This window comes from Lactuca sativa, chromosome 8 (assembly GCF_002870075.4).
Source record: "Lactuca sativa cultivar Salinas chromosome 8, Lsat_Salinas_v11, whole genome shotgun sequence".
Classification (NCBI taxonomy): domain Eukaryota; kingdom Viridiplantae; phylum Streptophyta; class Magnoliopsida; order Asterales; family Asteraceae; genus Lactuca; species Lactuca sativa.
The window spans coordinates 330,345,377-330,633,734 of record NC_056630.2 but is presented as its reverse complement, the minus strand read 5'-3'; the positions used below and the strand labels follow the sequence as shown (position 1 = coordinate 330,633,734).

Below are 288,358 nucleotides of genomic sequence, written 5' to 3'. Positions count from 1 at the left end.
ACTAATTAAATATGGACTCTTATATATATATGGAATGGGCTAGGTTCATTTAGGTTGGGCTAAGCTTTCATGGATAGTCCATGGAGTGTTTAACCCATGGATCCTAAGAAATGAAAGGTCATGGGTATTAGGGTTTAACCCTAATCCTCCACACTATATAAGGATGTCCTTGGTTGGTGAAATGGGCACTAGTGTGGGTACACTAAGAGGGCTAGCCAATTTCACTAGAGAGAACCAAGTATCCATATTCTCTAAAGTCTTCCAACGTGTTTTGGTGATTTGTGATTCCACTTGAGGCTTCCACACTATTGGGGCTAAGCTCCTAAAGTTTGAAGACATCAAGCTACATCAAAAGGTATGTCATCTAACTAGTACTTTGTAGTATAAGAACTTCATAATATGCTAGTTAGGATTAAAGCCTTGGAAAGTTCTTATTTGCATGTATAATAAAGAAAACATAGATCCAAGGTTTATAGGGTTGCATGTACACCATAGGAGTGTTAGAATGCTCAAAACCCAACAGTGGTATCAGAGCCAGGGGTTGTTTTCTGTTATATTGATGCAAATGTTTTATTTTCAAAGTTGAAAAAAAGGAAAAAAAAAAAACACATGACGTTTGTCAAATTTTAAGATAATTACTTTTTTTGTTAAAAACTAATTATTTGTAAAATTTGAGTCATTTGTTATATGAGTTGAATTAGGTCAAATTTAGTAAAGGATAAAATGATATGATTATTTTATTAACTTTAAAAGTTTGATCTATAGAGTTTTTTGAAACCTCCATAAGTTATGGATATGAAAAGGTTTAAAAAAAATTGATTCAAGGTTTTTATGGAGTTCAAAAATTTGGTGTTAATGTTTTAAAGAATTCCATAACTTATTCTTAAGTTATGGAACATGAAAAGTTTCATCATAAAACAAACATTTAACTCCATAAGTTATGGATTACCAAAAGTTTTATGTTTCCTTGTTTTGTGAGTTATTTTTTAGACTAATGAAAAATATGTGTTAGATGTTTTCAATCCAAATTAATCTAAAAGTTGTTCATAAAATGTGTTTTTGTAACTTGTCCTCAAGTTATAAGAAAATTCACATGTATGAATCTTAAAAACTCATAAAAATGCCTTAGGTTATAAAAAAATGAAGAGTCTTTTTTTATAAATAGTTTTTATGGCTCCATAACTTGTCCTCAAGTTATGGATGTCCAAGAGTCTCTTCATTAAAAGTTTTAATACTTTAATTAAAACTCACAAGTTATGAAAATCCAAGAGTTTTGAATAGTTTCAAAACTTGCCCTCAAGTTTTGGAATTTGAAAAGTTTTCTTTTATGAATACTTTAATTCCAAGTTAAGCCCTTAGAATTTTAAAGAGTTAAAATTCAACCCTTATACTTTATAATATTATAAGTTAATATATATATATATATATATATATATATATATATATATATATATATATATATATATATATATATATATATATATATATATATATATGTATAAGAGTAAAGTCAGCCTTACCGTTAGTAGGCCTCATTCACGAAGCCGGTCTATAAGGGGGTATAAGGTTACTGCCTATAAAATGGCAGTTTAATGGGTGTCCACTCTCACCCACCGCTTCCTTGACTGGTGGAGGGTCGTTAGCCGAACGGGTTTGACAGGACTATAATCTCCCATCATTAAAAGTATTAATGATAAATACTAAGTAACTAAACTCTTAATAATACCCAATCTTAGTTACTTAGGAAAATGTGAATAATGTGCTAATCCATGAAATTACACTTTGCACTTTGTTTAAGTCGGTTAGTGGAGCGTGTGTGGTTAACCGGCACACTAACTCGTATTTAACAAGGTGGGCAAAGGGTAACTTAATGTTTATCATAGTATCGATGGAGCGTGTGTGGTTAACCGATACATCGATTGAGAGGTAAACACTTAAGGGTACCTAGTAATTTGCATGGTTACTTCACACCTTGTTTTGTGATCCTCGGCATCCCAGTCACAAAACCTGAAGGGCACACTCGAGAATGAAACATGCCATTGAACAGGTCAATGAATCTCAAAGATCTAGGAATTTCAAATCCAATTAAAACCTAATTAATTATTTCGTTTTCATGGTGGAAATTGGTGAATCGTCATTCACCTACCTTCAAATATTCTATAGCTTGGATTACGGCATCCCTCTTCCAAGTTATAAAATAGTTTGTTGGGTCCTAGCCTTAATATTTCATATTGGGTGTTATATTAAGGACTTTAAATCAACTATCTTGAATATCTCCCAAAAGATGTCTGGTTTAGACATCTACGATATTCCCAAATATCTTGGAACTTCACTTCTTTCACCTCCTCCAATTATTCTCCCTAACCCACAAGTTCTTGAAAATTTTAAGGTCACTCAAGCCCTATTGGCAAGTAAAGGTCTATGTGTGGTCACATCTTGGAGATGTAGTCACATATTGACAAGCTGGGAGAGTTGGGTGTCAAAGTCTTGAGAAAGTTAGTGGTTCAATCACTTTCTAATTCACATAGTGAGTTCCTTTGGGACTCCTATGAAATAGACTATGACAAGACCCTTAATGATCTTATCTATTTGCTTGGTGCTGCTAAATCAGAAATGATTCAGTGTACTAGTAAAGCAACTTTGATTAGGAGATCAACTTCCCAAAACTTTATCGACAGGGACAATAGTGACACAGGAAATCCAGAAATGCATTCTCTTCCTAATGGAAAGGGATTGGCCATAGTCAACTTGGTTGACCAAATGGTAAAGAGAAAGACTAAGTCTGAGATAGTCCCATGTACTATTACCTAAAGTTCCATATGTTTCTATTGCCAAAGGAAGGGGCTTTGGTTATGATGCTGCCAAACTTACCTAAGGATGATAAAGTCAATAAGTTTGACTTTATTTCAGGTAAAGTCCATTGTCTAACTCTATTAAGTTCCTACTTGGAGATTCTTATTACATGATGTGGTTGGGTCACATGTTGATGTTTTAAGAATCAAAGAAAAGTAAAGAAACTTAAAGGAAGTATATGTTGATTCTAATCGCGAAGATGGATTTCGATCGCATGGTTCGGTGATCTGAATTTTGAGAACGTGCTTAAGAGTTATGATAGATTGCTTAGGATTAGATGACAACAAGTTTTCATATACATTTGCATTATAAGGATTAGTTTTTCCGCAAAGTTTTAAAAATAAAAGAAAAAAGTTTTATTTTGTTTATTTTAAAATATCCTTACAATGGCATTTGTAGAAAAAGGAAAAGATGTTGCTTATATGATTCCATTGATAGCAATATTGGAAATATGAATTTGATTCTTTCATTTGTGGTAGTGTCTAAATTTACCAAATAAGGAAAGATTCTCATCACCCAAGTTTCAATTGGACTGGAACTTGGAATCATGCAAGTTGTATAGCATGATGAATGAGAACTTTCAAGTATTGGAAAATTAAGACTAATTACTTGTTCACATGGATGTGTGAGTCAAGTGAAGGACTAAAGGATCGAGTACACATTCTGGTGCACTGGTCAAGTGCACCACAAAATATCGATAAGATTATTCGTCATGATTTACTTAAGTTCAGTAAATATGGTTATACTTAAGCTCAGTAAATATGGTTATACTTCCAATGTAAGGCAGAATGAATAAGAAGAATCAACTTAGGCAGAAAGATAAAAGTTTCTCAAATATGAAAAGATGGGAGAGTACTTTAGTATCATGTTTTTGATCATCTTAATGATTAAGAAACCATATCAAAATTAGTTCTCTAAGGAAAAACTTAGTGCATTCTTATGACTAAGAAGTGGAACTTGAATTGTTGAAATGGTTAAATCAATAAGAGGACTCATACTTCATTCCAAAAAAATTCTTAGAGTCATAATCCAAGATTGTAACTTGAGTGACATGTCTTAAAGAAGGTTTAAAACACTTTTCAAATGTAAGAGTAAAAGTTTCTTACTCTTGTACATTTGAAATTGGTAAGTTGTGATGTTTTGGATAAAACAAAGACCAACTTAGGCAAATTTTGTGAAAGTGTCTGTCCTGATTAGAATCCACACTATCTCTTGAATATTTGACATGAAAGTCTTATAGGTCAAGGAGACAGTGGGAGTCTAAAAGATCCTGAAAGGGTTCAAGAAGTAATCAAGAACAAAAACCTCTATTTCATCACCAACACACAACTTGAGGTTTATAACCTATCATGTTGACATATTTTGTGCCCATTCCAGTTAAAGTTGGCTTTGCATATGAGTTCTTAGAGTTCTCAATTGGTTGCACAACAACTTGGAAGCAATGGCAAGCCCTTGAGCTGCCAGGTGGCAAGAAGATAAGATTGCACAAGTTCAATCCATATGAGTTAGGATTTGTCACTAACCTAGTCGTGTGATTATGGTGTTGACAAATTTACATGGATGGGAACACATATACCATAAAATCTAAGTGTCATAAGGTTTCTCTTCGATTCATGAAAATGATGGTAAGGAAACTCTTTCACTAAGTAGATTTTAAGTAGATAACAATTGTGATATTTGCAGTTCTCAAAGTCGTTAGTGGAGCGTGAGTGGTTAACCGACACACTGACATTGACTTATGAGAAATGGCAAAAGGTCTAAACAATTTAGACTATGATTACGGCATCCCTTTTCATAGTTCTGAAATTGTTTAGACACACATGTGAGCTATCTAAGAGAGGTGTATGATATTGATAAAGTCTTATCAAGGCAATCTAGTATCATAAATCTGAACTTTGGTAAGAAAGTCAATAAAGTATTGATTTCTAGAAGTCCAGTTGATTTTTTGGTACATGTCGAAGCTAGTGGGAGCATAAGTCTTATGCTATTAATCATCATGTTAGTGGGAGCATGATAAAGGTTGCAAGTTACCAATGTTAATTATAGAAAACAAAAGGTCTCAATTAGGAAAAGTTGTTTTGCTATAATTAAGGGAGAGGAAATTATACTTCATCTCAAATCTAAAAGCTTAGATTGAGGTCTTAATCATATTTAGTCAAGAATATATATATGAATTTCATGTTGGAATGGCTCAACATAAGGAAATTCTATGTATGGGTTCATTATTTGCGTTCTAAAATTCGATTATGATTATGGCATACCTTTTCATAATCTGAATTATGAGAACTTGGCAAATAGAAATGGAAATATTATAGCAAAAACTGGTTTAGTCATTATGTGAGCCATCATGAATCGTGTCCCATATGCTTCGGATATAGGATCGATTACATGTGCTATATTCATCCTTTCTAAAATTTTCCAAATGCCTGGGGCATTAAGAAGGGAAAAGGTCTAGAATTGGATATGACTAAAATGATTAAGCAATTGTTGAGGAAAATCTAAGGTTTACCAAGGATTGGTTGCTCAAGGACAGTTGGAAGTATAGTCTTGACTTTGGAAGGACCATATTGACATAGTCTGAAAAGAGGCAACTCTTGTTCAGAAGTGATAGTCAAAATGGAATATGGAAATGGTTCAAAGTTAGAAAGTATTCAATCTGTAAGATTAGGAAACTTAATGCAAGAAGGATGTTTCCAAGGAGTTGATCTCCGTTGGAATACTATGTAATGATTGTTGCCAAGCATGGTTGAATTTGTGCATAATCATTACAAGAGGATCAATGCATATAAGTTTAGAATCTAACAGATTTCACTAAATGGCATGAATTTGGAATTCTTGCATTTGCAGTAAGGGTTTGGGACTGTGAAAAGATGATCATTGGAGTTATGCTCAATTGATCTATTTCACAAAGTAAAGATCATAGACAAACATAGTATGCATACTTGGTGTGTGGCATGACTAGTGTTTAGAAAACATAGTGTACATGCTTGGAGCATGGGACAACTATTGTTTTAAATTCAAGAATAAAGTTGATAGCTGAAACAGTATACAATGAATAATGTGTAATCATATGGTGATAAATAAAAGGTGTTTTATTTATGTTCATAAGTTCTGAGACCATATTGGATTCAATTATTCTTGTGTTTCATTTTGCATGTTTTGACTTCCAGAATAAACTAGGTTATTCTTCCGGAATGACTAAGTTATTCAAACCATCCACAGTTGGTCATATGTTGGAAGTAGATATGAATTAAGATTGTCATGGGTTACCTTGTAAAGGTCTAAGGTGTTGGACAAAGGGCTACAACACTCATGAGTGCTCATAAGTTCTGAGTATTGGATTCAGCCCGCGCTCATTGGAATCACTTCATGGATTTTATCACGAGTGATCATGAGACGATAATATCTTATATTCTTCAAACCTAGAGATATGAGTTGTTACTATGAGTTGGTTATACATTGATTGCACGAAAACGCATTCGGTAATTCGGTGTTATAAAACGTGCCTTTGTGTATGATTCAACAAGTAGTAGAACAAGCCATATGAGTCGAAGTTTATCCATTCCTTTTACCTTCAGGATAAAAGCGATATCTGTGGACCCCTCGATGATTTAATGATGATACATGTGAGTGCTTGGCCAAGCCAGGACTGATTTGATTTGTTCAATCAGTCAGTCATCATGAATTGGAAATCGGGAAACAACAAATGGACAGAGAGAATGATTATAATCCATGTCTCAGTCCATATGATATCTAGAATGGAGGAATATATGATCCCTTAGCTAATGGACAAGTTCGTTGACAAGATCAGAGTTCGACAATGGCTTTAAGAGCTATAATTGCCAGTTAGGTTTTGAAGTCATACTCAATAATAGTTTTAGACTTATCCAAGTGGGAGACTGTTGGATTAATGTCTAAGTCCATAACTATATTTGGTATGTACTTAACCCGACCCGGCATGGTCCATTTGGGTTGCACTTCACCGACACAATTTATATGGATAATATTTTGAGAATAGTATGTTTATGATTAATATTAATATATTATAAGTTATAATATATTAATATGGAATCATATTATTTAATTAGTATTGATCAAGAATTAATTTAGAATTAATTAAGTGATCAAAATGAACTAATTAAATATGGACTCTTATATATATATGGAATGGGCCAGGTTCATTTAGGTTGGGCTAAGCTTTCATGGATAGTCCATGGAATGTTTAACCCATGGATCCTAAGAAATGAAAGGTCATGGGTATTAGGGTTTAACCCTAATCCTCCACACTATATAAGGATGTCCTTGGTTGGTGAAATGGGCACTAGTGTGGGTACACTAAGAGGGCTAGCCAATTTCACTAGAGAGAACCAAGTATCCATATTCTCTAAAGTCTTCCAACGTGTTTTGGTGATTTGTGATTCCACTTGAGGCTTCCACACTATTGGGGCTAAGCTCTTAAAGCTTGAAGACATCAAGCTACATCAAAAGGTATGTCATCTAACTAGTACTTTGTAGTATAAGAACTTCATAATATGCTAGTTAGGATTAAAGCCTGGGAAAGTTCTTATTTGCATGTATAATAGAGAAAACAAAGATCCAAGGTTTATAGGGTTGCATGTACACCATAGGAGTGTTAGAATGCTCAAAACCCAACATAAGCCACCTTGCCAACCCTAGTAACAATTCGGAATGTTCCAATGTCATAGGGACCCAATTTTCCCCTCTTCCTGAAGCGGATCACACCCTTCCAGGGTGACACCTTTAGGAGAACCATATAACCCACCTGAAATCCCAGCTCAGATAGGTGTCGGTCCGCATAACTTTTCTGCCGGCTCTGAGCGGTCTGCAGTCGCTGTCTAATCTGTTGTATCATCTCGGTAGTTTGCAGAACTACCTCTGTCCGACCCATCACCATATGCCCAACCTCGCCCCAACAGACAGGGGTCCTACACTTCTGCCCGTACAATAGCTCGAAAGGCGGGGCGCTAATACTATAATGATAGCTGTTGTTGTAGGCGAATTCGACAAGCGGCAGGTGGGAATCCCAACTCCCACCGAAATCGATGACGCATGCCCTCAACATATCCTCGAGGGTCTGAATGGTCCGCTCACTCTGCCCATCAGTCTGCGGATGAAACGCCATACTGAAATGCCGCCTCGTACCAAGTTCCTCGTGGAACTTCTGCCAAAATCGTGAAGTAAATTTGACATCCCAATAAGAAACAATGGAAAACGAGACCCCAAGGCGAGAAACAATCTCGCAGATGTACATGTCGGCCAACCTCTCTGCCGACGAACTCTCTCGTATGGCTAGGAAATGGGCACTCTTGGTCAATCGGTCCATGATGACCCATATAGCATCGAACCCCTTTGTCGTCTTCCATAACTTCGTGACAAAATCCATCGCGATCTGTTCCCATTTCTGTCATACCCCGGCCGTCAGCGGAAATACTTGGCAGTGTAATTATTCCTATGCACCTTAAGTTGTCGTGATGCGTAGGCGATAACCTTTCCTCTTTGCATCAACACACATCCCAATCCTTGATTTGATGCGTCGCAGTATACGATGAAATCTTATGTCCCCTCTGGAAGGGATAGGATTGGTGCACTACACAACATTTTCTTCAGTTTCTGAAAAGCATCTTCTTATTTGACTTCCCAGTTGAACTATGTATCCTTCTGTTGATAAACGGTTTGGTTATTTTGGAGAAATTCTCTATGAATCTGCGGTAATAGCCATCAAGTCCTAAGAATGGACGCACTTCTATTGGCGTCTTTGGTGCTTCCCAATAATTGATTGCTTCAGCTTTGGAGGGGTCAACATGAATTCCTTTGTTACTAACTACACGAGCTAAAAATTGTACTTCTCTAATCCAAAATTCACATTCGGAGAATTTGGCGTACAACTTTTCTTTTCTTAGTAGTTCCAAGATTATTTGCAAGTGTTGACCGTGTTCTTCCTTGGTTTGTGAATATATCAATTTGTAACATCCGGGATTTCAGGTATATTAATTATTCTTTTATTTTGAGCTTTGTGAAAGAACTCGGCGAGTTGGTGCGTAGACTCGCCGAGTTGAGACGCGATTTCTCACCCGGATTGATGCCCGGACTCAGCGAGTCGCCTTGGTAGACTCGGCGAGTCTGTGCTGTTTAATGAAACCCTAATTTCTCGGGTTTGAGGCACATTTAAAGGGCCTTATGGCCGTCATTTGCGCTCATCAGTCCCCAGAGTGAAACCCTAGAGCATTTGAGCGATTCAAGTGAGGGAAGGAGCCATTATTGATCTTGGAGTTATTACCTAGCAAGGAAAGAGGAGATCTAGCCAAGAGGAAGCAAGAGAGGGGTGGATTCCTGAAGAACTGAGGTCCAGGACATCATAACTGAGGTACAATTCCGAATCATTCTGTGTTATTGTGATGTTCATGTAGATTTAGGGCTTTTGAACCCATTTGTGGCTAGATCTAGTGCCCTCATGGTCCCTTAGCGAGTTAAGGTCCTGGATCTGGACCCATAGAGGTCCAGAGCACCTCTTTACCAAAGCTTTATATGCATCCATGGAGGTTTTGGCTTGGGATCAATGTATTTTAGGCTAAAACACCATTCATGAGCTATTCGATGCTTAATGAGCACCGAGACTTGAACTTTACGTGGTCAATAAGCTTAAGGAGACTGGATCTATGAGTTAGTGAAGCGGATGTGACCTCATAAGTTCGTTTGGGGTTGTGCATGGAATGCACTCGCCGAGTCCATTCCCAGACTCGGCGAGTTGGTGCGGGTTGTTCAGTGATTACGAACCAGAGGTTGAGTAACCGATTCGGGTGAGTGACTCGGTGAGTCGGAAGAGATTCAGAGGGATCGGGTTCCCGTAGGGACTCGGCGAGTCCACGCCAGACTCGGCGAGTCGGGTCGACCGTTGAACGTTGCTAGAGTTGACTAGCTTGATTTCGTGGTATTAGTCAGCCAGAGTCAATGTAGTATTAAGTAGAAATATGCTTGTGTTGTAGGAGGACGATAGCTCGGGAGATCGAGCACTAGTGGTTACGAGATTTACGAGTTACCGAGATACGAGAGGTGAGTCTTCTCACTCCACGTTACCTAGAGTGGTAGTTATGTGTGACCGGAAGGTCGTATGTGCTTACATTGAGTATTATGTTATCCTATTGTATGTGACATGCTATGCATTATGTCTGTGTGATTTATGCTATGCGGAGTTTATAGACCGGATCGGAGGGTCCAACGATTCATGAGCCGGAAGGCTCAAGCAGACCGGACCGGAGGGTCCAACGAGCTTAAGACCAGAGGGTCCATAGAGTTGTGGGACTGGAGGGTCTCACTGAGACACATTGAGAAGAGGGTCAAACAGAGTTATAGCTTCGAGTGGCTAATGTGTGTTGTAAGTGGTATTTTGGGGAACTCACTAAGCTTCGTGCTTACAGTGTTTTGTGTTATGTGTTTCAGGTTTCTCTCAGGATCATGGGATGGCACCAGCTCGATTGTACACACCAGAGAAATAGTCATGTTTTGAGGATCCTGCTTTATTATACAAGTGAAAATGGAGTTAGTTTTGTAATTCGATTATGAATGAGATTTTAAGCAAAGTGCTTTTAAGAATTAAACGATTATTTTTAAATGAAAAATTGTTTTGAAATTTTCGGTGTTACAAGTTGGTATCAGAGCCTTGGTTTGAGGGATTCGGATGCGCCTTCGGGTAAATCTGGACTCAAAATGAGGAGTAAGAAAAGTTTTCAAGGAAATAATTTTCTAAAGCGAATAAGAGTTCAAAGAGAAAGCGAAAAAGAGCAGTGTGTACAATCAGCCAGAGCCTGAATGGTGATTTCCCAAAATACCCTTACTTTTGTGTTATGAGATATTTATGATGCACTTTATGAGATATTATTGCATGCTAGAGACAGGCTAGGTATTCCATATCATAGGTCTAGAGTGGCCTGATTTGTGATGCCTTAGCCTAGGAATTGATGTTATATGCGATGTGCTTTTGAGTATGTGATGAGTGAGAATATTTACTTGGAATCCTTTAGGGGATTTGAGTAGAGGAGTAATCTAGGGGAGATACCTAGATAAGTACCATGGTACTTAAAGAAAGAATAGTTAGAGCCCGCGAGGGGAAGAGTTGCAGAGTTCGGTGGTATTTTCGAGGATGAGCAGAGCAAGCGGAGTTATCACCCAGAGTGAGTCATATATATTCTTCGATGCTCGAATGCTGCTTGCTTCGTGCTTTGTGGAACTCTCGATGATGGGAGTCAGCTACCAAGCGAATATGACGATATTCAGGATGTAGATGGCTGGCATCATTAGGAGCTCTTCAGCAGCTGATGGCAGAGAAGTGTGGGAATCTAGGAAGAGCCTAGGGAGTAACCTTAGCCAGATGAGTGTGCTGGCAGAGTAGAGAATTCCGCTGGGGAGCGAGCGCGCGACGGAATTGGTGAACGAGAAGGTCGAGCAGCAACTTAGGAGCTCCGGGATAGTCCATGTGGAAAGTATGGGTAGATGTGGCAGGTAGTATGTGTTGGATAAGGTGTCTAAGTCCATAACTTATTTGGTATATACTTGACCCGACCCGGCATGGTCCATTTGGGTTGCATTTCATCCAAACTATTTATGGAGAATTTTATGAGTTATACACATATGATTATTAATATATTGTAAGTTATAATATATTAATATGAAGTTATTTAATTAGTGTTAGTCTTAAATTAATTATGAATTAATTTAGAGATTAAAAGGAAGACTAATTAGATTATGGGCTATTTGTTTTATATGGTGTGGGCTAACACTCATTTGTTAATGGGCTAGGCTTATATGGAAGTCCATGAATGATCCATGGAGCTTTTTACCCATGGATCCTTGGAAAAGGAAAGGTCATGGGTTATTAGGGTTTCACCCTAATCATGTACACTATATAAGCATGCTTATGTTGCATGAAATAGCCACTAGTATGACTAGTGTTATTAGAGTATGTGTGTTTTGTGTGTGTGACCGATTTTATAAGTGTGTATACACTCTCTTAAAGTTTTCCAAGTATTTGTGGTGATTTGTGATTCCATTTGAAGCATTCACACTATTGGTGCTTGGCCCTCAAACTCCTTAGGAATCAAACTCATCATCAAAAGGTATGTAATCTCATCTAATTCTTTTATGTTTAAAAGTACCCCATGCCATGTTAGATAGGTTATGAACCTTGGAAAAATTATTATTTTGCATGTATTTAGACAAACATAGATCCAAGGTTTATTAGGGCTGCATGCACACTTAGGAAGTGTTAGATTGCTCAAAACCCAACAGTGGTATCAGAGCCTAGGCTTGCTTGTTTGAATACTTGATGCAAATTGCTGAAAATCGAAGATTTTATGCTGTCTGCACAGCTGACTCGCCGAGTCCGTGAAGGGACTCGACGAGTCCAAGGCAAAACTCATCCAACTCGGCGAGTTGGTTCATGCACTCGACGAGTTGGACCCCCAGACAGCATATCTTCGAGTTTTGGTGTTGGAATTGGTCTAGAATCATTACCTTAAACTGTTTTGGACTCATAAAACCTGTTTTTGATGTGGTAATGATGATGGTGGACCAATTTCAAAGTTATAATCAAAATTCCATGATTTTATGTGTTCATATAATTCTTGAAATTTTGATGATCATGTTCATGTTCTTATGAATTTAGAAGATGATAGGAATTATTTGCTGAATCGTTTAGAATTAATTCTTGATCATTTATGTGTTTTAATGGAGTCCATAATTTTTCCTCAAGTTACGGATATCCATAGGTCACTTTTATTTAACACACACTTAAAACACATAAATTACATGAAAATGAAGAGTCTTCATTTTTATGAACCTTTAATTCATAAGTTATGAAATGAAAAGTCTTGGATGGTTACAAAAGATGAAGAGTCTTGTCCTTAAGTTATGGAGGTTCAAGAGTCACTTCATTAATAAATATATAAATAAAGTGTAACCTTAATTAATTCCATAAGTTATAAAAATAAAGAAAAGTAATTCTTTTATTAGTTTAAAGTCTTCCATAACTTGTCCTCAAGTTATGGAACTTGAAGAGTTTTTGGATTAAAACTACTTTAAACACATAAATCATGGAATTAATTAGTTTTGAATATTTTCAAAACTTACGCTCAAGTTTTGGAATTTGGAAAAGTTTCACACACTTTAATAAACTTTAATTCCAACACTTAGAATTTTAAAATTTAAAATTCAACACTTATACTATTTATAACATTAATGGTTAATTATTATATATATGTATAAGAACAAGTCGTTTTACCGTTAGTAGGCCTCATTCACGAAGCCGGTCTATAAGGTGGGTATAAGGTTGTTGCCTATAAAATGGCGACTTAATGGGTGTCCACTCTCACCCACCGCTTGCTTGATCGGTGGAGGGTCGTTAGCCGAACGGGTAGGACAATGACTTTAAATTCTCATTAAAAGTATAATGGTTATTATAAAGTAACTAAATATTTTTTATTTAATTCCCAATCTTAGTTACTTTAGGAAAAATGTGAATTTGGTGCTAGCCCATGGAATTCACACTTTGTACCTTAGCAAGTCGTTGGTGGAGCATGTGTGGTTAACCGGCACACTAACTTGGACTAGTAAGGATCACGAAGGGTGACTTAATGTTTGTCATAGATCAATGGAGCGTGTGTGGTTAACCGGCACATTGATTAGGTGATAATATTAAGGGTACCAAGTGAATTGGTATGGTTATTCACACCTTGTTTTGTGATCCTCGGCATCCCAGTCACAAAATTTGAGAGGGAACACTCGAGATTGAAACATGCCATTGAAAAGTTCAATGAATCTCAAAAGATCTAGGAATTTCAAATCCAATTAAAACCTTATAAATTATTTCGTTTTTCATGGTGGAAATTGGTGAATCGTCATTCTCCTACCTTCAAATATTTTATAGCTTGGATTACGGCATCCCTCTTCCAAATTATAAAATATTGTGTTGGGTCCTAGCCTTAATATTTCATATTGGGTGTTATACTAAGGACTTTGAATCAACTAACTTGATTTTCTCCCATTATAGATGTCTGGTTCAGACAACTATGATCTTCCCAAATCTCTTGAAGATGGTGTCCCTCAACATCATGCTTCACTTCCTCCACCTCCTCCAATTATTCTCCCTCACCCACAAGTTCTTGAAAAGTTTAAAGTCACTCAATCCCTATTGGCAAGCATAGTCTATGTGTGCTCACATCTTGGAGATAGAGTCACATATTGAGAAGCCGGGAGAGTTGGGTGTCAAAGTCCCGTGAAAGTTGGATGTTCAATCACTTTCTTAGTAACATAAAGAGTCTTTTTGGGACTACTATGAGACAGACTATGACATGACCCTTAATGATGATATCTATTTGCTTGGTGTTGTGGAATCAGCAATGATTTGGAACACCAGTAAAGCAAATTTGATTAAAAGAACAACTTCCCAAGTCTTAAATGGACATTGACAATGGTAGCATTGGATATCAAGAAAAGGATTTCTCTTCCCAATGGAAAGGGATCGGGCATAGTCAACTCGGTTGACCAAATGGTAAAGAGAAAGGCTAAGTCTGAGATAGTCTCATGTGCAATTACCAAAGGGTCCATGTGTTTTGTTGCTAAAGGAAGGGGCATTGGTTGCGAAGCTGCCCTATTCACCTGAAAGGTCATAAGGTTGATCAAGTCAAGAGGTTTGAATCTACTTCGGGTAAAGTCCATTGTCTAACTCTATTAAGTTCCTATTTGGATATTCTTATTACATAATGTGAATGGGTCACATGCTGATGTTTTTAAGAATCAAAGAAAAGATAGGAAGCTTAAAGTAAGTATATGTTGATTCTGATTGCAAAGGTGGGTTTCGATCACATGGTTCGGTAATCAGAATTTTGAGTTGTTGCTTAAGAGTTATAATATATTGCTTATGAATAGATAACAACAAGGTTTTCATGTGGATTGTAAGGATAAGTTTTTCCGCAAAGTTTTAAAATAAAGGAAAAAAAAGGGTTTTAATTTTATTTATTTTAATAATATCCTTACAATGGCATATGTGGAAAATTGTTGCTTATATGTTTCCAGTAATAGCAATATTGGAAAGTGGATTTGATTCTTTCATTTGTGGTAGTGTCTGAATTTACCAAATGAAGAAAGTTTTTCATCACGCAAGTTTCAATTGGATAGAAACTTGGAATCATACAAGTTGTATTGTATGATGAATGAGAATTTTCATCTTTGAAAATTAAGACTAATTCTTTGATCACATGTATATATGAGTCAATTGAAGGACTAAGGAATTAGGTACACTGGGTGTGCGCTGGTCAAGGTTCACCACAGAGATTGATTTGTCATGATTTACTAAAGATTAGTAAATATGATTATACTTATGAGGTTAAGTATAATTCTGTAACATTGGAAAGGTTACAATGTATGACAAAACAAATGAGAAGAATCAAATTAGGCAGAAAGATAAAAGTTTCTCAAATCTGAAAGGATGGGAGAGTACTTTAGTATCGTATTTCATGATCATCTTAATGATTATGAAACCATATCACAAATTCATACTCTAAGGACGTCTTAGTGCATTGTTATGGCTAAGAAGAGAGGTCATGAATTGTTGGATTGATTAAAATCAAGAAGATGAGTCATACTTCGTTCCAAAACAATTCTTAGAGTCATACTCCAAGATTGTAACTTTGAGTGACATACAGGAGGATTTATTAACACTAGTCAAATGTAAGAGTAAAATGTTTTCTACTCTTGTACATTTGAGATTGGTAAGTTGTGATGTCTTGGATGAGACAAAGACCAACTAAAACCAATTTTGTGAAGTGTTAGTCTTGATAAGAATCCGCACTATCCCTTGAGTATTTGTTTTGTCAAGGAATGGTTCTTGACTAGGGAAACTTATATGTCAAGGGGACAGTGGGAGCCGTAAAAATCCTGAAAGAGTTTCAAGATTTAATTAAGAGTAAAACCTGTAATTTATCACTAGCACACGACTTAAGGTTTGCAACCTATCGTGTTGACATAATTCTTATTTTTGTACCTACTTCAAATAAGTTGAATTTGCATGTGAGTTATCAGAGTTCAACTTGGAAGCATTGGTGGGCCTTGTGCTACCAAGGTGACAAGAAACTAAGATTGAACAAGTTTAATCCATGTAAGGCTGAATTTGTCACTAATCTTATGTTGTGATTATGGTTTTGACAAATTCACATGGATAGGAACTCATACACTATAAAATCTAAGTGTCATAAGGTTTCTCTCCGATTCATGAAAATGATGGTGAGGAAACACTTTCACTAAGTAGATTTTACGTAGATATCAATTGTGTCATTTGCATTTTCAAAAGTCGTTAGTGGAGCGCGTGTGGTTAACCGACACACTAACATGGACTTGTGAGAAATGGCAAATGCCTAAGCAATTGAGACTATGATTACGGCATCCCTTTTCATAGTCCTGAAAATTGTTTGAACACACATGTGAGCTATCTAAGAAAGGGTGTATGAATCTAAATTTTAGAAGTCCAGCAGATTTCTAGAAATATGTCAGAGCTAGTGGGAGCATAAGTGTTATGCTGATAATCATCATGTTAGTGGGAGCATGATTATTACGTTTAGTGTTGCAAGTTAGCAATGTTAAATATTGAAAACAAAGTTTCAATTCGTGAAGTTGCAGGGGTTGAAAAGTTGTTTTGCTATAATTAAGGGAGAGGAAATTATACTTCATATCAATTCTAAAGCTTAGATTGAGATTTTAATCATCTTTAGTCAAGAATATATATGTATGAATTTTATGTTGGAATGGTTCAGCTTGAAGAAATTCTATATATATTGCATTTTCAAAATTCGATTATGATTACGGCATCCCTCTTCATAGTTAAATTTTGAAAACATGGCAAATAAAAAATATTGTAGCAAAAGACTGGTCTAGTATCATGTCTTTATGTCAAACATCATGAATCGTGTCCCATATGCTTCGGATATAGGATCGGTTGCATGTGCTATAATATTCATCATTTCTAAATTTTCCAAATGCTTAAGGCATTGAGAAGGGAAAAGTCTAGAATTGGATATGACTAAAGTGATTAAGCAACTGTCGAGGACAAATCTGTGACAACCCGATATTTCAACTCTTTGTAACGACCAAAATGGGTCAAGTATTGTAACCACTTCTGAATGATAAAAAGTTACTTTCATAATAAAATGTATAAATAAGTTCTACTTAATTTCCTTCTATGATTAAATGTCTTTGAACCATGATCGTACGTAAAAAGAACGCCCAAATCCGACTTCATATAGCGAAGTTATGATTTTTCCAAGTTCGGCTTAGCAACTGACAGCTAAAAAGTCGAATCGGAGATCGAGCGACTTTTGGCCGGAATGACCTAAACGAGAATCGAAGGTCTCGACAATGGTATTCCAGCGGTAAAAAGTCTGGCAAAAACCGACATCAGATAAAGAAGTTATGAATTTTCTAAGAAATTTCTTAAACACGATGGATTTTTAATAAATAATAAAAAAATAATTTTGGAATTTGCCGACGGAGTCTAAACGAAAGTTGTAGAGCGTAGTCTCACCTACGCGAGGATATAAAGACCATCGAAAACGGAGTTCGTATGAAGAAGATATGAATTTTTGAAATTTATTAAATAAATTAATTATTTATTTTATTCAAAATTCGGATATTATCCGAAGGGGAGTCAGCGTCCTCATCCGAGGTACGCGCTGCGTACTCCTGTACGCCCCGCGTAACCGAGAGGATTGGCCTCTGATCGTCCACGTCGCGCTATCCGAAGGAAACCGACCCGTCCGAAGCCCCGACCCGTCCGACCCGACGTCCCATCCGACCCGCGTACCCAGCAACCCGTCCCATCCGAACCGAGGCAGTCGAGGCTTCGGTCATTCCTGACGTACGCGTACGTGCAGCGTACGAGCGTACGCCCCGCGTACCGAGGCAGACCAGCCTTACTATAAATAGGATGCGAGGGGTTCCAAAGAAAAGGTTCATTTCTCTTCTCTCTCTCTCTCAACTTTGCCTCGTTTTCCGTGTCCGTTCAAACCCGAAGCTCTGGTCTTTTTGGCTCAAGTCCCGAAGGTCGATTTTACTCCCGGGATTCCCGAGAATCCCGAGGAAAATCCGTTTCCCGAGACGAAACTCTGCCCGGTTTTCCATCTCGCTATCTCCAAAACTTTCAAGTGAGTTTCATACCCCTTAATCAACCTTTTTAATTATTCTAAATACTTTTATATGCTTTCAAGGGGGGGATTACAAGTAAAACACACGAGTGTTACATAAAGAAACCCTTTTATATACTGTTATATATTCAAATCACATGCGATTTATAAACCTTTAAAGGAACTTTTATATATATAACATATGTTACAATAGCATTTTATCTTTTAAAATATAAAGTTGTTGAAATGCATGTATAAACTAAACTGTTCTTAGATTTTTCTTGTCTATCCTAGACTCTACACCAAAAATGTATACTTTCATAAACAAGTGATTCCTTTTCTCAGTATTTCTAAACAAACAAGACACACTTTTTGAAAACTATAATAGGTATAGTTTTACGAACATATTTCTAACTCTTATGTACTAGAAACATATATTTCAAGAAGTTTACTCTCATATACAAGAACAAACGTAACATTTTAACAAGTAGATCTGTTTTTATACCACGGTTTTGTGAGACACTAACTTCATGTACGTTCGAGTACACATTTCAAGTCCTGTATTATATACCAGAATCCCTTGGAGGGGGAGCATGGTGTTTGTGTATAGATCTATACGGGCTTGACAACCCGCGCCCTGACTGTTAGCTGCAGTCCACCGTTTGGGGTGACAAACGTCATAACATTCCAACGCCTGAAGAACGTTGTGTATAGGCATTCAGAGTCAATAGTATGGTTATAAAACTAACAAGGGGTATTAAAAATGCATTGATTTACAAGGTTTTTCAAACTCATTGGTTATTCTACATTTACATACCTTTTGGAAACAAACATTGGTCTTGAGTGAAGACTACTTTTATACTAGTAGAAAATATAGGATTTTCTAAACACAAACAAACAAAGATAAAACATTTCATTTCATTCAAACATTGTCACTTAAATACTTATGAAATTCACCAGCTTAAATGCTGATCTACTCTTTCAAAATTACTTGTATGTCCCAGGGATTCAGTAATTTCGGGTACTAATATGCTTTTGAAGAAGAGATGTTGCGGCGCCAGTTTAATCTCATATTTTGACATCATATTGTAATTGGTTTTGAACATGTAACTTTTGACAAATGTAAACTTTCAATTATATATATGATGGTTGTATTGCTTTCTTTACTATGTATTCATTTGTTACGTTACCACATGAAGTCATCCGCCCCCGAACGTTTCCGCCGTTCAGGTTTGGGGGTGTGACAGATTGGTATCAGAGCAATGTTTATAGTGAACTAAGTATATCGAACCACATAAGATATACAAACTTTAAATGCTTAAGGGACTAATACTCTCTGACAAAACAAATTTCCTTTTTACACTTAAGCAGCATTTCGTTCAACTTAAATTGATAGTTCATTTTAGTACAATTACATGCATACCACAAACTATTTTCATGTTATACAACTATACAAGTATTTAGACAAGTTGACACTACGATTGAGACTCGATATATGTAATCAGATTTTGGACAAATATAGCGTGATAAACTATATTTGCCCAAGATTGGACCAACGTATATCGAGGAATGATCGTAGTAAGGAACAAGTCATAACTTACCAAACCATTACAAGAATCAAACACAAGAACTTAAATACTATAGGAGTATTTGCTATCTAAAGTAGTTAAACTTACATGTTTTACATGTTCCGACTTTACTCAATTCTTATAACCCTATTTCTCGTACAGTCAAATGGCTGGATTTCACCACCCTGGCGACCCCTACTTTCCCAACCAAGGCAATGGAGGATGGATCGAAGATGATCCCGAAGAGGACGAGGAACCCATAGAAGTGGGTGATGACTCCGGTACCGACTCCGAGCCGGAAGTTATCGATCCACCACCCATTCAGCCTCCCGTCTTCGTAAGGAACTTTCAAGGACCGACTCCCGTCTGGGGAAGTCACCTCCACCATTGGAGCCAACAGCAAAACCTACGCCCTCCCTATGGCATGTGCCGGGACTTCTATGATGTCCGCGGTGGAGGTTCGGCTGATCGAGCACTCCCGGTAATGGTGGGTAAGTTAGCCAATCAGTCCTATCAGTCTGGAGTACAAGCTAGTCGACTCCGGGATATCAACGTGGAAGTGCGGGTTCACACTTCTGACATCCGTAGGCTGGACAAGATGCAAGACAACGCCCAATTCCAAGCTGAAGCGTTTCAAGCGCAAATGATTGCAGCCCTCGTCGAACTAAGGGAACAACAAGCCGCTTTCGATAGGCGTCTAATGGAGTCAAAGCAATCAGATGCGGAGTCAAGCTCCAAGCGCAACCTTCGACGCAAGTAGTGCTTGTCTAGGACTCAAATTTTGTTATAGCTTAGGACCTCGGCTAAAAGTCTTTAAATTTCTCGAACTTTGTAATCGGAGACCCTTATAGGGGTCAAATTTTCGTGATCGTTGTAACAACTTTTATATTAATATAAGTGGCACTATTACTACTATGTTAAGTATTTCGTTCGAACCTTGAATGGTCTTTGTGAACCCAAATACTTGTTTCATACCTTCAGTCTTACAAATAACTTTCATTCTTCTATTTTAAGACTCATACTATCATCTGTTGTTGATCTATAGCGATTTAGTTCATGAGACACATACATTTTTCCATTCTATGAAATTCTTATCCTTGTCTTTTCAATCTATAGTTGAAGGATGCCTCCGCGTAGGAATCCGAGGCGAAACAACGGTGAGGAAGCACCTATACCACCACCACCTCCACCAGCCCAATTTGATGTTGTTATGTTTCAAGCAGCAGTCACCGCAGCGGTAGCAGCTGCCATGTCGCAGATTAATAACTCGAGTACTAATGGCTCGGGATCTGGCACACACCTATCCAACCATGGCGAGAGTCATGGACCACCTCGAGAATGCACCTATCAGGACTTCACTAATGCGAAGCCCCGGATGTTTTATGGTACTGGTGGTGTGATGGCCCTGAGGCAGTGGATTGAAAGGACGGAGGCAGTCTTTGAAATCTGCTCCTGCCCCGAGCACAGCAAGGTCAAATTTTCAACTTTCACCCTTCTCAATAAAGCTTTAACTTGGTTGAATGGCCACGTTAAAGTACTTACCCTAATCGTGGCAAACTCCATAAGCTGGGAGAGCTTGAAGGCCATGATGATGAGAGAATACTGCCCACGGGGAGAGATTCAAAAGCTTGAACACGAGCTATGGACTCTCGGAATGGTGGGTACCGACATCGCTACTTATACCAACAGATTCTGCGAACTGGCAATCCTTTGTCCAGATATGATTGCTCCCGAGAGCAAGAAGATAGAAAGGTACATCTGGGGACTGACGCCCCAAATGCAATCAAGTGTGTTAGCTTCTAAACAGGACACCTTTGAAAGTGCTAAGGAACTGGCACAATCTCTAATCGACTACGAAGGTCATCAGAACTCAACCACTTCTGCACCAGCACCACAGAAAGGAAACAACAACAACAACAACTACAACAACAACAGCAACAACAACAACAATGGCGGGAAGAGAGCTTGGATTAAAGGGAAGGGTGGGTCTTCCCAAGAATCCGCAAAGAAACAACTGGTGTCAGTAAATGCTGTCATTGTACCTGCTACAGCCCCTACAAATACCTACCCAACAAAGCCTTATATAGGCAACCTCCCAAAATGCACCAAATGCAATTACCACCACCATGGACCTTGTCGAGATATGCAGTGCGCCAACTGCAGCAGGAAAGGACACACAACCCGTTTCTGCAAGGAACCCACAAAGCCGATCACTCAAGTTCCCGGTGCGGGTGTAGGGCAGGCTTGCTACGGTTGTGGCGAGGTGGGCCACTACAAGAGAAACTGTCCTAAGGCAGCAGGCACCGGAGGTGTAGGACGAGTTTTGGCAATAGGCCACGACGAAGCTGTAGCTGACCCAACTATAGTTGCTGGTACGTTCCTTCTCGATAATTCATACGCATGCATATTATTCGATAGTGGAGCGGAGAGAAGCTTCGTGAGTCAAAACTTAATCATTTACTTAAACCTAAACCTAGCAAGTTAGAAAATTCATTCACTGTAGAGATGGCCAATGGAAAAACCGAAAACACAAATTGCATATACATGGGCTGTACGTTAACATTAGACGGCCATTCTTTCCCAATCAATCTCATGCCGGTTCAAATTAAAAGTTTCGACGTCATAGTCGGCATGGATTGGTTGAGGCTTCTTCGCGCCAACATCATGTGCTTTGAGAAAGCAGTCTGTCTTAACCTCCCTAACAGCGAAACATTAGTTATCTACGGCGACAAATCTAGTGCAAACCTTCGCATCATTTCGTGCATCCAAGCTCGAAAGTGCTTGCGGAAGGATTGTCGAGCATTCCTAGCGCACATCATCGATACAAGTCAAGAACTGAAGGACATCAAGAGCATCTCGGTAGTACGTGACTTTCCCGATATCTTTCCAGAAGAACTACCAGGATTACTACCGCAATGCCAAGTCGAGTTCAGAATCGACTTAATTCCAGGAGCTACCCCAGTAGCGAAGTCACCTTATCGTCTTGCACCAGCAGAGATGCAGGAACTTTCCAGTCAACTTAATGAACTCCTTCACAAAGGATTCATAAGACCAAGTTTCTCACCTTGGGGAGCACCGGTCTTGTTTGTAAAGAAGAAAGACGGATTGTTCCGTATGTGCATCGACCACAGAGAGCTGAACAAACTTACTGTCAAGAACAGCTATCCTCTACCCCGTATTGACGACCTATTCGATCAACTTCAAGGGGCGAACTACTTCTCCAAAATAGACCTGCGATCCGGATATCACCAATTACGAGTTCTAGAGGGGGACATTCCAAAGACAGCCTTCCGAACTCGTTATGGACACTACAAATTCATGGTGATGCCGTTCGGATTAACCAATGCACCAGCAGTATTTATGGACCTAATGAATAGGGTATGCCGCCCTTATTTGGATCAGTTCGTCATCGTCTTTATCGATGATATACTTATCTACTCTCGAAGTGAGGAAGAGCATAGTCAACACCTACAAAAAGTCCTAGAAACACTACGAACGGAGAAACTCTATGCGAAGTTCTCTAAATGCGAATTTTGGATTCGAAGAGTCGAATTTTTAGGTCACGTTGTTAGCGAGAAAGGTTTACATGTGGACCCCTCCAAAATTAAGGCTATTGAGAACTGGTCGGCACCAAAGACACCTACAGAAATTCGTCAATTTCTAGGTCTAGCTGGCTACTATGGCAGGTTCATAAAGAACTTTTCGAGCATTGCGAAACCTCTTACTTCATTAACCCGGAAAGGAGTGGCCTTTGACTGGGAAGCGAAACAAGAGAAGGCATTCCAGACACTAAAACAGGCCTTGTGCACCGCACCGATACTATCCCTCCCCGAAGGGATAGAAGACTTCATAGTGTATTGCGATGCTTCAAATCAAGGACTTGGTTGTGTTCTTATGCAGAGAGGGAAGGTTATCGCTTATGCCTCCCGATAGCTTAAGACACACGAAGTGAACTATACGACACACGACCTCGAGTTAGGAGCAGTGGTATTTGCTCTGAAGATCTGGAGGCACTACTTATACGGAACAAAGAGTACTATTTTCACCGATCACAAGAGCCTTCAACACATTTTCGATCAGAAGGAACTCAACATGCGACAACGACGATGGGTTGAGTTACTGAATGACTACGAATGCGAAATTCGTTATCATCCTGGCAAGGCCAACGTAGTAGCCGACGCCCTCAGTCGAAAGGAATACACTGGTCGGAGGGTCAAATCTCTGACCATGACTATCCATTCCCACCTATCCACACAAATTAAGGAAGCACAAATGGAAGCTTTGCAACCTGAAAATGTGGCGGGTGAATCCCTGCGAGGAATGGAGAAGAATTTAGAAGTCAAGGGTGGCGGAGCCTACTATCTCATGGACCGAATCTGGACCCCAAATCATGGTGGTTTCAGAAACGTAGTCATAACCGAGGCTCACAATTCAAGATATTCCGTTCACCCGGGTTCAGATAAAATGTATCTGGATCTTAAGAAACTGTACTGGTGGCCTAACATGAAAGCAGAAATTGCTACCTTCGTGAGTAAATGTCTTACTTGCGCTAAGGTTAAGGTCGAGTATCAGAAACCGTCAGGACTACTACAACAACCAGAGATACCGGAATGGAAATGGGAGCGGATTACTATGGACTTCATAACCAAGTTACCCAAGACGACAAGTGGACTCGATAGCATATGGGTCATTGTCGACAGATTGACCAAATCCGCACATTTCCTACCCATCAAGGAGACTGACAAAATGGAGAAGCTTACAAGAACTTACTTAAGGGAAGTAGTGCGACTGCATGGTGTTCCGATATCCATTATCTCCGATCGAGATAGTAGATTCACTTCAAGGTTCTGGCAGTCACTACAAAGTTCCCTGGGAACTAGGCTGGACATGAGTACAACCTACCACCCACAGACAGACGGACAAAGTGAGAGAACAATACAAACTTTAGAAGACATGCTGAGAGCCTGCGTGATTGACTTTGGAAAGGCATGGGATATTCATTTACCCCTTGTCGAATTTTCATACAACAATAGTTATCATACAAGCATAAAGGCTGCTCCGTTTGAAGCCCTCTATGGTCAAAAGTGCAGATCCGCTTTGTGCTGGACTGAAGTTGGCGATACCCAGTTACCTAGAGGAAGAGTTCCTGAAAGCACTCTCACCGGTTCGGAGATCATACGTGAAACAACAGAGAAGATCGTTCAGATTCATGAACGATTGAAAGCCTCAAGAGACCGACAGAAAAGCTACGCTGACCAAAGGAGGAAACCTTTGGAATTCCAGGTAGGAGACCACGTCTTATTAAAGGTCTCACCGTGGAAGGGTTTAATACGATTTGGAAAGCGTGGGAAACTAAATCCAAGATACATAGGGCCTTTCGAGATTCTTGCCAGAATCGGCCCCGTGGCTTACAAGCTTAACCTACCGCGCGAACTTAGTAACATCCATCCAACCTTCCACGTCTCAAACTTGAAAAAGTGTCTGTCCGACGAGACTCTTGTTATTCCACTCGACGAGATCGAGATCAACGAGAGCCTCAACTTTGTGGAAGAACCAGTAGAAATCAAGGACCGAGAGGTCAAACAAACAAAACAAAGTCGCATACCCATCGTGAAGGTTCGCTGGAATGCCAAACGGGGACCCGAATTCACATGGGAACGCGAAGATCAGATGAAACAAAAGTATCCTCATCTCTTTCATGTTCACTAGTATCTTTACTACTTTAAATTTCGGGAGAAATTCTCTCTAACGGGGGGATGATGTGACAACCCGATATTTCAACTCTTTGTAACGACCAAAATGGGTCAAGTATTGTAACCACTTCTGAATAATAAAAAGTTACTTTCATAATAAAATGTATAAATAAGTTCTACTTAATTTCCTTCTATGATTAAATGTCTTTGAACCATGATCGTACGTAAAAAGAACGCCCAAATCCGACTTCATATAGCGAAGTTATGATTTTTCCAAGTTCGGCTTAGCAACAGACAGCTAAAAACTCGAATCGGAGATCGAGCGACTTTTGGCCTGAATGACCTAAACGAGAATCGAAGGTCTCGACAATGGTATTCCAGCGGCAAAAAGTCTGGAAAAAACCGACATCAGATAAAGAAGTTATGAATTTTCTAAGAAATTTCTTAAACACGATGGATTTTTAATAAATAATAAAAAAATAATTTTGGAATTTGCCGACGGAGTCTAAACGAAAGTTGTAGAGCGTAGTCTCACCTACGCGAGGATATAAAGACCATCGAAAACGGAGTTCGTATGAAGAAGATATGAATTTTTGAAGTTTATTAAATAAATTAATTATTTATTTTATTCAAAATTCGGATATCATCCGAAGGGGAGTCAGCGTCCTTATCCGAGGTACGCGCTGCGTACTCCTGTACGCCCCGCGTAACCGAGAGGATTGGCCTCTGATCGTCCACGTCACGCTATCCGAAGGAAACCGACCCGTCCGACCCGTCCGCAGCCCCGACCCGTCCGACCCGACGTCCCATCTGACCCGCGTACCCAGCAACCCGTCCCATCCGAACCGAGGCAGTCGAGGCTTCGGTCATGCATGACATACGCGTACGCGCTGCGTACGAGCGTACGCCCCGCGTGCCGAGGCAGACCAGCCTTACTATAAATAGGATGCGAGGGTTTCCAAAGAAAGGGTTCATTTCTCTTCTCTCTCTCTCAACTTTGCCTCGTTTTCCGTGTCCGTTCAAACCCGAAGCTCTGGTCTTTTTGGCTCAAGTCCCGAAGGTCGATTTTACTCCCGAGATTCCCGAGAATCCCGAGGAAAATCCGTTTCCCGAGACGAAACTCTGCCCAGTTTTCCATCTCGCTATCTCCAAAACTTTCAAGTGAGTTTCATACACCTTAATCAACCTTTTTAATTATTCGAAATACTTTTATATGCTTTCAAGGGAAGGATTACAAGTAAAACACACGAGTATTATCGTGTGTTACATAAAGAAACCCTTTTATATACTGTTATATATTCAAATCACATGCGATTTGTAAACCTTTAAAGGAACTTTTATATATATAACATATGTTACAATAGCATTTTATCTTTTAAAATATAAAGTTGTTGAAATGCATGTATAAACTAAACTGTTCTTAGATTTTTCTTGTCTATCCTAGACTCTACACCAAAAATGTATACTTTCATAAACAAGTGATTCCTTTTCTCAGTATTTCTAAACAAACAAGACACACTTTTTGAAAACTATAATAGGTATAGTTTTACGAACAGATTTCTAACTCTTATGTACTAGAAACATATATTTCAAGAAGTTTACTCTCATATACAAGAACAAACGTAACATTTTAACAAGTAGATCTGTTTTTATACCACGGTTTTGTGAGACACTAACTTCATGTACGTTCGAGTACACATTTCAAGTCCTGTATTATATACCAGAATCCCTTGGAGGGGGAGCATGGTGTTTGTGTATAGATCTATACGAGCTTGACAACCCGCGCCCTGACTGTTAGCTGCAGTCCACCGTTTGGGGTGACAAACGTCATAACATTCCAACGCCTGAAGAACGTTGTGTATAGGCATTCAGAGTCAATAGTATGATTATAAAACTCACAAGGGGTATTAAAAATGCATTGATTTACAAGGTTTTTCAAACTCATTGGTTATTCTACATTTACATACCTTTTGGAAATAAAAACATTGGTCTTGAGTGAAGACTACTTTTATACTAGTAGAAAATATAGGATTTTCTAAACACAAACAAACAAAGATAAAACATTTCATTTCATTCAAACATTTTCACTTAAATACTTATGAAATTCACCAGCTTAAATGCTGATCTACTCTTTCAAAATTACTTGTATGTCCCAGGGATTCAGTAATTTCAGGTACTAATATGCTTTTGAAGAAGAGATGCTGTGGCGCCAGTTTAATCTCATATTTTGACATCATATTGTAATTGGTTTTGAACATGTAACTTTTGACAAATTTAAACTTTCAATTATATATATGATGGTTGTATTGCTTTCTTTACTATGTATTCATTTGTTACGTTACCACATGAAGTCATCCGCCCCCGAACATTTCCGCCGTTCAGGTTTGGGGGTGTGACAAAATCTGAGGTTCGCCAAAGATTGGTTGCTCAGGGAAAGTTGGAAGTATGATGTAAGTTGTCGGAAAGGACCATATTGACATATTCTGAAAAGAAGTAACTCTTGTTCGGAAGTGATAGTCAAAATGGGACTATGGAGATGTCTCCATAGGTGGAAGTTATTCAATCTATGTAAGATTAGAAAACCTTAATGCAAGAAGGATGTTCAAAGCAATGTACTTTGAATATGAGACTTCCGTTCCATAAAATTTGACCTTCTTTGGAATACTCTGTAATGAATGGTGACAAGGTTTTGGTGACCTTGTGAATAATCATTACAAGAGGAACATTGCATAAAAGTTTAAAATCTAACAGATTTTTTTGGTAAATGATAGGAATCGGGGATTCTCACATTTACAATAAGGATTTGGGATTGTGAAATGAGTATTAATGGAATCATGTTCAATTGATCTACATCACAATGTAAGGATCATAGACAAACATAATGTGCATACTTGGAATATGGCATAACTATTGTTTAGAAAAACAAAGTGTACATGCTAGGAGCATGGGACGACTGTTGTTTTTTATTCAAGTCTTAAGTTGATTGTTTGAAACATTATACAATGAATAATGTGTATTCAATATGATGATAAATAAAAGGTGGTTCTATTTATATTCAAAAGGGTTCTGAGACCATATTGGATTCGATTATTATTGTGTTTCACTTTGCATGTTTTGACTTCCAAAATAGCTAGGTTATTCTTTCCGAATGACTAAGTTATTTAAACACTCCACATTCGTTCATATGTTGGAAGTAGGTATGAATCAAGACTGTCATGAATCGAGTTTGTAGATGGCTAAATGGGTTTAGTCATAGCAATGGTTGCTACAACATTCATGAGTGCTCATAAGTTATGAGTATTGGAATAAACCCACGCTCACTTGTATCACTTCATGGAATTTATCTCGAGTGATCGTGAGACGGTAATATCATATAAATCTTTAAACCTAGAGATATGAGTTGTTACCTATGAGTTGGTTGTGCATTGATTGCACGTAAACGCATCAGTAACTTGATGTTATAAAACGTGCCTTTGTGTACAATTCAACAAGTAGTAGAATAAGCATATGAGTCGAAGTTTATCTGTTCCTTCTAGAAATAGAAGCGATATCTGGGCCCGTCGATGATTTTGTTGTGACCTATGTACCGGCCGGTCAGAACTAAATTGATGTGTTCGATTATGTTCTTTGTCAAACAAATCGAAAATCGGGAAACAAACTGCTGGACAGCAAGTACGACATTGTTCCATGTATTTGTCCGGCTGATATCATGAGAACAGAGGATTGTATGATCACTTATCTAAAATGGCGCTTCGTAGTTCAACAGAGTTTTCGAGAGCTACGATTGCTGGTTGGTTCCTGAAGTAACATACTCAAATATAGTTATTAGACTTATCCAAGTGGGAGTCTGTTGGATAAGGTGTCTAAGTCCATAACTTATTTGGTATATACTTGACCCGACCCGGCATGGTCCATTCGGGTTGCATTTCATCCAAACTATTTATGGAGAATTTTATGAGAGTTATACACATATGATTATTAATATATTGTAAGTTATAATATATTAATATGAAGTTATTTAATTAGTGTTAGTCTTAAATTAATTATGAATTAATTTAGAGATTAAAAGGAAGACTAATTAGATTATGGGCTATTGGTTTTATATGGTGTGGGCTAACACTCATTTGTTAATGGGCTAGGCTTATATGGAAGTCCATGGATGATCCATGGAGCTTTTTACCCATGGATCCTTGGAAAAGGAAAGGTCATGGGTTATTAGGGTTTCACCCTAATCATGTACACTATATAAGCATGCTTATGTTGCATGAAATAGCCACTAGTGTGACTAGTGTTACTAGAGTATGTGTGTTTTGTGTGTGTGACCGATTTTATAAGTGTGTATACACTCTCTCAAAGTTTTCCAAGTGTTTGTGGTGATTTGTGATTCCATTTGATGCATTCACACTATTGGTGCTTGGCCCTCAAACTCCTTAGGAATCAAGCTCATCATCAAAAGGTATGTAATCTCATCTAATTCTTTTATGTTTAAAAGTACCCCATGCCATATTAGATAGGTTATGAACCTTGGAAAAATTATTATTTTGCATGTATTTAGATAAACATAGATCCAAGGTTTATTAGGGTTGCATACACACTTAAGAAGTGTTAGATTGCTCAAAACCCAACAGTATGGGCCCGTACTACTGAAAGCAAAGGACCCGTACTTGATACAGGGAGTATTCTGAATGTTCTAATGAGCAGATGGAGGAGTGATGTTATGGTTCGAGTACCATACATCGAAACGTATTGAGGAGTGATGTTATGGTTCGAGTACCATACATCGAAGCATATTGAGGAGTGATGTTATGGTTCGAGTATCATACATTGGAGCAGATTGAGGAGTGATGTTATGGTTCGAGTACCATACATCGAAGCGTATTGAGGAGTGATGTTATGGTTGGAGTACCATACATCGGAGCGGATTGTGGAGTGATGTTATGGTTCGAGTACCATACATCGGAGCAGATTGAGAAGTGATGTTATGGTTCGAGTACCATACATCGGAGCGGATCTAGGAGTGAAGTTATGGTTCGAGTACCATAAATCGGAGCGGAAGAAGGAATGATGTTATGGTTCGAGTACCATACATCGGAGTAGCTGGAGGAGTGATGCTATGGTTCGGGTACCATACACCGGAGCATATTGAGAAGAGATGTCATGGGATGAGTCCCATGGTTCATAGTGAATGATGCTTGTGGTTCTCCGGTTATCCGGTCATGATTGATGTGGTAGAGATTGGACGCTATGGGTTTTAGGCCTGTGGGCCATGATTGAGTTCGAAGAGGCGTCCCTTGAGAGGGAGGTCGAGAGCCTTTCAGAGTATTTTGGTAAGGACTCAGCGGGAGGGGATAATTTCGGTCTGAGTTGAGCAATCAGTCGGTAAAGGAGATGTCACCTTCTATGACCTGGGTGGTGCTATTTATGTTCGTGTGCGGAACATGAGAGGCATGATATTTACATTTTGGGTTTGGGGGTAAACCCTGCAGGTTGTCATCGATGATGATTTTCCATCAGAGTATCAGGTAGCATGTGTGCCTCTAGGCAGTGATTTACCAAGAGCAGATAGTTAGTTGGGACTGAGATAGTCGAGGACCACGTTACACCTATTTGAGTATAGTAGGGCGTATTGTAGAGGTATCAGTGGGGAGTCCAGTCGAGTTAATCAGTGCAGTGGTTTTTCTATCTATGTTGGGTATTGAATATGGGAGTGGGTCCCTGTTCTTGGGATGATCCATGTGTTGGAACGTCGGTTGATGAGCCGAGGTGGGGGAGTATGATGATTTCGTGGTCCAGTCTATGAGTCAGTGATGTTATTGGACAGTTGAGTTGTTTGGTATTGGATTGGTACGAGACTTGGAACGAATAAAGGCAGTCGTGACGAGAAGTTCTTGAGGATTTCATCTGAGGTTCAGAGTTATGAGATCGTTTGATTTCCTTAAAGGGGATTATCGGGCGTTGCGTAGCACTTTCCAGGGGAAGGTGCGTTATTGCTGGTGAAAATAGTTCGTGAGGTTGTTGATGTGTCAGATAATGATGGTTCGAACCCTAAATGGGGGAGAACCGGGTGGTTTATTGAGAGAACCAGAGATTTGTGCAAGAGCGGTTAGGGGTTGGATACAGGAACCTGCGACTTGAATTCATGAGATCAGGGTCATTGGTGATCAAGGAAAGGTGCAGGGCGAGATAATGCATGTGGTCAACTGTCAGGAATCTGGTGGTGGTCAGATTCGTTTCAAGTGGAAGACTCGTAATGATGGTATGGGCAGTTGAGAACTTCTGGGTTGAAATATGGGTAGAAGATTGTCGAGTAGCCAACTCCCGGGCTGGGATGTGTATTCTTGCTTGGATTTTGAGCAGTAGTGGAAAGGGTTTCGGAGGATCATCAGTGTGTCCTGAAGGGTTAGCACCTTCCTTGTATTCCAATTAAGTGTTTGGATGCACTGAAGTTGCGCATTGAGTGATAGAGGAAATGTATTGTTGTATGTGTATGGTGCTGGGAGTAAGGGAATTAGTGGTAGTGGCAGGACATTGTGATGCTCTGTTAGGGTGTTCTGTGGTTTTCGCGTATAGCATCCCGATTTCATAGTTATTTAGAGTCTTGGGTTTAAGATGACTAGTGATGTATCATGTATCCACGGTTCCAGTGGGAGCCCTTCATGTATTATCGTCAAGAGGGATTATTTAAGGAAGTGGATCTTCGCAGAGGTAGGTTCTGTGCTATGGCGTTTGCCGCCAGAGTCTGTAATGCATATCGGGGCAAGTGTGTGTGTAACTATCTATGATAGTCTTCGGTGCATGAGTTAGTGAACATAGTGCGGCGTTTTAATGAGAATGAGAGTATAGGGTGAAGCTACGGGGAGCCGTAGTACTCACAAGTCAGAGAGAGAGAGAGAGTTGTGATGCTACGGGGAGCCGTAGTATTCACCAGTTAGAGCGTGTTGTGATGCTACGGGGATCCGTAGTACTCACAAGTCAGAGGGAGGGAGTCGTGGTACTACGGGGAGCCCTAGTACTCACTAGTTAGTTGGCGTTGTGATACTACGGGGAGCCGTAGTACTCACTAGTCAGAGGCTGTCGTAATGTTGTGGGAAGCCATAGTACCCACTAGATGGCAAGAAAGTGTGATGATGGAGTGTTCCCCGATAAGTGCATGATGCAGAAGAGTTTTAGGCTTGAGTAGCCCTAGTGTTGAGTTTTTGGAGCCTAGTGGTTAAACCGGGGCGAGACTGGGGTCTCCGTCTCTGTTGGGAGGGTCAACGAGGCGCGCAGGAGAATATGCACAGCAGACGCCAGAGGTTAGAGCTGATTCGATCTTCGATTGGATTGTATTTCTTTATGAGGAATAGAGACTTTCGTGACTTGCGTGTCACTGGGCCGTGATAGTGGTCACGGGGAGGAAGTTAGTGAGATGTTTTGGATCATGTTATGTGTGACCTTTGGGGGTTCAGCTGTGGGGCCAAAAGCTGACCTGGTGCTCGGTATCGAAGATGAATATGAGAAATGAGCTAGAGTTTACCATGGTGATGTCTGCGGACACTTCAGAGCGAGCGAACGATTCAGATGCTCGAGGATATGTTTCGGGCATGTGTATTAGATTTCGGGGGGGGGGGGGGGGGGGAATTGTGGCCCGTATTTGCCCTTGGCAGAGTTTTCCTACAACAACAGCCATCTTTAGTGCATCAGTATGCCACCCTTTGAGCTGTTGTAGGGAAGGAGGTATTGGACCCCATTTGTTGGGGAGAGGTAGAGCATCGTGTGATGGGAAGTATAGAGATCGTGCTTTAGACATCATAGTAGATACAACAGGTCAGACAAAGGTTGTTGACCGCTCAGAGTCGCCAGAAGAGTTATGCGGATAGGCGTCGGTCCGAGCTCGAATTTTTGGTTGGTGACCTTGTACTCCTGAAGGTCTCTCCATGGAAAGGAGTGATCCGATTCAGGAAGAGGGGCAAGTTGGGGCCCCGATTTATCGGTCCTTTTTCGAGTCATCGCGAGGGTGGGCAGGGTAGCATATCGCTTAGAGCTACCCGCAGAATTGGAGCGGATTCATAATACCTTCCATATGTCTCAGTTGAGGAAGTGTATAGCCGTCGAGTCGGCGGTAGTGCCGTTAGAGGACATTGAGGTGGATGCGAGCCTGAACTACGCGGAGAGACCGGTTGCGATTGTGGATCGAAAGATCAAGGTTCAGAGGAACAAGGAGGTGCCTCTGGTACAGGTTTAGTGGCAACATCGGAAGGGATCCGAGTTGACCTGGGAGCCAGAGCGGGAGTAGCATCCAGAGCTATTTCAGGAATGAGACTTCGAGGGCGTAGTCAGATTCAAGTGGGGGAGAATTGTAAGATCCGGGATTTCAGGTATATTAATTATTCTTTTATTTTGAGTTTTGTGGAAGAACTCGGCGAGTTGGTGCGTAGACTCGCCGAGTTGAGACGCGATTTCTCACCCGGATTGATGCCCGGACTCGGCGAGTCGCCTTGGTAGACTAGGCGAGTCTGCGCTGTTTAATGAAACCCTAATTTCTCGGGTTTGAGGCATACTTAAAGGGCCTTATGGCCGTCATTTGCGCTCATCAGTCCCCAGAGTGAAACCCTAGAGCATTTGAGCGATTCAAGTGAGGGAAGGAGCCATTATTGATCTTGGAGTTATTGCCTAGCAAGGAAAGAGGAGATCTAGCCAAGAGGAAGCAAGAGAGGGTTGGATTCCTGAAGAACTAAGGTCCAGGACATCACAATTGAGGTACAATTCCGAATCATTCTCTGTTATTGTGATGTTCATGTAGATTTAGGGCTTTTGAACCCATTTGTGGCTAGATCTAGTGTCCTCATGGTCCCTTAGCGACATAAGGTCCTGGATCTGGACCCATAGAGGTCCAAATCACCTCTTTACCAAAGCTTTGTATGTATCCATGGAGGTTTTGGCTTGGGATCAATGTATTTGAGGCTAAAACACCATTCATGAGCTATTCGATGCTTAATTAGCACCAAGACTTGAACTTTACGTGGTCAATAAGCTTAAGGAGACTGGATCTATGAGTTAGTGAAGCGGATCTGACCTCAGAAGGTCGTTTGGGGTTGTGCATGGAATGCACTCGCCGAGTCCATTCCCAGACTCGGCGAGTTGGTGCGGGTTGTTCAGTGATTACGAACCAGAGGTTGAGTAACCGAGTCGGGTGAGTCACTCGGTGAGTCGGAAGAGATTCAGAGGGATCGGGTTCCCGTATGGACTCGGCGAGTCCACGCCAGACTCAGCAAGTCGGGTCGACCCTTGACCGTTGACCAAAGTTGACTGGCTTGACTTCGTGGTATTAGTCAGCCAGAGTCAAGGTAGTATTAAGTAGAAGTATGCTTGTGTTGTAGGAGGACGATAGCTCGGGAGATCGAGCACTAGTGGTTACGAGATTTACGAGTTACCGAGATATGCGAGGTGAGTCTTCTCACTCCACGTTACCTTGAGTGGTAGTTATGTGTGACCGGAAGGTCCTATGTGCTTAAATTGAGTATTATGTTATCCTATTGTATGTGACATGCTATGCATTATGTCTGTGTGATTTATGCTATGCGGAGTTTATAGACCGGACCGAAGGGTCCAACGATTCATCAGCCGGAAGGCTCAAGCAGACCGGACCGCAGGGTCCAACGAGCTTACGACCAGAGGGTCCACAAAGTTGTGGGACTGGAGGGTCTCACTGAGACACATTGACCAGAGGGTCAAACAGAGTTATAGCCTCGAGCGACTAATGTGTGTTGTATGTGGTATTTTGGGGAACTCACTAAGCTTCGTGCTTACAGTGTTTTGAGTTATGTGTTTCAGGTTTCTCTCAGGATCACGGGACGGCACCGACTCGATTGTACACACCAGAGAAAGAGTCATGTTTTGAGGATCCTGGTTTATTATGCAAGTGAAAATGGAGTTATGTTTTGTAATTCGATTATGAATGAGATTTTAAGCAAAGTGTTTTCAAGAATTAAACGATTATTTTTAAATGAAAAATTGTTTTGAAATTTTCGGTGTTACATAATTTATCATCGATAACTACTATCACAAATTTATCCAAGTATACTTAGAAAACACTATTCATGATGTCCATAAACAATGTTGGAGCGCTGGTCAATCCAAAGACTTAACTAGGAACATAGATTAACCATACCGAGTCCTAAATGTTTGTCTTCGGAACATCATCTTCTTGTACTCCGAGTTGATGGTATCCTGATATGAGATCTATCTTTAATCTTCTAGAATCTTCAGGTGTTTTAGTCTATCAACCACTGTATCCAAGTTTAGTTGTGCATCGGCCTGACTATAATTAAACATAGGTGATCATTCTACGTTTAGTTGTGGTTCGTACCATGTATAATAAAACTCGACTAAGTAGTTTGACCTAAAACCGTGCATTGAATTCTTATCGAGGGTTTGGGTTTTCTATATTTTTGGGTTATATACATGTGTTCTCATCGCGGGACTGAGTTCATACATAACTATATATCTTTTTTTTTTGTTTTATTCACGGGTATTACTAATTATTGTTTGTTACAATCGAAAGGGCAGGATCATTTTAGCATATAGCCGTTCTAAAATCCAGCAACCCAAATCGACATGTCTATCCTGTCACCGCTCCCGTAAGTATTCCTTTAGTAGTATAATTACTAATACTTTTTATTTGTAGGTTAAGGGATATACCTAAACCTAATAGAGTAAGCCCTAAACTATAGACGTGCTTTCCTAAGAAAGTACTAGTTCACTATAATTAATAGCTCTGATACCATTTTGTCACTCCCCGGCAGTCGGCGGAAACACTGGGTAGTGTAACGTCATTTCTTGTATCATAGTTATCAACTTCCTGAAAACACATGCATTTTAAAATACGTCAACATAAAGCTGGCTAGTGCACAGGTTTTGACTCCATATAAAAATAATACATTTTCCATGTTCAAAAGTATACTTTTGAATGTATTATTTTGAGTTTCCAACGTTTAGTATATATATCCTAGGTATAGTGGTTTACTTACCAAATAAGTATATACCTATAAGTCTCATATATTATAAAAATAAATGTTTTTAATTCCATACAAACTAAGTTGCTACATATAAATCTTATTTTAATTCTGTACGAGTAAAACCGCTACATATAAATCTATTTAAATTTTATACGAGTAAGTAGGATAGGCATAGTGGTCTACTTACTGTACAAGTAATATACCAACTAGATTCATTTACTTAAAGTATAAGTCTTTAGGAAACATATACTTAACATTCATACTTATATATCAACAATGTATAATGCTTCTAAAGTTGTTCTACCATGAATCTGTAGCTGCAACTGTATGACTTAGTTTTATACCTCTTATTATTATTACAAGGATCACATATTGCTGTAGTACAAGGATTACACATTGCGGTAGTACAAGGATCACACCTTGCGGTAGTACAAGGATTTCACCTTACGGTAGTATAAGGATCACACCTTGCGGTAGTACAAGGATCACACCTTGCGGTAGTACAACAACTATAATTAGAATTAAAACTAGGTTTTATATTTAAATAAAACCAATAACAACAACATATAACATACCTGGTTTTATCTTGACATAAAACCAACAATAACAACTTACCTAAAAATTAACATATAGAACTTCCGAATATAACTTCAGAACTATATCGCACACAACATATATATATATATATATATATATATATATATGTATGTATATATATATATATATATATATATATATATATATATATATATAGAATCCTAAGTATAACTCAAGATCTACATGAGTATACTACTATAAAAATAACATGCTAACAACTTTACGATAGTTTGATACTTTCAGATATGAAATAACTGTTGGAATAGTGTCTAAGGCTGCAACTATATTAGGCAAGTATTTGACCCGATTGTGCATGGTCCTTTTGGGTTGCCTTCACCATAGCAACTTGGTAGGATGATTTATTAAGAGAGAATTAATATTATTAATATATTATGAGAATAATATAAGGAATAATAATATTGTCATTTGATTAATATAAGTCATAAATTAATTAGTATTAATTTGGTGACTTAAAGAGATTAATTAAATAAGAGGGTATAAACTGTGCATTGTTTGATTGTTACACTTTAGACTGTAAATCCTTAAGAGATAGGGATTGGACGGATTCTAGAGCTTTGGATAGCTCAAAATCGTCCAAGGCTTATTTATGGTAAGGATATGGATTGCTTTAAGGAAAGGATTATCCAACTAGGGTTTAAGATGAAACCCTTAAGGAGTCTACAAGTATAAATAGACCCCATGGCATAGGGAAATCGGCACCTCTTAAGAAAAAAAGAAACCCTGGCCGAATTTTCCCTCTCCTCTCTCTCTCAAATCATCTTCTTTGCTATTTGGTGTTTGTAAGCCATTAGAGGAGTGACAATTGTGACTCTAGAGCTCCAAGACAACAAGAGCAAACAAGAGTTTCAAAGGTATAGTTCTAGATCTGATTTTGTATTGTTTTATACCTAATTAGTTGTTAGAAGTCTTGGATTCAAAGCATGTTGAATTAGAAAGCCTAGATCCAAGCATTAGGGTTTTGCATGCACACATAGGAAAGTTCTTATGGCTAAAACCCATTAGTGGTATCAGAGCCTAGATTGGTTTCTATTAAATTGTTGCTTGATTGTTTGAATCTTCTTTGCAAAATTCAATTTTTGTGTTTCTGAGTCATGGACTCGGCAAGTTCCATAATGGACTCTGCGAGTTGGCCTGACTCGGCGAGTCCCTTGGTGCACTTGGCGAGTCCAAACGTCAGGAAAGGCCAGATTCGGGATTTTTTCATGATTATCTTATGGAAACTTACCTTAATCATATTAGATCAACCCTAATTCGATTTTTTGATATATATGACTATAATCTTGATCTAATTAAAGATATTTATCAACTAATAAAATATTTAATTTCCTTATATGATAATTAATTAATTATTTTGATTAAATTGGTAATTATCTTGCAAGAAATCTTGAATAAATAAAATATAGACAATTAGGAAATTAATTGTTAATTAAAATTATTTGTTATTTGATCCTCCATGTTTTAAATGTTTAAAACTTGTCCTCAAGTTTTGAAATTTATGTTTTGTGATTAAAATTTTAATTTAGACAATTTAAATTTCAAACCCTAGATTTTTAAAAGTTTAAAATACAACCCTATACTAATATAATATTACAAGATTAATATATATATATATATATATATATATATATATATATATATATATATATATATATATATATATATATATATATATATATATATATATATATATATATATATATATATATATATATATATATATAACTTAAATGCTAGTCTTGCCGTTAGTAGGCCTCATTCACGAAGCCGATCTATAAGGTGGGTATAAGGTTGCGGCCTATAAAATGGCGCTTAATGGGTGTACACTCACACCCACCGCTTACTTGATCGGTGGAGGGTCGTTAGCCGAACGGGTAGGATAGGGAAACCTCATCCTCGGATTAAAAGTATAATATGAAATACAAAGTAACTACACATATTTTTTAAAATTTCCCAATCTTAGTTACTTTAGGAAAAGTGAATTGATGCAATCCCATGAAATTACACTTTGCACCCTTGCTAAGAAGTTAGTGGAGCGTGTGTCGTTTACCGGCACACTAATTGGTTCTAAGCAAAGGTGGCAAAGGGTGATTCATTATTTATCATAGTTCGATGGAGCGTGTGTGGTTTACCGGCACATCGAATAGGTGATCGTTACAATGAAGGCACCATGTGAATTTGCATGGTAATTCACACCCGCTTTGTGATCCTCGGTATCCCAGTCACAAACAAGAGGGGCATATCGAGATTTAAACATGCCATTGAATAGTTTCAATGAATCTCATCCGAACCTAGGAATTCTCAATACATTTAGGACTTAAAGTTATGTTTTTTATGGTGGAGAATTAGTGAATCGTCATTCACTTACCTTCATATTATTTGCATGTTAGATTACGACATCCCTTTTCTAATATGTAAATATTGTTGTTGGATCCGAGCCCTAATTTTTTCTTATTGGGTGATAATTAGGGATTCATATTCTAATCTATCCGAGCCCTAATTTTTTCTTATTTGCATGTTAGATTACGACATCCCTTTTCTAATATGTAAATATTGTTGTTGGATCCGAGCCCTAATTTTTTCTTATTGGGTGATAATTAGGGATTCATATTCTAATCTATCTTTGTCCTTTCTATTTGTAGATGTCGAACACAAACAACGCTACTGCTAGTTCTTTCACATTGATGAGCCTTTGTCAAAAGGTCACCTTCGATGGAACGAACTTTAGCGAATGGATAAGATACATTCGCACCATTGCTCGCTATGAGGATAAGGAGTATGTCCTCGATGAGAAGCTCGAGAAAATCAACCCTGAAATCGCTACTCCCGCTGAAATGACCGCTTTTGAAACTCATGAGCGAGATGTAACGAAGGTACATTGCATCATGATAGCCACCATGAACTCCGAATTCCAAAAAGTCGTATGAGGACATGTACCCGTACGAGATGCATCAAGACTTATTGGAGAGATACAACCAAAACGCGAGACAAGAGCGTTATGAGATTTTCACTAACATGATCTCCACTAAGATGGGTCGTGGAGAGTCTCTTACCGTGCACCTGCAAAAGATGCAAAGGTATGTCGACCGCCTTCGCAAGTTAAATATTGACTTGGGGGAAGACTTGGTGATAGACATGGTGCTTCACTCTTTGCCTCCGAGCTACAATCAATTTAGGATGACTTACCACATGAACAAAGAGGAGGTCACCCTAAGCAAACTCCAAGGTCTCTTGAGGGTCGCTGAGAGCACCTTCAAGGACAAGTCTGTTGCACCAACTCCCAATCCGCCCGCTGCTCCTGTCTTGGCTATTGGACAAGGAAAGGGAAAGAATAGGAAGGCTTCGTCTAAGAACTATCGTAAGGTTAAAGCCCGAGATGTTGCCTCTTCTAGTGGGACCAAAGTTGATCTTGCTAAACCCTGCCCTAACCCGAAGGAGGCAGAGTGCCACCACTGCCACAAGATAGGACATTGTAAGAGAAGCTGCCCAGAGTACCCGCAAGCCATCAAGGAAGGAAAGATCAAGCCGTCTTTCGCAGGTATATACACAATTAATTCTAACAATTCTAATCATGCTATTTCTTTGGTTCTTGATACCGGTTGTGGTTACCACATTTGCTCTAATGTGCAGGGACTAAGAAGAAGTAGGGGTGTGGAGCAAGGAAGGATCAATCTAATCATGGGGAACAGAAGATCGTCGCCTGTGACCAAGATTAGAGTGTATTCTTTAGTGCTTACGAATAGTTTATGTTTAGATTTGAACAATTGTTGCTATTCGCCAGAAATGGCTAGAAACATCATTTAATTTCATGGTTTGTTTAGACAAGGTTTTAGATTTTCTTTTAATAATGAGAATGGTTCTATTTTAGCTTATCTAAATGGTGTCTTTTATTTTGAAGCTATACCATGTAATGGAATATATGAAACTGTTGTGATTGTTGATAACTTAGGAAATGATGTTTTGAATATAGATTCTTCCAATAGTATGGATAGAGCATCTTTGTGCAATTGTCGTCTTGGACATGTCAACAAGAAACGCATAGCCCAACTCCAAAAGGATGGAGTGTTGGAGTCATTCGACCTTAGGGAAGATGACACATGCGAGTCTTGTTTACTTGGAAAGATGACCAAGTCACCCTTCACAAGTACATGTGAAAGGGGTGAGGGTCTATTGGACCTTATACATACCGATGTATGTGGACCGTTTAGATCAACCACGAAGGATGGGAACCGCTTCTACGTGACTTTTACCGATGACGATAGTAGATATGGGTATATCTACTTAATCAAGCAAAATTCAGAAACTTTTGAAAAGTTCAAAGAGTTCAAGAATGAAGTGGAGAATCAATTGGGCAGGAAAATTAAGATGCTTCAATCCGATCGAGGAGGAGAGTACCTAAGTCTTGAATTCCACGATTATCTCAAGGAGTGTGGAATAGTTTCACAATTGACGCCACCTAGGACACCACAATTGAATGGTGTGGCAGAAAGGCGTAATCGAACCTTATTGGATATGGTTCGCTCTATGATGAGTCGTGCTTCACTACCTATCTCTTTTTGGGGGTATGCCTTAGAGACTGCCGCCCACATCCTTAACCGAGTCCCTACTAAGAAGGTTGCAAAAACACCTCACGAGATGTGGACAGGGAAAGCTCCCTCGTTGGCACATATCAAGGCTTGGGGTTGCGAGGCCTTCGTAAGACGAGATACTCACGACAAGCTCGAACCTCGAAGTGAGCGATGTATTTTCATCAGCTACCCGCAAAAATCCTTTGGATATCTCTTCTATAGACCGAAGGACAATGCTGTCTTCATTGCGAGGAGAGATGTTTTCCGAGAGCGAGAACTGATAATCCAAGGAGACAGTGGGAGGCAAATCGAACATGAAGAGATTCAATAGTCGATAGATGAAGGAACCTCTACCGCTTGCACTCAACCCGAGGAGGAAACTCTGGTTGAACCGATTGATGAATCCTTACCTCTTAGACGTTCTGAAAGAGTTAGAGTTCAACCCTAGTTTTATGGTTTTCATATTACTACCAAAGGGGACACATATATTAGTGATGGTACACTAATAAACCTTGATGAACCTAATAGCTATAAGGAATCCATGGCAGGCCCGAAGTCTGTGAAATGGAAAGAGGCAATGGATAGCGAGATCCAATCCATGTATGATAACCAAGTTTGGAATTTGGTTGATAATGTGCCCGGACATAAGACCGTTGGGTGCAAATGGATCTTCAAGAAGAAGACCGACATGGATGGAAACGTACACACATATAAAGCGTGATTGGTCGCGAAGGGCTTTACTCAAACTCCCGGAGTTGACTATGATGAGACCTTCTCACCAGTTGCGAAGATAAAATCTATTAGAGTGATGCTAGCTATTGCCGCACTTCATGATTATGAAATTTGGCAAATGGATGTCAAGACCGCTTTCCTTAACGAAAAGTTGGCTGAGGATGTTTACATGGCTCAGCCATAAGAGTTTGTGGATCCGAAGCATCCTAATAGAGTGTGTAAGCTTGAGAAGTCCATTTATGGACTTAAGCAAGCATCTCGCAGATGGAATCTTTTCTTCGATGAGAAAGTCAAAGAGTTTGGATTTGTACGAAGCGAAGATGAATCATGTGTATATGTCAAAGCCAGTGGGAGTATAGTAAGCTTCCTCGTTCTATATGTCGATGAGATATTGCTCATAGGAAACGACATCCCGACTCTGCAGGAGGTTAAGTCCTGGCTCGGGAAGTGCTTCGCTATGAAGGACCTCGGAGAGGCTTCTTACATTTTGGGAATAAGGATAGTAAGAGAAAGAAGTAAGAGACTAATAGGACTTAGTCAGAACACTTACTTAGAGAAGGTACTAAAACGTTTTAGTATGGACAACTCGGAGAAGGGAGAATTACCGATACAAAGTAATGCCAAGTTGAGTAAGACTCAAAGTCCGAGTACCGAAGCTGAAATAGCAGAAATGAGCCGAGTAACATACGCTTCCGTAGTTGGCTCAATCATGTACGCTATGACTTGTACTCGCCCTGATGTAGCCTTTGCTTTGAGCATGGTTAGTAGATATCAAGGGAACCCTGGCAGAGCCCATTGGATTGCGGTGAAGAATATCCTTAAGTACCTTTGGAGGACGAAGGAATGGTTCTTAGTCCTCGGAGGGAGTGATGACTTGAAGGTGCGAGGGTATAGTGATGCCAGCTTTCAGACCAACAGGGACAACTACCGTTCGCAGTCGGGCTGGGTCTTTACCCTGAATGGAGGAGTAGTGACTTGGAAAAGTTCCAAACAGGAAACCGTAGCTGATTCAACGTGCGAATCAGAGTACATTGCAGCGAGCGAAGCGTCGAAGGAGGCAATATGGTTGATGAACTTCATCGGTGATCTTGGAGTTGTACCCGCCATAAAGGAGCCCATGGAGATTTTCTGTGATAATGAAGGAGCGGTTGCCTTGACCAAGGAACCGAGGGATCATGGTAGATCTAGACATATCGACAGAAAATATCAATTTATTAGACATCGTGTAGAAGAAGGACAACTCATAGTGAAGAGGATATCATCAGAAGATAACCCAGCAGATCCGCTTACGAAGGAACTGAGCAGGGTTAAGCACTTGCAGCATGCTAGGAGTATTGGGCTGAAGGATGATATTAGCATAGATTAGATAGTAGTAGAAACGTGTAATAGATAAATGTAATTAACATTTGATGATTAAATAAAGGAGTTTTATTTATGAGTAATGTTACTATCTTATGTTAATTGTTTAACGATTGTCTCATTTTGCATGTTTTGACTTCAAAAATAATTGAATTTATTAAGAATAATCGAATTATTCAAATTGTCCACAATCGTTCATATGTTGGAAGTAGATATGAATGAAGATTGTCATGAATTGGTGCGTAGATTGTCTAAATGGTGTTAGACATGGCAAAAGATTGTTGCGACGTTCATGAGTTCTTATGAACTGGTTTTGAGCATTGGAACAAACCTGCGCTTGCTGGAATCACCTTATGGAATATGATATAAAAAGGGTGATCGCAAGACGATAATATCATATAGTCTTAAAACCTAGATATATGTTTTGTTATTTGTTAATTGGTTGTACATTGATAATGCGAAAACGCATCAGTAACTCGGTGTTATAAAACGCATTGTTGTGTATTTGACCCGATTGTGCATGGTCATTTTGGGTTGCCTTCACCATAGCAACTTGGTAGGATGATTTATTAAGAGAGAATAAATATTATTAATATATTATGAGAATAATATAAGAAGTAATAATATTGTCATTTGATTAATATAAGTCATAAATTAATTAGTATTAATTTGGTGACTTAAAGAGATTAATTAAATAAGAGGGTATAAACTGTCAATTGTTTGATAGTTACACTTTAGACTGTAAATCCTTAAGAGATAGGGATTGGACGGATTCTAGAGCTTTGGATAGCTAAAAATCGTCCAAGGCTTATCTATGGTAAGGATATGGATTGCTTCAAGGAAAGGATTATCCAACTAGGGTTTAAGATGAAACCCTTAAGGAGTCTACAAGTATAAATAGACCCCATGGCATAGGGAAATCGGCACCTCTTATGAAAAAAAGAAACCCTGGCCGAATCTTCCCTCTCCTCTCTCTCTCAAATCATCTTCTTTGCTATTTGGTGTTTGTAAACCATTAGAGGAGTGACAATTGTGACTCTAGAGCTCCAAGACAACAAGATCAAATATGAGTTTCAAATGTATACTTCTAGATTTGATTTTTATTGTTTTATACCTAATTAGTTGTTAGAAGTCATGGATTCAAAGCATGTTTAATTAGAAAGCCTAGATCCAAGCATTAGGGTTTTGCATGCGCACATAGGAAAGTTCTTATGGCTAAAACCCATCAATAACTATATCCCGGTTATTATAATTATCTACGTTGATTCTGATATACTATCATATAGACATAATAATAACGTATATATAATATTTAGCAAGCGTTTTCCCCCAGAAATATTAGAAAGTGGGGCCGTGAAACTCACCTTAATATCGTGATCTATAGAATCTAAACGGACACAAGCTCGTCGTTGTCAGGATCGGGAGGGAAAACGGCCTCCGGAAACGAGAGAGAGTGAAATGAAAAGGTGTAAGGAATGAATGAGCTTTGATCGCTATTTATAGGCTCTTCTGGGCCATTTCACGTCGTGGCATACCTAGGGTCACGTCGTGGCCATCCATGAGTCACCCCGTAGCTTCAATACGTGTTTTCTAGCCCCGATTAGTGTCCCAGACACGTTTCACGTCATGGCCTTAATTGCCACGTCGTGGTTTAAGGCGGCTAGGGTTTTTTTTCCACGTGTCAAGCTCTAAGACAGCTGCATCTTTGGAAGGTCATAACTTTTGCATACAAACTCCGTTTTTTACGTTCTTTATATCCACGCGTAGGTATTTCCGAGTTCTACAACTTTCTTTTAGATTCCAAGAATTGCAAGATGTCTCTTAAAAACATCAAAAATAAGCCATTATCTTGGTATTTCAAAAGATATTTCTACAGATATATCAAAAAATAAAATACCTTTTAACCAATTTAAAAACGATTTAGCCTTTATGGTTAAAAACAATCTTGATAAAAATGATTTTGAAAAATTCATCGAAGTTACTGAAAGACAAAATAAATTAACTATCAAGTTAACCCAGTCTATTGACAAACATTCTATTCTTTTAGAAAACTCTTTAAAAAACAACCAATTTGTTGAAGAAGTCGCCAAAAAGGCAAATATTGAGGGCACTCTTAAGGAAACCAACCTTAAAATCACTAATATACATGATCAGTTAAAACAACTAATAGGATGACCTCGATACCCGAGCTCAATAGATCAATCAACCTCCTTAATGAAAAAATAGATGGGCTGATTAGAAACTTGGACTTAACATTCAATAAATACGTAACCATTACCCAGTTGGAAGTAGCATCTGCAAAAATTATTGCAGACATTACTAAAGAGTTATCTGAAAAGATTGACTCTTGCCCATGTAATAAAGACATAGTTGAGCACATCAAGAATATCTCCATCATAGAACAAAAAACCAAGCCTGGAAAATATTCAGGTCTTAAGAAATACTCACCTCCCAATCCTAGTGTTGGAAACCCTAACTTAGGAAGCTCAAAAGATTCCCAGAAAATTAACATTTTCAAGAAAGAATAAAAATGAAAGAAACAATCTCTGAACGTCTCGAGAAATATTTCGTTAACCTTCAATACGAAGATTATGATAAAAACTGACCAAAAGCTTATTCAACTTTTATCTTTAGAAACTAAAGAATGTGAAGAATTGTATCAAAAAGAACCCAAACTTTTTGATCAATATTTTAGAATGACTAAAATAAATGAAGCCGACACTGAATCAGAACAAGAAGAAAATTTTAAAACAAATACAAAGACTGTTAAATTTGAATATTCAGATATGGAAGATGATGAAGCAGAATCTTCTTATACAACCACAAGAAGAGGCAATAAAAAGAAATATGGGTTCAAAATGCCTGTCCACAATGGTATTCCAAATAGTGGTCAAGGACCCAATACGATCAATGTACTCAATATTGATTGTATCCAAGATTTAAAACTCAGAGAAAGAGTTGTAGAAAAATGGGTTACTGAGATTTCACTAATCTTACACACAAATCCAGATGAATTTGAAAAAGCAAAAAATGTTCTACTACTTTTAGAACACAAAACTGATGGAATCATGCAGAAATTTCTAGGAAACAATAATTGGAATGAAGAACTGCATGGCTCAGATCTTTTTGATAATCTCATAAATGTCATACACACTACTTTCTTAGGTCTAGATTATATTTCTAATAAAGACTTCACCATTAATAAGAAGGTTGACATAGCAAGAGTTTCAATGACTAAACTCCAATTACATGATATTAGTCTTCTCGACAAATACACATGTATGTATGAATCATATTTGTATGATATTCCACAGAGAAGTGAATATGCGCAATGGATATCTGCTTATCTCATGAAAATTCCAATTATTGGAGAAACCTGTACAGACAGATGGAAAAAAGAAGCTACTGGAGAAATCCAGCAAACCAGTCTTTCTTACGCAACAAAAATTGCAAAAGAAGAAATTGATAGAATCTGTCAAGACAGATATAAACAACAAAAGCTTAAAACAATAAGCAAAGATTGTTGTAGCATTCTCTCTGATTTCAAAAACTTTGATATTGGAAAGAAAAATTATACTAAGAAAAAGTATAAAAACAAAAAGAAATACAAGTCTTTTTGGAAATAGAAAAGAAGAAAATTTTCACCAGGAAAATACTTCAAGAAACCATCAAAAGAAACACCTAAGAAAACTACTTCCTGTCCGCAAGGAAAGAAAAAATGTAGGTGTTGGATCTGCAATGAAGAAGGACACTACGCCAACGAATGTCCAAATAGAAAAAAATACCCTGACAAAGTCAAGGTTTTACAAACCGCTAACAATGGAGGCTATGAAGCTCTTGAATAAGAGTATGATGGTACGCAGCATGTTTTTATATATCATGTTGAGACAGAATCTTCATCAGACACTGAAGAATACGAATCAACAACGGATGACTCAGACTAGTCCTATACATACCTCGCTTTTCAGGGAGGAGGAGATTGATGATTCCCTTATCATGAATCTTACTAATCCAAACTCTATTTATGTTTCTGCCTTCCTTAACTTTAAAGGATATAAAAAATTTAGAGTACATTGTTTTGTAGACATAGGTGCATCTTTATGTCTTGCAAGCAAATTCATCATTCCGGATGAACTCTGGGAAAACGCTCCCAAAGAAATTAGTGCCACTATTGCAAATGGTGAAACCATAAAAATTAATAAAGTTTGTAAAAATATTAATCTCGAACTATCAGGAGAACATTTCAATGTTCCCACTATTTACCAACAAAATTCAGGAATTGATATCATAATTGGTAACAACTTCTGTCAAGTCTATGGACCATTCATACAATGGATAGATAGAATTGCCTTTCATCTTAATAATGATATGGTAATTATAAAAAAGGTTACAGAGGCCTATAGCAAAGGAAAACCAGGTTGTCTTGAAACTCAAGAAAAAGGTTCTAAAGAAAAACAAATTCCAGGTACTAATATAACTCATGAAGAGATTAATAAAGAAAGGATTATTTCTATTCAAACCACCAGGTTCAAACAGATCGAGGATCTTCTTGAAAAAGTTTGTTCTGAAAATCCTATTGATCCAAATAAAACCAAAGGATGGATGAAAGCTTCAATCAAGCTTATTGATCCCAAAACGGTTATTAGAGAAAAACCTATGGTTTACTCTGTACAAGATAGAGAAGAATTTTCCAAACAAATCAAGGAATTACTTGATATGAGACTAATTATAGAATCAAAATCCCCTCATATGTCTCCTGCCTTTCTTGTCAATAAAGAAGCAGAGAAAAGAAGAGGAAAGAAGCGCATGGTTGTCAACTACAAAGCAATCAATGATGCAACTATTGGAGACTCACATAATCTCCCCAATATGCACGAACTCTTGACTCTTCTACGAGGAAAAAACATTTATTCAAGTATCGACTGCAAGTCAGGTTTCTGGCAAGTTCTACTTGATGAAGAATCGCAGCTTCTCACTGCCTTCACATGTCCTGATGGACTCTTTCAATGGAAAGTACTACCCTTTGGGCTTAAACAAGCTCCTAGTATTTTTCAAAGACACATGCAGAATGCTCTTCGAGGCCTTGAAGGTTTCTGCACTGTATACGTTGATGACATCATGATCTTCAGCAAAAATGAACAAGAACACTATGTTCATGTTACACAGGTTCTCAGAACTATTTTAAAATATGGTATAATACTTTCAAAAAAGAAATCTCATCTTTTCAAAACAAAAATCAATTTTTTAGGTTTAGAAATAAATGAGGGTACTCATTGTCCTCAAAAGCATATTCTTGAACATTTACATGACTTTCCAAATGTTTTAGAAGACAAAAAACAACTACAAAGATTTCTTGGTGTTTTAACTTATGCTGAAACATATATTGAAAAACTTGTAGCCATGAGAAAACCTTTACAGGCAAAATTAAAAAAAGATGTCATTTGGATTTGGTCAAATGCTGATACAGACTACATCAAAAAGATAAAGAAAGTTTTAATCAATTTTCCAAAACTTTATCTTCCAAACATTGAAGACAGTTTAATTATTGAAACTGATGCTTCTGATGAATTTTGGGGAGGTGTTTTAAAAGCTAAAAACCCCAAAAACGAAGAACAAATTTGCAGGTACACCTCTGGCAGTTTCAAAGCAGCTGAGAAAAACTACCATAGCAATGAAAAAGAATTACTCGCTGTAAAAAAGTTATTACAAAATTCTCTGTATATTTAACACCAATAAATTTCCTGCTTCGTACAGATAATAAAAATTTTACTTATTTCCTCCGAACTAAGATTGCAGGAGATAACAAATTAGGCCGGCTAATACGTTGGCAAGAGTGGTTTTCACGATATACATTCACTATTGAACATCTTGCAGGAAACAAAAACGTACTGGCAGACTGCCTCACCCGTGACTTCAGGTATACCTTACATCATCCATGATCTCACTCGCTCCTCTCGAGCCCTATAAAAGGATATGATCCTCATGACATATTTCCTCACAAAAACTTCACCTACAAAATAGAGAGGGGGAGATTAGAGAAAAAAGTAAACAAAATTTGAGTTTACAAAAATGGAAGACCTCAACACTTTGAGGATGAAGAAACAAATGCTCCTCATAGAGCTATCTGCAATTGAGCAGAAAATCAACTTGTATGAACAAGTATCAACGGTCACCAATGTACCGGAAAGCGAAAGCTCAAAAACAAAGGCTATTCCAGTGCAAACGGCACCTGGTAAAGAATCAACAAATCCGTTGAAAGCTGATGCTTTGCTAAAAAGCATAATAAAGTAGACAGCTACTCCTCTTCCTAATGGAAAAACTAGCTTATTGGTTGATACCAATCCTTGTATTGAAGGAATCAGTAATATGACAACCTTGTCACCCATTAACAAATCTGTACAGGAGTTTACACCAGATTACAAAAAAGCTCTTAACAAAGAAGCTGAAATATTTTATGTAATCTACAAAGGACCTCATGCCGGTGTTCATACTGACTGGGGAATTACAGAAACCTTCTGTAAAGTTGATAAAGTTACTTGTAAAAAATTCAGAAATGAAACATCTGCAAGATTAAGCCTTGCCACTTATCAAGACGATACAAGCAAGACTAACCAAACACTTCTTCGACCAAAAATTCAAAAAGTCAAAGAAGCTCACAGAGACCAAAGGTTTGACGTTCCAAATGACGTTCAACAAATGGTTAACTATCCTGAAATCTCTTTCGAAGATTTCAGAACAATCTGGAAGAAAGCAAGAGCTGCATGCCCAGAAGACCTTGTTCATGAAAAGTTTTTCACTACGGACAAGAAAACAAAAAGTCTGTTCAACTTCCTCGAAGGAGCAAATGCAAAATTAGTCTACCAAGCCTTTCAAGCTGGACTAATCGACAATATCTACCCAAGTTGCAACCTTCAAGAACTTAAATTCTTCCCAAGCAGCATGGTAGACTCCATTAAAAACTTTCGAAAGAAAGTACTTAAAGCAAAAGATAGTCCGATCTACATCAGATGCATCTCTTCACTCCCAGAATGGATTCAAGAATCAACTCTTTCTCCATACCACTTTCTGGAAATTGGTCTTTCTAAAGCCAATAGAGAAATTGAACAATCTCAACCAATGGAAGATAAAGATCTACCTTTTACAGAGATTCTTCATCCCAATCGCATCAATGGTTTAAGAAGAATATCATAAAAAATCATCGAGATTATCTTTGGTTCAAAACAGAAGATTAATTATACCGACTCGCATTGTATAATTACAAGCTGGAGTTACAACAACACCAGCCAAGAAGATCTTCGTCAAGCCTCCAAGTTTGGTGAAAAATTCATGAACAATAGCATGGAAGTATCCAATGCTACACGCCAACACTTCTGCCGACATGCAGAACAACTTTTCGAAGAACATCTTTGTCACTTTTGCGAAAGCAAAGATTCGGAGACAAAGGAGGGACCCTCCTCTGAAGATGACAATTCATCATCATCTTAAAGAAAGATGCTTCACGTGTCAAATGGCCCTAGCCACTCAAAATAATAATGCCCTTCTTCATTATTAGAAGCTTTCTAGCTGTCCACAATAATGTAATCTGTAGTGGATAAAAACGTCATGCCTGACATAATAGGCAAGGATCAGACCCTCTCAATGTATCTATAAATTGAGAGTTATGTTTTCTTTTAGAGACATCGCAATAACGAGTGCAAGAAAAAACACTCTCTATCTAGTAAATTTTCAGTTCAATGTCTAGTGAGTAATTCCTCCCTTAGAAGGGGAAAAATGTAAAATATTGTAAGAGTTTTCCCTTTTTAGGGAACTCTTTTATCAATAAATCTTTGTTTTGTTATTTTTGAGTGTTCATACAATTTAGAGTGATGAAACTTGTAAGTGACAGAGTGTCAGGTCGACGATGATTAACAGTACTACAGGTACCATGCCAACAAGGAAAGCAACCACACAGACCAAAGAACGACACAGGCTGGCTTGAATAGTTTCTATCTATGTAAGTATAACACTCACTACATTACAATTACACATTTATTGATACCAGAGTCTTCTTTTCACAATTTTTATATTTATTCCCTTCTTTGTTAAAACATAAATTCCGTACACATCCACACACCCAAACTTGTATCAGAGATAGAAACATAAATTCTGTAAACATATATTCCCTTCAAATTTTACTCTGTAAAGTGTTTTATTATAATGTAATGCCATATTTTTCAAGGCTCTGATACCAGTTTGGGTGTGTGGATGTGTACGGAATTTATGTTTTAACAAAGAAGGGAATAAATATAAAAATTGTGAAAAGAAGACTCTGGTATCAATAAATGTGTAATTGTAATGTAGTGAGTGTTATACTTACATAGATAGAAACTATTCAAGCCAGCCTGTGTCGTTCTTTGGTCTGTGTGGTTTCTTTCCCTGTTGGCATGGTGCATGTGGTACTGTTAATCATCGTCGACCTGACACTCTGTCACTTACAAGTTTCATCACTCTAAATTGTATGAACACTCAAAAATAACAAAACAAAGATTTATTGATAAAAGAGTTCCCTAAAAAGGGAAAACTCTTACAATATTTTACATTTTTCCCCTTCTAAGGGAGGAATTACTCACTAGACATTGAACTGAAAATTTACTAGATACAGAGTGTTTTTTCTTGCACTCATTATTGCGATGTCTCTAAAACAAAACATACCTCTCAATTTATAGATACATTGAGAGGGTCTGATCCTTGCCTATTATGTCAGGCATGACGTTTTTATCCACTAAAGATTACATTATTGTGGACAGCTAGAAAGCTTCTAATAATGAAGAAGGGCATTATTATTTTGAGTGGCTCGGGCCATTTGACACGTGAAGCATCTTTCTTTAAGATGATGATGAATTGTCATCTTCAGAGGAGGGTCCCTCCTTTGTCTCCGAATCTTTGCTTTCGCAAAAGTGACAAAGATGTTCTTCGAAAAGTTGTTCTGCATGTCGGCAGAAGTGTTGGCGTGTAGCATTGGACACTTCCATGCTATTGTTCATGAATTTTTCGCCAAACTTGGAGGATTGACGAAGATCTTCTTGGTTGGTGTTGTTGTAACTCCAGCTTGTAATTATACAATGCGAGTCGGTATAATTAATCTTCTTTTTTGAACTAGAGATAATCTCGATGATTTTTTCTGCTATTCTTCTTAAACCATTGATGCGATTGGGATAAAGAATCTCTGTAAAAGGTAGATCTTTATCTTCCATTGGTTGAGATTGTTCAATTCCTCTATTGGCTTTAGAAAGACCAATTTCCAGAAAGTGGTATGGAGAAAGAGTTGATTCTTGAATCCATTCTGGGAGTGAAGAGATGCATCTGATGTAGATCGGATTAGCTTTTGCTTTAAGTACTTTCTTTCGAAAGTTTTTAATGGATTCTACCATGCTGCTTGGGAAGAATTTAAGTTCTTGAAGGTTGCAACTTGGGTAGATATTGTCGATTAGTCCAGCTTGAAAGGCTTGGTAGACTAATTTTGCATCTGCTCCTTCGAGGAAGTTGAACAGACTTTTTGTTTTCTTGTCCGTAGTGAAAAACTTTTCATGAACAAGGTCTTCTGGGCATGCAGCTCTTGCTTTCTTCCAGACTGTTCTGAAATCTTCGAAAGAGATTTCAGGATAGTCAACCATTTGTTGAACGTCATTTGGAACGTCAAACCTTTGGTCTCTGTAAGCTTCTTTGACTTTTTGAATTTTTGGTCGAAGAAGTGTTTGGTTAGTCTTGCTTGTATCGTCTTGATAAGTGGCAAGGCTTAATCTTGCAGATGCTTCATTTCTGAATTTTTTGCAAGTAACTTTATCAACTTGACAGAAGGTTTCTGTAATTCCCCAGTCAGTATGAACACCGGCATGAGGTCCTTTGTAGATTACATAAAATCTTTCAGCTTCTTTGTTAAGAGCTTTTTTGTAATCTGGTGTAAACTCCTGATTCCTTCAGTAAAACAAGGTTGTCATTTTACTGATTCCTTCAGTAAAAGGATTGGTATCAACTAATAAGCTAGTTTTTCCATTAGGAAGAGGAGCAGCTGTCTCATTTAGTATGCTTTTTAGCAAAGCATCAGCTTTCAACGGATTTGTTGATTCTTTACCAGGTGCCGTTTGCACTGGAATAGCCTTTGTTTTTGAGCTTTCGCTTTCCGGTACATTGGTGACCGTTGTTACTTGTTCATACAAGTTGATTTTCTGCTCAATTGCAGATAGCTCTATGAGGAGCATTTGTTTCTTCATCCTCAAAGTGTTGAGGTCTTCCATTTTTGTAAACTCAAATTTTGTTTACTTTTTTCTCTAATCTCCCCTTCTCTTTTTTGTAGGTGAAGTTTTTGTGAGGAAATATGTCATGAGGATCATATCCTTTTATAGGGCTCGAGAGGAGCGAGTTAGATCATGGATGATGTAAGGTATACCTGAAGTCACGGGTGAGGCAGTCTGCCAGTACGTTTTTGTTTCCTGCGAGATGTTCAACAGTGAAAGTATATCGTGAAAACCACTCTTGCCAACGTATTAGCCGGCCTAATTTGTTATCTCCTGCAATCTTATGTCACACCCCGAAAACCGAAGGCGGAAACATTTCCGGGGTTGACTCCACGTTGAGTATCAAATCCAATGTACATAGTAAGTAAAGTGAAACAAACATTACATTACATATTTAAAGTTTTACAATTTGTTTCAAAAGACACAGTTTCTACAGTTGTGATACATAATATAGATATAAACAAAACGAACGAGCCTTGTATGCACACGATCCTGAATTAAGCAAGTCTTCGAGTACCTGTACTAACTTTGACCTGAGAACACAAGCAGTTTGAAAATCAGCATAACGCTGGTGAGTTCATAAGTAGTTTTGTTTTGTAAAAATGTTTATGTTTCCTTTCTGTTTCTGAAATGTAACACACGCCAAGAAAATCCCATATTTTCTTTAGAGTTGGTTGTTGTATCATAAAAGTAAAGTATAGTTTGATTATCCAATTCATTGTTCTATTGCTTTTATGTACCAGTGCATTCCCAGGAAAGTCCTATACTTTCCTAAATAGTTAGTTATTGTAAAAGATGTAATGATATACAATTGGTTACACTTTTCTGGTTATGTGTATGTTACCCAGGAATGCCCCATGCTTTCCTGTATGTTGGTTTTCAATGTGAAAGATGTATTCTATTAAACCTGGTTATGTACAAAGTTTTCCCCAGGAAGGTCCCATACCTTCCTGAATGTTGGTTATCATTTGTAAAAGATGTAAAAGATGTAAAAGATGTAAACTGAATCCTGGTTATCTGTAAAATGTAGTATGTGGTTCATTTTTACTATAAGTAAATCTCTGTTATCCTAGTTGCGAGTTCCATAACCATACTAAAGACTGAACCTGTGGCAATAAGTAGTCCACAGCCTTGTGGCAATAAGTAGTCCACAATCCTTATGACTTTCGTCACCCTTGAACCATTTCGGTTTGGCTGTAGCTAGCAGCCAGGTGTGGGGTAGTTAGCCCTGTATAGATCTATACACTCAAGTCATGCTCTCTAAACTCCAGAGATTCTGGTTACGGGTGTAGTCCTCCACTCGTGTATCTCTGTGGAGTGTTCGCCGAGGACGTGTCTCCAATCATACGGAATAACAAATTTACTAGTAAGAATAGGATAATCCTCCATTCGCGTATCTCTGTGGAATGCTACCGAGGACAAGACAGTGTACGAAATATATTGTTCATGTGTTGTAAAGTCATGCTTTTAACTGATAAAATGTGGAAACCATTTGTGAAATATATAAAACATAACAATTTATAAAACCCATTTCACAAATAAATGTTTAAGTGATCTGTATATTCTACTAGTTATCAGTTGTGTAATCAATATTAAAAGCATATGAAATGTGAAACACACACACATGAAAATAAGTTTTGAGCACAAGAAAACTCTTGTACTTTGCTTGTGTTCCCCCCCTGAAAACAGTGAAAAACAGTGAAAAGGGTAGGGGTATGAACTCACCGGACTCGGAAATGCGTCGGTTTTGGATACTAGACGTTGGTTCAGGGATTGTTTACTCACGATGTCCCTATGTAAAATGAAATAATGTCCATATATATAATTAGGGATACATTCACTAATTATATGGAACATTACATTCCAACGAGGTTAAACACCTCAAAACGAGCGTTTGGAGTGACCCGGGTGACATCTTCGGACTTGTAATGGCACTAGGGACTTGGGACTTGATTTTACTCCCTAAGAGTAAACATTTTAAAGAGTTTGCAACGACAAAACACACCCACACATGAGTTTACGGCCGTAAACTCATGTTGGTGTGATTTTGAAGGTTTAAGGGCTTAAATGGACATGGGGATTGCTAGAATGGATATCTAAAAAAGCCTTGGAACACTTGGAATGAATTAACAACATTTAAAAGGGAGTTTATGGCCATACTGTTGGAGTTTACGGCCGTAAACTCACCCATGGCCAAGAATGATTAGTTTAAGCTACAAAGGACAATCACATGTGATTCTAGTTAATTTTCCAAGCCTTGAAATGAATTTAGAACACCATCAAACCTATTTTTGGGAGTTTACGGCCTAGAGGCATGTTCTATGGCCGTAAGCTCTCTTATACTCATGAAATGTTAGTTTTTGATGCTTAAAAACAATCACATGTGATTCTAGAATTTTATACAAGCCATATAAGTGAATTTGATGCATCCTTAAGCAAGTTTTATGAGTTTACGGCCAAGGGTATGTTCCTAGGCCGTAAACTCCTATAAATGACATTTTTGATGTGTTACAAACCCTTAAACTATTTTTAGATGCATCTAGATTTTACTACAAAGCCATTGGTTGAGTTTGAAAGCATTTTGACATGTATTAAGGCACTAAATCACCATTTAAGAGGAGTTCACGGCCCAAGAATATGTCTTGGCCGTAAACTCACTTTTATCCCCCAAAAATCATGTTTAAAGTGTTCCAAGTCTAGATTAGCAAGCCTTAATGGCATATCTAAGTCCCAACTATGATTTGGAAGGGTTTAAATTCATGAAAAACCCCATTTACTTGAGTTTACGGCCCAAGCTTATGCCTTGGCCGTAAACTCCTTCAAATGGCTCAAAATCTATGATTTAAATGTTATAAGTCCTGTCCATGAAGTCATTAAGCCATACCTAAACTCCAAAATTGCTTAGGAGGGAATTTAGGGCTTAAAAACCCATGTTATATGAGTTTACGGCCCATGAAGGCTCCATGGCCGTAAACTCATGAATATGGTCTTAATCCATGCTTTGAACTCAAATTTGAAGGCTAAGAAGGTTACAATACAAGCTAGGGAAAGTACCTTAGAGATTTGAAGCCTTAGATTTGAGATTTGGACCTTAATTCTAGCTTGAGGAGAGAAGTTGTGAGAGTTTAATGAGAAATTGGCCAAAGGCTTCAAATGAAGTCTTAAAACACTTTATATAGTGTTCGGGAATTGGACACGACGGAATTTTACCCGATACCGACGTTAAGTGAGGCTTTTGGTCATACCCGACCAATTTGTCGTGACTCGATACGGTCGATTTTATAATTATTCCGATTACTAAAATGGGATGCTAAAATGATTTCTAAATATATTAGGACACCCATTAAGCCATTTTAGGTTGATATAAACTAATGACTTAATAAAATGGTGAAATCGGAAATGAATTTGAAAATGACGTTTGGTTGATCGAATTGGATTACAAGTTGAAGTACGAGAAGTGATATGAAATTTCGGGTTGTTACATCTTAGTTCGGAGGAAATAAGTAAAATTTTTATTATCTGTACGAAGCAGGAAATTTACCGGTGTTAAATATACAGAGAATTTTGTAATAACTCTTTTTACAGCGAGTAATTCTTTTTCATTGCTATGGTAGTTTTTCTCAGCTGCTTTGAAACTGCCAGAGGTGCACCTGCAAATTTGTTCTTCGTTTTTGGGGTTTTTAGCTTTTAAAACACCTCCCCAAAATTCATCAGAAGCATCAGTTTCAATAATTAAACTGTCTTCAATGTTTGGAAGATAAAGTTTTGGAAAATTGATTCAAACTTTCTTTATCTTTTTGATGTAGTCTGTATCAGCATTTGACCAATTCCAAATGACATCTTTTTTTAATTTTGCATGTAAAGGTTTTCTCATAGTTGACAGAAGTTGTTACCAATTATGATATCAATTCCTGAATTTTGTTGGTAAATAGTGGGAACATTGAAATGTTCTCCTGAAAGTTCGAGATTAATATTTCTACAAACTTTATCAATTTTTATGGTTTCACCATTTGCAATAGTGGCACTAATTTCTTTGGGAGCGTTTTCCTAGAGTTCATCCGGAATGATGAATTTGCTTGCAAGACATAAAGATGCACCTGTGTCTACAAAACAATGTACTCTAAATTTTTTATATCCTTTAAAGTTAAGGAAGGCAGAAACATAAATAGAGTTTGGATTAGTAAGATTCACGATAAGGGAATCATCAATCTTCTGGAGGTTTACGCAAAAATGGTTAATCTCCTCCTCCCTGAAAAGCGAGGTATGTATGGAACTACTCTGAGTCATCCGTTGTTGATTCGTATTCTTCAGTGTCTGATGAAGATTCTGTCTCAACATGATATATAAAAACATGTTGCGTACCATCATACTCTTCTTCAAGAGCTTCATAGCCTCCATTGTTAGCGGTTTGTAAAACCTTGACTTTGTCAGGGTATTTTTTTCTATTTGGACATTCGTTGGCGTAGTGTCCTTCTTCATTGCAGATCCAACACCTACATTTTTTCTTTCCTTGCGGACAGGAAGTAGTTTTCTTAGGTGTTTCTTTTGATGGTTTCTTGAAGTATTTTCCTGGTGAAAATTTTCTTCTTTTCTTTTTCCAAAAAGACTTGTATTTCTTTTTGTTTTTATACTTTTTCTTAGTATAATTTTTCTTTCCAATATCAAAGTTTTTGAAATCAGAGAGAATGCTACAACAATCTTTGCTTATTGTTTTAAGCTTTTGTTGTTTATATCTGTCTTGACAGATTCTATCAATTTCTTCTTTTGCAATTTTTGTTGCGTATGAAAGACTGGTTTGCTGTATTTCTCCAGTAGCTTCTTTTTTCCATCTATATGTACAGGTTTCTCCAATAATTGGAATTTTCATGAGATAAGCAGATATCCATTGCGCATATTCACTTCTCTGTGGGATATCATACAAATATGATTCATACATACATGTGTATTTGTCGAGAAGACTAATATCACGTAATTGGAGTTTAGACATTGAAACTCTTGCTATGTCAACCTTCTTATTAATGGTGAAGTCTTTATTAGAAATATAATCAAGACCTAAGAAAGTAGTGTATATGACATTTATGAGATTATCAAAAAGATCTGAGCCATGCAGTTCTTCATTCCAATTATTGTTTCTTAGGAATTTCTGCACGATTCCATCAGTTTTGTGTTCTAAAAGTAGTAGAACATTTTTTGCTTTTTCAAATTCATCTGGATTTGTTTGTAAGATTAGTGAAATCTCAGTAACCCATTTTTCTACAACTCTTTCTCTGAGTTTTTAAATCTTGGATACAATCAATATTGAGTACATTGATCGTATTGGGTCCTTGACCACTATTTGGAATACCATTGTGGACAGGCTTTTTGAACTCATATTTCTTTTTATTGCCTCTTCTTGTGGCTGTATAAGAAGATTCTACTTCATCATCTTCCATATCTGAATATTCGAATTTAACAGTCTTTTTATTTGTTTTAAAATTATCTTCTTGTTCTGATTCAGTGTCGGGTTCATTTATTTTAGTCATTCTAAAATATTTATCAAAAAGTTTGGGTTCTTTTTGATACAATTCTTCACATTCTTCAGTTTCTAAAGATAAAAGCTGAATAAGCTTTTGGTCAGTTTTATCATAATCTTCGTATTGAAGGTTAAAGAAATATTTCTCGAGTCGTTCAGAGATTGTTTCTTACATTTTTATTCTTTCTTGAAAATGTTAATTTTCTGGGAATCTTTTGAGCTTCCTAAGTCAGGGTTTCCAACACTAGGATTGGGAGGTGAGTATTTCTTAAGACCTGAATATTTTCCAGGCTTGGTTTTTTGTTCTATGATGGAGATATTCTTGATGTGCTCAAGTATGTCTTTATTACATGGGCAAGAGTCAATCTTTTCAGATAACTCCTTAGTAATGTCTGCAATAATTTTTGCAGATGCTACTTCCAACTGGGTAATGGTTACGTATTTACTGAATGTTAAGTCCAAGTTTCTAATCAGCCCATCTATTTTTTCATTAAGGAGGTTGATTGATCTATTGAGCTCGGGTATCGAGGTGGTTGATCTATTGAGCTCGGGAATTGAGGTCATCCTATTAGTTGTTTTAACTGATCATGTATATTAGTGATTTTATGGTTGGTTTCCTTAAGAGTGCCCTCAATATTTGCCTTTTTGGCGACTTCTTCAACAAATTGGTTGTTTTTTAAAGAGTTTTCTAAAAGAATAGAATGTTTGTCAATAGACTAGGTTAACTTGATAGTTAATTTATTTTGTCTTTCAATAACTTCGAAGAATTTTTCAAAATCATTTTTATCAAGATTGTTTTTAACCATAAAGGCTAAATCGTTTTTAAATTGGTTAAAAGGTATTTTATTTTTTGAAATATCTGTAGAAATATCTTTTGAAATACCAGGATAATGGCTTATTTTTGAAGTTTTTAAGAGACATCTTGCAATGATTTGGTTGAGATTATTGCAATGATTTATGATTGTTTGAACACCAACTTTACCAGAAGTAGAGAAAACGTCTTCTTTCTTTTCAGTATTATCGTCAAGAGTTTTAATTTTGACTGTTTTACCTTTTTTATAGAAATGAGGAAAATCAATTTTATTACTCATTTATAATGTCAGTGATTTGTTTGATATTCTGGCGTAGACTATCAATTTTTAAAGACATGTTTCTTATTCAGTTATTATCTTTTCTTTCCGAGCTTTCTCCTATGTGGAGTGAATCCATAGAAATTCTTGGTCTAAGAGTTTCTCCTAGAGATTTTTTATTTCTAGCTATATTTAAAACCCAAGAGTTTTCTTGAGGATTTATGTCGCAGAATTGTTTATCTTTGACATGGCCTATTTCTGAAAAGACATCATCAAGTTCGATGTACTCGTCTTTCTTATAGTCTATGCTATGGTGACTGTTGTTCAGGGCATATCCTATGAGATATGTTATGGTGAAAGGTTTATCACCTGGACTCATTAGGTCACTTCTTTCAAAGTGGTGTATAAAAGATAAGGTTTTATCTAAATTTGCAGATTTTAAATCCAGAGCAAACTTTGGATAGACTGAAAACATAACTTCTATTTTAAAATTTTAAAATACATAGTGTTATTTCTATTCAAAGTTATATTGATTGAAGCTTTCATCCATCTTTTATCTATTCTAAAATTTCTCTTATTATAGAGATTTATAGTGTTTGGTTTATCATAACTTCTTCACGCGAAGTCAGATTTAAATTCTCTCTATATTTTTGGAATCGTATGGATGTATACTTTGATTTATACTATACAGTATGTATGAAAATTCATATTTATATTAGAATTATCATGAAATACATAGTAAGTTTACTACAACACTAGTTTTAACAAAATCACATTGCATGATTGATATAATCACATGTGATTTTTATTGACCTACTTTTGACTAATGTTACATTGTTTTGACTCTCCAACATTAGGTATAATAGTATACTTATCAATTAAGTGTTATACCTATACATTTCTTAATCTTAAGGTATAAGTAGGAGAAAACTTATACTTAACATTTATACTTGTATACGACAAGGTATAATGTTTCTAACAATTTGCTACCATGAGCCTGTAACCGCTGCTTTGACATAATACCTCTGATAGAACAATACACTCACGATTTACCAGGAACAAGTACACTCATGAGTTAACATGAGAAACAACATCGTACGCTTCATCGACGCCGGAACAATAACAATTAAAAGAATAGTTCATCACTTGTTTTTGGTTGACTGTAGCTAACAGTCACAAGTGGGGTGGTCAGCCTGTATACTAATTATACACTATTTCCTCGCTCACACGGGATTAACGGTTATAGTTCAGAGGATTTCCGCTAAGATCCCCAATCTTAGTTGATGAATACAATTACGCATGTAGACTTTGACGGCTTCCTATAGCGCTAACAACAAAAACATCTTTATGTCTAAAACCTTAAGTTACTAGACTTTGCTTTTAAACATTGCTCCTAACTTCATCATATTTAGGTACTATAACAGCTATATATTGAAGTAAAAACCAGGTTTTATCTTGACCTAAAACCAATAATAAGAACATATAACGTTTCTAGTTTTATCTTGACATAAAACTAACAATAACAACATATCTAGTTTTATCTTGACATAAAACTAATAATAACAACATATAACATATCTAGTTTTATCTTGACATAAAACTATTAATTGCAACATAATATATAACTTAACATATAAAAAATCCAAATATAACTTCAGAACTATATTGCACACAAAATATATATAGAATCCTAAGTATAACTCAAGATCTACATTAATATACTACTATAACAATAACATGTTAACAACGTTATGATAGTTGTATATTTTCAAATACGAAATAACTATATCACGGTTCTGATAACTATCTATATTGATACTAATATACTATCACATAGACATAATAATAACATATATACCATGACTAGAATGCATTTTCCCCTAAAATATTAGAAAGTGGGGCCGTGAAACTCACCCTAGTAGCGTGATTTTATGTTATCTAAGCAAAACAGTCAGCGTGTGAGATCGTCGGGGCTCGGGATGCAAGATGGCTTCAGTAAGGGAGAGAAAGGGAAGAAGTTTTGGTGTAAGAATGGCTGATGTCGTACTTGCTATTTATAGTAAGGATTTTTTAACCTCATCTCATGACTTTATAAGGGCCACGTCGTGAGTCATGCATGATCATCCCATAGACTTGCCATTTGCGTCCCTAGCTTCGGAAGGTGGCCATGTGACTCCTCACGTCGTGAGTGTCATAAAACTCACGTCGTGAATTTTGGATCCTATCCTCTCGCAGCTTCTAGATTCTGAATTATGATAGAATGACTCCTCACGTCGTGAGTGTCATAAAACTGACGTCGTGAATTAGCTAATTTAGGGTTTTTAAAATCTAAATTTTCGGAAGGCCATAACTTTTGCATACGAACTCCGTTTTTGACGTTCTTTATATGCATGCGTAGGTATTTACGAGTACTACAACTCTCTTTTAGAATTAAATAGCTAATTCTAAGTATATTTTAAATTTATCTCATAATTCGATTCGGTAAGCGAGGCAATCTAAACCCACAATATATAGGACCTTTTGAAATTCTAGCTAGAATTGGTTCTGTTGCATACCAATTTAAGTTGCCTCAAGAGATAAGTAATGTACAAGATGTTTTTAACATATCAAATCTCAAAAGACGTCTATCCGATGACACTCTTATGGTACCTGTCGACGAGATACAAGTCAATACCAAACTCAACTTTGTAGAAGAAACTATCCAAATCATGGATCGATATGCGAAATGATTAAAACAAAGCCATATTCCCATAGTGAAAGTATGATGGAACTCTTTACGAGGACCTGAATTTACTTGGGAATGTGAATATCAGATGAAGCAAAAATATACCCCCAATTATTTAACAAAACCCCATCCATAAGATAAATTTTGGGACGAAATTATTCTAACGGGGGGAGAATGTAACACTAGTCAAAAGTAGGTCAATAACAATCACATGTGATTATATCAATCATGTAATGCGATTTTGTTAAAACTAGTAATCTAGTAAACTAACTATGTATTTCATGATAATTCTAATATAAACATGAATTTTCATACATACTTTATAGTATAAATCAAAGTATACATCCATACGATTCCAAAAATATAGAGAACATTTAAATCTGACTTCGCGTGAAGAAGTTATGATAAACCAAACACTATAAATCTCTATAATAAAAGGAATTTTAAAATAGACTTATAATTAGCTGTTGGAACCAAAAGGGAAGTTGTAGTACTCGGCAATACCTACGCGTGGATATAAAGAACGTCAAAAATGGAGTTCGTATGCAAAAGTTATGACCTTCCGAAGATGCGGCTGTCTTAGAGCTTGACACGTGGAAAAACACCCTATCCGCCTTAAACCATGACGTGGAAATTAAGGTCACGACATGAAACGTGTCTGGGACACTAATCGGGGCTAGAAAACACGTGTTGAAGCTACAGGGTGACTCATGGATGGCCACGACGTGACCTTAGGTATGCCACGAAGTGAAATGGCCCAGAAGAGCCTATAAATAGTGATCAAAGCTCATTCATTCCTTACACCTTTTCTTTTCACTCTCTCTCATTTCTGGAGGCCGTTTTCCTTCCCGGTCCTGACAATGACGAGCTTCTGTCCGTTTAGATTCTATAGATCACGATATTCAGGTGAGTTTCATGGCCCCACTTTCTAATATTTCAGGGGGGGGGGGGAGAACGCATGTTAAATATTATATATACGTTATTAATATGTCTATATGATAGTATATCAGTATCAACGTAGATAGTTATAATAACCGGGATATAGTTATTTCGTATCTGAAAGTATCCAACTATCGTAAATTTGTTAGCATGTTATTTTTATAGTAGTATACTAATGTAGATCTTGAGTTATACTTACGATTCTATATATATGTTGTGTGCGATATAGTTCTGAAGTTATATTCGGAAGTTCTATATGTTAATTTTTAGGTACGTTGTTATTGTTGGTTTTATGTCAAGATAAAACCAGGTATGTTATATGTTGTTGTTATTGGTTTTATTTCAATATAAAACCTGGTTTTAATTCTAATTATAGTTGTTGTACTGCCGCAAGGTGTGATCCTTGTACTACCGCAAGGTATGATCCTTGTACTACCGTAAGGTGTAATCCTTGTACTACCACAAGGTGTGATCCTTGTATTACCACAAGATGTAATCCTTGTACTACAGCAATGTGTGATCCTTGTAATAATAATAAGAGGTATAAAACTAAGTCATACAGTCGTAGCTACAGACTCATGGTAGAACAACTTTAGAAGCATTACACTTTGTTGATATATAAGTATGAATGTTATGTATAAGTTTCCAAAGACTTATACTCTAAGTATAAGAATCTAGTAGGTATATTACTTGTATATTAAGTAGACCACTATACCTATCCTACTTACTCGTATAGAATTTAAATAGATTTATACATAGCGGTTTTACTCGTATAGAACTGAAATAAGATTTATATGTAGAAACTTAGTTTGTATGGAATTACAAACATTTTTATTTATAATATATGAGACTTATTGGTATATACTTATTTGGTAAGTAAACCGTTATACCTAGGATATATATACTAAATGTTGGAAACTCAAAATAATACTTTCAAAACTATACTTTTGAACTTGGTAAATGTATTATTTTTATATGGAGTCAAAACATGTGGACTCACCAACTTTATGTTGATGTATTTTAAAATGCATGTGCTTTCAGGAAGTTGATAACTATGATACAAGAAATGACGTTACACCGCCCGGTGTTTCCGTCGATGGACGGGGTGTGACAATTTCCACATGGGAATCTCTAGTAGCTACAACTTACCATGGTGCCTCTGGTGTTCGGCCTTGACCATCCTACAGGTCAAGCACCCCTCAACAAACCAAGTGATATCTCTCTTCATACCAGGCCACCAATAACTCGAACTCAGATCACGGTACATCTTGGTGGCTCCCGGGTGAATAGAAAAACGAGACTTATGAGCCTCTTCCATCACTGTCTTCTAGATCCCTCCGGTCATCGTAACCCAAACTCGATCGTATCGAGTTAACAACTCGCGGCTATCCTGAACAAACCGGGCGCTCAAATGCCCTTTGCTGCTTAGGGCCCCACCGGAAATCCACCCCCTTCCTCGTTAGATGAGTGAGGGGTACGACAATATTGGAGAAGTCACGAATGAATCTCCGATAATACACTGCTAAACCCAAGAAACTCCTGATCTCTGAGGGAGTTTTCGGAGCCTCCCACTGCATAACCGCCTCTACCTTGGCCGGATCGACCAAAATCCCCTCTTGGTTAACAAGATGTCCGAGGAACTGGACCTCTCGTAACCAGAACTCGCATTTGGAGAACTTGCCATACAGCCATTCTCGTCTCAGAACCTCTAGCAGCCCCCGGAGATGCTCCGCATGCTGCTCTCTGGTCTTGGAATACACCAAGATATCATCCATGAACACTGTCGGCGTGTTGGTGATCCCAAACAGCATCACCACGAACTCATAAGAACCATAACGAGTCCGAAACGCGGTCTTATCCACGTCTTCCTCCCTTAACCTGACTTTGTGATATCCTGATCTCAAATCATTCTTGGAGACCAAGATGCACCCTGCAGCTGATCGAACAAATAGTCTAACCTCGGGAGTGGATAACGGTTCTTCACCATTAACTTGTTCAGCTCGCTATAGTCAATGCACATCCTGTGCGAACCGACCTTCTTTCGGACGAAAAGGATAGTGCTCCCCAGGGTGAAATACTCAGACGAATAAACTTCTTGCCCATCAGCTCTTGTAACTGAGATGATAGTTCTTGCATCTCAGGCGGTGCCAAACGGTACGGCGCCTTAGCGATAGGGGCCGCACCTGGCACTAGATTAATCCTGAACTCAACTTGCCTCTCCGGAGGCACTCCGGGGAACTCCTCCAGAAAGACGTCAGCAAACTCTCTAACCACCGGGACCTGTGAAACTAAGAGATGCTCCCTATCTCGCGTATCTACTACATACGCCAAATAACCGGCACACCCGTGCCGAATATACTGGCGAACCTTGGCTGCCGAACAAAACCCTGATCCCAACCTGGTGCCCTCACCATATACCACAAGTTCTCCCCACTTGGGGTTCGAACCATCACCCTCTTTCCCTCACAGTTGATCATGGCACCAAAACAACTAAGACAATCCATTCCTACAATCACGCATACATCCCCCAAGGGGATATGAATCAAATCTATCGGGAAGGACACCCCAAAAATCTCCAACTCGCATGCCCTTTAGACCGAAGAAGCAGAAACCCCATGCTCGTTCGCGATCGAAACTCGCAACGGACACTGAAGATCATCTATCAGTACACTGAACCCTCTAGAGAAGGTCTGAGATACAAACGATTGACTCGCCCCCGAGTAAAATAATACCAAAGCGGGCAAAGAATTCACTAAAAACATACCTAATCACAGGTACAATCCATAAGCATAACACAAATACAATAACTGAGAGAGAGAATAGAAACGAACCAGTAACCACATCTGGTGCTGACTTGGCCTCCTCGGCCGTGAGCTGGAAGGCGCGACCCTGAGCCTTCGGAGGCTCCACGTTGACTGGCCTCCCATCTCCAATCCTCACGGCAACTGGCGCGGAACCCTAGGCCGACTTGGCGGAGAGCTGCGGACAGTTGGTCTTCACATGACCAACCTGATGACAATGCTAACAAATCATCATGTCTGTGGGAGGGGCGGACTGACGGCAGTCCCTGACATAGTGCCCCTCCTTGCCACATTTATGGCACCCACCTCCTTCTCTACAAACTCTTGAATGAACCCTGCCACACTTTCCACAGGTGCGGCTCTGCTGACCCCCATACTGCGTATCAGTGGTCTTAGACCGCTTAGGCGTCGGCTAAGACTGTACCGGCGCCTGACGCTACTGCTTCAGCTGTAGCTCTATCTCCAACTCACGCCGCCTCGCGGCTTCCTGAAGGTCCAGGAGAGTATCACATCGCTACGTAGACACAAACTAGTGAATATCACTTTTAAGCATACTCAGATAACGAGTTATCTGAGACTGCTCCGAAGCAAACTTCGGGCAAAACATAGCCCTCTCCGTGATCATGTGGGTAATCTCCATCACAGACTCCCCATCCTGCCTCAACGTCAAAAACTCATGCGCAAGTCGCTTGCGCTCAACACGTGGAATGTAGCGGGCGCGGAACGTATCCCTGAACTGCTCCCATGTAACATCATCCCGTTGATCGTTAGTATACAACCCAGTCGCCAGCCTCCACCAGTCCTTTGCCCCAAGTCTCAGCAGGTTCAGGGCACACCTGACCTTTTTGTCAGCAGGACATGAGCACGTGAAGAAACAGCCCTCCACATCAGATAACCACCTCAAAACTCTAATCGCATCCTGTGTACCATCAAACGTTGGGGGCTTCGTATTATCGAAGTCTCGGTACTTGAAATCCCTACCGGCTCCTCTTCCAACCCCTGCCGCGGTTACAGCCGAAGTGGCTGCAGCGGCAGCTGTCTCTGCTTGAACTGCATATCGCTCATCAAAATACTCGACCATCGCAGTCTTAATCGACCCAAACATCTCTGGAAGCTACGCTCGAAATGCAGCAGCAATCTCGTCGTGCATGATCTCCCAAATCATGGCATCCAACTCCTCGGTCCCTATCTGAACCACGGGCTCAGGTGCTACCGGCACTTCCAATCCTCCGTCTCCTGACCCTCATCCTGATCCTGATCCTGATCCCGAAGCAACACGTCTCGTCACCACCATACTGTAAACACAGTCAATATATCAGATAAACAATATAATGTCGGGAGACCAATACCCTCAATCCCTAGGGGTTGTGACTTCATTGCCACGCGTATGGGTCCTATGATTTTAGTAGTATGGGCCCCTACTACCTTCCACACCTACCCATATTTGTCTCAAGTATCACCACAACGCCCTAATACTATACTCAACATAATATGCGCTCAACCCTCACTAACAGGGGACATCGCCTATCTTGCAACTGATCCTGCAGTTCCGCACCACTCACACATCCATGGAACTTCCATCAGCCCCTGCAACGCAAGTGTACACTGGCTGCACATAACGCTGGACCCGATAGACTTTCGAATATCCGATCCTACACTAAGGTCGAATCAGACATTTTCAGGCTATAAGATCTTGACTATACACAGCCGTGGTGCATACACTAAACATCTACAGTTATAATGTGAATTCCATATACAAGAACCCTAGGCTAATAGGCATCATATAGTCAGGCAATTCTATCATGCTATTCCTGAAGACCCCTAGCCTAGCACTAGCATGCTATTCTAACATATCGAAATATCAAATAACTAAATGGTATTTTGGGGCTTACTTACAGGCTCTGGCTGATCGTACCCTCTGCATCCTCCATCCTTATTTTGAAAACTATTTTAAAGTTTATACTTTCCGAAAACCTCCTTGATTTGAGACTGGATTCACACAAGTGTTCCTACAATTCACTCAAACCAAGGCTCTGATACCAATTTATAACATCCATAAATTTTACGCCAAATTTAATTTTTTCAATCATAAATAAAAACCAATTAGCATTGTTTACAAAATGTTTTCAAATCATTTTCCATCAGAGTGTCCCAAAACTCACGAGATCAGGCTGAGGAGTGGTACGGTCACGCCTTCGCCTTTCCATGGTCTCCTGAAGTACATGAAACAATAAACTGAAAACTGTAAGCCCGAGGGCTTAGTGAGCTACCCCCAAAATACCAATACCATACTGACAGAAACCATATCAATAAAAATCAGTCAATCAACATGCATAATGGGCTATCGTCCAGACTGGACTGCCCTACCGGGCCTACAGTCTATATGGATCTATCCCGAGCCTTCGGCATGACCGGTCCACCACGTGGGCCTACAATCTCCCCGGACCGCTCATAGGGTATGTTGGCCTTCAGCATGAAGCAGTACCGTGTCAACCCAAACAACAAGCAAATAACCATGTGCCCATAACTATCATATACGGGTATATACAAGCATCAAGCATATCTATCTTACTGATCATCAATCACAGAATTGTCTGGAGCACTGACCTAGCAGGTCACTATCATACAATCCCTACGGATCATAACATATAGTCTACCCTGATTCCAATCAAGCAGAGCATAATCAAATGCAGCGTACCATAACAATAACAACTAAAAGGGTCGACCTTGGTGCTGTAGACGTTATCGATATAGTGAGGATAACTCACCTTGCATATGTCGACTCGGAAGGTAAACTCCAAATCTCGGATCACTAGACGCAGGCTCCACTACCTATAACCATAGTTCAATATACTCGTAAGTCTTTATCCTTATAAGATACTCCATAACCCAAAAGTCAACCCCTGATCAAGGTCAAAGTCCTCAGTCAAGGTCAACAGTCCATGTTGACCTAAACTCGTCGAGTACACGCAGTTACTCGCCTAGTCCCTTGAAGCACAATCCAACTCGCCAAGTCATCGACGTGACTCGTCGAGTTCCTTCGAATCCCGATTAAACCTTAAGGCCACCCGTCGAGTTCCCTCCTTGCAACTCGACATATATACACGCGGACATGATTTTGGTTAAAACTAATCCGACTCACCGAGTTGTTCTTCAACTCGTTGAGTTTATGGCAATCTTCATCGGACTCGCCGAGTTGTTCATCCAACTAATCGAGTTCATTGGCATCATCATGCGACTCGCCGAGGCAACCTTGCGACTCGCCGAGTCCATTCAGTCCTCTTTCCATACAGATCCCTTTTGATCCATGCGGCGGCTCAAAATCACAGATCCAAGCTTCTAGGGCATGCTTATCACGTAATGTTACAAACTTTACGTGCATGCATGGCTACAATGGCTCTAAATCTCTATTTTAAGTTCTTAATGGAACTTCATGCTTAATAGGGACCTTAATCACAACCAAGGCAGTGACTTTATGCTTCTAGAATCCAAGGAGGGTCCAGATCTGAGGTTACAACTCCAGATCTAACCCATAGCTCATCATACCAACTTGAAAATCCATATAAAACCCTAGAAACTCAACAAAAGGGAAAAAATGAAGTAAGGATGGCACTTTGATACCTCCAAAAGATGTCAGCTGATGTAATTCGTGCTTTCTACTCCTTCCTTTCTTTAATTTCCTTTGAACTCTTATCTTTCTTCCTCCAAGATTCTCTTCTCCAAGCTTCAAACACCACACCAAGGCATACACACGAATTAGGGTTTTAAGAGGGCTCTCAAAGACTGCAAAGAGGCCAAAGGAGGCCAAGGCTCCTTTAAATAGGTGGGAAAACCCCGGGATTTAAGGTTTCCACTGCCAGCTCTTACTCGCCGAGTCCTAATATGGACTCGTCAAGTAGGTCACTTGACCCGGGATCCTACTCGCTGCTACTCGATGAGTAGGTCAACCAACTAGTCGAGTAGGGCCTAACCCAATAACTCATATTTAAATAATATCTGAGAATTGGGGCGTTACAGACTCTACTCACCGAGTCAACTCGTTGACTCGTCGAGTCCTTATACTCTAAAACTATCATAATACGCCTCAACTTGTCGAGTCACCCCGCCGACTCGTCGAGTTCAATGATTTTCAAGTTCCATCCTGTCCAACTCATTGAGTCACCACTCAACTCACCGATCCAACTCGTCGAGTCCAAGAATAGAGTCGCCGAGTCCAAGGAAATCTTCAACAGACTCGCCGAGTTGTTCTTCCAACTCGTCGAGTTCCTATCTATCTTCATACATCTCGTCGAGTCCACCCATGTGACTCGTCGAGTAGCTTCGGTTCTTAATCCGTATAGTGGCTTTTCGAGCCATGCATGGGCTCTAAACTGTAGATCCACTCTTCTAAAGCCTATTCCTCACGTAAAGTTGCAAACTTTATGTGAAACCAAGGAGCTATAGGCTTCAAACACTCTAGGGCTAGGGTTTATGACAAGCAGGCTTCACCAACAACTAATTGACATGAAATTTATGACCTTCAGGACCATTACAAGTCTAGATCTGAGGTAGCAACCTCAGATCTAGGTCTCTAACTCGACATAAATCTGATTCATACCCAAAATGCTCAAAATCTCATACATAAGATAGATCTAAATGCAATAAGGCCAGCTTCTTACCTCAAAGTTGACCTCCCACTAAAGAGTAATCAAATCTCTACAAATCCCCTTGCTCCAAGCTTCTTGATCTTCAATATCTCTTCACAAACCCCCTTATCTAGGTTCCAATTTCCTCCCAAGGGTTCTCATTCACAATTTAGGGTTTCTGGATCTCAAAAGAGGAGTAAAGAGGTTGGGGAAGGGGTGCAATGTTCTTTAAATAGGGTGAAAACCCTTGGATTAGGGCTTTTCTCGTTCAGACCAGACTCGTCGAGTCCACTCGCCGACTCGCCGAGTCGGTCACATATTCCATTACCTGGATCCCGCTCCGACTCGTCGAGTTCACATATGGACTCGACGAGTTGACCCCCCTTTGGCTTAGGGTTTCCTTTCCTTTTCTTGGTATTTCTGATTTTGGGTGTTACAATTTGACCCCAATTTATTTTTATCCAAGTTGAAAATAAGCTTCATTAAAGGTTTTTGGCCAAAAAAATTACACTTAAAATTAAAAGCATTTGAATATCGGTTTTCGGCCACAAACGATTTTCTGTTGCAAATGTGTTTTCGGCCAAAAACGTTCCCTATTCCAGTTTTTGACGAAGAACACCGTCTGTTTTACGTTTTGGCTTCCAAAACTTGCAAAACAAGGTCCAATCACATGAAAATTAGCAGCGTGGGGTTCGCCATCTTTATATCTTGAGGAATCGAGGGTCAATTTCAAATTAACCACAAAAGATGTTGAATCGATGAAGAGGACTGAATATCAATCAAGAACACGAGAGAGAAAAGGAAACGGGTTTTTGGCCGCAAATGATAAAATGAGGGTTATCAGCCGAAAATTCATCCTTTAATACACTATATCATTCTCGGCCCAAAACCCATAATCAAATAGGCTGTAAACCAAAAAATTTTAAGACAAAACCAATAAATCCAAATTTTTAATTAAAATTGAAACATTTTGAAGGCACAAAATTAAAAATTAACATAAAATAAAAATAACGTAAATGCTAAAATTTAAATGCAAATGAAAAATTAAAAAAAAAATTAGAAAATAAACTTAAAAATAAAAATAAAAATAAAAATAAAAATAAAATAACACTAATTACTTTTCAAAGTTAAGAGCTTTTGGGATCATAAGCTCTGACACAATCTTAACATGCTTTTCGGTACCTTCACATTCATGAATAGATCTGGTCAATTGCCGGTATTGTGGTTCACTTAAACACGAAGAACATTTTACAATTTAGACAGAAAATAAATAACAAGTCATTTCACCTAAATTCTTAAATGGACTATTTAACTGACGACGACCAAGGGTATTGTTGTCCACTTAAATTTAGCATCATGATCTATAGACCACCTATTAATTGATTCAATTTTAGATGAACTAGAGTATGTTTCCCACTTTCTGATATACCCTGGCAATCAAGTGCTTCCAAAGAATTCCTTACTTTAAATTTGTAGACAATTATTCGGAGAGAAAATAGATTTATAAGTGCATATGTTGTGCCCCAGGTCGGATCTCTTCCAATCATGCAGAGGGGACAACATGTGACTAACACAGATAGAGAGGTTGAGAGATAGAATAATGCATATGCTTTGTTCCAGGTCGGATTCTTCCAATCACGCAAAGGAGATAGCATATGACTAACAGACATAAATAAATGCATAGATAAGAAGGTTCATAGAAATAGATTTGCATATGTTGCATTCCAAGTTGGATATATGTTCCAATCACGCAAAGGAAGCAACATATGACTGACAGATAGAAAGCTAAAAAACAATTTTCTACAGACCTACTTTACTAGAACTCCCCAGTTACCCTATCAATACAAGAATTAAAGTCATGAGACCATACATCAAGGAAATGTTAAAACCCAGCTATATATATATATATATATATATATATATATATATATATATATATATATATATATATATTATTTTAATGTATCCTATAGATTCCCATGTTTATCTCACTGCTCAATCTACCCAAAAGTCGTATTTTCACTCCAAATGAGACTATCTAAGTCCATGCTATCAAGTCCTTTCGATTGTCAATCAAAGTCTAGTCCTTGTAAACCCTTCGTGCCTACCAGCATATTGAACATAGAGTTTAGAAAATTCAGATTCATTACCTTACACTTGTTTAGACTACCCTTTATTAGTTAATCTTGATATCACTTCCCAAATGATCACCTACGAACAAACACCATAAGAACATATTTTTGGATTTTGTTTTATAATTTTTTTGTGATTTTATTTCTCCCCTGAAATTTATGCACAGGAGAGAAAAGAAATGAAAATAAGATGCGTAAATTTAAACGAAACAAAAAAATATAGTCTTCAAAACAAATCATTTTAAGAAACCCACAAGCACATCGAATCGAGCTTTGCTGAAAGGTTTGGTAAACAGATCCGCCACATTATTATCAGTGTGAATCTGCTCCAAATGAATAAGTTTACGCTCACAGGAGTCTTGGATAAAATGAATTTTGATATCGATGTGCTTTGTTTAGGAATGTTGAACGAGATTTTTAGCAAATTGTATTGTAGCAGCATTATCACAAAATATGGAAGTGTGAAGAAAGTTCAAACAATAGTCCAGCAATTGGTGTTGAATCCATACCACCTGTGAGCAGCGTGCTGATGCAGCAACATCTCCCCCAGAAACTGACATCTACCTAAAGTTGATTTCCTGTCAAAATCACACCCTCTATAGTTGTTGTCAGTGAAAGCATATAGGTCAAATCCAGGAGTCTTAGGATACCATAGCCCCAATTTCGGCCTACCATTGAGGTATCGAAAGAACCTTTGAACAACAATCATATGAGAGAGGTTAGGATTAGCTTGATATCTAGTGCATTGACAGACGGCGAACATAATGCCAGGTATGTTGGATGTCAATACATAAGAGATACCATAATCGATCGATATTCGGTTTGATCTACGGAGTCTCCTTCTAGATCTAGTCCCAACAGAGGTCTTTCAGCCATGGGAGTAGAGGCAGGTTTGGAGTCTTTGAGCCCAAATTTCTCAAGCATATCCTCCACAAATTTTCCATGATGCTACAAAATTCTAGATGAATCTTGACGAATTATTTATCCTAGAAACATCATCATTTCATTGAGGGAGCTCATTTCAAATATTTTCTTCATGACTTCTTCAAAATCATTACACAGTACTGAACTCGTCGACCCAAAAATGATGCCATCTACATAGATCTTGATGACAATCAGGTCTTTATCCATTTTCTTTATAAACAGTGTCTGATCGATCCTGACCCTGGTGTAACCATTCTCCAGAAGATGATTTTTCAAGCTAGCATACCAAGCTCGAGGAGCCTGGTGTAACCCATACAAAGCCTTGTCTAATTTTTATACATGATTTTGAAATTGTGGATTGACAAACCCTAGGGGTTGATCAACATAAATCTCCTCCTTCACGACACCATATAGAAAGGCAGTCTTAACGTCCATTTGGTAAACGGTAAACCCCATTTAAGATGCATAAGCCAAGAAGATAAGAATGGCTTCCAGGTATGCCACAGGATCGTACACCTCAGTGTATTAAATACCCTTAATCTGTTGAAAGCCACTAACTACTAGATGCGCCTTGTTTCACACAATCACCCCACTGTCATCTTGTTTGTTCCTAAAAACCCAATGTGTATACGGCGACTTCTTTCCTTTCGGTAACTCAACCAGCTTCCACACCCACAGTTTTCAAACTAATTTAGCTCTTCATGCATTGCATCAGCTCAACTTGGTTCATTTACTGCCATTGCCTCACTCTTAGGCTCGATCTGAGATACAAAGCAAGATAAGAGACATGAGTTGACATCTACACTCTGACTTCTCATTTTAACGCCTTCTCCTAGTGGGCCGATGACATTTTTGATCGGATGATTGCATTCAATTCTCGTTGGGATTTCATGGATGATGTCATTGATTGTGACATGAAGGTTGTTGATGTTAACAAAACAGTCATCCGATGAATCACTCACCTCAGACGATCTAGGACCATGAGAGGTACTTGCTATGTATTTGTTTGAAATAGGTTCATGAAAGAGAAGCTCCATAAACGATTGAGTAGCATCGAATGTATCCCTTGTCATGATTTCTCTTTGTTCAAGAGAAAGGGGAGCAACATCAGCATCTGAACAGGTTCTTTGATTTGGTGAAGAAGAGAAGGTATTTCGAATAGCAGTATTCACTTGAGGAGACTTGGGAGTCATCTGAGGCTGTCTGTAAACAACTTCTTCCTCTTCATCTTCAACAACTGCGCTTGTACGGGATCAGGAACCTACAACATTATCCAAATACACATTAAAGGATTTAAACAATGATACATAATCAAATAACCAATCATGTCCAATTCTCAAATCTGTCTCATTCTGTTCCGGCCAGCGCAGATCAAAAGATTCCACAATCTTCTTGGTGGTTTTGTTGTACACTCTGTAAGTAGTATGTGCGGCATATCCCATAAAGTATCATTCATCAGCTTTTGATTTGAACTTGGGGTTGGATTCCAGGTGAAGGAGGGTGCCAGGACATCCAAAGATTCTTAAGTGAGTGACCGATGGTTTGTGATTGTATAAAATTTCGTACGGGATCTTCATGTGAGATTTGTTGATCAGAACTCTATTTTGAACATAACAAGCAGTGTTAGTAGCCTCAGCCCAGAAGAAGACTGGTAACATGGAATCACAAAGCATAGTCCTTGCAGCGTCCAGAGTACGATTTCTTCATTCAGCAACACCGTTTTGTTGGGGTGTCGAACAGAGCTATATTGACATAGTATACCCTTTTCAATAGAGAAGTGATCCAGGACCGCATTCTTGAACTTTGTGCCATTATCTGTTCGACGCACCTTCACCTTTTCATTTGTCTGATTCTCCATCATCACAATGAGCTTCCTTATCAAGTCAGTAATCCTACTCTTGTTGGATAAGAAGAAGACCCATGTGAATCATGAGTAATCATCAATCACAACCAGGAAGTATGAATTTTTGTTGTTGCTGAGAACGTTGACCGGACCGAACAGATCCATATGTAACAACTGAAGAACCTTGTTGATTAAGTTCACCAACTTTGGCGTATGTATCTTGCGATGATGTTTTCCATGAGCACAAGCAACAAACTTCTCAAATTTTCTGAAATCTTTTACTGGAACACCATGCACAATATCATTTTTAGCAAGACGATTGAGGTTTTTGGCATTAGCATGTCCGAGACAACGATGCCAAAGCATTGCATTGTGTTCAGAGACTTTTGAGAAAGTCAAGTGACTTGCTTGGGAATGTTATGATTCATGTCAATAACATAGCTATTCCCTTCCCTTTTAGATCTGACCAAAATCCATTCTTCAGGTATAATGATTTCGGGCTTCAAAATGAACTATTTCTTCGTAAAATGAGTTGAATAACCCTTATCACATATCTGAGAGACGCTCAACAGACTATGTTTCAGCTCGGGAGCATAGTTAACATTCTCAAAGCTAAGCACACCATTTTTCACGCTACACTTCTGAGTAGTCTTTCCACCTTCTCCTCACGCAAAGGAAACAACCCCCCCCCCACTATCGACATAACAAGGTCTAATGATATTCCTCCGTAGCTATTCCTACATGATGTATAGGATTAATTAGATTTTGGAACCCAGGTCTTAGAAACATTGGGTTTTCCCTTGTTAGCAACAGAATTAATCTTTTCATTTTTTACGAAAGATTGATTACCAGATGTACATAAAGGACGTTGAGGTGATTGGACATTTGAGTTTTTGGGCACCCATTTATAATTAGGCTTGGAAATATTTACAGATGATTTTGAAATGTTTTTATTTGCTTTTGATTGTTTGGGTTTCCGTCTAAGACTAGCTGAAGACCCTGACGATGTCTTTCACGATACCGATCTTGGCTTAACCACTTTCGGTCACGTTAAAGTACATGTTGAAAACCTATTTGTTCTTTTCAAGATCAGCCTAATTTATTTTACTATTGATGTTCCAATCACCATCAACTGAATGAGATCTCGAGGATTTTCTCTTAAGAGATCTTCCTTGTGACTTACTCTTTCTTCTTTCTGCATAAAAAGGAACAAATGCACGATTTGGACAGTTTCTCGTGATATGACCAAGAATTCCACAATTGAAACATGTCTGATTCTTCATATAGAAACCAATATTGCTCTTTCCTAATTTAGTGTCTTTATTGAATTCTTTACTTTTCCCACAACTGCAAGTGCATGATTCAGATTGTGTGATTGGTTTAGGTGGTAGGTATATGCTAGTGACAAGGTCATTTGATTTATCAGACACATCACTGAACTTATCAGAAACATCTGAATCTTCAGTGTTCACAACAACATCATCAAAAACCAAACGCCAGTTTTAAAATTAGAAACAAAAACATTAGTGTTTGAAACAAAAACATTAGTTTGAAAAACTAAATTATTATCAGAAACACTTTCTTCAGCTGCTTGCTTGCCTTGAAATAAAGGTGAATTTGCATGTGAAGTAGAAACATTAGTATCCTCTACCCTAGAACCACTTTCCGGCTCAAATACAACAGGTTTTCCATATACAAGATGTGCCTCTCTATCCATTTCTTCCTTAGTCATAGGCGTAAACAAATAATTGTGACTAAAAGGAGTAGGAACACTATCATACCCTAGACCCTTTTTCTGATTATCTTTAAGTTTCAATTGTTTTTCAATCATGGACTCAACTTTCTCACTTGACACATCAAATTTTATGAAATTAAAATATGCATTTTCAAACTTATTTTTTAATGTGTTAAGCTCGTTAGTCAGGTTACCAAGTTCTTTCTTAACATAGTTATAATTTTTACACTTGTTACTATATTGTTCCTGAAGGTTCCTAAAATCCTTGGTTTTGGCCTCTAATTTTTCTTTAAGAGGTCTCTGTCCCTTCATAAGATTATAACCTTCATACTTTAGGTCCTCATTTTCTCTATGCAATAAATCAATCTTTTCTTATGAAATTTAACATTATCCATACATTTTTAGAGCAAGAAATTTCACTGACCTCTTTCTTCTCAAGAGTGGTAGACACCATGAAAGCAAATTACAACTCCATAATTTTTGCTTCAACATCCTCTTCAGGATTTTCATCTACAATATAACTTATTTGTGCAAGATTAGCCGTTTCAGGTCCTGAGATGTTCAATGCTTGGATCCGGTCCTACCAATCAAATGCTTGAGCTACAACTGCCAAATTTGCAGTTTCATTGTTGGATGTTGTTCCTCTGTTGTTCACCACTGGTAACATTATCCTGTCATGATTCTCCCTTCTATCTTCTTTTGGACACTCACGAGCAAAATGACCAGGCTCATGACAGTTGAAGCACCTAAGGTTGCCCCTATTAAGACCAACATTCTTTTCTCCATTCATTCCCCAGTTGCTCTTTCCCTTCTTCTTGGCAAATTGTTTAGCTCTTAACACTGCCATGGCAATTCTCTAGGTGATATCCATTTCCTAAACATCTTTTCGGATGGAATTGAACAAGATCAGCAAACGAAATTTGAGGAGGCACACTCTCCAGCTAAGAACGCATTGTAACAATTCACGAGAACAGAGGCTAGAGCCATAATTTCTTAAACTTCCTTGGGAGTAGATACAGAGGGAGGAACTTTTGACGACGAGGTTGAATATGGAACAGCATGAGTTTGTGGATAAGACATGGATAATGAAATAGCATGGGTTTGTGGTACAGTGAAAGCTTGAGTTTGTGGAGTGGTGAATGGCGAAACGGCATTGTTCGATGAAATTCCCAGATCAGCTGTTGAGTAGGAATTCACATGGTTTATCTCGCAATGCTTATCATCCAAGTCATAAGCTTTGATGATAAACATTGTTTCAACAGGAGTGAGTGTGTTAAGATCTTTTGTTTTCTTCATAACAGAGACATTCATCATGTCCCATGACTTGGGAAGAGAGTTTAGACATTTCTTGTTAATCTATGAGCATGGTACAGAAATTCCAGCAATACACATTTCTATGGTAAGAGTAATAAATCTCTGCAATTGAGCCTCTAGAGTCTCTTAGAGAACATGGTTGAACATGTTAAATTTTTGACAGAGTATGTCTTGTCTGCTCTGTTTCATGTCTTCATTACCTTCATAGACCTCTATCAATGCTTCCTACAATGCTTTTGTTGAGTCATACTCCCCGAATCCTTGTGTAATGTCAGAGAATAGAGACATAGTTATAGTTGCAAGTGTCTTTTCCTGTTCTTCAACTTTCTCAAAATCCTCATCAGTGTAGTCTTCAAATTCTTTGTCAATTATGGTTCCATTTTACAGAGTAGTGGTGATTCTAACTGGACCCCTAACAATCTTGCGCCAAATCTTCAAATCATTCATTTTGATGTACTTTTTGGTATTGTATTTCCACTCTGGAAACCCTTCTACAAATAAGAGACGTGGAATTCTTGTAGTAGTTCCCATGATTGAGTCTAGTTCTTGATGAATTGCACTCTGTTGAGGTTCCATTTTTTTAATTTTTAAGCAAAAATTAAACTTGTTTAAAAATAAAAGAAAATCAAAACTAAAAAAGGTTTACAACCGAAAATGGTTTACAGTCAAAAAAGGGTTCACAGCCAAAAATGGTTCACAGTCGAAAACGAACTCACTGTCGAAAAGGGTTTTCGGCCGAAAATGGTTTACAATTGAAAACTGTTTTCCGCCGAAAACTAATGAATAGAAGTCAACCGAAAATGCCCAGATTTTGATGAAAAGATGATTTCAAGCAGATTTTTGATCCTTTTAACCTTGAATTCACGAGTAATAGCAAAAACCCAGCAACAACACCTGCAACAATGAATGATTTTCAATAAGCAGCTTGATCAACATCGAAAATGGATACCAAATCAGCCAAAAACAAGCTTAATCAAGTTGACACTAGATTGGATCTGATACCAATTGTAAGTCCCCAAATTAAGAACGAACTAGTGATCAACAAACAAACAAGCCAAAATGATAAAGCACAAGAAGGAGTATAAACAAAATTGATCCAAATTGTACATGATTTGTATTAAGACAACGTCAAGTACAATGGACAATACATTCATACACATAGTTAACCAAAATAGCTCCTAACAACTGACAAGCTAGGAAACTATTTATAGGGAACAGTAACATCAAAAGAGTTTACGGCCAAAACACCACATGGACCAAAAACGGGACGTTTTCGGTCCACCGAACCGAAAAACTACAAAACACCTATACAAAGTGTAACAAAGCCTATAAAACAAAAATGCCTAGGTCAAACTAACAAAACATGTATTAACACAGGCCGAACGGCATTTTGGTGTAGTGGAACGCCCGATGGTTTATATAAAAAGTTGTTTTCTCCTCGTCCTTTTTGCTCATCAAAATCTGATGTTACCCCTTATATGTGTCTAAGAAGCACTTTAGTCTGAAAAAGTTGTTTTCGCCACGAGCCATCATATTTCCTTACCATGACCAGGTTGGCAATCCATGTCAAGAAAATGGCTTCTTGTAGTATCCCTGCATTGGTTAGTTAGCCACTTCAGCATTGATTTCATTGTTCCTATCTCCCCCATGAACCCTTTTTTCAGTTTGGTTTCTTTAGCGCCTGGTTTGATCGTAAGCTTGTGTTCTATGACCTTCCTTTCTACCCCGATCGTGTCTGCATGGGTTCAGGCGAAAACATGCTTGTATTTTTTCAAGAGGCCGATCAACGCCTGTCTGGTGATCGATGGAAGGTTGCTGCCTAAACTAACCGGTTGGTCCGGGTACTCTCTATTGATAATTTATTATCGCTTGTTGTCTCTACTCATGAAATCTTTCTTTCCTGTACGAGTTCTTTTGGCTGCATGATTTTGTAACATTGTAACTCCCTTGGTGACGTTGCTAGCACTGTCTCTGGCCGCTCTGTTGTGTTGTAATTTACTATTCCATGCATTGTTGACGAGACCGCCCCGAACTTGAGTAGGGACATTCGTCCAAGGATAAAGCTATGCTCTGTGGGGTGCCTTATCACAACAAATTCTATTAGGGTTGTCTTCTTATTTACATTTCCGTGGCTAATCATCATGAAAGGAAAATGAATCATGCCTAGGGGCTATAGGTTGTGTCCTGTGAAACCTATTTGTCTCCCTGTTGCAGGCTTGAGGCTCATGTAACAACCCGAAATTCCATATCACTTCTTGTAACTCAATTTGTAATCCAATTCGATCAACCAAACGTCGTTTCCAAATCTGTTACCGATTTCGCCATATAATTAAGTCATTAACTTGTATTAATCTAAAATGACTTAATGGGTGTCTTAATGCCATTTGAAATCATTCTAACACCCCATAATAGTCATCGGAATAATTCTAGAATCGACCATATCGGGTTACGGCAACTTAGTCGGGTGCAACCAAAAGCCCCGCCTAACGCCAGTATCGGGTAGAATTCCGTCGTGTCCAATTCCCGAGCACTATATAAAGGATTCAAAGCTTTCATTTGAAGCTTTTGGCCATCTTTCCTTAATCACTCTCCAACCTCTCTCCTCATCCATAATCAAAGGTCCAAAAACAAAGATTTAAGGCTTCAAATCAAAGAGGTAACATACCTAACTTGTTATCTAACTTCTTTAGCCTTCAAATTGATGTTTAATTTGAGTTTTAGGACCTGGAACATGTGTTTATGGCCAAGGATCAAGCTTGGGCCGTAAACACTTAAAAATGGGGTTTTTAAGCCAATTAACCCTTCCGAATCATTGTTGGGACTTAGATACGACTTTGAGGCTTACAAATCGGGACATGAAACACATAAAACATGAATTTTATGGGACAAAAGAGAGTTTACGGCCAAGGCATGTGCTTGGGACGTAAACTCCTCAAACATGGGGAGTAAACACCTTTTTACATGTTAGTTTGCCTTGAAACTCAACCAATAGCCTTGGAATAAATCATAGAACCATCTAAAATTAGTTTGGGGGCCTTAAACATAACAAAACACTACATTTAGGAGTTTACGGCCATAGCACATACTCTTAGGCCGTAAACTCATAAAAGTGTGTCAAATGATGCCCTTAAACCACCCCAAGGCTTGGAAAAATTACTAGAATCACATGTGATTGCTCTAAGTGTCTCAAATCAATTTACTCTTGACCATAGGAGAGTTTACGACCGTAAACTCCAAGTTTACAGCCGTGAAATCCCTTTCAAATGGTATAAATCCAAGCAAATTACTCCAAGGCATTTTAGAAGTTCATTCGAACATGCCCTTGTCCATTTAAGCCATTTTAGCACCCAAAACTACCCAAACATGAGTTCACGGCCTTGAACTCATGTGTGTGTGATATATGGCCGTAAACTCCCTAATATGTTTACACTTGGGGAGTAAACTCAAATCCCAAGTCCCTAGTGCCATTACACGTCCGAAGATGTCACCTGGGTCACTCCAAACGCTCGTTTTGAGGTGTTTAACCTCGTTGGAGTGTAATGTTCCATATAATAAGTGATTGTAAATCTAATTAGATATATATGGGCATTATTTCATTTTACATAGGGATACGCAAGTGGAGGACTATCATATTATTACTAGTAAATTTGTTATTCCTGTATGATTGGAGACACGTCCTCGGCGAACACTCCACATAGATACGCGAGTGGAGGACTACACCTGTAACCAGAATCTCTGGGATTTAGAGAGCATGACTTGAGTGTATAGATCTATGCGGGGCTGACTACCCCACACCTGGCTGCTAGCTGCAGCCGAACCAAAATGGTTCAAGGGTGACGAAAGTCATAAGGATGTGGACCACTTATTGCCACAGGTTCAGCCTATAGTATGGTTATGGAACTCGCAATTAGGATAACAGAGATTTACTTATAGTAATAATGAATAACTTTATACATTTCACAAGATAACCAGGTTTTGGAATACATATTTTACATTGATAACCAACATTCAGGAAAGTATGGGACTTTCCTGGGAAACCTTATACATAACCAGGTCTAACCAGAATACATGTTTTACATCTTTTACAAATGGTAACCAACATTCAGGAAAGCATGGGGCTTTCCTGGGGAAAACATTTACATAACTAGAAAAGTGTAACAAAATGGATAACCTTACATCTTTTACAATTGGTAATATACAATCAGGAAAGTATGGGACTTTCCTGGTGATCCATTGGTACATAACCAGAACAGAATAACAAAACAGATAACCTAAATGTACATTTTCACAAGGGTAAACATGATTTCAGTGTACAACTTTACTTTACATAATGTGAAACAACCAACCAACCTTTTTAAGAAAATGTGGGATTTTCTTGGCGTGTGTTACATTTTCAGAAACAGAAAGGAAACATGAACATTTTCCCAAAACAAAAACCACTTATGAACTCACCAGCGTTATGCTGATTTTCAAACCGCTTGTGTTCTCAGGTCAACGTTAGAACAGGTACTGAAGATCCTTTTACCCAAAGTCGGAGTGCTCAGAAGACCCGTTTCATTTTGTTTCTATATATATATATATATATATATATATATATATATATATATATATATATATATATATATATATATATATATATACTATGTAGCACAACTGTACAACTTTACTTTTGAAACAATTGTAAAACTTTTTATATGTAATGTAATGGTTGTTCTACTTTTCTTACTATGTACATTGGATTTGATACTCAACGTGGAGTCAACCCCGGAAATGTTTCCGCCTTCGGTTTTCGGGGTGTGACAGATTGGTATCAGAGCCCTTGTTTATAGTGAATAAAGTATACCAAACCTTACATAGTATAAAACTATAAACACTAAAGGGCCTAAGTGCTCTGAAATAAAAGTATCTTCAAACTATAAGTATTTTCAAAAAGTATATAAGTATACCGAGCCGTCGAGATCCATAACTGCAAGTTGAACAAAACATATGTAAATGGGTGTTGTGTACTACGGTTAAACCTGGGTAGTTATGTAGTCGTGTCTAGAATCAATATAGCCTGGCCAACTATATTCATTCGAGACACGGCCAACATGTGCTTGGGAGTGATTGTGGTATGCGGCATGCCTAAAACTTACCCTAATACCACAAACATCGCGCCAATGTATTAACGAATCATGAAATACTATGGGAGTATTTCTCGAGCCAATTCTTTGTAGAAATCCTCGTTCACGTATAGATCCTTGATCAATCCATTAGCGATAGTTTACCTGTTTTGATAACTCTTTCCTGCTTTATCGCTTATTTGGAATAAATATTTGTCATATCTCTCGATTCAATTCAGAGGACTTATCATCCTCTCTTTCTTGATCTTATTAGATCAAGATGCCTCCCAGAAAGAGACCCAGCTCAAAGACCAACAACCCTCCGCCACCACCTCCTCCTGAAATTGATCCCGTGTTATTCCAAACAGCTGTTACCGCCGCGGTGGCAGCTGCCATGTCCCAACTAAACACCGGTGGTTCCCGTGGTTCGGGAGGTAGTACTCAAGATCAAGAAAGTAATCAGGAACACCGAAAGGAGGTTCCTACAAGGACTTCATGAATGAGAAGCCTTCATCCTTCGATGGCACTGGTGGTGTCATTTCCTTGTCCCGATGGTTCGAGAAAATCGAATCCATTTTTGAAATCTGTGCCTGTGCTGAGTCCAATAAGGTCAAATTTGCAGCCTGTACCTTCAGTGATAAAGATTTGACTTGGTGGAATGGCCGAGTCAAATCCTTGACCTTACCCGTAGCCAATGCCATGGGCTGGGACGCCATGAAAGAACTCCTCCTTGCCGAATACTGTCCCCGTGGCAAAATGCAGAAGCTAGAGCACGAGCTCTGGAACCTGAAGATGAAAGGTTATAACATTGTTGCATACATTTCCCGATTCGATGATCTTGCCCTTCTCTATCCTGGTCTGGTCACTCCTGAAAGCAAAAAGATCGAGTGGTTTATTTGGGGGTTAACCAATCCAACAAAGGGTCATGTCTTATCTGCTCGCCCGGATACATATGATAGTGCTAAGACTTTAGCCCAAGCCATAATTGACCACAGTGATGATGTTAAGGAAACCACCACCGCCCCTGAGTCGACTAAAAGCACTGGTGAGAAAAGAAAGTTATGGAAGAAGAAGAAGGGTCAGTCTTCCCAAGGATCCTCCAAAAGACAGCAAACAGTAGTAGTTCATGCTGCTACTACCCCCGTTGTTGCTGCTTCTGTTGTGGGATCCACAACTCCAACTCCTACCAGCCGGTATGCTGGTAATCTTCCCCTCTGTGACAAGTGCAAGTATCACCACAACCCTGGCCCCTGCCGAGAACTGTCATGTACAAATTGTGGTAAGAAGGGCACACATTCCGATTCTGCAAAGCTCCAGCCCAATCGGTCAATCAATCTTCGGGAGCAGGCGTTGGTCAAGCCTGCTACAACTGTGGTGAGGTCGGGCATTTTAAAAGGAACTGCCCTAAGAAGTCTACTGCTGATAACACCGGAAGATTCCTCGCCATGGGACGGGAGGAAGCGGTCGTTGATCCCACTGTTGTCTCGGGTACGTTCCTTCTCGACAACTCATATGCTAGTATTCTTTTCGATTCGGGTGCTGAAAGGAGTTTCGTTAGTCATACATTCAAACATAACCTAAAACATAATTCCCAACCTTTAACTGAAACGTTTACCATCGAGATGGCGAACAGTGAGAAAGAAAGCGCGAGCGAAGTACTCGTAGGTTGTACCCTTACCCTGAACGACCATTCGTTTCCTATCGATCTCATGCCGGTATCCATAAAGAGCTTTGATGTCATCATTGGCATGGATTGGTTGAGTCCCAATCATGCGGACATCCTTTGTTTCGAAAAAGCAATCCGTCTCAACCTTCCTTCAGGTCAAACTCTAGTAATCTATGGCGATAAACTCAGTTCCAACCTTCGTATCATTTCCTGCATCAAAGCTCAGAAGCTCCTACGAAAGGAGTGTATTGCATTCTTGGCCCATGTAATCAACGAGAAGCAGGAAGTTAAAGACCTCACGAGCATCCCCGAAGTCTGTAACTTTCCTGATGTATTTCCCGAAGAGCTTCCAGGAATTCCTCCCGAGCGTCAGGTCGAGTTCCGTATTGACCTAATTCCTGGAGCTACTCCTGTAGCGAAGTCTCCGTATCGCTTAGCTCCAGCAGAAATGCAGGAGTTATCTAGTCAACTCAATGAGTTGCTCAGTAACGGATTCATTAGACAGAGTTCCTCACCCTGGGGAGCTTCGGTATTGTTTGTCAAGAAGAAAGATGGATCCTTTCGGATGTATATCGATTATCTTGAACTGAACAAGTTGACTATCAAAAACCGATATCCTCTTCCGCGAATAGATGACCTCTTCGATCAACTCCAGGGAGCCAGTTACTTCTCCAAGATAGACCTTCGATCAGGGTACCATCAGCTACGAGTTCATGAGAGTGATGTTTCCAAAACAACTTCAGGACTCGATATGGACACTACGAGTTCGTAGTGATGCCCTTTGGTCTAACCAACGCACCGGCGGTGTTCATGGACCTGATGAAATGGGTGTGTCGTCCTTATCTGGACAAGTTTGTCATTGTGCTCATTGATGACATACTCGTCTATTCCCGAAGCGAAGAAGACCACAAACAACACTTGAGGCTAGTGTTGGAAACTCTGCGATCTGAGAAGTTGTACGCGAAATTTTCCAAATGCGAGTTCTGGATTCGGAAGGTAACTTTCCTCGGTCATGTATTAAGCGAGGAGGGTATTCATTTAGATCCTTCCAAGATAAAGGCGATAGAGAATTGGTCAGCACCGAAGACACCCACAGAAATCCGGCAATTTTTGGGTCTCGCTGGCTATTATCGAAGATTCATTCAGAACTTTTCCAGAATCGCCAAACCCTTAACCACTCTAACGCAGAAAGGTGTACCCTTTTGTTGGAGTGATAAGCAAGAAACCGCATTTCAGACACTGAAGAAAGCCTTGTGTAGCGTGCCTGTTCTGTCCCTACCCGAAGGGATAGAGGACTTCATTGTCTACTGCGATGCGTCTAAACAAGGCTTAGGCTGTGTGCTTATGCAAAGGGGAAAAGTAATTACCTATACCTCCAGACAGCTAAAAGCACATGAGGTTAACTATACCACACACGACTTGGAGCTAGGAGCCGTAGTCTTTGCGTTGAAAATTTAGAGACATTACCTCTACGGAACCAAGTGCACGATCTTTACCGATCACAAGAGCCTGCAACACATCTTTGACCAGAAAGACTTAAACATGAGGCAAAGGCGATGGGTAGAACTACTCAGTGATTATGAGTGTGAAATCTGTTACCATCCCGGCAAGGCCAATGTGGTAGCAGATGCCCTTAGTCGAAAGGAGAGTGCAGGCTGCAAAGTGAAGAACCAGACGATGACCATCCATTCCAATCTACCCATGCAAAACCGAGAAGCCAGTTAGAAGCCCTCAAACCCGAGAATGTGTCAACTGAAGCCTTGAGAGGAATGGAAAAGAAATTGGAGATCAGAGGTGACGGAGTCCATTGTTTCATGGATCGGATCTGGATTCCCAAGTTCGGAGGATTCAGAGACATAGTTATGGAGGAAGCGCACAGAACCAGATACTCTGTTCACCCGGGCACTGACAAGATATACTTAGATCTCAAGAAACAATATTGGTGGCCAAACATGAAGGCTGAGATAGCTACATTTGTGGGCAAGTGTCTGACTTGCGCCAAGGTAAAAGTTGAGCACCAGAAACCCTCGGGTCTGCTCCAGCAACCTGAGCTACCCGAATGGAAATGGGAGATGATTACCATGGATTTCATCACCAAACTACCCAGGTGTCCGAGTGGGTATGATACCATTTGGGTAATTGTCGATCGTTTAACAAAGTCCGCTCACTTCATTCCGATCAAAGAATCATTCAAGATGTAAAGACTCGCGCGGATTTACATACAAGAGGTAGTCCGACTGCACGGTGTACCTGCGTCCATTATCTCTAATCGAGATAGCAGGCTTACATCCCGATTTTGGCAGTTTCTTCAGAAATCTCTTGGAACCAAACTTGATATGAGCACGACGTATCATCCTCAGACCGATGGATAAAGTGAGAGAACAATCCAAACCCTAGAGGACATGCTTAGGGCATGTGTCATTGACTTTGGAAAGTCATGGGACACACATCTACCTTTAATCGAATTCCCGTACAACAACAGTTACCACACCAGCATTAGGGCTGCCCTGTTTGAAGCCCTATATGGTCGCAAGTGCAGATCCCCTCTGTGCTGGGCCGAGGTGGGGGATACAAAGTTAGCCAAGAGTCGGATCCTGGACAGTGCTCTCACTGGTCCTGAAATCATCCGTGAAACCACCAAGAAGATCATCCAAATTCGAGAACGACTGAAAGCTTCACGTGATCGCCAGAAGAGTTACGCTGATAACCGTCGGAAACCACTGGAATTCCAGGTTGGAGACCGTGTTCTGTTAAAGGTCTCGCCCTGGAAAGGCATTGTATGCTTTGGTAAATGTGGGAAACTTAATCCGAGGTACATTGGACCTTTTGAGATCCTCACCAGGATTGGTCCGGTGGCCTATAAACTTAGTTTACCTCACGAGCTCAGTAACATCCACCCCGTCTTCCATGTTTCAAATCTCAAGAAGTGCATATCCGATGAAACCCTAGTGATTCCTTTGGACGAGATCGAGATTGATGAAAACCTCAACTTCGTGGAGGAACCGATCGAAATCATGGATCGAAAAGTCAAATGTACGAAACAAAGTCGCATCCTGTTAGTGAAGGTTCGCTGGAATGCCAAGCGGGGACCGGAGTTCACTTGGGAGCGGGAAGACTCGATGAGACAAAAGTATCCGCAACTCTTTCTAGATCCATGATTTGTATTTTGTCTTATATCTTGTCTTGAATTTCGGGACGAAATTCCCTCTAACGGGGGGATAATGTAACAACCCGAAATTCTATATCACTTCTTGTAACTCAAATTGTAATCCAATTCGATCAACCAAACGTCGTTTCCAAATCCATTTCCGATTTCGCCATTTAATTAAGTCATTAACTTGTATTAATCTAAAATGACTTAATGGGTGTCTTAATACCATTTGAAATCATTCTAACACCCCATAATAGTCATCAGAATAATTCTAGAATTGACCATATCGGGTTATGGCAACTTAGTCGGGTGCGACCAAAAGCCCCGCCTAACGCCGGTATCGGGTAGAACTCTGTCATGTCAAATTCCCGAGCACTATATAAAGGATTCAAAGCTTTCATTTCAATCTTTTGGCCATATTTCCTTAATCACTCTCCAACCTCTCTCCTCATCCATAATCAAAGGTCCAAAAACAAAGATTTAAGGCTCCAAATCAAATAGGTAACATCCCTAACTTCTTATCTAACCTCTTTAGCCTTCAAATTGATGTTTAATTTGAGTTTTAGGACCTGGAACATGTTTTTACAGCCAAGGATCAAGCTTGGGCCGTAAACACTTAAAAATGGGGTTTTTAAGCCAATTAACCCTTCCAAATCATTGTTGGGACTTAGATACGACTTTGAGGCTTACAAATCGGGAATTGAAACACTTAAAACATGAATTTTATGGGACAAAAGAGAGTTTACAGCCAAGGCATGTGCTTGGGCCGTAAACTCCTCCAACATGGGGAGTAAACACCTTTTTACATGTTAGTTTGCCTTGAAACTCAACCAATAGCCTTGGAATAAATCATAGAACCATCTAAAATTAGTTTGGGGGCCTTAAACATAACAAAACACTACATTTAGGAGTTTACGGCCATAGCACATACTCTTAGGCCGTAAACTCATAAAAGTGTGTCAAATGATGCCCTTAAACCACCCCAAGGCTTGGAAAAATTACTAGAATCACATGTGATTGCTCTAAGTGCCTCAAATCAATTTTCTCTTGACCATAGGAGAGTTTACGACCGTAAACTCCAAGTTTACAGCCGTGAAATCCCTTTCAAATGCTATAAATCCAAGCAAATTACTCCAAGGCATTTTAGAAGTTCATTCCAACATGCCCTTGTCCATTTAAGCCATTTTAGCACCCAAAACTACCCAAACATGAGTTCACGGCCGTGAACTCATGTGTGTGTGTGATATATGGCCGTAAACTCCCTAATATGTTTACTCTTGGGGAGTAAACTCAAATCCCAAGTCCCTAGTGTCATTACACGTCCGAAGATGTCACCCGGGTCACTTCAAACGCTCGTTTTGAGGTGTTTAACCTCGTTGGAGTGTAATGTTCCATATAATAAGTGATTGTAAATCTAATTAGATATATATGGGCGAATAATCAAGCCCCGAACCAACGTCTAGTGTCCGAAACCGTCGCACTTCCGAGTCTGGTGAGTTCGTAACCCTACCCTTTTTCACTGTTTTTCACTGTTTTCAGGGGGGAACACAAGCAAAGTACAAGAATTTCTTGTACTCAAAAACTTGTTTTCCTCTGTGTGTTTCACATTTTATATGCTTTTAATACTGATTGATACAACTGGTAACCATTCGAGCATGCAGATCACGTAAACATTTATTTGTGAAATGAGTTTTATAAACTGTTATGTTTTATATATTTCACAAATGTTTTCCACATTTTATCAGTTAAAAGCATGACATTAGAACATATGAACATGAAACTTGTACACTGTTTGTCCTCGGTAACACTCCACAGAGATACGCGAGTGGAGGACTATCATATTATTACTAGTAAATTTGTTATTCCTGTATGATTGGAGACACGTCCTCGGTGAACACTCCACAGAGATACGCGAGTGGAGGACTACACCTGTAACCAGAATCTCTGGGATTTAGAGAGCGTGACTTGAGTGTATAGATCTATACGGGGATGACTACCCCACACCTGGCTGCTAGCTACAGCCGAACCGAAATGGTTCAAGGGTGACGAAAGTCATAAGGATGTGGACTACTTATTACCACACGTTCAGTCTATAGTATGGTTATGGAACTCCCAATTAGGATAACAGAGATTTACTTATAGTAATAATGAATAACTTTATACATTTCACAAGATAACCAGGTTTCGGAATACATCTTTTACATTGATAACCAACATTCAGGAAAGTATGGGACTTTCCTGGGAAACCTTATACACAACAAGGTCTAACCAGAATACATCTTTTATATCTTTTACAAATGGTAACCAACATTCAGGAAAGCATGGGGCTTTCCTGGGGAAAACATTTACATAACTAGAAAAGTGTAACAAACTGGATAACCTTACATCTTTTACAATTGGTAATATACAATCAGGAAAGTATGGCACTTTCATGGGGATCCATTGGTACATAACCAGAACAGAATAACAAAACAGATAACCTAAATGTACATTTTCACAAGGGTAAACATGATTTTAGTTTACAACTTTACTTTACATAATGTGAAACAACCAACCAACCTTTTTAAGAAAATGTGGGATTTTCTTGGCGTGTGTTACATTTTCAGAAACAGAAAGGAAACATGAACATTTTACCAAAACAAAAACCACTTATGAACTCACCAGCGTTATGCTCATTTTCAAACCGCTTGTGTTCTCATGTCAACGTTAGAACAGGTACTGAAGATCCTTTTACCCGAAGTCGGGGTGCTCAGAAGACCCGTTTCATTTTGTTTCTATATATATACTATGTATCACAACTGTACAACTTTACTTTTGAAACAATTGTAAAACTTTTTATATGTAATGTAATGGTTGTTCTAATTTACTTACTATGTACATTGGATTTGATACTCAATGTGGAGTCAACCCCGGAAATGTTTTCGCTTTCGGTTTTCGGGGTGTGACAGCTCGTCTTCCATCTATCGGGTAGGAGATGGAAATAATGCTCGTAGATGATGTCCGTTGAGCTACATGTATTGATGTATATGCGGTGGATCATCACATCTTTGATGGAACCTTGGATTCTAAGTAGGTCTTCTTCTCGCCTTCCCATTGGTCGAGGATCCTTTGGTGAAAACATTAGTCCTTGCATGGATCTGGTGAGATTGTCCATATTACCATGTTCCTCCTATCTTCCTCGTTTGGAGTGTGCCATCAGGATTTTTTGAGGTTGATCGTGCTCTATGGCTACGTCCTTGGCGTTCTCAGCATTAAACTTGGCGCGAAGGTTTCGTGCCACCTCGGTGACGTTCCCCTTTACTTAATTTTCATCCATTTACGTTTTTAACACTGAGCAGTAGACGGTGTCATGTGTCTTACTCTTGTGGTACTCATTGTATCGTCCCTTCCCTCCCTTCATCGGTTTCTTGTTAGAGACATCATAGACATGTGGCTACTTGCCTTGCCTTTCACCTCTTTGGAATGTCCTAAAGTGTCCCTATGAGCGCTTCCCTTACCCAAAGTGCCTACTTCCACCTTAGGTATTTGGGTGAGACGATGGCGAATAGTGGCGTTTCATGGCCTAGGGGGCCATGGCGTTCGGGTATTCATATTTCATTGCCTCCCATTCCTCCTATCTCAGGTAGCGTTCTACTTTCTCTTTTAACTATACCCGTGTATGCGGCTTCTTTCACATGGGGTTCTGAGATAGCGGTCCTAGCAGGAGGTTCCATGTGAAGGCACCTACTATTAAGCCTTCGTTGTCACCTGCGACATCTAGCGTGGTGTTGGTTAACCTAGTGAAGTATTCTTTTACTATCTCTCCTTCCATCTGTTTACAGCCAATGATTGAGTTTGAATCTCCCTTGTATTTATGCAGCTGCAAAAAAATCGTCAAGAATAGGTATTTTAACTATCGAAAGTTATAGATTCTCCCTGGTTGCAGCATCTTGAACCACGTACCTATGTTACCATCTAGGGTTGTTGGAAGTGCGTACACCATAATCACTCGTCCAACTTCAGAGAGGTCACTGTCTACTCGAATATGTCGATGTGGATATCAGGATCTATGGTTTTGTTATAGGTCTTAAGCTATGGTATCTTTGATGTGTTTAGGATTTCGTAATCCAAGAGATACCTGGCGAATGGAGATATTATGCTACGCGACAAGCAGTCTTTATTTGGGATAGGAAGGGCACCATGTGGGTTATACTGGTGAGCAGTGATGTAAGGTTGCATGAGCATGTTGTTATATGTTGGAGAGTGTCTAGGGTTTGGCCCATAGAATGCTTGTTGTGGGAATGGAAAGGCTAACATTTTGGTGGACAGTAGGGGTGAGTTTTGTGTAAGGGGATTATTGGACACAAGTTGTTGATATTGTTGGATTGTGGTGGAGATAGGTATGTTTGTTGTCAACAGAGGTTTTTGGAAAGCCATTGTTTCGTTTCTCACCATCTGATTCAGTGGTGGTGTCAGGAAAACTACTAGTTGTTTGCCTGTCATCTGGTTTAGTGGTAGTGTCTGGAACACTAACAGTTTTCCACCTGCTATCTGGTTTAGCGGTGGTGTTTGTGAGAAAGTCAGTGTGGTGTTGACGTTTTCCACTATTGTCGGTGTTGTACTACTTGATATCACCGCTAATTTGGTCGTTTGCATCCGAGTGCTTTGTGTTGATACGGCGGCGGAGAACGTTTTACCTTCGACTGCCGGTTGCTGTGGTTCAGTTGTTGGAGCGGTGGTTACCGTCGAGCCACCTTTGTGTGGCATTTAACCGATAATTACTGTGAGAATTGGGGTGGTGGTTTGTTCTAACAATATGTTAGGTCTGATGGGGCTAGTCAGTGTTCCACTAGTTCCCCCGGAGACGTCGGACACCATCCCTTCACCGGTGAAGAGTGTGGCTTTGGTTTGTTTTTCGTCACATTATGGATGGCTCCAAATGATGTGATTTGGTTCCACTACAACGGTTCTCTACGCCTTCTGTGATTCTAAGAAACCTTTGAGGTCACAACGAGAAAGGACCGTCAACCCTTCTCTGGGAGGAGGTTCCCGGGAAAACGCTCTGATAGTCAAGTCAATAAATAAACTTGAGACGGTATTATGAGCAAAATGAGAGAGAATGGGTTACTTCCCAAGGCACCTGGGGTAGCCTTTTATACTTAATCCTTTTGCTAGTCCGTATGGGACAAGGGCGTCAGAACTGACAGGAACGAGGACGCTGATTGGGTGATCATGTTCCTTAATCTGTCAGAGCCACCGATTGGTTTAGGCGGTAATGATCTGAGCATATGCCTTGTCTCCTGAGACCGTTGCATTTTTCAAGGAGTGGAAGACGCGCTAGGCGTGGTCGAGCCTTTCTACACGACTACCCTACGCTTAGAGGCGCTGACAGGTGCTAGGTTCTATCAGGCTTAGCTTATCAGACGCGACATGCTTTGGCGCATTCTCTGGCGCGTACAGGTGCGGCACCTTCGTGCGCACTAAGGGCACGTCATCAGTCTTCCATGCAAGTATCATAGAGATAGCTAGTATTACACATAACACATAATGGGCCGAAATTGGCGTCTTCGACCCATGGGTATAGAGAGAAGACTCACCTCGACAGCTAAACCCACAAATTACTCTCTGACCGTTGATCTGCTAAAATCCCCGTGCTATCAAACAATTAACACCCAATTAACAATTTGGTTCCAAACCGAATCCAATTAGACATATATGGGGTAAAAATACCATTTTACCCCTCACCTAGTGTCGTCCAAGACTAAAGCCCAAACCCTCAATTATAAAGGCCCACAAACCAATAATCATCTAAAGGCCACTTATGGCCCAATTTTCCAAATTAGGCCCAAAACCTTACATGGGCCTTACCCTAAAGCCCAATAATTATTCCCAATCCAAAACATACATTCTCAGATGGCCCAACAAATCCCCAATCAGCCAAGACCAAAAGGTAGCACAAACCGAATCCCTAATACACAAAACCCACTTGACCGAGTATGTGAGGTGTACAGGCACGTACGTGCAACGTGCTCTCTTAGAGGCTTGTATGTTGCGCATACCTGCCTGTATGCCCAGCATACTCACCTTATTGAGCCTTAACATGATTTTCACTTATTCCATTAAGACAAAGCTTTCCAAACCATAGATCAGGCCTCCTTGAGCTGGAATACCACGTAAAGTTGTCAACTTTACATTCATAAATAACTAGAAGAAGCTCTTAATCATAAGGGACTTATTGGTTTACTTAACTCATGAATGACTCCATAACACCCATCATGCTTGCACCTTTATAATGGTTTTGAGCATAACAACAATTCCTAAGTGTGCATGCAACCCAAATGCTTTGGATCTAGGTTTTCTCTAATTGAACATGAAAACTTGAACACAAAATGAGAAACCCTAGGAAGTGTCTACTATTTTCAAAATTCATATAAAACTAGGTTAGGTTACATACATTAATTATTATATTGTAATAATAATGCTTCTCATGTCGATCTTGAAGCATAAGAATTTGTGTCACAAGTGTAACACCTCTGACATGTCACAACTAGCATTTTTAGCTAGGAAATTATGTGGTCTTGTAAACATCATCGATTGTGAAACTTGTAACCCTAATTTGGTAACATGAATTATGAGTATTCAATGACAACAAACTTCCATTTAAAAATCCAAATGAAAGATCAAAGTTCAATGCAAACACCTCCAATAGTCAACTGCAGATTAGAAACCCTAAAAATCCCGGTCTATCTTGGGCTTAGAACTCTTATTTGGGCTCTAATTGGATCCACTTTCATGAAACTTAACATTTTATGCCATAATGGATCCAAAATGAATTGGTTTGTCTTGATGGGCATTATTGGGCCATCATTGATTCAATTAGCTTTCATGGACCATAAATCCATTCTTTTATACAAAATTGGGCCGTGAACTACCCTAAATGCCCAATAGGCCGAAAACCAAATTAATGGGCTTTATGTTTTCGAGCAAGACCAAGAATAGGCCCAAGCTAGTTCACTTCTTCCTTCTTTAGCCCATTCTCAGCCCAACTATATAAATATTTATTAAAAAAAAGAGGTGTAAATCGAGAATTATCCAACAAGTGACACCTAACTTTTGTATGACGGATATTTATGCAAGAGTGCATCTATCCACGTACCTATCACACCACCACAATTCAAACTTTATATCTCTCACTCCCTCACTCTACCTCCCGGCCATCCTCTATATTTCTCTCCAAAATATATGTTTCAAACTCAACTACACTTTCCATCCATTTTCCTTAAGAAAAACCGAGAGCACAAGGAAGATCATCAAGAAACTCTTCTCAAGCTTCATATTGTGGTAAAATCTCACAAACACAAGTTGATTTACTTCATTTTTTAAACTCATTTATCCCTCTTACAACTATGTTTCAATGAATAATGCTTTTAAAACATCTTAGAACTCAAAAATCATCTCAAGAAGCTTGCTAGGGCCGAGAATCACATCAACTTCTTCCATTTTTTCTTCAAAACTGAGAACAACTAAACAAGGTGAGTTCATACCCCCTTCTTTTCGGTTTTTACTTGTTTTTTGGGGGAGAATGTGTTAACCTATGTGTGTTTGCATGTTATATGTGATTTCTTCAGTTTATGTTGTGATAATGTGTTAACAGTTGTTGTATTTTGAGATCTATAACTAAAATGTGAAATATTCATAAACAAAAACATAATAAACAACATACATCATAGATCTAAGAGTTCTTAAGTTTAAGAAGTGAAAAACAAAGCCAAAGATCTTCATAAGTGTCATTTTTGCAAAAATAACAAATATTTGATTGAAAGATGATAATTTTTGGTTTTATGAGGCTTATAAAGTGTTTATTTATACAAAAGTTGATTTTTATGATAATAATGCTTTTTAAAGAGCCAAAAATATAAATTTTTTGCTAAATTGGCTTATATTTAGGCTTCGCGGATTTTTGGGCCCAAAACATGCGAAAATGAAGAATTTTAGGGGCTGAATTGTAGTTTTCATAAACGTATGAGTCTAAAACATAATAAAACTATTTCAGGCGCTGAAAATGACCCTTTTTGCTAAATTGGACTAAAAATGCAAAGTTTTTAGATTTTGCGCCAAAAGTGTAAAACTTACGGAAAACGGGCCAAAATGTAAATTTATCACAAATAAGGGATGAAAATGTCAAAAGTTGTATTTTGGGCTGCAATTATAACTTAAGATTTTATTTGGGCCGAAAATGCCAAGAAAAGTAATTTAATGACCAAAAATGTCATTTTTCATTAAAAAGGACTAAAAATGTTATTTTTATTTAAAAAGGGCCGAAATTGTAACTTTATGTGAAAAATGGGCTGAAATGGTCAAATAAACATTTTGGATAAAATATGTCAAGAATATATGGACTTATAATAGATGGATATAAATTTTATATATTTTTATAAACCATAGTGTCGTTATAAATCAAACGTCAGGTGTTTTAGCTTCGTCATTGAATAACAAGTGTAAAACAAACCTGATACTACTAATTATATCGATAAACAAATGCATGATACAATAATTAGGCCTATTGTTTCCTATTCGTGCCTATTGGGCTTCCGGTGACCCAGCCACACGATTATTGGGCCCAATATAATGAACACATGTTTATTGGGCTTCCGGTAACCCAATTACATACCTAATGGACCCCCACTCGCTTTTACATGCGATTGGGCCTTCATGTCCCAATTGCATTGCTAATTTGGTCCAAATCAATTATCATATGTGTGATGGGCTAACGTTTCTGTCGCATACCTGACAGCCTGTAATAACATACATGATTAGTGGGAAAAAGTTGTCTTTTTTCATGTTTGTTAGGCTTTATTCATATTCATATAAACATTAAACGGGCTCTAATCAATCTTATTCATATTCATGGGGTAATAATAGGGATTTAGTGAGAATTATTGGTTGGCACCAATAAGTGTCAGCCGTAGCCTGTAGTTACAACCAGAGTCTCCTGGAGGCAGGGCGAGAGTTTGTGTATAGATCTATACGGGGGTGACTCCCCCACACCTGAGTTGTTCACTACAGTTAGACTCGGCCACTCTAGGGTGAAAAAAACTTTATCAAAACCGGCATTTGTAAAAATGCCAAGAAATGCGAAATAGTCATTATTATGCACGGTTATAACGACTCACATAGAGATCCATTACCAGCTAAGTATTCATGGGAAATCATATTCATACACTGTGACGATGCAAATTGATTTATACAATAATACAAAACTAGCATACTATTTAAATTAGAAAACATCGGGTTTTCCGAGGAAATGATAATATTCACTTTTATAAACATCAACTACAATACAAGGAACAATTACGATGGTTATTCATTTTTTACATGTTCGAAATCATATGCATGTACACATATGGAATCATCACATCTTTTTCGTAAACAGTTTTTGTTACAGAAAATATCGCATTTTTGGGTTTTACAAACAATTCAAACTATTTTTATCAAACATGCTTATGAACTCACCAACATTATATATGTTGACCGTTTTCAAAATAACGTGTATTCTCAGGTAACCGTCAGAATGAAGAATCATCAAGTGTGTTTCAAAATTCCTTTTGTGATATGTCAGTCGTTAAACCATTTATGTTTGGGATTATGTAATGTAAGCAATGTACTTGATGTGAACAATGGCAGCTGTACTATGTAATGTTGGTGATGTATGTGTTATGTTTCATTTATATTGATTGTGATAATATTTCAATTTAAGTCACACGAACCCCCAGGCGTTTATTTCAATTTAAGTCACACGAACCCCCAGACGTTTCCGCCGTTTGGTTCGGGGGTGTGACAGGTTGGTATCAAAGCTTTGTTTATAGTGAACTAACATATCTAACTATACATGATATGCAACTATAAACATAATGGGAATAAATAACTCTGAACAAAAATAAACGTTCATACTTATGTTCGTATTTTAAAGCAATAATATGACAACACTTAAGAGTCTTTGGAGGATTCGGACATTTTCGATTACGCTCGGACAACCATGTAGCCGTATTGGGGGTGAATGTAGCCTAATCAACTACATTCACCCAAAGTACGAGTGTCATGTGCCCGGGTGTGATCGTGATGATCGATGAAACAAAAACTTCTTTTCTATAACTTTACCCTCCTTACACGTTTCTCACTGCAAATTTCCTACACATTCACCATGGAGGAAGTGCATCAAGGCATTCATTTTCTCCATGCCTTGGTGGCCCATAGAATGATTGAAGATGACCATGAGGGAGGACAAGGGCAGCACCCGACATTGAGCACAATGAGTACACCGATATGGACTATGAGTTCGATGGGACTGACGAGGACATGGAGGAGGATAGAGAAACAGACGAAGCCCCAATAGAACCACCCGCCGACGATACACACCAGTACCACCCTGCCCCACTAGGAAATCCCGTTTGGGAGGAGCGCTCTCTGGAGGCAGAGGTTGCCGCTCTTCGGCAGCAGCTATTGCCATGGAGGCATAAGCCGTGCAGGTTGAGCAGGAAAGGGATGGGGTCATCGGGGAGATGACCGAGAACTTTTAATGGTACAAGGGGTGTAATAAGCCAGAAAATATGGATTGAAAAGGTGGAATCGGTGTTTGAGATATGCAAATGCCCTGAAGAATTCAAGGTGAAGTTTGCATCATGTACATTTGTTAACCAAGCCCTCACTTGGTGGAATGGGCATATGGAGGCCATGACTCTCCCGGTGGCTAATGCCATGCCATGGGAGGAATTGAAAGAAATGTTGATGTTTTAATATTGCCCGCGTGGCGAGGTTCAGAAAATGGAGCAAGAGTTATGGAACCTCACAGTCCGAAAATCGAACATTAATGCCTATATATCAAGGTTTAGTGAACTGTCTCTACTGTGCCCTAGAATGATTACCTCGGAAGGAGAGAAGATCAAACGATTCATATGGGGATTAACCTCCCCGATCCAAGGAAACGTGATAGCCGCAAATCCTGAAACCTTTGACAGCGCCAAGAGGTTAGCCACGAAGTTGTACGACTACAACAACAACAAAGGCGAAAAAGCAGGGGAAACTGAAAACAAGAAGGAGAGCGATAACAAGAAGGGAAAGAATAATAAGCGAAAGGGACGGCAAGGCTCGAAGTCGTCCAAGAAACAACAAACAGTTACAGTTCATGCTGCAACCACCCAAGTCCCCTCTACACCGCATCCTCCAGCCTCATCTACCCCTAGTGCCCTTAAGCAGTATTCTGGAAATCTTCCAAAGTGCAACAGATGCAATCTCCATCATAATGGTGAATGTAGCGAGATGCATTGTACCAGTTGCAGCCGAAAGGGTCATACAACTCGATACTGTAGTACCTATCCAGCACAGAACTAGCAACAGGGAAACAACAACAACAATGTTAATAATCAAGGGAACGGAGGATCGGGAAGAGTGTTGACGGTTCAGGACCCCATTGTTGTTACCGGTACGTTTCTCCTTAAGAACACCTACGCATGCTGAAGAGTCCAGTTTATGGCTTGCTCTAGGCTTTCTATTGTAAATTTCCTTTTGAGTCATTTTCATGTAATTCTAGGTTGTTTTGGGTGTTTACGGCCAAAAGGTCTGTTTACGGGCGTAAACAGGTTTACGGCTGTAAACCCTGTTTACGGCCAGTGTCTTCTATATATAGGGCTTGTCTAGGTCATTTGTGGTTGTTGATCTTCTTCTTCTACTCCAATTCATGTTATATTGATTGATTGATTGCTTGATCTTTTGTGCCTACCAGCGCATCAAACACAGAGCTTAGACAATTCAGCTTTGGTACGTTAGGCTGATTCAGATTGCTTGTTATCACTTGAAGATATCACTTCCCATCACATTACCTGCAACAGAGAAACTAGCAGCAACATATTTTTTTATTTTTTGATATTTAATGTTTTTGAAGTTTTGTAATTTTTCAATTTTTGTTTGGTTTTTGTTTATTTCTCCCCCTAAATTTGTGCATGGGTGAGAATGAAATTAAAAATGCGCAAATTTCAACTAATCCTAAAACAAAAATTAATCCTCAGAACGAATCATTTTCAAAAAGCTTACAAACACATCGAATCGAGCTTTGTTAAAAGGCTTTGTGAACAAATCCACCACATTATTAGCAGTGGGACCTATTCCAGCCGAATGAGCGAACGCTCATAGCAGTCTCTGATAAAATGAATTTTGATATCAATGTGCTTGGTTTTGGAATGTTGGAAAGGATTTTTAGCAATCTGAGTTGCAACCTCATTATCACAGTAGATAGGGGTTTCTAGATAGTTCAAACCGTAATGCAAAAGATAAACTTGGATCCTGATAACTTGAGAACAACAGGAAATGGCAGCAACATATTCTGCTTCTGCTGTTGAGCTTGAGACGGTGTGCTCTTTCTTGCAATGCCACGATACCAGCGGGTCACCAAGGAATTGACATCCTCCTGATGTAGATTTCCAGTCAAGCTCACAGCCTCCATAATTACTGTCATCAAACGCATATAAATCAAATTCAGAATTTTTTGGTTACCAAATACCCAATTTTGGGCTGCCTTTGATATACCAAAAGATTCTTTTGATAGCAATAAGATGTGAAATTTTAGGATTAGCCTGATAACATGTGCATTGACAAACTGCAAACATCATGTCTGGATGGCTTGTAGTTTTAGACATCAACGATTCGATCATCGATCTGTAGTGTGTCTGATCTACGGATTCGCCATCAGTATCTGGATTCCGCAGGGTTCTTTCAGCCATCGGTGTCGATGTAGGTTTTGCGTCTTGAAACCCGAACTTCTCAAGTATATCCTCCACATACTTTGTTTGATGTAGCAAGATTCCAGTTGACTTCTATTGGAACTGAAGCCCCAAAAACATGGTCGGTTCACCTAACGAACTCATCTCAAACCTGTTTTTCATCACTCCATCGAACTCTTTGCATAGTTCCGAACTGGTAGACCCGAAGATAATGTTGTCAACATAGATCTGGACTAGAATCTGATCATTACCCACATGTTTGATGAATAAGGTTTGATTGATAGTGCCACGAGAGTATCCATGTTCGAGAAAGTGCTTTGTGAGAGTTGCATACCATGCTCGAGGAGTTTGATGTAACCCATACAACGCCTTGTCCAACTTGTAGACATGATTAGGAAACTTCGAATTGACAAACCCAGGGGGTTGATCGACGTAGATTTCTTCCTTTACCTTGTCATACAAGAAGGTTGTCTTGACATCCATCTGATAAACTGTGAAATTCATGTAAGAAGCATATGCAAGGAAGATACAGATAGCCTCCAAGAGAGCTACTAGAGCATAAACCTTGGTGTAGTCAAGACCATCGATCTGTATAAACCCACGAACCACCAATCTTACCTTGTTGCGCACTATGACTCTGGAATCATCCTGCTTATTGCGGTATACCCAGCGTTTGTCAAGAGATATTTTGCCCTTATGTAACTCAGCCATTTAAACATTCTTTGGCTCTATTTGAGAGATAAAGCAAGAATAGAGACATGTGTTTACGTCTCCACTCTGACTTCTAGTTTTAACACCATCACCCAGTTGGCCAATGACATTCTCGATCGGATGATCGCATTGAATTCTTGAATGTATCTCATGGCAGATATCATTGAGTGAAACGGGAAGATTGTGAATGTTATTAACTCCATCATTTGCTGAATGTTCCATATTAGATGAACTAATCTCATTAGATGGATCTGCTACAAACTCATTAGAAATTTGTTTAGGAAAGAGTAGTTCCATGAATGTTGGAGTAGCAGCAAAACATCTCTAGATATAAACTATCTTTCAACAAGAGTAAGAGGTGTAGCATCAGCATATAGAGCATCATGTTGAGCGTGAGATTTTGGACAATCAAGTGGAACAGATGACTCCCCCGTAGGATTCGAAGAGGGTACCGTTGGAGGTGTGTAAACAACTTCTTTGTCTTCATCTTCAGGAGCAATCTTCGAACTAGAGGAAGTACCAGATGAACCATCTGAATACATATTGAGCAATTTGAAAAGGGATGTGTAATCAAACAGCCAATCAGGATCCACTCTGGCATCCGTTTCATTCTCCTCCAACCAGCTCACGTCGAAGGATTATACAATCTGCTATGTCTTCTTGTTATAAACCCTATATGCAGTGCGTGCAACATACCCCACGAAGTAACAGTCATCGGTTTTGGCATTGAATTTAGGGTTGGACTCCAGGTGAAGAAGGGTGCAAGGGCAGCCAAATACACGGAAGTGACTGACTGAAGCCTTATGACCATAAAGAATTTCATACGGAGTCTTCATCTGGGTTTTGTTGATCAAAATACGAATCTGAACGTAGCAAGCAGTGTGAATCACCTCATCCCAAAAGAAAACAGGTAACTTGGAGTCACAAAGCATCGTCCTTGCAGCGTCTTTCAATGTTCTATTACTCTGCTCTGCCACACCATTTTGTTGAGGTGTGTGAATAGAGCTATATTGATGCACAATTCCCTTTTCTGCGCAAAAGTGATCAAGAACTGCATTCTTGAACTCTATTCCATTATCAGTTCGAAGCGGCTTCACCCGGTTATTAGTTTGGTTCTCAATCATCACGATGAACTTCTTTATCAGATCAGCAATCCTAGCTTTGTTGGATAAGAAGAAAACCCACGTAAAACGAGAGAAGTCATTGATCACAACCAAACAATATCAGTTTTTGTTGATGCTTAGGACATTGACCAGACCAAATAAGTCCATGTGCAATAATTGGAGCACCTGGCTAATTGAATTAACCAGTTTTGGCAAGTGTGGATTTCTATGATGCTTTCCCTAGGCACATGACACACATTTCTCAAACGTTATAAAGTCTCTGACAGGTAAGCCACGTACCATCTCATTTTTCGAAAGACGATTCAGATTCTTAGCGTTCGCATGACCGAGTCGTCGGTGCCATAGCATAGCATTTTGTTCCATGACCTTCTAAAAGAGGCAGGCGACTTGTTCAGGAATATTACTATTCATGTCAACGATATAAGCATCTCGATCCCACTTTGATTTGACAAGAATCCACTCTTTCGAGATGACAACGCCTGGCTTAAGGATCATGCACACTTTATCAGTAAAATGCGTTGAATACCCTTTGTCACAAATTTGTGAAACACTCAACAAGCTATGTTTTAACTTGGGAGCAAAGTTGATGTTCTTGTAACTCAGCACTCCATTTGTTACAGTTCCTCTCTGAGTGATTTTCCCACCTTCTCCACCCACAAAGGAAACATACCCCCATGAAAATATTGAATGTTTCTTAATTGGGAGATGTCTCCAGTCATATACCGTGAGCAGTCGTTGTCGACATACCAAGATCTAACGACATTCCTCCGCAACTGTCCCTGCAAAATGAGCAGAACCATTTAGACTTGGGAACCCAGGTCATTACTTTCCTAGGTCGACCCTTCAAAATCATTGATTTATCTTCTAAAACTTTTAATTTGGAATCATCATTTAAAACACTTTCAGAGGGTGAAGATGATTGGTTGGAAGTTAATTTGGGCATCCACTGATATTTAGGTTTCTTAAAAATAATAAGTGGTTTTAAAACACTTTTCTTTTCAATTTGCATTGAGCTTCTGGATTTTCTACCAGAGGTGGTTGAAGACCCAGATCCGCTCTTTGACGAAACCGATCTCGGTGGAGCCTTGTTTGATTTTGGCAAACTGTTTGTGACTTTGTTATTAAAACCCTGTTTGTTCTTTTGAAAAACTGCCTTTTTCTTGTTTTAATCATCCTTCCAATCATCATATCGAGAATGAGTTCTTGAGGACTTTCTAGTTAAAGACCTTCCTCTAAACTCATTCTCTCCTCTTGGCGACAGAAATGAACAAAAGCCTGATTTGGACAATTCCTAGCTATATGACCACCTGTATCACAATTGAAACAAATCTGTTTATTGTTATTGAAACTGATACTGCCTTTTTCAGATTTATTTTCTTTAATGACACCCTTACTTTTCCCACAAGAACATGTGAAAGAATCATATTGTGCGATAAGTGAGGGTGCATCAGATTGTGTGACTTGTGGAGTGGGTGTGCTTGTAACAGAAACATCAGAAGTATCAGGATTATCAAACAAGTCATCAAATATTTCAAAAAAATTCAACTCAACATGATCCGATGTAATATCATAAATTTTAACATTAGAAACATTAAATTTTTCATTCAAAATGGAAACAGCAGGTTCAGACACAGTTTTATTATCAGAAACATATCCTTCAGCTTCGTGCTTTGACTGATCTAAAGGATTGATCTGCAGGGGAACTAGCAACATTAGTACTTTCAATATTAATAATTCCTCCTGAAACAAAACCAATTGGTTTTCCATAAATCATGAATGGTTCGTTGGCAATCTCCTCTTCAGTCACAGGGTGATACTGATAATTATGATTGAAAGGAGGAGGCACTTTATCGTATCCTAAACCCTTTTACTGATTATTTTTGAATTGCAAGCAATGGTCTATCACGTTGGCAACTACTTCGCTTGACACATCAAATTTTCAAAATTCAAAATTTGCAGTTTCAAATTTTCCTTTTAATGTGTCAAGCTCAGTAGTCAATTCAGCAAGTTGTGTCTTGACATAGTCATAGTTTTCACATTTGGTGCAATAGTCTTCCTGAAATCTCCTAGAGTCTTTGATTTTCGCTTCTAACTGTGCCTTTAGCGGTTTCTGTCCTTTCCTGAGTTGATAACCTTCATATTTTAGGTCCTCGACTTCCCTACGTAATGATTTTGTTTCCTCATGAAGAATTTTAACATAATCAATACATCCTAGAGAACAAGAAGATAAACTTACCTCACTTTTCTTGGATTCGGAAGTAGAAGATACCAATAGTGCAAACTGCAGCTCCATCATCTTTTCTTAAGGATCAACCTCAGCATTCTTCACAGGAACATCATCATTAATCTGGGCCAAGTGAACATTTTCAGCTCTTGAAATATTTAGAGCCTGAATCTAGTCCTCCCAGTCAAAAGACTGAGCAACCATTGCAGTCTCACTATTGGGAGCAGCACGTCCACAATTATTCCCCACAGTAACCATTGTTCTTTCATTATTCATCCTTCTATCTGGTTTTGGGCACTCACAAGCAAAATGATCAGGCTCGTGACAATTGAAGCAGCACAACTTTCCTTTGTTAAACCCTACCTTCTTGTCAGCATTCATTCCCCAGTTGTTCTTTCCCGTGTTCTTAGCAAATGATATATCCATCTCTTCCACATCTTCTAGATGATTTTGATCTAGGTCAGCAAATGATAATTGAGGTGGTAGCTCGCCAGCTACAAAGGAATTATAACAGTTGACAAGTCCAGTGGCAACAACAAGATTTTCATCACTTTCCTTGGAGTTTGAAGAAGAAGCCACAACTGGTACATTGGAGGAGGAGCAGCTTGTGGAGCAACAGACGACTGGCTTTATGAGTAAGGTATGGATGACGCAGCAGGAAAAGATGTTGCTGATGAAGTAGCAAAGGTTTGAGTCTGAGGTTGTTGAACAGAAAATGCTATGCCTAGAGAGGAGATGAGTGATGAAAGAGCATTGTTGGAAGAAATCCCGAGATTTGTAGTCGAGTAGGATTTCACATGATTAATCTCTTGCTGCTTATCATCAAGATCACAGGCTTTGATTATTGTCATTGTTTCAGCAAGAGTGACACGATTTAGGTCTTTTGTCTTCTTAATGACAGCTACGTTCATATCCAATGATTTTAGAAGTGCATTCAGTAGCTTTTTGTTTATCTCGAACTTATTTAAGAAGATCCCAGCTATATTCATCTCAGAAGTGAGTGTGGTAAATCGCTGCAGCTGGGCTTCCAGGGTTTCTCCAGGGATATAGTTGAACATGTTGAATTTCTGGCGTAGCATATCCTGACGGCTTTCTTTCATGTCTTCATTTACCTCGTAGACCTCGATCAAAGCTTCCCAAAGAGATTTGGTTGAAGTACATTCTCTGAAACCTTCTGCTATATCAGGAGATAAAGCCATGGTCAGAGTGGCTAAAGCCCTTTCTTGTTCTTCAACTTTCTCAAAATCCTCATCAGTATAATTTTCAACTGCCTTGTTAACATGTTATCCCACAATAGTCGTGGTAACTCTGACTGGACCTTTGATAATGTTGTGCCAGACCTTGAAGTCTTTCATCTTGATGTACTTTTCAATTCGAGATTGCCATTTAGGAAACCCATCTGCAGACAACAATCTTGGAATACACGTGGTTGTTCCCATAACTGAATCCAATTCGTGATGATGTGCTTGACTTTGAGAATCCATGTTTTTATTTTTATTTTAAATCAAAAAAATATTAAAAAGAAGAAGAATATAAATATTAGTTTGCGGTCAAGTGGTTTACGGTTGGGTTTACGGTCAATGACTTTACGGTCAGGGAGATTACGGTTAATGAAGATTTACTGTTTACGTTCTATGAAGATGCTTAGTTTACGGCTGAATTTCGGATTGACCTTGTGCCAGGAGCACTCCAATCGCCAAATCGCCCTATAGGTTGGCTCCTGTGGAAATGCAGGAATTGTCAAGCCAACTCATCGAACTCTGGAAAAAAGGATTTATCAGACCCAACTTATCGCCATGGGGAGCTCCGGTTCTTTTCATTAAAAAGAAAGACGGATCATTTAGAATCTGCATCGACTATAGAGAGCTGAATAAGCTCACTATGAAGAATTGCTACCCACTTCCACGAATCGAAGATCTATTCGACCAACTTCAAGGAGCAAATTACGTCTCTAAGATAGATTTGCGATCCGGATATCATCAACTCAAAGTCCGAGAAGAGGATATTTCAAAGACCGCTTTCCGAACTCGCTATGGACATTATGAATTCGTTGTAATGCCCTTCGGTCTGACGAATGCTCCTGCTACATTTATTGACCTGATGAATCGGGTCTGCCGTGCTTTCCTTGAAAATTTTGTTATTATTTTCATCGAAGATATCATAGTCTATTCTTGAAGCAAAAAAGAACATAGTCAACATCTCCGACAAATCCTGGAAACCCTACGAGCTGAAAAGTTGTATGCGAACCTCTCTAAGTGTAAGTTCTTGCTCCAACGACATGTGGACCTGTCCAAGGTGAAAGACATTGAAGGATGGACAGTCCCAACGACACCCACATAAATTCGTTAATTTCTGGGTCTCGCAGGCTATTACAGAACATTCATCCAGAACTTCTCCAGGACAGCCAAGCCTCTTACCATGCTTATACAAAAACACGTACCGTTCGAATGGACAGAGAAACAAGAAGTTGCCTTCCAAACCCTAAAGAAAAGCCTCTGCAGTGCACCTGTGCTATCCTTTCTAGAAGGAACCAAAGACTTTATAGTCTACTATGACACTTCAAATCAAGGTTAAGGTAGTGTACTTATACAACGTGGAAAGGTAATAGCATACGCATCCAGACAACTGAAGGCACATGAAATGAAGTATACCACACACGACCTCGAACAGGGAGCTGTGGTCTTCGCTTTGAAGATTCGGAGGCACTACCTTTATGGTACCAAGTGCACCATTTTCACTGACCACAAAAGCCTCTAGCACATTCTGAACCAGAAAGAGTTGAATGTGAGACAGCGGAGAAGGGTTGAATTACTAAACGATTATGAGTGTGAAATCAAATACCGCCGAGGCAAGGCTAACGTGGTAGCTGATGCATTGAGCCGAAAGGAATACTTGAGTCATCGTGTGAAAACCCTTTCCATAACCATTCAATCCCACCTATCCTCACAAATCAAGGAAGCCCAATTGGAAGCAATGAACCCTGAAAATTTCACAAGTGAATCATTGCATGGGATGGAAAAGAACCTTGAAGTCAAAGAGGATGGAGCATACTATTTCATGGGTAGAATCTGGGTCCCAAAATTTGGGGGATTCAGCGAAGTAGTCATGAATGAAGCTAACAAGGCACGATACTCCATCCATCCAGGATCAGATAAAATGTACCTGGATATCAAACAACATTATTGGTGGCCAAACATGAAGGTGGAAATCGCCACTTACATGGGCAAGTGCCTCAATTGCGTCAAAGTAAAAGTAGAATATCTGAAGCCCTCAGGGTTATTACTGATGGGTTTTGAGCATTCTAGCACTCCTAAGGTGTACATGCAACCCCATAAACCTTGGATCTATGTTTTCTCTATTATACATGCAAATAAGATCTTTCCAAGGCTTTAATCCTAACTAGCATATTATGAAGCTCTTATACTACAAAGTACTAGTTAGATGACATACCTTTTGATGCAGCTTGATGTCTTCAAGCTTTAAGCGCTTAGCCCCAATAGTGTGGAAGCCTCAAATGGAATCACAAATCACCAAAACACCTTGGAAGACTTTAGAGAATATGGATACTTTGCTCTCTCTAGTGAAATCGGCTAGCCCTTGATAGTGTACCCACACTAGTGCCAATTTCACCACCCAATGACATCTTTATATAGTATGGAGATTAGGGTTAAACCCATGACCTTTCATTTCATATGATCCATGGGTTAAACACTCCATGGACTATCCATGAAAGCTTAGCCCATCCTAAATGAACTTGGCCCATTCCATATACATAAGAGTCCATATTTAATTAGTTCATTTTGATCACTTAATTAATTCTAAATTAAGTCTTGATCAGTACTAATTAAATAATATGATTCCATATTAATATTTTAGAACTTATAATATATTAATATTAATCATAAATATACTATTTTCAAAAGATTATCCATATAAATTGTGTCGGTGAAGTGCAACCCAAATGGACCATGCCAGGTCGGGTCAACTACATACAAAATATAGTTATGGACTTAGACATTAATCCAATAGTCTCCCACTTGGATAAGTCTAAAACTATTATTGAGTATGATTTCAAAACCTAACTGGCAATCGTAGCTCTTAAAGCCGCTGTCGAACTCTGATCTTTGTCAACGAACTTGTCCATTAGATAAGGGATCATATATTCCTCCATTCTAGATATCATATGGACTGAGACATGGATTATAATCATTCTCTCAATCCATCTGTTGTTTCCCGATTTCTGATTCATAACGACTGACTAATTGAACAAATCAAATCAGTCCTGGCTTGGCCAAGCACTCACATGTGTCATCATTAAATCATCGAGGGGCCCACAGATATCGCTTTTATCCCGAAGGTAAAAGGAATGGATAAACTTTGACTCATATGGCTTGTTCTGCTACTTGTTAAATCATACACAAAGGCACGTTTTATAATACCGAGTTACCGAATGCGGTTTCGTGCAATCAATGTACAACCAACTCATAGTAACAACTCATATATCTAGGTTTGAAGAATATAAGATATTATCGTCTCATGATCACTCGTGATAAAATCCATGAAGTGATTCCAATGAGTGCGGGTTGAATCCAATATTCAGAACTTATGAGCACTCATGAATGTTGTAGCACAACTTTGTCCACGAACTTGGACCTCTACAAGCTAACCCATGACAATCTTGATTCATATCTACTTCCAACATATGACCGACTGTGGATGGTTTGAATAACTTAGTCATTCCAAAAGAATAACCTAGTTTATTCTGGAAGTCAAAACATGCAAAGTGAAACACAAGAGTAAATGAATCAAATATGGTATCAAACACTATGAATATAAATAAACACTTTTATTTATCACCATACTGATTACTCATTATTCATTGTTTTGGTTTTACCAACTTTATACTTGAATTAAAAACACTAGTTGTCCCATGCTCCAAGCATGTACAGTATGCTTTGCCATACACCAAGTACACACTCTATGTTTGTCTATGATCCTTACTTTGTGAACTCGATCGATTGAACATAACTCCAATGATTCTTATTTCACAGTCCCAATTCCTTACTGCAAATGCAAGAATTCCAAATTCATCCCATTCACTGAAATTTGTTAGATTCTAAACTTATATGCTTTGATCCTCTTGTAATGATTATGCACAAATTCACAAAGACTTGGCAACAATCATTATAGAGTATTCCAAAGGAGATCAACTCCTTGGAAACATCCTTCTTGCATTAAGTTTCCTAATCTTACAGATTGAATACTTTCTAACTTTGAACCATTTCCATATTCCATTTTGACTATCACTTCTGAACAAGAGTTGCCTCCTTACAGATTATGTCAATATGGTCCTTCCAGAATTAATACTATACTTCCAACTGTCCTTGAGCTACCAATCTTTGGTAAACCTTAGATTGTCCTCGACAATTGTCTAGTCCTTTCTTGTCACATCCAATTCTAGAGCTTTTCCCTTCTTAATGCCCCATGCATTTGGAAAAACTTTAGAAAGAGTGAATATAGCACATGTAATCGATCCTATATCTGAAGCATATGGGACACGATTCATGATGTCTCACATAAAGACTAAACCAGTCTTTTGCTATAACATTTCCATTTCTATTTGCCAAGTTCTCATAATTCAGATTATGAAAAAGTATTCCATAATCATAATCGAATTTTAGAACGCAAATAATGGACCCATATACAAAATTTCCTTATGTTGAGCCATTCCAACATGAAATTCATATATATATATATATATATATATATATATATATATATATATATATATATATATATATATATATATATATATATATATATATATCCTTGACTAAATACGATTAAAACCTCAATCTAAGCTTTTAGATTTGAGATGAAGTATAATTTCCTCTCCCTTAATTATAGCAAAACAACTTTTTTCCCAATTGAGACCTTTTGTTTTTCTATAATTAACATTGCTAACTTGCAACCTTTATCATAATTATCTTGCTCCCACTAACATGATGATTAATAGCATAACACTTATGATCCCACTAGCTTTGACATGTACTCAGAAATCAGCTGACTTTCTTACCAAAGTTCATATTTCTGATACTAGATTGTTTTGATAAAAATTTATCAAAATCATACACCTTCCCTTAGAACACTTGTGTTTCTGAAAAATTATGAAGAAGGATGCTGTAATCATAATGGTTAGACCTTTTTGCCACTTCTCACAAGTCCATGTTAGTGTTCCGGTTAACCACACACGCTCCACTAACGACTTTGAGAATGCAAATATCACAATTGGTATCTAGATAAAAACTACTTAGTGAAAGTGTTTCCTCACCATCATTTTCATGAATCGGAGAGAAACCATATGACACTTAGATTTTTATGGTGTATGAGTTCCTACCCATATGAATTTCTCAAAACCATAATCACAAGACAAGGATGATGACAAATCCAAACTCATATGGATTGAACTCAATCTTAATTTCTTGCCATCTGGAAGCTCAAGGGCCTGCCATTGCTTCCAAGTTGTTATGCAAACAATTGAGAAGTCTTAGAACTCATATGCAAAACCACCTTTAATTGGAATGGGCACAGAATATGTCAACACGATAGGTTTGTTGGGTTTTGAGTATTCTAACACTTCCTAAGTGTACATGCAACCCTAAATACCTTGGATCTATGTTTTCTCTATTATACATGCAAATAAGAACTTCCAAGGTATTATCCTAATCTAGCATACAAAACAATAACTATAGCAAGATAGAATACATACCTCTTTGGTGTAGAATGTCTTCATGAAGCTTGAGTGCCTATTGCCCCAAGTGTGACACCTCAAATGGAATCACAATCATCAAAACACTTAGAATAACTTGAGAGAATTCTACACTCTTCAAAATCGGCTAGCCCTTTCTTCACTATCTCTAGTGGCCGATTTTTCCTCAATAATAAGATGCTTATATAGTTACACAATTAGGGTAAACTCTTAATTGTCATGGCTTTCCATTTCCTTGGATCCATGGGTACAAATACACCATGGAGCATCCATGGACCATCCTATGGGTTTTAGCCCAACTTGATTATCCATGGAGCATTAGCCCACTATACAAGTATGGATTATTTACACAATCAACCCATATATTTAATTAGTCTTCTTTTGATCACTTAATTAATCCTAGATTAATTCTTGATCAATACTAATTAAATAATCTTATTATTCTTATTATTAATATACTAGAACTTATAATATATTAATAACCATAAGTGTCTTATTTCTCTCATTCAAGTGCATGATGGTATGCAACCCAAATGGACCATGCCGGGTCGGGTCAAGTCTTACCAAATATAGTTATGGAATTAGACATTAATCCAACAGTCTCCCACTTGGATAAGTCTAAAACTATTATTGCGTATGACTTCAGGAACCAACCGGCAATCGTAGCTCTCAAAAGCTTCTGTCGAACTCTGACCTTGTCGATGAACTCTGACCTTTGTCAGTGACTTGTCCATTAGATAAGGGATCATATATTCCTCCATTCTAGATATCATATGGACTGAGACATGGATTATAATCATTCTCTCTGTCCATTTGTTGTTTCCCGATTTCCGATTTATGACAACTGACTAATTGAACAAATCAAATCAGTCCTGGCCCGGCCGAGCACTTCCATTTGTCATCATCAAATCATCGAGGGGCCCACAGATATCGCTTTTATCCCGAAGGTAAAAGGAACGGATAAACTTCGACTCATATGGCTTGTTCTACTACTTGTTGAATCATACACAAAGGCACGTTTTATAGCACCGAGTTACCAAATGCGTTTTCGTGCTATCAATGTACTATCAACTCATAGTAACAACTCATATCTCTAGGTTTGAAGAATATAAGATATTATCGTCTCATGATCACTCGTGATAAAATCCATGAAGTGATTCCAATGAGCGCGGGTTGAATCCAATACTCAGAACTTATGAGCACTCATGATTGTTGTAGCCTTGTCCAACACCTTAGACCTCTACAACCCATCATGACAGTCTTAATTCATATCTACTTCCAAAATATGACCGACTGTGGATGGTTTGAATAACTTAGTCATTCCGGAAGAATAACCCAGTTTATTCGAGAAGTCAAAACATGCAAAGTGAAACACAATAATAATTGAATCCAATATGGTATCAACCCTTTGAACATAAATAAAAACACCTTTTATTTATCACCATATGATCACACATTATTCATTGTATACTGTTTCAGCTATCAACTTTATTCTTGAATTTAAAACAATAGTTGTCCCATGCTCCAAGCATGTACACTATGTTTTTTTCAAAACACTAGTCATGCCACACACCAAGTATGCATACTATGTTTGTCTATGATCTTTACTTTGTGAACTAGATCAATTGAACATAACTTCAATGATTCTCTTTTCACACCCCCAAATCCTTACTGCAAATGCAAGAATTCCAAATTCATGCCATTTACTGAAATCTGTTAGATTCTAAACTTATATGCATTGATCCTCTTGTAATGATTATGCACAAAGTCAGAAAGACTTGACAACAATCATTACAGAGTATTCCAAAGGAGATCAGCTCCTTGGAAACATCCTTCTTGCATTAAGTTTCCTAATCTTACACAGATTGAATAATTTCTAACTTTGAAACATTTCCATATTCCATTTTGACTATCACTTCTGAACAGGAGTTGCCTCCTTACAGATTATGTCAATATGGTCCTTTCAAAATTATCACTATACTTCCAATTGTCCTTGAGCAACCAATCTTTGGTAAACCTTAGATTGTCCTCGACAATTGTTTAATCCTTTTAGTCATATCCAGTTCTAAACCTTTTCCCTTCTTAATGCCCCAGGCATTTGGAAAATTTTAGAACGGATGATTATAGCACATGTAATCGATCCTATATCCGAAGCATATGGGACACGATTCATGATGTCTCACATAAAGACTAAACCAGTCTTTTGCTATAACATTTCCATTTCAATTTGCCAAGTTCTCATAATTCAGATTATGAAAAGGGATGCCGTAATCATAATCGAATTTTAGAACGCAAATAATGGACTCATATACAGAATTTCCTTATGTTGAGTCATTCCAACATGAAATTCATATATATATATCCTTGACTAAATGATTAAAACCTCACGATCTAAGCTTATAGATTTGAGATGAAGCATAATTTCCTCTCCCTTAATTATAGCAAAACAACTTTTTCCCAATTGAAACTTTGGTTTTCTATAATTAACATTGCTAACTTGCAATACTTATCATAATTATCATGCTCCCACTAACATGATGATTATTAGCATAACATTTATGCTCCCACTAGCTTTGACATGTACTCAGAAATCAGCTGGACTTCTAGAAATCAATACTTCATTGACCAAAGTTCAGATTTCTGATGCTAGATTGTTTTGATAAAGTTGTATCAAAATCATACACCTTCCCCTAGATAGCTCACTTGTGAGTCTAAACAATTATGAAGAGGTATGTCGTAATCATAATGGTTAGACCTTTTTGCCACTTCTCACAAGTCCAGGTTAGTGTGCCGGTTAACCACACGCGCTCCACTAACGACTTTGAGAATGCAAATATCACAATTGCTATCTAGATAAAATCTACTTAGTGAAAGTGTTTCCTCACCATCATTTTCATGAATCGGAGAGAAACCTTATGACACTTAGATTTATATGGTGTATGAGTTCCTACCCATATGAATTTGTCAAACCATAATCACAAGACAAAGATAATGACAAATCCAAAACCATATGGATTGAACTCAATCTTAACTTCTTGCCACCTGGCAGCTCAAGGGCCTGCCATTGCTTCCAAGTTGTTATGCAACAAACTGAGAACTCTAAGAACTCATATGCAAAGCCAACTTTAACTGGAATGGGCACAGATATGTCAACACAATAGATTATAAACCTCAAATTGTGTGCTAGAGAAGAACTTTAGGTTTTATTCTTGATTAGTTCTTGAGACTTTCAAGACCTTTAAGACTCCCACTGTCCTCTTGACATATAAGACTCCCTTGTCAAACATCCAAGAGATAGTGCGGATTCTAATCAAGAAAAACACTTTACCCAATTGGCCTAAGTTGGTCTTTGTTTTATCCAAAACATCACAACTTACCAATTTCAAATGTACAAGAGTAGAAAACTTTTACTCTTACTCTTACATTTGACAAGTGTTTTAAACCTTCTTTAAGACATGTCACTCAAATGACAATCTTGGAGTATGACTCTAAGACTTGTATTGGAACGAAGTATGACTCATCTTCTTGATTTAACCATTTCAACAATTCAAGTTCCTCTTCTTAGTCATAAGAATGCACTAAGATTTCCTTAGAGAACTAATTTTGATATGGTTTCTTAATCATTAAGATGATCACAAAACTGATACTAAAGTACTCTCCCATCTTTTCAGATTTGAGAAACTTTTACCCTTCTGCCTTATTTGATTCTTCTTATCGATCTTTTGTGGTGGACTTAATCAGTGCACAAGAATGTGTACTCGATCCCTAAGTCCTTTACTTGACTCACACATCCATGTGAACAAGTAATTAGTCTTAATTTTCCAAAACTTGAAAGTTCTCATTCATCATGCTATACAACTTGCATGATTCCAAGTTCCGGTCCAATTGAAACTTAGGTGATGAGAATCTTTCCTTATTTGGTAAATTTAGACATTACCACAAATGAAAGAATCAATTTCATACTTCCACTCTTGCTACTAATGGAATCTTATAAGCAACAAAAATTTCCACAGATGCCATTGTAAGGATATTTTAAAATAAATAAAATCAAAAATTTCCTTTTATTTTAAAACTTTGCGGAAAAACTATCCTTACAATCCATATGAAAACTTGTTGTTATCTATTCCTAAGCAATATCTCATAACTCCTAAGAAGTTGCTCAAGAATCCGATCTTCAAACTATGCGATAGAAATCCATCTACGCCATCAGATTCAGCATATTCTTTCTTTGAGTTTCTTCACTTTTCTTTGATTCTTAAAACATCACCATGTGACCCAGTCACATCATGTATCAGGAATCTCCGAATAGAAACTTAACAGAGTTAGATAGTGGTCTTTACCTGAAGTAGAGTCAAACTTATTGACTTTAACATCCTTAGGTAAATTTGGCAGCTTCGCAACCAATGCCCTTTCTTTGGCAATACAAACATATGGACCCTTTGATAATGGTACACAGGACTATCACAGACTTAGCTTTTCTCTTTACCATTTGGTCAACCGAGTTGACTATAGCCGATCCCTTTCCATTGGGAAGAGAATGCTTTACTGGATATCCAATGTCATCATTGTCAATGTCCATAAAGTTTTAGGAAGTTGATCTTAACAAATAGATAAGATCATTAAGGGTCTTGTCATAGTCTTTTTCATAGGTGTTCCAAAAGAACTCACTATGTGACTTAGAAAGTAGTTGAACCACTAACTTTCTCAAGACTTTGACACCCAACTCTCCTGGCTTGTCAATATGTGACTACATCTCCAAGATGTGACCACACCTAGACCTTGCCTTGCCAATAGGGCCTGAGTGACCTTAAACTTTTCAAGAACTTGTGGGTTAGGGAGAATAATTTGAAGAGGTGAAGAAGTATGATATCCATGGGACATCATCTTCATTAGGAAACCTTGTTTCAAGAGATTTGGGAAGATCATAGGTGTCTAAACCAGACATCTTTTGGGAGATATTCAAGATAGTTGATTTAAAGTCCTTAATATGACACCCAATATGAAATATTAAGGCTAGGACCCAACAAACTATTTTATAACTTAGAAGAGGTATGCCGTAATCCAAGCTATAAAATATTTGAAGGTAGGTGAATGACGATTCACCAATTTCCACCAAGATAAACGAAATGTATTATTAGGTTTTAATTGGTTTTGAAACTCCTAGATCTTTGAGATTCATTGAACTTTTCAAAGGCATGTTTCAATCTCGAGTGTGCCCTTCAGGTTTTGTGACTGGGATGCCGAGGATCACAAAACAAGGTGTGAAGTAACCATGCAAATCACTTGGTACCCTTAATAAATTACCCCTCAATCGATGTGCCGGTTAACCACACACGCTCCATCGATACTATGATAAATATTAAGTCACCCTTTACCTACCTTGTTAAGTCCAAGTTAGTGTGCCGGTTAACCACACACGCTCCACTAACGACTTAGACAAAGTGTAAAGTGTAATTTCATGGATTAGCACCTTATTCACATTTTTCCTAAGTAACTAAGATTGGGTATTATTAAGAGTTTAGTTACTTAGTATTATCATTAATACTTTTAATGAAGGGAGAATTCTAGTCCTGTCAAACCCGTTCGGCTAACGACCCTCCACCAGTCAAGCAAGCGGTGGGTGAGAGTGGACACCCATTAAGTTGCCATTTTATAGGCAACAACCTTATACCCACCTTATAGACCGGCTTCGTGAATGAGGCGTACTAGCGGTAAGACTGACTTTACTCTTATACATATATATATTATTAACTTATAATATTATAAAGTATAAGGGTTGAATTTTAACTTTTAAAATTCTAAGGGCTAACTTGGAATTAAAGTATTCATAAGTGAAAACTTTACAAATTCCAAAACTTGAGGGCAAGTTTTGAAACTATTCAAAACTAATTAATTCCATAACTTATGTGTTTAAAGTAGTTTTAATCCAAAAACTCTTCAAGTTCCATAACTTGAGGACAAGTTATGGAAGACTTTAAACTAATAAAAGAATTAACTTTTCTTTATTTTATAACTTATGGAATTAATTAAAGTTACACCTTTTTTTATTTTATTTTATTTTATTAAATGAAGAGACTCTTGGTCCTCCATAACTTGAGGACAAGTTATGGAGTCAGAAAACCATTTAATTAGAACTAGACTCTTCATTTTTGTAACCTTTGCCAATTTTTATGAGTTTTATGATTCTTAAATGTGACTTTTCATATAACTTGAGGACAAGTTACAAAAACACATTTTAGAATCAATTCTTAGATTAATTTGGATTAAAACCAACTATCACATAATTTTATTCATTAATCTAAATTTACTCATAAAACAAGGTAACACAAAAAACTTTTGGTGATCCATAACTTATTCTTAAGTTATGGAATCCTTTAAAACATTAACACCAAATTTTGTAACTCCAAAAAAAAACTTTGAATCAATTTTTTTTTAAAACCTTTTCATATCCATAACTTATGGAGGTTTCAAAAAATAAAACTCTTTAGATCAAACTTTTAAAACTAATAAAATAATCATATTATTTTATGTTTTATTAAATTTTGACCTAATTCAACTCATGAAGCAAATTATTCAAATTTTACAAATAATTAGTTTTTCACAAGAACAAGTAATTATCTTAAAATTTGACGAACTTCATGTTTTTTTTTTCTTTTTTTTTTCAACTTTGAAAATAAAATATTTGCATCAATATAACAGAAAACAACCTGGCTCTGATACCACTGTTGGGTTTTGAGTATTCTAACACTTCCTAAGTGTACATGCAACCCTAAATACCTTGGATCTATGTTTTCTCTATTATACATGCAAATAAGAACTTCCAAGGTATTATCCTAATCTAGCATACAAAACAATAACTATAGCAAGATAGAATACATACCTCTTTGGTGTAGAATGTCTTCATGAAGCTTGAGTGCCTATTGCCCCAAGTGTGACACCTCAAATGGAATCACAATCATCAAAACACTTAGAATAACTTGAGAGAATTCTACACTCTTCAAAATCGGCTAGCCCTTTCTTCACTATCTCTAGTGGCCGATTTTTCCTCAATAATAAGATGCTTATATAGTTACACAATTAGGGTAAACTCTTAATTGTCATGGCTTTCCATTTCCTTGGATCCATGGGTACAAATACACCATGGAGCATCCATGGACCATCCTATGGGTTTTAGCCCAACTTGATTATCCATGGAGCATTAGCCCACTATACAAGTATGGATTATTTACACAATCAACCCATATATTTAATTAGTCTTCTTTTGATCACTTAATTAATCCTAGATTAATTCTTGATCAATACTAATTAAATAATCTTATTATTCTTATTATTAATATACTAGAACTTATAATATATTAATAACCATAAGTGTCTTATTTCTCTCATTCAAGTGCATGATGGTATGCAACCCAAATGGACCATGCCGGGTCGGGTCAAGTCTTACCAAATATAGTTATGGAATTAGACATTAATCCAACAAGGTTATCAACCTCAAGTCGTGTGCTAGTGAATAACTTCAGGTTTTATTCTTGATTAGTTCTTGAGACTTTCAAGACCATTAAGACTCCCACTGTCCTCTTGACATATAAGACTTTCTTGTCAGATATTCAAGAGATAGTGTGGATCCTAATCAAGACAAACACTTCACACAATTGGCCTAAGTTGGTCTTTGTTTTATCCAAAACATCACAACTTACCAATTTCAAATGTACAAGAGTAAAAAACTTGTACTCTTACATTTGACAAGTGTTTTAAACCTTCTTTAAGACATGTCACTCAAATTACAATCTTGGAGTATGACTCTAAGACTTGTATTGGAACGAAGTATGACTCATCTTCTTGATTTAACCATTTCAACAATTCAAGATTCCTCTTCTTATCCATAAAAATGCACTAAGATTCCTTAGAGAATTAATTGTGCTATGGTTTCTTAATCATTAAGATGATCCCAAAACTGATACTAAAGTACTCTCCCATCTTGTCAGATTTGAGAAACTTTTATCCTTCTTGCCTAATTTGATTCTTCTTATTCGCTCTGCCTCACATTGGAACCTTTTCCAATGTCTTAGAATTACACTTAAGCTTGTAAGTATAACCATATTTACTGAGCTTTAGTAAATTATGACGAATGATCTTATCTATCTTTTGTGGTGGACTTAATCAGTGCACAAGAATGTGTACTCGATCCCTTAGTCCATTACTTGACTCACACATCCATGTGAACAAGTAGTTAGTCTTAATTTTCCAATACTTGAAAGTTCTCATTCATCATGCTATACAACTTGCTTGATTCCAAGTTCCGGTCCTATTGAAACTTGGGTGATGAGAATCTTTCCTTATTAGGTAAATTTAGACATTACCACAAATGAAAGAATCAATTTCATATTTCCACTCTTGCTCTTAATGGAATCTTATAAGCAACACAGTTTTTCACAAATGTCATTGTAAGGATATTTTAAAATAAATAAAATCAAAAATTTCCTTTTATTTTAAAAACTTTGCGGAAAAACTATCCTTACAATCCATACGAAAAATTGTTGTTATCTATTCCTAAGAAATATCTCATAACTCCTAAGAAGTAGCACAAGAATACAATCTTCAAACTATGCAATAGAAATCCATCTACGCGATCAGATTCAGCATATTATTTCTTTACTTTCCTTTAATTCTTAAAACATCAACATGTGACCCAGTCACATCATATATCAAGAATCCCAGAATAGAAACTTAGCAGAGTTAGATAGTGGATTTTACCTGAAATAAAGTCAAACTTATTGACTTTTCCATCCTTAGGTAAAATTGGCAGCTTCGCAACTAATGCCCCTTCCTTTGGCAATATAAACATATGGACGCTTTGGTAATGGAACATGGGACTATCACAGACTTGGCCTTTCTCTTTACCATTTGGTCAACCGGGTTGACTATGGCCGATCGCTTTCCATTGGGAAGAGAGAGCTTTACTGGATATCCAATGTCATTATTGTCAATGTCCATAAAGTTTTAGGAAGTTGATCTTAGCAAATATATAAGATCATTAAGGGTCTTTTCAAAGTCTATTTCATAGGTGTCCCAAAGGAACTCATTATGTGACTTAGAAAGTGATTGAGCCACCAACTTTCTCAAGACTTTGACACCCAACTCTCCTGGCTTGTCAATATGTGACTACATCTCCAAGATGTGACCACACCTAGACCTTGCCTTGCCAATAGGGCTTGAGTGACATTAAACTTTTCAAGAACTTGTGGGTTAGGGAGAATAATTGGAGGAGGTGAAAGAAGTATGATTTCCATGGGACACCATCTTCATTTAGGAAAGCTTGTTCAAGAGATTTGGGAAGATCATAAATGTCTAAACCAGACATCTTTTGGGAGATATTCAAGATAGTTGATCTAAAGTCCTTAATATGACACCCAATATGAAATATTAAGGCTAGGACCTAACAAACTATTTTATAATTTAGAAGAGGGATGTCGTAATCCAAGCTATAAAATATTTGAAGGTACGTGAATGACGATTCACCAATTTCCACCAAGATAAACGAAATGTATTATTAGGTTTTAATTGGATTTGAAACTCCTAGATCTTTTAGATTCATTGAACTGTTCAATGGCATGTTTCAATATCGAGTGTGCCCTTTAGGTTTTGTGACTGGGATGCCGAGGATCACAAAACAAGGTGTGAAGTAACCATGCAAATTACTTGGTACCCTTAAGTGTTTACCCCTCAATCGATGTACCGGTTAACCACACACGCTCCATCGATATTATGATAAACATTAAGTTACCCTTTGCCTACCATGTTAAATATGAGTTAGTGTGCCGGTTAACCACACACGCTCCACTAACCGACTTAAACAAAGTGCAAAGTGTAATTTCATGGATTAGCACCTTATTCACATTTTCCTAAGTAACTAAGATTGGGTATTTATAAAAGGTTTAGTTACTTAGTATTTATCATTAATACTTTTAATGAAGGGAGAATTTATAGTCTTTGTCCTACCCGTTCGGCTAACGACCCTCCACCGGTCAAGGAAGCGGTGGGTGAGAGGGAACACCCATTAAACTGCCATTTTATAGGCATTAACCTTATACCCCCTAATAGACCCGCTTCGTGAATGAGGCCTACTAAAGGTAAGACTGACTTTACTTTTATACATATGTATAAATATTATTAACTTATAATATTATAAAGTATAAGGGTTGAGTTTTAACTTTTAAAATTCTAAGGGCTAACTTGGAATTAAAGTATTCATAAGTGAAAACTTTTTCAAATTCCAAAACTTGAGGGCAAGTTTTGAAAACATTAAAACTAATTAATTCCATAACTTATGTGTTTAAAGTAGTTTTAATCCAAAAACTCTTCAAGTTCCATAACTTGAAGACAAGTTATGGAAGACTTTAAACTAATAAAAGAATTAACTTTTATTTATTTTATAACTTAAGGAATTAATTAAGGTTACACCTTTTTATTTATTTATTATTTAATGAAGAGACTCTGGGTCCTCCATAACTTGAGGACAAGTTATGGAGTCATAAAACCATTTGATTAGAACTAGACTCTTCATTTTGTAACCTTTGCCAACTTTTATGAGTTTTATGAAACTTAAATGTGACTTTTCATATAACTTGAGGACAAGTTACAAAAACACATTTTAGAATCAACTCTTAGATTAATTTGGATTGAAAACAACTATTTCACTCAACTTTTCTATTAATCTAAGCAACTCATAAGAACAAGATAATTCAAATCAAACTTTTTCGTGTAATTAGTCTAAACCTTAAACTAATACAAAACATGAATCTATTGACAATTATCTTTGAAATTGGATTAGCATGAACATTACCACATCAAAAACCAGTTTATAAGTCCAAAAACATCTTAGGGTAATGTACCTAGTCCAATTCCAGCCAAAAAAGTCGAATTTATGCTGTCTGGGGGTCCAACTCGTCGAGCGCACGAACCAACTCGGCGAGTTAGATGCATTTTGCCTTGGACTCGTCGAGTCCCTTCATGGACTCGTCGAGTCTGCTGGGCAGACAGCATCAAAACTCGATTTTTCAGCGACTATTGCAAGTATAACAAGAGAACAAGCCTAGGCTCTGATACCACTGATGGGTTTTGAGCATTCTAACACTCCTAAGGTGTACATGAAACCCTATAAACCTTGGATCTATGTTTTCTCTATTATACATGCAAATAAGATATTTCCAAGGCTTTAATCTTAACTAGCATATTATAAAGCTCTTATACTACAAAGTACTAGTTAGATGACATACCTTTTGATGCAGCTTGATGTCTTCAAGCTTTAAGAGCTTAGCCCCAATAGTGTGGAAGCCTCAAATGGAATCACAAATCACCAAAACACCTTGGAAGAATTTAGAGAATATGGACACTAGGTTCTCTCTAGTGAAATCGGCTAGCCCTTCATAGTGTACCCACACTAGTGCCAGTTTCACCACCCAATGACATTTTTATATAGCACGGAGACTAGGGTTAAACCCATGACCTTTCATTTCATATGATCCATGGGTTAAACACTCTATGGACTATCCATGAAAGCTTAGCCCATCCTAAATGAACTTGGCCCATTCCATATATATAGGAGTCCATATTTAATTAGTTCATTTTGATCACTTAATTAATTCTTGATCAATACTAATTAAATAATATGATTCGAAATTAATATGTTATAACTTATAATATATTAATATTAATAATAAATATACTATTCTCAAAAGATTATCCATCTAAATTGTGTCGGTGAAGTGCAACCCAAATGGACCATGTCGGGTCGGGTCAAGTACATACCAAATATAGTTATGCACTTAGACATTAATCCAACAATTACAACAGCCTGTAATACCCAAGTGGAAATGGGAAAGGATTACCATGGATTTCGTGACCAAATTACCCAAGACAGCGGACGGGTTGGATGCTACATAGGTAATTGTTGACAGATTAACAAAATCCGCCCATTTCCTGCCAATAAAGGAATCTTACAAGATGAAAAGATTGACCCGAATCTACATCAAGGAGATCGTGAGACTCCATGGAGTACCAATATCTATTATCTCAGACTGAGACAGTATATTTACTTCATGATTTTGGCAGTCGCTGCAGAAGGCAATGGGAACACATTTAGACATGAACATTGTCTACCAACCGCAAACGGACAGACAAAGCGAGCGTACCATCCAGACGCTTGAGGACGTGCTTAGATCCTGTGTGATCAACTTTGGCAAGTCTTGGGACACCCACTTGCCTATAATTGAGTTCTCATATAATAACAGTTATCATACGCGCATCAAGGTTTCTCCTTTCGAAGCGTTATACGATCGTAAATGCAGGTCACCTCTATGCTGGGCTGAGGTAGGTGACACTCAGCTAGCAAGAGGGAAGACACCAAACAGTACTCTAACCGGACTAGAGATCATTTGCGAAACAACTGAAAAGATAATTCAAATCAAAGCTCGACTACAAGCATCGTGGGACCGACAAAAGAGTTATGTTGACAAACGGCGTAAGCCTCTGGAATTTCAAGTCGGAGACCGGGTGCTATTGAAGGTCTCTCCCTGGAAAAGGGACGCTTCGTTTCGGAAAACGGGGGAAAATAAACCCGCTATACATTGGACCATTCGAGATCCTCACCAGAATTGGCCAAATGGCTTATAGGCTGCAGCTACCCGCGGAGCTCAGCAACGTACACCCGTGTTCCACATCTTATAGGTTGCAGCTACCCGTGGAGCTCAGCAACGTACACCCCGTGTTCAACAAGAATCTCCTATTCGTGGAAGAACCAGTTGAAATCATGGACAGGGAGGTGAAGCGTACCAAGCAAAGTTGCATTCCAATAGTGAAGGTTCGATGGAACGCAAAGTGTGGAAAGGAATTCACTTGGGCACACGAGAACCAAATGAAGCAGAAGTACCCTAACCTATTCTCGCATCTTCAAACCTAACTTTCAAAAGAATTTTGGGACGAAATTCCCTCTAACGGGGGGATGATGTCACAACTAGCATTTTAGCTAGGAAATTCTGTGATCTTTCATCTATTGTGAAACTTGTAACCCTAATTTGGTAACATGAATTATGAGTACTCAATGACAACAAACTTCCATTTAAAAATCCAAATGAAAGATCAAAGTTCAATGCAAACATCTCTAATAGTCAACTGTAGATTGGAAACCGTAAAACTCCCGGTCTAAGTCCATTATGGACTAGGATTTTCTTATTGGGCCTCATGGACCAATAAGCCTATAAATTTGACTATTTTTGGCTTATAACTCTTATTGGGGCTCTAATTGGACCCACTTTGATGAAACTTAACATTTTGTGCCATAATGGATCCAAAATGAATTGGTTTGCCGTAATGGGCCTTATTGGGCCATAATTGATTCAATTAGCTTTCATGGACCATAAATCCATTCTTTTATACAAAATTGGGCCGTGAACTACCCTAAAGACCCAATGGGCCAAAAACCTAATTAATGGGCTTTATGTTTTCGAGCAAGACCAAGAATGGGCCCAAGCTAGTTCACTTCTTCCTTCTTTAGCCCATTCTCGGCCCAACTAAATAAATATTTATAATAAAATAAACCAAAAAAAGAGGTGTAAATGGAGAATTATCCAACAAGTGACACCTAACTTTTGTATGATGGATATCCATGCAAGAGTGCATGTATCCATGCACCCATCACACCACCACAATTCAAACTCTATATCTCTCACTCCCTCACTCTACCTCTCAGCCATCCTCTCTCTTTCTCTCCAAAATATCACTTCCAAACTCAACTACACTATCCATCCATTTTCTTCAAGAAAAACCGAGAGCACCAGGAATATCATCAATCAATTCTTCTGAAGCTTCATATTATGGTAAAATCTCACAAACACAAGTCTATTTACTTCATCTTTCAACTCAATTATCCCTCTTACACCTATGTTTCCATGAATAATGCTATTAGAACATCCTAGAACTCGCAAATCATCTCAAGAAGCCTGCTAGAGCCGAGAATAACATCAACTTCTTCCATTTTTTTCTTCAAAACTGAGAACAACTAAGCAAGGTGAGTTCATACCCCTTTTTTCCGGTTTTTACTTGTTTTGGGGGGAGAATACAAGTGTTATGTGTTGATCTATATGTGTTTGCATGTTATATGTGATTTCTTCGGTTTATGTTGTGATAATTTGTTAACAACTATTGTATTTCGAGATCTATAGCTAAAATGTGAAAGATTCATAAACAAAAGCATATTAAACAACATACATCATAGATCTATGAGTTCTTAAGTTTAAGAAGTGAAAAACAAAGCCAAAGATCTTCATAAGTGTCATTGCTGCAAAAATAACAAAGATTTGGTTGAAAGATGATAATTTTTGGTTTTATGAGGGTTATATAGTATTTATTTATATAAAATCTGATTTTATGAAATAAATTCTTTTTAAAGGGCCAAAAATATAATTTTTTTCCTTAATGGCCTTGTATTTGGGCTTCACGGATTTTTGGGACCAAAATGTGCAAAAATGAAGAATTTTAGGGGCTGAAATTGTAATTTTCATAAAAGTATGAGTCTAAAACTTAATTATACTATTAGAGGGGCTGAAAATGACCCTTTTTGCTAAATTGGACTAAAAATGCAAAGTTTTTACATTTTGGGCGAAAAGTGTAAAAATTATGGCAAATGGGTGTAACATCCCAAAAATACGACTCAAAATTTTTGTTTTAAATAATAAATAAAATCATAACACTGAAAATCATATAAGAAAAACCATACGTCGAGTAACTCAAAAGCCATGATAAAAGTGTCGTATCAAAAACTGTATCAAATCATATCTAAGTATCTGAACAAAACTCCCAGGAATAAAGCTGAAGCGGTGGTGTGTGCGATGCCATCATCCCGAGCTCATCCCTTTACTTGCGGAAGTACCTGAAACCAAAACTGAAACTGTAAGCACGAAGCTTAATGAGCTCCCCCAAATTACCACATACCATACAAACATATAACAATTACTGGGCCTTGCCCATTGCATCGGACCGATGTCCGGAACTAACCAGGGCGTTGCCCTCAGCATCGGACCGAAGTCCTGAAACTGCATCGGACCGAAGTCTTGAAACTGCATCAGACCGAAGTCCGGAACTACTACAGCCTGGCCTCCTGCATCGGACCGAAGTCGGGAACTAATTGTATTGGACCAAAGACCGGAACTGACTGCATCGAACAGAAGTCCAGAACTACTGAACATAGCATAGCAATAACATATCAACTAACACAACAACATATACTGCATACTGCATCGGGCCACAACCCGAAACACATAACACGCAAACCTGTCTGAGCCACAAAGGCATCAAACATACTAGCTACTGCATCAAACCGAACTCCGGAACTACTGCTAATTAAACGGGTCGGCATTGTGGCCTTAGACCCGTTCCTACTGGAAGGGAACTGACCTTGTGAACTGGCTGCTGAGTGTATGGCTCTAGAAGCAATCTACTACTGCTACGGTATCTCCCTGGCTACAATTCCATAAACACACTCAATCAAATACTAATAACTGTATTGGGGTAAAATGACTCTTTTACCCCTGGCCAAAGTCAACTCTCCTGGTCAAAGTCAACTTACAGCTGACCTGACTCGCCGAGTTGGGCCACCAACTCGCCAAGTCCCTACTCTCACTTCTTAACCCTATTCGCTGCTACTCGTCGAGTATGACATCAACTCAATGAGTTTCCTTTCGATTCCAGAACTCAGGCTATCTGCATCCGACTCGCCGAGTTGTATGAACAACTCATCGAGTCCCTCCATTATTGAGTCTGACCTGCGGCTCACTGAGTCCATTCTACTACTCACTGGTCCCCACTCGGAATCACTCAAAAAGGGGAAAAATCGGGGACTCGCGCCTCGACTCGCCGAGTCGCATGCATGCAGCTACTATAAACTCGATCCTGCTTGAATCCAGCGCATATAACTTGTAGATCTGGGCTCCTTAGGCTCGATTAACACGTAAAGATTCTATCTTTACGTGCCCATAAGCATCCATGAAGATTAAAAGGCTCAAAAAGCATAATAAAGGCTAAATCTAGGGTTCTCATGCAAAGCAACTTCGAAAAGGCAATAGATCAGGGCTCTAGAACTCCTAAACGAACAGACCTAGGGATATCTTGACCCAACAACGCATCCATTCAACTATAAAGCTTGGAAAATACATTAAACTAGCCTTAGAGGTGTTCTAATGGAGGTTTTAAGCACAAAACAGAATAATTCTGAGATATACCTCAATGAACTCTGACTTTGGCCTTGGATCTTTGCTTTACACCTCCTCTTTTTGGTTCTTTCTTCTTATTCTTCTTCAAACCTTCAAGAATCCACACAAAACACTTTAATCATACAAGGAATGGTTTAGGGTTGCCCACAGACTCTCTGAGGGTGAAGGAGGCGAGTTTGGGGCACATATCATTGCTTAAATAGTGAGCAAACCCGGGGATTTAGGGTTTCTTCCAGAAAGGCGGACTCGCCGAGTCCCGAATATGGACTCGTCGAGTCGCCGACTTACACGTGCTCGAAATCCCATCTCTACTCGACGAGTTGGGATATAGACTCGCCGAGTCCCTCTGGAAAACTTCAAAATAAATAAACATGAAAACAACATACCAGAGACGGGATGTTACAATTCTGCCCCACTTGACTCAGACTTCGTCCTCGAAGTCTACTACGGCTGAATCTGAAAATAACTCCAGGTAGTGCTCTCTCATGTCCTCCTCAGCCTCCCACGTCCACTCAGACCCCTTCCGGTGTTCCCACTGCACCTTCACTAACTCAACCACCTTGCTCCTCAAGATCTTCGTCTTCCGATCCAAGATCGCTGCCGGTCTCTCAATATAATTCAGGCTGCTATTGACCTAAATGTTCTCCAGGGGCACCACCACTGACTCGTCCACCAAACACTTCCTCAATTGAGAAACATGGAAAGTGTTATGAATCTGGCTAAGATCCGCCAAAAGATCTAACCGATATGCAACCTGTCCAACCCGGGCCAAAATCCTAAAAGGACCAATGACCCTGGGGCCTAACTTTTCCCTCTTCCGGAACCTGATGACACCCTTCCAAGGTGAGACCTTCAGGAGGACCATATCGCTCACCTGGAACTCTAAGTCTGAACGCCTCCTGTCAGCGTAGCTCTTCTGCCGACTCTGCGCAGTCTGCAGTCTACTATGATTCTGTTGAATCAACTCGGTCGTCTTGAGTACCACCTCGGTGCTCCCAATGACTCGATGATCGACCTCACCCCAACAAATCGGGGTCCTGCACTTCCTTCCATAGATCATCTCAAAGGGAGGTCGATCAATGCTCGCATGAGAACTATTGTTATATGAAAATTCCGCTAACGGAAGATACGTATCCCAACTACCACCGAAGTCTAGGACACATGCTCGGAGCATGTCCTCGAGAGTCTGAATCGTCCTCTCGCTCTGCTCGTCCGTCTGAGGATGGAAAGCGGTGCTGAAATGGAGATGAGTACCCATCTCTTCGTGAAACCGCTTCCAAAATCTAGATGTAAAACGGACGTCTCGGTCTGACACCACCGATAACGACACTCCATGACGTGCCACTACCTCCCGCACATAGATATCGGCTAACTTTTCCGCCGATATGCTCTCCTGGATCGGTATAAAATGAGCACTCTTCGTCAACCGATCCAATATTACCCAAATCGAATCTACCCCATGTGTGGTCCTGGGAAGCTTGGTGAGAAAATCCATGGTGATGTCCTCTCATTTCCACACGGGAATGTCTAACGGCTGAATCTTGCCGTGAGGCCTCTGGTGTTCTGCCTTGACCTTCTTGCAGGTCAGGCACCTCTCTACATACCAGGCGACATCCCGCTTCATGCATCACGACCTCTATCTTGGGTGGATATACCAAAATACCCTTCTAGTTGACGAGGTGGCCAAGGAACTGCACCTCACGTAACTAGAACTCGCACTTGGAGAACTTCGCGAAAAGTCCCTCCCTCCTCAAAACTTCTAGCACCTCCCTCAGGTTCTCCTCGTGCTGCTCCTGAGTCTTGGAATACACCAAGATATCATCTATGAATACTATCACAGACTGATCCAACATCGGTCTGCATACGCGATTCATGAGATCCATAAACGCGGCTGGAGCATTAGTGAGCCCAAAAGGCATCACCACGAACTCGAAATGACCATAGCGGGTCCTGAAAGCAGTCTTCTGCACATCCTCGTCCCTAATTCGCATCTGATGATACCCAGAGCGTAAGTCGATCTTGGAGAACCAAGACGCTCCCTGCAGCTGGTCAAACAAATTGTCTATCCTCGGGAGTGGGTAACGGTTCTCCACCATTACCTTATTCAACTCCTGGTAGTCTATACACATACGGTGCGACCCATCCTTCTTCTTCACAAACAGGATCGGTGGTCCCCAAGGCGAACTACTCGGCCGAATAAAACCCTTGTCTAGCAGCTCTTGCAGCTGCGTAGACAACTCCTGCATTTAAGGGGTAGCTAACCGGTATGGTGCCTTAGCTATCAGTGCCGCACTCAGAACCAGGTCGATCCCAAACTCGACCTGTCTCTCTGGAGGTATTCCCGGCAAATCTTCTGGAAATACATCGGGGTAGTCTCGCACTACCGGGACATCATCTACTACCGCCTTACCCTTCTCCCGGGCATCTAAAACATAAGCTACATATCCAGCGCAACCTTGCTGGAAATAGTGCCTCGCTCTCGCAGCTGAACAAAAAACTGGTCCGCGTTGTGGCCTCTCGCCCTGAATCACTAACTCTCCCCCAATGGGAGTGCGAACCCTCACTAGCTGCAATTCGCAATCAATCACCGCCCCATTGGGACTCAACTAATCCATGCCCACTATAACCTTATTCCCTCATAGGGGAATAAGAACCAAGTCCACCGGAAACTGCTCGTCGAGCAACTGAAGAGAACATCCTTTGTGCACCCTAGCGACCCTCACGGTCCTGTCGTCTGCTATCTCAACCTCTAGTGGACAATCCAGCTCCCCTGGAGCTCTACTAAATCTCTTGCTAAGCGCTAGCGATACAAACGATCGGGTAGCCCCCGAATCAAATAATAATGTAGCAGAAATGTCGTTCACAGATAACGACCCTATACAAAACATATAACGATAAGCAATAATCAATAATAAATACAGAGATGAAGGGAAGATACATACCCATCACCACATCAGGAGTCGCTCGCGCCTCCTCTGCTGTCATCTGAAAATCTCTACTCTTCGCCACTGGCGCCTCGGCTTGGCCCTGACGGCCATCTGTAATCCTCAAAGTAGCAGGGGCAGGTGCCGCCACCTTCCCCGCTGCAGCTAAACTCGGACACTGGGACTTTTTATGTCCCCTCTTATTGCACTGAAAGCAAATCAGATCTGATGCCGCAATGGCGGTAGCAGGGGTTGTATAATCTCTGATCAAATGCCCAGTCCGACCGCACTTGTAGCAGCCGGAACTCCCTGCCTTGCACACCCCATCGTGCAATCTCCCACACTTGCCACATCGATCGTGGCTCTGCTGACTCCTGGATCTGTGATCTGAAGCCTTGGGCTTTTTTCCCGAACTACCTGTACCCGAAACTGCCTCCAGCTTCCTGTTCTTCTCCATCTCAAGGTCAATCTCCCTCTCCCGAGCCCTAGCAATCATGTCATCCAGCGTTTTACAGCTGGACCGGCTCACAAACCGACGAATATCACTCCGAAGCATCTCATGATAACGGCACTTCTTCATTTCCTCGTCAGCTGCATACTGAGGAACGAGAAGAGCCCTCTCCCTGAACTTGGCGGTGATCTCCGCCACGGTCTCTGTAGTCTGGGTGAGGTCCTGAAACTCCCTGGCTAACTGCTGCACCTCAATAACCGGTGCAAACTCCACCCTGAACCTGGTAGAGAAATCAGCCCAGGTCATGGCATCTAACGATGCATCATCTCCAATGGCATGGCCGACCTCCTCCCACCAATCTCGTGCCCTGTCCTTCAGAAGACAGGATGCCAATCTATCCTTGTCCCCCTCGGGACACCTACTTGTGCGGAAAGCGTTGGCCACATCCGCCAACCATCTAGTACTCGCTATGGGTTCCCGCGCCCCGTGATAATCCGGAGCTCCACATGCCCTGAACTCCCTGAAAGTAAGCATGCGCGGCCCCGTCATGGCCGCCACCTCAGCACGGAAGGTGCCTAGCTTCTCCTCCATCAACTCTAGTATACCCTCCTTGATTGAACCAAAAATCACTAGAGTGTGCTCAAGAATGATACGAGTGACTTATGAAGTGAAGAACTCTCCGGTCTGTTCATCCAACTGTTCGGCTCCTGAGCCTGATCCTGATCCTTCTTCGGTACCTGAACTGCCGCCTGCTGGTCTAGAGCGTAAAACCACCATTCTGAAAACACATTACGATAAATGTCAGAAACACTGATATATCTCAAGGGATCACTACTACTACAGACCCTCCGGTCTCATCTCAGCCTTCCTTGATTCGAGTATAGATCCTCTGCTTCTAGTAGTATGGGCCCCTACTACCTTCCACATCTATCCGTACTTTCCTCAAGAACTGCCTCGACTCCACCCGACCACTACTACTGCTGCTGATCTCTACTACACTCATCCTAGGCTTGCCCTAGGGAAATATCTAACTCAACCTTTACCAATCCTCAGCTGCTGAAGGCCTCCTTGTGATGCCAATTAGTCATTACATGAATACCATCACATGTGGCGAGGCTCAAATAATCCTTCAAGTACAGAACTCGTCCCCACAACGGTTATACTCAAACAAGAGCTGCGCAGCATGGCCAAATCCAACACTCTGAGATTATTCAACCCTGTTCTCATGTGCTGTGGCGCATTCACTTAACGGCTAACTCCCATCACTCAGAGGCCCACAAAGCACAAAGCAAGTAGCATTCGGACACAGAAACTACTCAAGCAATTCTATCCTCGTAATGAGAAACTGTACTAGCATACGATGCTAAGCTCGTGCTATCAGGCATAACCTAAACAGGCTATCCTACTGCTGTCAACTTGATGCTAACATGCAATTCTCATAAAGCTGGAACACACAAAGTAGGCACATAAGGAATCCTCCTAGATCCTTAGTCCTATACTAGCATACTGTTCTAATGAAACTGAAACAACTAATCATAATATAAACTTGTATGGGTGAATTGGGAGTACTTACTTGAGCTCGGTTGATCGCATGCACCACACCCTTATCTCGTTTTCAAAACTCTTTTCTTTCTAAGCGCTTTCAAAAATTTCCTTCGAAAACATTTTTCTTTTTGAAAATCTTTTTGTCTTTCCCTTAGTTTGAGTTCAGACACACCCAAGAGTGTATTCGAATCCCTCAAACCAAGGCTCTGATACCAACTTGTAACATCCCAAAAATACGAACCAAAATTTTTGTTTTAAATAATAAATAAAGTCATAACACTAAAAATCATATACTAAAACCATACGTCGAGTAACTCCAAAGCCATGATAAAAGTGTCGTATCAAAAATTGTATCAAATCATATCTAAGTATCTGAACAAAACTCCCAGGAATAAAGCTGAAGCGGTGGTGTGTGCGATGCCATCATCCCGAGCTCTTCTCTTTACTTGCGGAAGTACCTGAAACCAAAACTGAAACTGTAAGCACGAAGCTTAGTGAGCTCCCCCAAATTACCACATACCATACAAACATATAACATTTACTGGGCCTTGCCCACTGCGTCGGACCGAAGTCCGGAAACTGCATCGGACCGAAGTTTGGAACTAACTAGTGCCTTGCCCTCTACATCGGACCGAAGTCCCGAAACTGCATCGGACCGAAGTCCGGAACTACTGAGGCATGGCCTCCTGCATCGGACCGAAGTCGGGAACTAACTACATCAGACCGAAGTCCGGAACTGACTGCATCGGACAGAAGTCTGAAATTGACTGCATCGGAGAGAAGTCGGGAACTACTGAACATAGCATAGCAATAACATATCAACTAACACAACAACATATACTGCATACTGCATCGGGCCATAACCCGGAACACATAACACGCAAACCTGTCTGAGCTACGATGGCATCAAACATACTAGCTACTGCATCAGACCGAAGTCCGGAACTACTGCTAATTAAACGGGTCGGCATTGTGGCCTTAGACCCGTTCCTACTGGAAGGGAACTCACCTCGTGAACTGGCTGCTGAGTGTATGGCTCTGGAAGCTATCTGTTGCTGCTCCGGTATCTCCCCGGCTATAATTCCATAAACACACTCAATCAAATACTAATAACTGTATTGGGGTAAAATGACTCTTTTACCCCTGGCCAAATTCAACTCTCCCGGTCAAAGTTAACTTACAGCTGACCTGACTCGCTGAGTTGGGCCGCCAACTCGCCGAGTCCCTACTCTCACTTCTTAACCCTATTCGCTGCTACTCGTCGAGTATGGCATCAACTCGACGAGTTTCCTTTCGATTCTAGAACTCAGGCTATCTGCATTCGACTCGCCAAGTTGTTCTTGAACTAAGAAGATTGCCTTGGACTCGCCGAGTTGTATAACCAACTCGTCGAGTCCTTCCATTACTGAGTCTGACCTCCGGCTCACTAAGTCCATTCTACTACTCACTGGTCCCCACTCGGAATCACTCAAAAAGGGGAAAAATTGGGGACTTGCGCCTCGACTCGCCGACTCCGAAGAACGACTCGCCGATTCGCATGCATGCAGCTACTATAAACTCGATCCTGCTTGAATCCACCGCATATAACTTGTAGATCTGGGCTCCTTAGGCTCGATTAACACGTAAAGATTCTATCTTTACGTGACCATAAGCATCCATGAAGATTAAAACGCTCAAAAAGCATAACAAAGCCTAGATCTAGGGTTCTCATGCAAAGCAACTTGGAAAAGGCAATAGATCAGGGCTCTAGAACTCCTAAACGAACAGATCTAGGGATATCTCGACCCAACAAGGCATCCATTCAACTATAAAGCTTGGAAAATACATTAAACTAGCCTTAGAGGTGTTCTAATGGAGGTTTTAAGCACAAAACAGAATAATTCCAAGATATACCTCAATGAACGCTGACTTTGGCTTGGATCTTTGCTCTACACCTCCTCTTTCTAGTTCTTTCTTCTTATTCTTCTTCAAACCTTCAAGAAAATCCACACAGAACACTTTAATCATATAAGGAATGGTTTAGGGTTGCTCACACACTCTCTGAGGGTGAAGGAGGCGAGTTTGGGGCACATATCATTGCTTAAATAGTGAGCAAACCCAGGGATTTAGGGTTTTTTCAAGACAGGCGGACTCGCCGAGTCCCGAATATGGACTCGTCGAGTCGCCGACTTACACGTGCTCGAAATCCCATCTCTACATGACGACTCGGGCTATAGACTCGCCGAGTCCCTCTGGAAAACTTCAAAATAAATAAACATGAAAACAACATACCAAAGACGGGACGTTACAATGGGTCAAGAATGTAAATTTATAACAAATAAGGGCTGAAAATGTTAAAGTTGTATTTTGGGCTGCAATTATAATTTAAGATTTTATCTGAGCCGAAAATGCCAAGAAAAGTAATTGAAGGACCAAAAATGTCATTTTTCATTAAAAAGGACTAAAAATGTCATTTTTATTTAAAAAGGGCTGAAATTGTAACTTTATGTGAAAAATGGGTAGAAATGGTCAAATAAACATTTTGGATAAAATATGTCAAGAATATGAAGATTTATAATATATGGATATAAAATTTCTATATTTTTATAAACGATAGTGTCCTTATAAATCAAAGCCAAATGTTTTAGTTTCATCATTAAACAAATACATGATACGATAATTGGGCCTATTTTTTCCTATTCGTGCTTATTGGGCTTCCGGTGACCTAGCTACACGATTATTGGGCCAAATATAATGAACACATGTTTATTGGGCTTCCGATGACCCAATTACATGCCTAATGGATCCCAACTAGCTTTTACATGCTATTGGACCTTCGTGGCCCAATTGCATTGCTAATATTGTCCAAATCAATTATCATATGTGTGATGGGCTAACGTGTCCGTCGCATACTCGACAACCTATAATAACATACATGATTAGTGGGCTACAGTTGTCCTTTTTCGTGTTTGTTAGGCTTTATGCATATTCATGTAAACATCAAAGGGTTCTAATCAATGTTATTCAAATTCATGGGGTAATAATAGGGATTCGGTGAGAATTATCGGTTGGCACCAATAAGTGTCGGTCGTAGCTTGTAGTTACACCCAGAGTCTCCTGGAGGGAGGGCGGGAGTTTGCGTATAGATCTATACGGAGGTGACTTCCCCACACCTGAGCTGTTCGCTACAGTTAGACTCGGCTAGTCTAGGGTTACAAAATTTTATCAAAACCGGCGTTTGTAAAAATGCCAAGACATGCGAAATAGTCATTATTATGCATGGTTATAACGACTCACATAGAGATCCATTACCAACTAAGTAGTCATGGGAAATCATATTCATACACTGTGACGATGCAAAGTGATTTTTACAATAATACAAAACTACCTTACTATTTAAATCGGAAAACATCGGGTTTTCCGGGGAAACAACAATATTCACTTTCATAAACATCAACTACAATACAAGGAACAATTATGACAGTTATTCATTTTTTACATGTTCGAAATCATATGCATATACATATATGGATTCATCACATCTTTTTCGTAAATAGTTTTTGTTACAGAAAATATGGATTTTTCTGGGTTTTACAAACAATTCAAACTATTTTTATCAAACATGCTTACGAACTAACCAACATTATATATGTTGACCATTTTCAAAATAACGTGTATTCTGAGGTAACCGTTAGAATGAAGAATCATGACAGTTGTACTATGTAATGTTGGTGATGTATGTGTTATGTTTCATTTATATTCATTGTGATGATATTTCAATTTAAGTCACACGAACCCCCGGAGGTTTCTGCTGTTTAGTTCAGTGGTGTGACAGGTTGGTATCAGAGCTTTGTTTATAGTGAACTAGCATATCTAACCATACATGATATGCAACTACAAACATAATGGGAATAAATAAATTTGAACAAAAATAAACGTTCATACTTATGTTCTTATATTAAAGCAATAAAATGACAACACTTAAGAGTCTTTGGAGGATCCGAAAATTTTCGATTATGCTCGGACAATCATGTAGATGTATTGGGGGTGAATGTAGCATGCTCAACTACATTCTACTAAAGCATGACTTTCATGTGCCCGGGTGTGATCGTGATGCTCGATGAAACAAAAACTTCTTTTCTACAACTTTACCCTCCTTAGACGTTTTTCACCGCATATTTCCTACACATTCACCATGGAGGAGGCGCATCAAGGCATTCAGTTTCACCAGGCCCTGGTGGCCCACGGAATGATTGAAGATGACCATGAGGGAGGACAAGGGGCAGCACCCACGTTGAGCCCGATGAGTACACCGATACAGACTATATGTTCGATGGGACTGACGAGGACATAGAGGAGGATAGAGACACAGAAGAAGCCCCCATCGAACCACCCACCAATGAGACACACCAGGACCACCCTGCCCCACCAGGAAATCCTGTTAGGGAGGAACGCTCTCTAGAGGCACAGGTCGCCGCTCTTCAGCAACAGCTATTTCCATGGTGGCATGAGCCGTGCAGGCTGAGCAGGAAAAGGATGGGGTCATCGGGGAGATGACTGAGAACCTTTAATGGTATAAGTGGTGTAATAATCCTAAAAATATGGATTGAAGAAGTGGAATCGGTGTTTGAGATATGTGGATACCCTGAAGAATTGAAGGTGAAGTTTGCAGCATATATGTTTGTTGACCAAGCCCTCACCTGGTGGAATGGGCATGTGGAGGCCATGACTCTCCCGGTGGCTAATGCCTTGCCATGGGCGGAATTGAAAGAAATGTTGATGGTTTAATACTGCCCATGTGGCGAGCTTCAGAAAATGGAGCAAGAGTTATGGAACCTCGCAGTCCTAAAATCCGACATTAATGCCTACATATCAATGTTTAGTGAACTGTCTCTACTCTGCCCTGGAATGATTACCTCGGAAGGAAAGAAGATCGTACGATTCATATGGGGATTACCCTCCCCGATCCAAGGAAATGTGATAGCCACAAATCCTGAAACCTTTGACAGCGCCAAGAGGTTGGCCAAGAAGTTGTACAAGTACAACAACAACAAAGGCGAAAAAGCAGGGGAAACTGAAAATAAGAAGGAGAGAGATAACAAGAAAGGAAAGAATAATAAGCAAAAGGGACGACAAGCCTTGAAGTCTTCCAAGAAACAACAAACAGTTACAGTTCATGCTGCAACTACCCAAGTCCCCGCTACACGGCATCCTCCAGCCTCATCTACCCCAAGTGCCCTTAAGCAGTATTCTGGAAATCTTCCAAAGTGCAACAAATGCAATCTCCATCACAATGGTGAATGTAAGGAGATGCATTGTACCAGTTGCAACCGAAAGGTTCATACAACTCGACACTCTAGGACCTATCCACCTCAGAAGCAGCAGTAGGGAAACAACAACAACAACAACAACAACTACTACTACTACTACAACAACAACAACAACAACAACAACAACAACAACAACAACAACAACAACAACAACAACAACAACAACAACAACAACAACAACAACAACAACGACAACAACGTTGGGCTAGTCACACCTGCTATAGGTGTGGAAAGACTGGACATTTCTAGCGAAACTGCCCCAATGTTAATAATCAAGGGAACAGATGATCGGGAAGAGTGTTGACCATGGGACAAGGAGAAACAGTTCAGGACCCCACTGTTGTTACCGGTACGTTTCTCCTTAACAACAGCTACGCATGCATCTTATTCGATAGTGGAGCAGAGCAAAGCTTCGTTAGTAAAAACTTTAAACACTTACTAAACCAGCAACCCCAAAAGCTAAATGAAGCCTTCATGGTGGAAATGGCTAATGGGAGAACATAATCGACTAGGGATATCTATGTAGGGTGCACGTTAACATTAAACCACCACACTTTCCAAATAAGCTTGATGCCTGTGAATATTAGGAGTTTCAATGTGATCATCGGCATGGATTGGTTGAGCCCCCATCATGTTGATATTATGTGCCACGAGAAGGTCGTTCTCCTTCATCTTCCTAACCACGAAACCCTAATCATCTATGGAGATAAATTTGGCGTCAACCATCGTCTTATCTCCTGCATTAAGGCACAGAAGTGCTTACATAAGAAGAACTACACATCCTTTCTCGCATCGTAGATAAGGCCAAGAAATAAATAAACGTTCGAGATATCCCACTGGCGTGTGACTTTCCGGAAGTATTTCCCGAGGATCTTTCTGGAATACCCCCCGATAGGCAGGTCAAATTTAGGATTGACCTTGTGCCAGGAGCCACTCCAATCACCAAGTCGCCCTATAGGTTGGCTCCTACGGAAATGTAGGAATTGTCAAGCCAACCCAATGCACTCTTGAACAAAGGGTTTATCGGACCAACTTCTCGCCACAAGGAGCTCCGGTTCGCTTCGTTAAAAAGAAAGACGAATCATTCAAAATGTGCATCAACTATAGAGAGCTAAATAAGCTCATCATTAAGATTCGCTACCCACTTCAACGAATCGAAGATCTATTCGTCAACTTCAAGGAGAAAATTACTTCTCTAAGATAGATCTGCGTTTCTGCTATCATCAACTCAAAGTCCGAGAAGAGGATATTCCAAAGATCACTTTCCGAACTCGCTATGGACATTATGAATTCATTGTAATGCCCTTCCGTCTGACGAATGCTCCCGCCGCATTTATGGACCTGATGAATCGGGTCTGCAGTCCTTTCCATGAAAACTTTGTGATCATTTTCATCGATGATATCCTAGTCTATTCTTGAAGCAAAGAAGAACATAGTCAACATCTCCGACAAATCTTGGAAACCCTACGAGCTGAAAAGTTGTATGCAAAGCTCTCTAAGTGTGAGTTCTGGTTCCGTAGTGTAAACTTTTTAGGTAATGTTGTCAGCCAACATGGGATACATGTGGACCCTTCGAAGGTTAAAGCCATTGAAGGATGGGCAGTCCCAACGACACCTACAAAAATTCGTCAATTTCTGGGTCTCGCAGGCTATTACAGAAGATTTATCCAGAACTTCTCCAGGACATCCAAGCCTCTTACCACGCTTACACAAAAAAGTGTACCGTTTGAATGGACATATAAACAAGAAGTTGCCTTCCAAACCCTGATGAAAGCCTCTGCAGTACACCTGTGCTATCCTTACCTGAAGGAACCAAAGACTTTATAGTCTACAGCGATGCTTCAAATAAAGGTTTAGGTTGTTTACTTATGCAACGTGGAAAGGTAATAGCATACGCATCCAGAAAACTAAAGGCACATGAAGTGAATTATACCACACACGACCTCGAACTGGGAGTTGTGGTCTTCGCTTTGAAGATTCGGAGGCACTACCTTTATGGTACCAAGTGCACCATTTTCACTGACCACAAAGCCTCCAGCACATTCTGAACCAGAAAGAGTTGAATGTGAGACAGCGGAGATGGGTTGAATTACTAAACGATCACGAGTATGAAATCAAATACCGTTGAGGCAAGGCTAACGTGGTAGCTGATGCATTAAGCCGAAAGGAATACTCGAGTCGTCGTGTGAAAACCCTTTCCATAACCATTCAATCCCACCTAACCTCACAAATCAAGGAAGCCCAATTGGAAGCAATGAACCCTGAAAATTTCACAAGTGAATCATTGCATGGGATGGAAAAGAACCTTGAAGTCAAATAGGATGGAGCATACTATTTCATGGGTAGAATCTAGGTCCCTAAATTTAGGGGATTTGGAGAAGTAGTCGTGAATGAAGCTCACAAGACACGATACTCCATCCATCCGGGATGAGATAAAATGTACCTGGATATCTGTTAGATGCCATTTTATGCATATTTTAGGGTAGTTTTTATCATTATTTAGGATCATATTTTGTACATTTACATGTCATTTACTTTGATAATGTTCAACTCATGCCTTTTGTTAGAATTCCCGTACTACTCATGTTTTTAGGTCGATTTCAGATAGTTCGAGTGGAGTAGTGCGTTGGGAGCAGTTAGATGCGCGTTTGGAGCTTCAAACTGAGTTTTGGACTTATGAAGGGTTATGAGGAATGTTTGGAAGATGCTTTGGTCCAGAAACATTCGATTGAATTGATCACACAAAGATAGAATATACAATCTAAACTTAAAGGAAGCTGCTGGCAGCTTTGAACCCATGTCAGTATTTTGACCATATCTTGAGAACCGTAACTCTGATTGACGCGATTCAAAATGATCTGAAAAGCAGACGAAATTTCGGACGTCATAGGCATAATCTGCGATTGCAGTTTTTCTCCTTACGATTGCAGGTGACCCTTTTTCGATCGCAGGTTTGGTCGCAGCTTGCCTTCGAGGCTCTTTTGTGCCCAAAATTCATCCGGAAGTGAAAACTCAATACCTGCGATCGTAGGTTGTGTACATGTGATCGCAGGTTGTGTACATGCGATCGTAGGTTGGCCAAAAAGTTCAAGAATAGCATCCTACTTCATTAAAAAGGCACTAGACGCGTTTATTTCAAAACCTACGATCGCAGGTTGTGTACATGCGATCGTAGGTGCGCCATTTTTGCTGCTGGACGTATAACAAGACCTTGATAGCATTCCAATAATCTAAGTTGGCAATTCCAGAGGTACCAGACGATGAAAATACGATTTTGGAGGTGTTTCTTCTCCGATTTAAACGATTTCCGAATATCTGAATACTGTGTATCATCTCCTTCAAAGAGATTTGTAAGATTTTGGCCATGTCTAGCTAAACCATAGTTTTCAGTTCTGCATAAAACAAGTACTTTTCATGTGACTGATCATTAGATCTAGTTTTTGATTTGTGTTTCTATCTAGATTCTATAGTTTTGAGCTTAATGAATGTTTGATTTGAATTCTTGTTAGTCTGATCAGCTAACTAGGATTTTATCATTCTAGTTAATCAGTTAATAGAATCCGTAATTGTTCTAATTAATTGGTAATTAGTAACAAGTATCAGATTGGTTCCGTTTTGGGATTTAACTCTGGTATAAACTGTAAAAATCATATCTTTACGCTTCTGAGCCTATGAGAAGTATTGGATATTGCTGGGAATTTTACATAGATTATAACGCAACTTTGTTGATCTTAATTAAGAGCTTGTTTGATTAGATAGTAAAAAGTTAGGGTTAATTTTAAAAGCTTGTTTTGATTAACTAATTTACGTAAAAGAGAAATTACTAGAGCTTGTTAGTTTTTCTCAGTACCAGCTTGGATAGAACGCATCTCAAATAACCAGGTCAATGTTCATTGCATGATTAGGAAAGTCGCAGCAGAAATGGAATCGTTTTCTTTATATTGATTTTCATTTAGTTTAATATCGCTGCAATTTTAGTTTTTAGTTTAATTTAAATCCCCCTTTTATAAATTCTGTCGTGACTAGATTGTGCCTGATGTAAATAGGCAATTAACATTAGGCTGTGTCCCTGAGGATTCGACCCTGCTTCCTTGTGCTATCTTTTTAGTGCATTCCAAGCAGTGATAAATTTATTTGTTTAATACGTGCACGACATCGTGTTAACAAATTGGCGTCGTTGCTGGGGACATGGTACTGCTAATTGTTTTGTGCCAAAATCTTTACGTACAGGTAATCTAATCTTCAGGCACGGTCGAGCCAACGACCTTAAAAAAGGGCGGCTTTCCAGGAGGCAACCCGATAATTAGATTTTAGCTTTTATTCTTTCAATAAAGAGATGGTCGCAGTTCCAAACAAGCTTGGGAAAATCAGGGGATCTTTAGAGTTGTTGAAATTCAGATTTTTCGTCAATATTCATCGTCAAAATCACATTATTGCAACCTTATCATGTACATTCTTTCCTAGCTGCACATTTTGGTTTTTATTTGCTTTATTGAGCTGTTCATTCCTCTCTAAGTTTTGAGGACAATGCCTCATTTTAAGCTTGGGGAGGGGGTTAGTGTAAAGTTTTGTATTTTTTGTTAAAAATTTTAGTTTTTCATTTAAAAATTTCAAATTTTATTTTTCTGTTTGCATTTTATTTTCTGCATTTCATTTAAAAAATCAAAAACCCAAAAAGATTTTTATTTCTAGTTATTTTTTATTTTCTACATATCAAAATAAAATAAAATCTTTAAAAAATGAAATATTTTACATGAGATGAGGATATTATTTACATTCGATAGCTATGTTAAGATGAAGTGTGATTGTTACCGAATATAAAAGTCTCATTACAATCAATTTTAAGAATTATCTTTTCAAGTGCTTTAAATGTTTTCAATATGAACCAATATATGAGCCAGATAATTTTTACAATGAAAGTGTGAGACGGAAAAACGAACAGTGTTTTGAAAATAATTTCCTTGAATGTCTTAAAAAGAACCTAGATTCGATAACCCTTGTCATTCCTTGAAGTAATGAACCATATAGTCTCTGCGCCTTTTGAGGTTGGGACGGAACTCTTGTTATACCCAAAATTTATTATCATTTTTGAAGTATTGAAGATATGGTGGGCCTCAAAGTAAAATACATGTCTGATCTGTATATATATGTTAGAAATGGTATATCAAGCAACTTGAAGAAATCTGCAATTCTAAGTTAAATCCAAGTCAAGTTCAAGTCGAAATCAAGAAGCAAACAAGTTAAATTTGAAGAATTGATCAAGTCGAAGAAGATGTGTGGTATGATGAGATTGATCCCTCGATAATGGAATCATAGGGGTAAGCTTGGATTTTCTGTCCATAATAGAGCTTACCGTGTTTTTTGGACGAGTTTGGAAAAAGGAGGGGTTGGTCAAGCTAATTTTTTAGAAACAAATTTTCGTGAAATTATTTTTAAAAATACACTGTTTTCACAAATTTAATTCGGTGTAGAAATTATTTGCTCAAGCTTGGTTTGACTTATTAAATATGAAATATGAATTGCACATATAAAGGATTGAGACTGTTGTCTAGGTAGTGATTTCATTGGAGCTTCCTCGTTATGAAATCTGATCATGTGACAAAAAAAAGAGTGAAGCATTTTAGTTTAAATTTTTATTTTCTTTTATTTTCTTCTAGGTTCTTTTTAGGTCATCTATATCTTTCCATCTGTTTATAATGTTTTACCTTCTTCTTACTTGAGGGCAAGTAAGGTTTAAGCCTGGGGAGATTTGTTAAATGCCATTTTATGCATATTTTAGGGTAGTTTTTATCATCATTTAGGGTCATATTTTGTACATTTGCAGGTTATTTATTTAGATAATGTTCAACTCATGTCTTTTGTTAGAATTCCCGTACTGCTCATGTTTTTATGTCGATTTTAGATAGTTCGAGTGGAGTAGGGCTTTGGGAGCAGTTAGATGTGCATTTAGAGCTTAAAATTGAGCTTGTGACTTATTAAGGGTTATAAGGAATGTTTGGAAAATGATTTGGTCAAGAAACATTCGATTGAATTGATCACACGAAGATAGAATATACAATCTAAAGTTAAAGGTTATTGTTGGCAGCTTTGACCCCCTATCAGTACTTTGACAAGATCTTGAAAACCATAACTCCGATTGATGCGATTAAAAATGATCTGAAAAGTAGACAAAATTTTGGACATCATAGGCACAACCTACGATCTCAAGTTTTCTCCTTCCGATTTCAGGTGACCCTTTTGCGATCGCAGGTTTGGTCGCAGGTTGCCTTGGAGGTTCTTTTGTGCCAAAAATTCATCCGGAAGTGAAAACTCAATACCTGCGATCGCAGGTTGTGTACACGCAATCGCACGTTGGCCAAAAAGTTCCAGAATAGCATCCTACTTCATTAAAAAGGCACTAGACACGTTTATTTCAAAACCTGCGATTGCAGGTTGTCTACATGCGATCGCAGGTTGTGTACATGCGATCGCATGTGCACTGTTTTTGCTGTTGGACGTATAAAAAGACCCTGATAGCATTCCAGTAACCTAAGTTGGAGATTCCAGAGGTACCAGACGACAAAAATACGATTTTGGAGGTGTTTCTTCTCCGATTTCAACGATTTCTAAAGATCTGGAGACTGTGGCTCATCTCCTTCAAGTAGAATAGTAAGATTAATTGTTTGATGTCTGTTTTTATCAGATTTTGGCCATGTCTGGCTAAACCCTAGTTTTCAGTTCTGCATAAGACAAGTACTTTTCATGTGACTGATCATTAGATCTGGTTTTTGATTTGTGTTTCTATCTACATTCTATAGTTTTGAGCTTGATGAATGTTTGATTTGAATTCTTGTTAGTCTGATCAGCTAACTAGGGTTTTATCATTCTAGTTAATCAGTTAATAGAATCCGTAATTGTTCTAATTAATTGATAATTAGTACCAAGTATCAGATGGGTTCCATTTTGGGATTTAACTCTGGTATAAACTATAAAAATCATATCTTTACGCTTCCGAGCCTATGAGAAGTATTGGATATTGTTAGGAATTTTACATAGATTATAATGCAACTTTGTTGATCTTAATTAAGAGCTTGTTTGATTAGATAGTAAAAAGTTAGGGTTAATTTAAAGAGCTTATTTTGATTAACTAATTTACGTGAAAGAGAAATTACTAGAGCTTGTTAGTTTTTCTCAGTACCAACTTAGATAGAACGCATCTCAAATAACCTGGTCAATGTTCATTGCATGATTAGGAAAGTTGCAGCAGAAATGGAATCGTTCTCTTTATATTGATTTTCATTTAGATTAATATCGTTGCAATTTTAGTTTTTAGTTTAATTTAAATCCCCCTTTTATAAATTCTGTCGTGACTAGATTGTGCTTGATGTAAATAGGCATTGAACATTAGGCTGTGTCCCTGAGGATTCGACCCTGCTTCCCTGTGCTATCTTTTTAGTGCATTCCAAGCAATGATAAATTTATTTGTTTAATACGTGCACGACAGCGTGTTAACAAATTGGCGCCGTTTCCGAGGACATGGTACTGCTAATTGTTTTGTGCCAAAATCTTTACGTATAGGTAATCTTATCTTCAGGCACGGTCGAGCCAACGACCTTAAAAAAGGGCGGCTTTCCAGGAGGCAACCCGATGATTAGATTTTAGCTTTTATTCTTTCAATAAAGAGATGGTCGCAGTTCCAAGCAAGCTTGGGAAAATCAGGGGATCTTTAGAGTTGTTGAAATTCAGATATTTCGTCAACATTCATCGTCAAAATCATATTATTGCAACCTTATCATGTACATTCTTTCCTAGCTGCACATTTTGGTTTTTATTTGCTTTATTGAGCTGTTCATTCCTCTCTAAGTTTTGAGGACAATGCCTCATTTTAAGCTTGGGGAGGGGGTTAGTGTAAAATTTTGCATTTTTTGTTAAAAATTTTAATTTTTCAGTTTTTCATTTAAAAATTTTCAAATTTTACTTTTCTGTTTGCATTTAATTTTCTGCATTTCATTTAAAAAATCAAAACCCCAAAAAAAAATTTATTTCTAGTTATTTTTTATTTTCTACATATCAAAATAAAATAAAATCTTTAAAAAAATGAAATATTTTACATGAGATGAGGATATTATTTACATTCGATAGCTATGTTAAGATGAAGTGTGATTGTTACCGAATATAAAAGTCTCATTACAATCAATTTTAAGAATTATCTTTTCAAGTGCTTTAAATGTTTTCAATATGAACCAATATATGAGCCACATAATTTTTACAATGAAAGTGTGAGACGGAAAAACGAACAGAGTTTTGAAAATAATTTCCTTGAATGCCTTAAAAAGAACCTAGATTCGATAACCCTTGTCATTCCTTGACGTACTGAACCATATAGTCTCTGCGCCTTTTGAGGTTGGGACGGAACTCTTGTTATACCCACAATTTATTATCATTTTTGAAGTATTGAAGATATGGTGGGCCTCAAAGTAAAATCCGTGCCTGATCTGTATATATATGTTAGAAATGGTATATCAAGCAACTTGAAGAAATCTGCAATTCTAAGTTAAATCCAAGTCAAGTTCAAGTCGAAATCAAGAAGCAAACAAGTTAAATTTGAAGAATTGATCAAGTCGAAGAAGATGTGTGGTATGATGAGATTGATCCCTCGATAATGGAATCATAGGGGTAAGCTTGGATTTTCTGTCCATAATAGAGCTTACCGTGTTTATTGGACGAGTTTGGAAAAAGGAGGGGTTGGTCAAGCTAATTTTTTAGAAACAAATTTTCGTGAAATTATTTTTAAAAATACACTGTTTTCACAAATTTAATTCGGTGTAGAAATTATTTGCTCAAGCTTGGTTTGACTTATTAAATATGAAATATGAATTGCACATATAAAGGATTGAGACTGTTGTCTAGGTAGTGATTTCATTGGAGCTTCCTCGTTATGAAATCTGATCATGTGACAAAAAAAAGAGTGAAGCATTTTAGTTTAAATTTTTATTTTCTTTTATTTTCTTCTAGGTTCTTTTTAGGTCATCTATATCTTTCCATCTGTTTATAATGTTTTACCTTCTTCTTACTTGAGGGCAAGTAAGGTTTAAGCCTGGGGAGATTTGTTAAATGCCATTTTATGCATATTTTAGGGTAGTTTTTATCATCATTTAGGGTCATATTTTGTACATTTGCAGGTTATTTATTTAGATAATGTTCAACTCATGTCTTTTGTTAGAATTCCCGTACTGCTCATGTTTTTATGTCGATTTTAGATAGTTCGAGTGGAGTAGGGCTTTGGGAGCAGTTAGATGTGCATTTAGAGCTTAAAATTGAGCTTGTGACTTATTAAGGGTTATAAGGAATGTTTGGAAAATGATTTGGTCAAGAAACATTCGATTGAATTGATCACACGAAGATAGAATATACAATCTAAAGTTAAAGGTTGTTGCTAGCAGCTTTGACCCCCTGTCAGTACTTTGACAAGATCTTGAAAACCATAACTCCGATTGATGCGATTAAAAATGATCTGAAAAGTAGACGAAATTTCGGACATCATAGGCACAACCTACGATGTCAATTTTTCTCCTTCCGATTTCAGGTGACCCTTTTGCGATCGTAGGTTTGGTCGCAGGTTGCCTTCGAGGTTCTTTTGTGCCAAAAATTCATCCGGAAGTGAAAACTCAATACCTACGATCGCAGGTTGTGTACATGCAATCGCAGGTTGGCCAAAAAGTTCCAGAATAGCATCCTACTTCATTAAAAAGGCACTAGACACGTTTATTTCAAAACCTGCGATTGCAGGTTGTCTACATGCGATCGCAGGTTGTGTACATGCGATCGCAGGTGCGCAGTTTTTGCTTTTGGACGTATAAAAAGACCCTGATAGCATTCCAGTAACCTAAGTTGGAGATTCCAGAGGTACCAGACGACGAAAATACGATTTTGGAGGTGTTTCTTCTCCGATTTCAACGATTTCTAAAGATCTGGAGACTGTGGCTCATCTCCTTCAAGTAGATTAGTAAGATTAGTTGTTTGATGTCTGTTTTTATCAGATTTTGGCCATGTCTGGCTAAACCCTAGTTTTCAGTTCTGCATAAGACAAGTACTTTTCATGTGACTGATCATTAGATCTGGTTTTTGATTTGTGTTTCTATCCAGATTCTATAGTTTTGAGCTTAATGAATGTTTGATTTGAATTCTTGTTAGTCTGATCAGCTAACTAGGGTTTTATCATTCTAGTTAATCAGTTAATAGAATCCGTAATTGTTCTAATTAATTGGTAATTAGTAACAAGTATCAGATTGGTTCCGTTTCGGGATTTAACTCTGGTATAAACTGTAAAAATCATATCTTTACGCTTCCGAGCCTATGAGAAGTATTGGATATTGCTGGGAATTTTACATAGATTATAATGCAACTTTGTTGATCTTAATTAAGAGCTTGTTTGATTAGATAGTAAAAAGTTAGGGTTAATTTAAAGAGCTGGTTTTGATTAACTAATTTACATAAAAGAGAAATTACTAGAGCTTGTTAGTTTTTCTCAGTACCAGCTTGGATAGAACGCATCTCAAATAACCAGGTCAATGTTCATTGCATGATTAGGAAAGTCGCAGCAGAAATGGAATCGTTTTCTTTATATTGATTTTCATTTAGTTTAATATCGCTGCAATTTTAGTTTTTAGTTTATTTTAAATCCCCATTTTATAAATTCTGTCGTGACTAGATTGTGCCTGATGTAAATAGGCATTGACCATTAGGCTGTGTCCCTGAGGATTCGACCCTGCTTCCCTGTGCTATCTTTTTAGTGCATTCCAAGCAGTGATAAATATATTTGTTTAACACGTGCACGACAGCGTGTTAACAAATTGGCGTCGTTGCCGGGGACATGGTACTGCTAATTGTTTTGTGCCAAAATCTTTACGTACAGGTAATCTTATCTTCAGGCACGGTCGAGCTAACGACCTTAACAAAGGGCGGCTTTCCAGGAGGCAACCCGATGATTAGATTTTAGCTTTTATTCTTTCAATAAAGAGATGGTCGCAGTTCCAAGCAAGCTTGGGAAAATCAGGGGATCTTTAGGGTTGTTGAAATTCAGATATTTCGTCAACATTCATCGTCAAAATCATATTATTGCAACCTTATCATGTACATTCTTTCCTAGCTGCACATTTTTGTTTTTATTTTCTTTATTGAGCTGTTCATTCCTCTCTAAGTTTTGAGGACAATGCCTCATTTTAAGCTTGGGAGGGGGTTAGTGTAAAATTTTGCATTTTTTGTTAAAAATTTTAATTTTTCAATTTTCATTTAAAAAATTTCAAATTTTATTTTTCTGTTTTCATTTTATTTTCTGCATTTCATTTAAAAAATCAAAAACCCAAAAAGATTTTTATTTCTAGTTATTTTTTATTTTCTACATATCAAAATAAAATAAAATTATTAAAAAAATGAAATATATTACATGAGATGAGGATATTATTTACATTCGATAGCTATGTTAAGATGAAGTGTGATTGTTACCGAATATAAAAGTCTCATTACAATCAATTTTAAGAATTATCTTTTCAAGTGCTTTAAATGTTTTCAATATGAACCAATATATGAGCCAGATAATTTTTACAATGAAAGTGTGAGACGGAAAAACGAACAGTGTTTTGAAAATAATTTCCTTGAATGCCTTAAAAAGAACCTAGATTCAATAACCCTTGTCATTCCTTGAAGTAGTGAACCATATAGTCTCTGCGCCTTTAAGTAGATTAGTAAGATTAGTTGTTTGATGTCTGGTTTTATCAGATTTTGGCCATGTCTGGCTAAACCCTAGTTTTCAGTTCTGCATAAGACAAGTACTTTTCATGTGACTGATCATTAGATCTGGTTTTTGATTTGTGTTTCTATCTACATTCAATAGTTTTGAGCTTGATCAATGTTTGATTTGAATTCTTGTTAGTCTGCTCAGCTAACTAGGGTTTTATCATTCTAGTTAATCAGTTAATAGAATCCGTAATTGTTCTAATTAATTGGTAATTAGTAACTCTGGTATAAACTGTAAAAATCATATCTTTACGCTTCCGAGCCTATGAGAAGTATTGGATATCGCTGGGAATTTTACATAGATTATAATGCAACTCTGTTGATCTTAATTAAGAGCTTGTTTGATTAGATAGTAAAAAATTAGGGTTAATTCAAAGAGCTTGTTTTGATTAACTAATTTAGGTAAAAGAGAAATTACTAGAGCTTGTTAGTTTTTCTCAGTACTAGCTTAGATAGAATGCATCTCAAATAACCAGGTCAATGTTCATTGCATGATTAGGAAAGTCGCAGCAGAAATGGAATAGTTTTCTTTATATTGATTTTCATTTAGTTTAATATCGCTGCAATTTTAGTTTTTAGTTTAATTTAAATCCCCCTTTTATAAATTTTGTCGTGACTAGATTGTGCCTGATGTAAATAGGCATTGACCATTAGGCTGTGTCCCTGAGGATTCGACCCTGCTTCCCTGTGCTATCTTTTTAGTGCATTCCAAAAAGTGATAAATTTGTTTGTTTAATACGTGCACGACAGCGTGTTAAAAATATCAAACAACATTATTAGTTGCCAAACATGAAGGCAGAAATCGCCACTTACTTGGGCAAGTGCCTAACTTGCGCCAAAGTAAAAGTGGATTATCAGAAACCCTCGAGGTTATTACAACAGCCTGTAATACCCGAGTGGAAATGGGAAAGGATTACCATGGATTTTGTGACCAAATTACCCAAGACAGCGGATTGGTTGGATGCAATATGGGTAATTGTCGACAGATTAATAAAATCCGCCCATTTCCTGCCAATAAAGGAATCTTACAAGATGGAAAGATTGACCTGAATATACATCAAGGAGATCGTGAGACTCCATGGAGTACCAGTATCTATTATCTCAGACCGAGACAGTAGATTTACTTCACGATTTTGGCAGTCGTTGTAGAAGACAATGCGAACGCATTTAGACATGAGCACTACCTACCACCCGCAAACGGACGGATAAAGCGAGTGTACCATTCAGAAGCTTGGAGACATGCTTAGAGCCTATATAATCGACTTCGGCAAGTCTCGGGACACCCACTTGCCTCTGATAGAGTTCTCGTACAATAATAGTTATCACACGAGCATCAAGGTTGTTCCTTTCGAAGTCTTATACGGTCGCAAATGCAGGTCACCTTTATGCTGAGCTAAGGTGGGTGACACTCAGCTAGCAAGAGGACAGACACCAAACAGTACTCTAACCGGGTCAGAGATTATCTGCGAAATCACTAAAGGTTCTGGACCCTTTTGCTAATTATTGAACAATTGCACTTTTAGTCCCTACACTTTTAATTAATTCCTTTAATCCCAAAATTAATTCCATATTAATTTTTGATTAAATATTAATTAATAACATGATTACTAATTAATAAATTATTTCCATAACATATAAATAAATCATTCATTCCAATTTATTAATCAATTAATAAATTCTTTCTCTTCCCCCAATTAATCGTCATGTCTAGTTTCACGTGTGAAGGTAACCCAAACGGACCATGCCACTATCAACTCAAGTACATACCAAATATAGTTATGGGCCTAGACAATTATTCCAATAGTCTCCCACTTGGATAAGTCTGTAAACTGTAGTTGCAAGTATGACTTCAAAAACTGATAAGCAATCATAGCTCTCCTAGCTTTTATCAATCTCTGACCTAGTGAGTTGCGTGTCCTACGATAACGGATCATACAATCCTACGTTCTGCAAGATATCATGTGGACAAATGAAATGGAAAAGAATCATTCTCATTTTCCAACAATTTGTTTCCTGATTTCTTATTTGTAACGACGAAGAACTGAATTGAACACATCAATTTAGTCCTGACTGGGCCCAACACATAAGTCAACACCAAATCATTGAGGGGCCCAAGGTTAAACAGATAAACTTTGACTCATATGCTTGTACTATTTTCTCATCAAACCATGCACAACAATATGTTTTATAACACCAAGTTAGTAATGTGTTTACGCATTATCAATGCACAACAACTCGTAAACAACAACTCATATATCTTGGTTTAAAGATTATATGATATTGTCGTCTCAGAATTACCCATGATAAATTCCATGAAGTAATTCACTGAGCGTAGGTTCAATACAATACTTAAATCCCTATTTCAAAAGTACTCATGAATGTTGTAGCAAACCATTGCTATGTCTGAACACTTAGACAATCTGCAATTCAATTCATGACAGCCTTAATTCACTACTTACTTCCAAAGTATGGTCAACTATGGATGTTTAAATAATCCAATTATTCGGGAAGTAAAACATGCAAAAGAAACACAAAGATAAATAATTGACAAAAGATAGTAAACAATACTCATAAATAAATCTCTATGATTTAATCACCAAATGTTAATTACATTTATTAGTTACAAGTTTCTAAATAACTATCTAATCACTAAAACTAATATCATCCTTCAGACATGCTCCTCGCGTGCTGAACATGCTTAATCCTACTCAGACCCTTTGCAATGGGATCTTCAGGATTCTCTTCTGATCATACCCTCTTAACAACGAGGCTTCCTTATTCTACCCGATGTTTGATAAAGTGGTATTTTCTTTCGGTATTCCTAGATCTACCATGATCTCTTGGTTCCTTGGTCAAGGCAACCGCTCCTTCATTATCACAGAAAATTTCCATCGGCTCCTCAATGGGTGACACTACTCTAAGATCTTGAATGAAGTTCTTCAACCATATAGCCTCCTTTGATGCTTTGCTCGTAACAATATACTCTAATTCAAAAGTAGAATCAGTCATGGTCTGCTGCTTGGAACTTTTCCAAGTTACTGCTCCTCCATTAAGAGTAAACACCCAACCTGACTGAGAACGGAAGTTGTCTCTCTCTTTCTGAAAGCTAGCGACACTATACCCAGTAGAACAAGGACCCAATCCTTAGTTCTTCGTAGATACTTAAGTATGTTCCTAACCGCTATCCAATGAGCTTTACCCAGATTTCCTTGGTATCGACTAACCATGCTCAAAGAAAAAGCCACGTCAGGGCAAGTACATTTCATAGCATACGTGATCGATCCAATGATAGATGCATATGGGACTTGACTCATTTCTGCTATCTCTGCATCGGTACTTGGACTCTGAGTCTTACTCAACACGGTATTACTTTGGATAGGTAACTCCCATTTCTTTGAATTCTCCATGCTAAAACACTTTAGCACCTTAATCAAATATGCACTTTGACTAAGTCCAATTAGACTTCTACTCCTATTTCTCAAAATACTTATTCCTAGAATATAAGTAGCCTCTCCTAGATCCTTCATAGCGAAAGACTTTCCATGCTAGGACTTTACTTCCTGCAAGGTCGAAATGTTGTTTCTTATAAGTAGTTTTTTATCAACATACAATACCAGGAAAGTGACTATACTCCCACTAGCTTTGACATATACACAAGACACATCCTCACTTCTAGAGAAACCAAACTATTTAATTTCTCATCAAAGCAAAGATTCCTCTTCTGCGAAAATCTTGTTTAAATCCATAGATTGATTTCTCAAGCTTACACACTTTATTGGGGTACTTACTTTCTACAAAACCATCTGGGTGAATCATGTAAACATCCTCAGCTAACTTTCCATTAAAGAAATCGGTTTTGACATCCATCTGCCAAATTTCATAGTCAGACATAGCTATGGCTAACATAACCCTAATAGATTTAATATTGGCCGCCAGTGAGAATGTCTCATCATACTCAACCCCTGGTGTTTAATTAAAGCCCTTCGCAACCAGTCGAGCGTTGAAGGTGTGCACATTTCCATCCATGTCAGTCTTCTTCTTGAAGATCCATGTGAACCCAACAGTCTTTCAACCTAGTACATTGTCAACCAAGTTCCAAACTTTATTGTTATACATAGATTATGTCACACCCCAAAACCAAGAACGGCGGAAACGTTCTGGGGCGGAGGACGTCATGTATAGTATCACAACACAGTAAATGTAAATAAGCAAACAACATCATCCATTGCATTAAATATATAATTTTAATACAAGTGTGTTCTGTACAGTTATAGACACCAAAAATAATGTAACACAAAATAATATGAGATGAGTCTTGAATGCACTCCTTCTTCTCAAAAGCTGGCCTCGGTACCTGTCTACTGATGACCTGAGAATACAAGTTATTTTGAAAGAGTTTATCAGCATTAAGCTGGTGAGTTCATAAGTATTTTAGTGTCAATGTTTGTTGTCAAAACGTTTGAACCTATCTTAATGTATAAGTTTGTAAAAATGTAAGCAAGTGTTTGAAAGTGTTTGTAAAAGTTTGAATCCCTCAGAAAATCCTATATTTTCTATTAAAGTAACCTTCTACCAAGGCTTAACTGTCTTGTGTACTTGTTTGTTGTGAAAGTGTGTAATTCCCCAAGTATAACTATCATTTAATAAAATATAGTTTGTACATTAATGCTTAAGTGAGGTTATCACTAAAATATGTAATGGGCAAATCATTGTAGTACTGTAGTTTTGTATAATAAGAACTACTGTTGTACTAACTACTACCTTAAACCGGATTTATATTAAGGTATAATGTGATAAATTGCACGATGCTATCGACTGGTAACAACGACATAATGAATGGTCGTAATAAAGAAATAACGTTTGGCACCCGCAGACCTGCAAGTCCGGCTGTAGCTAGCAGCAAGGTGTAGGATAGTCAATCCAGTATAGATCTATACGCAAACTCACGCTCTCCCTCCAAGAGAATTCTGGCTACAACTCGGGCCATGACATTTAAGGTATGCTCCGACACAGTGGATCACAATTGTTAACGTATTCATGTATATGTAATGTTTCTCGTTCTTGTATAGTTGTATATGTTCATGTTTCTAGTATAGCTGTATATGCTCATGTTTCTAGTATAGTTGTATATGTACTTGTTTCTAGTATAGCTGCATATGTACTTGTTTCTAGTATAGCTGTATATGTTCACGTTTCTAGTATAACTATATGTACATGGTTCTAGTATAGCTGTATATGTTCCTGTGTTACCCCGATGGTATTAATTAATAAAACCATAAGGGTGTGAATTGAACTTTTCAAAACAATCTAGGGTTTTAGAATTTAACATTTCTAAATTAAACTTTTAATCAACTTTTAAATTCCAAAACTTGAGGGCAAGTTTTGAAACATTTCAAAACATTAGGGATTAACTTATTTAAATTTCAAAAAACAAAACTTTTAAGTTCAAATTTAAACTATAAAACCTAAAGGGATTAACAATTAATTGATGATTATCTAATTAGATCTAGTTTAAATCCTTGCAAGATAATGATCAAATAATTCAAATAATTTAACATTTATCAAATGAGGTAACAATTATCTAATTAGATGACCAAAATCTTTTATTTTGACAAAGATAATCATAAGGAATCAATAAAATTCGGATTTTATTAATTTTAAACAATTATGGAAATTATCTTAAGTCAAAACAGGTAAAAATCCCGAAATCTGCTCTAACTGACGCTCGAACTCGTCGAGTTCCTCTATGGACTCGTCGAGTTCCTCTATGGACTCGCCGAGTTGGAGCTACTCGTCGAGTCCACATTGGAACTCGCCGAGTTCATCGGTCAGGGGGCCAAAAAATCGATTTTACAACAAGAATGAATATACTAGGCATCAATACAATAGAAACCAGTCAAGGCTATGATACCACTGATGGGTTTTAGCCATAAGAACATCCTATGTGCTAAATGAAACCCTAATGCTTGGATCTAGGTTTCTCTATTGTACATGCAATATATCCAATACTTTAAACCCTAGATCTAGCATACTATTAATCATATTAACATAAGAATGGGGTTTAGATCTTACCTTGATTGTTATGTAGCAATAACAATCTCAAATCCTCCTTGTAATGGCTTTAGAAAGCTTAGAGTCACAAGTGTCACTCCTCTAATGGCTCACAAACACCAAGAGCAAGAGGATGAAGAATAAGGAGAGAGGAGGCTTCCAAAAAACGTCCAGAAACCCTAGTGGAACTCTTATCCACGTTTTTGGGGTTTAAGGGTACTATATATACATGTAGGCTATTAAGGTTTTAAACTAGGAAACCTTAATTTGACTGCTTAAGCCCTAAGCAGCCCATGGACCTTTTTAGAATATCCCTTGGATGATTTCTAATGGGTTTCCCCATAGAATTTGTCCAACCTATTATTCCAAGATGATCCGTAGCCCAAATGCAATTATCTTATAATTACAGTTCCAGTCCCTTAAGTTTAATTAATCTCTTTTTGCCACAAAATTAATTATCAATTAATTCTTGACTAATATTAATTAAACAATATGATTTCTCCTTTAATATATTAATCTCATAATATATTAATAAATCATAATTAATCATTTCTCTTCATAATTCATCATATCAAGTTGCTTTGGTGAAGGCAACCCAAAAGGACCATGCATCATCAGGTCAAGTACATACCAAAATAGTTATGGACTTAGACACTAATCCAACACCAACATCCTAACATCATGCCACCTGGCGTTTCCGCCGTCAGTCGGGGGTGTGACACATTCAAACTACAACAAAAAACACTTCAGAACACTCAAAAATAAGATATTTCTACAAACTTGATTTTTTTAATCTTAAGAACAAGAAAACATTTTCCAGATTTTCAAAATCATAAACCCTAGAATCATGAGCTAAAATATTTAGATCTTCAAACAAAAACTCTAAAAGCTCAATTTTCCATATCTAAAAACCTCCATCCTTCTCTGACTTGATTCTAGCTGACGATGGCGATGGTTTCATGGTGGTTTTAGATCACGCCCCCTTTCTCAAATCTAGGTCACTTCCTCAGATCGGAGCAGATGAAGACGTTGCCACTTAGATCGGAGCAAGGGTTTACACACATTTACAAATCTGCTGTATCGCTATGTTTTTCCTTCCCCAACGATGTCGACTCTTCAATGATCTTGACAAGATCACGTTTAGGCTTTGTAGAGGTGATGATGACACAAAAATCGAAGCTAGGGTTTGTAGAGGCGACAATGGTGGTGACTTCTTCTCTCACCGTTTTGCTTCACCCGCTCACAAACAGAGTCAAAGCTAGAGTTTGTAAAGACAAAGAGCAGATATGGAAAGACGAAAACGAATATGGGTTGTTTTTAGTGTCCTTTTCATCTTCGTCTTCATTAGGATAATGGTTCCGACGATGTCTGGAGCTTCCGGAGACGAGGGTTCCGAAGAATACAACAGTTTCCATCATCTGGAGTTGTTCACCTAAGCTGTTTGAATAGTCGTTGGTGTGTGTGTGTGTGTGAGAGAGAGAGAGAGAGAGAGAGATACAGAGAGAAAGATGGAGAGAGAGAGAGAGAGATAGAGAAAGAGGCATGTCTGAAGCATTCCAACGGCGATGCTGATTTCCAATGGTGGTGGTTTCCAATTGTGGTGGTTTCCGACATGGTGGTTTCGAGATTAGGCGGTGGTTTCCGGTGAAAAATTTTAGAGAGTAAGAGTAGGAAGGGGGATGTGGCTAGGGTGTGGTTTATATTTTGGATCAAAGCCTAATTTTTGAGATACTAGAGAGACCAAATTTGTAATTTTGTCTATGATTATTTATTGTTTGGAAACTGAAGCCTAGGATTGACAATTTAAATTAAACTATATGGTTATATATTTGAATTTTTGGATTGTTTTGTTATCAAAACCAAATTATTATTATTGATTTTGGTTATAATTATGAGAACCGAACACTATTTAGTCTATAAAAATCAAGTAACAACTTATTTGTATTTACTTTTTTCTAGTATATATAAAAATAATTTGAATTAAATAGATATTTTTCTAATTATATTAGAAGATGGGACCTAAATTAAAAGCTTTAATATTATTAACAAAAACTTTAAAACGATATATTTAATAGATTAAACATAACAACTCAAGGTCGAAAACATAGAAGTTATATATATTTTTGGAATGTTTCGATTTTAGAACTAAATATTCTTTAATGAAGCGGATTGAATGAACCAATTCAAATGATTTTTAATTTGGTTGATTTAGAATAATTTTTAATTTAGTTTGAATTATTGATATTCAAATCTAAACACCGAAATCAATTGTATTTATTTTATCGGATCATATAAAATCAAATCGATCTATTGATATGAACACTTCTACATGGCACTTATGGAAGGACATTATAGAAAAATGCTAACATGGGTCTATAAATATTAGACAAATGCAATAAATAAAAGTTTGAGAAATTAAATAGTCTCCTACTTTTTGTTCCTAATATCCTCCTATCTATTTTAGATGGTGACAAATGTCATTAAATTTAATTTAAATTTGATTGAGATTTTGAATTTGTACACTTGTCATCATCTTAAATAGGTAGGAAGAAAAGTAGGAAGAAAAAGTAGGATGATATTTAATTTCTCTAAAAGTTTTAAACATAGTATATTTTAAAGACAAAATTGCAGGTCACTGTACTGTTGTATGTATTTTTTTGGGGTTTCAGTTCAAACTTCGATTTTTTTGAATTCATTGTCATTTTGGTCTAGTTTGTACGCATAATTAGTCCCCCGACTTAACTTCCGTTAAGTTGTTTCTGTTAACTCCCTCATGTGCCTCCCACATGAGGGTATATTTGTTTTTTCATTTCTAAGGGATAATTTTTGCACTTGAAAAAATATATCCGCATTTTAAATAAAAAAAATAATATCTAATTATTTATTTTACTAATTAAAAAATAAAAGATGTCACATTCACTACCAACCCACTAAAAACATAAAATGCTTACCACTAATAATATTTTTTTTTAATTTTTTTAATTTTTCTAACATTATATTCAATAAAAAAACATCATTTATATCATAAATAAATATTTTTTATTTTTTATATTTTGTAAAATTATATTAAATAAAACAACATAATTTATAACGTAAATAAATATTTTTATTTTTTTATTTTTTGCTACATTATATTAAATAAAAAACATAATTTATAACATAAATAAACTTTTTGAAAAAAAAAATTTCATTAATTAAAAACATAGAAATTTATAACTTAAATTACCAAAATAAACATAAAACATAACAAATAAAACATTACACAAAAAACAAAAAAAAACTTAAAACACAAAAAACATTGACAAATACTACTCGTCGTCATCATCATCCTCATCGCCCTCATCCGTCTCGTCGTCGCCATCTGCATCCTTATTGCCCTTATCCTCATTCTCTTTGTGACAACCCGACATTTCTATTCTGTACAACTTGTCAATTCAATAGAAGTCAAAACAATTTCTGGAAACTTTCAAGCTTTTTGGAATAAGTTTGAGTATTTTAGGATTAACCACTCAGGAGATATCAGGAGAGATGATGCCCTAGGGTTTATTGTGCAACAATAAAGTCCCGACACATTAAAAGTTCAGAGTTTACGGCCTAAACAAGGAGTTTACATCCGTAAACCCTAAAGGAAAGGGGTATAAAGGTGACACTTAGTTATTTTTACCATTTTTCCAACTTTCAAGAACAAAAACTCGAAGTCTCTCAAGTATCATCCAAAGAATTCTTCAACATCTTCATCTAGTAAGTGTTTTTAGCCCTTTTAAGTTAGTATATCACTTAATCTAGTGATGTAACACACTTCTATCCATGAAATCTTTCCAAAAGGTTAATTCTTCAAGTTTCACCAAGAACACCAAGAACACACACTAGTGTTTTTGGACTTTTGGACCTTTTCAAGCTTCTCTATTGTAAGTACTTCTATCCTAGAGTATGTTAAGGCTTGATACACTTCTTTGCATCAAGAAAAAACAAAGAAACTCCAAGATCAAAGGTGTTTACGGTCCAAGAACACCTTGGACCGTAAACACTAATTTAAGGGTCAAAGTGACCCTAGTCCTTTCACAAGCTTTGGAAACTAGTCTAGACTCATTGCTTTATATGTTTAGGACTTGAAAACATCAAAATACCATAACCCATAAGGGTTTACGGTAGTAAACCCAAAAGGAAATGGTCTTAGGGTCGTAAACTCCTCAATGGAGGGAAATGGTGCCCTAATCTCTTCCAAAGGCTTAACCATCAAGTAGAAATGCTTCTAAGGACTTGTAGAACTTCAAAACAACACATGGTCAAGGGGGCATGAGTTTACAACCGTAAACTCATGAGTTTACGACCGTAAACTCATTGAGTGATGGTCAAAAAACTGAAAACTCATATTAGGGGTTTCCTTTGAACCCTAAACTCAGTAGCAATGTCCTACAACACTTAGATGCAATCCTTGGTACTTATAACACTTATGTAAAGTGTTTAGCATATCCTAGGATGTCTTAACTTTGTTGATTAGTTGTTTGAAAACAAATTGGATACATATATGTGTCATTATATGTAACTAGGATCCTTGTGTGTGCTCAAGTCTTCACTTGACACCTAGCAATCCTGTTTCATCAGTTCATCCATACCACTCACTGTAGGTGAGTTCATACCCCTTAATCAATCTTTTAAATGATTTTAAATGCTTTAATGGGGGGAATACAAGTAGAAAATAGTATGTTATTGTATCAATCACATGTGATTTATAATTGTGTTTTCAACCGACTGATTCACATACTTCAAAATGTGATACATGTAAGGCTTTCAGTCCTGATATACTTTGTTATCAAATGAATTACTTTTGAAATGTTTTATAAAATGACATCAAGTCATTGTTATTTAGTGTTCAAAACTCTTAAATGTTTTACAAAATCTCTCTCAACTTATTTATCAAAACCATATCTATACACTTATGTTCTTGTATATATGTATTGATATGAAAGCTTTCATCCTTCATTCAGTTCCCACACTCTTGAGTAGCAGGGGTGTATAAAACTTCTAGGACATCTATTACATTCCGGTAAACTATTATAGGGATAGTTTAGGGGATACAAAACACTATTCCTATTACAAGGAATTAAACCAGAGTCAGTTCATTCATGAGTCCATACTAAATGCTATATGATGGGATACACTTACATGGATACACTTACAGGGTTATACTTACATATATACTATATGATGATACACCATTACATATTATATGAGTAGATACTATTATATACGTTCGGGACTAACCATTCTACGCCCAAGACTGTCCACTAGAGTAGGGAAAATGCACATCGACGGATGTCTACGGTTAATACATTTTCGGCGAGTTTCCACGCCGTGTTTATCCTAGTACCAAAGGATAATACTTCAATGAATATATTTTCCCTATTAATGTTATTTTGTCACACATTCACATAAACTATTAGGTAGACTATATATTTATAATAATAGTCATACATGGGAAAAACATTCTTTTGCACAGAAATGCAAACTTCAAAACAGTTGGGTCTTAGTAGAAGACTACTTTTATAATAGTAGGAACTATGGGATTTTCTAGGGTTTTCACACTTATATCAAATGTTTCATCAACAATTGCATGTTTTTCATAACAGCTTTCCAAATCAATGACACTAAAATACTTATGAATTCACCAGCTTTATGCTGATCTACACTTTCAAAATAACTTGTATTCTCAGGTCACCAGTAGACAGGTACGATGACCAGGTTTTCAGATGACAGAGCACAATCAAGACTCGTCTTTTATTTTGCTTACATATTTTGGTGTCTTATTACTATGAAAGAACACATGTGTATTAAAACTTTACTTCTAATGCAATGGATGATGTTGTTGCTTGTTTACTACCTTACACTGTTATGATACTGTACATGACGTCCTCCACCCCTTAACGTTTCCGCCGTTCTTGGTTTTGGGGTGTGACAGAGTGGTATCAGAGCTTTGTTTATAGTGAATTGAGTGTATCAACCCATAAAAGATACGCAGACTATAAATACAATGGGAATAAAATACTCTGACCAAGAGTTTATACTTTTAAATAATAAAATATTTAATAAAGTATACGTGCCTGCATTCATACTAAAATCAGTGTCACAATGACAAGAACAAAAGTATTACGATTGTTGAATATCACAAGTAAGCTCGGGGATGTATGGTCAGTCCTGGGAGTGCCATAGCCTGATCAACTATGCTAGTCCGAGGAGTGATTAGCATATGCCCAAGAATGGTTGTGATGTGGCAACAAGTCTAAAAACTTACCAACACTACTACAATGAAATACCATAGGGGTATTTAGTGTTACTGTAATTACTTAGCTGAGAACTAAATAGATTTCATTATTATGTCAATAGTTGTTTAGTATATACACAAAGATTATATGTACTAGGACATCATAGACTTAGAATTTGTGAATCTTTGCTTTACATCCTGTCCTCGTTGTGTTGGGGGCTTAGAGTTAGAGTCACTTATTCGAAGGTCTATCCTGTTCTAAATACATATAATTAGTATGCACTAAACAAGTATTGAAGTAACTGATAAAGATCATCTTATAATTATCTTAGTTAGTTCGTCTATTAATTTCTTCTTACATCCCTTTTCTCGCGTAGATATCATGGCTAGATTCCATCCCCACGGCGACCCGTACTTCCCAAACCAAGGCAATGTTGGATGGCTAGAGGAAGAACCAGAAAATGATTACCCAATCCCTTTGGATGATCACCATGCTGAAGGATTTGCTGATAGTTCTTACTTGGAGCCTGAAGTCAACAACCTACCCCCAGGTGTTCAAAACCCAAACCCTCGCCTAGCATTTCAAGGACCCACACCTCTGTGGGCCACAAACATGAATAAATGGAGCCAGGAACAGGGTCAACCCATCCCTTATAATAGGGACAGAAGCTTCTACAACCTCACTGAGGGAGGTTCAGCTGACAGAGTCCTGCCCATCATGGTTCATAAGATTTCTCGTAATGACGTACAAGATCGAGCAACTATCGACCGAGTCGTGGAGATTGGCGCCCACTCTGGCGTAAGCACAGTCCGCATTCGCCAACTAGAGTCTGCTCATGAAAGGACTCTGGTCCACAATGCAGCTCTGCAGAGAGAACTTGCTGGAACACAAGCTGAAGTCAGGGAACTTCGGGCTCAACAAGTAAGATCTGACAGCCGTTTGAGGGACATAGAACGCCTGCTTTCGGGATATAACCTATCTTTTGGATATAACCTAGTTATGTAAAACTCTGGTCTAATTTCCTATCTTTGTAAATCTTAGACCTGTTAGGTCTTGGTTAGTTTGTAGTCCTGTCAAAATTTTCCCATTTTGGTTGATGTAAGACCTCCTTTTCTTGGTCATTTTCCCGAACTTGTTACATCTATAATTCCAGTAATATTGACATGTACCTAATCTCAGGGGAATTACTATCCAAATGCTATCACCTGTTAGTTCTAAATCTACATTCAATAGTATTGTTGGGCTATGAAGATTTAGTCCATGAGTCATTTTCATCAACTTTCCTATTAAATTCTTATCAATATCTTCATCTTTCTAAACTTATAGCTAAAAGATGCCTCCTCGCAGAAGTACAAGGCGTAACAATGTTAACGAAACAACAATACCACCACCTCCTCCACCACCTCAACCACCTCCTCAGTTCGACGCTTCTATGTTCCAAGCGGCTTTCACGGTGGTCGTAGCGGCTGCCTTGTCACACATCAATACTCCTGTCCCTAGTGGATCAGGAACAGGTGCACCTCATTCCAACCATGGCGAGAGCCGTGGGCATCCTCGGGAATGCACCTACAAGGATTTTACGAATGCCAAACCCTGAAACTTCAATGGAACTGGTGGGGTAATGATCCTAAGGCAATGGATTGACAAGACAGAAGCGGTCTTTGAAATATGCGCCTACTCGGAGGGCAATAAGGTCAAGTTTGCTACTTGTACCTTTTCTGACAGGGCTTTAACTTGGTCGAACGGCCACATTAAATCTCTGACTCTTATAGTGGAAAATTCGATCAGCTTGGAAAATTTGAAGGCCATGCTGATGAGAGAGTATTGTCCTCGAGGTGAAATTCAAAAACTCAAGTAGGAACTCTGGGGTCTTGTAATGGTTGGTTCCGACATATCAACCTATACTAATAGGTTCTTTGATCTGGCAATTCTATGCCCTGACATGGTTGCTCTTGAGAGTAAGAAAATAGAGAGAGATATTTGGGGACTGTCGCCCCAGATCCAGTCAAGTGTGTTAGCATCCAGGCCTGTTACTTTTGACAGCGCCAAAGAGTTGGCACAATCTCTTATAGATCACGGAAAACACCTGAACCCAACAATCCCTACACCCGAGCCACAAAAGGGAAACAACCACAACAACATTAAAAAGGAGTGGAACAAGAGGAAAAGCGGGGCTTTGCAAGAATCCTCAAATAGACAACAACTAGTGGCCATCAATGATGCCACGGTAACCCTTGTTGTCCCTACCAACCCCTTTCCAGCAAAACTTATGTTGGTAATCTTCCGAAGTGCAACAAATGCACCTTCCATCACCACGGACCTTTTCAAGAGATGCAGTGCGCTAACTGCAACAGAAAGGGGGCATACTGCCCGTTTCTGCAAAATTCTAGCAAGGTCGGCCGCCCAAGTTCCTAACGTCGGTGTGGGCCAAGCTTGCTATGGTTTTGGCGAGGTAGGCCACTACAAGAGGAACTTCCCTAAGGCGGGGATGATTGGTGGAGTAGGAAGAGTTTTGTCCATAGGCCACAAGGAAGCAGTAGCTGATCCTACTATAGTTACTGGTATGTTTCTCCTTGATAACTCATATGCTTGCATACTTTTCGACAGTGGAGCAGAGAAAAGTTTCGTAAGCCATAAATTTGCACACCTACTTAAACAAAAACCACGTGCATTAGATAAATCATTCACGGTAGAAATGGCAAACGGGAAAACGGAAAGTACTAACCACATATACATAGGTTGTACCCTAACTTTAGATAGCCATTCATTTTCGATTGATCTCATGCCGGTCCCAATTAAAAGTTTCGACGTCATTATTGGCATGGATTGGTTGAATCTTCTTCAAGCCGACATCATGTGCTTTGAAAAAGCAGTTCGTCTTAATTTCCCTAACAATGAAACCCTAGTTATCTACGGCCACAAACTTAGTCCGAGCCTTCGCATCATTTCATGCTTCCAAGCCTAGAAGTTCTTGCGAAAGGAATATCAAGCATTCCTCGCACACATCGTCGATACGAGCCTAAAAGTAAAAGACATTCAGAACATCCCAGAGGTACGCGACTTTCCCGACATCTTTCCAGAAGAACTCCCAGGCTTACCACCTCAAAGCAAAGTCAAGTTCAGAATCGACTTAGTGCCAGGGGCTACTCCCATAGCCAAATCTCATTACCGTCTAGCACCGACAGAGATGTAGGAACTTTCTAGTTAGCTTAACAAACTTCTCAAGAAGGGATTCATTAGGCCGAGCTTCTCACCACGGGGAGCACCGTTCTTGTTTGTCAAGAAGAAAGACGGATCGTTTCACATGTGCATCGACTATAGGGAACCCAACAAACTTACCATAAAGAATCGTTATCCCTTACCCCGCATTGACGATTTATTTGATACTTCTCGAAGATAGATCTACGATCCAGATATCAACAACTACGAGTGTTAGAGGAGGATGTTCCCAAGACAGCCTTCCGAACTCGTTATGGACACTATGAGTTCGTAGTGATGCCATTCAGATTAACAAACGCGCCCGCAGTATTCATGGATTTAATGAATAGGGTGTGTCATCCTTACTTGGATCAGTTCGTCATCGTCTTCATCGATGACATACTTATCTACTCTCGTAGTAGGGAGGAGCATAGTCAGCATCTACGACATGTCTTAGAAACCCTGCACGTGGAGAAGCTTTATGCGAAGTTCTCGAAATGTGAATTTTTGATCCGAAGAGTCGAATTCTTAGGGCATGTGGTTAGCGAAGAGGGAATACACGTGGACCCATCCAAAATTAAAGCAATTGAGAGCTGGTCAGCACCGAAGACGCCTACAGAAATTCATCAATTTCTAGGCCTCGCTGGCTACTATCGCAGGTTCATTCAGAACTTATCCCACATAGCGAAACCTCTTACAACACTTACCCGGAAGGGCATATCCTTTGACTGGGAAGAAAAGCAGGAGAGCATTCCAAACGCTCAAACGAGCGTTGTGAACCGCACCAATACTATCCCTCCCCGAAGGGATAGAAGACTTTGTTTTCTATTGTGATGCTTCAACTCAGGGACTCGGATGTGTTCCGATGCAACGAGGTAAAGTCATCGCCTATGCCTCGATACAGCTGAAGACACATGAGGTTAACTACACCACCCACGATCTTGATCTAGGAGCAGTAGTATTCGCTCTGAAGATCTGGAGACACTACTTGTATGTGACAACCCAAAATTTTCCATCCAGTACAATCAAACACTCCTTTAAAATTCAAACTCATTTATGTTATCTTTTAGCATAATTAGGATTATATTTGAGCGTTCAGAGCCTTGTACACTTAAGGAATAAGTATCGAGGTTTATCGGCTAAAGTTATAGCTCAAGGAAATGACCTTAAACACCCCTGCAAGGAGTTCACGGCCAACACATGGGAGTTTACAGCCGTAAACTCCATGTGGGCCGTAAAATCTTGCTTATATGGTGAAGAGGTGGTCATTTGTTCATTCCTCCCTTCCATTTGGCCCAAATCCTCTCAAGTATCATCCTGATCTTTGTCCCCGATCTTCAAAACTCGTAAGCTTGTTGTCTTAACTAGTTGATATCTTGCATGAACTAGTAACCTTACATGATTTCATCCATGAAATTATCCCATTTGGTAGATCTTCAAGTTTCACCAAGAACACCAAGAACACACACTAGTGTTCTTGGCCAAAACCAACCATTCAAGCTCCTAGATCGTAAGTACTCTTGATCCAACTCATTGTACACTAGGTTTATCATATTTAGAGCTTAGAAAACATAAGAAATCATGGGATTCAAGGAGTTTATAGCCAAGACATGTTCTTGGGCCGTAAACCCCTTTTGAGGGTGAAAATGACACCCTAACACCTTAGTAAGCCTTGGTTAGTGACATAGAACCTTACACCATTGACCTAAGGACCACAATTCACGAAATGGTACTTCTTACCATGAGTTTATGGCGGTAAACTCATGGGGAAGTGGTCCCATGTGACACCTCAAAACCATGAACGGCGGAAACGTTCTGGGCGGAGGACGTCATGTATAGTATCACAACAATGGAAAGTAGTAAACAAGAAACAACATCATCCATTGCATTAATAATATAATTTTAATACAAGTGTGTTCTGTCAAATTATTATAAACACTAAAGAATAAATCAAAATGAAAGATGAGTCTTGAACGAGCACCATCTTCTCTAAACCTTACATCAGTACCTCTCTACTGTTGACCTAAGGATACAAGTTATTTTGAAAGAGAGTATCAGCTTTGAAGCTGGTGAGATCATAAGTATTTTAGTGTCTTAAATTGTATGTAAATATTTGTATGTATATAAAATGTAAGTATTTGTATGTATATGAACTGTAAGTATGAAAACGTTTTGAAGATCCTAGAAAACCATATGTTTCCTACTAAAAGTATCCTTTTACCAAGGCATCTAGTATATGTGTGTGTCTCTTGTAAGAGTGTGTATTTTCCCAAATCCGACTATCATTATTCAAAATATAGCTTCTACATTACCGTGCATCGTGTGAACGTTCACGAAGTGAATGTAATGGGAAAATGAAATAGTACTATGGTGTAGTATCAAATAACTACAACCGTACTAACTACGTTTAGCCTATTGTAATCTTGTCAGTACTGTAGTATTTGTAATAAGTGACTACTCTTGTACTAATATTGCCTTATTTGATGGATAAGGCATAATGTGATGGCTAGATCCCATGCTAGACGCTCCCCTGTCAAAGAGATTTTGGGACCCATACACGACCCCTGCATATTTGCAAGCCGTGAACATCCACATTACTATGGTCACATATACCCAATATAACTATCACAATGTGTTGTGATTCATTGGTATAGTTAGATCCTGAAATCATTCCATGCTATAGCACCTAGTGATGTCTGTCCTATTATCGCATATGCAAACGCACTCATGTAAACGAATCTATGTAAACGTACTCATGTAAGCGTAATCATGTAATAGTATAGTAGTGTACTATAATGTTCTGCGTGTGCTAGTTGTAACGTGTGTTCTTTCTCTATCTAGCATGTATAGTAATGTACTGTGTGTACTAGCGGTAATGTGTGTGCTAGACTCATGAATGAACTGACTCGTGGTATGATTCCGCATTCTAGTAAACGTATTAGTATCTTCCTAAACTACCCATATGGTAGCTTACTAGTAATATAAGTGGTACGTATGAACATGGAAGTATACCCTTGCTACCCAAGGGTATTGAACTGACTAGAAGAACCTTTATGACTATATATGTACACACGATACATAACTAATATTTAAACGACCTTCGGACGGATACCCGGTACCTCACCAGACCACATCCCAACGGGGAAAAGGAAATAAAGCGGCTAGCCTTCCTAAGTCCTATAAACATTTCTTATATAAATATACATACATAGGAATGCAATTGACAATATAAAAGCATAAAATAAGTTTTGTGACACCTTTGAACATGATTACAATCTAAGAAACGTTCGACTAGATGTCAGCCTATAAAACGAGTTGAAAGTATTTGTTTGATAAAACAGTTTAAGTATCAAGAAACATTTGTTTCAAACACAGTTGTAAATGAGTTTGAAATGAAACATACAGTGTATAATGAACAGTTTAATAAGGAGTTTTAAACATATAAAACGTTAATGAAAATCATTTGAAGAAAACTGTTCGGTAAAACAGCTAATGAGTAGCAAATCATTTGAATGCTGCTTATTAATCACATGTGATTGATATAATAACTAGCATGATTCTACTTGTATCCCCCCCCCCCCCCCCATAAAAACATTTAAAACATTGATTAAGGGGTATGAACTCACCTGTAGTGAGTGGTACGGATGAATTGAAGATGTAGGACTGCTAGGTGTCAAGTGATGTCTTGAACACACTCTATGATCCTAGTTAACATATAATATTACATATATGTATCCAATTAGTCGTTAAACAACTAATAAACAAATTCAAGACACCTTAGGAGATGCTAAACACCTTATACAAGTGTTACAAGTCTCAAGGATTGCATATAAGTGTTGTAGGGAAAGGCTAGTGTGTTTGGGGTTCAAGGAAAACTCCATTAGGGAGTTTACGGTTTTGTGGTCATAACCAAAAGGGATTATAGTCATAAACCCTTGGGTTTACAGTCGTAAGCTCACCCTCTTTGTGACCTATTGTTTTTTTAAGCCTTCTAAGCTAATCCAATCATTCCTACTTCATGTTTAAGCCTTAGGAAGTGTTTTGTGGCATCAATACACTCCTAAATGGAGTTTACGGTCCATGTACCATTTCTCCATGAGTTTACTACCTTAAACTCTTATGGAACATGGTTGTATGATGTTTTCAAGTCCTAAACACTTCAAGGTAATAGCCTAGGTTAGATTCTAGGCAAAAGGAAGGAGTATGGGACATTTATACACTCTATGGGGTGTTTATGGTTTTGGGAGATCCCCAAACCATAAACACATATAAATGAGTGATTCTTGTGCTTTTTTTGTGATAAACTCATCAAGGAAGGATCTAGACAAGTCCCTAAGGCATTGTGAAGCATCTAGGCACCCTTTGGCACCTTACTTGGTGTTTACGGTTTTGGGAGCCTCCCAAACCCGTGAACACCTTATTCTTTGTGTTCTTGGGACATTTTTGTGACAACCCGAAATTTCCATTCTGAACAAACCATATCAAGTCAAGAGAGGTTAGAACATTTTCAGTGAAATTCCAGACTTCGGGTATAAGTTTGGCAGGATTTACCCTTAAGGAGATATCAGGAGAGTGGTTGCACTAGGGTTTTGTGCAACACTATTATTCCGACACTCTGTTATATGAGAAATCATTTAAGGAATAAAAATATTTTCTGCCAAAAATATATCAGGACTATAAATAGAATTCTGAACCAAATTCATTCATTATTCGCATTTACAACTAGAGAAAAGCCATTTTCTCTCTCATGGATCTTCGGGTTTTTATACCAAAACGTGAGTAACTCTCTCTAGTAGTGTTATATAGCTTTAAATGTGCTCATAACATAGATTACATAGCTAAATCACTAGATTTAGGAGTTTACTCCCCAAGGTGTTCTTGGGCGGTAAACTCCCGAAACAAAGCCTAGACCGACCATTGGGTTATGCTACTGCCTTAGACTCATTTTTATGCGTATTAGGGACAATAAAACAACCAAGAATCACCCAAGTTTGGGAGTTCACGGCCCAAGAGTATCTTAGGTCGTAAACTCCAAAAAGCATGCTCAAAATGGTGCTTTTAAGGCACCTAAAGCATTGGACATTTACTAGGAATTGTTCCCACTTAAATCAAGGACCAAAACACATCAAAATCACCTTCCAAAGTGAGTTTACGGCCAAGACATGGTTCTTCGGCCGTAAACATGAAAGAAGGGCACCAAAGTGTGCCTAATGCCTTCATATGCTTTAGGTAAAAGTCTAGAACCTATCCTACATATGCAAGAGACTTGAAAGAAACAAAAACACAATTCCAAGGGAGTTTACGGCCGTAAACTCCAAAGAAAATCGCCTTGGGGCCGTAAACTCCTCTAAGGAGTGTTTCTAGACCTTAAACCCTTCCAAGAATTTAACCACCAAGTTGGAATAATTCTAGGAATCATTTGGAACTTCAAAACACACAATACCCCCATGGTTGGGAGTTTAGGGCCATCAAATCAAGATTTTACAACCATAAACTCCATGTTTGATCACATATGGAGAGTAAACTCATATATAGGGTCCTTTGGAACCCTAAACCCAAGTGCCATGTCCCACAATAGCTTAGATGCAATCCTTAGGGCTTCAAACACTTGTATAAAGTGTTTGCTATGTTCTAGGATGTTTGAACATTATCAATTAGTAATTTAAGTCTAATTGAGTGCATATATGTGTGATTATATGTTCATTAGGATCGTAGTGTGTGTACAAGTCCTCACTTGACGCCTAACAATCCTACACCGTCCAGTTCATCAAAACTACCAACTACAGGTGAGCTCATACCCCTAATCAACATTTTAAATGATTTTAAATGCTTTAAAAGGGGGGGATACAAGTAGAAACAAACATGTTATTAAATAAATCTTATGTATTTTATAACTGTGTTTTCACTCAGTAGACTTCACATATTTCAAAAGGTGACACATGAAGTGGTTTTCTATCTTAACATACCTTGATAACAAAAGTATTAGTTTTGAAATGTTTATTAAAATGACATCAAGTCATTCTTAATTATTGTTCAAAACTCCTAGATATCTTGTAAAACCATTATTTTACCTTCTTGAATCAAACTATACTTATGCGCATATGTTCACATATACGTTAGAGATTATAGTTTTCACCCTTCATTTAGTTTCGAATACTCTTGGGTAGCAAGAGTGCATAAACCTACGTAAACAACCAATTACCTTTCAGTTAACTATCATAGGGATAGTTAGAAGATATCAAACATTATTACTACTACAAGGAATCACACAAGAGTCAGTTCATTCATGATTCTATACCAATACCTTACATGATACATGAGTACACTTACTTAGGATTACATGATACATGAATATGTTTACATATACTTACCTGTTACATGAACACACTTACATGAATACCCTACATGAACACTGTTACGTAGATATATTATCCTGTATTCACTTACCTGGATACTTGTATCTCAACTTTTGAGGATGATTTATTAGTATTTTCTGTATAAATTATCTTTCTTATCCCGGTTCAATGGGATATCTCGACGGAACTAACCATTCCTCCATCCTGATGTTGCAACAGAGGATGAGATGAAAATCTTCGGAGGATCATTAGGTTAACGCTTGTATTAGGAGCCGGCCACGAAACTAACCGTTCCTCCATCCTGCTGTTGCAACAGAGGATGAGATGAAAATCTTCGGATGATCATTAGGTTAACGCTTTTATTAGGAGCCGGCCACGGAACTAACCATTCCTCCGTCCAACTGTTGCAACAGTGGATGAGATGTGAATCTTCGGATGATCATTAGGTTAACGTTTGTATTAGGAGTCGGCCACGGAACTAACCATTCATCCGTCCAACTGTTGCAACAGTGGATGAGATGTGAATCTTCGGAGGATCATTAGGTTAACGATCTGTATTTGGAGATCGATATCGGGACTAACCCTCCCTCCACCCTGCTGCCACTACAAAGGATCAGGGGACACTCTTCGGATGTTCATAGGGTCTATCTTTCGCTTCGGGGATGTCGTGTTTGTCCTGGTAACCCAAGATAATAACACTTACATGATTATATTTTTCCTGTTTACTTTATTTTGTGATATATTCACATAAACGATGAGTTAGACTAAGTACTCTTAGTACTAGTCGATAGAAAGAAAAAACTATCATTTTACTTACAGAACATTAGGGTCTTGGTAGAAGACTATCATATTATTTTCCTATTTTACTTTATTTTGTGATATATTCACATAAACGATGAGTTAGACTAAGTACTCTTAGTACTAGTCGATAGAAAGGAAAAATTATCATTTTACTTACAGAACATTAGGGTCTTGGTAGAAGACTATCATATCATTTTCCTATTTTACTTTATTTTGTGATATATTGACATAAACGATGAGTTAGACTAAGTACTCTTAGTACTAGTCGATAGAAAGGAAAAACTATCATTTTACTTACAAAACGTTTAGGTCTTGGTAGAAGACTATCATATCATTTTCCTATTTTACTTTATTTTGTGATATATTCACATAAACGATGAGTTAGACTAAGTACTCTTAGTATTAGTCAATAGAAAGGAAAACCTATCATTTTACTTTGTCATAACAAAACATTCGGGTCTTGGTAGAAGACCACATTTCATACTTATATCAACTGTTCTATTTAAGGATTTATACGACATTCTTAACAACATTCCAAAACAGGACAATAACACATAAATTCTTATGAATTCACCAGCTTTAAAGCTGATACTCACTTTCAAAATAACTTGTATTCTCAGGTCATCAGTTAGACAGGTGCGATGGCCATGTTTTTGAGAAGATGGAGCACAGACAAGACTCGCCTTATTTTGATTATTCATTTTATTGTCGTACATTATGAAAGAACACACATGTATTAAAACTCTACTTATGATGCAATGGATGATGTTGTTGCTTGTTTATTATATTACACTGTTGTGATATTGTACATGACGTCCTCCACCCCTGAATGTTTCCGCCATTCGTAGTTTTGGGGTGTGACAGATTGGTATCAGAGCATTATTTATAGTGAATTAAGTATATCAACCCATAAAAGATATACTAACTATAAATACATAGGGATTAAAACACTCTGTCTAAGAGAATATACTTTTAAATAATAAAATATTTAACGAAGTATACGTGCCTGCATTCATACAAAAATCAGTGTCACGATGACAAGAACAAAAGTATTACGATTGTTGAATATCACAGGTAAGCTCGGGGATGTATGGTCAGTCTTGGGAGTGGCATAGCCTGATCAACTATGTTGTTCCAAAGATTGATTAGCACATGCCCAAGAATGGTTATGATATGGCAACAAGTCTAAAAACTTACCAACATCACCACAATGAGAACATTATAACTGAACCTAAGTCTGAAATACCATAGGGGTGTTTTGTGTTACTATAAGTACTTTATACTTGAGAACTATAATGGAATCTTCATTCCTAAGTTGATAATTGCTAAGTGGATACACTAAAGTTATACGTAACTAGGATGTTATAGACTTAGAATCGGTGAAATTTTTGCTTTACCCCTATTCCTTGTGAATTTGGAGTTGAGGTCACTTATTCGAAGGTCTATCCTGTGTTGATTACATATAACTAGTATGCACTTTACAAATAGCGATGGAACTAATGAAGATTTCCTAAATAATTATCTAGATAGTTTGTCTAATAATTATTTTCTTACCCCAAATTCTCGCATAGATAACATGGCTGGATTCCATCCCCACGACAACATGTTCCTTCCGAACGCGGTTATTGCTGGATGGTTTGGAGAAGAACCAGATAATGATCATCCAATCCCTCTGAATGGATCACCATGCTGAAGACCTTTCAGACGATGCCATCTCCGAACCCGAGGTTGAGAACCTACCCCAGGCAGCTCCTTTTCCGATTCCTAACCCTCGTCCGGCTTTTCATGGCCCGATGCCTGAGTGGGTGGAATGTTTGGAAACATGGAGCGAAGGACAAGATCATCCCATGCCATTTAATGGTGACCGAAGCTTCTATGACCTGAGCAATGGGGGCTCAGCAGATAGAATCATGCCAATTCTGATCCTAAGAGTTGCCCGAAACGAAATTCAGGGCAGGACAGCTCTACAACGTATCGCAGAAGTCGATACAAATGGAGGAATGCATATGCTTCGCGCCAGTCGCCTTGAACATGCTCGTGAGAGGTCTGAGAGAGACTATGAAACCCTGCTGCAAGCACTGGCTGAATCACGAGCCGAAGTCATGGAACCTCGGGTACGCCAGAGAGTGTACGAAAGACACCTACTTGATGTGGAACGCCAACTGGCTGAACTGATATTTCACCAGAGGGATGACCGTCGCCAGTAGTAGATGCGTTACTTTATATTCCTTGTTAGAAAGGAATTGTGTTCCTGTCTATGCCTGATGTGGCATTTTCTATGAAACTATCTTGTACTGTAAGTACTTTGGTTAGGTCTTTTTACTATCAGGAACTATCTTCTCTGGTTATGATGTAAGGCCTTTTTACAAGGTCATTTTCCCGAACCTGTACGTCATGAATATCAAAGATATTGACAGTCGGCTAACTTCTGTGTCGTTCTTTATTCGAATACTCTTATCATACTTTCATTTGAGTCTTTTTGAAATATGCGCTAGTCAAGTCATTGGACTATATCCATTTAACTCCGGAGACATCTCCAAGTCTCTTTCAATGGTTGGATCACGTTATTCACCAACCAACGATACCTCGGCTAGAACGACAAACATCTTGAGACCATTGCATGAACTTACTTCTGATCTTTGCTAGGACTGCATCATAGGGATGTAGGTCAAACCTTCGTGAACATACTTCCATTCCATACTAGGACTGCATCATAGGGATGTAGGTCGAACCTTAGGAAACAACCACTAGTAACAACCTTCACATCTACGAAATCAGTACCTCCTACTACCATCCCTTCGGGCGTCCCAATGGTCCCCAAACCAGCCAAACTTTATGCTGGAAGTCTCCCAAAATGCATTAAATGCAGTTTTCACCACCATGGACCTTGTAAGGAGATGCAGTGCTCACACTGCAACAGGAAGGGGCATACAGCCCGTTTCTGCAGGACGCCAACAGCTCAGGACGCCCAAGTGCCAAACACCAGTGGGAACCAGGTTTGCTATGGTTGTGGCAAAGTAGGTCATTACAAAAGGAACTGCCCAGAGGCAACAAATGCTGGCACACACGACAGTATGCTACCGACCACCGCCGCAGAAGAGTCTACTTTGGACCCCCGTTAATGTAATTTAGGCGTTTCGTTGTAACAGACTTATGAACCATCCCAAAACTAGTGCAACTGGAGTCTTATCTTTTGCGGGATCCCGTCCGTTTAGGGATGCTCGTGCTGCGTATATTTGTCTTTTGTAGTATACCTTGTTCGCAGCAATAGTCTAGTAGTAAATCCTAAGTACAATAACTCAGTTAACGGTTGCACTGTTGTGTTTTGTGTGTAACGCCTTATGTTCAAATCTAATGTCTTTAGTTTCCATATGTTTCCGACTTTATCATACGACTCGAGTAAATTTGATCCTCGCAATACCAGCTTCATAAGTACATCTCTTTCTCAGAAATCGTCTTTTAGCAAAGCCGTTATATCAGAACACCGAAGTACTCTTACAAGGAGTACCTTATAGTTCTTTTCCTTTCCAGAGGAATCCCCACAGTATTACTCGTGCAGTATGTCAAGTTCAATTCCAGGGTTCATACGGTTGATCTATCACTGAAGAAGGTATACAAGAGAGTGATATATAATCAATGTTTTACAGGTTTAGAATTGATGATTCCACTTTAACTTCTTTTCCCTCGATGGGATGTGAGATTAAGGAAGAATCAGTTATTCGACTACCTTTTCAGTCTTAATTATATACGACTCGTATACACGAAATTGTGATCATTAAATCACGTATGAATTCTAATATGAACTTCAGGACGGAGACTGTCCAGGAGTACGAGTAATTGCATTGGCATAGGAACCAACTTAGAACCCAGTATGACTCTTATAACCAGATCGCCTTACAGTCTAAACACCTACGGAAGATACAAGAACAGCCCAGACAACACAGCGAACTACTCAACAATAGAATTAGAAGACCAGGCTTCTCACCCTTGAGAGCTCCGGTCTTATTCTTACCAGAAGTCGATGGAGTGCATTTTATGTACCTCGACGACCGGAGACTTCATTAAGATTTTCTTTAGAAATCATTGTCTCTGCCTTGCATAGACGAATTGATTGGGCAAACACAGGGAAAGAATTACTTCATAAATGGACCTGAGATCCGAATATCACCAGTTCGAGTGTTAAGGAAGAATGTCCTAAAGACTACCCTCCGAACTCAATGCAGACACTTCGAGTCCATAGTGATACCCCTCGGATAGGACCAATACGCCCATAGCATTCATGAGTTGAATAAGTAGAGTACGCCTTCTTACTGGGATCAGTTCGTCATTTCTCCATATAATGACTACTTATCTACCCTCGTAGTAAGAAAGAACCCATAGAAACAAGAGTTTTGGAATTTAGAGTCAAATTTCCTGAGACACACTTTTAGTGTTGTGGAAATTCTTGGGTACTCTGTCAAATTATCCAAAACCGTTGGGAATTTGTCGGCACCATAGTCACCGACGGAAAATTTGCCAAATTCTAGGCCTTACAGACCTACTATCATAGTCCATTCGGAACTCCCCGTAAACTTCAGGAACCCTTTCGACTTTAACCAGGCAAGGGATGGCCCTTGACTGGGAAGTAAGCGAGAGAAAGAACATTTGGAATTCCAAGTGAGAGACCAAATTCTTTAGGAAACCTCACTCTGGGAACGGCTTAATACGCTTCGTAAAGCGTGGAAAGCTAAATCCAATATAGTTAGGACCTCCGAGATTCTTACCAGAATCGGTCCTACATCTCGCAAATTAGACATACTCCGCAAACTCAATAACGTACATTTTCCCCTTCGCGTCTCGAACTTCAAACAGTATATTTCCGTTAGGACTTTCGTAATCCCTCTCGACGAGATCGAGATTTACGAGATCCTTGCCTTCGTATTAGAACCGTAGTGACCCTCGACCGAGTGGCCAAGCGGACGAAGCAACGCCGTCACCCATTAGTGAAGGTTCGTTGGAATACCAACTGAGAACCCGATTTCACTTGGGAGCGCAAGAGCAAATCGATTAGGAAGTTTTCACCTAACGACTTGATCATTTATACCTACTTCCTTATCTAAATTCTAATTTCGGGATGAAATTCCCTTTAACAGGGGGATGATGTGACAGCCCGAAATTTCCATTCTGAACAAACCATATCAAGTCAATAGAGGTTAGAACAGTTTCAGTGAAATTCCAGACTTCGGGTATAAGTTTGGCAGTTTTGCAGGATTTACCCTTAAGGAGATATCAAGAGAGTGGTTGCACTAGGGTTTTGTGCAACACTGTTATTCCGACACTCTGTTATATGAGAAATCATTTAAGGAATAAAAATATTTTCTGCCAAAAATATCTAAGGACTATAAATAGAATTCTGAACCAAATTCATTCATTATTCGCATTTCCATCTAGAGAAAAGCCATTTTCTCTCTCACGGATCTTCGGGTTTTTATACCAAAACGTGAGTAACTCTCTCTAGTAGTGTTATATAGCTTTAAATGTGCTCATAACATAGATTACATAGCTAAATCACTAGATTTAGGAGTTTACTCCCCAAGGTGTTCTTGCGCGGTAAACTCCCGAAACAAAGCCAAGACCGACCCTTGGGTTATGCTACTGCCTTAGACTCATTTGTATGCGTATTAGGGACAATAAAAAAACCAAGAATCACCCAAGTTTGGGAGTTCACGACCCAAGAGTATCTTAGGCCGTAAACTCCAAAAGGCATGCTCAAAATGGTGCTTTTAAGGCACCTAAAGCATTGGACATTTACTAGGGATTGTTCCCACTTAAATCAAGGACCAAAACACATCAAAATCACCTTCCAAAGTGAGTTTACAGTCAAGACATGGTTCTTCGGCCGTAAACATGAAAGAAGGGCACCAAAGTGTGCCTAATGCCTTCATATGCTTTAGGTAAAAGTCTAGAACCTATCCTACATATGCAAGAGACTTGAAAGAAACAAAAACACAATTCCAAGGGAGTTTACGGCCGTAAACTCTAAAGGAAATGGCCTAGGGGCCGTAAACTCCTCTAAGGAGTGTTTCTAGACCTTAAACCCTTCCAAGAATTTAACCACCAAGTTGGAATAATTCTAGGAATCATTTGGAACTTCAAAACACACAATACCCCCATGGTTGGGAGTTTACGGCCGTAAACTCAAGAGTTTACAACCTTAAACTCCATGTGTGATGATATATGGAGAGTAAACTCATATATAGGGTCCTTTGGAACCCTAAACCCTAGTGCCTTGTCCCACAATAGCTTAGATGCAATCCTTAGGGCTTAAAACACTTATATAAAGTGTTTGCTATGTTCTAGGATGTTTTAAAATTATCAATTAGTAATTTAAGTCTAATTGAGTGCATATATGTGTGATTATATGTTCATTAGGATCGTAGTGTGTGTACAAGTCCTCACTTGACGCCTAACAATCCTACACCGTCCAGTTCATCAAAACTACCAACTACAGGTGAGTTCATACCCCTAATCAACGTTTTAAATGATTTTAAATGCTTTAAAAGGGGGGGGGGGGATACAAGTAGAAACAAACATGTTATTAAATAAATCTTATGTATTTTATAACTGTGTTTTCACTCAGTAGACTTCACATATTTCAAAAGGTGACACATGAAGTGGTTTTCTATCTTAACATACCTTGATAACAAAAGTATTAGTTTTGAAATGTTTATTAAAATGACATCAAGTCATTCTTAATTATTGTTCAAAACTCCTAGATATCTTGTAAAACCATTATTTTACCTTCTTGAATCAAACTATACTTATGCGCATATGTTCACATATATGTTAGAGATTATAGTTTTCACCCTTCATTTAGTTTCGAATACTCTTGGGTAGCAAGAGTGCATAAACCTATGTAAACAACCAATTACCTTTCAACTAACTATCATAGGGATAGTTAGAAGATATCAAACATTATTACTACTACAAGGAATCACACCAGAGTCAGTTCATTCATGAGTCTATACCAATACCTTACATGATACATGAGTACACTTACTTAGGATTACGTGATACATGAATATGTTTACATATACTTACCTGTTACATGAACACACTTACATGAATACCCTACATGAACACTGTTACGTAGATATATTATCCTGTATTCACTTACCTGGATACTTGTATCTCAACTTGTGAGGATGATTTATTAGTATTTTCTGTATAAATTATCTTTCTTATCCCGGTTCAATGGGATATCTCGGCGGAACTAACCATTCCTCCATCCTGATGTTGCAACAGAGGATGAGATGAAAATCTTTGGACAATCATGAGGTTAACGCTTGTATTAGGAGCCGGCCACGGAACTATCCATTCCTCCATCCTGCTGTTGCAACAGAGGATGAGATGAAAATCTTCGGATGATCATTAGGTTAACGCTTGTATTAGGAGCCTGCCATGGAACTAACCATTCCTCCGTCCAACTGTTGCAACAGTGGATGAGATGTGAATCTTCAGATTATCATTAGGTTAACGCTTGTATTAGGAGTCGGCCACGGAACTAACCATTCATCCGTCCAACTGTTGCAACAGTGGATGATATGTGAATCTTCGGAGGATCATTAGGTTAACGATCTGTATTAGGAGATCGATATCAGGACTAACCCTCCCTCCAACCTGCTGCCGCTACAGAGGATGAGGGGACACTCTTCGGATGTTCATAGGGTCTATCTTTTGCTTCGGCGATGTCGTGTTTGTCCTGGTAACCCAAGATAATAACACTTACATGATTATATTTTTCCTGTTTATTTTATTTTGTGATATATTCACATAAACGATGAGTTAGACTACGTACTCTTAGTACTAGTCGATAGAAAGGAAAAACTATCATTTTACTTACAGAACATTAGGGTCTTGGTAGAAGACTATCATATCATTTTCCTATTTTACTTTATTTTGTGATATATTGACATAAACGATGAGTTAGACTAAGTACTCTTAGTACTAGTCGATAGAAAGGAAAAACTATCATTTTACTTACAAAATGTTTAGGTCTTGGTAGAAGACTATCATATCATTTTCCTATTTTACTTTTTTTTTTGTAATATATTCACATAAACGATGAGTTAGACTAAGTACTCTTAGTACTAGTCAATAGAAAGGAAAACCTATCATTTTACTTTGTCATAACAAAACATTCGGGTCTTGGTATAAGACCACATTTCATACTTATATCAACTGTTCTATTTAAGGATTTATACGACATTCTTAACAACATTTCAAAATAGGACAATAACACATAAATACTTATGAATTCACCAGCTTTAAAGCTGATACTCGCTTTCAACATAACTTGTATTCTTAGGTCATCAGTTAGACAGGTGCGATGGCCATGTTTTTGAGAAGATGGAGCACAGACAAGACTCGCCTTATTTTGATTATTCATTTTATTGTCGTACATTATGAAAGAACACACATGTATTAAAACTCTACTTATAATGCAATGGATGATGTTGTTGCTTGTTTATTATATTACACTGTTGTGATACTGTACATGACGTCCTCCACCCCTGAACGTTTCCGCCGTTCGTAGTTTTGGGGTGTGACAATTTCCTTGATGTAATGATGTATAATAAGCCTTACAATACACTAGGATGAGAGTACTTACTAGTTAGAAGCTCGAAAAGGTGCTAAGGGCCTAAGAACACTAGTGTGTGTTCTTGGTGTTCTTGGTGTTTTGGAAATCTAGTCAAAACACATAGATGGATGGATGAAAAGATGTACAATCACTAGATTAAGTTATATACTAACTTGAAAGGGCTAGAAACACTTACTAGATTGAAGATATTGAACAAAAACTTGGATGATATTTGAGAGAGTTTTTGGAGTTTACTCTTGGGATTGAAAGAAAGAAATGAGGCACTTTGGGGAGTAAACTCATGCTTAAGGCATGAGTTTACGGTTTTGAAGAAATTTTTGGCCTAAACATAAAAGTTTGGCGGTGAATTTCTTAACTACGTGATACTTGTGGTTTTGAAATGTCAAGACCCAAGATGGCATTTCCTTTCACCCGTTCGTTTAAAGATTAATTATTAAAATAATCAAACGAACTTTATATTTTCTAAAAACAAATAAAAGTGAATTTGACTTATAATTTGAAATGATTGACTTTAGGGTTTTACCGAATGAAGATTTCGGGTTGTCACATCATCCCCCCGTTAGAACGAATTTCGTCCCGAAATTAGAATTTAGGTAAGGAAGTATGCATGAATTATCAAGCCAAGAAGTGGGGATACTTCCTAATCGATTGATTCTCGTGCTCTTAAGTGAATTTGGGTCCCTGGTTGGCGTCTCAGCGAACCTTCGCTTAAAGGGAAACAACTATGAATCGTTTGCATGACCTCTCAGCCCATGATCTCTACTGGTTCTTCCACGAAGTTGAGGCTCTCGTTGATATCGATCTCGTCGAGTGGGATCACAAGAGTCTCGTCGGAAAGGTACGTTTTCAAGTTCGAGACGTGAAGGGTAGAATGTACGTTACTAAGCTCGCGGAATAGGTCTAGTCTGTGAGATACAGGACCGATTCGGGTAAGAATCTCAGAGGTCCTAACTGTTGGAATAGTGTCTTAGACTGCAACTATATTTGGCAAGTATTTGACCTGATTGTGCATGGTCCTTTTGGGTTGCCTTCACCATAGCAACTTGACAGGATAATTTATAATGATAGAAGAAATGTTATTAATATATTATGAGAATAATATAAGGAATAATAATATTGTTATTTGATTAATCTAAGTCATAAATTAACTAAGAATTAATTTGGTGACTTAAAGTGATTAATTGAATAAAGGGGCATAAACTGTCAATTGTATGATAGTTGTATTTTGGGCTATAATTCCTTATGAATAAGGGAGTGGACGATTTTAGGGTTAGGAAAGGCCTAGAAATCGTCCAAGGCTTATCAATAAGGATATTGGATTGCTTAGGGCCTAAGTTATCCAATTACGGTTTAAGGGTGAAACCCTAGGAGGCTCACTAGTATAAATAGACCCTTAAGACTAAGAAAATCGGCACCTCTTGGTATTGAAGAAACGCTGACCGACTTTCTTACCCTCCTCTCGTCGAGTGGGATCACAAGAGTCTCGTCGGAAAGGTACGTTTTCAAGTTCGAGACGTGAAGGGTAGAATGTACGTTACTAAGCTCACGGAATAGGTCTAGTCTGTGAGATACAGGACCGATTCGGGTAAGAATCTCAGAGGTCCTAACTGTTGGAATAGTGTCTTAGACTGCAACTATATTTGGCAAGTATTTGACCTGATTGTGCATGGTCCTTTTGGGTTGCCTTCACCATAGCAACTTGACAGGATAATTTATAATGATAGAAGAAATGTTATTAATATATTATGAGAATAATATAAGGAATAATAATATTGTTATTTGATTAATCTAAGTCATAAATTAATTAAGAATTAATTTGGTGACTTAAAGTGATTAATTGAATAAAGGGGCATAAACTGTCAATTGTATGATAGTTGTATTTTGGGCTATAATTCCTTATGAATAAGGGAGTGGACGATTTTAGGGTTAGGAAAGGCCTAGAAATCGTCCAAGGCTTATCAATAAGGATATTGGATTGCTTAGGGCCTAAGTTATCCAATTACGGTTTAAGGGTGAAACCCTAGGAGGCTCACTAGTATAAATAGACCCTTAAGACTAAGAAAATCGGCACCTCTTGGTATTGAAGAAATGCTGACCGACTTTCTTACCCTCCTCTCACTCTCTAATCATTCTCTTGCTAAGTTGGTGTTTGTAAGCCATTAGAGGAGTGACATTTGTGACTCTAAGCTCCAAGAACAAGAAGATTCAAGCAAGTAATTCAAGGTAATCTTTCAGATCTGATTTCATGTTTTATGATATGAATGTTTACACTAGATCTATCTATCAAAGCCTTGGATACATTGCATGTTCAATTAGAGGAACCTAGATCAAAGCATTAGGGTTTGTATGTGCACATAGGAATGTTCTTATGGCTCAAACCCATCACTAACTATCTTGGATTTAGCTCTCTACGCTTTCAGAAGCGTATTCAAGCCATTACCAGAGTGATACTTCCTAACGAATTTGGTCTCTCACTTGGAATTCCAAGGTTTCTTTTTATTGTTTATCTTCCCAGTCAAGGGCCACCCTCTGCTGGGTCAAAGTCGTAAGGGTTTTTGTAATTCGCGAGGAGTTCTGAATGGACTACGATGGTAGGTCTGCAAGACCTAGAATTTGGCGAATTTCTGTCGGCGTCTTCGGTGCCGACAAATTCTCAACGGTTTTGATAAATTGACAGAGTACTCAAGAATTTCCACATCACTAATAGTGGGTCTTAGAAATTTTGACTCTTAAATTCCAAAACTCGTGTTTAGAGAACGTCGCGATGGATTTCTCTGAGTGAAATGTTTCCTTGAGTTCCTTCTTACTACGAGGGTAGATAAGTAAGTCATTACCAGGAGAATGACGAACTGATCCAAATAAGAATGGCGTACCCTACCCCTTAAGCTCAGGAATGCTATGGGTGTATTGGTCCTATCCGAGGGGTATGACTACGGACTCGAAGTGTCCGCATCGAGTTCGGAAGGTAGTCTTCGGTACATCCTTCGCTATCACTCGAAACTGCTGATATTCGGATTTCGGTCCATTTCTGAAAGGTAATTCGTTCCTTGCGTTTGCTCAACCAATTCCTCTATGCGAGGCAGAGATAATGATTTCTAGTGGAAATCTTGACGAAAAGGATCGAAGCTCTCTAGGATGAGAAACTTGGTCTTTCCATTCTAGTGTTGAGTAGTCTTTAAAATGTCCGGACGGTTCTTGTATCTCCGTGGGCGTTAGACCGTAGGGCGATCTGTTTACAGAAGTTGTACTGGGTTCTAAGTTTGTTCACATGACGATGCGATTACTCGTAGTCTTGGGCAGTCTCCATCCTAAAGTTCACATTAAGAAGTCATACATGGTTCATCAATCGCAGTCTTGTGTATACGAGTCGTATATAATTAATATTGAAAAGGTAGTCGAATAACTGATTCCTCTTTAAGCTCTTATCCCTACGAGGGAAAGAAGTTAAAGTGGAATCATCAATTCTAAACCTGTAGAACCTTAATTATATACCACCCCTATGTATACCATCTTTAGGGACAGATCAACCATATGGATCTTTGGATTGAACTGTACGTACTGTACGAGTGGTACTTCAGGGATTTCTTCGGAAGGAAAAGAACTATGAGGTACTCCATGCATGAGTACTTCGGTGTTCTGATATGAAGGCTTTTCTGGTAAGGCGATTTCGAAGAAAGAGATGTATGTATGAAGCTGGTTTTGTACGGATCAAATTGAGTATAGTCGTATGATAATGTCGGAATAATATGGGAACTAAAGACATTAGATTTGAACATAAGGCGTTACAGACAAAACACAACTGTGCAACCATCAACCGAGTTACAGTACCTTAGACTTACTATAAGACTATTGTTGCGAATAAGGTATACTACAAAAGACAAGTATACGCAGCACAGGGGTCCCTTAACTGACGGGCTCCCTCAAAAGGTAACACTCGAGTCGCACTAAATTAAAACGGTTTATAAGTCTGTTACAATGAAACGCCTTAATTACTTTTACGTGGGTTCAGAGTAGTCTCCCCTGCGGCAGTGATCCTTAGAATTCTGCCGTCCGCCGGAGTTCTTTGTTATAGGACAACCCTTCTTGAAGTGCCCTATCTCACCACATTGGTGGCATGACTGGCTAGCACTAGCATTGGTGGTGGGAATGAGGTGTTTAGCCAGAGTTACGTGGAAACGAGTGCCTTCCTCATTACTCCACTTTGGAAATTACCTCCTAAAGAGTTCTGCAGGAGTTGCCACTTGCTGTTGTTGCATGGAAAGTCTTTGGGATCGCTTTCGCTCACTTCTGGTTTGGCGATATCATCTCCTCTTTTCGGTCTTACTGATTCGCAAGTCTGTGACTGTTGTCATTTTTTGACTTCCCGGATTGGTACTACAATCAGAACTCTCGACTCCTTTGTCAGTCTTGCTTGTGTTGCCGGAGTTGATGTGTGTAAGGAAAGTTGTCACCACAGCTGCTACTGCAGCTTGTAATGTAGCGGCGTCGATATGGAGGATAGGGGTTTCGCTGCTCGGCTGACTATTTCCGGGTGACGACATGATTCTGTAACACGAAAGATAAGGATTTTGTGAGCGATTTTGGTTGACCCTAGATGAACTTTGATTGCTCAAGAAAATAGTAAGAGTATGTTCTCGAAAGTTTGACCTACATCCCTATGATGTAGTCCTAGTACGGATTGGAAGTATGTTCGTGAAGGTTTGACCTACATCCCTATGATGCAATCCTCGTAATTAGTAGAAGTAAGTTCGTAGAATGGTCTCTAGACGTTTGTCGTTCAAGCCGAGGTATCGTTGGTTGGTGAATAACATGATCCAACCACTAAAAGAGACCTGGAAATGTCTCCGGAGTTAAATTACTATAGTCCAATATCTTGGCTAAAGCATGTTTCAGATAGACTCCAATGAAAGTATGATGAGAGTATTTGAGTAAAGAATGATATAGAAGTTAGCCGACTGTCAATATCTTTGATATTCATGACGTAAAAGTTTGGGAAAATGACCTTGTAACAGGTCTTACATCATATCCAGTGTAGATAGTCCTTGACAACATAAAGGCCTAACTAAAGTACTTACAATAAAAGATAGTTTCACAGAAAATGCCACATCGGGCATAGACAAAAAACGATTCCTTTTAACAACGAAATTAAAGTAAGGCATCTACTATTGGTGACTGTCATCCTTCTGGTGAACTCTCAGTTCAGCCAGTTGGCGTTCCACACCAAGCAGGTGTCTTTCGTACACCCTCTGGCGTACTCGGAGTTCTATGACTTCGGCTCGTGATTCAGCCAGTGCTTGCAGCAGGTTTCATGGTCTCTCTTAGATCTCTCACGAGCATCTTCTATACAAATGGTGCGGAGGGTATGCATTCTCGCATTGGTGACAACTTCTGTGATCTAATGTAGGGATGTCCTGCCTTGAATCTCATTTCGAGCCACTCTGTGGACCAGGATTGGCAAGATTCTAACTGCTGAGCCCCCATTGCTCAGGTCATAAAAGCTTCGATCACCATTAAATGGCATGGGCTGATCTTGTCCTTGGCTCCATGTTTCCATGCATTCCACCTACGGAGGCGTCGGGCCATGAAAAGTCGGACGAGGGTTAGGATTTGGAAAGGGAGCTATCTGGGGTAGGTTCTCGACCTCGGGTTCAGAGTTAGCACCATCCGAAAGGTCTTCATCATGGTGATCGTTCAAAGGGATAGGATGATCATTCTATGGTTCTTCTCCAAACCATCCAGCAATGACTTCGTTCGAAAGGTACATATTGTCGTGGGGATGGAGTCTAGCCATGTTATCTACACGAGAATTGGGGTAAGAAAATAATTATTAGACGAACTATCTAGATAATTATTTAGAAAATCTTCATTAGTTACATCACTATTTGTGAAGTGCATATCAGTTATATGTAATCGAAATAGGATAGGCCTTCGAATAAGTGACCTTAACTCCAAATTCACGAGGAATAGGGATAAAGTAAAATTTTCACAGATTCTAAGTCTATAACATCCTAGTTACATATAGCCTTAGTGTATCCACTTAGCAACTATCAACTTAGTAATGAAGATCTCGTTTAGTTCTCAAGTATGAAGTACTTATAATAACCCCCAAATACCCCTATAGTATTTTTGGTTTATGTTCTATTGTTCTCATTGTGGTATTGTTGGTAAGATTTTAGACTTGTTGCAACCACACAACTACACTTAGGCACATGCTAGTCAACCCTCAGATAATATAGTTGATCAGGCTATATCTTCCCAGTTTTGACCATATGTCTCTAAGTCCACCTGTGTTGCCCAACAATCGTAATTCTTTTGTACTGTCCTAGTGACACTGATTTTAGTATGAATACAGGCACGTATACTTAATTAAATATCTTATTATTTAAAGTATAACTCTTGGTCAGAGTATATTAATCCCATTGTATTTATAGTCTGTATATCTTTTATGGGTTGATATACTTAATTCACTATAAACAATGCTCTGATACCAATCTGTCACACCCCAAAACCATGAACAGCGGAAACGTTCTGGGGCGGAGGATGTCATGTACAGTATCACAACAATGAAAAGTAGTAAACAAGAAACAACATCATCCATTGCATTAATAATATAATTTTAATACAAGTGTGTTCTGTCAAATTATGATAAACACTAAAGTATAAATCAAAATGAAAGATGAGTCTTGAACGAGCACCATCTTCTCTAAACCTTGCATCAGTATTTGTCTACTGTTGACCTGAGGATACAAGTTATTTTGAAAGAGAGTATCAGCTTTAAAGCAGGTGAGATCATAAGTATTTTAGTGTCTTAAATTGTATGTAAGTATTTGTATGTATATGAAATGTAAGTATTTGTATGTATGTGAACTGTAAGTATGAAAACGTTTTGAAGATCCTAGAAAACCATATGTTTCCTACTAAAAGTATCCTTCTACCAAGGCATCTACTATCTATGTGTGTGTCTCTTGTAAGAGTGTGTATTTTCCAAAATCCGACTATCATTATTCAAAATATAGCTTCGACATTACCGTGCATCGTGTGAATGTTCATGAAGTGAATGTAATAGGAAAATGAAATAGTAGTATGGTTTAGTATCAAATAACTACAACCGTACTAACTACCTTTAGCCTGTTGTAATCTCGTCAGTACTGTAGTATTTGTAATAAGTGACTACTCTTGTACCAATATTGCCTTATTTGAGGGATAAGGCATAATGTGAAAGCTAGATCCCAGGCTAGACGCTCCCCTGTCAAAGAGATTTTGGGACCCATACATAGCCCCTGCATATTTGCAAGTCGTGAACATCCACATTACTATGATCACGTATACCCAATATAACTATCACAATGCGTTGTGATTCATTGGTATAGTTAGATCCTGAAATCGTTCCATGCTATAACACCTAGTGATGTGTGTCCTATTATCATATATGCAAATGCACACATGTAAACATATCTATGTAAATGTACTCATGTAAGCGTAATCATGTAATAGCATAGTAGTGTACTGTAATGTTCTGCGTGTGCTAGTTGTAACGTGTGTTCTCTCTCTATCTAGCATGTATAGTAATGTACTGTGTGTACTAGTTGTAATGTGTGTTCTCTCTCTATCTAGCATGTATAGACTCATGAATGAACTGACTCGTGGTATGATTCCGCATTCTAGTAAGAGTATTAGTATCTTCCTAAACTACCCATATGGTAGCTTACTAGTAATATAACCGGTACGTATGAACATGGAAGTATATCCTTGCTACCCAAGGGTATTGAACTTAATGGAAGAACCTTTATGACTATATTTGTAGACATGATACATAAATAATATTTAAACGACCTTCAGACAGATACCTGGTACCTCACGAGACCACATCCCAACGGGGAAAAGGAAATAAAGCGACTAGCCTTCCTAAGTCCTTTAAACATTTCTTATATAACTATACATACATAGGCATGCAATTGACAATATAAAAGCATAAAATAAGTTTTGTGACACCTTTGAACATGATTACTATCTAAGAAAAGGTCGACTTGATGTCAGCCTATAAAACGAGTTGAATGTATTTGTTTGATAAAACATTTTAAGTATAAAGAAACATTTGTTTGAAACACAATTGTAAATGAGTTTGAAATGAAGCATACATTGTATAATGAACAGTTTAGTAAGGAGTTTTAAACATATAAAATGTTTATGAAAGTCATTTGAAGAAAACTGTTTGGTAAAACAGCTAATGAGTAATAAATCATTTGAATGTTGCTTATTAATCACATGTGATTGATATAATAACTAGCATGATTCTACTTGTACCCCTCCCCCCCCCCCAATAAAAACATTTAAAACATTGATTATGGGGTATGAACTCACCTGCAGTGAGTGGTACGGATGAACTGAAGATGTAGAACTGCTAGGTGTCAAGTGAAGTCTTGAACACACTCTATGATCCTAGTTAACATATAATATTACACACACACACACACACACACATATATATATATATATATATGTATCCAATTAGTCTTTAAACAACTAATAAACATAGTCAAGACACCCTAGGAGATGCTAAACACATTATACAAGTGTTACAAGTCTCAAGGGTTGCATCTAAGTGTTGTAGGGAAAGGCTAGTGTGTTTGGGGTTCAAAGAAAACTCCATTAGGGAGTTTACGGTTTTGTGGTCATAACCAAAAAGGTTTACGGTCGTAAACCCTTGGGTTTACGGTCGTAAGCTCACCCTCTTTGTGACCATTTGTTGCTTGAAGCCTTCTGATCTAATCCAAGCATTCATACTTCATGTTTAAGCCTTAGGAAGTGTTTTGTTGCATCAATACACTCCTAAATGGATTTTAAGGTCCATGGACCATTTCTCCATGAGTTTACTACCATAAAACTCTTATGGAACATGGTTGTATGATGTTTTCAAGTCCTAAACACTTCAAGGTAATAGCCTAGGTTAGATTCTAGGCAAAAGGAAGGAGTATGGGACATTTATACACTCTATGGGGTGTTTACGGTTTTGGGAGATCCCCAAACCGTAAACACATATAAATGAGTGAGTCTTGTGCTTTTTGTGTGATAAATGATGGGTTTTAGCCATATGAACATTCCTATGTGCACATACAAACCCTAATGCTTGGATCTAGGTTTCTCTAATTGAACATGCATTGAACCAAGACTTCTAATGATAATTCTAGTATAATAACATAGGAAATCAGATTTAGAAGATTACCTTGAATCACTTGCTTGAATCTTCTTGTCCTTGGAGCTTTAGAGTCACAAGTGTCACTCCTCTAATTGCTTACAAACACCAACTATCAAGAGGACGATTATAGAGAGAGAAGAGAAGAGGAAGAAATCGGCCAGGGTTTCTTTAGAGACAAGGTGTCGATTTCCCTTAACCCCTAGGGTCTATTTATACTAGTGAGGCTCCTAGGGTTTCACCCTTAAACCCTAATTGGATAACTTAAGCCCTAAGCAATCCAATACCCTAATGATAAGCCTTGGACGATTTCAAGGTTTATCGTAAGCCCCAAAACCGTCCCCCCTTATCCATAAGGGATTATAGCCCAAAGTACAACTATCATACAATTGACAGTTTATGCCCCTTTATTCAATTAATCTCTTTAAGTCACCAAATTAATTCCTAATTAATTTATGACTTATATTAATCAAATAATATTATTATTATTCCTTATATTATTCTCATAATATATAAATAATATTTCTTCTCTCATTACAAATCATCCTATCAAGTTCCTATGGTGAAGGCAACCCAAAAGGACCATGCACAACCAGGTCAAATACTTGCCTAATATAGTTGCAGCCTTAGACACTATTCCAACAGTCTCCCACTTGAATAAGTCTAGTAACTATATACAAGTATAATCCGATTAGCAATCGTAGCTCTCAAAGACGCTGTCAAACTCTGATCTTATCAATCCTGTCCTTTAGATAAGGGTTCGTACAGTCCTCTGTTTAGATATCATGCTGACAATTCTATGGAACCAATTTGTCCAACAATTGGTTTCTCGATCTCAGATTTATTTGACATAGAACTTAATCGAACACATCAATTCAGTTCTGACTGGGCCCGACACATAAGTCAAATCAAATCATTGAGCAGCCGAGATATCGCTTTTACCCTCTTAGTATAAAAGTAACAGATAAACTTCGACTTATATGTATTTACTTATTCATAAATCAACTATACACAACAATGCGTTTTATAACATGAAGTTACTGATGCGGTTTCGCATTATCAACGGACAACCAATTAACAAATAACAAACCATATATCTAGGTTTTAAGACCATATGATATTATCGTCTTGCGATCACCCTCTTTATCATATTCCATAAGGTGATTCCAGCAAGCGCGGGTTTGTTCCAATGCTCAAAACCAGTTCATAAGCACTCATGAACGTTGCAGCAAACTTTTGCAATGTCTAATACCATTTAGACAATCTACACTCCAATTCATGACAATCTTCATTCATACCTACTTCCAACATATGAATGATTGTGGACAATTTGAATAATTCGATTATTCTTAATTAACTCAATTATTCTGGAAGTCAAAACATGCAAAGTGAAACAATAGTTAAACAATTAACATAAGACAGTAACATTACTCATAAATAATACTCCTTTATTTAATCATCAAATGTTAAGTACATTTATCTATTACACGTTTCTAATATTATCTAATCTATTCTAATATCATCCTTCAGCCCAATACTCCTAGCATGCTGCAAGTGCTTAACCCTGCTCAATGTCTTCGTAAGCGGATCTGCTGGGTTATCTTCTGATGATATCCTCTTAACCACAAGTTGTCCTTCTTCTACACGATGTCTAATAAAGTGATATTTTCTGTCGATATGTCTAGATCTACCATGATCCCTCGGTTCCTTGGTCAAGGCAACCGCTCCTTCAATATCACAGAAAATCTCCATGGGCTCCTTTATGGCAGGCACAACTCCAAGATCACCAATGGAGTTCTTCAACCATATTGCCTCCGTCGATGCTTCGCTCGCTGCAATGTACTCTGATTCGCACGTTGTATCAACTACGGTTTCCTGCTTGGAACTTTTCCAAGTCACTGCTCCTCCATTCAGGGTAAAGACCCAGCCCGACTGCAATGGGTAGTTGTCCCTGTCGGTCTAAAAGCTGGCGTCACTATACCCTCGCACCTTCAAGTCATCACTCCCTCCGAGGACTAAAAACCATTCCTTCGTCCTCCAAAGGTACTTAAGGATATTCTTGACCGCAATCCAATGGGCTCTGCCAGGGTTCCCTTGATATCTACTAACCATGCTCAAAGCAAAGGCTACATCAGGGCGAGTACAAGTCATAGTGTACATGATCGAGCCAACTGCGGAAGCATATGGAGCTCGGCTCATTTCTGCTATTTCAGCTTCGGTACTCGGACTTTAAGTCTTACTTAACTTGGCATTACTTTGTATTGGTAATTCTCCCTTCTTTGAGTTTTCCATACTAAAACGTTTCAGTACTTTATCTAAGTGTTCTAACTAAGTCTTATTACTTACTTTGTTCTCTCACTATCCTTATTCCCAGAATATAGGAAGCCTCTCTGAGGTCATTCATAGCAAAGCACTTCCTGAGCTACGACTTAACCTCCTGCAGAGTCGGTTTCCTATGAGTCGTATGTCATCGACATACAGAACGAGGAAGCTTACTATACTCCCAATGGCTTTTACATATACACACGATTCATCTTCGCTTCGTACAAATCCAAACTCTTTTGACTTTCTCATCGAAGCAAAGATTCTGTCTGCGAGACGCTTCCTTAAGTCCATAAATGGACTTCTCAAGCTTACACACTCTATTCGGATGCTTTGGATCAACAAAACCCTCTGGCTGAGCCATGTAAACATCCTCAGCCAACTTCCCATTAAGGAAAGCAGTCTTGACATCCATTTGCCAAATCTCATAATCATGAAATGTGGCAATTTCTAGCATCACTCTAATAGATTTTATCTTTCCAACTGGTGAGAAGGTCTCATCATAGTCAACTCCGGGAGTTTGAGTAAAGCCCTTCGCAACCAATCGCGCCTTATATGTGTGTACGTTTCCATCCACGTCAGTCTTCTTCTTGAAGATCCATTTGCACCCAACGGTCTTACGTCCAGGCACATTATCAACCAAATTCCAAACTTGGTTGTCATACATGGATTGGATCTCGCTATCCTTGCCTCTTTCCATTTTGCAGAATCCAGGCCTGCCATGGCTTCCTTATAGCTATTAGGTTCATCTAGATTTATTAGTGTACCATCACTAATATACGTGTGTCCTTCGGTAGTAATATGAAAACCATAAAACTGGGGTTGAACTCTAACTCTTTCGGAACGTCTAAGAGGTAAGGACTCATCAATCAGTTCAACCGGAGTTTCCTCTTTGGGTTGAGCGCCAGCGGTAGAGGTTCCTTCATCAATCGACTCTTGAATATCTTCAAGCTCGATTTGCCTCCCACTGTCTCCTTGTCTTATGAGTTCTCCCTCTCGGAAAACTCCTCTCCTCGCAACGAAAACAACATTGACCTTCGCTCTACAGAAGAGATATCCAAAGGATTTCTGCGGGCAGCCGATGAAAATACATCGTTCACTACGAGGTTCGAGCTTGTCATGAGTATCTCGTCTTATGAAAGCCTCACAACCCCAAACCTTGATATGTGCTAACGAGGGAGCTTTCCCTGTCAACATCCCGTGAGGTGTTTTGGCAACCTTCTTAGTAGGGACTCGGTTAAGGATACGGGTGGCAGTCTCTAAGGCATACCCCCAGAATGAGATAGGTAGTGAAGCATGACTCATCATAGAGCGGAACATGTCTAACAAGGTTCGATTACGCCTTTCTGTCTCACCATTCAACTGCGGTGTCCTAGGTGGCGTCAATTGTGAAACTATTCCACACTCCTTGAGATAGTCGTAGAATTCAAGACTTAGGTACTCTCCTCCTCGATCGGATTGAAACATCTTGATTTTCCTGCCCAATTGATTCTCCACTTCATTCTTGAACTCTTTGAACTTTTCAAACGTTTCTGACTTTTGCTTGATTAAGTAGATATACCCATATCTACTATAGTCATCGGTAAAAGTCACATAGAAGCGGTTCCCATCCTTTATGGTTGATCTAAACGGTCCACATACATCGGTATGTATGAGGTCCAATAAACCCTTACCCCTTTCACATATACTAGTGAAGGGTGACTTGGTCATCTTTCCAAGTAAACAAGACTCGCATGTGTCATCTTCCCTAAGGTCGAATGACTCCAACACTCCATCCTTTTGGAGTTGGGCTATGCGCTTCTTGTTGACATGTCCAAGACGACAATGCCACATGGATGCTCTATCCATACTATTGGAAGAATCCATGCATAAAACATCATTTCCTAGGTTATCTACAATCATAACAGTTTCATAAATTCCATTACATGGTATTGCTTCAAAATATCAGACACCATTTAGATAAGCATAAATAGAACCATTCTCATTATTAAAAGAAAATCTAAATCCTTGTCTAAACAAACCATGAAATGAAATGATGTTTCTTGCCATTTCTGGCGAATAGCAACAATTGTTCAAATTTGAACATAAACCATTCCTAAGCACTAGAGAATACACTCCAATCTTGGTCACAGGCGACGATCTTCTGTTCCCCATGATTAGATTTATTCTTCCATGCTCCACATCCCTATTTCTTCTTAGTCCCTGCAATTCAGAACAAATGTGGTAACCACACCCGGTATCTAGTACCCAAGAAATAGCATGAGATGAATCATTAGATTTAATTGTGTATATACCTGCGAAAGACGGCTTGATCTTTCCTTCCCTGATGGCTTGCAGGTATTCTGGGCAGCTTCTCTTCCAATGCCCTATTTTGTGGCAATGGTGGCACTCTGCCTCCTTTGGTTTAGGGTTAGGCTTAGCGGGATCAACTTTGGTCCCACTAGAAGTGGAACCGTCTCGGGACTTTCCCTTGCGGTAGCTCTTAGACGGAGCCTTCCTCTTCTTACCCCTACCTTGCCCAATTGCCAAAACAGGAGCAGCTGGTGAATTGGGAGTTGGTGCAACAGACTTGTCCTTGAGGTTGCTCTCAGCAACCCTAAGGAGACCTTGGAGCTTACTTAGGGTGACCTCCTCTTTGTTCATGTGGTAGGTCATCCTATATTGGTTGTAACACGGAGGCAAGGAGTGAAGCACCATGTCGATAGCCAAGTCTTCCCCAAAGTCAACATTCAACTTGCGAAGACGATCGACATACCTTTGCATCTTTTGCAGGTACACGGTTAGAGATTCTCCATGACCCATTTTGGCGGAGATCATGTTAGTGAGGATCTCGTAACGTTCCTGCCTCGCGTTTTGGTGGTATCTCTCTAACAAGTCTTGGTGCATTTCGTACGGATACATGTGCTCATAGGACTTTTGGAATTTAGCGTTCATCGTGGCTATCATGATGCAATGAACCTTCGTCGCATCACGTTCATGAGTCTCAAAAGCAGTCATTTCATCCGGAGTAGCGATTTCTGGGTTGATCTTCTCGAGCTTCTCATCGAGGACATACTCCTTGTCCTCGTAGCGAGCAATCGTTCGAATGTATCTTATCCATTCGCTAAAGTTCGTCCCATCGAAAGTCGCCTTTTGACAAAGGCTCGTCAATGTGAACGAGCTAGCAGCAGCGTTGTTCGCGTTCGACATCTACAAATAGAAAGGACAAAGATAGATTAGAATTTGAATCCCTAATTATCACCCAATAAGAAAAATTAGGGCTAGGATCCAACAACAATATTTACATATTAGAAAATGGATGTCGTAATCTAACATGCAAACAATTTGAAGGTAAGTGAATGACGATTCACTAATTCTCCACTATCAAAACAAAACTTTAAGTTCTAAATGTATTGAGAATTCCTAGGTTTCGATAAGATTCATTGAACCTTTCAATGGCATGTTTAAATCTCGATATGCCCCTCTCGTTTGTGACTGGGATACCGAGGATCACAAAGTGGGTGTGAATTACCATAAAAATTCACATGGTGCTTTCATTGTAACAATCACCTATTCGATGTGCCGGTAAACCACACACGCTCCATCGAACTATGATAAACAATGAATCACCATTTGCCACCTTTGCTTAGAACCAATTAGTGTGCCGGTAAGCCACACACGCTCCACTAACTTCTTAGCAAGGGTGCAAAGTGTAATTTCATGGGATTGCATCAATTCACTTTTCCTAAAGTAACTAGGATTGGGAATTTTGAAAAACATGTAGTTACTTTGTATTTCATATTATACTTTTAATGAGGAGATGAGGTTGCCCTATCCTACCCGTTCGGATAACGACCCTCCACCGATCAAGCAAGTCGTGGGTGTGAGTGTACACCCATTAAGCGCCATTTTATAGGCCGCAACCCTATACCCACCTTATAGACCGGCCTCATGAATGAGGCCTACTAACAGTAAGACTAGCATTTTTAATTATACATATATATACATATTAATCTTGTAATATTATATTAGTATAGGGTTGAATTTTAAAATTGTAAAATTCTAGGGTTTGAAATTTAAATTGTCCAAATTAAACTTTTAATTACAAAACATAAATTTCAAAACTTGAGGGCAAGTTTTAAACTTTTCAAAACATAGGGGATCAAATAACAAATAATCCAAATTAACATTTAATCACATAATTATCCATATTTGATTTATTTAATTATTTCTTGCAAAACAATTTACCAATTTAATTAAAATAATTAATCAATTATCACATAAGGAAATTAATATTTAATTAATTGATAAATATCTTCAATTAGGTCAAGAATATACTCAAATATATCTCAAAATCGGATTTATATTGACCTATTAAGATTAAGGTAAGTTCCCAAAAGATAAACAGCAAGAAATCTTGAAATTAGGTCTTTCTGACACTCGAACTCGCCGAGTTGAGGCCCACTCGTCGAGTCCACTATGGAACTCGCCGAGTTCATCAGGCAGAATGACAAAATTCGAATTTTGCAAGCAACCAATGCATCAATTCAATAGAAACCAATCAAGGCTCTGATACCACTGATGGGATTTAGCCATATGAACATTCCTATGTGCACATACAAACCCTAATGCTTGGATCTAGGTTTCTCTAATTGAACATGCATTGAATCCAAGACTTCTAATGATAATTCTAGTATAATAACATAAGAAATCAGATTTAGAAGATTACCTTGAATCACTTGCTTGAATCTTCTTGTCCTTGGAGCTTTTGAGTCACAAGTGTCACTCCTCTAATGGCTTACAAACACCAACTAGCAAGAGGATGATTATAGAGAGAGGAGAGAGGAGGAAGAAATCGGCCAGGGTTTCTTTAGAGACAAGGTGCCGATTTCCCTTAATCCCTAGGGTCTATTTATACTAGTGAGGCTCCTAGGGTTTCACCCTTAAACCCTAATTGGATAACTTAAGCCCTAAGCAATCCAATACCCTAATGATAAGCCTTGGACAATTTCAAGGTCTATCCTAAGCCCCAAAACCGTCCCCCCTTATCCATAAGGATTATAGCCCAAAGTACAACTATCATACAATTGACAGTTTATGCCCCTTTATTCAATTAATCTTTTTAAGTCACCAAATTAATTCCTAATTAATTTATGACTTATATTAATCAAATAATAATAATATTATTCTTTATATTATTCTCATAATATATAAATAATATTTATTCTCTCATTACAAATCATCCTGTCAAGTTGCTATGGTGAAGGCAACCCAAAAGGCACATGCACAACCGGGTCAACTACTTGCCTAATATAGTTGCAGCCTTAGACACTATTCCAACAATAAACTCATCAAGGAAGGATCTAGACAAGTCCCTAAGGCATTGTGAAGCATCTAGGCACCCTTTGGCACCTTACTTGGTGTTTACGGTTTTCGGAGCCTCCCAAAACCGTGAACACCTTGTTCTTGGTGTTCTTGGGACATTTCCTTGATGTAATGATGTATAATAAGCCTTACAATACACTAGGATGAGAGTACTTACTAGTTAGAAGCTCGAAAAGGTGCTAAGGGCCTAAGAACACTAGTGTTTGTTCTTGGTGTTCTTGGTGTTTTGGAAATCTAGTCAAAACACATAAATGGATGGATGAAAAGATGTACAATCACTAGATTAAGTGATATACTAACATGAAAGGGCTAGAAACACTTACTAGATTGAAGATATTGAAAAAAAACTTGGATGATACTTGAGAGAGTTTTTGGAGTTTACTCTTGGGATTGAAAGAAAGAAATGAGGCACTTTGGGGAGTAAACTCATGCTTAAGGCATGAGTTTACGGTTTTGAAGAAATTTTTGGCCCAAACATAAAAGTTTGGCCATGAATTTCTTAACTACGTGATACTTGCGGTTTTGAAATTTCAAGACCCAAGACGGCATTTCCTTTCACCCGTTCGTTTAAAGATTAATTATTAAAATAATCAAAAGAACTTTAAATTTTCTAAAAACCAATAAAAGTGAACTTGACTTATAATTTGAAATCATTGACTTTAGGGTTTTACCGAATGAGGATTTCGGGTTGTCATATCCCAGGACCGTAAACACCATACAAGGTCATTTTATGATCTTCAACCCACCCAAACACTTGTTTAAAGATTTGTAGCACTTAACCAGTTAAGCCCTTAGAGTTTTAAGCCCCTTTTGGTGACCAATTGAGAGTTTACGGCCAGGAGTAAACTCCCCTAGGCCGTAAACTCCAACAAAAATGGTCATTAGACCATAAACTCCCGTATGAGGCCTTGTACTCTTTTGTTGGAACCGGATAGCCTCCTAGCACTTGAACAAAGTGTTTTCCTCGCAAAAGGATGTTTATACATGTTTAATTAGTGTTATAATCACTAATTGTTTATATACATATGTCTTCATATGTAATTAGGATCATTGTGTGTGACTAAGTCTTCACTTGACACCAAGCACTTGTCCGACACTTCCTTCCGATCCGCTCACTACAGGTGAGTTCATACCCCTTAATTAACCTTTTAAATGTTTTTAAATTTTTGTAACTGCTTTATGGGGGGATACAAGTTGAATCATGTTTAGTTATTATATCAGTCACATGTGATTAATAACTAGCCTGCAAACGGATTTACTATACGTTAACTGTTTTACCAAACAAATTTCTTCAAACGACTTTCTTAAAACGTTTTTACATGTTTAAAACTCTTTATCAAAATGTCTTACATACTGTAAGTTTCCTTTCAAACTCTGTTACAAATGTGTTTTCAAACAAAGGTTTTCGTTATACTTAAACTGTCTTATCAAACAAAATACTTTCAAATCGTTTTATAAACTGACATCAAGCCATCATTTCTTAGTATTAAACTTTCAAAGGTTTTACAAAACTTCTTTTATACTTTTATATTGTCAAATGCACTCCTAGATATGTATAGTTATATAAATAATGTTTAAAGGACTTAGGACGGTTAGCTCGCTTTATTTCCTTTTCCTCGTTGGGATGTGGCCTTAGGGCATCGGTTGCTCGTCCGAATGTCGTCTAAATATTAGTTATATATCATGTATACATATAGAGACATAAAAGTTCCAGTAGTCAGTTCAGTCCCTTTGGGTAGCAAAGGTATACTTCCGATAATACTCGTATATTACTACTAACTATAATAGGCATAGTTATGTGATACTACTTATCATTACAAGTACAAGGAATCACACAAGAGTCAGTTCATTCATGAGTCATTACTTATTACATCGAGAACATATACAACTATACTAGAACGAGAACATATACAACTATACTAGAATGAGAACATATACAAGTATACTAGAATGAGAACATATATAACTATACTAGTGTGAGAACATATACAACTATACTAAAGTGAGAACATATACGACTATACTAGAAAGAGAACATATACAATGATGCAATGATGATTAACTAATACATTACATGTTACATGAATACGTTTACATAGATACGCCTACACGATTACACTTACAATACACGATAACAGAACATACATAACAAGGTGCTATAGCATGGAACAAGTACATGATCTAACTATACCAATGAATCACTCTGCATTGTGATTGTTATATTGGGTATACATGATCATAGTAATGTGGATGTTCACGACTTGCAGAAATGAAGGTTCGTGTTTGGTTCCAAGAATCTCCTGAAAGAGACCGTATAGTAAGGGTTCTAGCCATCACATTATGCCTTAACCCTCAATTAAGGTAAATTAGTACAAAGTATTAACTTATTACAAATACTACAGTACTTACACTTTGCATATGACAATTGCAAACGGATTAAAAATCCAGGTAATATATTATTAATACCTTTACCATGTGCCACATTCACATAACCGATGAGGTAGAAAATAATATCAATAGGCATACAAGTCTAGTCTTGGTAGAAGGCTACTTTCAAAACTGTTAGGTCTTGGTAGAAGACTACTTTTTAATACTAATAGAAATCATAGGGATTTGCTAGGGTGTTCAAACGTTTTCAACTACTTTCAAACAGTTCATACATATACAAACTTTTCTCCAAATGTTTGCAAGCCTTTACTTTCTAGTTTTACAAATCAAAGACACATTAATACTTATGAATTCACCAGCTTTACTGCTGATACTCGCTTTCAAAATAACTTGTATTCTCAGGTCACAAATAGACAGGTACGACGACCAGGTTTTGCGAAGATGGAGAAATCAAGACTCCTATTTTATTTTGATTATTCATTATGTTGTCTTATACTATGAAAGAACTCATGTAATTAAAACTATACTATTAATGCAATGGATGATGTTGTTACTTGTTTACTACTTTACATTGTTGTGATACACTACATGACGTCCTCCGCCCCAGAACGTTTTCGCCGTTCTCGGTTTTGGGGTGTCACATTGTACGATACGAAAAGCACAATCTTTACAGACCACAAGAGCCTACAACATATATTCGACCAAAAAGAGCTCAACATGAGACAACGACGGTGGGTCAAGCTACTCAGTGACTATGAATGCGAAATTCGTTATCATCCCGGCAAGGCAAATGTAATAGCTGACGCCTTAAGTTGGAAAGAATATTCTGGTCGTAGAGTCAAATCAATGACTATGACTATCCATTCACACTTATCCACACAAATACAGGCAGCTCAGCTCGACGCTTTGAAACCTGAAAATGTGACCAGTGAATCCTTGCGAGGGATGGATAAGAACTTGGAAGAGTCAAAGGTAGCAGAGCTTATTATCTCATGGATCGGATCTGGACCCCGAAACTCGGTGGTTTCAGAGACTTGGTCATGAACGAGGCACACAACACTCGTTATTCCGTCCACCCAGGTTCAGATAAGATGTATCTGGATCTCAAAAAGCTATACTGGTGGCCTAACATGAAAGCAGATATTGCTACCTTCGTAAGTAAATGCCTTACTTGCGCCAAGGTAAAGGTCGAATACCAGAAACTCTCCGGTCTTCTACAACAACCAGAGATACCGGAATGGAAGTGGGAGCGGATCACTATGGACTTTATAACCAAGTTGCCCAAGATAACGGGTGGACTTGATACCATATGGGTCATCGTCGATAGATTGACCAAGTCAGCACACTTCCTGGCGATCAAAGAAACAGACAAGATGGAGAAGCTTACAAGAACTTACATTAGGGAGATTGTACGACTGCACGGTGTTCCCATATCCATTATCTCGAACAGAGATAGTAGATTCAATTCAAGGTTCTGGTAGTCGCTACAAAATTCCCTAGGAACTAGGTTGGACATGAGTACAGCCTACCATCCACAAACTGACGGACAAAGTGAGAGAACTGTCCAAACCTTGGAAGATACGTTGCGAGCCTGTGTGATCGACTTTGGGAAAGCATGGGATACTCACTTACCCCTTGTCGAATTTTCCTACAACAACAGTTATCACACGATCATAAAAGTAGCTCCATTAGAGGCCCTCTATGGCTGAAAGTGCAGATCCCCTCTGTGTTGGGTTGAGGTGGGTGATACCCAGTTAGCTAAAGGACGAGTTCCTGAAAGCACTCTCACGGGTCCGGAGATCATTTGGGAAATGACAGAGAAGATCGTTCAAATTCATGAACGATTGAAAGCCTCTAGAGACCGACAGAAAAGCTACGCTGATAAGCAAAGGAAACCATTGGAATTCCAGGTGGGCGAACGCGTTCTATTAAAGGTCTCACCCTGGAAGGGCTTGATACGCTTCAAAAAGCGTGGAAAGCTAAACCCAAGGTACATAGGGCCTTTCGAGATTCTTGCAAGAATCATCCCAGTAGCTTACAAACTTAACTTACCTCGTGAACTCAGTAACGTACATTCTACCTTCCACGTCTCGAATTTGAAAAAGTGTCTGTCCGACGAGACTCTTGTTATCCCACTCGACGAGATCGAGATCAACGAGAACCTCAACTTCGTGGAAGAACCAGTAGAGATCATGGACCGGGAGGTCAAGCAAACGAAACACATCCGCATCCCGATAGTGAAGGTCCGCTGGAACGCCAAGCGAGGACCTGAATTCACTTGGGAGCGAGAGGATCAGATGAAACTAAAGTATCCTTGTCTTTTTACTTAGTTATTCGTAACTACTAATTTGCTTAAACTCTAATTTCGGGACGAAATTCCTTCTAAGGAGGGGATGATGTGACAACCCGAAATTTCTATTCTGTAAAACTTGTTGATTCAATAGAAGTCAAAGCAGTTTCTGGAAACTTTCAAGCTTTTTGGAATAAGTTTGTGTATTTTAGGATTAACCACTCAGGAGATATCAGGAGAGAGGATGCCCTAGGGTTTATTGTGCAATAATAAAGTCCCGACACATCAAATGTTTAGAGTTTATGGCCTAAACAAGGAGTTTATGGCCGTAAACCCTAAAGGAAAGGGGTATAAAGGTGACACTTAGTTATTTTTACCATTTTCCAACTTTCAAGAACAAAAACTCAAACTCTCTCAAGTATCGTCAAAAGAATTATTCAAGATCTTCATCTAGTAAGTGTTTATAGCCCTTTTAAGTTAGTATATCACATAATCTAGGGATTTAACACACTTCTATCCATGAAATCTTTCCAAAAGGTTGATTCTTCAAGTTTCAGCAAGAACACCAAGAACACACACTAGTGTTCTTGGACTTTTGGACCTTTTCAAGATTCTATATTGTAAGTACGTCTATCCTAGAGTATGTTAAGGCTTGATACACTTATTTACATCAAGAAAACACAAAGAAACACCAAGATCAAAGGTGTTTACGGTCCAAGAACACCTTGGACCGTAAACCCTAATTTAGGGGCCAAAGTGACCCTAGTCCCTTCACAAGCTTTGGAAACTAGTCTAGACTCATTCCTTTATATGTTTAGGACTTGAAAACATCAAAATACCATAATACACAAGGGTTTACGATAGTAAACCTAAAAGGAAATTGTCTTAGGGTCGTAAACTCCTCAAAGGAGGGAAATGGTGCCCTAATCTCTTCCAAAGGCTTAAACATCAAGTAGAAATGCTTCTAAGGACTTGTAGAACTTCAAAACAACACATGGTCAAGGGGGCATGAGTTTACGACCGTAAACTCATTGAGTGATGGTCACAAAACCGTAAACTCATATTAGGGGTTTCCTTTGAACCCTAAACTCAATAGCAATGTCCTACAAAACTTAGATGCAATCCTTGGTACTTATAACACTTATATAAAGTGTTTAGCATGTCCTAGGATGTCTTAACTTTGTTGATTAGTTGTTTGAAAACTAATTGGATACATATATGTGTCATTATATGTAACTAGGATCCTTGTGTGTGCTCAAGTCTTCACTTGACACCTAGCAATCATGTTTCATCAGTTCATCCATACCACTCACTGCAGGTGAGTAATACCCCTTAATCAATCTTTTAAATGATTTTAAATGCTTTAATGGGGGGAATACAAGTAGAAAACAGTATGTTATAGTATCAATCACATGTGATTTATAACTGTGTTTTCAACCGACTGATTCACATACTTCAAAATGTGATACATGTAAGGGTTTCAGTCCTGATATACTTTGTTATCAAATGAATTACTTTTGAAATGTTTTATAAAATGAAATCAAGTCATTGTTATTTGTTGTTCAAAACTCTTAAATGTTTTACAAAATCTCTTTCAACTTATTTATCAAAACCATATCTATACACTTATGTTCTTGTATATATGTATTGATATGAAAGCTTTCATCCTTCATTCAGTTCCCACACTCTTGAGTAGCAGGGATGTATAAACCTTTTTGGACATCTATTACATTCCGGTAAACTGTTATAGGGATAGTTTAGGGGATACAAAACACTATTCCTATTACAAGGAATTACACCAGAGTCAGTTCATTCATGAGTCTATACTAAATGCTATATGATGGGATACACTTACATGGATACACTTACAGGGTTACACTTACATAGATACTATATGATGATATACCATTACATATTATATGAGTAGATACTATTATATATGTTCGGGACTAACCATTCTACGCCCAAGACTCTTAGCTACAGTAGGGAAAATGCATGTCGATGGATGTCTACGGTTAATACATTTTCGGCGAGTTTCCACGCCGTGTTTATCCTAGTACCAAAGGATAATACTTCAATAAATATATTTTCCCTATTAATGTTATTTTGTGACACATTCACATAAACTATGAGGTAGACTAAATATTTATAATAATAGTCATACATGGGAAAAACATTCTTTTGCACAGAAATGCAAACTTCAAAACAGTTGGGTCTTAGTAGAAGACTACTTTTATACTAGTAGGAAATATGAGATTTTCTAGGGTTTTCACACTTATATCAAATGTTTCATCAACAATTGCATGTTTTTCATAACAGCTTTCCAAATCAGTGACACTAAAATACTTATGAATTCACCAGCTTTATGCTGATCTACAATTTCAAAATAACTTGTATTCTCAGGTCACCAGTAGACAGGTACGATGACCAGGTTTTGAGAAGACGGAGCACAGTCAAGAATCGTCTTTTATTTTGCTTACATATTTTGGTGTCTTATTACTATGAAAGAACACATGTGTATTAAAACTTTACTTCTAATGCAATGGATGATGTTGTTGCTTGTTTACTACTTTACACTGTTATGATACTGTACATTAAGTCCTCCACCCCTGAACGTTTCCGCCGTTTTTGGTTTTGGGGTGTGACACTATTCGTCTTCATCGTCATTTCCCCCTTGGAGTTGTCTTCCCCATATGTGCTAGGTCAAATCATGACGTAGATTGTGATGTGTTTCACGATTTTGTATTTCCAAAACTCTAGAGAAGTATGCCGGGCTACCAACTTGTATTACTGTAGGGGGATTAAGTATATCGTTCTTGGTATATGAACAAATTGCCTCGGCGTCTTCATCTATTATCATGTTATGTAAAATAACACAAGCAGTCAACACCGTCATCAGTTTTGCCCTATCCCATGTTCATGTTGGATGTTTGATTATGCGCCACTTTTGTTTTAGGACTCCAAACACTCGTTCCACATCCTTCCGTGCAGACTCATGTTCTAACTTGAACAATTTTATTTTTTCATCGGCTGGAAATGAATATGATTTGACAAAAGTAGCATACTCTGGATATATCCCATCAGCTAGGTAATACCCATATTTACATTCATTTCCATTCAAAACGTATGACATGTCTGGTGCTTTACCCTGCAAAATATTGTTAAATAACGGAGACGCTTTAAGCACATTAAGGTCATTGTTGGATCCCGCCATACTAAAGAATGCATGCCAAACTTATAAGTCTTATGAAACAACTGCCTTTAATATAACAGTCGGGACCCCATGATCACCTTGCGTGAATTGACCATGTCACGCATTGGGACAATTTGTCAACTCCCAATGTGTACAGTCAATACTACCAAGCATCCCTGGAAAACCATGTTTAGCTTGATGTGCGGCATACAACTGTTCGACATCACTTTTAGTCGGATGTCGCAAATATATGTCACGGTAAAGCTCTATAACATACTTACAGAAAAGATATGTACATTCTCGATTCGTCCTCTCAAACATTTTCAAATACTCATTTGAAGCGTCTGCGGTTATGTCATATGCCAATTGTCTAAGAGCGGCCGTACATTTTTGTATTGTAGTAAAACCATGTTTATCTCTAGCATCTCATCGTTATTGGAAAAACTCATAATTACGTTCCAAATCTCTAGCTATACATAAGAATAAATTTCTACTAATACGAAAACGTTCTTCAAATCTCGATAAGTCATATAAACTATCAGGGGCCAAATAATCATATACCAAAAGTTCATTTGGCGCCTTTCGATCTCGATTGATCAATTTGCTATGCTTCTTCTCGCCGTGTGAACTTTCGCCTCTCGCACGAACCATGTCTTGTGCCGCAGACAATAGTGTGTTCAATACCAACTCATCATCAGAATCTCTGTGTGAATCATCCATTTTTTTTTGTTGAATGTATGTTTTTGATTTGAAAGAGTTTGTGGGTTTTGTTTTGGAAAAAATGTTTAAAGTGAATGCATATATAGAAAGATAAAGTAAATTAAAAATAAAAAACAATCTTTTTATTAAATTCTTCAAACAGTCAAAAATTGACCAACTAATTACCTTTTCCATATTCTTCCATCCTAGTCTCCACGCCACAACCAACCCATCATTAATGGGGATGGTGTTCACGCGTGGAAATGAGCTCCACGTAAGCAATTCAAACGTTGAGTCCTCTCCATAACGGGTAGCCTAAAAGTTATATATACTTTTGAAATGTTTCGATTTTAGAACTAAATATTCTATAATGAAGCGGATTGACCGAACCAATTCAAATGAATTTTAATTTGGTTGATTTAGTTTGAATTATTGATATTCATGTCTCATATCTAAACACCAAATCAATCCAAATCAATTGTATTTTCAGATCAAATCAAATCGATCTATTCATATGAACACTTCTACACTTAGGCAGTTATGGGTCCCACGATGTCCCATCTTTCGGTTACGGCACTTATGGAAGGACATAGTATATTTTAAATTGTATCTTTGTTAAATACCTATCCCCTCAACCGTATGAAACCTACCAAACACATTTGAATGGGAGAACAAACAAAGATACCCCATCTCATCCTTAAAAGTTTCTTTCTCTTTTCTCTTTATAGAAAAATTTAGTTTTTGATTTAGTTATTGGTTAAAATAATAATTAAAAAGGTTATAACTTATAATAATAGCATGGAAAAAGGAAAAAAGAGTTAGGAGGTTGACTTAAAGTAGTTCAGTTTTCACTTTTCTACCCACCTTCTCATGTGTCGCAATCTACTATGGGATGCCAATATGCTTTGTTCAATATAATATTCTCCTCTAACAAATATATTTTCTTAGAATTGGTTTTTTTATTTTTTTATTTTTATTTATTTATTTATTTATTTATTTGTGTGTGTGTGTGTGTTTCATGAAGAACATTTTGCATAAACCCAAAATGCTAGGATCATGAATCATTGAACATTTGAACCTAAGAGTTGTACTTTAAGAGTCAATATTAATAAGTTGTGTGTATTTTCTTTGTTTATTATTATTATTTTTAAATTCCATTGCACATATAATAATCTTTAAACATTTGTCTGTTTCACTTGTAACAAATAATTTATTGACTCAATAATTGAGGTTCAAAGATTAATGGATTTTCAAGATGCAACTTGCTTTATAATGATTAAAATCGTAACAATAATTTATAATAGGATTACATAGTACCAACCCCTTAAGCTCCAAAATTGTCGTTTTCAATAATTATTCTATTATTTTATTGTTTAGAGAAATATCATAATTTAAATTTTAAATAAACATAAAACTTGATCTATTTTTTTATTTTTAATTTAAGTACTAAATTTGTTTTAGAGAAAGTATTGTTACCTTTTATTTAATGACACAATTTAGGACTTTGGTTGTAAAAAAAATCATGAATGAAAAATTGAACAATTTAACCTAATAGTTGTACTTTAAGCGTCAATATTAACAACTTATGTGTATTTTTCTTTGTTTATTATTATTATTATTAAGAGTAAGTTACATGAATCGTCCCTCGTCAATGTGCTAAAACGTACGCTTAGTACCTATTTTCAAAAATTAACTCGAACTGTCTCTCGTTAGTTTAAAGCTAACACGATTCATCCTTCCAGACATAAAAAGATCACTTTGATCTTATTTAATTTTTTGATTTATTTATTAATTATTAACTATTAATCTATTAAATAAATTTTTTTAATTAAATATATGGTTACTTCACTATTTCTATTGACCAAATTCACTGCCACTACCGTCGATCACCGTCACCACCACTATTGGTTTCACATTTTTCGGCTTGCCGGAAAACATAACCACTACCTCATATGTACATTTATTTGGAAGAGTCGGTAACTCCCCCGCCCCATGTTGGCCTGCTATACAACTCTCATGTCTAACTCGGTGGTTTAAGCTTTTTAACCATCATCATCAAAGATAGAGGCTTAGCTTTCATTTCGAACGAATGAAATTGGTTAATCTAACCTCATCTATCTTCGATGCCTCTTTCCTTGAAACCCTTGTCTTCAAAAAAACTATTTTCATCAGTCAACTGATTATGAAGCCCTTCTCTTCCTGCATAGCCGCAGTAAGAAAAACAATCAATCATCGAGCATGAAGAGGCTGTAAAACAGTAGTTTCTAGGGATAATGATAAAAGATTGATGACAAAAGGAGTGGAATTTGTACTTCCATTGCCGAAGTGGTCTTTTCTGATGTACATCTGGAAGAGTTAGCGCAGATCTACGATGATGATAACAGCCTTAGGGTTTCATCGTAGATCTTTCCTGTAGTGTTCACATCTTTTTTTGGTTATTTTTTCAATCAGTAAAATTGCATATGTTCGTACCTAATTTCATTTTCTACGTTTGTCTTATGATGGAGCTACATTCTCTAGATTCTTAACAACTGTTAGTTACTTGTGAAATTCGAAGGAATAAATTACAATTCAGTGCAGCAACTAAGGAGAAAGGTAGCAAAAATTGAGGGGTGTTCACAGATGTGTGTAACAGGTGGCCTAAATCGATGTTAGATGATAAAGTGTAGAGAAAAGGTTCGCCAGAAGATCGGTGCGGTGATGGTGGTCGTGACTTGTCGGTGAATCTTCGGCAAGTTGGGTCTTATTTTTTCTCTCTGTGTGTTTCCGATCAATAAAAAATGTGGAGGGTGGAGAAACTGAAGGGAGAGGGATTGTATAGTGGCCCTTTATTTTTTTAAATTAATAATAATAATAATAATAATAATAATAATAATAGTACCAAACTAATTGAAAAATAAAAAGATCGTGGTATTATGGTAATTTCAGTTTTGGTATGGACCAAGTTCACAACAAAAGACATACAAGATTAAATCATACGAGGTAAGGTCCAAAATAATTTTTAAAAATAAGGACTAAACATGCTTTTTGGCACTTGCACAAAAGACGATTCATGTAATTTACTCTATTTTTAAATTCCGTTGTTCATATAATAATATATAAACATTTGTTTGTTTCACTCGCAACAAATAATTTAATGAGTCAAAAAATTATGGTTCAAAGATGATTTTCAAGACGCAACTTGCTTTATATTGATTAAAATCGTAACAATAATTTATAATGGGATTACATAGCACCAACCCCGTGAGCTCCAAAATTGTCATTTTCATATGGTTATTCTATTATTTTATTGTTTAAAGAAATGTTAGTATTTTAAATTTTAAATTTTAAATAAGCATAATATTTGCTCTATTTTTTATTTTTAATTTATGTACTAAATTTGTTTTAAAGAAAGCATTGTTACCTTTTATTTAAGAGTAAATTACACTATTTTTTATTTTTAATTTATGTACTAAATTTGTTTTAAAGAAAGCATTGTTACCTTTTATTTAAGAGTAAATTACACGAATGGTCCCTATGGTTTGGAGTAATTTTCACTAACTAATTTTTTAACTCGGAAGGTCCCTAGTGTTTGTTTTTGTTACGCGTTTGGTCCCTATTATTTATTTTTGTTACACGTTTGATCCCTATCTTACGTAAAAAGACTATTATTTAAATAGGAAAAAATGATGATGTAAGTATGATAAGGTGAGGGGTGGGATTGAGGGTGTGTTTATTTAAATAAATAAAAAAAATCAAAGGAAAAATAGTATTTTTAGTATTTTCGTTGTGAAAAAAATCATGAATGAAACATTTATTAAGAACATACATATTAGCTGTTTGAGAATTAGAAACTTTCATTTCAGGACAAGTATATATATATATATATATATATATATATATATATATATATATATATATATATATATATATATATATATATATGATAACCAGAGATTTTGTATGATTCCATTCATTTTATATATGGAATTGTAACTAAATTTATTAAGGAAAAGCATAATAAAAAAAATAAAAAAAATTAAAAAAAAAACTCATAAAGATAAATACCTAAAACAGTGGATTGACAGCCTAATTAATCTCCTAACAACCGGAATGATTGAAACGATGGATGCAAAAAACTTCAATTGGAGTCGAAAAAGAAACTATTAAAAGTATGTGGAGGTTTACTCGATGATTCCATGTGCGTTTCTTTGCGTAGGTGAGCAATATCAGCAATCTAACGCCACCACTCTCCACAAAATATAAGCAATTAAGCAGATATTAATATAATGAGGGTTGATTAACAACTTATTACTCCATTAATTATGTTGCTTGAAGCTTTGAATTAATGTTACAGCAAAAGTTTGATAAGGTTTCCGGCAGTTTTACCGGGAAATCGTAATCTGTGGACATCGATCGGCACCAAATTGAGCTTGCCTCATCGCCAACGATTTGTAGATCTCGATTATCATCTTCTCGTCATACTCCTTCACCGGTTTCATTCCAAACCTCGCTACACCGTCTCCATAACCACCGCCTCCTGTAACCACCGACGAAGTCGCCATTCTCATCATCATCCTCACATAACCGTCACGGATCCCGATCAGTAACTTCTTCGGAGAGCACCGAAACTTGAACTTCAGTTTCAGCTTCCGTGTTATTCTTATCCTCCAGAAACGGCTCCGCCGTTTAGGTCCAGATTCGTCGCGACTGTTCCCGCCAAGGCGCTGGTAGCGTCTCCTCCGCCAGTATCCTTTAACGCCTTTGTACACTCGAGTCGTGATACCTTCCATCTTCGAGATTTATCGAATTAATTGCTTGTGAAAAGAAAAAAGAAAATCAAAATCAACCGATTGGTACGTGAGTACGCCTACGAGTCGTAAGGTGAAGAAATGTTGATTAAGAGAAAGTAAAGAGGAGTCGCCGGAGAAGAAGGGTGGGTTGGTGGAGGGTGGGGGTTATAAATAGAGTTATGAGAGCTGTGCTGTCGTTTCGGTGTGTGAGTGTGTGTGTCTGAAGTAGTGGAGATGTGGTGGGTTTTATAATTTTATTTCTTGCATTTCACATTTAATTTGGGCCCAGTTATCCCGTCCGTCGGATTCTGGTGTTTGACCTTCAGAAAAGGATGATTCATTAAGGGGTGATCAATATCTCAATATTCATCCACCTCATTTTCCTAAATAGAGTAAATTAGTGAAATCCTTCTAAGATAAAAATTACATGTTTGGTTTCAAATTTTTTTGTATTTGGATCGTCCTTATGGTTTGATTTTGTTGCGTTTTTTATCACTATGGTTTGGTCAAAATTACACGTTTGATACATCACTTTATGTATGTAAGGAACGAAAAACATAACAAAATCAAATCACATGGACGATCCGAGTGCAAAAATTATGTTAGAAACTAAACATGCAATTTTTACCAAACCATAAGGACGATTTCGGTAACTTACTCGAATTAATAATTGTTCTTATAATATATAATATCAAGTTAAAATATCCTTATTTAAATTCAGCTTGAATATAAATCATGGTAACTAATGTTGTCTAAAATTCTTACATTGTTAATCAAGTTCGATGACTAACAGAAGACATGTTTGAATATTGCAAAATGCTTATTTATAGTAATATGGATGATATTTATTTCTATTTTTAGGTTTAGTTACAAATTAAAATGTAAAGATGCCAAAAAGCTTCATATATATTACCTCTATTTAAAATTTTTAGTGCAATTGAAGTTCACGTATTTTGATTAACGAATTAGAAAACCTGAAAAAATTACTTACAATTATTTCTAATTAGCCGTTTTAATACGATTGTTAGGTCACTTACTTTGTTAAATGAAAAAACCAATAAATGATCATTGAAAATAAAGTTGTAATTTTTTTTATTTGCATGTATATAAATTACTTATTACTTACATTTTTTTTTGTTAAATAAAGGATCGGTCGAAAGGTTTCTTATGTTCCAGGCTAAAAAAAATTATAATGTATAATATTGGGAAATTTCCAGAAAAGTCCTACAATTTTAGTCTAATTTATAAAAAATCCCGAACTATTTTTTGTATATAGAAAAGCACACAGAATGCCGGCTAAAACTTCGAAAAAAACCCTTTTTGCCCGGTTTCGTAGATTTAGGCAGTATTTTGTCATTTTTCGTTAGTTTGCTCAAAATATTAGGATTTTTCAGAAAATTACCTGATAACCAAAATATTGGGACTTTTTTGAAAATTATTATAGAATTAGTGGATATTATTATTAACAAATCATTTATAAACATAACTTTTTTTTATTATAAACTTAAGAAATGCATTTGTCGCTAATTTCTAGGAATAGAATGGTCGACTATGTACGTCTCTATTGTTTGTTGACCACTTCAAAGTCTCTATGTTCTTCCTATGTATCGTTGTGGGTGTGATAATGAGAAGTACTCCGTTAGCGTGACCAATACAAGAGTTGATAATATTTATTAACACACAATCAATAAGTGTCTACTTCCTATTAGACATGATGCTATATGATCTTTACACGGACATATAGATAAGAAAATATCATTACACGGACATATAGATCTTTCATTATGTTCTTTAACCTAACTACCACCTAGCCTCCAAACATTACCCGGTAACAACCATAAAATTACACACATCTATCGAGAGTGAAAAGTAAACTTTGAATGACAATTTAAATAGATAATAATCGTTCACTTGTTTCCATATAAATTATCATTCACGGTTCACTTTTCACATTTTATAAACGTGTGTTAGCTGACGGTTGTTAACATGTAAGGTATGAATGTTGGTTGGTAATTAGGTTAAACAACATAAGATGAACACCAACATTAGAGGAATGCTAACAAAGTTCATCTCATCATCATACCCACAACAATGCATATGAAGAACATAGAGAGTTTGAGTGGTCAGGAAGCAATAGAGTATTTTGACCACCAATTTTTCCTAGAAATTAGCAACAAATGTATTTTTTTTTATGATAAAAATATTTTTTATGTTTATAAATGATTTGTGAATAAAAATATCCATTAATTTCATGGTAATTTTCAAAAAAAAGTCCCAATATTTTGTTTATTATGTAATTTTCGGAAAAGTCCCAAAAATTTGAGCAAACTAACGAAAAAGAACAAAATACCAGCAAAATCTGCGAAACCGGCCGAAAAAAGTTTTTTCGAAGTTTTAACCGGTATTCTGTTCTTTTATGTAAATAAAATTTAGTTTGGGACTTTTTCACAAATTATACTAAAATTTTAGTACTTTTTTGGAGATTTCCCTATAATATTTGCTTGAATTCATAGGAACTGGAATTGGATTCCATTAAAAATCATTTTCGGTTCAAAATAATTTAGGAATTGAATTAGCTTGAAATTTCTAAACAAACCTACCACAAGTTAAATTAACTTTCCATCATTGAATATCATTGCTTATTTATTTATGAAATACTAAAATACCATTATAAACTCTAGATTTATTTGAGTTTTTTTTATTTCTTTCAAACTCTTTCACTCCTTCATGTTTCTAAACGCATCATGTACTTCATCTCCTCTTTTGCAACTTACTATTTACTGTTTAGACAAATGAAAAAAAAAAGATTTGTATCAATGATGGAGTCATGTCTACTCTTTAGCACATGATGAAATATGTATTAAAAGTTTTTCTTATTTTTTAACCAAACATGTCACATAACTTTAATTTTCTTAAACTCTAAATATATTGAAATCCAATCTTTTTGATGAATGTCAATTCCTTTCAAAACACACTATGAACCAAACATCCCATCAGACTTCTGTTAAAGAACCTATAATCATAAAAAGTCACCAAATTCGGTTCAGACTGGATCTTTGACTGATTCTTTAAGTTTTTGCCTAAAAGATCTATTAAAATCCCTACAGGGATTAAACAAAGCTTGACCAAAAAAGAAAAAACCTGAAAGAAGTTTACATTTCCTTATTGTTTACTGATCAAAGCTATTTAACAACCAATCTTCAATGAGTTATAGATTCCTTCTTGGCTGCTCATCCAAACTGTTGACTCAACAATGAACTCATGCCAATTACCTTTCCGAGTTCAAACCAATCATAAAGTGAGAAATATTAGTATAACAACATTTTATAACAAAATCCGATCATATGCAACAAACAACAACTCTAGTTAAAAACAAACATTCTACAAATAAATACAATGAGAGAACCCCAACTGTTTGTGATGTTTATATACAACAAAACAACATTTTTTAAACTAAAAGAAAATTAAATAAAAACTAAAATGCCTCTAATATTTTTATATCATTAACACATATGCAACAACATTTCAACGCAATTAACACATAAATAATATAATAAAATCAATACTTTTTTCAATTCCACAATAACTTTTATACAATATTGCTACCTACTAACAGAAAATGTTCACTCAAAAGTCCAAATATCAAAGGCTTAGTCTTAGTATAATAAACTTCTGAGATTAAGAAGTGCATTGATCAAACTGATAAAATACTAATATAGGGTTTCACTCAACCAACAATTCTAAAATCAAGTTGACAACAATTAAAGTATAAGATTAAGGAAAAAATGCATAAGGGTGGTGAACGAGACGTCTAGTGATTGAACGAGAGTCGCAAAGCTCCCCCTTTTCAGGCATGGTCATTTTAAAAAATTTATTTATGTTTATTTGAAAATCAGAGTATCCTTTTTAAAGAATAATATTACAGAATTTGTTCCCATAAAAACATGATAAATATATTATCAAAGTCTTTCCAAAAAATGTCGTTTGTTTATATTAAAATTTTGGGATGTCATCGTCAATACAGAAATATAACCATAAACAGACCTTCCATTCATTTACACTAATGATCTACATCTCCTTTAATCTCTCAGTGTAATGTAGCTTTGTATCGACACTTGCGATTCAAATAAATTGAGCGGTTCAGGTTGAGAAACCTGGTGAGTACATAGGGATTTCAATCCCATAATATTATATATATATATATATATATATATATATATATATATATATATATATATATATATATTAGAACTCACAATATATACAAATGCACCTCATATAATCAATTTTACCCCACCTCGTCGATCCTCACAATGACACGATCCATACTCTCGAATATAAAATTAATAACTTTACCTAATCCATAATCCCATATCAGAAATGAACGGCTTTACCTAATCCATACTCCCAGATCAATGACTATGCCAAATCCATACTCTTGGACTAGGGACGAATGACTATATCTAGTCCATACTCTCGGATCATTGACAAATGACTATGCCTAATCCATGGACTATACACGAATGACTATGTCTAATCCATGCTCTAGGATTGATGACATATTTTAAAGTTCTTCCCTCCGTATCTATCTCACTCATACTCATAAGGAGATACTACCCAATATTCCTCTTAATTACTCAAGGTTTACTCTGTATCCTAAATCATCATCTATTATCAGATGCGCTCCTAACACATATTTCAGACAATATCAAAAAATTTCAAATATAAACATATATTTAAATACTTTAATCAATACTTGTATTAAAATCATGTTCATGAAAGGGACTATGCACTCACTTGTTAAAGTGATGATTCCAAACTCGGGCAGCGCTTCGCTTCTAACAATTCTATTTTCCTTCGAAGAAACCTAATATCATTACCACTACATTTTAGTCTAATATTTATTGCGACATTTTACGAGTGATGTATTTTATATAAGTGTTAAACAATACTTTTCAACCACTATGTACAAACAGGGTCCTGACATGCAACACAAAAGGGCAAATCCAACAACCATATGCGGCCTTTGAAACTAGATTTCCTTTAGTGCGAGTAGTTAAAAGATATTATAATAACACTTTATATATTATATTTTATAATATATTTATTTTTTAAAAGTTCATAATAACGATATTGAACTTAAATGTAAGCTATACTTGAAGTAGTGTAAACATAACTCACTTACCGGGGGTTTTGCTAGGAACCAGGTTCTGCAGGGGTAGAACTTCCAAGTTGAAAATCTCTTTTTCTCGGAGCCGTCTGGCACTCCGGGGACTTCCCTCTAGAACTTAGAAGTTACTGGAGGTTGGGGGAGGTTTAGAATTTAAAGAGGGGGAGAAGGGTTGAGGTGTGAGGAAAATGAGTGAGCCTCGCATGGTATTTATAGGCTGAAAAATGGATCAACTCGACGAGTTCTGAGCCTCCAACTCGTGGAGTTGGGTGCCAGGTGTCATGTAACTTCCATAAAAATCATGCCAAATTTAAACTTTTTAAAACATTTCAAAACCAATGATTATTACAAAACTTGTTTTCAAAATAGTATAATGTCAAAGTATCCCAGAATCAATCATATAAATCATAAGATATGTGGAGCTGCAAGATCATGCCTTCGCCTTCCCGCGATCATCATAGGTACCTGAAACATAAGCAACAATTATAAGCCTGAAGCTTAGTGAGTTCCCCCAAAATACCAACGACATACATATATAACCATATCATATAAACAAATAAGCAAACAACATGCATAATGAGCCATCAGACTAACTGGACCGCCTCACAGGCCATCAGTCTATCTGAACCCCTCTCCGAGCCTTTGGCACGTCTGGACCGCCTCTCAGGGCCTTTAGCTTATCGGGACCGCTCGTCGGGTCTTCGGCCTGACTAATTTGCCCTACCCGGGCCTACAGTCTATCCGGTCCGCCCTAGGTGTCTTGGCCTACAACACACAGCAGTACCTACCTCAACCCAATCCCCCAAACCAACAAACATGTGCACATACATATAAAAATAAACATGCAGATCTAACAGATCACTAATCATGGCAACCATCCAATAACCTGGATACCGATCTAACCGATCACTAACATAGCAACCATCCTATAACCAGGATACTGATCTAACCGATCTCTAACATAGCAACCATCATATGACCAGGATACTGATCTAACCGATCTCTAACATAGCAACCATCCTATAAACAGGATCCATATCATAAATCATAACGTGCAATAAACCCAGATACAAATCCGAAGTGATAAGCTTACCTCGCAAGTGTAGTGAGGACAACTCACCTCGCAAGTGTCATACTGAAGTGATAAGCTCAAACTCTCGAATCACAGACATGGACTCCATCACCTATAATTTCCATAAGACCATTTCCATAAATTTCCAATTTATCAAAATACCCCAGAATTCAAGCTGGTCAACCCTTGGTCAAAGACAAGGTCAACGGTCAAGGTCAACAGTCCATGTTGACCCAACTCGTCGAGTGTAGCTCACTGACTCGTCGAGTCCTTCCTGAACTCGAGAAGTCATGAAACTCCCAGTTTTCTCGTCGAGTTTCCAGATAACTCGTCGAGTCCATGCGTGTCCAATTTTCGGTAAACCCTAACTGACTCGTCGAGTCGACATGCTGACTCGCCGAGTTCATGCAGAAACAGTAACGGGAAAAACCCTCCCTAAATCGCCGAGTTGGATTATCCGACACGTCGAGTTCATGCAATCCATCCCATATCCAGGTGATTCTAAGCTACTCCAATACTCCAAACAGTAGATTTAGTCTCCTAGGGCACGTTTGTCACATAAAGTTGCAAACTTTACGTGCATGCATGGCTCCACTCATCAAAACCAAGGTAGATAAGGGGTTTAAGGGATGGAGAAAGGCATTATCTTGCTAAAGGCTAAGGCTTTATTACCATAAGATGCAAGATGAGCCTAGATTTGAAGTTGTAACTGTTGGATTAGTGTCTCAGTCCATAACTATTTTGGTATGTACTTGACCTGATGATGCATGGTCCTTTTGGGTTGCCTTCACCAAAGCAACTTGATATGATGAATTATGGAGAGAAACGATTAAATATGATTTATTAATATATTATGAGAATAATATATTAAAGGAGAAATCATATTGTTTAATTAATATTAGTCAAGAATTAATAAGAATTAAGTTTGTGACTAAAAGAGATTAATTAAACTTAAGGGACTGGAATTGTAATTATAAGATAATTGCAATTGGGCCATGGATTGCCTTATATTATAAGTTTGGACGAATTCTATGGGGAAACTCATTAGAAATCGTCCAAGGCCTTTAAGGAAAGGAGTCCATGGGTTGCTTAGGGCTTAAGCATCTAAATTAGGGTTTCCTTGTTAGATAACCCTAATAGCCTCACTATATATAGAACCCTTATGCTCCAAAAACGTGGAGAACTAATGGTCTAGGGTTTCCACATGTTTTTGAGAGCCTCCTTCTCTCCTCCTCTTCATCCTCTTGCTCTTTGTGTTTGTGAACCATTAGAGGAGTGACATTTGTGACTCTAAGCTTTCTAAAGTCAATACAAGAAGGATTTGGGATTGTTATTGCTATATAACAATCAAGGTAATATCTTAAACCCATTCTTATGTTAATACAATTACTTGTATGCTAGAACTAGGGTTTATAGTCTTGGATAACTTGCATGTACAATAGAGAAACCTAGATCCAAGCATTAGGGTTTGTATGAGCACATAGGATGTTCTTATGGCCAAAACCCATCAGTGGTATCAGAGCCTTGATTGGTTTCCATTGTATTGATGCCTTTTATGTTTGTTCAAGTTGAAAAATTCGATTTTTATGAAACTGCCTGATGAACTCGGCAAGTCCCATTGTGGACTCGGCGAGTCCATGTTGGTACTCGGCGAGTTCGAGCGTCAGAAAGAGGGGATTTCGGGATTTCTTGCTGTTTTACTCATGGATAATTGCCTTATCTGTTTTAGACCATTAAAATCTGATTTTTATCATATTTATGAGTATATCCTTGATTAAACAAAAGATAATTACCAATTCATTAGATAATAACTTCCTTATATGATTAAAGTTGATTATTTGTATTAATTGGGTAACTTATTTTGCAAGAAATTGAAATTAGGTCAAATATAGATCATGACAAAATTAATTGTTTGATTTATATTATTTGTTATTTGATCCTTGTGTTATGAAAAGTTTCACATTTTCCCCTTTAGGTTTTAAAGTTTAAATTTGAACTCAAAAGTTTAGTTTTGAAATTTAAATAGTTGAAACCCTAATGTTTTGAAAAGGTTTCAAAACTTGTCCTCAAGTTTTGGAATTTAAATTTTGATTAAAAGTTTAATTTTGATGTATATTTAAATTATAAACCATAATGTTTTGAAATGTTTCAAAACTTGCCCTCAAGTTTTGGAATTTAAAAGTTGATTAAAAGTTTAATTTAGGAATGTTAAATTCTAAAACCCTAATGATGTTTTGAAAAGTTCATATCACACCCTTATGGTTTTATTAATTAATTAAGGTGTATAATTAAAGGAGGTTTAATAAATCCATAAAAGTTTTGGTTTACAATTTAATTGAATTAAAAGTACAATTGTTAAATTAGACCACCTAGTATTTTAAAAGTGTAAAATACACCCTATACTATATATAACATTAAAAGTCTAGCATTATATATATGTATGAGTAAAAGCCATTCTTACCGTTAGTAGGCCTCATTCACGAAGCTGGTCTATGAGGGGTGTTTAAGTAAATTGCCTATAAAATGGCGATTGAATGGGTATCCACTCTTACCCACCGCACTCTTGACTAGTGGAGGGTCGTTAGCCGAACGGGTAGGATAGGACAAAACCTTCCATTATAAGTATAATGAAGTACAAAAGTAACTAAATGTTTTACAAATTCCCAATCTTAGTTGCTTAGGCAAAAGTGAATTGATGCAATTCCATGAAATTACACTTTGTGCCCTTGCGAAGATGTTAGTGGAGCGTGTGTGGTTAACCGGCACACTAAATGGTTCTAAGCAAAGGTAGAAAAGGGTGACTCAATGTTTGTCATAGTTCGGTGGAGCGTGTGTGGTTTACCAGCACATCGAATAGGTGATTGTAACATGTGAGGGCACCATGTAAGTTTGCATGGTTATTCACACCCGCTTTGTGATCCTCGGCATCCCAGTCACAAACAAGAGGGGCATATCGAGATTTAAACATGCCATTGAAATGTTCAATGAATCTCAAAGGATCTAGGAGTTTTCATAGATTTAAAACTTAAATTTCTTTTTCGTTTTTCATGTTGGAAATTAGTGAATCGTCATTCACTTACCTTCAAATATTCTGCAACTAGATTACGGCATCCCTTTTCTAGGTTGTAGCATATTGTGTTGAGTCCTAGCCTTAGTATCTCATTTGGGTGATTTACTAAGGACTCAATCAATCAAATAACTTGAATTCATTTTCTCCCGTTTTGTAGATGTCAAAGTACGACAACTATGGTCTTCCCAAATCCCGTGGAACAAGCATTCTGCATGAAGATGATATTCCACGATTCAATCGAGGAACAAGAGATCATGCTTCAATCCCTCCACCTCCTCCAATTATTCTCCCTAACCCACAAGTTCGAAGACTTGAAAAGTTCAAGCTCACTCAAGCCCTTTTGGCAAGTAAACATAAAGAAGGAAAGTCGGTGTGTGCATACGTCCTAGGGATGAAGTCACACATTGATAGGTTAAGAATGTTGGGATCCGTTGTCTATGAGGAGATGGCTATTGATTGGGTTCTTCAGTCACTTCCTAACTCATATAGTAAGTTCGTAAGAGAGTACTATATGAAGAACTGCGACGTGACCCTTATAGATCTCACCTATATACTTAGTGCCGCTGAATCAGCAATGGTTTGGCGCAATAGAAAAGCAAAGTTGATTGGTGAATATGCCTTCAAGACCTCTATGGATATAGACAATGGCAACAAAAGACATGCTATGATCGAAAAGTTTGATCATAAGAGAAAGGCAATGTCTGAAGTAGTTCCATGTCCTATTCCAAAAGAGTCAATTTGCTTTTATTACCAAGAGAAGGGGCATTGGAGACGAAGCTGCCCTATTTATCTAAGAGATCTAAGAGATGGGAGAGTCAAAACGTATGGCTCTGCTTTAGGTAAAATCCATTGACTAACTCTTTTAAGCTTCTATTCTAGATTCTTAATACATAATGTGATAAGATTACAATTGATGTTTTGTAGGATCGAAGAAAAGAAAGGAAGCTTAAGGGAAGAAATGAGCAGAATCTAACCGTGAAGGAATGGATTTCGATCGCATTACTTGAAGATTAGATTCTTGAGCTACTACTTAGAGTTAGAATAAGATTGCTAAGAATGATGTATTAGCATAGTTTTTCAAAGAATTGCATTGTAAGGACAAATTTTTTCCGCAATAAAATAAATTTTGATTTTATATTATTTAGTTATCCTTGCAATGGCATGTATGAAAATTGATGTTAGAATATTTCTATTATTAGCAATAATGGATTTGATTCTTAATTATGGAAATGTCGAAAATTTACCAAATAAGGAGAGTTTCTCATCGCCCAAGTTTTAGTTGGACAGAAATTTGGAATCATGCAACTTGGTTGCACGATGAATGAGAAATTTCATATTTGGAAATTAGACTATTTCGTTGATAAAGTGTCAAGTGAAGGACTAGGAGATCGAGTACACCAAGTTGTGTGTTGATCAAGTCCACCATAAGAGTAACAAAATATTCGTCATGATTTACTAAAGGTTTAGTAAATATGATTATACTTATAAGATTAAGTGTAATTCTTAATTGATTGAAAAAGTTTAAATCAATAGCAGAACGAATAAGAAGAATCAAGTAGGCAGAAAGATAAAAGTTTCTCCATTCAAAGAAGAAGGAAGAGTACCTTTTATGCTTTATGATAGGTCTTAATGATTAAGAACCATATCTCAATTAATCCTCTAAGTGAGTCTTAGTACAATTGTATGTCTAAGAAGAGGAATCAAGAATTGAAGAAATGGTTAAATCAAGAAGTCAATCATACTTCGTTCCAAAAGAAGTCTTAGAGTTAAGATTGTGACATTGAGTGACAAGTCTTAAGAAGGTTTATAGCATTCATAAAATGTGGAAAGTTGTGATGTCTTGGATAAGACAAAGACCAACTAGGACCAATTTATGAAGTGTTTTGATAAAAACTACACTAACTCTTGAATATTTTTTGTCAAGAAATGTTTATTGACAAGAGAATCTTATATGTCAAGGAGTCAGTGGGAGTCTTAAAGGTCTTGAAAGGTTTCAAGAACAAATCAAAATAAACCTTATCGATCATCACTAGCACACGAGTTGAGGTTTACAACCTATGGTGTTGACACTATTTTGTTTCTGTGCCATTCCAATTGAGTTAATTATGCATGTAAGTTCTATGAGTTCTCATTTGAACGCATAAAAGGTAGGCACCTTGATCAATGGAAAGTACATTGATAAGAAAGGGTGAGCTGCTTAACTACTTAGAAGACATGGTGGGCAGCTATGTTACCATAAGGCAAGAAGTCAAGATTAAGAAAGTTCGGTCCATATAAGTTTGAATTTGTCGTAAACTTTGGTTTTGACAAATTCACATGGATAGGAACACATAAACCGTTAAAATCTAAGTGTCATAAGATTCCCTCCTTCATGAAAATGACTGTGAGGAAATGCTTTCACTAAGAGAGATTTTAAAAAGATAGTGACTGTGAAAATTGGATTCTCGAATTCGATTATGGTTACGGTATCCCTTTCCATGATTCGAATTGTGAGACTTGGCAATTAGTCTGAATTGTTTAGACACACATATGAGCTATCTAAGGGAAGGGTTTATAAGCTTAGATAAAGGATTATCAAAGCATTAGGTATTAGAAACATGAACTTAAGAAATTCAATAGGTATTGCTTTTCTGAAAGTTAAGCTGTTTCTGAATACATGTCAAAGCTAGTGGGAGCATAAGTGTTATGTTTATAATAATCATCTTGATAGTGGGAGCATAAATTTTATGATTGTATGATTATTAAGGCAAGTGTTGCAAGTTAGCAATATTAATTATAGAAAACAAGAGTCATACCTTACAAAGTTGTAAGGGTTAAATAGTTGTTTTGCTATAATTAAGGGACAGAATATTATGCTTCATTTAAAATCTAAAGGCTTAGGTTGTGGAATGTTAATAAATTTAGTCAAGGATACATAGTGTGTTTTCAGATTTCGATTATGATTACAGCATTCCTCTTCATAGTTCGAATTTTGAGAACGTAGCACATAAAATATTACGGCAAAAGATTGATAAAGTATCAAAACTTTATGTAAGACATTATGCATCGTGTCCCATACGCTTTGGGTATAGGATCGATTGCAAATGCTATAATATTTGACCATTCTAAAATTTTCCAAATGTCTAGCGCATTTAGAGGGAAAAGGGACAAGAATCGGTTTTGACTAAGATAATTAAACAACTATCAAAGGACAATCCAAAGTTCGTCGAGGATTGGTCGCTTGTGAGTAGTTGGAAGTATAGTATTGGATGGACCATATCGACATTATTATAAATAGAAAAGATTCTATTGAGAATGAGTTATCATATGGTAAGTATGGAAAGGTTTCCATATTGGGAGTTGGATATTGAATATCTATGTCTAGATTAGAAACTTTTATGCAAAAGGATGTTCAAAGGAATGTACTTTGAGTGAGAGACATCATCTCTAAGGAATTGTATTGTAACAATCTCCGATAGAGGATTTTGTAATTTCATTGGCAATAGTCATTGTGACTTTAGTGTAGTGACATTACAAAAGGATCGTTGCATAAAATGTTAGAATCTAACATATTCCATAAGTGGCAAGAATTTGATATTCTTTCACTTGTGAAAAGGATTCGGAGTTGTGAAATGAGTATGATTGGAAAATGTGTTCAATTTGATCTATTTCACAAAGTAAGAACCATAGGTAAACATTGTGTGCATGCTAAGAGCATGGGGCAAGTGTTGTAATAATGCAAGTAAGAAGTTGATTAACCGAAACAACAAATAATGAGTAATCGATATGGTGATAAATAAAAGGTGTTTTATTTATGATCAAAGGTTTGAGGCCATATGGGATTAGTATTATTCTTGTGTTTCACTTTGCATGTTTTGACTTCCTAAATAATTTAATTGGTTGAGAACAGTCAAATTATTCAAACGGGCCACAATTGTTCATATGTTGGAAGTAGGTATGAATGAAGACTATCATGAATTGGTGTGTGGAATGTCTAAAGAGTATTAGACATAAGCAAATGTTTGCTGCAACATTCATGAGTGCTTATGAATATGATTTGAGCATTGGATTAAACCCACGCTGTAACACCGTGAATTTCAAAATAATTTTTCGCATAATATAAAAACATTTTCATTTAATTTTCATAAGAACATCAATGTTTTAAGACTCCAATCCATATCATACAAAAATCCCAAGATCATATATCATAAAAATCCCATGCGTGTGTACAGATCAAGCCAGCGCCTTCCCACGGTCATCACTAGTACCTGAAACAAACAACACTAACACTGTAAGCACAAAGCTTAGTGAGTTCCCCAAAATACCACACATAACACATATTAGCCACTCGAGGCTATAACTCTGTGGGTCCGTAGATCCTACTCTATGAACCCATTGGTTCTAACTCTAGGAACCTTCCGGTTCTGACTCTATAAACATGCACATCATAAATCACATAGAAATAATGCAGCATAACACATAACATACCTATAGCATACAAATACTCTGTCACATAACTCTGAAAGTATAGTGAGAAGACTCACCTCGCGTATCTCGATATCTCGCAAATCCCGGAAATCACTCGCGCTCGATCCTCCGAGCTATAATCCTCCTATAACACAATATATCTCTAATTAACACTTTCTCAACCAAGGTTGACTACCCCTATCAAGTCAACACTGGTCAAATCTGGTCAACGATCAACGGTCAACTCTGACCGGACTCGGCGAGTGCACTAGAGCGACTCGGCGAGTCTATACGTGTTCACTGACTCCTTAGGATCCTCTTTTGACACGTCGAGTACTTCCCTAACTCGACGAGTTCCACCTGGCATGAATCGCGGGGCCACCACGACTCAACTCGCCGAGTCTCAAGAACAACTCGACGAGTTCCAGCTCGACTCAGTCCACCTATCAACCCTCTCTAACTCTCCCTGACTCACTGAGTCAACCCTTAACTCGGCAAGACCACTCGCTGAGTGGTTAAGGACAAACTTCATGCTACTCGCCGAGTTTGTTCTTCGGACTCGGCGAGTCCATGCCATGCATCAACTCAATCTCGCTTCTGAGGTCAGATCCGCTCCAACAACTCATAGATCTAGCCCTCCCAAGCACATTCATCACGTAAAGTTACCATCTTGGCTACCATGCAACGCCTACAAGGCTTCTTTTGATGAAATAACATCTAAAATGGTAACCTAAGTCCCCAACTCAAAAGGAAAGGCATAAAGCAGGGCATTTGGGACTCTCTGGACCCACTAAGGTCCAAATCTAGGTACCAATTACCCAAGGGACCTCTCACACTCCAAATACAAGGCAAACAAGGCATGAAGAAACCCTAGATTTGGCCATATCAACAAAAACACGAGAATAAGCTCTGAATGATACCTCAAGTAGCTTCTTCTATCGAAATGGAAGTAGATCCAAGCTCCCCAACTCTCCTAGCTTGACCTTCCTCTTCCTTTCTTGCAAACACACCCAAAATTGGTGAATAATGGCCTCTTATCTCACTCACAAGAACTCTTAGCTGCTCTGGTGCTCTCAAGGTCGAAGGTAGCCGCAATGAAGGGCCATAAGGTCCTTTAAATAGGGCTCAGGACTGGGAAATTAGGGTTTCATTAAACAACGCGGACTCGCCGAGTACAGGTGCGAACCCGCGTCCAAAACCGCGATCCTACTCAGCGAGTTTGAGCTCCAACTCGCCGAGTCCCCTCACAAAATACCAAAGATATATGAATAAATAATACCTGGGAATCCGGGCTGTTACAATTCTCCCCCACTAGAACTAGACTTCGCCCTCGAAGTCTCGCTCTGCAAATAACTCTGGATGCTGCTCACGCATCTCACGCTCTGGCTCCCAGGTCATCTCGGACCCCTTCCGATGCTGCCACTGAACCAAAACCAGGGGTACCTCCTTCTTCCTCAGAACCTTGATTTTCCGATCTCTAATGGCCACTGGTCTCTCAGCATAATTCAGGCTCGCATCCACCTGAATATCCTCTAATGGAACCACTGCCGACTCATTGGCTATACACTTCCTCAGCTGCGACACATGAAAAGTGTCGTGAATCTGCCCCAACTCTGCTGGCAAATCCAAAAGATAGGCTACCCGGCCTACCCTCGCGATTACTCGGAAAGGACCAATATATCGGGGCCCCAACTTGCCCCTCTTTCTGAATCAAATCACTCCTTTCCAAGGAGAGACCTTCAGGAGTACAAGGTCGCCAACCTGAAACTCAAGCTCGGACCGGTGTCTTTCTGCATAACTCTTTTGTCGGCTCTGAGCGGTCAACAACCTCTGTCTGACCTGCTGGATCTGCTCTGTCGTCTGAAGCACGATCTTTGTACTGCCCATCATCCACTGTCCAACCTCTCCCCAAAAAATGGGGGTCCGACACCTCCTCCCGTACAACAGCTCAAAGGGCGGCATACCAATGCTCGAATGATGGCTGTTGTTGTAGGAAAACTCTGCCAAGGGAAAATATGCATCCCAGCTACCCCTGAAATCCAACATACATGCCCGGAGCATGTCCTCGAGCGTCTGAATCGTCCGCTCACTCTGCCCGTCTGTCTGGGGATGATATGCGGTACTAAAATGCAATCTAGTACCCAACTCCTCATGAAACTTCTTCCAGAATCTGGAAGTGAAGCATACGTCACGGTCTGAAACAATCGAGATCGGCACCCCATGCCGAGATACCACTTCCCTCACATACACCTCCGCCAATTTCTCTGCTAAAGAACTCTCGCTGATAGCAAGGAAGTGAGTGCTCTTCGTCAATCTGTCCACAATCACCCAAATTGCATCAACTCCTCTGGCATTCCTTGGCAATTTGGTGATGAAATCCATAGTGATCTCTTCCCACTTCCATTCGGGAACCTCCAATGGCTGCAACTTACCATGCGGCCTCTGGTGCTCAGCCTTAACCCTACGGCAGTTCAAGCACCTCTCAACAAACCACGCGACATCCCTCTTCATACAGGGCCACCAATACTCCTTTCTCAGATCCAAATACATCTTAGTGGCCCCCCGGATGAATCGAGAATTTCGACCGATGAGCCTCCTCCATCAAAATGGTACGCGTCCCTCCCACACACGGCACCCAAATACGCCCCTGAAATGTCATAAGCCCCCGACCATCAGTTACGAACTCTGAAACCAAACCAACAACCCGTTCCCTCTTCTGCATCTCAGGTTGCACAGCCTCGGCCTGTGCCCCACGAATGGCGTCCAACACTGGAGCTATCACGGTCAATCTCAAACATACATCCCGCAGCAGGGTGCTCTCCGCCCTGCAGCTCAATGCATCGGCTACCACATTAGCCTTGCCTGGATGGTACAGGATCTCACAATCATAATCGTTGACCACATCCAACCACCTTCTCTGACGCATATTTAGTTTGGGCTGATCCATCAAATACTTCAAACTCTTATGGTCCGTGTATATCGTACACCGAACCCCATACAAGTAGTGACGCCAAATCTTGAGGGCGAACACCACTGCTCCCAATTGTAGATCATGGGTGGGATATCTCGTCTCATGAGGCTTTAGCTGCCTCGATGCATATGCTATTACATGCCCTCTCTGCATCAACACCGCTCCCAACCCCAAAATCGATGCATCACAGTATACCACAAAGTCCTCCATCCCTTCCGGGAGAGCTAACACCGGGGCTTCGCACAACCTTTGGCAAAGTGTCTCAAAGGAGGCCTGCTGCTCGGGGCCCCATGAAAAAGCAACACCCTTCCGGGTCAACCTGGTGAGTGGCACTGCGATCTTAGAGAAATCCTTGATAAATCTCCGATAATACCCTGCCAACCCTAGGAAACTCCTGATCTCGGAGGGTGACCTCGGCACCTCCCAACCCATCACCGCCTCAACCTTGGACGGATTGACCAATATCCCTTCCTGGTTAACGAGATGTCCTTAGAACTGGACCTCCCGCAACTAGAAATCACACTTGAAGAGTTTGGCATAAAGCCTCTCTGATCTCAGAACTCCGAGAACCTCTCTCAAATGCTCCTCATGCTGCTCTCTAGATCTCGAATATACCAGAATGTCGTCGATAAATACAATCACCGACCGATCCAGCATCGGCCTGCACACTCGGTTCATGAGGTCCATGAACACTGCCGGGGCATTGGTGAGCCCAAAAGGCATCACCACAAACTCATAATGCCCATAACGCGTCCTGAACGCTGTCTTCTGGACGTCCTCATCCCGCACCCTCACCTGATGATATCCAGACCTCAAATCGATCTTGGAGAACCAAGATGCTCCCTGCAACTGATCGAATAAATCGTCGATCCTTGGCAACGGGTAACGGTTCTTGACCGTCAGCTTGTTCAACTCCCGGTAATCAATGCACATCCGGTGTAAACCATCCTTCTTCTTGACGAACAGGATAGGCGCTCCCCACGGCGAGCTGCTCGGCCGAATAAACCCCTTCCCCAGCAGCTCCTGAAGCTGCGAGGATAACTCTTGCATCTCTGGAGGTGCAAGGCGATAAGGCACCTTACCGATAGGCGCGGCCCCTAGAACCAAATCGATACTGAACTCCACTTGCCTCACAGGAGGCACACCCAGCAATTCCTCGGGAAATACATTCGGGAACTCACGCACTACCGGAACCTCCTCAACTGACCTCGACCTCTCGGAATCCACCCGCGTATCCATCACATACGCCACAAAACCCTTACAACCCTGCTGTAGACACAGCCTCGCCCTAACGGCCAAACAAAACGCTGATCCTGAATGTGTACCCTCACCGTACACCGAAAGAACTCCCCCACTAGGGTCTCGTATGGTCACTAGCTGTCGCTCGCAGTCGATAACCGCACCGAATCTACTCAACCAGTCCATGCCCACAATGACATAGACATCACCCATCGCAATAGGAACCAGATCAATCGGGAACTCAACACCGAAAATCTCAACTACGAACCCTCGGAGAACCTCCGTGGCATATATCACCCTCTCATCAGCTATGGAAACTCTCAGAGGCCGACTCAACGCCTCACGACTAACACTAATATGCTGACTAAAAGCCAAAGATACAAAAGACCGACTCGCACCCGAGTCAAATAACACCAAGGCAGGTATAGAGTTCACAAGAAAAGTACCTACGCATAACATAATATAAGCATAATATCTCAACATCAAAATAAATACACGAAAGAATACATACCAGCCACGACATCGGGCGCTGCGCGGACCTCCTCCGCGGTCAGCTGAAAAGCTCTCCCTCGTGCCCTCGGTGCCTCGGCCTTCACTGGCCGACTCTCGGTAGCTCTGATGGCGGCAGGGGCAGATCCATGAGGTGCTCCCTGAGATGATCCTCGCAACTGTGGACACTCTGCCTTCCGGTGTTCGGTCTGATTGCAGTGAAAACACACCGCGAACCCCTTGGGGCAGTCCTGGGCCATGTGCCCCTCCTTGCCACACTTATAGCAAGATCCCGCTCTACAGACTCCATCATGAACCTTGCCACACTTCCCACAAGTGCGGCCCTTCTGGATCCCTGATTTGGGATCAGTGGGCTTGGCCCGCTTGGCTGCCGGCTGAGACTGTGCCGGTCACCGATCCCTCCCCTGAGACTCTACCTCCTCCCTGGCCTGAGTCTCTAGCTTAATCTCCCTCTTCCGGGCATTTGCCTGAAGCTCGGCAAATGTTCGGTACGAGGAGTTCGCCGCGAACTCCCGAATGTCTCTCCTCAAAATACTCAGATACCGGCTCATACGTGCCTGCTCGGTGGACACGTGCTCAGGGCAGAACATCGCCCTCTCATGGAAGATCCTGGTAATCGCCGTAACAGACTCAGTACCCTGCTTGAGGGTCAAAAACTCCTGGGCCAAACGCTCCCACTCCACCTAGGGAACGTACTCATCTCGGAAAGTGCGCCGTCACAAACTTCCACCAGTCCTTCACTCCCAAGAGAAGCTGGTTCAGCGCGAACCGAACCTTCAAATGGTCAGGAGATGAGCAAGTGAAGAGACACCCCTCTATGTCAGAAATCCACCTCATAGCTTCCACCGAGTCCTGGGTCCCATCAAACTCTGGCGGTTTTGTGTTGCTGAACTCCCGGAACAGCAACGCATCACCACCTTGCGGCCTCGCGGCAGCAATAGCTATGGTGGCCGCTGCAACAGCAGCCTCAGAAAGAGCGGCATAACGCTCGTCAAAGGTCTCAATCAACGTGGTCTTAAAAGACCCGAACATCTCTGGTATCTCTGCCCTGATGGCCGCAGCCACCTCCTCGTGGATGATCCGGCGGATCTCCTCATCACTGGTCTCACTGCTCTCAGGCATCAGACGTGTCCTCACCATGATCTACCTCTGAAATACAACATACGATAAATTAGAATCCATTCGAGCATACTCACACTCGACAACTCATCCCTTCTTGATCCTTAGTATTCCAAAGAGTCCTACTTGGGCTGTACTCCGCCCCGGTGCTTTCAGTAGTATGGGCCCAATACTACTGTCCGCACCGTATCAGAATACACACCAAGTCCTCCTCTTCGGATCCCAAAATCCAAGTACTCTATCATGCACAATCCACTCTCTAACAAATATCTCATAAGCCCCTCGCTGCTACCTACTCACTCTCAAGCATCTCATAGCAGCTCACCCCTCCCTTGGCTAAGGCATCACAAATCAGGCCACTCTAGTCCTAATAAGAGTACCTAGCCTACTCTAGCATGAGAATACATCATATCAATATTAATATCACATAACATGAGGGTATTTTGGGAAATCACCATTCGGGCGCGGACTGATCGTACACACAACTCTGCTCTGTGTTTTCCCAAAAATATTTTACTCTTTTTGAAAATACTTCTCAAATCCTCAGTTTGAGTTCAAATACGCCAGAAGGTGTACTCGAATCCCTCAAACCTGGCTCAGATACCAACTTGTAACACCGTGAATTTCAAAATAATTTTTTCGCATAATATAAAAACATTTTCATTTAATTTTCATAAAAACATCAATGTTTTAAGACTCCAATCCATATCATACAAAAATCCCAAGATCATATATCATAAAAATCCCATGCATGTGTACAGATCAAGTCGGCGCCTTCCCACGGTCATCACTAGTACCTGAAACAAACAACACTAACACTGTAAGCACAAAGCTTAGTGAGTTCCCCAAAATACCACACATAACACATATTAGCCACTCGAGGCTATAACTCTGTGGGTCCGTAGACCCTACTCTGTGAACCCACTGGTTCTAACTCTGGGAACCTTCCGGTTCCAACTCTATAAACATGCACAGCATAAATCACATAGAAATAATGCGGCACAACACATAACATACCTATAGCATACAAATACTCTGTCACATAACTCTGAAAGTATAATGAGAAGACTCACCTTGCGTATCTCAATATCTCGCAAATCCAGGAAATCACTCGCGCTCGATCCTCCGAGCTATAATCCTCCTATAACACAATATATCTCTAATTAACACTTTCTCAACCAAGGTTGACTACCCCTATCAAGTCAACACTGGTCAACTCTGGTCAACTGTCAACTCTGACCGGACTCGGCGAGTGCACTAGAGCGACTCGGCGAGTCTATACGTGTTCACTGACTCCCTAGGATCCTCTTTTGACACGTCGAGTACTTCCCTGACTCGACGAGTTCCACCTGGCATGAATCGCGGGGCCACCACGACTCAACTCGCTGGTCTGAAGAACAAATCGGCAAGTTCCAGCTCGACTCAGTCCACCTATCAACCCTCTCTAACTCTCCCTGACTCACTGAGTCAACCCTTAACTCGGCAAGACCACTCGCTGAGTGGTTAAGGACAAACTTCATGCTACTCGCCGAGTCTGTTCTTCGGACTCGGCGAGTCCATGCCATGCATCAACTCAATCTCGCTTCTGAGGTCAGATCCGCTCCAACAACTCATAGATCTAGCCCTCCCAAGCACATTCATCACGTAAAGTTACCATCTTGGCTACCATGCAACGCCTACAAGGCTGCTTTTGATGAAATGACATTTAAAATGGTAACCTAAGTCCCCAACTCAAAAGGAAAGGCATAAAGCTGGGCATTTGGGACTCTCTGGACCCACTAAGGTCCAAATCTAGGTACCAATTCCCCAAGGGACCTCTCACACTCCAAATACAAGGCAAACAAGGCATGAAGAAACCCTAGATTTGGCAATATCAACAAAAACACGAGAGTAAGCTCTGAATGATACCTCAAGTAGCTTCTTCTATCGAAATGGAAGTAGATCCAATCTCCCCAACTCTCCTAGCTTGACCTTCCTCTTCCTTTCTTGCAAACACACTCAAAATTGGTGAATAATGGCCTCTTATCTCACTCACAAGAACTCTCAGCTGCTCTGGTGCTCTCAAGGTCGAAGGTAGCCGCAATGAAGGGCCATAAGGTCCTTTAAATAGGGCTCAGGACCGGGAAATTAGGGTTTCATTAAACAGCGCGGACTCGCCGAGTCCATTCCTTGGACTCGCCGAGTCCAGGCGCGAACCCACGTCCAAAACCGCGATCCTACTTGACGAGTTTGAGCTCCAACTCGCCTAGTCCCCTCACAAAATACCAAAGATATATGAATAAATAATACTAGGGAATCCGGGCTGTTGCACACGCTCACTTGGATCACTCCATGAATTGTATCACGAGTGATTGGTGAGACGATAACATCTTATATTCTTGAAACCGAGATGTGTGAGTTGTATCTTGCAAATCGGTTGCACATTGATAATATGTAAACGCACCAGTAACTTGGTGTCATAAAACATATTGTTGTGTATGATTCGGTGAGTGAGTGCAAGCGAGCATTGAATCGAAGTTTATCTGTTCCTTTTATCCAAAGTAGGATAAAAGCGACATCTTTGGGCCCCTCGATGATTTATTGATGACAAACGTAAATGCTCGGCCGGGCTAGGGCTAATTTGATTTGTTCAATTAGTCAGTCGTCATAAATCGGAAGTCGAGAAATAGTAAAGAGAGAATGATTAGAAATCATGTCTTATACGATATCTAGAATGGAGGAATATATGATCCCTTATCTAAAGGACACGCGTATCTGATAGGATCAGAGTTGACAGCGGCTTTAGAAAGCTACGATTGCAGATTAGGATCTGAAGTCATACGCATAAGAGTTGACTTATCCATGTGGGAGACTGTTGGATTAGTGTCTAAGTCCATAACTATTTTGGTATTTACTTGACCCGATGGTGCATGGTCCTTTTGGGTTGCCTTCACCAAAGCAACTTGATAGGATGAATTATGGAGAGAAAGGACTAAATATGATTTATTAATATTTTATGAGAATAATATTTTAAAGGAGAAATCATATTGTTTAATTAATATTAGTCAAGAATTAATAAGAATTAAGTTTGTGACTAAAAGAGATTAATTAAACTTAAGGGACTGGAATTGTAATTATAAGATAATTGCAATTGGGCCATGCATTGCCTTATACTATAAGGTTGGACGAATTCTATGGGGAAACCCATTAGAAATCGTCCAAGGCCTTTAAGGAAAGGAGTCCATGGGTTGCTTAGGGCTTAAGCATCTAAATTAGGGTTTCTTTGTTAGATAACCCTAATAGCCTCACTATATATAGAACCCTTATGCTCCAAAAACGTGGAGAACTAATGGTCTAGGGTTTCCACACGTTTTTGAGAGCCTCCTTCTCTCCTCCTCTTCATCCTCTTGCTCTTTGTGTTTGTGAACCATTAGAGGAGTGACATTTGTGACTCTAAGCTTTCTAAAGTCAATACAAGGAGGATTTGGGATTGTTATTGCTATATAACAATCAAGGTAATACCTAAAACCCATTCTTATGTTAATATATTTACTTGTATGCTAGAACTAGGGTTTATAGTCTTGGATAACTTTCATGTACAATAGAGAAACCTAGATCCAAGCATTAGGGTTTGTATGAGCACATAGGATGTTTTATGGCCAAAAGCCATCAGTAACTTCAGATCATACCTAATTCTCGAAATGAATCATCAATATTGCTAAACTGGCCCTAATCTGAAACATGAATAGATCTAGTTAGAAGAAGGTCAAGGTAACAACTCGTTACCTCCAAAACGATGCTAAGACAAAGTAAGACTCGGATCCACAACCTCTTCTGGTTCCAATGTAGCATCCGGTTCCTGGTATGTATTATTATGCAAGTACTTCACATTTTGGAATGGACTTGGCGAGTTGAAGGCCCAACTCGTCGAGTAGAAGCGACTTGGACCTGGGGGATAAGTGGCGGACTCGTCGAGTCGTCGGCAAGACTCGATGAGTAGACCCTGTCTGGACAAAAACCTAATCTAAGGCTTTGCACCCTATTTGAACATCTTATTCAGCCTCCCTCGTTCCTTATGCTCTCTGAACACCTCATATCAAACCCTATTCGTCCTTGGCGAAGATCTAAGGCCTCTTTGATGGATTTTGGTGGTTTGTGATCAGAAGAAGGAAGGAAAAACTTGAAGAGCCAAGAGGAAATCAGAAGATCTCGAGTTTGTGCAACATTTACAGTTCTTTGGAGGTATAAAGCTTATGCCTTGCTTATTCATGTTCTCGATCCCTTTTTTGAGTGAATTAGGGCTTTAAGGAGCCATGTTTTGTTGCCAACCATGAGTGCAAGCATGGTTGAGGCTAAGACACTAGATCCAGGATCCTTAGGGGACTACAATACATAAAGTGGTTGACTTTGGAGCCTTAGAAAGCCCCATGCATATTAAAAGTGTCTTTTAAAGCCATTTGAGCTTATTCTCCCATGCATGCACGTAAAGTTTATAACTTTACGTGCTAGATCTATCTTTTGGTCAAGTTTTGTACATCAGAAATCGAGAAATAAGACTTGGACAACCTCGACTCGGCGAGTCCGAGGCTTGACTTCCCTTTTCTGTTAGGGTTCAAAGGAACCCAGTGAGTGTTGAAATGGTCTTAGAGGGGTCCGGGGGAGTGACCCAATGCATTGGACTTGGCCATAGACCTGGAAATCGTAGGACTCGGCGAGTGCATGAGCAGACTCGGCGAGTCCAAAGCGATCTCCCAACTTTTGAAGATGAAATCGACAAGTTGTTCATACAACTCTGCGAGTTAAGGACCAGACTTGTTTGTAGGACGAGGATGAACTCGACGATTTGTTTATACAACTCGGCGAGTCGAATAAAGGTTCATTCGAGGTTGTTTTAGAAGGAGAACTTGTAGAGTCGTTGCTAAACTCGACGAGTAGAAGCATGAAGAAGGACATACGAAGGGTAGGGACTTGACAAGTTGGAGGCCCGACTCGACGAGTCAGGTCAACTGGAAGTTAAGTTTGACTTTGACTTAGTCAGGGGTAAAATAGTCATTTTACCCTAAGAGCAGTTATCAATGTCTGACTAAGTGTTTTATGGGAATTATAGCTGGAGGATCACCGGAGCAGCAGTCAGACATCTGCCGATCAGGTTTTCAGCAGTCAACCTTACGAGGTGAGTTACCTTCCAGTAGGGGTGGGTCTAAGGCACCAATGCCGGCCCACTAGTATGTGATTATGGTTAAGATGGTTATCTTTGTGATAATTGTCTGGTTGCTATATCTGTACTGAGTATGTGCTAGTAGTAGTAGGGCACACTAGCCCCTGGTTACCGGTTGAAAGATACCGAAGATGATTACCGATTAAAAGATACCGAAGGGGTGGACAAAACCCATGTATGCATAGTAGTATGATTATGATATGTCATTATGTGACTCATTATGCTTATGTTATGTTATCATGAAACCAATATGTTTATGACATGTAATATGTGATAGGGATAGGGGTGAAATAGTCCCCAGATACCGGTTGAAAGAGACCGAAGGGGAGTTTAGTTCCCAGATACCGGTTGAAAGATACTAAACGGGAGAGTAGCTCCCGGTTACCGGTTGAAAGATACCGAAGGGGAGGATAGTTCCCGGTTATCAGTTGAAAGATACCGAATAGGAGGGTAGCTCCTAGTTACCGGTTGAATGATACCGAATGGGAGGGTAGCTCCCGGTTACCGATTGAGAGATACCAATTATTATGTGCTATGGGTATGATGGGGGAACTTACTAAGCTTCGTGCTTACAGGTTTAGTATTGGTTTCAGGTACCTCTTCATCTAAGGGGAAGGAGTCGGCGGTGTAGCAGCACATCACATACACACATGTTTTCCGCATGGAGTTTCCTGGGAATGTACTCTGATTTATTTTACTTTTGACAATATGGTTATCAGACACATTGTTATGTTTCTTTTATAAATGATATGAATTGGGAAATGTTTTAGTAAAATTTGATGTAATTTACTTAATTAAAAATGAAATTTTTGGCCTCGAAATTTTGGATGTTACATCCAAGCTCTAGTACTTCAAGCTTCTCTCACCACAATCCTCCTTCAAAGCTTAATATCACAGAAAATGCAGAGAAAACAACGATTTAGGGTTTCTGGACTCAAAAGGAGGCTATAAGGGAGGATAAGGGGGCAAGTGATCCTTTAAATAGGGTGAAAACCTCTGACAATTAGGGTTTCATCCTCCAGCTCCAACTCGTCGAGTTAGTCACTTAAAACACGCAGCCAAATTCGTTCCTACTCAACAAGCCAGGGCATCCAACTCGTCGAGTTGACCTTTCAAAATGGAAATATAAGACTACAAACTCATACCTGGGAGTCGGGGTGTTGCAATTCTCCCCCACTTGTGTTGGATTAGTGTCTAAGTCCATAACTATTTTGGTATGTACTTGACCCGATGGTGCATGGTCCTTTTGGGTTGCCTTCACCAAAGCAAATTGATAGGATGATTTATAGAGAGAGAGGATTAATTATGATTTATTAATATATTATGAGAATAATATATTAAAGGAGAAATCATATTATTTAATTAATATTAGTCAAGAATTAATAAGAATTAAGTTTGTGGCTAAAAGACATTAATTAAACTTAAGGGACTAGAACCGTCAATTGTGTGATAGTATAATATTGGGCTAATAGACTCCATATTAGATGGAGGACAAATTCTATGTGGAAACCCATTAGAAATCGCCCTATGCTTCTAAGGAGGGAGTCCATGGGTTGCTTAGGGCTTAAGCATCCAAATTAGGGTTTCCTTGTTAGATAACCCTAATAGCCTGACTATTTAAAGGACCCTTGAGACTCAAAAACGTGGTGAACTTATTCCTTAGGGTTTCCACACGTTTTGGGCAGCCTACCCTCTCCTTATTCTTCATCCTCTTGCTCTTGGTGTTTGTGAACCATTAGATGAGTGACATTTGTGACTCTAAGCTTTCTGAAGTCATTACAAGGAGGATTTGAGATTGTTATTGCTACATAACAATCAAGGTAAGATCTAAACCCCATTCATAAGTTAATTTGATTAATTGTATGCTAGATCTAGAGTTTAAAGTCTTAGATGAATTGCATGTACAACAGAGAAACCTAGATCCAAGCATTAGGGTTTGCATGAGCACATAGGATGTTCTTATGGCACAAATCCATCAACTTGAACTACACTTCGTCCTCGAAATCCGCTGCAGCGAACAAGTAGGGGTAATGCTCCCGCATCTCAGCCTCCGGCTCCCATGTACACTCGGATCCTCTCCTGTGCTCCCATTTTACCTTTACTAGAGGTACTTCCTTGTTCTGCAGAACCTTTACCTTCCTCTCAAGAACGGCTATCGGCCTCTCCACGTAGTTCGGGCACTCATGAATGTTGTAACAAACTTGCTATGTCTAATACTATTAAGACAAATCTACAAACCAAATTCATGACAGTCTTGATTCAATACTTACTTCCAACGTATGATCGACTGTGGATAGTTTGAATAATATGATATACATAACATAATTATTCTGGAAGTCAAAACATGCAAAATGAAACAATAGTAAATGATTGACACAAGACAATACCATACTAGTAAATAAAAATCACCTTTTATTTAATCATCAAATGTCAACTACATTTTAACTATTACAAGTTTCGAGAGCTATCTAATCACTAAAACTAATATCATCCTTCAGCCCAATGCGCCTCACATGTTGTAAATGCTTAACCTTACTCAGTCCCTTTGTGAGGGGATTTGCTGGGTTCTCATCCGATGATACCCTGTTTTCCACGAGGAGTCCTTCTTCTATTCTATGTCTAATGAAGTGGTATTTTCTGTCGATGTGCCTGGATCAGCCATGATCCCTTGGTTCCTTGGCTAAGGGAACTGCACTCTCGCTATCACAAAAAAATCCATAGGATCCTTTATAACTGGTACAACTCCAAGGTCTCCAATGAAGTTCTTCAGCTATATTGCCTCCTTCGCCGCCTCGCTTGCTGCTATGTACTCTGACTTGCACATTGAATCAACTACTGTCTCTTGCTTGGTACTTTTCCAAGTTATTTCTCCTCCATTCAGAGTAAAGACTCTGCTCTAATGAGAGCGGAAGCTATCCCTGTTAGTCTGAAAGCTGGTGTCACTATACCCCACCACTCTCAAGTCATCACTCCCACCGAGGGTAAGGACCCAGTCCCTAGTCCTCCTGAGGTACTTGAGAATGTTCTTTACCGCAGTCCAGTGAGCCTTGCTAGGATTCCCTTGATATCTTCTGACCATGCTCAAAGAAAAGGCCACATCAGGGCGACTACAAGTCATAACATACATGATCGAGCCCACAACGGAAGCATATGGTATCTGACTCATCTCAGCTATCTCAGCCTCTATATTCGGACTCTGAGTTTTACTCAGTTTGGCATTACTCTGGATCGGTAAGTCACCTTTCTTGGAATCCTGCATGCTAAATCTTTTCAACACCTTATACAAGTAGTTACTTTGACTAAGTCCAATTAGTCTTTTACTCCAGTCTCTTAATATCCTTATCCCAAGAATATAGGCAGCTTCTCTGAGGTCCTTCATAGCGAAACACTTCCCAAGCCAGGACTTAACCTCCTGCAAGATTGGGATGTCATTTCTTATGAGTACTATGTCATTCACATACAATACCAGAAAGCTAACTATGCTCCCACTAGCCTTGACATATAAATAGGACTCATCCTTGCTTCTCGAAAAGTCAAATTCCTTGACTTTCTCATCAAAACAAATATTCCATTGCGAGATGCTTGTTTCAATCCATAGATGATTTTCTCAAGCTTACACACTCTATTAGGGTACTTTGCATCGACAAAACCCTCTGGCGAACTCATGTAAACATCCTCAGCCAAATTTCCTTTAAGGAAAGCGGTTTTGACATCCATTTTCCATATTTCATAATCATGAAATATAGCAATGCTAACATAACCCTAATAGACTTAATCTTCGCTAGTGGTGAGAAGGTTTCATCATAATCAACTCTCAGAGTTTCAGTGAAACCCTTCGCAACCAGTCGCACCTTATAAGTGTGTACATTGCCATCCATGTCAGTCTTTTTCTTGAAGATCCATTTGCACCTGACTATGTTACAACTCGGTACATTGTCAACCATGTTCCAAACTTGATTTTCATACATGCACTGAATCATGTTGTCCATTGCCTCTTTCCATTTAGCAGACTTAGGGCCTGCCTTGACTTCCTTGTAGTTGTTAGGTTCATCCAAATTTATCAGTGTGCTATCACTGATAAATGCGTCACCCTCAGATGTTATATGAAAACGATATAACATAAGTGGAAAACCAACTCTAATGGAACGCCTCAGAGGTACGGACTCGTCAATTGGCTCAACAGGAGTGTCCTCCTCAATTTGATCGCTAGTGCTTGAGGTTCCTTCACCGCTTGACTCTTGAAGTTATTCAAGGTCATGTTGCCTCCCACTATCTCCTTGGCTTATGAGCTCTCTCTCACGAAAGACTCCTCTCCTCGCAACAAAGACGACATTGTTGCTCGGTCTATAGAAGAGATAACCAAAGGATTTCTATGGTTAGCCGATGAAAATACGCCGCTCACTATGAGGTTCGAGCTTTTTGTGAGTCTCGTGTCTCACGAAAGCCTCGCAACCCCAAAGCTTGATATGGTCTAACGTAGGAGCCTTCCCGGTCCACATCTCGTGAGGAGTTTTGGCAACCTTTTTGGTAGGGACTAAATTAAGGATATGGGCAGCAGTCTCTAAGGCATACTCCCAAAATGAGATTGGTAACAAAGCTCGAATTATCATGGAACGAACCATTTCCAACAAGGTTCAGTTGGGCCTCTCAGCCACACCATTAAGCTATGGTGTCCTAGGTGGCATCAACTGTGAAACAATTCCACACTCCTTAAGATAGTCTAGGAACTCGATACTAAGAAACTCACCACCTCGATCGGATCGGAGCATCTTTATCGTCCTACCTAGATGATTCTCTATTTCTTGTTTAAACTCTTTGAATTTCTCAAAGGTATATAACTTATGCTTGATTAAGTAGACATAGCCATATATACTATAATCATCAGTAAAAGTCACATAGAAGCGGTTAGTATCCCTTGTGGTAGTTCTGAAGGGCCCACACACATCTGTGTGTATGAGATCCAACAAACCTTCACCCCTCTCACAAGTACCAGTGAAGGGTGATTCTTTCATCTTTCCAAGTAAGCAAGATTCGGAAGTGTCATCCGATCTTAAGTCGAATGACTCCAAAACTCTAACCATCTGGAGTTGGCCTATGCGCTTCTTGCTGACATGTCCAAGTCAACAATGCCACCATAATGCTTTATCCATTTCATTGGAAGAATCGATATGTATCACATCATTTCCTAAGTTGTCTACAACATTCACAGTTTCATATACACCATTACAAGGTAATGCCTTAAAAAAACATCATTATAGTAAGCATTTATTGCACCAATTTCATTATCAAACGAAAATGTGAAACCTTCTTTATACAAACCATGAAAGGAAATAATATTTCTCGCTATATCAGATGAGTAGCAACAATTATTCAAATCTATTCCTAACCCACTACTAAGCAATAAAGAATAAACTCTAATCTTGGTGATAAGGGAAACCTTCCTATTCCCCATGATCAAGTTTATCTTCCCGTGCTCCACAGCCTTACTTCTTTTTAGGCCCTGCACATCAGAACAAATGTGAAATCCACAACCTGTGTCAAGCACCCAAGAGTTAGAATATGATGAGTTTTTAGACTGAATAGTATAAATGCCTGCATGGCCAGGTTTAACCTTCCCATCCTTGACATCCTGCAAGTATTTGCAGCAGCTTCACTTCCAGTGCCCTTTTTCTTGACAATAGAAACACTCTGCTTTCTTAGGAATGGAAATGGGAGCATCAGAACCAGCCTTGGTCCCACTTGAAGAGGATCCATCAAGAGACTTTCCCTTGTGTCTCTTTGAGGGAGCCTTCCTCTTCTTCCCTTTCCCTTGTCCTATTGCCAGAATAGGGGCAGTTACAGTAGGAGTAGAAACAACATCTTTACGTTTGAGACCACTTTCAATGGTCCTCAAAAGTCCTTGAAGCTTGCTAAGTGTGACTTCCTCCTTGTTCATATGATAAGTCATGCAGAACTGATCATAATATGGAGGTAAGGAGTGTAGAAAGAAATCAATCGCCAGCTCCTTAGGAAATTTCACATTTAACTTTAGTAGACGGTCCACAAACCTTTGCATTTTCTGCAAGTGGCATGTGATGGGTTCACAATCCTTCATTCTTGTTGTCATCATGGAAGAGATTATTTCATACCTCTCTTGACGAGCACTCTGATGGTATCTTTCCATCCGGTTCTGGTGCATCTCAAAAGGGTAGAAGTCCTCATAGGACTTTTGGAGTTTAGCCGACATTGTGGCAAGCATGATACAAGCTACCTTGATGGCATCTTTCTCATGTGACCTAAACTCAATGATCTCCTACGGAGTAGCAGAAGACTCATCAATTTCCTTTAGCTCCTTGTTGAGAACATATTCCTTGTCCTCATAGCGAGTGACCATCCTGATGTTCCTAATCCAATCATTGAAGTTGGAACCATCAAAGACGACTCTCCCACAAAGGTTCATAAGAGAGAATGAGCTAGTAGGGTTTGAGACAGAAGCAGTGTTAGAAGACATCTGAAAAGGAAGAAAGACAAGTTTAGATTAGATAAAGAATCCTGAATATAACACCCAATATGAAATATTAAGCCTAGGACCCAAAACAATATTTTACAAATTGGACGAGGGATGCATTAATCCAATTTACAAAATATTTGAAGGTAGTTAAATGCCGATTTACCAATTTCCACAATGAAAAACGAGATTTAAATTAGGTTTCAATTGGATTGAAACTCCTAGATCCTTTGAGATTCATTGGAAAATTCAATGGCATGTTTGAATCTCGATTATGCCCTTCAGGTTTGTGAGTGGGATATCGAGGATCACAAACAAGGTGTGAATAACCATGAAAAATTGCTTGGTACTCTCAACTTTATCACCCAATCAATGTGTCGGTTAACCACACACGCTCCATTAATCTTATGATAAACATGGAGCCACCCTTGCCACCCATACTAGTCCAGGATAATGTGTTGGTTAACCACACAGACTCCATTAATGACTTGGCAAGGTGCAAAGTGTAATTTTCATGGAATAGCATCAATTTCACATTTTCCTAAAGTAACTAAGATTGGGAATTTATAAAAGGTTTAGTTACTTTATTACTATCATTATAATTAATGAGAATTATAGTCCTATCGGACCCGTTCGGCTAACGACCCTCCACCAGTCAAGGAAGCGGTGGGTGAGAGTGAACACCTATTAAGTTGCCATTTTATAGGTAACAACCTTATACCCCCTTATAGACCGACTTCGTGAATGAGGCCTACTAACGGTAAGACTGACTTGTCTTATACATACATATATATATATATATATATATATATATATATATATATATATATATATATATATATGTTACACCTATAATATTATAATAGTATAAGGGTTGGATTTTAAACAATTAAAATTCTAGGGTTTGGAAGTAAAGCACTCTAAAGTGACTTTACAAATTCCAAACCTTGAGGGCAAGTTTTGAAACTTGTAAAAACTTTTCAAGTTCATAACCTATGAGTTTTAATGACTTTTAAGTAAAAGACTTTTGGGATTCCATAACTTGAGGACAAGTTATGGAGTCCATTAAAAAGCATTTAGATCAATATTTAAACTAACAAGCAAGTGTCAAATAATATGATCTACCAAAAACTCATAAGAATGGATAATTAAAATCTACAATTTTCAAGAATCATATAAACTAATATAAAACTTGAAACTTTGACAATTATCTTTGAAATTGGATTAGCATGATCGTTACCACATCAAAAACAGGTTTATAAGTTCAAAAACAGTTTAGGGTAATGATCCTAGTCCAATTCCAGCCTTAAAAGTCGAAATTTGCCCTCTAGAGCACCAACTCGTCGAGTGCAGGAGCTGACTCGGCGAGTTGGATGAATTTGTACTTAGACTCGGTGAGTCCCCTAGTGGAATCGGCGATTCCACTGTCCAGAAAGCCAAAAATTCGATTTTTCAAGCTATAAACACAAGTTGCATCAAGTATAATTGAAAACAAGCCTAGGCTCTGATACCACTGATGGTATGTGAGCATTCTAACACTCCTAAGGTGTACATGCAATCCTAGAAACCTCGGATCTATGTTTTCTCTATTATACATCCAAACATTCATTTTTCCAAGGTTTCATCCTAACTAGCATATCATGAAGTATATGTAAAACAAAAATCTAGTAGAATGACATACATTTTCTTGTAGCTTGATTCATTGTACCTTTAAGAGCCTAGCACCCCAAATGTGATGCCTCAAAATTTTCACACAACACCACCAACAAATGGAAGAACTTGAGAGAAGTATCCTTACACTAAAAATCGGCTAGCCCTCTTTTCTTATCACTCAAAATTTTATCCTTAAGATTGTTCCGGTGTCATGCATCCCAAATGGACCATGCTACTCTCGGGTCAAGTACATACCAATTATAGTTATGGACTTAGACACTAAATCTAACAGATATGAAGTTGCAACTTCAGATCATACCCAATTCTCGAAATGAATCATCAATATTGCTAAAATGGCCCTAATCTCAAACATGAATAGATCTAGTTAGAAGAAGGTCAAGGTAACAACTTGTTACCTCCAAAACGCTGCTAAGATAAATTAGGACTCGGATCCATAGCCTCTTCTTGTTCCAAGGTCTAGTACTTCAAGCTTTTCTCACCATAATCCACCTTCAAAGCTTAATATCACACAAAATGGAGAGTAAACAACAATTTAGGGTTTCTCAACTCAAATGGGGGCTGTAAGGGAGGCTATGGGGGAAACCGATCCTTTAAATAAGGTGAAAAACCCTTGAAATTAGGGTTTCATCCTCCAGCTCCAACTCGTTAAGTCGTGTCCTCCGACTGCTCGAGTTTGTCACTTAAAACACGCGGCCAAATTCGTTCCTACTCGACAAGTCAGGACATCCAACTCATTGATTCAACCTTTCACAATGGAAATATAAGACTGTAAAGTTCATAGTTGGGAGTCGGGGTGTTACATGTCACCATCTGGTGTCAAGGCGTGGGGAGGAAGCATTGGCTCAGATCACGCCACGTCACCCACTTCACATTAGCCCATCCTGACGTCTAAATTCAATAACTTTCACATAAGAGCTCTATTTTTGACATTCGATATATCCACGAGTATGTGTTGACAAGATCTAAAACTCTCATCGCGACTGCATCGACTAATTCTCGACCGATTTTGAATTTAACAATATGAGAATTTTACACTCTTTATCGACCGTGTCAAATTCATAACTTCTACATAGGGAATCCGTTTTTTTACTGTCATTTTATCATTGAGCTCCTATTAATGAGATCTTCAATTCTCATTTAGGTTGTGTTAACTAAAAATCGATCGATCTAAAAGTCGAATTCCGGGCTGCACACTGCTGTGCTAAATCTTAGAAAAATCATAACTTCCTCATATGAAGTCAGATTAGGACGTTGTATTTATGCACATTCTCGGTTTAATGTATACTACGACTTTTCTTTAGATCACTAAGGTTAAAAATTAAATTATCGCAAACTCACGTTTTATGATTCCCAGTGTCGTGCCAGTTTTTCCATTAAACTTCGACGGATTATAAATTCTTCGTTATAACTCGGATTTCAGCGTTCTTTAGATGTACAGAACTCTTGTGACATATAATATAACTTGGTTAAGATTATTTACTATAAATAATCTTCTATCAAAAAGTTAGTTTTGACGTTTATTGTCTCTAAATTGACTAGACCGAATCTGCGGCCTAGTCATAACTATCTCTAAATTGACTAGCCCGATTTTGAATTTAACAATATGAGAATTTTACACTCTTTACCGACCGTGTAAAATTCATAACTTCTACATACGGAATCCATTTGTTACTGTCATTTTATCGTTGAGCTCCTATTAATGAGATCTTAAATTCTCATTTAGGTTGTGTTGGCTAAAAATCAATCGATCTAAAAGTCGAATTTCGGGCTGCACACTGCTGTGCTAAATCATAGAAAAATCATAACTTCTTCTTATGAAGTCAGATTAGGACGTTGTATTTATGCACATTCTCGGTTTAACATATACTACGACTTTTGTTTAGATCACTAAGGATAAAAATTAAATTATCGCAAACTCATGTTTTATGATTCCCGTTGTCGTGCCAGTTTTTCCATTAAACTTCGACGGGTTATAAATTCTTCACTATAACTCGGATTTTAGCGTTCTTTATATGTACGGAACTCTTGTGACATATAATATGACTTAGTTAAGATTATTTACTATAAATAATCTTCTGTCTAAAAGTTAGTTTTGACGCTTATTGTCTCTAAATTGACTAGCCCGAATCTGCTGGCGTTACACATGGCTTCACCTTTTCAGAGAATATAGAACCTTTTTATGCCTATTGTAATCGATAAGCATTTGGGTTGGCTAATTGACATCGTTCTGATTTCTACTTACGCTCATTCGTCTCCTTCATCTTCAACTCTTTGGTAATAAGCAAACTAGAGAAAATTTGAGATAAATGATGCCCCCTATAACCAAATTACTCAAATACCTCATTATCTCAGCCTCCTCATATTTCTCAATCTCTTCATCTTTATCATAAGGCGTTCATTTTTTAGTCGATCAAAAATTGTCGTCCATTTGAGATATACCTACAAGAGTTAAATATAATTGGATGCTCTGTGTTGTATTTCTGCCTAGGGAAGCAACCCAAATCGCCCTACACTTGGGCTGGCCCTGGTTATAGATATATAGGACCGAGCATTATGGGTTAGTTAAGGCTTGTTATAAGGTGTAACTCCTTGTTTCGAATCGTTCCCATTTTGGGGATGGTGATCAGGGAATGGGTATTAGTAGGCTTCGGATCCTTGAGGAATTGAGTTTTGGACCCGGTTGGAGTTGGATAATGTAATTTGGATGCTTGGGTATTTAGTTTGAGTTTCGGACTCTAAGGGCATTTCGATAATTTATTAGCTAGGGCTTTATGGAAAGTAGATGTTCGTTCAGGATATCTTATGATAGGTATAAGTTGATAATACTGCGGAGTTTCTTGATAGCTTTTCATGGATATATAGATGGTCAAAATCGGAGTTGTATCGAGAAAGTTATGGGCTTCAACAGAATTAGGGTTTAGGGAAAACCCTAGTATGTGGGACGTACAAGGGTGGTACGCAGGGCATACGGATGCGAAGCCGGGTACATGAGGAATAGTGAAGAGTACACGTAGCATAGTGTGAAGATGGGTCGGGGTGCAAGATCTTGTATGTTGGGCGTACGAGGAAGTACGTTGAGCGTACGAGAGGCAGATGGAAACCCTAATTTTTAGGGAGGTACCCTATATAAGCTTATTCTTAGCCTCTTTCCTTCATTCCTAAGTCATCCCCCCACCCTCTAGAAAACCCTAAATTGACCTTGTAGCCTCTTGGAGGCGTTCTTGAGCTATTGGGAGGCTTTGATGCTCATTTTTTCGCTTAGGAAGGAAAGAAGAGAAATTGGAAGTTGTTTGGCTTGGTGGGAAACCTTTGGATTCAAAATCATCACCTTGTAGGGAAGCTTTTTGAGGTAACAAGTTTTCATCTTCGCTTATGTGTGATTAGATCTCTGCATGGCTAGCTTATTATGATTTTGGTCTTATTTTTGAGATTATAGACGAGTTAGGTTGTTTAAGGGTTCATCCTTTCAGATCTGAGTTTGTTTTATTATCCTTGAGCATAAAGTGTTAGGTTAGGTGTCTAAGCCCATAACTATATTTGGTATGTATCTGAATTGATACTGACATGGTCCTTTTGGGTTGCCTTCACACATGCAACTAGACAGGATGATTAATTGAGGAAGAGAAAGAATTTATTAATTGATTAATAAATTGGAATAAATGATTTATTAATATGTTATGGAAATAATATATTAATTAGTAATCATGTTATTAATTAATATTTTATCAGAAATTAATTTGGAATTAGTTTTTGGATTGAAGGAATTAATTAAAAGTGTAGGGACTAAAAGCGCAATTGTGCAATAGTTGAGAAAAAATGTCCAGAACCTTCCAAGGGGAAAGGTGGATGGTTTTTTTAACGATATATGAAAGATTATTCTTGATTTTATAGAATATCTTATCATATATGGATAATCAAAGGAGGTGGATAATTACAAAATTTGAGATTAGGGTTATTTATAGCATCCTTGGTGCATTATAAATAGAGCCCTTAAGGCTATGATTTTCGGTAACTCTTTGATAGAAGCTAGAACCGGAATTTGATCTCCTCCTCTCTCATATAATTCTCTTACATTGTGTGTTTGTGAGCCATTAGAGGTGTTACACTTGTGACACTAAGATCTCAAGCTTCAAGATCTACAAGGGAATCATTGTTATTAGAATATAACAATCAAGGTATGTAACCTAACCCTAGTTTTATATGAATTTCAAAAATAGTAGACACTTCCTAGGGTTTCTCCTTTTTTGTTCAAATTTGCATGCTCAATTAGAGAAAACCTAGATCCAAAGCATTAGGGTTGCATGCACATATAGGAATCGTTCTTATGCTCAAAACACATCAGTGGTATCAGAGCCTAGGATTAGTTTTTTGTTGAATATGATGCAATTGTGAATTGTTAGAAGGAGAAGGGAACATAATCTTCATTCGGTTCATTGAACTCGTCGAGTTGGTCTTTGAACTCGACGAGTAGACATGCTACTCGACGAGGTCATTGCCCAACTCGATGAGTTGCATAGTCAGATCCTAAATTTCGGTTTTGCTAATTGTTCCATGGATTGATTAGGATAATTATTGTAAATTCGTTTTAGTTGTTTAAAATTGGATATTTTAATCAGTAATTTTGTATCCTTATCATGAATTCATGATTAGGTTAAAGTTTTCGATAAAGATAAAATTAATTTGTTAATTTAATTATTAAAAATTTAACCTGGTATTTTGAAAGGTTTTAAAAATACACCCTTGCTTTTAAAGTTTAAAATTTAAATTGAATAATTTAATTTTTGAAAATTTTAAATTTAAGAACCCTAGTATTTTAAAAGTTTAAAATACACGTTTATATATATATTGTGAAATTAAAAGTTAACATTTATATATGTATAAAAAAATTCAGTCTTACCGTTAGTAGGCCTCATTCACGAAGCAGGTCTGTAAGGGGAGTTTAATGAAGTAGCCTATAAAATCACCGCTATTAGGTATCCACTCTTATCCACCACTCTCTTGACTAGTGGATGGTCGTTAGTCGAACGAGTTTGATAGGACACTTAATTCTCATTAATAAGTATAACGAAATATATAATGTAACAAAATGTTGTTATAAAATTCCCAATCTTAGTTACTTTTGAAAAATGTGAATTTTATGCTAATCCATGAAATTGCACATTGCAAAAAGTAGTTAGTGGAGCTTGGGTGGTTACCCGGCACAATAATATGGACTAATAAAGGGTGGAAATGGGTAGCTCGTAAATTATTGTTATTTAATGGAGAGTGTGTGGTTAACCGACACATTAGTTAGATGATAAATAACATCGAGAGTACCAAGCTAATTTGCATGGTTATTCACACCTTGTTTGTGATCCTCGGTATCGCAGTCACAAATGGAAAGGGCATAATTAAGATTAAATATGCCATTAAATAGTTCAATGAATCTCAAAAGATCTAGGAATTTCATTTAAAACTTAATTCGTTTTCTTAGTGGTGAAATCGGTAAATCGTCATTTATCTACCTTTAAATAATTTGCAATTAGATTACGACATTCCTCTTCTGAATTATGAATTATTTAGTTGGATCCTAGCCTTAATATTTCATTTGGGTGTTATATTGAGGATTCTCTTATGTAATCAAATCTTGTACTTTTTCCTTTTCAGAGGTCAACTTCAAAAAATGCTTCTGACTCCTCCAACAACAAAAACAACTCCAACCACTTCTAACTCTTGAGCATTTGCTTGAAGGTCACCTTTGATTGTTCAAACTTTAATGTATTGATCCATAACATTAGAATTTCCTTGAGGTTCGAGGAAAAGGAATATGTTCTCGAAAAGGAGCTGAATGAGATTGATGAGACTAAATCTAGTCCCGAAGAAATTGCAGAATATAGGAGACACTGTAATGATGCTACCAAAGTGTCATGCATCATGGTGGCTACTATGACTCTCAAGCTGCAAAGGTTCTATGAGGACTAATGGCCTTATGAGATGTGCAGGGACTTGGTAGAGTAGTACCATCAACGAGCTAATCAATAAAGGTACGAAATAGTTATGTTACTCATAACAAGCAAGATGAAGGATGGAGAGTCCATCACGACCCACTTGAAACACATGCAATGTTATGTGGATCGTCTGTTGAAGCTCATTCTCTAGCTGTTATGATCAGTTTGTTATGAATTTTCTTCTGAACAAGGAGTAAACTACATTGAGTCAAATCCAAAGCTTGTTGAGAACCGCCGAGAGTGGGATGAAGGGAAAACATATTTCCTCCACTCCTGCTGCTACTGCTCCCATCTTAACAATAGGGAAAATGAAAGGGAAGAAGATGAAAGCTCCCTCGAAACAGAACTGGAAGGGAAAGTCTCAAGTTGGGTCGTCAAGCAATGTCCCTAAAGATAAATCTAGTTCCGAAGCTCCCCCTGGCCTCAAATCCCAAGGAGGCTATTTGCTTTTACTACCATGACAAAGGGAATTGGAAGAGAAGCTGCCCTATGTAATTGCAAGACATAAAGTATGGCAAGGTTAAGCCAACCTCGACAAGTATTTACAATATTCTATCTAAAAACTCATCACATTCGAAATCTTGGGTTCTTGATACAGGGTGTGGTTCTCACATTTTCTCTAACTTGTAGGGACTAAGAAGAAGTGAAGATGTGGAGCATGGTAAGATGAACCTAATTATAGGAAATAGGAGATCGTCGCCTGTTACCAAGATTAGCGTTTATTATTTAGTGCTTAGTAGTGGGTTATGTTTAGATTTAAATAATTATTTCTACTCGTCAGAAATGACAAGAAATATTATTTCATTTCATGGTTTATATAGACAAGGTTTTAGATATTCTTTTGATAATAAGAAAGGTTCTATTCATGCTTGCTATAAGAGTGTATTTTATTTTGAAGCATTACCTTGTGATGGTGTGTATGAAACTGTGATGGTTGTAGAGAATTTAGGAAATAATGTGTTGCAAATTGATTCGTCTAATGGTTTAGACAAGGCATGCTTGTCACATTGTCGTCTTAGACATGTCAACAAGGAATGCATTACCCAAATTCAAAAGGATGGAGTGTTGGAATCATTCGACTTAAGGTCGGATGATACACGTGAGTCTTGTTTACTTGGAAAGATGTCTAAATCACCTTTCACGGGTTTGTCTGAGAGAAGTGAGGGATTGTTGGATCTCATACACATGGATGTGTGTGGGCTCTTCATATTCACCACAAGGGATGTAAATCAATTCTATGTGATTTTTACCGACGATTATAGCAGATATAGATATATCTACTTAATCAAGAATAAGTCAGAAACCTTTGAAAAGTTCAAAGAATTCAAACATGAAGTAGAAAATCAATTGGGCAGGAAGATCAAGATGCTCATATTTGATTGAAGTGGTGAGTATCTTATTATCGAGTTCCACGACTACCTCAAGGAATGTGGAATTGTTTTACAATTAACACCTGATAGGACACCACAACTTAATGGTATGGCTGAGAGGCATAATAGGACCTTGTTGGACATGGTTTGTTCCATGATGAGTCGAGCTTCACTACCAATATCATTTTGGAGGTATGCCTTACAGACTTCTGCCTACATTCTTAATCTTGTTCCAACAAAGAAGGTTGCCAAAACACCTCACAAGATGTGGACAGGGAGGGTTCCCTCGTTAGCACATATCAAGGTTTGGGGTTATGAAGTTTTTTTTAGATGAGAGACTCATGACAAGCTTGAACCTCAAAGTGAGTAATGTATTTTCATAAGTTATCCACATAAGTCCATTGGATACTTGTTCTACATACCTAGTGAAAACATGGTGTTTGTAGCACGAAGAAGAGTCTTTTGCGAGAGCGAGATCATATGTACAGAGGATAGTGGGAGTGCAATTGATCTTGAAGAAACGCAAGAACTCAACCCGATGAAGAAATTCATGTTGAACCTATTTACGAGTCGTTACCTCTTAGACGTTCCACTCGAGTTAGAATGAAACCAGAGTTTTATGGTTTCCATATAACTGTGGATGGTGATACGTTTATCAGTGATAGTACACTGGTAAATTTGGATGAACCTTCTAATTGCAAGCAAGCCATAGCAGGCCTTGATTCTGCTAAACGGAAAGAGGCAATGGACAATCAGATCTAATCCATGTATAACAATAAAGTTTGGAACTTGGTTGACAATGTACCAGGTTGAAAGACTGTTGGGTTCAAATGGATCTTCAAGAAGAAGACTGACATGGATGGAAATGTGCACACCTTCAACGCTCGACTGGTTGCGAAGGGCTTTAATTAAACACCAGGGGTTGAGTATGATGAGACATTCTCACTGGTGGCCAATATTAAATCTATTAGGCTTATGTTAGCCATAGCTGTGTCTGACTATGAAATTTGGCAGATGGATGTCAAAACCGATTTCTTTAATGGAAAGTTAGCTGAGGATGTTTACATGAGTCACCCAGATGGTTTTGTAGAAAGTAAGTACCCCAATAAAGTGTGTAAGCTTGAGAAATCAATCTATGGATTTAAACAAGATTTTCGCAGAAGGAATCTTTGCTTTGATGAGAAATTAAATAGTTTGGTTTCTCTAGAAGTGAGGATGTGTCTTGTGTATATGTCAAAGCTAGTGGGAGTATAGTCACTTTCCTGGTATTGTATGTTGATGAAAAACTACTTATAATAAACAACATTTCGACCTTGCAGGAAGTAAAGTCCTAGCATGGAAAGTCTTTCGCTATGAAGGATCTAGGAGAGGCTACTTATATTCTAGGAATAAGTATTTTGAGAAATAGGAGTAGAAGTCTAATTGGACTTAGTCAAAGTGCATATTTGATTAAGGTGCTAAAGTGTTTTAGCATGGAGAATTCAAAGAAATGGGAGTTACCTATCCAAAGTAATACCGTGTTGAGTAAGACTCAGAGTCCAAGTACCGATGCAGAGATAGCAGAAATGAGTCAAGTCCCATATGCATCTGTCATTGGATCGATCACGTATGCTATGAAATGTACTTGCCCTGACGTGGCTTTTTCTTTGAGCATGGTTAGTCGATACCAAGGAAATCTATGTAAAGCTCATTGGATAGCGGTTAAGAACATACTTAAGTATCTACGAAGAACTAAGGATTGGGTCCTTGTTCTACTGGGTATAGTGTCGCCAACTTTCAGAAAGAGAGAGACAACTTCCGTTCTCAGTCAGGTTGGGTGTTTACTCTTAATGGAGGAGCAGTAACTTGGAAAAGTTCCAAGCAGCAGACCATGACTGATTCTACTTTTGAATTAGAGTATATTGTCACGAGCAAAGCATCAAAGGAGGCTATATGGTTGAAGAACTTCATTCAAGATCTTAGAGTAGTGTCACCCATTGAGGAGCCGATGGAAATTTTCTGCGATAATAAAGGAGCGGTTGCCTTGACCAAGGAACCAAGAGATCATGGTAGATCTAGGAATACCGAAAGAATACCACTTTATCGAACATCGGGTAGAATAAGGAAGCCTCATTGTTAAGAGGGTATGATCAGAAGAGAATCCTGAAGATCCCATTGCAAAGGGTCTGAGTAGGATTAAGCATGTTCAGCACGCGAGGAGCATGTATGAAGGATGATATTAGTTTTAGTGATTAGATAGTTATGTAGAAACTTGTAACTAATAAATGTAATTAACATTTGGTGATTAAATCATAGAGATTTATTTATGAGTATTGTTTACTATCTTTTGTCAATTATTTATCTTTGTGTTTCTTTTGCATGTTTTACTTCCCGAATAATTGGATTATTTAAACATTCATAGTTGACCATACTTTGGAAGTAAGTAGTGAATTAAGGCTGTCATGAATTGAATTGCAGATTGTCTAAGTGTTCAGACATAGCAATGGTTTGCTACAACATTCATGAGTACTTTTGAAATAGGGATTTAAGTATTGTATTGAACCTACGCTCAGTGAATTACTTCATGGAATTTATCATGGGTAATTCTGAGACGACAATATCATATAATCTTTAAACCAAGATATATGAGTTGTTGCTTACGAGTTGTTGTGCATTGATAATGTGTAAACACATTACTAACTTGGTGTTATAAAACATATTGTTGTGCATGGTTTGATGAGAAAATAGTACAAGCATATGAGTCAAAGTTTATCTATTTAACCTTGGGCCCCTCAATGATTTGGTGTTGACTTATGTGTTGGGCCTAGTCAGGACTAAATTGATGTGTTCAATTCAGTTCTTCGTCGTTACAAATTAGAAATCAGGAAACAAATTGTTGGAAAATGAGAATGATTCTTTTCCATTTCATTTGTCCACATGATATCTTGCAGAACGTAGGATTGTATGATCCGTTATTGTAGGACACACAACTAACTAGGTCAGAGATTGATAAAAGCTAGGAGAGCTATGATTGCTTATCAGTTTTTGAAGTCATACTTGCAACTACAGTTTACAGACTTATCCAAGTGGGAGACTATTGGATTAGGTGTCTAGGCTCATAACTATATTTTGTATGTACTTGAGTTGATAGTGGCATGGTCCGTTTGGCTTACCTTCACACGTGAAACTAGACATGACGATTAGTTGGGGAAGAGAAAGAATTTATTAATTGATTAATAAATTGGAATGAATGATTTATTTATATGTTATGGAAATAATTTATTAATTAGTAATCATGTTATTAATTAATATTTAATCAAAAATTAATATGGAATTAATTTTGGGATTAAAGGAATTAATTAAAAGTGTAGGGACTAAAAGTGCAATTGTTCAATAATTAGCAAAAGGGTCCAGAACCTTTAGTGATTTCGCAGATAATCTCTGGCCCGGTTAGAGTACTGTTTGGTGTCTGTCCTCTTGCTAGCTGAGTGTCACCCACCTCAGCTCAGCATAAAGGTGACCTGCATTTGTGACCGTATGACACTTCGAAAGGAACAACCTTGATGCTCGTGTGATAACTATTATTGTACGAGAACTCTATCAGAGGCAAGTGGGTGTCCCGAGACTTGCCGAAGTCGATCATATAGGCTCTAAGCATGTCCCCAAGCTTCTGAATGGTACACTCTCTTTATCCGTCCGTTTGCGGGTGGTAGGTAGTGCTCATGTCTAAATGCGTTCGCATTGTCTTCTACAGCGACTGCCAAAATCGTGAAGTAAATCTACTGTCTCGGTCTGAGATAATAGATACTGGTACTCCATGGAGTCTCACGATCTCCTTGATGTAGATTCAGGTCAATCTTTCCATCTTGTAAGATTCCTTTATTGGCAGGAAATGGGCGGATTTTACTAATCTGTCGACAATTACCCATATTGCATCCAACCAGTCCGCTGTCTTGGGTAATTTGGTCACAAAATCCATGGTAATCCTTTCCCATTTCCACTTGGGTATTACAGGCTGTTGTAATAACCTCGAGGGTTTCTGATATTCCACTTTTACTTCGGCGCAAGTTAGGCACTTGCCCAAGTAAGTGGCGATTTCTGCCTTCATGTTTGGCAACTAATAATGTTGTTTGATATTTTTAACACGCTGTCGTGCACGTATTAAACAAATAAATTTATCACTTTTTGGAATACACTAAAAAGATAGCACAGGGAAGCAGGGTCGAATCCTCAGGGACACAGCCTAATGGTCAATGCCTATTTACATCAGGCACAATCTAGTCACGACAGAATTTATAAAAGGGGGATTTAAATTTAACTAAAAACTAAAATTGTAGCGATATTAAACTAAATGAAAATCAATATAAAGAAAACGATTCCATTTCTGCTGCGACTTTCCTAATCATGCAATGAACATTGACCTGGTTATTTGAGATGCGTTCTATCTAAGCTAGTACTGAGAAAAATTAACAAGCTCTAGTAATTTCTCTTTTACCTAAATTAGTTAATCAAAACAAGCTCTTTGAATTAACCCTAACTTTTTACTATCTAATCAAACAAGCTCTTAATTAAGATCAACAAAGTTGCATTATAATCTATGTAAAATTCCCAGCGATATCCAATACTTCTCATAGGCTCGGAAGCGTAAAGAGATGATTTTTACAGTTTATACCAGAGTTAAATCCCAAAACGGAACCAATCTGATACTTGTTACTAATTACCAATTAATTAGAACAATTACGGATTCTATTAACTGATTAACTAGAATGATAAAACCCTAGTTAGCTGATCAGACTAACAAGAATTCAAATCAAACATTCATTAAGCTCAAAACTATAGAATCTAGATAGAAACACAAATAAAAAACCAGATCTAATGATCAGTAACATGAAAAGTACTTGTCTTATGCAAAACTGAAAAGTAGGGTTTAGCCAGACATGGCCAAAATCTGATAAAAACAGACATCAAACAACTAATCTTACTAATCTACTTAAAGGAGATGAGCCACAATCTTCAGATCTTTAGAAATCGTTGAAATCGGAGAAGAAACACCTCCAAAATCGTATTTTCGTCGTCTGGTACCTCTGGAATCTCCAACTTAGGTTACTGGAATGCTATCAGGGTCTTTTTATACGTCCAACAGCAAAAACGGCGCACCTGCGATCGCATGTACACATCCTGCGATCACATGTAGACAACCTGCGATCGCATGTACACAACCTGCGATCGCAGGTTTTGAAATAAACGCGTCTAGTGCCTTTTTAATGAAGTAGGATGCTATTCTGGAACTTTTTGGCCAACCTGCGATTGCATGTACACAACTTGCGATCGCAGGTATTGAGCTTTCACTTCCGAATGAATTTTTGGCACAAAAGAACCTCGAAGGCAACTTGCGACCAAACGTGCGATCGCAAAAGGGTCACCTGAAATCGGAAGGAGAAAACTTGAGATCGTAGGTTGTACCTATGATGTCCGAAATTTCGTCTACTTTTCAGATCATTTTTAATCACATCAATCGGAGTTATGGTTTTCAAGATCTTGTCAAAGTACTGACAGGGGGTCAAAGCTGCCAGCAACAATCATTAACTTTAGATTGTATATTCTACCTTCATGTGATCAATTCAATCGAATGTTTCTTGACCAAATCATTTTCCAAACATTCCTTATAACCTTTAATAAGTCACAAGCTCAATTTTAAGCTCTAAATGCACATCTAACTGCTCCCAAAGCCCTTCTACACTCGAATTATCTAAAATCGACATAAAAACATGAGCAGTACGGGAATTCTAACGAAAGACATGAGTTGGACATTATCTAAATAAATCACATGCAAATGTACAAAATTTGATCCTAAATGATGATAAAAACTACCCTAAAATATGCATAAAATGGCATCTAACAAATCTTCCCAATTTTAAACCTTACTTGCCCTCAAGTAAGAAGAAGGTAAAAGATTAAAAATAGATCGAAAGATATAGATGACCAAAAAAGAACCTAGAATAAAATAAAAGAAAATAAAAATTTAAACTAAAATGCTTCACTCTTTTTTTTGTCACATGATCAGATTTCATAACGATGAAGCTCCAATGAAATCACTACCAAGACAACAGTCTCAATCCTTTATATTAGCAATTCATATTTCATATTTAATAAGTCAAACCAAGCTTGAGCAAATAATTTCTACACCGAATTAAATTTGTGAAAACAGTGTATTTTTAAAAATAATTTCACGAAAATTCATTTAAAAAAAAATAGCTTGACCAACCCCACCTTTTTCCAAACTCATGTAGTAAACACGGTAAGCTCTATTATGGACAGAAAATCCAAGATTACCCCAATGATTCCACTATCGAGGGATCAATCTCATCATACCACACATCTTCTTCGTCTTGATCAATTCTTCAAATTTAACGTGTTTGCTTCTTGATTTCGACTTGAACTTGACTTGGATTTAACTTTGAATTGCAGATTTCTTCAAGTTGCTTGATATACCATTTCTAACATATATATACAGATCAGGCACGGATTTTACTTTGAGGCCCACCATATCTTCAATACTTCAAAAATGATAATAAATTGTGGGTATAACAAGAGTTCCGTCCCATCCTCAAAAGGCGCAGAGACTATATGGTTCAGTACTTCAAGGAATGACAAGGGTTATTGAATCTAGGTTCTTTTTAAGGCATTCAAGGAAATTATTTTCAAAACACTGTTCCTTTTTCCGTCTCACACTTTCATTGTAAAAATTATCTGGCTCATATATTGGTTCATATTGAAAACATTTAAAGCACTTGAAAAGATAATTCTTAAAATTGATTGTAATGAGACTTTTATATTCGGTAACAATCACACTTCATCTTAACATAGTTATCAAATGTAAATAATATCCTCATCTCATGTAAAATATTTCATTTTTCTAAAAGTTTTATTTTATTTTTATATGTAGAAAATAAAAAATAACTAGAAATAAAAATCTTTTTGGGTTTTTGATTTTTTAAATGAAATGCAGAAAATAAAATGAAAGCAGAAAAACAAAATTTGAAAATTTTTAAATGAAAAATTGAAAAATTAAAATTTTTAACAAAAAATGCAAAATTTTACACCAACCCCCTCCCCAAGCTTAAAATGAGGCATTGTCCTCAAAACTTAGAGAGGAATGAACAACTCAATAAAGCAAATAAAAACAAAAATGTGCAGCTAGGAAAGAATGTACATGATAAGGTTGCAATAATATGATTTTGACGATGAATGTTGACGAAACATCTGAATTTCAACAACTCTAAAGATCCCCTGATTTTCCCAAGCTTGCTTGGAATTGCGACCATCTCTTTATTGAAAGAATAAAAGCTAAAATCTAATCATCGGGTTGCCTCCTGTAAAGCCGCCCTTTTTTAAGGTCGTTGGCTCGACCGTGCCTGAAGATAAGATTACCTGTACGTAAAGATTTTGGCACAAAACAATTAGCAGTACCATGTCCCCGGCAACGGCGCCAATTTGTTAACACGCTGTTGTGCACGTATGAAACAAATAAATTTATCACTGCTTGGAATGCACTAAAAATATAGCACAGGGAAGCAGGGTCGAATCCTCAGGGACACAGCCTAATGGTCAATGCCTATTTACATCAGGCACAATCTAGTCACGACAGAATTTATAAAAGGGGGATTTAAATTAAACTAAAAACTAAAATTGCACCGATATTAAACTAAATGAAAATCAATATAAAGAAAACGATTCCATTTCTGCTGCGACTTTCCTAATCATGCAATGAACATTGACCTGGTTATTTGAGATGCGTTCTATCTAAGCTGGTACTGAGAAAAACTAACAAGCTCTAGTAATTTCTCTTTTACGTAAATTAGTTAATCAAAACAAGCTCTTTATATTTAACCCTAACTTTTTACTATCTAATCAAACAAGCTCTTAATTAAGATCAACAAAGTTGCATTATAATCTATGTAAAATTCCCAGCAATATCCAATACTTCTCATAGGCTCGGAAGCGTAAAGATATGATTTTTACAGTTTATACCAGAGTTAAATCCCAAAACGGAACCAATCTGATACTTGTTACTAATTACCAATTAATTAGAACAATTACGGATTCTATTAACTGATTAACTAGAATGATAAAACCCTAGTTAGCTGATCAGACTAACAAGAATTCAAATAAAACATTCATTAAGCTCAAAACTATAGAATCTAGATAGAAACACAAATCAAAAACCAGATCTAATGATCAGTCACATGAAAAGTACTTGTCTTATACAGAACTGAAAACTAGGGTTTAGCCAGACATGGCCAAAATCTGATAAAAACAGACATCAAACAACTAATCTTACTAATCTACTTGAAGGAGATGAGCCACAGTCTCCAGATCTTTATAAATCGTTGAAATCAGAGAAGAAACACCTCCAAAATCGGATTTTCGTCGTCTGGTACCTCTGGAATCTCCAACTTAGGTTACTGGAATGCTATCAGGGTCTTTTTATACGTCCAACAGCAAAAACGGCGCACCTGCGATCGCATGTACACAACCTGCGATCGCATGTAGACAACCTGCAATCGCAGGTTTTGGAATAAACGTGTCTAGTGCCTTTTTAATAAAGTAGGATGCTATTCTGGAACTTTTTGGCCAACCTGCGAGTGCATGTACACAACCTGCGATCGCAGGTATTGAGTTTTCACTTCTGGATGAATTTTTGGCACAAAAGAACCTCGAAGGCAACCTGCGACCAAACCTGCGATCGCAAAAGGGTCACCTGAAATCGGAAGGAGAAAACTTGAGATCGTAGGTTGTGCCTATGATGTCCGAAATTTTGTCTACTTTTCAGATCATTTTTAATCGCATCAATCGGAGTTATGGTTTTCAAGATCTTGTCAAAGTACTGACAGGGGGTCAAAGCTGCCAGCAACAACCTTTAACTTTAGATTGTATATTCTATCTTCGTGTGATCTATTCAATCGAATGTTTCTTGACCAAATCATTTTCCAAACATTCCTTATAACCCTTAATAAGTCACAAGCTCAATTTTAAGCTCTAAATGCACATCTAACTGCTCCCAAAGCAATGCTCCACTCGAACTATCTAAAATCGACATAAAAACATGAGCAGTACGGGAATTCTAACAAAAGACATGAGTTGAACATTATCTAAATAAATCACATGCAAATGTACAAAATATGATCCTAAATGATGATAAAAACTGCCCTAAAATATGCATAAAATGACATCTAACAAATCTCCCCAAGCTTAAACCTTACTTGCCCTCAAGTAAGAAGAAGGTAAAACATTATAAACAGATGGAAAGATATAGATGACCTAAAAAGAACCTAGAATAAAATAAAAGAAAATAAAAATTTAAACTAAAATGCTTCACTCTTTTTTTGTCACATGATCAGATTTCATAACGACGAAGCTCCAATGAAATCACTACCTAGACAACAGTCTCAATCCTTTATATTAGCAATTCATATTTCATATTTAATAAGTCAAAACAAGCTTGAGCAAATAATTTCTACACCGAATTAAATTTCTGAAAACAGTGTATTTTTAAAAATAATTTCACGAAAATTCGTTTCAAAAAAATTAGCTTGACCAACCCCTCCTTTTTCCAAACTCGTCGAGTAAACACGGTAAGCTCTATTATGGACAGAAAATCAAGCTTACCTCTATGATTCCACTATCGAGGGATCAATCTCGTCATACCACACATCTTCTTCGTCTTGATCAATTCTTCAAATTTAACTTGTTTGCTTCTTGATTTCGACTTGAACTTGACTTAGATTTAACTTAGAATTGTAGATTTCTTCAAGATGCTTGATATACCATTTCTAACATATATATACAGATCATGCATGGATTTTACTTTGAGGCCCACCATATCTTCAATACTTCAAAAATGATAATAAATTGTGGGTATAACAAGAGTTCCCTCCCAACCTCAAAAGGCACAAAGACTATATGGTTCAGTACTTCAAGGAATGACAAGGGTTATCGAATCTAGGTTCTTTTTAAGGCGTTCAAGGAAATTATTTTCAAAACACTGTTCCTTTTTCCGTCTCACACTTTCATTGTAAAAATTATCTGGCTCATATATTGGTTCATATTAAAAACATTTAACGCACTTGAAAAGATAATTCTTAAAATTGATTGTAATGAGACTTTTATATTCGGTAACAATCACACGTCATCTTAACATAGCTATCGAATGTAAATAATATCCTCATCTCATGTAAAATATTTCATTTTTTAAAGATTTTATTTTATTTTGATATGTAGAAAATAAAAAATAACTAGAAATAAAAATCTTTTTGGGTTTTTGATTTTTTAAATGAAATGCAGAAAATAAAATGCGAACAGAAAAATAAAATTTGAAAATTTTTAAATGAAAAACTAAAAACTTAAAATTTTTAACAAAAAATGCAAAGCTTTACACTAACCCCGTCCCCAAGCTTAAAATGAGGCATTGTCCTCAAAACTTAGAGAGGAATGAACAGCTCAATAAAGCAAATAAAAACAAAAATGTGCAGCTAGGAAATAATGTACATGATAAGGTTGCAATAATATGATTTTGACGATGAATGTTGACGAAACATCTGAATTTCAACAACTCTAAAGATCCCCTGATTTTCCCAAGCTTGCTTGGAACTGCGACCATCTCTTTATTGAAAGAATAAAAGCTAAAATCTAATCATCGGGTTGCCTCCTGTAAAGCCGCCCTTTTTTAAGGTCGTTGGCTCGACCGTGCCTGAAGATAAGATTACCTGTACGTAAAGATTTTGGCACAAAACAATTAGCAGTACCATGTCCCCGGCAACGGCGCCAATTTGTTAACACGCTGTTGTGCACGTATGAAACAAATAAATTTATCACTGCTTGGAATGCACTAAAAAGATAGCACAGGGAAGCAGGGTCGAATCCTCAGGGACACAGCCTAATGGTCAATGCCTATTTACATATGGCACAATCTAGTCACGACAGAATTTATAAAAGGGGGATTTAAATTAAACTAAAAACTAAAATTGCACCGATATTAAACTAAATGAAAATCAATATAAAGAAAACGATTCCATTTCTGCTGCGACTTTCCTAATCATGCAATGAACATTGACCTGGTTATTTGAGATGCGTTCTATCTAAGCTGGTACTGAGAAAAACTAACAAGCTCTAGTAATTTCTCTTTTACGTAAATTAGTTAATCAAAACAAGCTCTTTATATTTAACCCTAACTTTTTACTATCTAATCAAACAAGCTCTTAATTAAGATCAACAAAGTTGCATTATAATCTATGTAAAATTCCCAGCAATATCCAATACTTCTCATAGGCTCGGAAGCGTAAAGATATGATTTTTACAGTTTATACCAGAGTTAAATCCCAAAACAGAACCAATCTGATACTTGTTACTAATTACCAATTAATTAGAACAATTACGGATTCTATTAACTGATTAACTAGAATGATAAAACCCTAGTTAGCTGATCAGTCTAACAAGAATTCAAATCAAACATTCATTAAGCTCAAAACTATAGAATCTAGATAGAAACACAAATCAAAAACCAGATCTAATGATCAGTCACATGAAAAGTACTTGTCTTATGCAGAACTGAAAACTAGGGTTTAGCCAGACATGGCCAAAATCTGATAAAAATAGACATCAAACAATTAATCTTCCTAATCTACTTGAAGGAGATGAGCCACAGTCTCCAGATCTTTAGAAATCGTTGAAATCGGAGAAGAAACACCTCCAAAATCGTATTTTCGTCGTCTGGTACCTCTGGAATCTCCAACTTAGGTTACTGGAATGCTATCAGGGTCATTTTATACGTCCAATAGCAGAAACGGCGCACATGCGATCGCATGTACACAACCTGTGGTCGCATGTAGACAACCTGCAATCGCAGGTTTTGTAATAAACGCGTCTAGTGTCGTTTTAATGAAGTAGGATGCTATTCTGGAACTTTTTGGCCAACCTGCGATGGCATGTACACAACCTGCGATTGCAGGTATTGCGTTTTCACTTCCGGATGAATTTTTGGCACAAAAGAACCTCGAAGGCAACCTGCGACCAAACCTGCGATCGCAAAAGGGTCACCTGAAATCGGAAGGAGAGAACTTGAGATCGTAGGTTGTGCCTATGATGTCCGAAATTTCGTCTACTTTTCAGATCATTTTTAATCGCATCAATCGGAGTTATGGTTTTCAAGATCTTGTCAAAGTACTGACAGGGGGTCAAAGCTGCCAGCAACAACCTTTAACTTTAGATTGTATATTCTATCTTCGTGTGATCAATTCAATCGAATGTTTCTTGACCAAATCATTTTCCAAACATTCCTTATAACCCTTAATAAGTCACAAGCTCAATTTTAAGCTCTAAATGCACATCTAACTGCTCCCAAAGCACTGCTCCACTCGAACTATCTAAAATCGACATAAAAACATGAGCAGTACGGGAATTCTAACAAAAGACATGAGTTGAACATTATCTAAACAAATCACATGCAAATGTACAAAATATGATCCTAAATGACGATAAAAACTACCCTAAAATATGCATAAAATGGCATCTAACAAATCTCCCCAAGCTTAAACCTTACTTGCCCTCAAGTAAGAAGAAGGTAAAACATTATAAACAGATGGAAAGATATAGATGACCTAAAAAGAACGTAGAAAAAAATAAAAGAAAATAAAAATTTAAACTAAAATACTTCACTCTTTTTTTTTGTCACATGATCAGATTTCATAACGAGGAAGCTCCAATGAAATCACTACCTAGACAACAGTCTCAATTCTTTATATTAGCAATTCATATTTCATATTTAATAAGTCAAACCAAGCTTGAGCAAATAATTTCTACACCGAATTAAATTTTTGAAAACAGTGTATTTTTAAAAATAATTTCACGAAAATTTGTTTCTAAAAATTTAGCTTGACCAACCCCTCCTTTTATCCAAACTCGTCCAGTAAACACGGTAAGCTCTATTATGGACAGAAAATCCAAGCTTACCCCTATGATTCCATTATCGAGGGATCAATCTCATCATACCACACATCTTATTCGACTTGATCAATTCTTCAAATTTAACTTGTTTGCTTCTTGATTTCGACTTGAACTTGACTTTGATTTAACTTAGAATTGCAGATTTCTTCAAGTTGCTTGATATACCATTTCTAACATATATATACAGATCAGGCATGTATTTTACTTTGAGGTCCACCATATCTTCAATACTTCAAAAATGATAATAAATTGTGGGTATAACAAGAGTTCCGTCCCAACCTCAAAAGGCACAGAGACTATATGGTTCAATACTTCAAGGAATGACAAGGGTTATCGAATCTAGGTTCTTTTTAAGGCATTCAAGGAAATTATTTTCAAAACACTGTTCGTTTTTCCGTCACACACTTTCATTGTAAAAATTATATGGCTCATATATTGGTTCATATTGAAAACATTTAAAGCACTTGAAAAGATAATTCTTAAAATTGATTGTAATGAGACTTTTATATTCGGTAACAATCACACTTCATCTTAACATAGCTATCGAATGTAAATAATATCCTCATCTCATGTAAAATATTTCATTTTTTTAAAGATTTTATTTTATTTTGATATGTAGAAAATAAAAAATAACTAGAAATAATTTTTTGTTGGGTTTTTGATTTTTTAAATGAAATGCAAAAAATAAAATGCAAACAGAAAAATAAAATTTGAAAATTTTTAAAGGAAAATACTGAAAAATTAAATTTTTTAACAAAAAATGCAAAATTTTACACTAACCCCCTCCCCAAGCTTAAAACGAGGCATTATCCTCAAAACTTAGAGAGGAATGAACAGCTCAATAAAGCAAATAAAAACAAAAATGTGCAGCTAGGAAAGAATGTACATGATAAGGTTGCAATAATATGATTTTGACGATGAATGTTGACGAAATATCTGAATTTCAACAACTCTAAAGATCCCCTGATTTTCCCAAGCTTGCTTGGAACTGCGACCATCTCTTTATTGAAAGAATAAAAGCTAAAATCTAATCATCGGGTTGCCTCGCCGCCCTTTTTTAAGGTCGTTGGCTCGACCATCCCTGAAGATAAGATTACCTGTACGTAAAGATTTTGGCACAAAACAATTAGCAGTACCATGTCCCCGACAACAACGCCAATTTGTTAACACGCTGTCGTGCACGTATTAAACAAATAAATTTATCACTGCTTGGAATGCACTAAAATGATAGCACAGGGAAGCAGGTTCGAATCCTCAGGGACACAGCTTAATGGTCAATGCCTATTTACATCAGGCACAATCTAGTCACGACAAAATTTATAAAATGGGGATTTAAATTAAACTAAAAACTAAAATTGCAGCGATATTAAACTAAATGAAAATCAATATAAAGAAAACGATTCCATTTCTGCTGCGACTTTCCTAATCATGCAATGAACATTGACCTGGTTATTTGAGATGCGTTCTATCTAAGCTGGTACTAAGAAAAACTAACAAGGTCTAGTAATTTCTCTTTTACGTAAATTAGTTAATCAAAACAAGCTCTTTAAATTAACCCTAACTTTTTACTATCTAATCAAACAAGCTCTTAATTAAGATCAACAAAGTTGCATTTTAATCTATGTAAAATTCCCAGCAATATCCAATACTTCTCATAGGCTCAGAAGCGTAAAGATATGATTTTTACAGTTTATACCAGAGTTAAATCCCAAAACAGAACCAATTTGATACTTGTTACTAATTACCAATTAATTAGAACAATTACGGATTCTATTAACTGATTAACTAGAATGATAAAACCCTAGTTAGCTGATCAGACTAACAAGAATTCAAATCAAACATTCATTAAGCTCAAAACTATAGAATCTAGATAGAAACACAAATCAAAAACCAGATCTAATGATCAGTCACATGAAAAGTACTTGTCTTATGCAGAACTGAAAACTAGGGTTTAGCCAGACATGGCCAAAATCTGATAAAAACAGACATCAAACAATTAATCTTACTAATCTACTTGAAGGAGATGAGCCACAGTCTCCAGATCTTTAGAAATCGTTGAAATCGGAGAAGAAACACCTCCAAAATCGTATTTTCGTCGTCTGGTACCTCTGGAATCTCCAACTTAGGTTACTGGAATGCTATCAGGGTCTTTTTATACGTCCAATAGCAAAAACGGCGCACATGCGATCGCATGTATACAACCTGCGATCGCATGTAGACAACTTGCAATCGCAGGTTTTGAAATAAACGTGTCTAGTGCCTTGTTAATGAAGTAGGATGCTATTCTGGAACTTTTTGGCCAACCTGCGATTGCATGTACACAACCTGCGATCGCAGGTATTGCGTTTTCACTTCCGGATGAATTTTTGGCACAAAAGAACCTCGAAGGCAACCTGCGACCAAACCTGCGATCGCAAAAGGGTCACCTGAAATCGGAAGGAGAAAACTTGAGATCGTAGGTTGTGCCTATGATGTCCGAAATTTCGTCTACTTTTCAGATCATTTTTAATCGCATCAATCGGAGTTATGGTTTTCAAGATCTTGTCAAAGTACTGACAGGGGGTCAAAGCTGCCAGCAACAACCTTTAACTTTAGATTGTATATTCTATCTTCGTGTGATCAATTCAATCGAATGTTTCTTGACCAAATCATTTTCCAAACATTCCTTATAACCCTTAATAAGTCACAAGCTCAATTTTAAGCTCTAAATGCACATCTAACTGCTCCCAAAGCACTGCTCCACTCGAACTATCTAAAATCGACATAAAAACATGAGCAGTACGGGAATTCTAACAAAAGACATGAGTTGAACATTATCTAAACAAATCACATGCAAATGTACAAAATATGATCCTAAATGACGATAAAAACTACCCTAAAATATGCATAAAATGGCATCTAACAAATCTCCCCAAGCTTAAACCTTACTTGCCCTCAAGTAAGAAGAAGGTAAAACATTATAAACAGATGGAAAGATATAGATGACCTAAAAAGAACCTAGAAAAAAAATAAAAGAAAATAAAAATTTAAACTAAAATACTTCACTCTTTTTTTGTCACATGATCAGATTTCATAACGAGGAAGCTCCAATGAAATCACTACCTAGACAACAGTCTCAATCCTTTATATTAGCAATTCATATTTCATATTTAATAAGTCAAATCAAGCTTGAGCAAATAATTTCTACACCGAATTAAATTTGTGAAAACAATGTATTTTTAAAAATAATTTCACGAAAATTTGTTTCTAAAAAATTAGCTTGACCAACCCCTCCTTTTATCCAAACTCGTCCAGTAAACACGGTAAGCTCTATTATGGACAGAAAATCCAAGTTTACCCCTATGATTCCATTATCGAGGGATCAATCTCATCATACCACACATCTTCTTCGACTTGATCAATTCTTCAAATTTAACTTGTTTGCTTCTTGATTTCGACTTGAACTTGACTTTGATTTAACTTAGAATTGCAGATTTCTTCAAGTTGCTTGATATACCATTTCTAACATATATATACAGATCAGGCATGTATTTTACTTTGAGGTCCACCATATCTTCAATACTTCAAAAATGATAATAAATTGTGGGTATAACAAGAGTTCCGTCCCAACCTCAAAAGGCACAGAGACTATATGGTTCAATACTTCAAGGAATGACAAGGGTTATCGAATCTAGGTTCTTTTTAAGGCATTCAAGGAAATTATTTTCAAAACACTGTTCGTTTTTCCGTCACACACTTTCATTGTAAAAATTATATGGCTCATATATTGGTTCATATTGAAAACATTTAAAGCACTTGAAAAGATAATTCTTAAAATTGATTGTAATGAGACTTTTATATTCGGTAACAATCACACTTCATCTTAACATAGCTATCGAATGTAAATAATATCCTCATCTCATGTAAAATATTTCATTTTTTTAAAGATTTTATTTTATTTTGATATGTAGAAAATAAAAAATAACTAGAAATAATTTTTTGTTGGGTTTTTGATTTTTTAAATGAAATGCAAAAAATAAAATGCAAACAGAAAAATAAAATTTGAAAATTTTTAAAGGAAAATACTGAAAAATTAAATTTTTTAACAAAAAATGCAAAATTTTACACTAACCCCCTCCCCAAGCTTAAAACGAGGCATTATCCTCAAAACTTAGAGAGGAATGAACAGCTCAATAAAGCAAATAAAAACAAAAATGTGCAGCTAGGAAAGAATGTACATGATAAGGTTGCAATAATATGATTTTGACGATGAATGTTGACGAAATATCTGAATTTCAACAACTCTAAAGATCCCCTGATTTTCCCAAGCTTGCTTGGAACTGCGACCATCTCTTTATTGAAAGAATAAAAGCTAAAATCTAATCATCGGGTTGCCTCGCCGCCCTTTTTTAAGGTCGTTGGCTCGACCATCCCTGAAGATAAGATTACCTGTACGTAAAGATTTTGGCACAAAACAATTAGCAGTACCATGTCCCCGACAACAACGCCAATTTGTTAACACGCTGTCGTGCACGTATTAAACAAATAAATTTATCACTGCTTGGAATGCACTAAAATGATAGCACAGGGAAGCAGGTTCGAATCCTCAGGGACACAGCTTAATGGTCAATGCCTATTTACATCAGGCACAATCTAGTCACGACAAAATTTATAAAATGGGGATTTAAATTAAACTAAAAACTAAAATTGCAGCGATATTAAACTAAATGAAAATCAATATAAAGAAAACGATTCCATTTCTGCTGCGACTTTCCTAATCATGCAATGAACATTGACCTGGTTATTTGAGATGCGTTCTATCTAAGCTGGTACTAAGAAAAACTAACAAGGTCTAGTAATTTCTCTTTTACGTAAATTAGTTAATCAAAACAAGCTCTTTAAATTAACCCTAACTTTTTACTATCTAATCAAACAAGCTCTTAATTAAGATCAACAAAGTTGCATTTTAATCTATGTAAAATTCCCAGCAATATCCAATACTTCTCATAGGCTCAGAAGCGTAAAGATATGATTTTTACAGTTTATACCAGAGTTAAATCCCAAAACAGAACCAATTTGATACTTGTTACTAATTACCAATTAATTAGAACAATTACGGATTCTATTAACTGATTAACTAGAATGATAAAACCCTAGTTAGCTGATCAGACTAACAAGAATTCAAATCAAACATTCATTAAGCTCAAAACTATAGAATCTAGATAGAAACACAAATCAAAAACCAGATCTAATGATCAGTCACATGAAAAGTACTTGTCTTATGCAGAACTGAAAACTAGGGTTTAGCCAGACATGGCCAAAATCTGATAAAAACAGACATCAAACAATTAATCTTACTAATCTACTTGAAGGAGATGAGCCACAGTCTCCAGATCTTTAGAAATCGTTGAAATCGGAGAAGAAACACATCCAAAATCGTATTTTCGTCGTCTGGTACCTCTGGAATCTCCAACTTAGGTTACTGGAATGCTATCAGGGTCTTTTTATACGTCCAATAGCAAAAACGGCGCACATGCGATCGCATGTATACAACCTGCGATCGCATGTAGACAACTTGCAATCGCAGGTTTTGAAATAAACGTGTCTAGTGCCTTTTTAATGAAGTAGGATGCTATTCTGGAACTTTTTGGCCAACCTGCGATTGCATGTACACAACCTGCGATCGCAGGTATTGCGTTTTCACTTCCGGATGAATTTTTGGCACAAAAGAACCTCGAAGGCAACCTGCGACCAAACCTGCGATCGCAAAAGGGTCACCTGAAATCGGAAGGAGAAAACTTGAGATCGTAGGTTGTGCCTATGATGTCCGAAATTTCGTCTACTTTTCAGATCATTTTTAATCGCATCAATCGGAGTTATGGTTTTCAAGATCTTGTCAAAGTACTGACAGGGGGTCAAAGCTGCCAGCAACAACCTTTAACTTTAGATTGTATATTCTATCTTCGTGTGATCAATTCAATCGAATGTTTCTTGACCAAATCATTTTCCAAACATTCCTTATAACCCTTAATAAGTCACAAGCTCAATTTTAAGCTCTAAATGCACATCTAACTGCTCCCAAAGCACTGCTCCACTCGAACTATCTAAAATCGACATAAAAACATGAGCAGTACGGGAATTCTAACAAAAGACATGAGTTGAACATTATCTAAACAAATCACATGCAAATGTACAAAATATGATCCTAAATGACGATAAAAACTACCCTAAAATATGCATAAAATGGCATCTAACAAATCTCCCCAAGCTTAAACCTTACTTGCCCTCAAGTAAGAAGAAGGTAAAACATTATAAACAGATGGAAAGATATAGATGACCTAAAAAGAACCTAGAAAAAAAATAAAAGAAAATAAAAATTTAAACTAAAATACTTCACTCTTTTTTTGTCACATGATCAGATTTCATAACGAGGAAGCTCCAATGAAATCACTACCTAGACAACAGTCTCAATCCTTTATATTAGCAATTCATATTTCATATTTAATAAGTCAAATCAAGCTTGAGCAAATAATTTCTACACCGAATTAAATTTGTGAAAACAATGTATTTTTAAAAATAATTTCACGAAAATTTGTTTCTAAAAAATTAGCTTGACCAACCCCTCCTTTTATCCAAACTCGTCCAGTAAACACGGTAAGCTCTATTATGGACAGAAAATCCAAGTTTACCCCTATGATTCCATTATCGAGGGATCAATCTCATCATACCACACATCTTCTTCGACTTGATCAATTCTTCAAATTTAACTTGTTTGCTTCTTGATTTCGACTTGAACTTGACTTTGATTTAACTTAGAATTGCAGATTTCTTCAAGTTGCTTGATATACCATTTCTAACATATATATACAGATCAGGCATGTATTTTACTTTGAGGTCCACCATATCTTCAATACTTCAAAAATGATAATAAATTATGGGTATAACAAGAGTTCCGTCCCAACCTCAAAAGGCACAGAGACTATATGGTTCAATACTTCAAGGAATGACAAGGGTTATCGAATCTAGGTTCTTTTTAAGGCATTCAAGGAAATTATTTTCAAAACACTGTTCGTTTTTCCATCACACACTTTCATTGTAAAAATTATATGGCTCATATATTGGTTCATATTGAAAACATTTAAAGCACTTGAAAAGATAATTCTTAAAATTGATTGTAATGAGACTTTTATATTCGGTAACAATCACACTTCATCTTAACATAGCTATCGAATGTAAATAATATCCTCATCTCATGTAAAATATTTCATTTTTTTAAAGATTTTATTTTATTTTGATACGTAGAAAATAAAAAATAACTAGAAATAATTTTTTTTTTTGGGTTTTTGATTTTTTAAATGAAATGCAAAAAATAAAATGCAAACAGAAAAATAAAATTTGAAAATTTTTAAAGGAAAATACTGAAAAATTAAATTTTTTAACAAAAAATGCAAAATTTTACACTAACCCCCTCCCCAAGCTTAAAACGAGGCATTGTCCTCAAAACTTAGAGAGGAATGAACAGCTCAATAAAGCAAATAAAAACAAAAATGTGCAGCTAGGAAAGAATGTACATGATAAGGTTGCAATAATATGATTTTGACGATGAATGTTGACGAAATATCTGAATTTCAACAACTCTAAAGATCCCCTGATTTTCCCAAGCTTGCTTGGAACTGCGACCATCTCTTTATTGAAAGAATAAAAGCTAAAATCTAATCATCGGGTTGCCTCCTGGAAAGCCGCCCTTTTTTAAGGTCGTTGGCTCGACCGTGCCTGAAGATAAGATTACCTGTACGTAAAGATTTTGGCACAAAACAATTAGCAGTACCATCTCCCCGGCAACAACGCCAATTTGTTAACACGCTGTCGTGCACGTATTAAACAAATAAATTTATCACTGCTTGGAATGCACTAAAATGATAGCACAGGGAAGCAGGTTCGAATCCTCACGGACACAGCCTAATGGTCAATGCCTATTTACATCAGGCACAATCTAGTCACGAGAAAATTTATAAAATGGGGATTTAAATTAAACTAAAAACTAAAATTGCAGCGATATTAAACTAAATGAAAATCAATATAAAGAAAACGATTCCATTTCTGTTGCGACTTTCCTAATCATGCAATGAACATTGACCAGGTTATTTGAGATGCGTTCTATCTAAGCTGGTACTAAGAAAAACTAACAAGGTCTAGTAATTTCTCTTTTACGTAAATTAGTTAATCAAAACAAGCTCTTTAAATTAACCCTAACTTTTTACTATCTAATCAAACAAGCTCTTAAGTAAGATCAACAAAGTTGCATTATAATCTATGTAAAATTCCCAGCAATATCCAATACTTCTCATAGGCTCGGAAGCGTAAAGATATGATTTTTACAGTTTATACCAGAGTTAAATCACAAAACAGAACCAATCTGATACTTGTTACTAATTACCAATTAATTAGAACAATTACGGATTCTATTAACTGATTAACTAGAATGATAAAACCCTAGTTAGCTGATCAGACTAACAAGAATTCAAATCAAACATTCATTAAGCTCAAAACTATAGAATCTAGATAGAAACACAAATCAAAAACCAGATCTAATGATCAGTCACATGAAAAGTACTTGTCTTATGCAGAACTGAAAACTAGGGTTTAGCCAGACATGGCCAAAATCTGATAAAAACAGACATCAAACAATTAATCTTACTAATCTACTTGAAGGAGATGAGCCACAGTCTCCAGATCTTTAGAAATCGTTGAAATCGGAGAAGAAACACCTCCAAAATCGTTTTTTCGTCTTCTGGTACCTCTGGAATCTCCAACTTAGGTTACTGGAATGCTATCAGGGTCATTTTATACGTCCAACAGCAAAAACGGCGCACATGCGATCGCATGTACACAACCTGTGGTCGCATGTAGACAACCTGCAATCGCAGGTTTTGAAATAAACGCGTCTAGTGCCTTTTTAATGAAGTAGGATGCTATTCTAGAACTTTTTGGCCAACCTGCGATGGCATGTACACAACCTGCGATCCCAGGTATTGAGTTTCCACTTCCGGATGAATTTTTGGCACAAAAGAACCTCGAAGGCAACCTGCGACCAAACCTGCGATCGCAAAAGGGTCACCTGAAATCGGAAGGAGAGAACTTGAGATCGTAGGTTGTGCCTATGATGTCCGAAATTTCGTCTACTTTTCAGATCATTTTTAATCGCATCAATCGGAGTTATGGTTTTCAATATCTTGTCAAAGTACTGACAGGGGGTGAAAGCTGCCAGCAACAACCTTGAACTTTAGATTGTATATTCTATCTTCGTGTGATCAATTCAATCGAATGTTTCTTGACCAAATCATTTTCCAAACATTCCTTATAACCCTTAATAAGTCACAAGCTCAATTTTAAGCTCTAAATGCACATCTAACTGCTCCCAAAGCAATGCTCCACTAGAACTATCTAAAATCGACATAAAAACATGAGCAATATGAGAATTCTAACAAAAGACATGAGTTGAACATTATCTAAAGAAATCACCTGCAAATGTACAAAATATGATCCTAAATGATGATAAAAACTGCCCTAAAATATGCATAAAATGACATCTAACAAATCTCCCCAAGCTTAAACCTTACTTGCCCTCAAGTAAGAAGAAGGTAAAACATTATAAACAGATGGAAAGATATAGATGACCTAAAAAGAACCTAGAATAAAATAAAAGAAAATAAAAATTTAAACTAAAATGCTTCACTCTTTTTTTGTCACATGATCAGATTTCATAACGACGAAGCTCTAATGAAATCACTACCTAGACAACAGTCTCAATCCTTTATATTAGCAATTCATATTTCATATTTAATAAGTCAAAACAAGCTTGAGCAAATAATTTCTACACCGAATTAAATTTGTGAAAACAATGTATTTTTAAAAATAATTTCACAAAAATTCGTTTCAAAAAAATTAGCTTGACCAACCCCTCCTTTTTCCAAACTCGTCGAGTAAACACGGTAAGCTCTATTATGGACAGAAAATCAAGCTTACCCCTATGATTCCACTATCGAGGGATCAATCTCATCATACCACACATCTTCTTCGTCTTGATCAATTCTTCAAATTTAACTTGTTTGCTTCTTGATTTCGACTTGAACTTGACTTAGATTTAACTTAGAATTGTAGATTTCTTCAAGATGCTTGATATACCATTTCTAACATATATATACAGATCATGCATGGATTTAACTTTGAGGCCCACCATATCTTCAATACTTCAAAAATGATAACAAATTGTGGGTATAACAAGAGTTCCGTCCCGACCTCAAAAGGCGCAAAGACTATATGGTTCAGTACTTCAAGGAATGACAAGGGTTATCGAATCTAGGTTCTTTTTAAGGCGTTCAAGGAAATTATTTTCAAAACACTGTTCGTTTTTCCGTCTCACACTTTCATTGTAAAAATTATCTGGCTCATATATTGGTTCATATTAAAAACATTTAAAGCACTTGAAAAGATAATTCTTAAAATTGATTGTAATGAGACTTTTATATTCGGTAACAATCACACTTCATCTTAACATAGCTATCGAATGTAAATAATATCCTCATCTCATGTAAAATATTTCATTTTTTAAAGATTTTATTTTATTTTGATATGTAGAAAATAAAAAATAACTAGAAATAAAAATCTTTTTGGGTTTTTGATTTTTTAAATGAAATGCAGAAAATAAAATGCGAACAGAAAAATAAAATTTGAAATTTTTTAAATGAAAAACTAAAAAATTAAAATTTTTAACAAAAAATGCAAAACTTTACACTAACCCCCTCCCCAAGCTTAAAATGAGGCATTGTCCTCAAAACTTAGAGAGGAATGAACAGCTCAATAAAGCAAATAAAAACAAAAATGTGCAGCTAGGAAATAATGTACATGATAAGGTTGCAATAATATGATTTTGACGATGAATATTGACGAAAAATCTGAATTTCAACAACTCTAAAGATCCCCTGATTTTCCCAAGCTTGCTTGGAACTGCGACCATCTCTTTATTGAAAGAATAAAAGCTAAAATCTAATCATCGGGTTGCCTCCTGGAAAGCCGCCCTTTTTTAAGGTTGTTGGCTCGACCGTGCCTCAAGATAAGATTACGTGTACGTAAAGATTTTGGCACAAAACAATTAGCAGTACCATGTCCCCGGCAATTGCGCCAATTTGTTAACACGATGTCGTGCACGTATTAAACAAATAAGTTTATCACTGCTTCGAATGCACTAAAAAGATAGCATAGGGAAGCAGGGTCGAATCCTCAGGGACACAACCTAATGGTAATTGCCTATTTACATCAGGCACAATCTAGTCACGACAGAATTTATAAAAGGGGGATTTAAATTAAACTAAAAACTAAAATTGCAGCGATATTAATCTAAATGAAAATCAATATAAAGAAAACGATTCCATTTCTGCTGCGACTTTCCTAATCATGCAGTGAACATTGACCAGGTTATTTGAGATGCGTTCTATCTAAGCTGGTACTGAGAAAAACTAACAAGCTCTAGTAATTTCTCTTTCACGTAAATTCGTTAATCAAAACAAGCTCTTTAAATTAACCCTAACTTTTTTCTATCTATTCAAACAAGCTCTTAAGTAAGATCAACAAAGTTGCATTATAATCTATGTAAAATTCCCAGCAATATCCAATACTTCTCATAGGCTTGAAAGCGTAAAGATATGATTTTTACAGTTTATACCAGAGTTAAATCCCAAAACGGAACCAATCTGATACTTGTTACTAATTACCAATTAATTAGAACAATTACGGATTCTATTAACTGATTAACTAGAATGATAAAATCCTAGTTAGCTGATCAGACTAACGAGAATTCAAATCAAACATTCATTAAGCTCAAAACTATAGAATCTAGATAGAAACACAAATCAAAAACAAGATCTAATGATTAGTCACATGAAAAGTACTTGTTTTATGCAGAACTGAAAACTATGGTTTAGCTACACATGGCCAAAATCTTATACAAATAGATGAAAAGAGACATCAAACAACTAATCTTACAAATCTCTTTGAAGGAGATGATACACAGTATTCAGATATTCGGAAATCGTTTAAATCGGAGAAGAAACACCTCTAAAATCATATTTTCACCGTCTGGTACCTCTGGAATTGCCAACTTAGATTATTGGACTGCTATCAAGGTCTTTTTATACGTCCAGCAGCAAAAATGGCGCACCTGCGATCGCATGTACACAACCTGCGATTGTAGGTTTTGAAATAAACGTGTCTAGTGCCTTTTTAATGATATAGGATGCTATTCTGGAACTTTTTGGCCAACCTGCGATCGCATGTACACAACCTGCAATCGCAGGTATTGAGTTTTCACTTCCGGATGAATTTTGGGCACAAAAGAGCCTCGAAGGCAAGCTGCGAGCAAACCTGCAATCGCAAAAGGGTCACCTGCAATCGCAAGGAGAAAAACTGCAATCACAGATTATGCCTATGACGTCCGAAATTTTGTCTGCTTTTCAGATCATTTTGAATCGCGTCAATCGGAGTTACGGTTCTCAAGATATGGTCAAAATACTGACATGGGTTCAAAGCTGCCAGCAACATCCTTTAACTTTAGATTTTATATTCTATCTTTGTGTGATCAATTCAATCGAATGTTTCTTGACCAAAGCATCTTCCAAACATTCCTCATAACCCTTCATAAGTCCAAAACTCAGTTTGAAGCTCCAAACGCGCATCTAACTGCTCCCAACGCACTACTCCACTCGAACTATCTGAAATCGACCTAATAACATGAGTAGTACGGGAATTCTAACAAAAGGCATGAGTTGAACATTATCAAATTAAATGACATGTAAATGTACAAAATATGATCCTAAATAATGATAAAAACTACCCTAAAATATGCATAAAATGGCATCTAACAGATATCCAGGTACATTTTATCTCATCCCGGATGGATGGAGTATCGTGTCTTGTGAGCTTCATTCACGACTACTTCTCCGAATCCCCCAAATTTAGGGACGTAGATTCTACCCATGAAATAGTATGCTCCATCCTATTTGACTTCAAGGTTCTTTTCCATCCCATGCAATGATTCACTTGTGAAATTTTCAGGGTTCATTGCTTCCAATTGGGCTTCCTTGATTTGTGAGGTTAGGTGGGATTGAATGGTTATGGAAAGGGTTTTCACACGACGACTCGAGTATTCCTTTCAGCTTAATGCATCAGCTACCACGTTAGCCTTGCCTCAATGGTATTTGATTTCATACTCGTAATCGTTTAGTAATTCAACCCATCTTCGCTGTCTCACATTCAACTCTTTCTGGTTCAGAATGTGCTGGAGGCTTTTGTGGTCAGTGAAAATGGTGCACTTGGTACCATAAAGGTAGTGCCTCCGAATCTTCAAAGCGAAGACCACAACTCCCAGTTCGAGTTCGTGTGTGGTATAATTCACTTCATGTGCCTTCAGTTTTCTGGATGCGTATACTAGTACCTTTCCACGTTGCATAAGTAAACAACCTAAACCTTGATTTGAAGCATCGCTGCAGACTATAAAGTCTTTGGTTCCTTCAGGTAAGGATAGCACAGGTGCACTGCAGAGGCTTTCTTCAGGGTTTGGAAGGCAACTTCTTGTTTGTATGTCCATTCAAACGGTACGCTTTTTTGTGTAAGCGTGGTAAGAGGCTTGGATGTGCTGGAGAAGTTCTGGATAAATCTTCTGTAATAGCCTGCGAGACCCAAAAATTGACGAATTTTTGTAGGTGTCGTTGGGACTGCCCATCCTTCAATGGCTTTAACCTTCGAAGGGTCCACATGTATCCCTTGTTGGCTGACAACATTACCTAAAAAGTTTACACTATGGAGCCAGAACTCACACTTAGAGAGCTTCGCGTACAACTTTTCAGCTCGTAGGGTTTCCAAGATTTGTTGGAGATGTTGACTATGTTCTTCTTTGCTTCGAGAATAGACTAGGATATCATCGATGAAAATGATCACAAAGTTTTCATGGAAAGGACGGCAGACCCGATTCATCAGGTCCATAAATGCAGCGGGAGCATTCGTCAGACGGAAGGGCATTACAACGAATTCATAATGTCCATAGCGAGTTCGGAAAGAGATCTTTGGAATATCCTCTTCTCGGACTTTGAGTTGATGATAGCCGAAACGCAGATCTATCTTAGAGAAGTAACTTTCTCCTTGAAGTTGACGAATAGATCTTCGATTCGTGGAAGTGGGTAGCGAATCTTAATGGTGAGCTTATTCAGCTCTCTATAGTCGATGCACATTTTGAATGATTCGTCTTTCTTTTTAACGAAGCGAACCGGAGCTCCCCGTGGCGAGAAGTTGGTCCGATAAACCCTTTGTTCAAGAGTGCATTGGGTTGGCTTGACAATTCCTGCATTTCCGTAGGAGCCAACCTATAGGGCGACTTGGTGATTGGAGTGGCTCCTGACACAAGGTCAATCCTAAATTTGACCTGCCTATCGGGGGGTATTCCAGGAAGATCCTCGGGAAATACTTCCGGAAAGTCACACGCCAGTGGGATATCTCGAACGTTTATTTATTTCTTGGCCTTATCTACGATGCGAGCAAGGAATGTGTAGTTCTTCTTATGTAAGCACTTCTATGCCTTAATGCAGGAGATAAGATGATGGTTGACGCCAAATTTATCTTCATAGATGATTAGGGTTTCGTGGTTAGGAAGATGAAGGAGAACAACCTTCTCGTGGCACATAATATCAACATGATGGGGGCTCAACCAATCCATGCCGATGATCACATCGAAACTCCTAATATTCACAAGCATCAACCTTATTTGGAAAGTGTGGTGGTTTAATGTTAACGTGCACCCTACATAGATATCCCTAGTCGATTCTGTTCTCCCATTAGCTATTTCCACCGTGAAGGCTTCATTTAGCTTTTAGGGTTGTTGGTTTAGTAAGTGTTTAAACTTTTTACTAACGAAGATTTGCTCTGCTCCACTATCGAATAAGATGCATGCGTAGCTGTTGTTAAGGAGAAACGTATCGGTAACAACAGTGGGGTCCTGAACCGTTTCTCCTTGTCCCATGTTCAACACTCTTCCCGATCATCTGGTCCCTTGATTATTAACATTGGGGCAGTTTCGCTGGAAATGTCCAGTCTTCCCACACCTATAGCAGGTGTGACTAGCCCAACGTTGTTGTCGTTGTTGTTATTTTTGTTGTTGTTGTTGTTGTTGTTGTTGTTGTTGTTGTTTTTGTTGTTGTTGTTGTTGTTGTTGTTGTTGTTGTTGTTGTTGTTGTTGTTGTTGTTGTTGTTGTTTTTGTAGTAGTAGTAGTTGTTATTGTTGTTTCCCTACTGCTGCTTCTGAGGTGGTTAGGTCCTAGAGTATCGAGTTGTATGAACCTTTCGGTTGCAACTGGTACAATGCATCTCCTTACATTCACCATTGTGATGAAGATTGCATTTGTTGCACTTTGGAAGATTTCCAGAATACTGCTTAAGGGCACTTGGGGTAGATGAGGCTGGAGGATGCCGTGTAGCGGGGACTTGGGTAGTTGCAGCATGAACTGTAAGTGTTTGTTGTTTCTTGGAAGACTTCAAGCCTTCTCGTCCCTTTCGCTTATTATTCTTTCCTTTCTTGTTATCGCTCTCCTTCTTGTTTTCAGTTTCCCCTGCTTTTTCGCCTTTGTTGTTGTTGTACTCGTACAACTTCTTGGCCAACCTCTTGGCGCTGTCAAAGGTTTCAGGATTTGTGGCTATCACATTTCCTTGGATCGGGGAGGGTAATTCCCAGATGAATCGTACGATCTTCTTTCCTTCCGAGGTAATCATTCCAGGGCAGAGCAGAGACAGTTCACTAAACATTGATATGTAGGCATTAATGTCGGATTTTCGGACTGTGAGGTTCCATAACTCTTGCTCCATTTTCTGAAGCTTGCCACGTGGGCAGTATTAAACCATCAACATTTCTTTCAATTCCGCCCATGGCAAGGCATTAGCCACTGGGAGAGTCATGGCCTCCACATGCCCATTCTACCAGGTGAGGGCTTGGGCAACAAACATATATGCTGCAAACTTCACCTTCAATTCTTCAGGGCATCCACATATCTCAAACACCGATTCCACTTGTTCAATCCATCTTTTTAGGATTATTACACCACTTATATCATTAAAGGTTCTCAGTCATCTCCCCGATGACCCCATCCTTTTCCTGCTCAGCCTGCACTGCTCATGCCACCATGGAAATAGCTGTTGCTGAAGAGCGGCAATCTCTGCCTCTAGAGAGCATTCCTCCCTAACAGGATTTCCTGGTTGGGCAGGGTGGTCCTGGTGTGTCTCATTGGTGGGTGGTTCGATGGGGGCTTCGTCTGTGTCTCTATCCTCCTCTATGTCCTCGTCAGTCCCATCGAACATATAGTCCGTATCGGTGTACTCATCGGGCTCAACGCGGGTGCTGCCCCTTGTCCTCCCTCATGGTCATCTTCAATCATTCTGTGGGCCACCAGGGCCTGGTGAAACTGAATGCCTTGATGCGCCTCCTCCATGGTGAATGTGTAGGAAATTTGCGGTGAAAAACGTGTAAGGAGGGTAAAGTTGTAGAAAAGAAGTTTTTGTTTCATCGATCATCACGATCACACCCGGGCACATGAAAGTCATGCTTTAGTAGAATGTAGTTGAGCATGCTACATTCACCCCCAATACATCTACATGATTGTCCGAGCATAATCAAAAATTTTCGGATCCTCCAAAGACTCTTAAGTGTTGTCATATTATTGCTTTAATATAAGAACATAAGTATGAACGTTTATTTTTGTTCAAATTTATTTATTCCCATTATGTTTGTAGTTGCATATCATGTATGGTTAGATATGCTAGTTCACTATAAACAAAGCTCTGATACCAACCTGTCACACCACCGAACTAAATAGCAGAAACCTCCGGGGGTTCGTGTGACTTAAATTGAAATATCATCACAATGAATATAAATGAAACATAACATATACATCACCAACATTACATAGTACAACTGTCATGATTCTTCATTCTAACGGTTACCTAAGAATACACGTTATTTTGAAAATGGTCAACATATATAATGTTGGTTAGTTCGTACGCATGTTTGATAAAAATAGTTTGAATTGTTTGTAAAACCCAGAAAAATCGATATTTTCTGTAACAAAAACTATTTACGAAAAAGATGTGATGAATCCATATATGTATATGCATATGATTTCGAACATGTAAAAAATGAATAACTGTCATAATTGTTCCTTGTATTGTAGTTGATGTTTATGAAAGTGAATATTGTTGTTTCCCCGGAAAACCCGATGTTTTCCAATTTAAATAGTAAGGTATTTTTGTATTATTGTAAAAATCACTTTGCATCGTCACAGTGTATGAATATGATTTCCCATGACTACTTAGTTGGTAATGGATCTCTATGTGAGTCGTTATAACCATGCATAATAATGACTATTTCGCATGTCTTGGCATTTTTACAAACGCCGATTTTGATAAAATTTTGTAACCCTAGACTAGCCGAGTCTAACTGTAGCGAACATTTCAGGTGTGGGGAAGTCACCTCCGTATAGATCTATACACAAACTCCCGCCCTCCCTCCAGGAGACTCTGGGTGTAACTACAAGCTACGACCGAAACTTATTGGTGCCAACCGATAATTCTCACCGAATCCCTATTATTACCCCATGAATTTGAATAACATTGATTAGAACCCTTTGATGTTTACATGAATATGAATAAAGCCTAACAAACACGAAAAAGGACAACTGTAGCCCACTAATCATGTATGTTATTATAGGTTGTCGAGTATACGACGGACACGTTAGCCCATCACACATATGATAATTGATTTGGACAATATTAGCAATGCAATTGGGCCACAAAGGTCCAATAGCATGTAAAAGCTAGTTGGGATCCATTAGGCATGTAATTGGGTCATCAGAAGCCCAATAAACATATGTTCATTATATTTGGCCCAATAATCGTGTAGCTGGGTCACCGGAAGCCCAATAAGCACGAATAGGAAAAAATAGGCCCAATTATCGTATCATGTATTTGTTTAATGATGAAACTAAAACATTTGGCTTTGATTTATAAGGACACTATCGTTTATAAAAATATAGAAATTTTATATCCATATATTATAAATCTTTATATTCTTGACATATTTTATCAAAAATGTTTATTTGACCATTTTTGCCCATTTTTCACATAAAGTTACAATTTCAGCCCTTTTTAAATAAAAAAGACATTTTTAGTCCTTTTTAATGAAAAATGACTTTTGTGGTCCTTAAATTACTTTTCTTGGCATTTTCGGCTCAGGTAAAATCTTAAATTATAATTGCAGCCCAAAATACAACTTTAACATTTTCAGCCCTTATTTGTTATAAATTTACATTCTTGACCCATTGTAACGTCCCGTCTTTGGTATGTTGTTTTCATGTTTATTTATTTTGAAGTTTTCCAGAGGGACTCGGCGAGTCTGTAGCCCGAATCGTCGAGTAGAGACGGGATTTCGAGCATGTGTAAGTCAGCGACTCGACGAGTCCATATTCGGGACTCGGCGAGTCCGCCTGTCTTGAAGAAACCCTAAATCCCTGGGTTTGCTCACTATTTAAGAAATGATATGTGCCCCAAACTCGCCTCCTTCACCCTCAGAGAGTGTGTGAGCAACCCTAAACCATTCCTTATATGATTAAAGTGTTCTGTGTGGATTCTTGAAGGTTTGAAGAAGAATAAGAAGAAAGAACTAGAAAGAGGAGGTGTAGAGCAAAGATCCAAGCCAAAGTCAGAGTTCATTGAGGTATATCTCGAAATTATTCTGTTTTGTGCTTAAAACCTCCATTAGAACACCTCTAAGGCTAGTTTAATGTATTTTCCAAGCTTTATAGTTGAATGGATGCCTTGTTGGGTCGAGATATCCCTAGATCTGTTCGTTTAGGAGTTCTAGAGCCCTGATCTATTGCCTTTTCGAAGTTGCTTTGCATTAGAACCCTAGATCTAGCATTTGTCATGCTTTTTGAGCCTTTTAATCTTCATGGATGCTTATGGTCACGTAAAGATAGAATCTTTACGTGTTAATCGAGCCTAAGGAGCCCAGATCTACAAGTCATATGCGCTGGATTCAAGCAGGATCGAGTTTATAGTAGCTGCATGCATGCGACTCGGCGAGTCGTTCTTCGAACTCGGCGAGTCGAGGCGCGAGTCCCCAATTTTTCCCCTTTTTGAGTGATTCCGAGTGGGGACCAGTGAGTAGTAGAATGGACTTAGTGAGCCGGAGGTCAGACTCAGTAATGGATGGACTCGAGAAGTTGGTCATACAACTCGGCGAGTCCAAGGCAATCTTATTGGTTCAAGAACAACTCGGCGAGTCGGATGCAGATAGCCTGAGTTCTAGAATCGAAAGGAAACTCGTCGATTTGATGCCATACTCGACGAGTAGCAGCGAATAGGGTTAAGAAGTGAGAGTAGGGACTCGGCGAGTTGGCGGCCTAACTCGGGGAGTCAGGTCAGCTGTAAGTTGACTTTGACCGGGAGAGTTGACTTTGGTCGGGGGTAAAAGAGTCATTTTACCCCAATACAGTTATTAGTATTTGATTGAGTGTGTTTATGGAATTATAGCCGGGGAGATAGCAGAGCAGCAGCAGATAGCTTCCAGAGCCATACACTCAGCAGCCAGTTCACGAGGTGAGTTCCCTTCCAGTAGGAACGGGTCTAAGGCCACAATGCCGGCCTGTTTAATTAGCAGTAGTTCCGGACTTCGGTCTGATGCAGTAGCTAGTATGTTTGATGCCTTCGTGGCTCAGACAGGTTTGCGTGTTATGTGTTCCGGGTTATGGCCCGATGCAGTATACAGTATATGTTGTTGTGTTAGTTGATATGTTATTGCTATGCTATGTTCAGTAGTTCCCGACTTCTCTCCGATGCAGTCAATTTCGGACTTCTGTCCGATGCAGTCAGTTTCGGACTTCGGTCTGATGTAGTTAGTTCCGGACTTCGGTCCGATGCAGGAGGCCATGCCTCAGTAGTTCCGGACTTCGGTCCGATGCAGTTTCCGGACTTCGGTCCGATGTAGAGGGCAAAGCACTAGTTAGTTCCGGACTTCGGTCCGATGCAGTGGGCAAGGCCCAGTAAATGTTATATGTTTGTATTGTATGTGGTAATTTGGGGGAGCTCACTAAGCTTCGTGCTTACAGTTTCAGTTTTGGTTTCAGGTACTTCCGCAAGTAAAGAGAAGAGCTCGGGATGATGGCATCGCACACACCACCGCTTCAGCTTTATTCCTGGGAGTTTTGTTTAGATACTTAGATACGATTTGATACAATTTTTGATACGACACTTTTATCATGGCTTTGGAGTTACTCGACGTATGGTTTTTATTATATGATTTTCAGTGTTATGACTTTATTTATTATTTAAAACAAAATTTTTGGGTCGTATACACTCTTGGGTGTGTCTGAACTCAAACTAAGGGAAAGATAAAAAGATTTTCAAAAAGAAAAATGTTTTCGAAGGAAATTTTTGAAAGCGTTTAGAAAGAAAAGAGTTTTGAAAACGAGATAAGGGTGTGGTGCATGCGATCAACCGAGCTCAAGTAAGTACTCCCAATTCACCCATACAAGTTTATATTATGATTAGTTGTTTCAGTTTCAGTAGAACAGTATGCTAGTATAGGACTAAGGATCTAGGAGGATTCCTTATATGCCTACTTTGTGTGTTCCAGCTTTATGAGAATTGCATGTTAGCATCAAGTTGACAGCAGTAGGATAGCTTGTTTAGGTTATGCCTGATAGCACGAGCTTAGCATCGTATGCTAATACAGGATCTGATTACGAGGATAGAATTGCTTGAGTAGTTTCCGTGTCCGAATGCTACTTGCTTTGTGCTTTGTAGGCCTCTGAGTGATGGGAGTTAGCCGTTAGGTGAATGCGCCACAACACATGAGAACAGGGTTGAATAATCTCAGAGTGTTGGATTTGGCCATGCTGCGCAGCTCTTGTTTGAGTCTAACCGTTGTGGGGACGAGTTCTGTACTTGAAGGATTATTTGAGCCTCGCCACATGTGATGGTATTCATGTAATGACTAATTGGCATCACAAGGAGGCCTTCAGCAGCTGAGGATTGGTAAAGGTTGAGTCAGATATTTCCCTAGGGCAAGCCTAGGATGAGTGTAGTAGACATCAGCAGCAGTAGTAGTGGTCGGGTGGAGTCGAGGCAGTTCTTGAGGAAAGTACGGATAGATGTGGAAGGTAGTAGGGGCCCATACTACTGGAAGCAGAGGATCTGTACTCGAATCAAGGAAGGCTAAGATGAGAACGGAGGGTCTGTAGTAATAGTGATCCCTTGAGATATATCAGTGTTTCTGACATTTATCGTAATGTGTTTTCAGAATGGTGGTTTTATGCTCTAGACCAGCAGGCGGCAGTTCAGGTGCCGGAGAAGGATCAGGATCAGGCTTAGGAGCCGAACAGTTGGATGAACAGACCAGAGAGTTCTTCACTTCAGAAGTCACTCGTATCATTCGTGAGCAGAATCTAGTGATTTTTGGTTCAATCAAGGAGGGTATACTAGAGTTGATGGAGGAGAAGCTAGGCACCTTCCGTGCTGAGGTGGCGACCATGACGGGGTCGCGCACGCTTACTTTCAGGGAGTTCAGGGCATGTGGAGCTCCGGATTATCACGGGGTGCGGGAACCCATAGCGAGTACTAGATGGTTGGCGGATGTGGCCAACGCTTTCCGCACAAGTAGGTGTCCCGAGGGGGACAAGGATAGATTGACATCATGTCTTCTGAAGGACAGGGCACGAGATTGGTGGGAGGAGGTCGGACATGCCATTGGAGATGATGCATCGTTAGATGCCATGACCTGGGCTGATTTCTCTACCAGGTTCAGGGTGGAGTTTGCACCGGTTATTGAGGTGCAGCAGTTAGCCAGGGAGTTTCAGGACCTCACCCAGACTATAGAGACCGTGGCGGAGATCACCGCCAAGTTCAGGGAGAGGGCTCTTCTCGTTCCTCAGTATGCAGCTGACGAGGAAATGAAGAAGGCCCGTTATCATGAGATGCTTCGGAGTGATATTCGTAAGTTTGTGAGCCGGTCCAGCTATAAAACGCTGGATGATATGATTGCTAGGGCTTGAGAGAGGGAGATTGACCTTGAGATGAAGAAGAACAGGAAGCCGGAGGCGGTTTTGGGTACAGGTAGTTCGGGCAAAAAGCCCAAGGCTTCAGATCACAGATCCAGGAGTCAGCAGAGCCACGATCGATGTGGCAAGTGTGGGAGATTGCACGATTGGGTGTGCAAGGTAGGGAGTTCCGGCT

General features: G+C 38.1%; 1 protein-coding gene across 1 annotated transcript; it reads right to left on the bottom strand.

Annotated features, from left to right (window-relative positions):
• Positions 1 to 212,266: 212,266 nt before the first annotated feature.
• On the bottom strand, positions 212,267 to 212,990 carry LOC111889817 (uncharacterized). The gene has a single exon (XM_023885965.3). It carries the CDS (start codon positions 212,761 to 212,763, stop codon positions 212,356 to 212,358), a length of 408 nt encoding a protein of 135 aa, XP_023741733.1. The 5' UTR covers positions 212,764 to 212,990; the 3' UTR covers positions 212,267 to 212,355.
• Between the last annotated feature and the right edge of the window lie 75,368 nt (positions 212,991 to 288,358).

Excerpts from the sequence above, each read along its gene's own strand:
- LOC111889817 (XM_023885965.3), bottom strand. The coding sequence starts at position 212,763 with ATGGAAGGTATCACGACTCGAGTGTACAAAGGCGTTAAAGGATACTGG.